This window comes from Sparus aurata, chromosome 15 (genome assembly GCF_900880675.1).
Source record: "Sparus aurata chromosome 15, fSpaAur1.1, whole genome shotgun sequence".
NCBI classification, from domain to species: domain Eukaryota; kingdom Metazoa; phylum Chordata; class Actinopteri; order Spariformes; family Sparidae; genus Sparus; species Sparus aurata.
Genome location: NC_044201.1, coordinates 261,829 through 550,186, shown reverse-complemented (window position 1 = coordinate 550,186; position 288,358 = coordinate 261,829). Strand labels below are relative to the sequence as shown.

General features: G+C 41.8%; 2 protein-coding genes and 1 long non-coding RNA gene across 7 annotated transcripts in view; 1 reads left to right on the top strand and 2 right to left on the bottom strand.

Moving 5' to 3' along the window:
* The window catches only part of prkg2l (protein kinase cGMP-dependent 2, like), a 123,050-nt gene extending 34,643 nt beyond the window's left edge, over nucleotides 1-88,407 (bottom strand). Inside the window, exons 1-18 of the mRNA XM_030442861.1 lie at nucleotides 88,336-88,407; nucleotides 87,712-87,929; nucleotides 84,797-85,162; nucleotides 64,616-64,782; nucleotides 62,535-62,648; nucleotides 57,235-57,340; nucleotides 56,998-57,061; nucleotides 56,833-56,910; nucleotides 49,005-49,099; nucleotides 42,738-42,806; nucleotides 18,850-18,948; nucleotides 18,469-18,616; nucleotides 17,372-17,508; nucleotides 16,592-16,681; nucleotides 15,958-16,099; nucleotides 15,695-15,858; nucleotides 15,060-15,182; nucleotides 14,645-14,707 (exon numbers count right to left, since the gene is read on the bottom strand). Coding sequence (XP_030298721.1) covers nucleotides 14,645-14,707; nucleotides 15,060-15,182; nucleotides 15,695-15,858; nucleotides 15,958-16,099; nucleotides 16,592-16,681; nucleotides 17,372-17,508; nucleotides 18,469-18,616; nucleotides 18,850-18,948; nucleotides 42,738-42,806; nucleotides 49,005-49,099; nucleotides 56,833-56,910; nucleotides 56,998-57,061; nucleotides 57,235-57,340; nucleotides 62,535-62,648; nucleotides 64,616-64,782; nucleotides 84,797-85,162; nucleotides 87,712-87,833 — 2,147 coding nt within the window. The 5' untranslated portion in view covers nucleotides 87,834-87,929; nucleotides 88,336-88,407. The remainder of the gene's footprint in view (nucleotides 1-14,644; nucleotides 14,708-15,059; nucleotides 15,183-15,694; nucleotides 15,859-15,957; nucleotides 16,100-16,591; nucleotides 16,682-17,371; nucleotides 17,509-18,468; nucleotides 18,617-18,849; nucleotides 18,949-42,737; nucleotides 42,807-49,004; nucleotides 49,100-56,832; nucleotides 56,911-56,997; nucleotides 57,062-57,234; nucleotides 57,341-62,534; nucleotides 62,649-64,615; nucleotides 64,783-84,796; nucleotides 85,163-87,711; nucleotides 87,930-88,335) is intronic.
* Nucleotides 76,445-77,861, top strand: LOC115597140 (uncharacterized). The gene is made up of 3 exons (XR_003987030.1): nucleotides 76,445-76,535; nucleotides 76,966-77,030; nucleotides 77,663-77,861. It is a non-coding gene; the product is annotated as an uncharacterized LOC115597140 (long non-coding RNA).
* A 2,557-nt stretch (nucleotides 88,408-90,964) lies between the features above and the next one.
* Nucleotides 90,965-241,409, bottom strand: col13a1 (collagen, type XIII, alpha 1). 5 transcript variants are annotated; one of them, XM_030442339.1, is made up of 42 exons: nucleotides 240,708-241,409; nucleotides 229,430-229,499; nucleotides 170,837-170,844; nucleotides 166,112-166,138; nucleotides 157,490-157,525; nucleotides 155,614-155,640; nucleotides 150,684-150,734; nucleotides 149,818-149,853; nucleotides 148,123-148,149; nucleotides 147,829-147,855; nucleotides 146,422-146,448; nucleotides 146,289-146,315; nucleotides 146,100-146,126; nucleotides 143,592-143,633; nucleotides 140,834-140,926; nucleotides 135,560-135,601; nucleotides 135,430-135,447; nucleotides 134,848-134,874; nucleotides 134,353-134,397; nucleotides 132,188-132,214; nucleotides 126,140-126,175; nucleotides 125,997-126,050; nucleotides 124,148-124,234; nucleotides 124,011-124,037; nucleotides 123,863-123,898; nucleotides 123,706-123,762; nucleotides 123,588-123,611; nucleotides 123,450-123,494; nucleotides 122,656-122,700; nucleotides 122,358-122,492; nucleotides 119,382-119,453; nucleotides 119,129-119,170; nucleotides 118,945-118,995; nucleotides 118,097-118,123; nucleotides 117,318-117,404; nucleotides 115,521-115,556; nucleotides 113,960-114,013; nucleotides 113,741-113,794; nucleotides 112,193-112,228; nucleotides 107,658-107,744; nucleotides 101,410-101,448; nucleotides 90,965-96,727 (listed from the first exon to the last, which is right to left on the bottom strand). In XM_030442339.1, exons 1-42 carry the CDS (start codon nucleotides 241,044-241,046, stop codon nucleotides 96,695-96,697), a joined length of 2,187 nt encoding a protein of 728 aa, XP_030298199.1. In that variant the 5' UTR covers nucleotides 241,047-241,409; the 3' UTR covers nucleotides 90,965-96,694. The 5 variants fall into 5 exon arrangements, with proteins under 5 accessions (XP_030298199.1, XP_030298200.1, XP_030298201.1 ...); XM_030442340.1 differs by having other exon boundaries at nucleotides 140,834-140,923; XM_030442341.1 differs by lacking the exons at nucleotides 143,592-143,633; nucleotides 155,614-155,640; nucleotides 157,490-157,525 and adding an exon at nucleotides 144,732-144,803.
* Between the last annotated feature and the right edge of the window lie 46,949 nt (nucleotides 241,410-288,358).

Genomic DNA, 288,358 nt, shown 5'->3' with positions numbered 1-288,358 from the left:
GACAGCACAGCCTGTCCTCTCTGGGCAGCCAGGTCTGATGGTGTCTGCCCTTCTCTACTGCCAGACTGTGGTCACTCAGTCTGGCAGTAGAGAAGAGCAGACACCATCATGCATTCATATATTTTATTTCCTCCGTTTTCCCAAGATAACGGAATAATTTTCTCGAGATCTTGTGATAACTAAACTTTGTTTTCCCGAGATAACAATATAATCAATTCGAGATCTCCAGAAAACAAAACGATAATGTAGTATATTAAATCATTGCAGGAAACATAATTCAGTGTAGCAATGTCAGAGGAGCAGGAGCATATCGATCACTGCGTCACATGTATTTTCAATCAAGGCCTGCTACAGGCTGACTATCAGTGTATTTCATCACGTTCAGCAAAAGTCATGCAGGCACACTTCAAACACGCACACACACGATTCACAAGAAGACAGTGAGACGCTTAAAATAAAAGTCTCGCATTTAGTGTCTTATATAATTAATGAAATAATAACCTGGCTTCAAAGAACATCAGTTAACTAAATGAAGACAAGATGTTCTTATTAACAATTATCACATTAAAGGTCATTGACAGTCGTTACACTAACTGACTGACTCATTCACACACACACACACACACACACACACACACACACACACACACATACACACACACACCTTATTATATTGTTATCTCGGGAAAACAAAGTTTCGTTATCTCGAGATCTCGACAAAAATTATCCTGTTATCTCGGGAAAACAAATGAAAATAACTCGTTATCATGAGAAAACAAAGTTTCGTTATCACGAGATCTTGCGAAAATGATCTCATTATCTCGGGAAACGGAGGAAATAAAATGTATGAATGCATGGCCGTTTAGGGCTTCCGTACGTATATATGTATATATATATATATATATATATATATATATATATATATATAAACGGCCATGCATTCATACATTTCATTTATATTTTATTTAGAGAGAGCGAGAGAGAGAGTTGCCGTGGTTACTGATAGCGACAGCAGCAAACAACATGAGCTCCTGAAGATTATCTCTTATTTTTGTCTTGAAATGAGATAAACTTTCAATTTCATATCAAATTTTGAAGAGGAAACACTTTTAGAGGAATTACCTCCCAGAAAGAAGAAAAACTGAAAAGATAACACCTAAAAAAACTTGTAGAAATCCATCTACAATAGGGTACATAGGGTTGCTATGGCGCCGTACTAGGTGGCAGCCTGTAACAGCAGCTCCCGTGGGTTTTTAAGTTTTTTCGTAGTTTTTGTTGTATTTGTGTTGTGTTTGTGTTCTGGTTTTCGCTGAACTTTTGGCGGCTCTTCTCCGGAGACTGGGAGAGGACGAACACCTTTCTTTTTTTTCTTTTTTGAACTTTTACGGCACTTTTAGTGATGTTTTTGCTAACCCTAGCAACGGAGGGTCAGGAGCGCATCATTGAGCGCATTGTTTACACACGCGACCAGCTGATTGCGCTGTGTGAACCTGCACTGCTACCCGGAGCCAGACCTGAGGTCCTGAAGGAGCTGCGGAGGAGCCGGAGTGAAACGGAGGGTGAAGAGGAGGAGACGTGAGGTCTCTGGGGAACAAGACGGACGAGCTCGCTGCGCTGATAAAGGCTCAGAGGGAATATCGTGAGTGCAGTGTGTTGTGTTTCACGGAGACATGGCTACACTCACACATCCCGGACCACAGCGTGGCGATTCCCGGCTTCAGCACTGTTCGGGCGGACAGGGACTTGACAAGCAGCGGAAAGAAAAAAGGAGGAGGGATTGCACTGTATGTGAGTGAGAGGTGGTGTAATCCCGGACATGTTCATGTGAAGAAACGTCTCTGTATCCCGGACATTGAACTGTTGACTGTGGGGATGAGACCTTATTATTTGCCCCGGGAATTCACGTCCGCCATCATTATCGGTGTGTACGTTCCTCCTTCAGCTGATGCAGCGCTGGCCTGTGACATCATCCACTCCGCTGTTGCCCAGATACAGACGCAGCATCCTAACGCATTTATTGTCATCACTGGGGATTTTAATCACGTCTCACTGGACAAAGCCCTTCCAACATTTCACCAGTATGTTGACTGCCCTACCAGAGACTGTAACACACTGGATCTGTTGTATGCAAATGCTAAGGATGCATACAGTCCCACAGCCCTCCCCCCTCTTGGAAGATCTGACCACAACCTGGTCCTGCTGACCCCTAAGTATATCCCCCTTGTTCAGCGGCAGCCTGTCCACACTAGGAGCGTGAGGAGGTGGACTCAGGAGGCTGCTGACGCACTACAGTACTGCTTTGAGTCGACAGACTGGGATGCACTTGTTGAGCCACATGGAGAGGATCTCGACAGCATGACCGACTGCATCACAGAATACATCAGGTTCTGTGAACACACCACCATGCCAACCCGGACTGTACGCTGCTTCCCTAATAATAAGCCGTGGATCACCAATGACCTGAAAGCCCTTCTTAACAAGAAGAAGAGGGCGTTCAGGTCTGGAGACAGGGAAGAACTGAGGAGAGTGCAGCATGAACTCAGGGATATGCTGAGGGCCTGTAAAGATGCCTACAGGAGGAAGCTGGAGGCCAAACTCCAGCAGAACAATGTGAGGGATGTGTGGACTGGTATGAAGCAGATCACTGGGTGTAAGGTGAGCGGCAGACAGTCATCGGGCAGCCTGGAGAGGGCAAACGAGCTGAACAGATTCTTCAATAGGTTCAGCTCACAGCCTTCTGTTGTCTCCCTGACACCTCCAGATCCCCACAAACCCTCACTGCCCCAAATGCTTCCTCCCCTCCTCCCTCACTCCTCTGATGTGAGCTCTCCTGTGCAGCACCTCTCCTTCTTCTCCTCCTCCTCCTCCTTCACCTCTTCCTCCTCCACCTCCTCCTCCTCTACCTCCTCCTCCTCCACCTTCACCTCCTCCTCCACCTCCTTGTCCTCCACTGAAGACACCAGCAGCCTCCCCCGCATGACTGTGACTGCAGGCCAGGTTAGGAGACAGCTGGAGAGACTCCACCAGCAGAAGGCTGCAGGCCCTGACGGTATCAGCCCCAGGATCCTGAAGACATGTGCCAGCCAGCTGTCTCCTGTCCTACAACACCTCTACAACCTGAGCCTGGGTCAGGAGAGAATACCGGTGCTTTGGAAGACTTCCTGCCTAGATCCTGTTCCAAAGAAGTCGACACCATCAGACCTCAATGACTATCGACCAGTGGCCCTCACATCTTACGTCATGAAGGAGCTGGAGAGACTGGTTTTGGCCAACCTGAGGCCGCAGGTGAGAGCCCTGCTAGACCCTCTGCAATTTGCTTACCAGCCCCACTTGGGAGTTGATGACGCTGTCATCTACCTGCTGCAACGAGCCCATTCGCACCTGGATGGTGGAGGAGGTACTGTGAGAATCACATTCTTTGATTTCTCTAGTGCTTTTAACACCATTCAGCCACTGCTACTGGGGGAGAAGCTGCGGGTGATGGGTGTAGACGACACAGTGATCTCCTGGATAACTGAATACCTGACAGGCAGGCCACAGTTTGTCCGTATGGGCAGTGTTCTGTCTGATCACCACTGACTTTCAGTACAACACCGGGTCGTGTCACCTGCAGAAGTTTTCTGTCGACTCGGCTGTTGTTGGGTGTATAAGTGAGGGACAGGAGGAGGAGTACAGGGCACTGGTAGACAGCTTTGTGGAGTGGACTGGACAGAATCACCTGCGGCTGAACATCAGCAAGACCAGAGAGATGGTGATAGATTTCAGGAAGAAGAGGAAGACGGCTTTCCAACCTCTGTGCATTCTGGGAAAGGATGTTGAGCCGGTGGAGGATTACAAGTACCTGGGTGTTACCATCAACCACAGACTGGACTGGAGATCTAACACTGAAGCTGTTTACAAGAAGGGGATGAGCAGACTTTACTTCCTGAGGAAGCTGAGATCCTTCGACGTGTGCAGCAAGATGTTGGAGATCTTTTATCAGTCTGTGGTGGCCAGTGTACTTTTCTTTGCTGTGGTTTGTTGGGGAAGCAGCATTGGAGCAAGCGACACCAACAGACTCAACAAACTGATCAAGAAGGATGGACACTCTGGAGGCTGTGGTGGAGAGGAGGACACTGAAAAAACTGTTATACATCATGGATAATCCTCTCCACCCTCTCCAACTCACACTGGTCAGAAAGCGGAGCACCTTCTCCGGAAGGCTGCTTCAGCTTCGCTGTCGTAGCAACAGATACAGGAAATCTTTCCTGCCACAAGCCATCACTTTAAACGATAACTCTCTCACCTCTGCCTGACAAAGAACTCTGGTCTCTCTACTGTTTTGTTGTATATATTATTATTGTTATAGTATATTTTGCATATTTTGTTTTGTTGTATATATTATTATTGTTTATTGTTTATAGCACACTGTGCACTGTATATATACACTATGTATATATTGGATTCTATTTATGTGATGTACGAAGTGTTTTATTTGCTGACCCACTACTGCTGTAACAAAATAATTTCCCAGTCTGGGATCATTTAAGTAATTCTATCTATCTATCTATCTATCTATCTATCTATCTATCTATCTGAACAGAGGAGTCCATCAGAAAAGTCCAGCCAACTGACCAACTGAGAGTTGACCAAACTGTCCTGAAGACAACTGAAAGACAACAAACACACACGGACAACAAGCAAGAAGAGGAACACAACCAGAGAAGGAAGTGAATAAAAGCACCAGAGACAATACAGCCTGCACAAGGACATATAAGAACAAAATAACTACCTACAAACTAATTTAAGTTAGTTTGGAGTTAAAGCTAAAAGCTAAAAGCTAACCAACAAGATCGAAAGCCTTAGCAACGGTTACTAAGGAGTTGGAAAAACAACAGCCATGCAGCCTCAGCAGAGTCCTGGAGCCTCAGACAAAGCTCATATAGAAGCTGTTCCTCTCTTCTACACACAAGACCTCAAAAATGACAATGCCAGGAAGGCACACAAACAGAAAGTATTGAAGAAAAGACCAGAGACACTCTTCTCTGAATCCTACAAGAATGGAGACGTCAGCAACCTGATCTTCTTCACAGAGCAGCCACTGGCATGGCACTCTGCTATAAAGACCCACTACCCCTCTGTGAAGAAGGAGGGCATCTGTAATGGCTGGAAGCTGAAGGTCAAAGAAGCAGAAGACCCAGACTCCCCCATGACATCAGTCAACATCTACAAGAATGGGACTGTCATGGTGCAGGGAAACCTCAGGCAGTTTGAGCTGGACTTTCCCCTTATAAAGGAAAGAGCCCAGCAGGACAAGAGCCCCCCGCGTGAAGACATCCATACCCTACCAGACACAGACACCACCGCCACCCCCACCTGCCCTCCTGCTGACCAGAAGAGTGAGCCCCCCAGCTCTGAACAGGCCCAGGACCCCCAGTTGACCTCCATCATCACCAACATGAAGGTGAAGTTCAGTGAGCTAGAGAGAGAGCTGGTCCAGCTGAGAGAGCTGACCAGCCATCAGCTGAGCCAGGAGGAGGCCTGCAACCTCAGCACGGAGCTGAGCAGACTGAGGCAGGACAGAGAACAGAACCAGACCGAGCTGAGCACCCTGAGGACTGAGATCAGAGAGCAGCACCAGGAGAGCCACGTGGCAGCGCTGTGTGTCCTGACAGAGGAGGTGCAGGAGCTGAGAGAGGAGAGAGAGAGGGCCACAGGAGAGAGCTGGCTTCTCTGTCAAAAAGCTCCAGGAGACAGAGTCACCCCAGACCTGACAGGACAGCAGGACTCACACCAAGACCACAACCAGGACCCTGGGAGCCCCACCCAGAGACACAAGGACAGAGAGGCTCCATCCACCCAGAGACACCTGGACAGAGAGACTCCACCCACCCAGGACAGAGAGGCTCCACCCACCCATAGACACCAGGAGAGAGACTCCACCCACCCAGCAGCTCCCCTCCATCCACAGGGTGGACCCGTCCATCCCGACCGACATAGCAAGGTGCCAACTGCACGGGGCAATTCTGGAGTTCAGTATCTTGCTCAAGGATACCTCGACATGTAGCTCAGTCCCGCCCCAGGGGAGCCGGGGATTCGAACCAGCGACCTTCCGATCACTGGTCCACCAGCTCTATCCCCTGAGCTAATGGAAAGTTCTTAAATGAAAAGAAACTTTTCCCCAACCACAAAGTGGCCAAACTCTGGTGCCCAACCAGCCAGCATGCCATGGAGCTGCTGTCAGAGGAGCGTCTGGGTTCTCCGAGTCACATCATCATCCACACCAGCACCAACGAGCTGAGGACGCAGCAGGAGAGAGTGTCAGAGTCACTCAAAGGTGTGATAGAAAAAGCCTCGAGCACTTTCCCCAACAGTAGAGTGGTTATATCAACCCTGCTGCCCAGGAAAGACTTCCACCCAGACACCATCCACAGGATCAACAGCAGCGTCTCCAGAGACTGCGTCCTGAGGCCCAACGTCCAGCTGGCCCACCACCCCACCCTGGACATCAGCTGCCTTCATGACCACGTCCATCTACTCAAAAACACTGTCCCAATCTTCGCCCGTACACTGAAGGACGTCACTCTCAACCGAGACCAGTCCACCCCCCACACAAGGAGCAGGTCGGCCCGCAGCAGCCCCAGACTGCCACCCAGACCATCCAGACCACCCCCACAGAGACCTCACCATCTTCATCCCCCTACACGACGACCCCACCAGGGCAGCTACAACCCCCTCACACCTTACCAGAGCCCCTCCTGCCCCCAGGAGCCCCACCCCTGCACCATCACCAGGAGCCACGCCCCGGCCCACTGAGCTACGCTCAGGTGGTGAGGAGAGCAGCAGACCCCCCACTTACCCTTCCAAACTCCAACCCCACCCCTACACCTCCACACAGCCAGCTGAGAGACATCCAGCACATGCTCAGCCTGCTCTGCTCCCACCTGATAGGTCAATCACAGTAGACAACACTAGAGTGTTTAATTATCTATTTTATTTTATTATTATTTTATTATTATTATTATTATTATTATTATTATTATTTTTATTATATATATATATATATTTTAATTATTATTATCTTTTATTGTATATATTTATTTATTTATTTATTCATTCATTCATCCATGTTAAAGGGTTATAATATTATTAGGTCCAAACTCCTGATATCTAACATGTTCTAAAACTGATCTCTTCATCGACAATAGGATTGGGAGTTTATCTCATTTTAACACAGAATGCTACATGTTGAGTTTTAAACCTAATGACATCTAAATCTTTTGTTATCTCATACGGAACATTCAGGGTCTGAGGTCTTCTGCTTTTGGCCTTAAGAGCAGGACCCCAGACTTTAAGAAAGAGATAGAAAATTCTGATATCATTGTTTTGCAGGAGACTTGGAATAGAGGAGACATGCCCACTGGTTGTCCTTTAGGTTACAGAGAAATCATTTTCCCATCAACCAAACTGAAAAGTGTAAGCCAAGGCAGAGATTCAGGAGGGATGTTGATCTGGTACAAGACGAACCTCACACACTAAATCCAATTACTCAAAAAAGGAGATTTTTCATTTTGGATCAAAATAAAAAAAAGAGGTGGTCTCCACAGAAAGAGACATATTCATGTGTACAGCCTATATCCCCCCATCAGAGTCCCCTTATTATAACGAAAACAGCTTCTCCATCCTTGAAGATGAGATCAGCTTCTACCAGACACAAGGAAACGTGCTGATCTGTGGTGACATTAACGCCAGAACAGGCACAGAACCAGATCTGATCAATGCACAGGGAGACAGACATATACCTGGCCAGATCAACATCCCCTCTCCCTCACACCGAAACAGGAACAAATTTGACATAACCATCAACAGAAACAGGCAGGAACTGCTGCAGTTGTGTCGCACGCTGGGTCTGTACATCGTCAACGGTCGGCTTCGAGGGGACTCCTTTGGTCTCTACACTCACAGCTCTCCTCTTGGCAAAAGCACTGTGGACTATAGTCTTCCAGACCTGGAGCCCTTCAGTGTAAGAGCATTCACTGTCAGCCCCCTCACACCCTTATCTGATCACAGCAAAATCACCCTATACATTAGGAAGACACCAACTGACCCCCATGTAGCAGAGCTCAGTAAACTCAATCCCTTCAAACAACCTTATAGATGGACAAGAAATAGTAAGGATGACTACCAGAGAGCCATTGGTCATCCAACAGTCCAATCTCAGTTAGACCATTTTATCACCACCTCATATCCCCACAGTAACAGCGGCCTGAACCAGGCTGTGCGGGATATTAACTCCATATTTGACAGCACAGCATCTCTATCCAATCTGAAAAAATCTGAGTATCACAGTTCAAACTCAGCTTATGAAAAGTGGTTTGACTCTGACTGCAGGTGTCTGCAATTATTCAATGAAAAACACAGACAACTTGACAATCATGAACTCCGCCTCCAGTACTGGGAAACATTGAAATCATATAGAAAAACACTGAGAGCTAAAAAGGAGCAGCATGAACAGCGTCAACTTGAAGAAATTGAGGAGTCCATTCATTCATTCATTCAACAAATCCAACAAGGAAGAATTGGCTATTCAAAACGGGAAAATATGGAAGAATCACTTTGAAAATCTATACAGTGCAATCACAGTGGATTCAGACCAAAATAATCTGCTCAACAAACTAGAAATCCTTGAATCAATCATTAAAGACAACCAAAATCCTTTAGATTATGAGATTAGAGAAGTGGAGCTGCTAGCTAAGATCCAGGCCCTGCAGCCGAGGAAAGCAAGTGGCCCTGATGGCATCTTAAATGAAATGCTTCAGTTTAGCAGCCAGAAAATCAAGACTGCCATAATGAAATTATTCAATCTGATACTAAACATTGGACATTTTCCTGACACCTGGAGCCAAGGGCTTAACACTCCAATCTTCAAAAGTGGGGACAAATATGATCCAAACAACTACAGAGGCATATGTGTCAGCAGCAACCTGGGGAAGTTATTCTGCAGCATCTTAAACAGCCGACTGCAAAACTTCCTCAGTGAGCACAATGTCCTGAACAAGAGTCAGATTGGTTTTACACCACAACACAGAACCTCTGACCACATCTACACCATCCACACCCTCATCCAGAAACACGTCCACCAGAACAACAACACCAGCTTCTCTTGTTTTGTAGATTTCAAGAAGGCATTTGACTCAATTTGGCATCATGGTCTGTTTCTGAATTTACTAGAAAAAGGTATTGGAGGAAAAATCTACGATATTATTAAGACAATGTATATAAATAATAAATGTGTTGTCAAAATTGGAACTACGGAAACAGACTTCTTCCCCCAAAGTAGAGGAGTGAAGCAGGGCTGCAGTCTGAGCCCCACCCTGTTTTATATTTACATCGACGAACTGGCCAAATCCCTGGAAGAGTCAGATCCTCAGAGTCCACAGGAACACCCCCAATAATGGATGCAGAGCTGAACTGTTAGTTCCGATCTAAAACAGAGCTATAAAGTTCTACCAACACCTCAGAGCCAGCGAGCCCAGCTCCTACCACTACAAAGCCCTACAATGCCAAGAGGAGAGCAAAGGAGAGAGTCCCCTCATCCAGCTGGTCCACAGGCTGAGCTCCAACAGCATCGGGCACCAAGACCGCCCTCACACCATCCAGCCCCACCAAATTATCGCAAAAGAAAAAGACAATTACATCAACTATTGGACATCCGCAACCCAAAGCAAACTCCAATGCCATTTGGCCCTAAACAGAGAATACTCCATGGCAGATTATCTGAGCTCTGTAACTGACCCGAGACTGAGGAAAACATTGACTATGTACAGACTCAGTAACCACAGCCGGGCCTTAGAGAGCGGCGACACAGACAGACCTGGCTGTCCAGAGAGGACCGGCTGTGTCGGTTCTGTCCACACAGACAGGTGGAGACAGAGCAGCACTTCCTGCTGCACTGTGACACATACACAGACATCAGAACCCAGATATACACTAAAATCACAGGTACAACCCCAGACTTCCCCAAACTATCAGACCAAGAAAAACTACAACTTTTACTGGGAGAAAAAACTGCCACTGCTATAGATGCAGCGAGATATGTGAATGCCTGCCACAGGAGAAGAGACGAGCTGCACAACAACACCTGACATGATTTCCTCCACATGAACCAGCTCATCCTGACTGGGTTCTTACCTGCACACTGATATACTGTTTATTATTTTTGTTATTATTGCTATTATTGTTATTATTATTGTTGTTGTTGTTGTTTTGTTATTATTATTACTATTATTGTTAACATTTTTTTCTGTAATCCTGTATGCTTTGGCAATATTGTGAACCAGTCATGCCAATAAAGCTTGAAAAAATTGAAAATTGTGAGAGGGAGAATATAGAGTATATATTAACTTATGAAGTGTATTTTTGTCCTGTTTAACTGACTCTTTAGGCTTTAGCAACATAGTCTCTGTGACATTCATGCAAATAAAGCGAATTGAATTGAATTGAGAAAGAGAGAGAGAGAGAGAGCTGCCTCATCTAGAACTCCACCATGCACGTAGATGAGACGTGACACTGGAGCGACTTGAACCTTTGTAAGTTATAAATCCATTAACATAACTTCCTTGTGGGGGCTAACAAGTCGCCTTCCACTTATTCAATATGAACTTAAATATGAGTCATATTTCAGAAGAGTGTCCATTGGTGCTTGTTAAGCTAACTGCTTGTTAATGAGAGTTAAGAATAATCTGACAGCTGTCTGTGTCGGCAGTTTATCTTTCCTCAATTCTTCAACTTCTTCCAGATATTGAGTTTACTGTGACTTTGCTGACTTTGTTGTAAACTTTGCTGTTCCTATTAACAGTCACAGTAGTCATTTCTCGGTTTCGTCACATTTTTAGATGTGCAGCATGTATTTCTAGTTTGCATTTGCCCACCAATAAATAGCCTAATAATAAACCAGTGTTAGATTGCTTTTTAAGAACTGCAGCTGAATTGCATGTCTTCTAAACCTCAGTATTATGATAATGTGAATAAACTCATGTTGACAATAATTAGTTGACACAAAAGGAATGGCAATTGCATATCACTCAAAGCTACACAGGATACACTGTGTAAGTGTAAGTAGTTACATTTCTATAAGTACTTTGTTTATTAATTTTATATAATCTACATGTTGTTTTATTAAGGCCGGAAAAAAAATTGGCACACGCACGTACTGCCCTTTCCTGACTTTGAGCCCCTGCCCCTCCATAATCATGTGCACGTCCCTGATAAAAATCCTCAGCTTTTGCCCTCTGGAGTGGCTGTGCAGGAGTTCTTCATGATTTGCCCAGGCCACAACAGCAAGCTCTGCAATCGCAGCACTGGCCACCACTGTGTTTCAAATACCAGAGTAGTATTTGTTGATGCAAAACAGGAGCTCATAGAGAAGGCCTGGAGAACCTATAAGGAGACTGTGTGGAGGCTAAGGGGTAACTGTACAGAAGAATTACTGGTTGACCACCTGGCAGTGATTGAAAGGCATGGCTGGCTTGCAAAAGAACATCGCAATGGAGCACTAGGCTGACTCATTCATGACATTGGGAAACTGTATAGATAAGTTGTAATGACAAATTGTAAATGCAGCTTATTATTATTATTATTATTATTATTTTTTACCATCCTGCAGTAAGTTGCTCACCCTCTGATCCTTGTAGGTTTTCCAATAAAACCTTTCTGAATCCACTGGAGCTTATGGCTGACGTGTGTTCTTTAAAAAGTGTGTCCTCCACAGAAGTTTCTCTTTCACATTTATTCGACAAAAATGCAAAAAGAAAAGGCATACATATTCCACATGATCCAAACCCGGTTCGTACACTGTCCAAACACTTATAGGGACCTATTGTTTTTCGAATGATTATTAGGGCCCAAACAGGTCTCAACCTGCGAGGTCCCTATTGTTTTTCAAATGATTATTTATTATTAGGGCCCGAGCAGGGAACCTGCAAGGACCCTATTGTTTTTCAAATGATTATTATTAGGGCCCGAGCAAGTAGACCTGCGAGGCCCCTATTGTTTTTCTATGGATTATTCTTATCATTATTTTTTTTTATTTGTCCCAAATGATTGCATTTTTCACTGCCTGAACATACCCCAAAACTCAACAAACTTTGGTGCAAATCGGCCCATAGGTGGCACTCTGGTCGGAGTCTAATTAGTGTGAATGGAAAGTAAATGGGAAAATCTTCAAATCCTCTTTAAAACTCCTTGACCTTGAACTATTAGACACATTTTCAGTTTTTAAAAATCTTTTACGCTTTTCAAATCATCATAGTTTTAATTTGAAGGGTTTTTAGCTCGTCTTCTCATTATATAATGGGTGTGTATTGCGTGAGCTAGAGTGCGCAACATCATCACTAGAGTGGAGAGCAGCTGGAAGAAAAAATTCTTTTCAGCTTGATTTGGATCCCATATCTTTTACTTGACATAGACATTATATACATACACATGTGAGAAATTTTGTTGGCTTTCAGCTGATGGTCTTATTTCAGGTAGGATTTACACATGTTGTCTGTGGAAGCCCCAGAGCAACAAGCACTCCAGCAACTCCCCCATAAGCCGCAATGTTAATTTTGAGCCTAAATTTCTGGAGGAGAGCAGGCGGTACCTGTTTTGTCTCTCGCTCTGGTGCCCTCAATTTTCACTTTACAGAAATAAAAAAGACATCACAGAGTTCAGCAATGTCTCCTGTGACTGAATATATACATTTTGCCAATAACCATTACATTTTTTCACAAATCGCCGGAGTTTGGGAGGCATTTTTACCATTCATTCTTATGGGGACATTTTGACATCCAAATGCTGCTCCAAAAATGTGATCCCAATCTGTCAGATGGGGGCGCCATAACAGGGTGTAAACTTCGAAAGGCTCTCCCCACAAGCGTTAAGTGCTATTGACTTGAAATTTTTGATACACGTCCTCCTGATAGTCTTCTACAAAAAAGCCTCTTGCACCATGAAAACTGCTATTACCGATTTTTTGCTAATTTGCATAATGTGAAAAACAGTCAAATGAATAGAACTTTTGAAAGATTGACTCTATCGACACCAAATTTGGTATACGACTTCGGGGGATGAAAAGACAAATTTCTATTATAAATGAGCCAGAGTGGTTAAAAAACATGGCTGCCACGACCCAATGTATTTTCGCAATGGGCGGAGCTTAGAAATGATTGGCCGTAACTCCCACATCCTTTGCCCTATCATCACAAACCTTGGTGGGCAGGTTCACAACAGGACTGGGAATCTGCCTACCAAAGCATGTTGAGCTCAACCTATAGTGGGCGCTATAAATGCTACACATGCATATCTCAAAGACCATTGGACGGAATTTCACCGAATTTGGTATGCATGTTCTAGGGGTGAGTATTAACTAATATCTTGAGTGCCATGTTGATAGGTGAAAGTGGGCGTGGCCTATTCGTCATTAACCTTTATTGTTTGCGTTTTATTAATTTATGGCGAGCTGAAAGGACCCAGAGACATGAAACTCGGTATGTTGAGTATAAATGATGTCCAAATGTTGCTCCAAAAATTTGATCCCAACCCGTCAGATGGGGGCGCTATAAACTTCGAAAGGCTTTCCCCACAAGCCATAAGTGCTATTGAATTGAAATTTTTCATACACGTCCTCCTGATAGTCCTCTACAAAAAAGTGTCTTGCACCATGAAAGCCACTATTACAGATTTTTTGCTAATTTGCATAATGTTAAAAACAGTAAAATAAATAGAACTTTTGAAAGATTGACTCTATCAACACCAAATTGGCTATACGGCTTCGGGGGATGAAAAGACAAATTTATACTATAAATGAGCTAGATTGGTCTAAAAACATGGCCGCCACGGACCAATGCAATGGGCGGGGCTTAGAAATGATTGGCCGTAACTCCCACATCCTTTGCCCTATCATCACAAAACCTGGTGGGTAGCTTAACAACGGGACTGGGGATCTGCCTACCAAAGCATGTTGAGCTCAACCTATACGGGGCGCTATAAATGCCAATAGCATGTAGCTGAAAAACCAATTTGGAGATTTCTGGGGCTTATCATGGGTATGTTTTGCACAGATCTTTGAGGAACATGGCGGCCGATGTCATCAACTGCGGGGGATGAGGGTCAGGGTGGGTGGCTTGGGGCGAAAGGGGTTAGAACCCGTGGATTGCCGCTTGTGGCTATATTTATCTCCACATTTCTCCCAAAATTATCATGATCATGGAACTGTGATTACTTAAACATTATAATACCTATTGAAACTTTGAAATACACATCAATAGGTAAAATTTGAATTTGTATTTTAATGTTCAAATAAAGTCTCTATGTGAAAGTATAACGCAAATGCCATCAGAATGTAGCTGAAAACCCAATTTGGAGAAATCTGGAGCTTATCATGGGTTTGTGTTGCACAGGTCTTTGAGGAACATGGCGGCCGATGTCATCAACTGCGTGGGATGAGGGTCAGGGTGGCCGGTTTGTGGCGAAAGAGGTTTAGAACCCGCAGATTGCAGCTTGCAGCTTGCAGCTATATTTTAATTTAGAATTAACTAATCACTTACGACTTTTTCATCATCAACTAATGTCTTATAAAGGACTTAATAATGATCATTATTATAAAGCATTACTGAAAACTTACTTGTGTTTGTGGATGTCAGTGATGCCGTTCTTTTTGTTTCCCAGCCTCTCTACTGGGTTAAGCCTGAAATGAAAAGAAAGATACATTCAATCGTTTATTCATTTGTTTAATGTAAGGTTTACTTACCAGGAAACTTAATCAGGACACACACTTGATGAAATTAGCCTAACACAAATTAGTTTAACCAGCATGAGCAGCAGCATCCAAGAAGAATGAGCTGCTGCCACAGGTGGGATAAATGGGGAAACAATGCTCGTCTGTGTGAAAGTCGTTTTGGCGTAACAATGATGCAACATAAGATTATCCAGTTATTATTCTAAGTGATAGTGCTTGGTCTGCTCCACACTAAACAGTGACTCCCTGATTATCTCTTTAACTGAACCACTGCCTAAGTTTGGTTTGTGAGTCATCATACTTGCAGAGTCTCCTGATGAGGTCATCTGGACGCTTGCCTATTTTCTTTGGGAAGTCCACCTTCTCAATGCCATGGAGGACCATAGTGTAAATCTTTATGGGATCTGAACCAGCAAAGGGTGGGCTGGAAGACATGACATCATGTTAATTGTTAAGGTAAAAATCCAGACTACACTTTCCAAAGGAGGAGTTAACCATTTTTGGAAATATGTTTGCTTTCTGCCTGTGAATGAGATCAGAAGATCAAAATCAGTCTCAGTTAAATCAATATTTATCTCACACCACTCATCACAGGTTTTGGCTCAGTCATCAGTAGACATCACCGGTACCTCACTGAAGAAAGAATCATAACATCAAGCATTCTAAATTAAATCCAGTCACTGTCAACTAAGGGGTTCTCCGAGGCTCAATGCTCGGACCCACATTATTCATCATATTTATCATCATCAGTTTTCTCTGGGTCAGATAATCTACCGTCCATTATTCAATTTGGACTGCTATGCTGAGGACACTCAAGTATACATTAACATCAAACCTTCCACCCACCTTCTGGTGTCATCAAACATGCTCAATATTTGTGAGGATTTACTTCACCAAGCAGTAAAAACAGTAAGAAATGTTTTCTTACTGACTTACTTGCCAGTGAGTAGTTCAAATATAAGGATTCCCAAAGACCAGCAATCAGCTCCAAAGTCATGGCCTTTGTTCATGATGACCTCTGGGGCCACATACTCTGGAGTCCCACAGAATGTCCAGGTCTTCTTTCCAGGGCCGATCTTTTTAGCAAAGCCAAAGTCTGCCTGAGGAAATACAATGAAATTAGGAGAAAACATTACAAATAATGCAGCTACAGCATGAATAGGACTTCAACTTAATGTACATTAAGACAAATGGCTTACAATTTTGACATAACCCTCAGCATCCAGCAGGAGGTTTTCCGGTTTCAGGTCTCTGAAGACAATGCCCATAGAGTGGAGGTAATCAAAGGCCTCACAGACACAACCAGTACAAAACCTGGCTGTAGGCTCATCAAAATAACTCCTGGCGGTTACGAAAAGATCAACAAATTAATGATACAAGATATCCCGTGAATACATACAGAGCAGACTTATAGTCAGCTTTACGACATCAGTTCTGAAGTTTCACAGGAAAAATAACTTTATACAAAATAATAATAATAATTATGAATAATTTCATTATTATTATTATTTTGTATAAAGTTATTATAATATAATGCAGTGTATTATAACAACTATTATTATTATTGTTTTTGTTGTTGTTGTTATTGTATAATTATTGGCATTGTATGCCTTGAATTGTACTACCTGCCTGGGTCTGTGAGGGCAGAAGCAACATGTGGGACTGACAGCATCAAAGTCTTGTTTTTCGCTGACCCTCACAGTCATACAGAAGTGTACATCAGGGTATGTCTTGTAAACTTTTCAACCTGTTATTGAGTTACTCTTTAAAAATCAATTCCTGGTTGTTTTCATAAGTAGTTGTTATGACTGTAGCAAAATGACCTACACTCACATGTCTCGCAGCACAGTCCACAGCTCTCCACCAAGACACGCCTCTAGCAACATGTAGACAAACTTGTTATCCCGAAATGTTCGGAATAACCTGAAAAACAACCAAAGACAGCCAAGAGCTGGTAGTAAATTACTGTGTTCCATTAACTTATTTTCTTACTAGCATATAAAACAAGAGCATAAGTAAAAATAAAAGTCTAATTGGAATTACTGGTATTACACTGCTGAGGGAAGAATTTTGATGCAGGCTCTGATATGTCCCTCTCTAAACGTTACAACCCATGAGCACTGAAACTTCTAAGAATAATTAAACTCAATAAAAAAAACTGAACCGATGATGAAAAAACTGTGTGGAAAGTCAGTGGTCAGAGGAATGTTGTATTAGTGAAATAAATGGGAGAGTAAACATCACATCTTGGCTGAACTTTTCTCTTTGAATCACTGCTTGCACACGCCCTTTTTTTCTGTGAAGACGTGCAGATAAATCTCCATGCAGTGGTTAGCAGCATTCTCAGAGCAGATTCCTTAGCAACTCCAACTGAGAAACCATCACATTGACCAGGCCCTATTCAATCTTCGCTCAAAGAAATAGGAAGATTTATGGCAGATTAATCCGTTGACTCTAACCTACCCTCTCTCTAGCCTCTTCTGTTCAACACCTTAATGCTCCCACAAGCTCAGATGGTGGAAAACAACTAAATATTTTTACATAATCCTTTATTCACTCAAGCACTTTGTGAATTAAAGAAAATATGTTGAATATGTTATGTGAGGCCCACACCTGATGATGAATGCTGAGTTTGTCTGCTGAAGGATGTGTTTTTCAGAGTAGATGTGCTCCTGCTGTCTGGTTTCCACAATGTGCTTCTTCTTAATGCACTTCAGAGCAAACGTGAAGTCCTCATCCTTTAACTTTACCTGAGAAACAGCAGAGCAGAGAAAAACTCACAGGTGTATACCAAAAATGTGTATTAAGGAGAAACATTACATAAATGTCTCAACCTGGTCTCAATATCTGGAATACCCCTTTAACCCTTATGTTGTGTTCCGGTCAAATCTGTCCGATTTAAAAGTTTTATCTCTGAAAAATGTATTTAATTTGATCAGACTGACCTAAGAGTCCATGACTTTGTCCACAAAGAGGATTTCAACACACAAAATAAATATTATTTATTTGCATACAATTTTGTGTATTTTATTCAACTTCTGTACACTCTTGGTGTTCCCGGTCAAAAATGACCAGTTATTAGAAATGAATGGGGGAGACTACAATTAGTGTAAAAAACTGATCTCAGGTACATCCTCATTTGTCATATGGACACACACACACACACGCACACGCACACACCCACCACACACACACACACACACACACACACACACACACACACACACACCTTGGTTCCCAGGCAACCACCACGGGAACCTTAGCCCAGTAGGGTCTCTCTCCCGCGGGAACAACACCTGTTCTCAGAAAGTTGTTGAAACATTGTTTCAATAATATTGAACTTTTCTCACAGCTTTGGTAGCCTATATAAATGCTTTTTTGTGGCTTTGCTCACAGTTCATTGTGTGGCAGCACCATGGCACATTGATATACCATAAGTGAGGCTATTGATTACATATGTGATCACCACACTGGTGAGGAGGAGAGAGGCCAGGAAACTGACAGTGAGGATGGATTAGAGGAGGAAGTGTCAGAAGATATTTCAGTATTGGTCTGTATACTAAAAGCTTTAATTTACATCAACTAATGTAATGGATAACATTTGGATCTTACAGTGTTTGTCTGACAGGTTTCACATCCCTTTTTACTGATTTAAACATGATCAGGGTGTTAAGGATGGCTGACTAATGAAAGGAGATGCTGCTGCTCACCAGCTCCACTCGTCCAAATCCCCCCATGCCAAGTGTGGCTATGAGCTCAAGCTCCTGGAAAGGCTGGTGTTGAGGCAGGAGAACAATCCTCTCCTTCAGCCTCTTCAGCTCCTGGGCCTCGGCAGAGTCACTCTGAGGTGAGTAGGGCCTCAGAGAAGAATAACATGGGACATAGTATTGGGCTCTTTGAGACTAGACTGACTCATTTACAGATTTATCATTTAAAGATCTCATTTGCAGATCAGCTTATCACCACTAAAACTAAACTGGAAATGCAATACTTAGTATATGACATCTAATAAGCCCCCAGCATCATCACCTTATAGGGAAGCTTTTTACCATTTATACAGATGTCATGTTAGTGTGTCATTGCGCACTTACAGGGCATTTCTCCTCTCATCACTCCTGGAAAGCTCTTCCACATATTCCTTAAGGTAAGCCTGAAGCTCCTCGTAAGTTCCCACCATTTGGTTGAAATTACTGGAGGGGAGGATGCAGGAGACGAAAAAAATTGAACTCATATATATATATATATTAGGGCTGTCAAACGATTAATTTTTTTAATCGCGATTATGTCCATAGTTAACTCGCGATTAATCGCAAATTAATCACAATTTTTTTGCCACATTTCTTTCTGTTCTAAATATGCCTTAATGTATTTTTTTCATGTTCTTAATACTTTTAACAACATAAGAAAGGGAAAATATGCTTGCTTTATGAAAATGTTTACTCAACACTTCAAATCATGCAGGAAAATAAAAGGCTCAAAAAATATCCCCTCACCCTAAATGGTATCAAAACATGGTGATGTCTGCTTTTGGCGAGGGGGGGTGGGCTCTCTGCATCTGCCATGTGCTTGGCTTGCAAATGATATTTGAGACTTGACGTACTTCAATGATAACTCGTTTCATGTTGACAGTACGTAAGATAACTTTTGTCCTATCTACCGAACCATCTGGCAGTGAAAGTGAATTTGCCGTTCATAAGTCCTTTTTCCCCATTTCCTTTCGCTTTCGCTTTTCAGTCCACCCAGTCCCAAACGCCAACCCTGCTCCTTCTTCTTCTTCTGATTCCCTTTCTTATTCTTCTGCCACCCTCTGGATCAAGACAACAAGTGCCATCAACAGCCGTGAATCAAACAATGCGTGTTTTTTTTATATATATATATATATATGGGTCATCGTTATGTGTTGAAAATTTGCGTGATCCAATTAAGAGTGTTGGGGTGTAGGAAGTCGGACTATATTCTGAAAACTGAACCAAGCAAATGCTGGGGTGATATGAGTACAGGCATGGCTTGGGCCAATATCTTTCATCTTTTCCCCAATGAGTTAAAAGGTCTATAGGAGGCCCTGTTAGCTGGAGTGCGCAACAGGTCCACATCAAATAGTTCAAATTAACAATAACACTGACTGTTGCGGCTTCCTTGACAAACCTTTTAGCCGCTGAGAATATGAGGTTGGGTCCTCATGTTCGCGGATTTGTGACGTGCTAGGAGGCTATGATCACAGATACGCTGAGATCCAAAGATGCTTTTGTTGCATTTATTATGAACAAACCGCACAGAGCTATTACAGCGCAACAAAGATGGATAAATGGAATAATGAAAACCAGCGGATTAAACAGATAAAAAAATTATGAATGAATGAGTGGATAGCGGTCAACACAAATTACGGCTACTACCCAACCCTGTCTCTCTCATCATCTGTGTCACAGGTGAGTGCGCACCTTTACACACACACACTTCTGCACATGCACACGCCCACTCCCACGTAAACCACCTACTCTGCAACACACACACACTCTCAAGCACACCATGCTCCTCATCTTCAACCTGTATGTCTCCTACACACCAGCCCCTAATTATTAGGTCTCACATATTAATTCACATTTCAAAACACAATAGGAGACACAATAAATCAGCATATCAATTTCAAAATGACAAAAGATGTCTAATAAATTGCTGAAGTCCATGAATAATCCATTACACCGAATATTCCTTCTTCTGGTCACCTCTATGACCGACTAGTGCAAAGTCCAGCTCAAGTCCAAAAAAACTGTTTTTAGCTCACATTCTGCTCCCACAAAATTTGTCCCATTGTCAGAGTGCAGCTCGCGGAGCTGTCCTCTTCTGGATATAAAACGCCTCAGTGCATTTATGAAGGAGTCAGTGTCCAGAGAAGGTGCCACCTCGATGTGAATAGCTCTCAATGCAAGACAAGTAAATATGACACCATACCTTTTTACTGTACTCCTCCTGCTCCTCACTTCGAAGGGTCCAAAATAGTCTCCCACACAAGTGAATGGAGGTTCATCAGGCTTGAGTCGTTCTGTGGGCAAGTCTGCCATCTGCTGGTATACTGGAGTGGCGTTAAGTCTTCTGCAGTTGGTGCACTTGGACAGAACTCTCCTAATGGCACCGCTTACTCCTGTCATCCAATATTTCTCCCTGAGCTTGGACAACATGTGGTTGCGGCCGCTGTGTCCTACCTCTTGATGTATATTTCTCAGCAGCAGGGTAGAAATATGAAGGTCTTTTGCCAGAATGATAGGATGCTTAGACTCCAAAGGCAGTGCTGCTTTACTGAGCCGTCCTCCCACACACAAGACCCCATCCTCCAGCCTTGGACACAACTTGTACAGATGACTACTTTTCTTGACATTTTGTCCCTTTTTCCAGATACGAGAGCTCCTCTAAAAACTTTCTCCTCTGGCAAAACTGAATTATGGCCAGCTCAGCCTTGTCAATGTCCTCCACTTATAGGAGCTCCCAGACAGCTGCGCTTTTAAATGTGCACCTTTCCTGCTCCATCATTTTCTATTGCTGCATGCTCTCTTCACTCTGATTGGCTGTTAGCCTTTTTCTCTTCATGCTGCAGGACCACAACCATTCCTTGTATTTCAGCCGCCTTGCCACAGCTTTCTTTAATCAGATCCACAAGGAATAATGATGGATCAGTTGAGTAGTGGGATCCTCTCCAGTTTGTACAGCATTGACAAGGGCACTTTTCTTCACCTCTGGATCGTTCTGAGAGAGATGGCTCACAGGCTCAGGGTTCACAGGCCATTCTGTTTCAAGTTGGCAAAGAAACAGAGGTCCCGTTAACCAGAGTCTGTCATTCAGAAATGCCTCCACTTTGACCCCTCTGGATGCTGCGTCTGCTGGATTTGAAGCTGTATCCACGTACCTCCACTGAGCAGGGTGAGATGATTTCAGTATCTCTGAAACACGATTGGCAACAAACACCTTGAATCTGGAGCTTTCATTGTTAATGTATTTCAGCACAGAAACACTATCAGTCCATCTGGGTAGCTCAAAGATGTCCAGTAGGTGGCGCCCTTGCATCCACTTAAGCCACTCTTTGGAGACAGTCTCTGGTATGAGGTCATCCCAACCAACTCCTCTTCTGCACAAATCCCTCAAGATCCTTTTTGCTGTCAGAACAAGGGGACTTAACATACCCAGAGGGTCATAAATAGAGCTTACAGTAGAAAGGATGCCTCTGCAGTTGAGTTGTCTGTCCTTCCATACAATTTTGAATTTAAAGGTGTCTGACTTGATACACCACTCTACACCCAGCACTCTTTCAATAGGCACAAACTCCCGCTCCAGGTCCAACTGCCTCACGCCTTTAGCTCTGTAGGGCTCTGGGATGGCCTTGAGCACTTCAGGTCTATTACTGTGCCACTTGGTCAAACAGAATCCCCCTTTAGCGCTCATGACAGAGGGTCAGTGCTTCCTCCTCTGTCGCAACTGACACCAAGCAGTCATCCACATAGAAGCAGTGCTGCAGCTTGTCCACCATCTCCTCTTTGTGCTCATGTGAAAAATCCTCCGCACATTTCCTGAGGGCAAAGTTGGCGCAGCTAGGGGAGGATGTAGCTCCGAAAAGGTGTACCTTCATCCTGTATTCATATGGTGCTTGGCTCAAGTCTCCTTGTGGCCACCAGAGGAATCGCAGCAGGTCGGCGTCATCTTGGGGCACTTGCACCTGGTGAAACATTGCTTCAATGTCAGCCATGATGACCACAGGTTCCCTCCTGAACCTTGTCACAACTCCAATTAGTGAGCTGGTTAGATTGGGGCCTTGCAACAGCTCTTCATTCAGAGATTGTCCTATGTAACTGGCAGCACAATCAAACACAACTCGGAGTTTTCCTTTTGTCGGGTGGTGGACACCATGGTGCGGTATGTACCAAACCCTGCCATCACTTCTTTCCAGCTCTGCATCAGGAACTCTTTCAGCATAGCCTTTACCAAGGAGATCATTAATAAATGTGTGATACTCCCTGTAAAACACTGGATCCTCTGGAGCCTCCTCTTCAGATGGTACAGATGCTGTTCCACTACTTTCCTGTTATTTGGCATGCTGATGTTTGAATTTTTCAAAGGCAGGGCGACCTTGTAGTGACCATCGATGTGTTTGGCTGACTTGGTGACCATATCCATGAACCTCAGGTCTTCTCTGGACAGACCCACTTGTTCCTCCACAGCAGATTCTGGAAAATCCATCTTAAATTGCTGTTGCCACAGTTCATCCAAATTTACAATGGACACACGGTTCACAGTTACTGGCTGCTCACAGTAATTGGCCTCTCCACCGTTTCCTGTCAGTGGTCCATTTACCATCCAGCCCAGCACCGTCCTTATAGCGTAGGGTCCATTATGCTCACTGCGGATGACTTCCAGCGGTTCCATGGCTTGTGGGACATTTATTCCAATCAGCAACTCAATTCCAGCCTCAATCTGTGGTAAGGAGATGTGTTTTAAATATGGCCACCTTGTCAGATGGACGCTTCTCCCAGCCGGTTCTGCAGTTGCCACACTGTCCTTATGGAGCACAGTCGGGTGTTTTTGGCCACACTTCGAGCAGGAAATCTTCCTTTGGCAATTTTTGCTGATGTGTCCTACACACAGGCAGCGAAAAAAAAGGACCATTTTCCTTCAGGAAGTAAATTTTCTCCTTTTGTGCCATTTTTTCCAACCGCGCACACACATCCCATGTGTGTCCTCCAGTGCAGCAGGGACAGATCTTCTTGGCTGGTTGTTTTATATCCTTGGCTTTGTTCACAGGTTGAGCTGTTCTCTCCACACGATTCACTGTGGTTACGAAGCTGGTTCCTTTGATGCTGGAGCGAGGGTGAGGTTTGTGTTTCATTTGTTTGGTTGATATAGCAGTGTCCTGGATGTTTCCAAACACAGGGTCTGTCAAGATTTTCACCTGTTTTCCAACAAAGTTGGCAATGTCCATAAACGTTGCTCTTCTGTTGTATCTTTCCTGCAGGTCACATGCGTGGCACCTCCAGCGGTCTCGGAGTTTGTAGGGCAGTTTTTTAATGATTTCCAACATGTTTGTGGGCGTGTCCAGATCATTTAAATACTGCAAATCCTCCATAGCATTGCAGCATCCATGCAGAAAGAGGCTATACTCCTGGAGGGCCCTCACATCCTCTGTTGTAATAGTGGGCCATGACAAAGCTCTCTCCATGTATGCTGCTGCCACCTTTTGCTCATTACCATAGTGCTCTTTCAATAGAGCCTTTGCCTTCACACATCCTCTGTCCGACTCAATGTGCTGACAGCTATTCACCAGCTCTTTTGCATGCCCTTTGGTGTACTGTTCAAGAAAGTAGAGTCTGTCACAGTTGTTATTGGTGTTTCGCTCAACTCCATTTTCAAAAGCTTTAATAAACGAATGGTATTTGAGTGGGTTACCATCGAAAATGGGAATTTCTCTTTTTGGGAGTGCTGAGAGGCATAGTTGTTGTATTAGGAGTGTTGTAATTTCATTTTGTTTTCTCATTATGTCCAGCACACTGTCATTCTGTGATGCGTCAGTTTGTGTAACATTAGTCAAAGGATCTTCAGGAGCCATTAGATAACGTTGGAGCGTTGAAGGACCTAGGAGATGTTCTATGTCAGGCAAGTGAGTGACTTTAGGCTTCACAGCTGTCTGTGTGGTTTCAATTGCATTGAGTTTTAGTTTAACTGGCAGTGATGGGACAAATTCAGTGGCATTGACATCAAGTTGTTGTTTTGAGCGTGTCCTTTCATAGTATGAGTTCATCCCATCTGAAACCTTTGACCTTGATTTACTGCCAACACTGCTTTGTGATTTTATAACACTTAATTTTGCCATTTCCTCAGTGATTTCATTCTCCAGTAAAAGCTGTTCTCTTCTTTTGCGTAGCTTTAATTCTTCTTCTTCCCATGCAAACGGTTCTCTCTTTTTGCGTAACGTTAACTCCTCTTCATCCAATGCATATTTATCCATTAATGCCTTTTGTTTTGCTGCCAAAATTTCAAGATTTGTTTCCATTTTTAAGCGAGCAGATGAGCGTGAGGCTGAGGATGAGGAATGATGTGAGCGTGATCGCTTGGTTGCATTTGAGATCCTGAGGGTCTTGTACAGTGGGAATAGGTACTGGAGGGTCAGCAGCAGACAAATCCTTGCTTTTTTCTACAGGAACTTGTACTACAGGGTTTATTTCCTTTGGTGGTTGCTCAGAAGTGTTTGTCTGAAATGGTAATTTATTTGAGTTTTCATGTAGATTTTCCTGTATCCATTTTTCCACTTCTTTGAATGCATCACTGTAATCCATAATGCTAGAAAGCCACTCATTTTGTTTTTTACCTTTGTCATCAGGAAGTAGTGGCAGTAATTCATTGTGCAGGTCGTTGGCCTTTTTACACAGTGCATTCAAGTTGTTCAGTTGTGAGGGGATTTCGGTTACATTTTCTTTTGATTTCATGTGCGCTTTTATTTGCGGAAAAAGCGCTTTCATTTTATTAATGGCACTTTTGCGCTCATGCTGGAGCCGTTCGATTTTATTACCCACAGCTTTGGCCGTCAGTTTAATTTTTTTTTTTTTCCATTTTCTATGTTTGAACATTCAGCAACAGCATTTATTTGACTCATTTCTATTAGATTGTGTTTTGTATGAAGCAACACAATCACAGTTCCTCAAGAGCACATTCAAAATCCATCCATAGACATTGCATTTAAATTCATTGACAGAGCAGATTTCGATCCAAGCATTCCAACAAGCAATAGGCCTTTAGAAAACATCAGCCGCCACGTATTTATGCCACAAAGTCCCGACATCACAATCAAAGAAAGCACGGAGAAGTTGCACCACCATCATTGCGCCAATGCAACCAGCGTAACATCCATTTCAAGTTTCAAGTTTATTTATTTATTCATTCATACATAGCCAAGAGATAAACATATACACTTTAGACCAATTTGACATCTGAACTGGTCCTTTGACATGTATAAAATGGGTCCCCCAAAGTAAGCTATTGAAAGCTTTTAGTCGGGGGCCCAAAGTTAATGAAAGAAAAATTAAATCTACGTTGCTCAGTATGGTACCGTAAGTGTGTAAACATTAGACATTACAAAGCAGACAAGCAAAAACATACAAATACATACAGTCAGTATAACAGTCATCCCAATGCATCCATCATGTAAATAAGGTATTTTATAAATAGGTAGACAATAGTTTTGCTTTTAGAGCTCTTTTAAAAGCGGAGAGAGAGCACAGCATCTTCAGATCATCATCAAGCCAGTAATGTAGACGCCATAGTTTACCCGTTATGAGGCGTTTGTTCCTGGTTTGGTGTTGGTGCTGGGGGCGGCAGATAGGGAGCAGACCGCTCAGTCTGGGGTTTAGACCATTTACAGCTTCAAACATTATACAAGCATTATGGAAGAGATTGAATTCAGTTAGCCTTAAAATACCATAACAGTGGAAGAGCGGGCGAGTGGGAGCATTTCCAGTTGACCAAGACAAAGCACGTATGGCTTTCTTTTGTAGGATCTCAAGTTTTAGAAGGTAACTGGGATAGATATTCGACCATATGACATTACAGTAGCTCAGATGAGGTTCGAAAATGGTTTTATACATAGTAAGTAAAGCAGATACTGGAAGAGAATGTCTAAGCTTGTAAAATAGACCAACATATTTAGATAACTTCTTTGTCAGATAATCGATCTGGTATTTAAAGTTGACAAATTCATCAATATGGACCCCCAGGAATTTTGTGAAATTTACTCTTATGATCTCCTGACCATCAATATTGATATGAAACAGTTCAGTGTTTATTTTCTTTCTGTTTGAGCGAAATAATATATAATTTGTTTTGTTAACATTGAGTGAAAGTTTATTACATTTAAACCAGGCATCCACTTTGATTAACTCTGTGTTTACAGTGTCTTGGAGAGTGGGTAGGTTCATGTGTGAGGTGAACAGATTTGTATCGTCAGCAAAAATTACTTTGTGAAAAATACTGGTGGAATTTACAAAATCATTGATGTATAGGATAAATAAGAGTGGCCCCAAAATTGAGCCCTGGGGGACCCCATAGTTTATGTACTTGCAGGGTGAGCTACTGTCATTAACATAAACATACTGTTGTCTATCATATAGATAGCTTTTGAACCAATCGAGGGCGAGGCCTCGGATACCATAGTGGTATAGTTTGTTCAATAATATCTTAAAATCAATAGTATCAAAGGCCTTAGATAGATCAAGGAAGATGCCAATTCCAAAGTTACCTTCATCAATACAGTCACTGATTTTTTCAACAAGGTCAAGTATAGCCATACAGGTGGAGCTCTTTTTCCTGAAGCCAAATTGAGATGGAACAAGAATGTTTATTTTTTTAAAGGAGTCATCACCTGGTTTTTTACATATCCAGTCCCTCTTGCATTGCTTTGGATCAATTCTTAAAACTTATTAGAAAAAAAAAAAAGAAAAAAAATCAAACATAGAGCTTGTTCTGACACTTTTTCATACCGCGACTTTCTCACGCGAGATTATGCGCAAGGTTTTGACCGGTCCGGATGTGCATTGTATTAATATGTAATGAGGCGCGCGTTGATTGGCCACAGGAAGGACAGAGCCGGAATGGGGGGCTAGCCTGCATGCACACACAGACTCCAAAACATAAACAGTCCCCTGTCATGGCGCACACACTAAATGACGAACCTTATGGAATTCAGGCATTTATGTACGAGCCGGAGTCGGAACCCGAACGGGAGAGTGAAGAGGCAGAGACGGTGGAAGAGACACGTTTACAGCAGGATGTCTCTGAATGGTAAAATCTTTTTTTTTTTCCTTCTTACTTTTCACACTCGTGTTTTACATGTAAGACCTGAGTTTTAATGCTGGCGGTCACGATGTATGGCGTGAAAATGACAGAGAAATAAACAGATTCGGCGTGCTCACTCAGAAAGTCTGGCTGAGGACGGCTGTGAGCTGATGCATATGCAAGTAGCCTACTGTGGTAACGTCACCACAGGAGCAGAGTCAAAATCTCGTGCTTTAGGAACACGCACTATTGTGCGCTATTCCAGTTCGGAAAAAGAGCCAAAGCGAAAAAAATAAGCCACTTTCAAACTCCAGCTTTTCAGGCAAGTTTCAACAGAGGTCCAATACCAATATGCATGATTTAACGAGAGAAATTGCGATTTCCGGGTGATGACTCCTTTAAGATAGCTATGCAGTCTGTTATATACAACTTTTTCAAGTACTTTAGAGAGAGTTGGTAATATCGATATGGGGCGGTAATTGGTCATAATGTTTTTGTCACCCGATTTAAATATTGATATGACTCTTGCTATTTTTGCCATTTTTGGCACAATCCCTGTTGTAAAGATTTCCTGTATCTATTGCCAAGACAGCAAAGCTGAAGCAGCCTTCCGGAGAAGGTGCTCCGCTGTCTGACCAGTGTGAGTTGGAGAGGGTGGAGAGGATTATCCATGATGGATAACAGTTTTTTCAGTGTCCTCCTCTCCACCACAGCCTCCAGAGTGTCCTGTTTGCAGCCAATCCCAGAGCCAGCCTTCCTGATCAGTTTGTTGAGTCTGTTGGTGTCGCTGGCTCCGATGCTGCTTCCCCAACAAACCACAGCAAAGAAAAGTACACTGGCCACCACAGACTGATAAAAGATCTCCAACATCTTGCTGCACACGTTGAAGGATCTCAGCTTCCTCAGGAAGTAAAGTCTGCTCATCCCCTTCCTGTAAACAGCTTCAGTGTTAGATCTCCAGTCCAGTCTGTGGTTGATGATAACACCAAGGTACTTATAATCCTCCACCGCCTCCACATCCTTTCCCAGAATGTGCAGTGGTTGGAAAGCCGTCTTCCTCTTCTTCCTGAAATCACCATCTCTCTGGTCTTGCTGATGTTCAGCCGCAGGTGATTCTGTCCAGTCCACTCCACAAAGTTGTCTACCAGTGCCCTGTACTCCTCCTCCTGTCCCTCACTTATACACACAACAACAGCCGAGTCGTCAGAAAACTTGTGCAGGTGACACTACCGGTGTTGTACTGAAAGTCAGTGGTGTATAAGGTGAACAGGAAAGGAGACAGTACAGTCCCCCGTGGAGCTCCTGTATCACTGACCACCGCATCAGACAGAACACTGCCCAGACGGACAAACTGTGGCCTGCCTGTCAGGTAGTCAGTAATCCAGGAGATCATTGTGTCGTCTACACCCATCACCCGCAGCTTCTCCCCAGTAGCAGTGGCTGAATGGTGTTAAAAGCACTAGAGAAATCGAAGAATGTGATTCTCACAGTGCCTCCTCCACCATCCAGGTGCGAATGGGCTCGTTGCAGCAGGTAGATGACAGCGTCATCAACTCCCAAGTGGGGCTGGTAAGCAAAATGCAGAGGGTCTAGCAGGGCTCTCACCTGCGGCCTCAGGTTGGCCAAAACCAGTCTCTCTAGCACCTTCATGATGTAAGATGTGAGGGCCACTGGTCGATAGTCATTGAGGTCTGATGGTGTCGACTTCTTTGGAACAGGAACCAGGCAGGAAGTCTTCCAAAGCACCGGTATTCTCTCCTGATCCAGGCTCAGGTTGTAGAGGTGTTGTAGGACAGGAGACAGCTGGCTGGCACATGTCTTCAGGATCCTGGGGCTGATACCGTCAGGGCCTGCAGCCTTCTGCTGGTGGAGTCTCTCCAGCTGTCTCCTAACCTGGCCTGCAGTCACAGTCATGCGGGGGAGGCTGCTGGTGTCTTCAGTGGAGGACGAGGAGGTGGAGGAGGAGTTGAAGGTGGAGGAGGAGGAGGAGGAGGAGGAGGAGGAGGAGGAGGAGAGGTGCTGCATAGGAGAGCTCACAGCAGGGGAGTGAGGGGGGAGGGGAGGAAGCATTTGGGGCAGTGGGGGTGTGTGGGGGTCTGGAGGTGTCAGGGAGACGACAGAAGGCTGTGAGCTGAACCTATTGAAGAATCTGTTCAGCTCGTTTGCCCTCTCCAGGCTGCCCGATGACTGTCTGCCGCTCACCTTACACTCAGTGATCTGCTTCATACCAGTCCACACATCCCTCACATTGTTCTGCTGGAGTTTGGCCTCCAGCTTCCTCCTGTAGGCGTCTTTACAGGCCCTCAGCATATCCCTGAGTTCATGCTGCACTCTCCTCAGTTCTTCCCTGTCTCCAGACCTGAACGCCCTCTTCTTCTTGTTAAGAAGGGCTTTCAGGTCATTGGTGATCCACGGCTTATTATTAGGGAAGCAGCGTACAGTCCGGTGGTGTGTTCACAGAACCTGATGTATTCTGTGATGCAGTCGGTCATGCTGTCGAGATCCTCTCCATGTGGCTCAGCATCCCAGTCTGATGACTCAAAGCAGTCCTGTAGTGCGTCAGCAGCCTCCTGAGTCCACCTCCTCACGCTCCTAGTGTGGACAGGCTGCCGCTGAACAAGAGGGACATACTTAGGGGTCAGCAGGATCAGGTTGTGGTCAGATCTTCCAAGAGGGGGGAGGGCTGTGGGACTGTATGCATCCTTAGCATTTGCATACAACAGATCCAGTGTGTTACAGTCTCTGGTGGGGCAGCCAACATACTGGTGAAATGTTGGGATCATAAAGAGGTTTTAATTGCTCTGGGTCATAGACATTGCATGTGATATCACTACCTATATTAATACATTGTTGAAATCATCAAAACCCATATTTAATATTTAGATTTTCAAGTAGGTGTACTGGGAAAGCACTCATCCATACAAGCATAGACACGCAAAAACACCAAATACTCACACACACACAGTAAACAAAAAGGCACCGAGCATGCTTGCTCACACATATATATACACAGAAGTAGACCGGTACCATGATTTGCGATGATTTAGCGTCGCTGTCACTTACGTTTACCCACATCATATTTCGGCCAAAGACTACAAACTGAACCCCCCCCCCCCCCCCCCCCCCACACACACACACACACACACACACACCTATCGTCTGTCAGCAGGGATGTGATGATAAATGTAAAGATTAAGTAAAAGAGAAAATAAAAAAGTCAGATCCCCCGTTATGAGAGGAAACGCATCGTTTCAGTCCAGGCTGAAGAGCAGGCCTGATCATTCAGTGGTAATTTGCCACCTGAGGCCTGTACTGCGAAGGGGGCTCAACATAGCCAGGCTTTGTGCTCAACAAAGCCCCAAGTCCCCAATCAGAGTTAAACGGTACTGCGACGGTGGTTATCAACTTAATTTGTTAAGTCCGGTTCTCTGCTTTGTGCTCTGCGCGCGTTCACATAAAAGGGGGCGTTTGACGTCATATTATTCTACTTCCGTGCGAAAATGGATCGATCCCGGGCCACATATTTTACTCAAGATGAGCAGATTCTTATTATGCAAGGCTATGAAGAATTCAAAAAGTAACACTGTCGCCGCCAATAGAGCGAGGGGAGGGCTGCTGGCAGAAAGTTGCTGACCAAAATGCGTAAGTTAACAATGATTAATATTATGATCAATATTATATTAAGCCCTTAGTGTTTTAATTTCTGAAAGCTCAACATTGTGCAACTTTTACATATTAACCCTCATCCGTTTAAAAATAAATAAACTGAAGCAACAACTATCTTTTTCATTTTTGAATGATATCTGTATTGTCTTCAAATTTTACTGATGTCAGTTATAGAATGCGCGTGTGTGTTTTATTGAAAGCGAGGCTGAGTGTGCGTAGGCTATAAATGTTCAGTGTTTTGTTTTTTTTTTGTATTACTGTGTCGGGATGAACAAGCAAATGTAGCTACTGTCTAGGGCTAGGCGATACGGCCTAAAAATTGAATCTCCGATTTTTTCACTCCAAACTCGATTTTAATCGATTTTTTTTTCTCTTCTCAAGAACAAACTTCAAATTACAAAGAAATTATTAAAAGCATTGCTTTTATTTTAATGCTATGATTTACAACAGATTTTCCCTGCCATTGTAAACAGTGCAGCTTCAAACTCACACAAATAAGTGCATCCTTTAGAAAAGACTGTGTCCCTTTTTGATAAAATGCTTTTGTAAACATGAATTTAACATGTCAGATTGCTTGCTATTATAAAAACAGATAAGTTTCCATATTGGTATTGATAAAGTGTTAATATAACTTTCATTAAATCCTTTATTTTGCAAAAGGTGCCTTTGTTTACAAAAAAGTATTTCATATCCCTGAAGATATCTAAATTAAACATCTGCATGCATTGCATAGTAAACATGACATGTTGGTAGATTTTACAAATTTTTGGCCATGAAGACGAGCCTGTCTGCTTCCTCTGGCTTGAGACATCAAGCCCCGTTGTGGCTTCGTAACACCAGTCTGAGGTCGAACATTTTCTGCATGTGGATGAACCTCCGGCGTTTCCACTGTAAATACGATCGGCATATCTTTAGCGATATGCACCATGACTGCATCTGTAACAGCTGTCCACCGGGACCCTTTCTTCTAATACGGGACACAATGATTAAAAGATTCCGCTGATGTTGGCTGCTTTATAGCGGATACGTGTGGTCTGCCGCGGTCTGTACATCTCGTAGTGAACAACAAGTGTCCTACTGTGATCCAGGCGTCTATTTGAGATGCTGAAATACATGGGTCGGTCCGCTGTCTTTAGTTGCAACAGCCTTTGAACAAACTTTGCAGCGGACGGTGGTTTGTTCGAGGTCTGACGCCATAAAACCAAGCTACTAACGAGACGGTGCCTTTTTATGAACAAACTCCTTGCTCGCTGCATGTTGTGTTTGTTTATCTGTGGAAAGTCGATTCGGGGAGGAGGGCGGAGCCGACTATGAACTACGGAAGCCCACGAGGAGCAGCGGCGGAGCAAGTTAAATAAAAAAAATCAATTGTCGTTTTTAAAAATTGTCCTAAACCAAAAACTCGAATTAATCGATTTTGCCGATTTTTCGCCCAGCCCTACTACTGTCCCTGTACAATGACAATAAAGACCTTTTTGACTGTGAAAATAGCTCAAGCCTGTATTGTGTTTGGGCGTACACTGCCCTACAACGGGTGAAACATTGATCAATTCATTAGTTTATTCATGGCCACATCAAAGAAATAATTAACTTTACTCATTATCTGTGACATATCAATACTAGGTTGGCCTAATTAATATTTCATATCGCATTTTATTAAGATGTGGAAGCAGCAGTCGGACATGACAGCAAATTAGAGCCAAATACAAAAACATCATTCAAAGTGGTATGTAGCCAAGCTGCCCCATCATTTTGTCAATGTGTGTTCTTGCTCAGATTTTCTGCATCACCAACTGAATGTAAGGAGGTTCCCGTGGCAAAAAAAACGAAGGGCTACACAAACAGTTTGCCCGACAGTGAGCGCACAGCTTCTTCGAGTGGCATTCCTGACACTCGGTTCAATAAGTGCGGATCAGCGCGTTCTCGAAGAAGCCGCTCACGTCGTAGTGCTGCCCGAATTATTCTTGCTCCCAGGTCCACCGGGTTCTCAATGAATGGAGACGCCATCTCCGAATGAGTTACACAGTGAAACAGCGGCACTTTTATAGCCGATTTTAAGCTGAAAATCTGAAGCTAAGCATAAGTTACCATGGTGATCTAGCCGGGTTAAAAGAGAGCCACCTTTGTAGTACAGGGAAGCCTGGCTTTAGACTCAACATACCTCGCTAACCCACTAAACTGGATTAAATTAAATAAAATTTAAGAAGCCGTATTATGACCGGCCTCGATTGCTGGTGAGGAGCTGGTTTAGGAGCCAGGGATCTGTGGGCCCTTTCGCATTCAGCTGGTGAACCCAGGACATCACCGAAGATTTCCCCAAGCATGTCAGAGAAAAAGGCGGTCGGTTGAGTGCCTTCAATGGTTTCTGGTAAGCCAATGATTCTTATATTATTTCGTCGGCTGCGTTACTCGAGGTCAAGTACCTTGGCAGCTTATTTAGCGTTGCTTGTTGTGAGTGTGCTAGTTTTAGCTTCTAACGCTGCCAGGCGTTTGTCCTGATCATTAATTGAAGCTTAATTGGCGAAGTTTCAGGAGCAGGACCACACCTCAACAGCGCCAACTTCCGCATTTCAATAAATAACCACCTGACCCTCTCCTCTGCTTCGCTCTCGTATTCTGCGCTCTCGCACCCAGAAACGAGATCACGCGAATTCGCCTCGCCCAAGCACATTATACTTTTGTACGAGCAACATCAGGCTCTACTCACCTCATCATGGACTTCGTATCACTATCCCCGTCGGACGATCTTTCAGACGAGATCAGGATCACCATTCATCTGAAGCCCACTACTTTCCCGTCGACGAAGAGCACCAACTTTGTCTCATCCATGGTTCGCATCCTGCCTGGTTCATCTCTCCTTTACATCCAAGATTATCATAGTTCGTCCGACGACTCCCCCGTGTCTCCCAGCCCACCTCCTTCCGCAGCAAAGAGAGTACGAGGAAATTCCGGAACAGAAAGTCACCGTCTCTGCAGTTCGCCACAGTTCGCAGACTCCTTCACCTCCAAGAAGCGAAGCCTCCCGCCATCGTTCCGCCAACACCGGCCGAACAACTCACCGGTCGCAACGTCTCCACGCTCCGGCGAGTTCCCCTGACCGGCTTTCATCTTCTACAGTCACCGATTGGACAGTAGCCACTCCCCAGATAACTTTAAACAACAAATAAATTCTGTTTCACCGAATGGACTATAAAGCCAAACTTTCTCCACACGCATGTTAGCTTCTTCCGTCAACACCAGTTATCTTCCGGGTGACAGGGATCCTCAGCCAGATCAAATGACTCTAGAGTTTCTGCTACCACCTCTCATCATCACTGCATTCCAGAGGGAGCGCCCAGATCGATTCCAGGACCCTCCAACTTCAATCAGGATCATCATCATCAGCCACAGCAACCTACAACCTCAAGGGCAAACGCCACAGTCTCACCGCCATCCAGTTCCAGCCATCACCGCAGCTAACCTTTGCGGGGGCTCCTGGCACAGGGATGCCAATGCCCCCTACTGCCTACTTCCAGCAACCACAGCAGCAACCACAGCCAACCTGTTCCAGCCTCAGCTCCTGGCACTGAGATGCCAGCGCCCCCTGCTTCCTGTTTCCAGCAACCACAGCAGCTCGCTTCAACCAGGGCTCCTGGCACCGAGATGCTGGTGCCCTCTGCTTCCTGTGTCCAGCAACCACAGCAGCTCGCTTCAACCAGGGCTCCTGGCACGAGATGCCAGAGCCCCCTGCTTTCTGTTTCCAGCAACCACAGCAGCTCGCTTCAACCGGGGCTCCTGGCACCGAGATGCCGGTGCCCTCTGCTTCCTGTGTCCAGCAACCACAGCAGCTCGCTTCAACCGGGGCTCCTGGCACGAGATGCCAGAGCCCCCTGCTTTCTGTTTCCAACAACCACAGCAGCTCGCTTCAACCAGGGCTCCTGGCATCTCGGTGCCAGCGCCCCCTGCTTCCTGGTTCCAGCAACCACAGCAGCTCGCTTCAACAGGGGCTCCTGGCACCGAGATGCCAGCGCCTTCTGCTTCCCGTTTCCAGCAACCACAGCATCTCGCTTCAACCGGGGCTCCTGGCACCGAGATGCCAGCGCCCTCTGCTTCCTGTTTCCAGCAACCACAGCAGCTCGCTTCGACCGGGGCTCCTGGCACCGAGATGCCAGTGCCCTCTGCTTCCTGTTTCCAGCAACCACATCAGCTCGCTTCAACCGGGACTCCGGTCTGTTTATAAAAATTACTGTCCATTCTTGCACTACATCATGTAAATATGTATATACGTCAATTCGATTCTATTTTCTTTCCCTTTTTAATTATAGTGTCTATTCTATTGTCTATTTTGCTATTGCTCTGTTCTCATAATATTCTGCTGCTGCGACAAACAAATTTCCCCGTCTGCGGGACATTAAAGGATTCTGATTCTGATTCTGATCCTGGCACCGAGATGCCAGAGCCCTCTGCTTTCTGTTTCCAGCAACTCGCTTCAACCGGTGCTCCTGGCACCGAGATGCCAGCGCCCCCTGCTTCCCATTTCCAGCAACCACAGCAGCTCGCTTCAACCGGGGGTCCTGGCACCGAGATGCCAGCGCCCTCTGCCGCCTATTTCCAGCAACCACAGCAGATTGCTGCAACCGGGACTCCTGGCACCGGGATGCCAGCGCCCTCTGCTTCCTGTTTCCATCAACAACAGCACCTCGCTTCAACCAAGGCTCCTGGCACTAAGATGCCAACGCCCTCTGCCGCCTAATTCCAGCAACCACAGCACCTTGCTTCAACTGGGGCTCGTCGGCACCGGGATGCCAGCACCTGTTCTTCGCCCTCAGCAGGCAACCACTAATTTCACTTTATACACAGTTACCCACACTCAGCCGCACAAAAAACAAACAAAAAAAACAGAAAAAACAAAACAAAAAAACAAAAAAACAAAAACAAACGAGAGCTTCAGCCTTCTCTCACCTGTCGTCGGCAGCTCCACCAGCACCCATACCTCTGGAACAGATGTCATCTACCCCTTCTGTCATCTTTCCTGTAATCAAGGACGTAGATAAGAAAGGCAGGCCCGTCATGCACCAAGGAGGTCGTTCGATTTGCAACGGCTTCAACAGTACCGGAAGCACCGTGTTCCAGTGCCGCTTCCTCCCCGTTTACTCATTCTGCGGCAGGGGCCACGCCCACCCCAAATGCCCGTACAACCTACCTCGCCAAAGCTAGTTCTCATAAAGGACTTGAAGAAGGTTTTCACCCCGGACTTCCACACTATCATCTATCTCTTTCGAAATCAAAAATCTTCAGTCGACCATAAAACCAAGCCAGATTCAGTTGACCGCATGCTCGCTAAGGAAGTTAAGGAAGGTCCAGGAACAGACCAAATGTCAACTTCTGTCCCTTCTGGGCCACATCAACTTCGCCTTACGCATCATCCCCCAAGGGCGAGCCTTTATCTCCAACCTACCATCCATCACTTCTTCCGTCCCATCACTCTTGACCTCCATCTCCCTGGATAGCTCGAGCCTTGCCGAAATCCGTCCATGACTCAACCTTCTCACCAATTGGAACGGAATCACTTTCTTTTACAACGACCAACCGACTCACCCGCACGACATCCATCTGTACATCGTTGCTGCTCCTTAGGCCGGTTTTGGGGGGTTTCTACAATGGAAGATGGTTTGCGGCAGAATCGCCCCCTAAGCTCGCTAATGAATGCCAGAAGTTCAGAAGCTTGGCACCTCACGCAGATACCTTCCCTATGCCAGTCGGGCGTCGACATTCAACTCCTAAATCCTGCGCTTATACCCCTGATAAGCAACTCCCAGAGCTCCATCATCAACAGCCTATCACCCTCGACCCTCTCCTCCCACTGGACAGCTTGAAAAGCTTCCATTACTTTCACGACCAATACAACACAACCTTTCCGTCATTCGATCTCATCACCATGACTTCTTTCGGTACTTACGCCCATTCATCATGACAAATCACATATCACCAAGCTTACTTTAGCGGTATCAGCTTCTTTCCAAGACAATAACCGGCTGTTCGTTAACAGTTCGTTAAGCCCTCGCCGTCTTCCTCTTAATGCCGACTTGCTGTTAATCTGCCTCCACACAATCCATTCCGGGTACGGCACTCCTCAAGTCGCCCAAAGCCTGGAAGCCATGTTCTTGCTTGCCTTTTTGGTTTCCTCAGATGCTCCGAATTCACCTCCTCAACCATTCACTTCAACTCAAGCCGTCATGCTTGCATTTCTGACTTGTCTCGCTTTTCAGACGACACTATGGTGTTCCACTTAAAGCAAACCAAAACCAATCAATTTGGTCCGCCTACACCCGTCTTCTTCTTCAAGGTCCAATCACCACTGAATCCCTTTGAAACCCTCGCAAATTTCTTGCAATTCCGTAAATCTCACAACAATGACAGATCTTCTCTTCATCTCCAAATCCGGCCAAGTGGCTACTCGATTCTGGTTCCACCATCACTTTTGCCACATGCTCTCATCGTCTGGTATTTTGCCCGACAACTACTCCGGGCACTCCTTCAGAATCGGAGCTGCCACTTCAGCCTCCCGTAATGGCTTCCCAGAACACTTCATACGTCTCATGGGCTGCTGGTCCTCCCAAACGTACCACCACTACATCCGTTCAGATCTCAAAGATCTCAGATCCGCTCAATCTCTTCTCAAGTAATTGGAGGTTTTTGGGGGTCTGTCGCTGCCCGGGAGCGGCGACGGATTCTCTACAAGAATCCCCACAACGCACTCGAAGAACTCAAAAGAACCAAGATCTTCAACACGTCGTTTTCCTTTGTCACTAATAAATCCTTAAACGCATCTCGTTGACGGTGTGGTCCTTGCTAGTGAACACTTGCCTCAAGAGCTGTGAGTTTGAGCGAGTTGGCAGTCACTGTAGTTTTGATCCCATCAAGTTTTCCCTCGAGAGCAGTGAGGGCTTTATTGAGGTCATTGGAGATTCCTTGTCTGTGGGAGGCAAGCTTTGTTTCCAGCAAGCTGGAAAAAGACGCCAGGGTCAGGGCTTCGTCGGTATCCACCTTTGGTTTTACTCATGGTTCTGCGAGATGAGAAAGCCCGAGAGGGAAAGTTTCGTCGGGGTTGATGAGTCTTTAGACAATTAGACAAACATAATTCGTGGGAACGAAGTGTCTATCTAGTCATGTAGACGCGCATGCGTACCTGTTCGTACCGTAATACATTGCCCTCATTTGTCACAATGCATTCCGCATTGCGAAGCGGATTCCTTAATCCACATAACAAACAGGTTCAGGCCTACCTGTTCCCAGGTGAATGGATGGCATGGTGTGGGACTTAGCTGTGGCTCCTTTGTTCTCGGGCTAGTCGTGTGATGACTTGGTTCTTTAGCGTGGCTTGATATTTTTCATTAAACGCCTTTTTTGTTGACAAAATGTTGCGGCTTCCTTGACAAACCTTTTAGCCGCTGAGAGTACGAGGTTGGGTCCTCAGGTTCGCGGATTTGTGACGCACTAGGAGGCTATGATGACAGATACGCTGAGATCCAAAGATGCTTTTGTTGCATTTATTATGAACAAACCGCACAGAGCAATAACAGCGCAACAAAGATGGATAAATGGAATAATGAAAACCAGCGGATTAAACAGATTAAAAAAGTGATGAATGAATGAGTGGATAGCGGTCAACAAAAACTACGGCAACTACCTAACCCTGTCTCTCTCATCATCTGTGTCAAAGGTGAGTGCGCATCTTTACACACACACACTTCCGCACGTGCACACGCCCACTCCCACTCCCACGTGAACCACCACCTCTGCAACACACACACACTCTCAAGCACACCGTGCTCCTCATCTTCAACCTATATGTCTCCTACACTGACAATTATGACACACAACACATGCTTTTCTAATTAAATACTCCTTGATAGTAAGAAGAGCATTAAAATCATTACAGTTCTTTGTTTCCTTACTTACACTAACTTTATACAAATACAAGACAAGCCTGGGCTTTGATTTCACAGAATTGTGTCTGAAAAAAGCAACAGGGGTTGTAGCCGATTCCATGGTTTGTCCAGGGACCATGGTCTCTGATTATGATTAATATTGTTATTATTATTGATTATGTAGATCTGTGTCTTCCATCATATATCGATCAGGTCCACTTAACCTAACTCCTTTTTGAAGACAATTAAAGATTCATTTTCAGTTGGTTTTTCAATCATGCCATGGCTGCATGACCACTGCCTTTAAACCAATGAAATGAAGGAAACGGTTGGTGATTCAGTTCCTGGCCAATCAGGAGCAATTTCCAATTTTGATAATGATAAATAATAATAATGGATTAGATTTTTTTGGCACTTTTCAAGACACCCAAAGCACCTGACAGGGTTCCAGGTTCCATTCATTCACGGTAAACTACAATAGTAGCCACAGCTGCCCTGGGACAGACTGACAGAAGCGTGGCTGCCCTCCGACCACCACCTCAAACATACAGCAGTCAGACACATTCACACGAGGCAAGGTGGGTGAAGTGTCTTGGACACAATGACCGTGACACAATTGGCAGGGCGGCCAACCCTCCAAACATTGGCAAACCCGCTCTAATACCTGAGCCACAGTCGCCCAAATGCCAGGTGTGATCATATTGATTATATGCCATATGCTCATTCTAAATCCATGAAGAGCAAACATGGTCTGGGATATATATTTGCTTGGATTCCTTGGATTCCCAGGCCCATTCCAAAAATCTGTGTAGGTAATCTTTGACTTTTATTATGTTTTCATTGTTAACAAACAATCCTTAATGGAAAGCCAACATGTTTCAATGAGAAACACGTAAGAAATATTTTTTAAACGTAATTTTTTAAAAGTGGTAATTTTGTCATAGAGTGTATGAATAAATGTTTATTTACCCTTACTATGTCCAACAGATGAATGACCTCATTGATTTGATAAAGCCAATGTTGTCGTTGGATTACAGCCTCCTTGCAAACACTGACTTTATCATTGATGTCATAGTGCCAGAGGTATGTTCCAATTTTAGTTGAACAAAGACATAAATGTATCCATTAATGTCACAGTTCTACCATTCTAACAGAATTTAGCTTACCGTTACTTGATCACCCATAAATGTAATTACCGGTACATCTGTTAATTTAACATTAATGAAGCTGGTAATGTGTATTTTTAAAAAGTGGTTATCTTCCTTGTTTATAAGAAAATAAACAAGGAAGATTACCACTTTTAAAAAATTACTTAAAAAAAGATTTCTAACATTGAGGCATTGTTGTCCTGAACTAAAATGTTTTCTTTTATGCGGGCCACAATTGACATCATGGTGAGATTAGAGGGTTTTTCCAGATTTTATGCAGAGAAAATCCTTGGAATGATCATCGAGTGATCAGGTGCTGGAACAATCAAGAAGATTCGACTGTTACTTTTGTTACTGTACCATAGGCTACTTAAGTTTAATTTTTAATAAAAATTTTACATTTCTGTATTTCCATTTGATGTTGCTTTGTCACCCAACTCTACATTTTTTCCACCACTACACTTATTCGACATACGTTTCCAGATCAAGATTTAATACCAAGGGTAATGTGACAAGCTTTTAAAATGCAACACATTGGTAAAGTTTAAACCAGTCAGGAAGACACAGACCTGCATAATCGATAGCACTACTCATACAACTACAACTAATAATAATAATTTAATCTTTGTTATTATGATTTCTATTTATAATAGTGATCAATAACATTGGATAGACAAACATTTATGACTTCTCACATTTAGGCTATTCTGCTAACAGAGAAAAGGGAAAAGTTGTATTAAAAATAAATACAAACAAACAAACACTCAACAGATCACTCAACTGGTCCAAACAACAGAACAGACCACAGAGCAGCTGGTCATGAACATGACCAGTGTCTTTAGCGCCCCTAGTGGTAGTGACCCCTGGTCCGTGCCAGAGACCAGCTGGTCCTGACCACACGGATCTTCATAATCAATAATAATAACAACAATATTAATCATAGTAATTCGGATATAGTGTATTTTAAAGACAAAAGATTATGATCTCTGACATTTATCCAGCTAACAGTGCTACCATAATGACCTAAAAGGGGGAGAAAATACAAAAACCACTTCACAGACCACAGGGACCACAGGGCAGATCACTGGAGAGCTGGTCAGGACCAGTATCTTTAGCACCCCTAGTGGTTGTGACCACTGGTCCGTGCCAGAGACCAGCTGGTCGGTGCCACAGAGCAACTGGTTGTGACCACTGATGAGCTGGTCATGACCAGTGTCCCTAGCGCCCCTAGTGGCAGTAACCACTGGTCCGTGCCAGAGACCGTGGTCCCTGGACAGACCACGGAATCGGCTACGACCCCCTCTCGAAAAAAGAGGGTGCCGGTTGTTAACTGCTGTACATGAATCGCAAAACTTGCAGTTTATGTCCATATCCTTCCTTTTCTACAGTTGACAGGTGATCTAAATAACTGTTAGAGGATACATTTTTCGGCTTTTTGTCATGTCTACAGGAAGTAGAGCTGCTGTCTTGGTCAAATGTTTTGCCCTTCAGGTCATTGTGCTGGTCATGTAACTGAAAACTATGAATGGTTCAGTGGTTGTCAGCCATCTTATGTAAGTCTGTAGTTCAATGGCATTTGGCTCTCAAATAGTGGAATTGTTTGATGGATAAAATCACGAAAAAACTTTTGCAATCACAGTTTGTCACTATTTTATGGCCATGGAATACTGTGTTTTGGAAGACATATTTTCCTGAAAAAATGTTCCTGTAAACATCTCTGCCGGAGAAGACAGATGGTTTTTAAGAGGATTTAAGGAATCCATCTATGCCAAATTGGAAAGGCTGCCTTTGAACAGAGGAGGTGGACTCAACATTACTTATCACCCACCCACAATGCAGTACTGAGTTCCCTCCCCAGATAGCTTAACAACCATTCGCACCTTGGCTCACCTACCCCTATCAAGGGACATGAAAGCTGGTTGGGTCAACAACCCACAAGTGGCCCTAACAACTCTGAAACTAAGAGCTCACACGTATTCTTAATGACTCTGTAAGGACACTCCCACACAGAATTTAAAAGCCTGCTACTCCCCTCCAGTTAGTTAGAACTGAAGAAGCCTCTTGTAAGAGAGGTGAAACGTCTTCAAGAAACCAAAACATGTCCAGTTGACTACCATACAGCACTTAGGAGTAACAGGTTAAAGAACTGACTGACATAATCTTGCTTACTTATTTGATCAATCCTATAAAGATGCTCTGAAAAGGGGCTTTCACACTCCTTAATCTTATCCATATAAGTAGCATAGGCTACACAGCATATGTTATGACAGTGTGAATAGCAATAACAACACAGAGTTAATTGTATTTCAAATATACCTATTTACTTTTGAAGATGTATTCTCATTACCGGATTGTGATTTAACGTCAGCTGTCCGAATTAAACCAAATGCTCTGGTATATAGGTCAAACTGTGGACAATAACATGGCATGCTTACACATTCAGCTACTTACTCTCTGTCTACCACCAGGCAGTTTGTGTCATTCTCATTGCAGATGATGTTGGCCGAGCGAACATCCTCACTGTAAACATACAGGTACATTTAATCAAACAACACAAACTCATATGTACACAGTGTTTTCTACAGTATGATGAGGTTTGCCTCTGTAAGTGTTCAAACATCCCACAGTATCAGCTGGAATCAAGTAAACTGGGTGGTGGGTGTTCATATTACATTGTGTGAAATTCTTGTATATGCATGGGTTTCATCAGTAAAGATTCATAAGTAGACCTCGAAACACACTTCCAAAGCATCCCAGTTGCTCGGAATGGAGGAGGATCATGCTTTTCAATGGAAACCATTGTGACTGGGAGACATAAGCTGTACAGCCTCTCATTAGCCTCATTAGGCTGTTTTCCCAGACAGGAAAAGAAAAACCATTCCATGGGCTGGACCTGGATTGGGCATAGGCATTGGTGTCTGATCCAAGCCTCTGCTGTCATGGTTCTGTGTGTTTTATCTTAGGTTTTGATTTTGTCATGGTTCAGTGTCTTGTTTTATCTTGTGTTTTGATTTCCATGCCCTCTTGTGTCATTTGATACTGTCGATCATGAAATTCTTCTTCAGCGGCTTGAACACTGTCTAGGCCTTAAAGGCACAGTTCTTCACTGGTTTTCTTCATATCTTACTGGAAGATCTTTCTCTGTGTCCATTGGTAATTATGAATCTGATGAGGTTGGCATTTCATATGGAGTCCCTCAGGGGTCAATTCTCGGTCCTTTGTTGTTCAACTTGTACATGCTTCCACTTGGGTCCATCATACGGCAACATAATATTTCATATCAATCATATGCCGACAACACACAGTTATACATTTCTGTTTCTATCAATAATCTAAGCCCAATAAATGATCTCATCCAGTGCATCACAGACATCAGACGCTGGATGGTCAAAAATGTTTTACAACTTAATGAGGACAAAACAGAGATTCTTTTGGTAGGTCCTAAGGCTCTGACGCAAAATATTCAATCCTTGTTAACTCCCCTGTCTGTAAAACCATGTGAGCATGTCAATAACTTGGGTGTGATGCTGATCTTACCTTCCAAAGGCATATCTCTAATATTTCTAAGATTGCTTTTTATCATCTTAGAAATATATCAAAAGTTAGATGTTTCCTGTCTCAGTCAGACTCTGAAAAGCTGGTTCATGCCTTTATTTCCAGTAGACTGGACTACTGCAATGCTCTTTTTGCTGGACTGAAAAAGCAGACTTTACATAAACTCCAGCGTATTCAAAATGCTGCAGCCAGAGTACTAATGAAAACCAAAAGGTTTGAGCGCATCACTCCTATTTTATCATCTCTTTAGTGGCTCCCAGTAAAACAAAGAATTGATTTTAAAATACTTCTTGTTGTAATGGCTTGGCTCCCTCTTACGTTGCTGACGTGCTCACCAAATACACACCAGGGAGATCCCTTAGATCATCAGATAAAGAGCTCCCCACTATACCCAGAATCAACTCCAAATCAGCTCATGGTGCTTTCAGCCACTATGGTCCTACTCTCTGGAATCCTCTTCCACATGAATTATGGTCTGCTACAACAGTGTGTTCTCTTAAAAGTAAACTAAAAACATATCTTTTTTCGCAAGCTTTTAGTTATGTTTAAAGAGTGTGTTTTATTTCTGTCTTGTTTGCTTTAAGAATTTGCATTATCATTATTATTATCTCCCTTTTTAAATGATGATAATAATACATTCTTGTGTGATTTTATAATGTCCTAAATGTTTTATGCTGACCAGTGTGCTTCTCATCAGCCAGACTGTTCTCACCTGCTGCTCCACCTCACCTGTCCCTCCTCTAGTCATTAGTGTCTGTGTATATAGTCTTTGTCTTCCCTCTTGTGTTTGTCAGTTTGTTGTGTATGATGCCCCGTGAGTTACCCAGTGTCTCCGCGCTCTGTATGGTATGTTTTGATATGATGATTTTAACTTTGCTTTTGGTTGAACTTTGTTTGGCTGTCTTTGCTTTTTGTCCCTTTTAGACTTTTTTGTTTGTTGACTTGTTTTTTTGTATTTCTCAGCTTTTGTAAAATTGAAGCTCGCTTTTTGTTCTCCCTTATCTTGCCTCCTGCGTGTCTGCATTTGGGTCCACCTTTTAGTTTTCCCCTTTAAAGTGTAACACTCTACACTCTGAACCTATGTACCATTTGGCTCCTGGGTCCTCTGGTAGGTGCCATTACTCTGGCAGGTGCTCTGGTGTTATGACCCCCCCTTTATGCTCGCCATGATGCACGATCAGTCAGGGAGAGTCGTTGGGGCAAGGTGCTGACACCTGGCTAGGCCTCTACCAGGGTTATATATGCCAGCTTTCTTTCTGTCTTTCTTTCTTTGGCTCCAAACCATGTTTTCTTTTGCATTCAATGGCAGCACACACACGCCTCACTCATCCACACACTAAATTCGGTACAAAAAGCATGAGGTGTGGATAGTAGTGGCACAAGTAGATATGATGTTTAAGTTACAATAAAACATTTTCATTGGTACTTAAATTCTAACTTGTCACCCCTCTCTCACATACACTGAGCCAGTTTGTGACAAGTGTGGGCTTGTCCTGGATAAATTAGCTTAAATACAATGTCCTGGTAAAGTGGGCCAGTTTAGGTAGGTGTGTATTTCCTCCTATTGCAAACAATGGTCTTTATGGTATTCACTGTTGGAGTGTACACTGGATCCTGAAGCTATATCCAAAAAACAACTAGAGCATCCCTGTGGTTGTGAGAGGGTTGCCAGTCTTGTTACTTTCTTCACACCACTGGTTTAGCATGCATAATTACCCCCCACTATTAACTGCACGGAGGCTAGGGATGAGTTAGCTAGCTTTAATGGTTTTAGTTAGCATCAGGATAACCTGTTACCCGAGGTTTGGGTTTTCTGTGTGTGAAAGTCAAGGTTGGCAACTTGTTTGGCTGATGGCTAACTTTTGTGGAGAGTTTCATCCAGGATCCTTCAGATTCTTTGCTAGAGCAGTGCACTAACGAACAGCTTCTTAGGATTGCAGAGCACTATGAAGTTGACATTGCAAATAAGAAGTTAAAGGAGGATGGGGGGGAAAAAGGCTTAAAAGATTGTCTTTTTGAGGCTGAAGTCTTGTGCCTGCAGCCAGTTAGCAGTCCTGGAACTCTAACTTTTGAACAACAGAAGGAGTTGCTGCAGTTTCAATTAAAGCAGCAGTTAGAAATTTGAAAAGGAAGTAGAACTGGAAACCATAAAGCATAAAACTGAGTGTGCAATTGTATCAATTACAGCTGGTAAAAGAGGGTAAATGTTCAGGTGTGTGCAGAGTCTTGAGGCCTCAGAGTGCAAGTCTTCTCAGTTTGATGTGGCTTGTAGTGGCACTCCGTTAGCTCTTCTTTCGTTACTGCACCACTTCTAGAGTCAGTCAAAAAAACACTCTTCTTTAGCAATCATCGAGACATGACAACTTCCTTTTGTCTTTTAAAATGTTTGTAATTTGCTTTGTTGGTTTTTCTTTATAAAGTCTGACGCACAGTCAAAAGACTGTGTTGCTTCCACCATGTTCTGACTCTAAAAGCGAAACTTAAAGGATTCATCACCTGGTTTTATACATATCTGGTCCCTCTTGGATCGCTTTGGATCAATTCTTAAAACTTATTTGAAAAAATGTTTTTAAAAAAAATCAAACATAGAGCTTGTTCTGACACTTTTTCATACCGCGACTTTCTCACGCGAGATTATGCGCAAGGTTTTGACCGGTCCGGATGTGCATTGTATTAATATGTAATGAGGCGCGCGTTGATTGGCCGCAGGAAGGACAGAGCCGGAATGGGGGGCGAGCCTGCATGCACACACAGACTCCAAAACATAAACAGCCCCCTGTCATGGCACACACACTAAATGACGAACCTTACGGAATTCAGGCATTTATGTATGAGCCGGAGTCGGAACCCGAACGGGAGAGTGAAGAGGCAGAGACGGTGGAAGAGACACGTTTACAGCAGGATGTCTCTGAATGGTAAATTTTTTTTTCCTTCTTACTTTTCACACTCGTGTTTTACATGTAAGACCTGAGTTTTAATGCTGGCGGTCACGATGTATGGCGTGAAAATGACAGAGAAATAAACAGATTCGGCGTGCTCACTCAGAAAGTCTGGCTGAGGACAGCTGTGAGCCGATGCTTATGCAAGTAGCCTCCTGTGGTAACGTCACCACAGGAGCAGAGTCAAAATCGTGCTCAAGGAATGCGTACTATTGTGCGTTATTCTTGTTCGGAAAAAGAGCCAAAGCGAAAAAAAAAGCCACTTTCAAACTCCAGCTTTTCAGGCAAGTTTCAACAGAGGTCCAACACCAATATGCATGATTTAACGAGAGAAATTGCGATTTCCGGGTGATGACTCCTTTAAGGTACACACAGTCAGTTACCATAATTGCCACTATATAGTGACATATCACATCATAGAATTTAGAGCATAGAAACGTTTTTAACCTTTTACATATAACTAATTGTGTATTTTAAACTAACATACTCTAAGCCTTGCATGAATTATAATGAAATTGTCATCATTCAATTTTAACTGTTTTAACTTAAATTATTATTGCTTAACTGGCCCTTATTAGCCCCTTACATGGCTAATCTCCGCTTGCTTCCCAGGTTCAGCAAGTCTGATCCAGACTTATTCTTTTCTCTGATAGGATAGCAGATGCTCGAGACTAGCCAGATTCAGACAGAATCATGTTGCTACAGTGTGTTCTGACTGGTAAGGCCTGGGAAGCCTTCTCGGCTTTAAATTTAGCTGAGAGTATGTGGTTGTTCATCCCCAGTTGCCTGCTGCTATTTCCTCCTAAATGGTCTATTGGTTCAGAAGTGGTTGCCACGTGGTGATGCATCTGTAGGAGAGCCAATCTTCCAAGTTGTTGTCCCTACTAACTGCCGCAGTAAAGTGCTCCAGATGTCACACAGTGATTTGGCAGGTCATCTTGGCATCCGTAAAACCTCTGACCGCAACGGCAGCACACATAAGCCTCACTCATCCACAGTCTACATTCACTACTGATGCCGCTAGTCTCTACACGCTCACTCCTCATGCTTTTTGTAGATGGTTATGTTGTTTAAATCACAATAAAACATTTTCATTGGCACTTCAATCCTGATTCGTCTCCCCTCATTTTTATATAAATTGAGCTAGTTTGTGACACTCAGTGCGTTTACATGCACAGCTTAGTCAGATTACAGCTAAATTTCGACTATGCTGCTCAATTGGACAACTGCAATTAACCGAGTATACATGCCGCTGAGAAAATCGAATTACTGCCGAAAGCATGTCATACCCCGGTACGCTAGGTGGCGCTGTGCCCATTTCAACTAGTGTTAACGGGGCCACCTCCGGCTGACCTCTTTACGTCACCAGCTGCCTCGGCATTCAAGAAAGATGGCGTACGAAGAGCGAGACGAAGCTACATCTTTGTACACTTCGTATATGGTGTACATGATGATCACACAAACTAGATGCACAATGGCGCTCTTTCTTGCGGTGACTTCGGAGGAAAGACGCCGCCGCCGCCTTCGCCGTCCATCTACTTCCGGCTCACAGCCCCGGGGAAAAATCTCGCGCCTGCGCAAAATGCAAAATCCGATCCGCTGGAAACGTATACATGCAGGAGTTAATGCGACTTTCAATCGAATAATCTACGTGGTGTAATTCGACTATGAGAAATCCGATCCGGTCCGATTTTAGTCAGACTAAGGTGTATACATGCATCTTAAAAATCCGATCATAGTCAGACTAAGGTCAGTCGGGTTTTCTTGAGTGTCATGTAAACGCACTGACTGAGACGAAAAGACCTGGGGGAGGCTTGGGGACATACTGTATGAGCGAATATATTCAGCACCAGTGAGGGTGCAACTGTTCAATTTTTCTTGTGTGCAAAAGGGACAGGCTAATGCTATTGGGAAGAGCACACACTCATCAGACTTTGGAATGTGCTTGGCTCTCTGGGAACAAACATGTTCAGACAGCCCAGCACCTGTTCCAGCAGGCCATCACAGTGCCGTCATCCACCCTTAACATGATCCGTTGCTGGTATATTACATGAATCCAGGCAGAGGCCAAAACTGAATGCACAGGCTTGGCTGTGAAGGGATCATGACAATGAGGCTTAGACACGTGACATATTTAGATCTTTGCTGTTGTGTGTCAGCCAAAAGTGCTGGATTTCAGAGTCATTTGCTGTGGCCCCAGCCTTCTGTGAAGTTTTGTTTGTACCTGATGAGAGCTTTCTCTCCGAAGTAGTCTCCAACTCCCAATGTCTTGATTTCCTGTGGTTCAGCAAACCCCTCTGTACTCTGAGTGACTTTGACCTACGGATGGAAAGAATTATGAGTGTTACAGTGTTATTTTGCTTTCTGTTTTTTGCAATCATGAAATTGAGACAAAAACTATCATTGTTGGACTTTATGTCAGTCAGCCAAGTCATACAACCAGTCATACAAGCTTTCCAGTTTGTGGTCCAAAGTGTAAGCTTTGTCACTGTCTGAGCACACAATGAGCCGCATTTCTATCAAGGAACAATGACCAGTGGAAGGTGATCGAGCCCCAGTTTTTATCCCGGCTGCTTAATGATAGAAAGGCAAGTATTGTGTCTCTCCACTGTTTCCTCCTCCTTGCTGCGTTCTGAGCTTTAGCTCTTTAGAATCAGTATCAGCCTTATTAGCCAAGGATATGAACACATACAAGGATTTTATTTTTTTCTTGACTCACGATGTACATAGATGTAAACATAAACATTCAACGAGAAAGAACAAACAAGAACAGTAAGTTTATAATTATAATCCTTACAGTGAACAACATCCTCTGTCCTCAGACCCTCAACCATTGTTTGTTCAAGTCTCACATGGTCACCTCCACTAACTAGCCCTAGCAAGACACGTCCATCATCTTCAACACTTGCGTGAGATCTCTCTCTCTCTCTCTCTCTATGGCAGGCACAAAGACTGTGGAAGTGTGTGTGCGCGTGTGGTGGTGTTTGTGTGTGCGTTTATGTTGATACGGGAAATAAATGAATAAGTAAGAATGAAACAATTGAAGTAAATTCTGAGTTGTTTCTCAGGTTCCACTGGCTGTCCTCAGGTCGTGACATGAGATGATGAATTTGGCTGCAATGTTCTCACATTTGGGCATTTCGCCAAGTAAATATGGGAGTTTCTCTATGTTTGTTCTGACTCAACCTCTTGTCTGTCACAGTGGGAACAGAGTCTCTCCTCGTCTGGCAGCAGCTCTGTCTGTGCTGACCCTTCTCTACAGCCAGGCTGTGTTCACTGAGTCTGTACGAAGTCAAGGCTTTTCTTCATTTAGGATCTGTTACTGTGCTCAGATAATTTGCTAGTGTGACGTTTCTTTTTAGGGTCAGATAACATTTTAATTTACTCTGTGTTTTAGTTGTTTCCTTCCAGTGTGCGATATAGATTTCTTTTTGTTGGTTGATAATTTGGTTTGGTCTGATTGGCTTGGTGTTGTGGTCCCGAGGCTGTCCGGGCCGTGTTGGGTTGTCTGGACAGAACCTCAGGACCAGCTGGCTGAGGGGACTCTTCTCTGGCTTCAGCTCTTGGCAGGTTAGGGCTTTGTGATGGTATGTCTGGGGGTCACTAGATTTTAGGTGATTGTAAAATTTAATTGCTCTTTTTTGTATTTTCAATATGAGGGGGAATTGGCCGAGTTCTGCTCTACACATGCATGATGTTCTTACAGAACTCTGTGTGGAAAGATTCTATCATTGTTTTGTCCCATTTGTCAAATTCATGATTTAGTTTTGGTCCCCAAATTTCACTGCCATAGAGAATTATCGGTTCTGATAAAAATTGGTAAAATTTTAGCCAGATTTTAATTGGAATGTCCAGTTTGATATTTCTTCTAATTGCATAGAAAGCTCTCCTTGCTTTGTCTCTCAGATCTTTCACAGCCAAGTTAAAGCTTCCTGTAGAGCTTATGTTGAGGCCAAGCTATGTCTAGTTTTTTGTATGTTGTAATTTAGTGGTGTCCAAATAGAAATTGTGTGTGTTGTCCTGACTTCTGGAAGATCATAATTTTGGTTTTCTTTGGGTTAACTGTCAGAGCCCAGGACTGACAGAATGTATGCAGGAGGTTGAGGTGCTGCTGGAGACCTTCTTTTGTTGGTGACAGCAACACCAAGTCATCTGCGTACAGGAGACCCTTAACTTCTGTGCCATTCAGATTGAGACCAGGTGACATAGATTGATCTAATTGACATGCAAATTCATTGATGTATAAATTGAACAGGATTGGACTCAGGTTGCATCCCTGCCTCACCCCACGACCTTGGGGAAAGAAGGCTGTTTGTTTGTCTCCTATTTCAACTGCACATTTACTGTTTGTGTACATAGATTTTATTACATCATATGTTTTTCCTCCAATGCCACTGTTGAGCAGTCTGTAGCGAAGGCCCTCATGCCAGATGGAATCAAATGCCTTTGTGAAGTCAACAAAACATGCGTAGGCCTTTCCTTTCTTCTTGTCTAATTCTTGCTCAATCAGGGTGTGGAGGGTATAGATGTGATCTGTTGTGCGAAAATTTGGTAAGAATCCAATCTGGCATTTATTCAAAACATTTTGGTCATTGATAAAACTGATAAGTCTTTTATTCATAATGTTGCAAAAGGTTTTTCCCAGGTTACTATTTACAAAGATTCCACGGTAATTATTAGGGTCATATTTATCTCCATTTTTATAAAGTGGTGTTATTAAACCTTTATTCCATATGTCAGGAAAAGTGCCAACTGCTAGACTTATATTAAAAAGTTTGAGTATAGCCAATTTTAATTTATGGTCAGAATATTTGATCATTTCATTTAGGATGCTGTTGACTCCACAGGCCTTTTTAGCTTTCAGGGATTGGATGCTTTCCGTCAGTTCCTGCTGTTATTGAAGCATCTAGAGGGTTTTGGTTGTCTTTAATTACTAATTCTAAAGTTTTCCACTTGGCGTGTGTTTTGTTTTGGTCACTGTTCTTTGCAAAATTGCTGTATAATTCAGCAAAATAATTCATCCAAATGCTGCCTTTTTGTATTGCCAATTGATCTTGTTGTTTTGTTTAGAGTGTTCCACTTCTGCCAGAACTGGTTTGACTCTAAAGAGTCTTCTATTTCAGAGAGCTGGGTTCTGGTGTGTTGGTCTTTCTTAGCTCTCAGTGTGTGTTTATATTGTTTTAAGGTGTCGTAGTAACAAAGGTGTATATTTTGGTTATTTGGGTCTCTATGTTTTTTGTTTGATAACTTTCTTAAAGTTTTCCTTATATTTTTGCAGTCGTTGTCAAACCATTTGTTATTGTGTGCTTGTTTTGGTTTATGATTAGATGTTTTCAAGTGTGATAAGTTTGCCAATTTATCAAAAATTGCGTTAATTTTGCCCACAGCGGTGTTTACACCATCATTATTATGGTAAAATATTTCAGAAATAAATAAATCTATTGAATATTGGATTTTGGAATTTTCAAATGCCTTTTGGTGGCTCTCCATGCTGTCTGACTTCCATCTGTATGCATGTGTGGTGTTGTACAGTTCATTGGGTTTAGAGGCCTCATAGTTACTGTGTTCCCTCTTCAGATAGACCGTGATCTTGCTGTGGCTCGAGAGGGGTGAGAGTGGGTTGACTGTGAAAGCTCTGAGAGACATTGGGTCCAGATCTGTTATTGCATAGTCTACCGTACTACTGCCAAGAGCTGAACTAAATGTGTAACGGCCTAGAGAATCTCCTCGTAACCTGCCATTGACTATATACAGACCCAGTGTGCGGCAGAGCTGTAAAAGCTGGGTACCGCTTGTGTTGGTAATTTCATCAAAATTGTGTCTTGGGGGGAGTTCGGGGAGAGGAAAGCAGGTTTCTCCAGGTAAGCCTGAGTGCTGATCTCCCTGGATGTTTATAGTGTCAGCTTTCTCTCCAGTTCTAGCATTCAGGTCCCCACAGACTAGCACATTTCCTAAAGTTTTAAATTGGTTTATTTCCCCCTCTAGAGTGGAAAAAATATCTTCGTTGTAGTATGGATATATCTGAGGGGGGTATGTAAATAGCACATAGGTAGACATGTTGGTCTGCACATATTATTTCTTTGTTAATTTTCAGCCAAATATAGGATTCTACTTTTTTGATAATTTCAATTGAATGGGTTAGTTCTGATCTATACCAAATGATCATGCCTCCTGAGTCCCTACCCTGGGTTACTGTTTGGAGTTTAATTGATGGAATAATAATCTCAACAAAACCGTAAGGACAACCAGTGGAACTCTCTCCTCTGTACCATGTCTCTTGTAAGACGGTGATATCAGAGTCTTTTACTTCTCTAATAAAATCTGGATTTTGGCTTTTTAATCCAAAAGCAGATGATCTAAGGCCTTGAATGTTCCAACATGTTATTTGAAAGGATTTCATCTTTGAATGTGTTCTTTTTTTAAAATAAGAAACACTAAAACAAATAATAACGATACTAAAAACAAGAAATAAACAATTAAATTCGATTAAATAAGAGATGTTGGGGGATAGTTTAGAATGTGTGATGTATGATGTATGTATGTATGTATGTATATGATTTTATCTCAAACATTTTACGATTCTGTATCTGCTCTGCTATTACTTAGCTATAAGGTTAGAGCAGAGCAGGTGTAGCATGTACTGTATCTCCCTGAGGTCACCAGTGGGGGGTGGGGGAGCAGCTCCTCTCACAACCTCAGCATAGTTCCGCCCAGTAGGCTGGGGTGCCTGTAGAGCTGGCTGTACTGCTGGAAGTAGGCGGGGGGGAGGGGGTCTAGGTTGTGGGGGCCTGTGTTGACTTGGTTGCGGGGTGTGTTGGTGATGCTGGTGATCTTGCAGGGGCCGGAGTGTTCTGGGTATCCTTGCTGCTAGTCTGGGCTGGTGGTGTCTAGGAGCTATGGGAGGTCTTGGAGGTCTAGAAGGTCTGGGTGGGGTCTGTGCTGGCCGATTGCTACTCTGAGCGGTGGTGAGGTTCCTGCTGAAGGCGATGTCCTTCAGGGTCTTGGCCAGGATGGGGACTGCTTCTCTGTACAGGTATACGTGGGCATACAGGCAGTCTGGACCTAGTATTGGGTGAGCCAGGAACACATTGGGTTTCAGGGCACAGTCAATGGAGATGCTGGCGTTCACCCTGTGTATGGTGTGGGGGTGGAAGTCTCTTCTTGGCAGGAGGGTGGAGATAATGATTTTGCTGGTTGGGAAGGTGGTGGAGGCTTTTTCAATAATTCTCCTGAGTGAGTCTGCCACTCTCTCCTGTTGGGACCTTAGGTCGTTGGTGCCTGTGTGGATGATTATGTGGCTGGGGGATCCCAGCTCAGCCACGGTCAAGAGCTCCAGGGCTCTCTGGGTGTTAGGGCATCAGATCTTCGCGACTCTATGTCTCAGGAAAAGAGTCTGTTCATCTCCCGTTGGAGTCCATGAGAAGGATGATTTCAGACCTTCTGCCTCTGTGTGCCTGTGCAGTCTCAGTGGAGTGTGGAGTTGAATCCACTGGTGCTGGGGTGGGAGCATGGCTGTGGCTGGAGGCCGAAGCTGGTTGAGTGAGGTGGGGTGAGCTCCCAGGGGTAGGGCTGTGTGGAGGCTGAGCAGGTGCAGGGCTGGTTTGGATGGGGATGGTCTGGCTCTGAGGGGTGGCTGTGGGTAGACAGCATTGTGTTTTCAGGCTCTCCTGTAGACTGAGCAGAGTTCTGTCCCTCTCCAGCAGCTCCTCTCTCAGTGCTGCTATCTCTGCCTTACAGCTGTCTCTGTCGCTTCTCAGTTGCTTCACCTCCTCACTGAGGTAGTCCAGCTGTCTCTCCTGAAGATGGTCAGGGTATCCTGGAAGGAGGGAGAGTTAGGCTGCTGTTGGTCCAGCTGCTCCCTGAGCTGTACCAGCTCTATCTCCATCTTGGAGAACTGTTCCCTCATGATGTTCAGAGCCTCTGAGTGCTCCAGTAGGGGAGGGTCAGTGTCAGCGTCTGCAGGCTCCCTGTCAGACGTAGGGAAAGAGGTGGAGGTGGAGGTTTTGCTTCCAAGGGTTGGTGGGGTATTTGTAAGACGTTCCTTCTCCTTTTGAGCCCTGAGTTTCATAGTGGGGAAGACATCTTCAAACTTTGCCAGGTGTGCTTGTACCATGGCAGTTCCATTTTTAAACAGGTTGACTGTCATGATGGTGTTGTCTGGGTCATTTTCCTCAAACACACTTATCTTCCATCCATTGCAGATCCCTGTTCTTTTTACTGAGGAGTAGTGGGATATGATGACATCTAGCCAGGCATAAGCTTCATCAGTGTAGAAGATTAGATTACATGCCCTCCCATCTTTATACATGTCAAGAAAGAGTGTTTCTGGTCTTTCCCAGAGAACTTGTTGTTTATATTTGCTCCTTGCAGTCTTGCTTTTTACAGCTGGGGGATATTCTATTGTCTAAGAGCAGGTAGACATTATGATACAGCAGTTAACACTCTGAGGTCTGAGTTTTTGAACAGGAAAGTTCCGTTGCTACTGCTGCAGGGAGATGCCACTGATGCCGTTGCTAGGCAACCATCCAACTGTTATTTAGCTAGTGGAAGCTAGTTAGCTGTTAGCTTTAATATTTCAGTTGGGATTCTATTTGTAATTAATTTGTAATTCAAAGTGTTAAAACTTACTGCCGGTGTCTAGTACTTTTCACTTAGTCTTCTTGTTTGTTAAGGTGAGTCCTCCTCTGTCTTCTTCTTTTCTTTTCTTCTTCTAGTTGTTTTGATTGCTTAGGTTAGCAACATTGTATTCAACCGGCTTAAAGTCTTGATCTTTGTCTTGATCTTTGTCTCCAGGGTCCTGTTCCAGCTGTTTTTCCTCTCTTTCTCCTCTCTGGCTTGTTCTGTCGACTTCTGTATTCAAGTTCTTTACTATTTTTCAGTGTTTATCTTATTTCTGAATAAAAAAACAATAATATTGCTCAGGAACTACTCTTAAGCATGTCTGCTCAGTTCGTTACCGTGGTGTCTCTCTCTCTCTCTCTCTCGTTGGTAGAGCACGCGTCCCATGTGCCGAGGCTCTGCAGCGGACCTGGGCTCGACTCCCAGCCTGGGTCCCTTTGCTGCGTGTCACTCCCCCTGTTTCCTGTCATATCTTCAGCTGTACTATCAATAAAGCCATAAAAGGCCAAAAAAATACTTAAAAAAAAAAAAAAAATGTTTGGTAGTGATAAATACATTCTATTATATTTGCACAAGAGCAGTTTTCTGGTATTATTTGTGCATGTGTTTTGTGATAACAGCAGGTTTTGACCGTTTGGATTGATTTCCTTCACTGCTCATTTAATTTGAAATATTTTTACAAATATTTTCATTTTAAATTGCACGTCCTTCTAATTCACCCTTTAGTCATTGGTCCCTGATTCCAGGTTGGCTTGAGTCTTCAGTTCCAATGATTTTGACAGCTGGCTCAAAAATACTAAATGAAATGGACCATTTTAAATCAAATAGGACTATACCAGACAAAGACATACAACAAAAATGTCAATGTCATATAGCTTTGTAATTTTTTATACTGGAAAGCTATCTTGTTATACCATCGAAACTTTTGAAATATTCTGGGCATATGACCCAGCCCTGCTGAACATCAGTCAATAGCAATTCTAAAGTGTGTGTGTGTGTGCGCCAGTGACACTTTTTGGGCAACAAACTAGATTTAAAACATTTGCAAGAATAGGTTTACCTGTCATTTTAACCCACAGCAACACTTCAAAAGTAGCCCAATTCACACAGAGGGATTTATGATGTCACTTGCTGATCAGGCAGCTTTACTCCACTATATCTTCAGTGTAAATATGTGTTTCCTGACATCTAGCGAGAGTGAATTTGTATATCAGAACTTTAAATCTGGTACCCCAAAGATTATGGGTTGAAATTGATGACTTGATATCATTTCAAGTACAGACAGAAATGCAGATTGAAGAAGATTGTATAAACCTCTAGGCCTTTTTTAGACTCTAATCCCCTTGGTTTAGCCACCAACAAATTATTTGCCCTGAATTACCTATTTGTCCAGATCTTACAAATTGCACTTTTTAATTGTGCATATATCTCACCTCTCCTTTTGCAATGATGAAGAAAGTGTTCCCTTCTTCACCCTCTCGAATGATATGCTCCCCTTTTTCAAAATGGTCCTGAAAAGACAGAGGTTTAGTCATTCTCTTGTCCTCTCAGAAATAGTTACTGTGCATAACTATATAAAAAGCATAAACATTACTCACCACTTCAAGACAATCCACAATTTTGGCTAGTTTTTCCTCAGGCAGTCCTCGCAGCAGAGACACACTTATAAAGAACAAGTACACATATTCCTCACTGATGTTGAAACGATAATATACTATGAGTTATTACTTTTCTTTAAAGTAATAAAGAAGAAAAAAAAGACATATACTGGCAAACTCAGGGAAAAGATGAGAGTAGATGAGAGTACAAAAAGAGCCTGTCAGTTGTGTTTGTACCTGCACAGAAAGCTGAAGTACTCCTGATGTCTGGCTTGTGTGGTCTGCATCATAATTGTCTGAAAGGTCTGGCGGTCCAGTGCCCAGATGTGAGACTGGGACACAGCTGGATGAAAGCGGAACCATTATCAATCATTACACTCATCATCCCTGTTGAGGATAGTCCGTTCTTCTCAATAAACTGGCTTTTATGTCATGGTGCAGAGTAACACATATTTCACCCACACCTCAAATTACACTGACTGAATAACAAATGCATTAAAATGAATCTTTTCTTTAGGTACTAGTTGTCTTGAATGGCAGAGCTACTGTAACATTCAACTTTGTTTTGGTAAAATGTAAATAAAGTATTTAACAGTATTAAACAGTTTTCATCAGTTATTATTTGATAGAAAAATGTTGTGTTACTTTTGCATATATGGTCATATTAAGTACACCGTACACTCCAGATATAACAACTAAATTAAAGATGCAAGCAGCGATAAACAGGCCCTCGCAGTCCACGCGTGTCGGGGCTTGCTGTTGTAGGGTGTGCCGCCTACCCGGCGCCATTGCCTGATTATTGTGTAAGCATCTCTTAACTGTCCGTGTTTTGGACAGTGCAGGAAGGGGCTAAATGTCATTTCCTGCATCCAACATGTGGCGCTGTGACTATGACTGTATATTGGCTTGTGTCCAGGGCTGGACTTCAATCAAACGTGAAGTTTGGTCCAGATAGGAATGAGGAAGTTGTTCCTAATTAGGGCCCAAGTAGGTCTGGACCTGCGAGGTCCCTATTGTTATTTGAATGACGACTTTTCCGTCCCAAAGTCAAGAGTCAAAATGAGGCCGGGAGGGTGGAGAGGGGTCAGGAGGAGGGCCAGAGTCCAAACAAAGCCGGGAGGGTGGAGGGGGGGGTTAGGAGGAGGGCCAAAAGTCCAACGAAGCCGGAAGGGTGGAGGTGGGTCAAGAGGAGGGCCAAAACTCCAAACGAAACTGGGAGGGTGGAGGGGTTCGGGAGGGGGGCCAGAGTCCAAATGATGATGGGAGGAGGAGGGCGAAGGTTGAGACCCTCAGGATGACACCGGGGGCGAAGGTTGAGACCCTCAGGAGGATGACAACAGGGGGGGAAGGCTGAGGCACTCTGGAGGTCTGTGGCGAAGACGAAGGCACCCTGGAGGGTTGTGGCGAAGACGAAGGTGCTCTGGAGGGCTGTTGCGAAGACGAAGGCGCTCTGGAGGGCTGTGGCGAAGACGAAGACCAAGGCACTCTGGAGCGCTGTGGCGAAGACGAAGGCGCTCCGGAGGTCTGTGGCGAAGACAAGGGCGCTCTGGAGGTCTGTGGCGAAGACAAGGGCGAGGACACTCTGGAGACCGGCGACAAAGACGAAGGCGCCCTGGAGGCCGGCGACGAAGACGAAGGCACCCTGGAGGGCGGCGACGAAGACGTAGGCACCCTGGAGGGCTGTGGCAACGAAGACGAAGGCGCCCTGGAGGCCGGCGACGAAGACGAAGGCACTCTGGAGGTCTGTGGCGAAGACGAAGGCACCCTGGAGGGTTGTGGCGAAGACGAAGGTGCTCTGGAGGGCTGTTGCGAAGACGAAGGCGCTCTGGAGGGCTGTGGCGAAGACGAAGACCAAGGCACTCTGGAGGGCTGTGGCGAAGACGAAGGCGCTCCGGAGGTCTGTGGCGAAGACAAGGGCGCTCTGGAGGTCTGTGGCGAAGACAAGGGCGAGGACACTCTGGAGACCGGCGACAAAGACGAAGGCGCCCTGGAGGCCGGCGACGAAGACAAAGGCACCCTGGAGGGCGGCGACGAAGACGAAGGCGCCCTGGAGGCCGGCGACGAAGACGCTCTGGAGGCCGGCGGAGGCGGCGTGGGCTGGGACCCACTGGAGGCCGGCGGAGGCGGCGTTGGCTGGGACCCACTGGAGGCCAGCGGAGGCGGCGTGGGCTGGGACCCACTGGAGGCCGGCGGAGGCGGCGCTGGCTGGGACCCACTGGAGGCCAGCGGAGGCGGCGTGGGCTGGGACCCACTGGAGGCCGGCAATGCAGGCAGGGATTCTCTGGAAGCCGGCAGAAGCACCGTGGGCTGGAACCCACTGGAAGCCGGCGAGGAAGGCGTGGGCAATGGCCGGCAGTCTCTGGAGGCCGGTGGTGAAGGCGCGGGCGAAAGCTAGGATCCCCTGGAAGCTGGCACAAGCTGCATGTGCTGCGATCCACTGGAAGCCGGCGGAGGCGGTGTGGGCTGAAACCCACTGGAAGCCTGGCCGCTGGCTGGGAAACCCTCATGGACCTTGGCAGGGCCACCGGCGGAAGTTGATCGGGAACCCACGGCCTGGGAGCTGCTGGAGGAACCCTGGGAGGTGTCTGCCTAGAAGCAGACGAAGGGTTGCTGGCGGCTGGTGGCCTGGGAGCCAACGGAGAACGGCTGGCAGCAACTGACCTCGGCCGGGCTTCCGACTGAGGAGTTGGGACAGGACTCGGCTGGGCCTCCGACCGGGGAGCTGGCACTGGACTTGGCACGGGACTCGGCCGGGCCTGGGACCGAGAAGCAGGCACTGGACTTGGCACTGGAGTTGGCCGGGCCTTGGACCAAGGAGCAGGCACTGGACTCGGCCGGGCCTGGGACCAAGGAGCAGGCACTGGACTCGGACGGGCCTGGGACCGAGGAGCAGGCACTGGACTTGGCACGGCCTGGGACCAAGGAGCAGGCACTGGACTCAGACGGGCCTGGGACCGAGGAGCAGGCACTGGACTTGGCACGGCCTGGGACCAAGGAGCAGGCACTGGACTCGGACGGGCCTGGGACCGAGGAGCAGGCACTGGACTTGGCACGGCCTGGGACCAAGGAGCAGACACTGGACTTGGCACGACCTCCGAACGAGGAGCAGGGACAGGACTTGAAGCAGGTGTCGGCTGGGCAGCCGACTGGGAGCCGCTGGCAGGTGTCGACCGGGCCGCCGACTGAGGGCCACTGGCAGGTGTCGACCGGGCCACCGACGAAGGAGCTGGAGCTGAGGCATGGATTTGGGCTGGTTGCTTGACTGTGGCTGAGGCATGGGCTGGTACCCCAGAGCCTGACTTCAGGGAGCCAGGATGTGGACGGGCTCATTGCTTTCTCGGTGGGGGCACATTGTAGGCCAGCCGAGTTCCCCAGAAAGGAGACATTTCGGCTGAGGCATGGGCTTGGGCCTGAAAGAAAAGTTTGCTAGCAGCTATTTGACGAGCCCTGCTAGCAGGATTTGTCATAAAGTCTCAACAAATTATTTCCAGGCCATTAACTGCTGGGTCCTTTCCTGGTTTGGTCACTCTGTCAGGTCGGGGTTTAAAGGGGGAGACTATGGAAAGGGGAGGTGGACCCAAACGCAGTTACTCACAGGAGGCAAGGATATGGGGAAAAACAAAAGCGAGCTTTATCTAAAGCTGAACACAAAAACCAAGGGAGCCAGGTGCAAAAGACAAAAAAGGGACAAAAGGCAAAGTAGCAACGAAAAACAGCCAGACAAAGCAGCAACAAAAAACAGCAAGACAAAGTACAACTGAAAAAGGCAAAGAACAAATCAAAACCAAAGTTCAAATCAAAAATGCAAAATGCAAAAATCCAAAAACACATACCAAAGGGAACTGGGAACAGACAGGAGCAGGCACATGAGTAGGAGCAGACAGGAGCTGACAAATACAATGACCGGACAAGGAGTGAAGGGAAGACACAGACGCTGATGAACAGACGAGGAACAAGTGAGGAGGGAGGAGGCCAGGTGTGGTAACGAGGGGGAGGAGCACATGAGAAAACATGAAGGGAACAATACAACAGACAGAGGGAGACAGTGGGGAGAACATAGGAGAAACTTAAAGGACACAGAGAGGCATGGAAAATCAAAACAAAGACACAACAAGACATGATACAAAGACATGGAAATCAAAATACAAGAAAACACAAGACACAAAACCATAATCTGAACATAACCAAGGACAAGAATCTACAGTCATGACACACACACGTATATTTAAAAAAGTGTGTGTATATACATATATTTATATTCCTGCAGTGTTATCATTATATATATATATATATATCTTCTTAATGTCGTGAATTTTTTTTAACGCACGATTAATGCTCGGTATTTTTTTAAAAAGGAAACGCGCATTGTTTGATTTACGGCTGTCGATGGCACTTGTTGTCTTGATCCAGAGGGTGGCAGAAGAATAAGAAAGGGAATCAGAAGAAGAAGAAGGAGCAGGGTTGGCGTTTGGGAAAAACACGGTGGACTGAAAAGCAAAAGCGAAAGGAAATGGAGAAAGGACTTATGAACGGCAAATTCACTATCAAAACACTGCCAGATGGTTCGGTCGATGGGACAAAAGTTATCTGCACATACTGTCGACATGAAATGAGTTACCACTGAAGTATATCTTCGAGTCTCAAATATCATTTGCAAGCCAAACACATGGCAGATGCAGAGAGCCCACCCTCACCAAAAGCAGACATCACCATGTTTTGATCCCATTTAGGGTAAGGGGGTTATTTTTTGAGCCTTTTATTTTCCTGCATGATTTGAAGTGTTGAATAAGCATTTTTTTAAAGCAAGCATATTTGCCTAACCCTAACTCTAACCCTTTCTTATGTTGTTAAAAGTATAAAGAACATGAAAAAATACATCAAGGTACATTTACAACAGAAAAAAATTTACAAAAAAAAATTGCGATTAATTTGCAATAAACTGCAAGTTAACTATGGACAAAATGTGATTAATCGCGATTAAAAAATTCATTGTTTGACAGCCCTAATATATATGTATATATATATATTACTTATACTGCTGTCATACTTTTTATACTACTTGTGTGTGTGTGTGTGTGTGTGTGTGTGTGTGTGTGTATGTGTATATATATGTGTGTGTGTGTGTGTGTGTGTATATGTGTATATATATATATATAACGTGTTACATTTATCATAAACATATGTCTATGTATAGTATATTAAATTTATTTTATATCTTTTCATATCTTTATATGGGTGTTGGGTACTTTGGTGTCTTGTAACAGTGCTGTGTGTGACATGGAGCTTCAATTTCCCAGAGGGAACCTCATAAAATGATTAATGAAGTTGTCGAAGTCTACGTCTAAGTCTAACTCCTTCTGTGAAAACAGCAGCAAAATCTATCATGTACCAGCCAGCTGGATATGGTTGTCAAACACAACATGATACACACTTAAGCATCACAAAGTATATGCTTGCACATAATCCCAAAGGTGAGACAATGTTAAAAAACCATGAGTGCTTTGGTCTTATTTAAAAGACGTGCTGATGTCACTCACCTTTAACCGTGGCTGTTCTCTTACAGTTGTACAGTATGGCCAATTCTCCAAACGCTGTGCCAGGACGCATCTCTCCCAGCAGCTTCCCATGCTGGATCACCTCTAACAAGCCCTCTGCATTGAGGACACACCACATCAAACTAATTTTATAATCTACATTTTGGGATACATAATGGAAGATCTTTGGAAGTCAAGTAAAGCTCTTGTCAGAAGGAGTGGTAGTTTGCCACATTTTTAGACCATGAAGCAAAGTGACTGCATTTATATATGTTGATGAAGGTTCTCAGTCATCCAGGTCATAGTAATTCGAAGTGTTGTATTGTAATCAACTGGACTGGGATTCTTAAGTTCTAACTAACTGGAGGGGAGTTGCAGGCTTATAAAATATGTGTGGGACACGTGTGAGCTCTGAGCATCAGCTTGGCATAGAAGTATTATTTTATGCCTCATTCAAACCATCTGTCTTCTGTGGCCAAGATGTTCACATTGTTGACCTCAAAGGAATGATTTTTCTCCTTCAAATGTAAGTGGACAGCAGAGTCTCAACCTGAGGAGTTGGCCCTCAAATCTGTGAAGGCTGCATTGAACAGCACAAACTGCATTACTTATTTTATTATTACGTTTATGCCTGGGTCATTCCGACAGAGTTTAAAAGCCTGCAAATCGCCTCCACTTCAAATCAAATCAATCAAAAAGTAGATGAAAGAAACCTCAGGAAGCGCCACAGAGGAGGGATATCTTTCCCAGAATGGACAGACATGCAGTAGATCTCACATGAACAGAACAACAGTATCACAATTTACAATTTGCATTGACAGCATATCTCATACAGTTCAGATAATATATGTAAAGGGTGTGGATCCAGGAGATGACTGAGCCGGTCTACTTCTTGGAGGTATACATAGTATGTTTGAATTATAAATGTGAGGGATCCATCATGGACTCATGGATGGAGTTCATCTGGTAGACAGTGAAAGTCTACATCTTTTTTAAAGGGATAGTTCGCGTTTTTTGAAGTGGGGTCATATAAAGTATATATCTATAGTTGATCTGTTCCCTACCGTAATCACCGATCAGCGCAGCCTCAGTTTGGAGAAGCAGAGAGCCGCTCCAGCCAGACGCTCAGCTATGTACTGCAGTGAACGGGGTCCAGAGAAAAGGGAAATTAACCACCTAAAACAAGGCCCACCTTAAAAAATCCATATCAGTTCAAGTGTACGTTATATAAGGAAAATTCACACCGCTTTACATCGTTGTCACACCGGCCTTTCTTTTGGCACTACATTTTCTCAACCGTAGAACCTCCGTATCCCTGCGCATTAGCGCAACTGGGCAACAGATGATCTGCGAGCGGCGAAATACAGCGCGAGGCCCAGCTGCTTGACGAGAGGTTTACTTTCGATAAAAACGAAACTTAACTCTCCGTATCCCTCAGCATTAGCGTAACTGTGTAGGGATACGGAGGTTCTACGGTTGAGAAAATGTAGTGCCAAAAGAAAGGCCAGTCTGACAGCGACTTGAAGCGGTGTGAATTTTCCCTATACAACGTACACTTGAACTGTTATAGATTTTTTAAGGTGAGCCTTGTTTGAGGTGGTTAATTTAACTTTTTATGTGGACCCCGTTCACTGCAGTACAAAGCTGAGCATCTGGGCTGGAGCGGCTCTCTACTTCTCCAAACTGAGGCTGCGCTGATCGGTGATTACGGTAGGGAACAGTTCGACTATAGATATGTACTTTATATGAACCCACTTAAAAAAAAACGAACTATACCTTTAATACACAGCTATAATAATTTGGGCCAGGTTTTTGGTGCAACTATTGTCATAATGGGAAAATCTCACCTATGCAAATGATTAAGACTTACTGTATGTAAACTGATGATTGTTTTGAATTCAAAAATTTCAATATCTCTCTATTACTTTTCCTAAACTTAACTTGACTTATTTTTATATACCAACTGGTGCTCTAAATTGTACAAAAACACAATATCCCTGCCCGTTACCTAAGCCTGTCAAATATTAAAATGGGACAGAGGAAGTCCCATCAGACCTGCACATACAATATTCAGCTGAGCTGACCTGCCAGTACGTAGAGATGGTTTCCAGGTTGCCCTTCTTGAATGACCAGCTGTCCCTCACCGTAAACCTTCTCATACATACAGTCCACCATTTCCCTCATGTGCTGTGGCTCCAGTTTCTTCAGAAAGTCATTGTTCATGATGGCGTCGTTGATGAGCTGCTTGGTGCTGAGATGGAAGGAGGAAGCAGAAACAAACAGTGCCATGTCAACTCAAGTTTATTTAAAGTCCAATATCACAGATTCGCCTTACAGTCTGTACAGCAGACAGTACAATTTGTCCTTAGAGCCAGAAAGTTGTTGGCTAATTCTGAAGGTCACAAGTTTGTTGGACAGAGAAATAAATATTTCCCTGCGTGCAGATTGCATAGCAGCATTAATAATAATAATAATAATAATGATAATGGGCGGTGGGCCCGCCCTCCAGTAGGTTTACCACCCGCAGGAGGGTTCAGAAGGGGCCGGTGCTATGTGATTTGGGTGGCGGTCGTGGGCGGGGGCCCCGACGACCCAATCCTTGGACGGTGACTCTGGCCATTGCGACATGGAATGTCACCTCGCTGGGCTAGACTGAGCTAGTGCGGGAGGTTGAGCGTTACCGGCTTGAGAGGGGCTGGACTCCCTTCCACTCTGGAGTTGCCCGCGGTGAGAGGCAGCGAGCTGGTGTGGGCTTGCTTATAGCTCCCCAGTTCACCAGGAGTTTTCCCCGGTGAACGAGAGGGTCGTTTCCCAGCACCTTCGGGTCGGTGATAGGTCTCTCACTGTTGTTTCGGCTTACGGGCCGAACAGCAGTGTAGAGTACCCGGCCTTCTTGGAGGCCCTGGGAGGGGTACTGGAGAGTGCTCCAACCAAGGACTCCGTCATTCTACTGGGGGACTTCAACGCTCACATGGGGAGCGACAGTGTCACCTAGAGGGGTGTGATTGGGAGGAACGGCCTCCCCGATCTGAACCCGAGTGGTGTTTTGTTGTTGGACTTCTGTGCTAGTCACAGTTTGTCCATAACAAACAACATGTTCAAGCATAAGGGTGTCCATCAGTGCAAGTGGCACCAGGACACCCTAGGCCGGAGGTCAATGATCGACTTCCTGGTCGTGTCATCTGACCTCCGGCCGTATGTCCTGGACACTCGGGTGAACAGAGGGGCTGAGCTGTCAACTGATCACCACCTGGTGGTGAGTTGGATCCGCTGGCAGGGGAGGAAGCTGGACAGACTTGGCAGACCCAAACGTATTGTGAGGGTCTGCTGGGAACGTCTGGCGGAACCCTCTGTCAAGGAGGTCTTCAACTCCCACCTCTTTGACCAGATCCTGAGGGAGGCTGGGGACATTGAGCCCGAATGGACCATGTTCTCTGCTTCCATTGTTGACACGGCTGTTTGAAGCTGTGGCTGTAAGGTCTCCGGTGCCTGTCGTGGCGGCAATCCCCGAACCCGGTGGTGGACTCCAGAAATAAGGGATGCTGTCGAGCTGAAGAAGGAATCCTATCGAGCCTGGTTGGCTCGGGGGACTCTTGAGGCAGCTGACGAGTACTGGCAGGCCAAGCGAGGAGGACTATCGGTCAGCCTCGAAGAAATTCTGGCAAACCATCTGGCGCCTCAGGAGGAGGAAGCAGCCCTCCACCAACACTGTTTACGGTGGAGGTGGGGAGCTGTTGACCTCGACTGGGGATATCGTCGGGCGGTGGAAGGAATACTTCCGCCTTCCATAGAGGAAGCAGAGGCTTGGGACTCAGAGGTTGATTCATTTATCACCCAAGCTTAAGTCACTGAGGTAGTTGGGAAGCTCCTCAGTGGCAAAGCACTGGGGGTGGATGAGATCCGCCCTGAGTACCTCAAGTCTCTGGATGTTGTGGGGCTGTCTTGTGTCAGGCGTATTCGTTTGTTTGAGAGGTGAAAGTAGACAGACTAATAGAGAAGACAGACTACGACGTACTGTTAACTATTTAATAAGAAGAATTGTATCATTAAGCAAAAGCAAAAAGCTTGATCAAGGACTTTCTCCTTGCAGAGATGCAGAATTTCAGCATGTAATGCATTATATATTGCTGTTACAATGTTATGTGTTGAATTGTCATTGGTCAATCATATAGATAGGATAAATACTATTATTGGACAATCAAGTAAAAAAGGTGGGGAGAATCCGTAGTTTAGACTTTGGCCCTCCCATCGGTGGTGCACAAACTGGTCCCAGTTTCTTGGCACATGAACCATGATTCCTGGAGACGTCACCCTGTTGAAGAAAACAAAATGTTCCTGGCCTCATCTGCCTGTCTCCGATACCTGCCTTTGTTTATGATGCCTTCACTGTCGCATACGCACAAGGGATTTGGGAGGTGATATCGCTGGCCTTCGAGGCCTCTTCATGTGTGAAAGTGATAAGTGAAAGGTGAATGTGTTCTCTCTCATACCCTGGCTTTGTTCTCCATGTATTAGCCCCTCATAAAAGAGACTAATGCTTCTGACCATCTCATTTGTCAACAGGATATGTGCAACTCTTTTAATAATGTGAGATAATAGGAAAAGATGGAAAAAGACAATCTATATGTGTTGCAATGAACAATGTGCGTGTAGGTTCATAAGCAGTGTGTTTGTTAAGGGGAGTCACGGGCAGTCATGGGCAGTATTTAGTAGGCCGGGGTCATAGGGGTCATAGGGGGACACACTAAGTGGTCGGTGGGGCATAAAGGGGCATAATGAAAATGTATAAATCCAATGATCAGGGCTTCAGTCTTGCTGCCATTGAGCTTCAGAAAGTTCCTGCTCATCCAGCTCCTGATGTCCTGGAGGCAGGTGGTAATGGAGGAGGGAGGAAGGGCAGTGGTGGGTTTGGTAGAGATAAAGACCTGTGTATCACAGCATGGCAATGAAAATGGACACCATGGTGACGTAAGGTTGTGCCCAGGGGAAGGAGGTAAATGATGAAAAGTAGAGAACCCAGTACTGACCCCTGGGGGACACCCAGTGGAACAGCAGAACAACTTGACTTGTGGTTCCTCAGTTGGACATACTGTTGTCAGTCGTGAGGTATGATGAGAACCAAGCAAGTGCCATGCCAGTGATCCCAATGTCAGCCAGACGCTCCAGGAGTAGTGGGTGGGAGATGGTGTCAAAGGCAGAAGTGAATTTGAGGAGGATGAGGATGGTAAGTAATCCAGAGTCAGCTGCATGGAGGAGGTTGTTGGTAATTTTAACCAGTGTTGGGCACGTTACTTTTAAAAAGTAATTTGTTACTAGTTATAGTTACTAGGAAGAAGAGGAAGTTGGCAACCACTGCGCATTCTTGGAAAGGATGTGGAGGCGGAGGAGGATTACAAGTACCTGGGTGTTAATATCAACCATAGACTGGACTGGAGATCTAATACTGAAGCTGTTTACAAGAAGGGGATGAGCAGACTGAGGAAGCTGAGATCCTTCAACATGTGCAGCAAGATGTTGGAGATCTTTTATCAGTCTGTGGTGGCCAGTGTACTTTTCTTTGCTGTGGTTTGTTGGGGGAGCAGCATAGGAGCCTATATAAGGAACCCTTCTCTGCATCTGCCATGTGTTTGGTTTGCAAATGGTATTTGAGACTCGACGTACTTCAATAGTAACTCATTTCATGTCGACAGTACGTGCAGATAACTTTTGTCCTATGGACCAAACCATCTGGCAGTGAAAATGAATTTGCCGTTCATAAGTCCTCTCTCCATTTCCTTTCGCTTTCGCTTTTCAGTCCACCGTGTTTTTCCCGAACGCCAACCCTGCTTCTTCTTCTGATTCCCTTTCTTATTCTCTGCCACCCTCTGGATCAAGACTAGGTGCCATCGACGGCCGTAAATCAAACAATGCGCGTTTCTTTTTTTTTAATACTGAGCGTTAATAGCGCGTTAAAAAAATTAACCGCGTTAAGAGGATGTTGCTATAACGCCTTATTAACGCGTTGACGTTGACGTTGATATATATAAATACGTATATATGTTTATATTGCCTTCTATTTATGTTATGTATAGAGTGTTTTATTTGCGGACCCACTGCTGCTGTAACAAAATAATTTCCCAGTCTGGGATCATTAAAGTAATTCTATCTATCTATCTATCTATCTATCTATCTATCTATCTATCTATCTATCTATCTATCTATCTATCTATCTATCTATCTATCTATCTATCTATCTATCTATCTATCTATCTATCTATCTATCTATCTATCTAGTTACTTCTCCCAAAAAGTAACTGAGTTAGTAATGGAATTACTCCACTATAAAAGTACACAACGGAAATTAAGTATTGTGTTACTTTTTTTTCTTCCCCATTTTGAGCTTGGCATTTATTTTAGCATACTCGGCATCTATGTATTTAGAAAATGTCTTTCTGCATGGCAGACCGGCACCTGCTCTCCCCAGTATTTTGCCAATGAGGGCTCTGAACGAGTCTGAGTCAACTGTTGATAACAGGAGCATGTTCTCAACAACATAACTGCCTATCATTGCACACAGTTCAGTCTGTGTCATACGTTTTTGTGAAGCTAGAGCAGAAAAATATAGCTTTAGCTGCATCACTGATTTTAACCAAGGCTGTTTCAGTACTGTGTATGGGGTGGAAACCAGATTGGAAGGGTTCATGGAGGTTGTTTTAATCAAGATGAGACTGAAGTTGAGCGGCAACCACCCTCTCAAAGGTTTAGAAATGAAGGGAAGGTTAGATATGGGCCTGTACTGGTTCAGGTCAGTTGGGTCGGCACCAGGTTTTTTGAGGGTGGGTGTAATTGCAGCCATTTTGAGAGTGGGGGGTACAGTTTCAGAGGTGAGGGAGGAGTTCATTATTTTTGTGATCATGGGGGAAATGGATGGGAGACGGGCTTTGACGAGGGTAGTGGGGAGGGGATCATGCTGACAGGTAGTGGATTTTGCTTTTTGACTGTGGAGAAGAGGGCTTGAGTGTTGCCTTTGCCAGTACTGATGAGGTTGAAAAAGTAGGAGGATTTAGCAGCTGAGAGGGCACTCTTGTAGTGGCGTAGATGTTCAGCATAGATTTGCGTGTGTACTGACAGTCCAGTCTTTTTGCACAACTGCTCAAGACGACGACCAGTGGTTTTAAGTTGATGGAGGTCAGGGGTGTACCAGAGAGCGGTGTGGGCAAAGGAGACTGTGCGGTTTTCAGGGAGGCCAGGGCGTCAAGGGAAGAGTAGAGACAGTCACCAAGTCAGCAGAGGAGGAGGATGGGGGTGGGCTGGGGTGGGAGTTAATAAGGGTGGTGAGATCTGTGGGGTTGATGTGTTTAATGTATCTGAAGGAGATGGTCCATTTCTCTTTCACTTTGGATAAGAGGGCGTAGACTTAGCACAACTTTGTGGTCGGAGATGGGGAACTCAGCATTAGCAAGTTTACAGGGAGTAATACCAGTGCAGCAGATTAAGTCCAGTATGTGACTTTTGTTGTGGGTTGGGAAATTAACATGTTTTGTGATACCAAGACAGTCAAGCAATGAGGTGAATCATTTGCAAAAACACTGGAGGGGTCATCAATGTGGATGTTAAAGTCAGCCAGCAGGATAACAGTAGGAGACATGACACATACAGATGTCAATAGCGATGAAAATTCAGTGAGAAAGAAAGCCGAGGGTTTTGGTGGTCAGTAGATTTTACAACTAAACATTCAAAAGAGGAATGATGGGGGACAGTGACAGCGTTGACTTTGATATTCTCACGATAAAGCACAGCAAGGCCACCCCTCCTCCCGGTAACCTGGGGTTCACTAATGTAGGCAAAGCCTGGTGGGACAGCTTCATTAAGCAGGGAGAATTTGGCTGTTGCCAGGCCTCAGTGGGGCGTAAAAAGTCAAGCTTTCTGTCCATGATAAGATCATAAACCAGCAGGAGCTTTACTGGTACATTAACAAGAACCAGTTTTAGAAAGTAAAGTGGCACATAGGTGGCTACCTTGGGCAGGGTGGATAACACACTATGATTGACAGTACGGGTGACAGAGCGAGGGGGGCGGGGCTCAGTGGACCAGAAAGTGCAAATGTTGTTGTTGCTGTCGTGTTGTGTGTATTGAAAGTTCAGACCAGATCGACGTTGCACATATCTTGGTCATTTGAGGATGTTACAATGAGCAAGCAGAGCTGGAAGGGTCCTGAAATGGGACCAGAGACACAGCAGCTCCGTTGCAGAGTACAACACAGAGCGATCCATATGAAGAGTTTGAAAGTTCACATGATGGTGAGAAAAGTTTTTAAAAAATCTCATTCAGCATTGTTGCTGTTCTAAAAACTGAAAAAACTCCACACAAGACTGTGCATGCATCATCCATCAAAATCTACTGTAAGTTGTGCCCGGTACAATATAGTTGCAGTCTGCATACAACTGTGACAGGTGGAATGAGAGGCAGCTCCTACCAAACGGCGGGTAACAGATCCTGGTGATAGCGTAATAACTTTCTACTGTACACCTGTTGGTGAGAAAAATACCCTAAATTAGTAACCCTAATGTGTAAATATCAATCTTTCAACATGCTTTGCCCTCTGCTCTACCAGAAATCCTCTTGAGCCTTCGATCTCAGGAAATCTACAAGTGACCACCCCCCTTTCTCTGCTTGAACAGGCCTTTTAGAGTCCCTTCGCCTGTACCCAACTACTTTTTCTAATTGGTCCATCTATCCAATAGACTGAAAGAGGAGTTGACCTGTCTCCCTGCTCATCTCCCATAAATCACCTAACTCTGTAGCTGTCCCCTCTGGGTCTTTTACCCTAAAATGGCCCAAATGATCTCTCTGTCCTTCTACGGGAACATAAAAGTTTAGTCATCTCCCACCATCTGGCATGAGGGTAACACTCAGTTTTAGCACTTTATGGTGGCCTGGTCTTTTCGCTAACCTTTGATACACAAACAGCTAAATAATGACTTCTTGGCCCCTGGACATGTAAGCCCCCACACCCGCCACATTTCTTAACTCACACAAGGAGAAGATTGGTAGTAGTTAAAGCTAAAACTAAGCTAAAAATAGCTAAAGATGGCGCCGTGCCAGTGGCAGCCTATTGTAGCAGCTCCCGGTACTTAGTAGTTTTTATTAAGTTTTTATTGTGCTTTTAGCGTATTTTTTATTTATTATCTGTACCCTGTGCTGTGGATACACACTGTCCACACGTCAAGATGTTTATCCAACGGCTTGGATATCTCTTAGTTAGTTTTTTCATGCTTTGGTCTCTCCTGGTGACTGGAAGCCGTGCCTTCTCAACAGCCGGCATTGTTTACAGTCGCAACCTGAGGCCCCAAACCCTCTTCGCCGGGGAGAGACCTACAGTACCGAAAGAGCTAAGGAGGAGATGGCGAGGCTGCAGAGCAGGAGTTAAACGGAGAAGGAAGCGGAGGAAGTTTAAACCCTGCATCCCGGCAGTTATTACTGGAAACGTAAGGTCCCTGGCAAATAAGATGGACGAACTGGAAGCGCTCGCCAGGACGCAGCGGGAGTACAGAGAGTCCAGTATCATGTGTTTCACGGAAACGTGGCTACACGACCAGATACCGGACTCAAACGCCACCATCTCTGGCTTCCACAAGGTCCGAGCCGACAGAGACACCACCGCGAGCGGCAAGAAGAAAGGAGGAGGGCTCGCCGTGCTTGTCAACAACAGGTGGTGTCACCCCGGGCACATCTCTGTGAAAGACCGGTTCTGCAGCCCGGACATCGAACTCATCGCGATTGGACTGCGTCCATATTATTTGTCATGGGAGTTTACCAGTGTCATCGCCATAACTGTTTACATTCCGCCATCTGGAAATGCCGATGCGCGTGTGACGTCATCCACGCTGCGACCGCGGCACTACAGACGAAACACCCCGGAGCCTTCGTCATCATCACAGGTGACTTCAACCACGTCTCTCTCTCATCCACTCTCCCAACGTTTCACCAGTTTGTCAAAGCACAACAAGGGACAATAAAACCATAGATCTGCTGTATGCAAATGTTAAAGATGCATACAGCTCCACTGCCCTCCCTCCCCTGGGAAGGTCAGACCACAACCTCGTCCTGCTCTCCCCATTATACAAGCCTGTGGTTCAGCAGCAACCAGTGACAGTAAGAACTGTGAGGAAATGGTCTGCTGAGGCCATGGAGTCACTACAGGGTGCCCTAGAAGCCACTGACTGGGATGCACTTTACAAACCACATGGCGAGGACATCGATGGCATCACTGATTGCGTCTCTGATTACATTAGGTTCTGCATAGACAGCACCATCCCCACTAAAGAGGTCCGCTGTTACCCAAATAACAAACCCTGGGTTACCAGCGACCTGAAGGCCCTACTCAACGAGAAAAAGAGGGCCTTCAGGTCAGGGGACCGTGCAGAACTCAAGCGTGTTCAGAGAGAACTAAAACACAGCATTAGGGAGAGGAGATTACAGGAGAAAACTGGAATCCAAACTGGAGAACAATAACACCAGGGATGTATGGAGGGGGATGAGAGAGATCACTGGCTTCCAGAGGAAAGGAGGAGGAACAGCTGAGGGGAACGAACAACGTGCGAACGAGTTTAACCTGTTTTTCAACAAGTTCGACTCCAGCTCCCCCAGCAGCCCCCCCGCTGCTCCCCCGAGCAACCAACTCTGCACACAACCCCCCCACAACCCAACACCAGCCCCACAGCCCCACACCAACCCCCGCAGTAGACACCAAGTTTCACCACCTCCTGCTCCCCCTCCCCCACCCCCCACCTCCCTGCTGGCCCCCACGACAGACTTTTTCACACCCCCCTCCCCCAGGACCCTCACACTTCCCCACTGCTGCCTACAAACTTCTGCAGCAGTCACCACTCTGCACTACCTCCCACCTCCCAGTCTGGACTTAACATCACAGCCAGCCAGGTGAGGAGAGAGCTGGAGAGGCTCAATCAGAGAAAAGCTGCTGGACCGGACCACATCAGCCCTCGCGTGCTGAAGGCCTGTGCCGGCCAGCTCTGCGGAGTTCTCCAGCACCTCTTTAACCTGAGCCTCCACCTTCAGAGAGTGCCAGTGCTCTGGAAAACATCCTGCCTTGTTCCAGTGCCCAAAAAAGGACATCCTGTGGCACTGGATGACTACAGGCCGATTGCACTGACCTCTCACATTATGAAGGTCATGGAGAGGCTGGTTCTTGCACACCTCAGACCCCTAGTGTGCCCATCAGAGGACCCCCTACAATTAACACCATCCAGCCCAAGCTGCTGAAGGCCAAACTGGAGAACATGCAGGTGGATTCTCCAAAACTGTGTGTCTGACCATCTGATCAGCAACATCGGCGCCCCCCAGGGAACTGTGCTGTCGCCCTTCCTCTTCACCACCTACACTGCAGATTTTAAGTACCGCACTGAGTCGTGTCATCTGCAGAAATTCTCTGATGACACGGCCATTGTGGGGCGTGTAGAGGGTGGGAGGGAGGATGAGTACAGGGACCTGGTCGGCAATTTTGTCAAAGGGTGTGAGGAGAACCACCTGCAGCTGAACGTGGCGAAGACGAAAGAGATGGTGGTGGACTTTAGGAGGAACAAGCCCCCGCCCTCTCCAGTCTGCATTGGTGGGACAGACATCAACATTGTGGACTCTTACAAGTACCTGGGTGTGGTGCTGGACGATAAACTGGAGTGGACCGCAAACACAGAGGCAGTCTACAAGAAGGGCCTGAGCCGGCTTTACTTCCTGAGGAGGCTCAGGTCCTTTAATGTCTGCAACCAGATTCTATCAGTCTGTTGTCGCAAGCACCATCTTCTTCGCTGTGGTGTCCTGGGGTGCGGGCATCAAAGCTAAAGACGCAAACAGACTAAACAAACTCATAAAGAAGGCAGGGTCTGTTGTTGGCTCTAAACTTGTCACCCTGGAGGAGGTGGTGGAGCACAGGATGCTGGCAAAACTGCTGGTGATCATGGACCATGTCTCTCATCCCCTCCACGAAACCCTGGACAAGCTTAAGAGCAGCTTCAGCAATGGACTCAATTCAACCTCGCTGCCTTAAAGAACGGCACAGGAAATCATTCCTACCTGGTGCCATCAGACTTTACAAGACTTCACAGCAACGCCCAGGAAAAACACTCACATAATTTAAGTGACTTATTACTTAAATCTTACCACTGTAATTAAAAATGCACCTTTCTCTCTTTATCTTGCACCTTAAAATCCACTTAGTTCCATTCTGCCCAGTATTTAATATTTAATATTTAATATTATTTAATATTTATCTGGAACTGTTAAGCATCTTATTGTATATTGTATATAGTGTTTTAAATTGCAATACTGTACTCTTATTGTATTTTATATTTTGTATTTCTGATTGTAATGTACCGCTGCTACGATGACCTAATTTCCCCTCGGGGATAAATAAAGTTATCTATCTATCTATCTATCTATCTATCTATCTATCTATCTATCTATCTATCTATCTATCTATCTATCTATCTATCTATCTATCTATCTAAATCTAAGATCAAAATGTGTTGCAGTCCAGATACCTCCCTCTAAAAAAGGCTGGGACACTGTGTGATACAGAAATTGATAATTTGTGAATCCTGTTTGACACATACTCAGTTGACATCAACAGCACAAGGACAATATATTTAATGGTTTGCCATCAACTTCATTTATCAATTTTATTTGATGCCCAAATGTGGTAATTTCAGTACTACTTGCATGATGTTATGTTGTGATCAGAAATGGCTGCTAGACCAACAAAGTCTTTCTAATTCAAATCCTGGGATTAAGCCACTGTATTAGTCTGCAGTTGAAATGTATTCAGCAGATTTCCCTGACTGTGTGTTTGTATGCCACCCTGATTACCACATCACACAGATGATGCGTGAGTGCATTCAGTAAAAAGGAGAGTGCTGAATGGGTCTGAGAGTAGTGGGCATGGCACACTGCATAGGTTCTGTAATTGAAGCCCATAATGACCCACACCCTGCATTTAGATCCCATGGCCTTTTGTTTCTCTCCATTTCTTTCTATTATCCTGTCATGCTAATACAGCCTTTCAGATATGGGGGATGTTACAAAAGCAAGAAAGAGCTGTCTTGTTATCTGCCAATAAAATTCTGATCATTGCTGATTGTTAAAATGACAACAATTTCAATTTTGGGCAATTTAAAGTATTGTTGATTTCCTCTAATGGGTACATAACATTCTAGGCAATAAGTCATTGTTTTGTTTGACATTTTCTGTAGGCCACACCAGTATTTTTCAGCCCTGTTCCTGCCTTGCATGTTTTAGATGTTTTCCTGCTCCAACACACCTGATTCAAATAAAGGGGTTATCATCAGGCTTCTGCAGTACTTTATGATGAGCAGATCATTTAAATTAGCTGTGATGGAGCAGATAAACATATAGGGATGAAGGTGGGGTCATTATATAACTGAGTCTTGCTTTGGTGTGAAACTGTGGTGACAGCTGTATTGAGATCTATGGGAGATGATGGAGAAACATTGTAAAACCCAACTTAGAGAAAGAAAATAAGAAATTAAGAGAGCACAATCAGAGAGTAGGTTAGCCACTCCGAAATGATTGACAGGTGTAATAATATTGTGGCTGATGAGTCTGCAGTTACATTAGCTTTTAGTGTTTTCCTCTGCCATTTCCCATAGACATCAACTAAGCAAGATTCAGTGATGTATGTTCCTTTTTTGGGTACCCAAGGAACAGGACTGAAAAACACTGTTTTTTTTTTAAATCTCTTTTTATTGAGAAGCAAAGAGTACATACAATGACTTATCAGCAAAGTTACCTAATACGTATTTTTCCTCCATTTTTTTATAAACACAAAACAGAACAGAACAGAACAGCCTTTGGACAATTAAATAGTTTTGAATTCAGTAATCAATGTACAGTAGAAAAATCTCCGACAGGCAGAGACGCAACGTGAGTCACATTCTACCAAGCACCACGTCTGAACGAACCCACGTTTACCAGAACTCTACTGGTTAATAAGTGAGTACAAACCGAAGTAAAAACAAACCTGAAGCTGAATAAACCCTAAACGTTAACGAAAAGACCGCGAACCTGAATGACTGAGGGAGAGACAGACAGCTGTTCTGTGTGGGAGTGAGCAGAGCGGGACACAGAAACACATCTGTATGTGTGTAAGGGAGGGGCGCTGTGACTACTAGCCTATCACAGACACAGTCAGCTACCCAATGAGGATTTTCATTCAATCCGAGCACAGATAATGACTCGTATTACTCGTATAATACTCGTACTCGGCAAAAGCGCTTTATCCATACCGGATACTCGTTTCAGGATCAACTCTAATGGATACCCATATACTTTGACAGAATTTGAACAGCATAGATGGAATATCTATATGAGAGCATGAACATTATATATTTACTCCTCCCTTGAACTATCACTGTCCTTGCAGGAATTGTCCCCGCCCCAAGTCATGGGAAATATAGGTGGTTCTCACACTACAACAGGTGCAGTCGGGTAGGTCTATATACTATTAAAACAATGTTGCGATTATTTTTGAGAACTGCCAACAGGTGTGGTTCCCATCGGGGTTGAAAGGTTTGTGTGTGTGTTGTTACTACATATTTCAGAGACACATTTCTGAATATTATAGTGACCTACATGTCATCCTAAACAACCAAAACAAATGTGTGTAAAAAATGTATACTTGTTACGTGTCTTAAACAGTTAAAGCTGCAGTCTGGAGTTTTGAGAAAAACGTTGACTTTAAATATCTAAGCAAACTCATCGAAGCAAAAGCAAATATCCAGATGTCAGTATCCTAGCTAGTTCTACACAGTGTTGTGACAATAACCACATCACTTTATCAGTCTTTCAATAAATTATACATTTATTGAGTAAAGTAATCAACAGTATCTACCTGTGTTAAGTAAGGAGGGATGGTTACTTGTGAAATGAGACGTATGCCTCTACATTGTTTTTCTTCTTCTTTTTCTAGTAGGGTTAGGGTTAAATATAAAGTATTTTTTGTGCCATTGATATGTGATTCTTATGCTAAAAAAATAACTACATTTTAGAATACATGCATACATAAGTAAATTAATGTTGTTTATAGTTGTGCCATATGTTTACTGTGCATCTTTCCACAGATATCAGCAAGTTCAAGAACGATGTAGCAGTACAGCCCAAGTGGAACATATTCCCAACTACTTTCATGGGGGACAGGAGATGGAGCTTTAGGCCAAACTGGTATGAGGGGGTCAGGGATCCATGCCCACCTTTTGCAGCATTGTCCTTCTTTATTTAATTTATTATTTTTGATGGCCCTACCTCATTGTTTCACTCGATGCACTCTATGTACAAACTAAACTTTTGATTTTAATGGAAAGCAAAACTAAAGTATTTAATGTTTAAATATCATTTGTTTCTGTTTTTTTAATGATTAAACACTGGCCCCACCTTCACCCCCCCAGTAAAATTTGTGTAGAACCGCACTGATCAGCACAGCTTTCAGGTCCCTCCTTCTTCCTCTCTGGTGTGCTGCAAAGGCCCTGCCCACAGAGGAGCCTGCCTTTCACGAGTAAGCTTGTAACCACGGTAACAGAGGACACCAGATAACCAACACTGCACATTCAAAGTAACAACAACACAAGCCCTGATGGTTCTCTTTTTCAATACAAATTGACAAGTGCCCCATGCAGATCACTAAGGATACTAAGGATTGTTTTTATATAACAAACAATATTTCTCACAACGGGGTAGACGGAGTTACTAGCTAATCATTACCCGGTGCAATGCCATGCTGCATTTCTGAAGCATGAGTAACCTTATTTCTCTGAACCAATTCAACCACTTCAGAATGTACTGAACACAAACTAACATTATAACTGCCCGGTCACTTGAAAGACACTTTTGCTAACCAGTAGCCATAAAGACAGAGCTGAACACTGGAGTTAGCATACAAGCTAACAAGCTAGATTTAGCGACAAACTACGTAGCTCAACTGCAACATCCCACAGCCATATGTGCCATATGCTCTATTGCGAGTATTATATTACTTTAACCGCCATCACCATGGCCTTGTGGTTAAAACAGAATGAAACATATATCAAGCAGGGGTCCATACTTGTCCAGCAGAAAAGCCACTAACTCTGCATCGCATCTTGAGTCCTTCCAAACCCTACAGCTCCCTCCACCTCTGAAATGACGCTCCAATATTTATCCTTGTGTTTTTCTCTGGCTCAGACCAATTCTTTCTCTTTACACTGCTTTTCTTCATCAGTCCACTTTAGGGCTGCACGAAAAATCGTAAAAAAATCGCGATCTCAATTCACACATACACGTGATCTCATTTCCACACATGGCACTTCTGAAGAATTTTATATCTCGAGCTGAATCGCAAACAAATGGTCCTATTTTCCTCCCGGATTTTTTGAAGTGCCCCCAAACGTAGCACTTGATTCAGTGGAGGAAGCCCGCCTTCAGTTGAGTGTTTGGAAGGAGTGAGCGTGAGAAGCCGTTTTTAGACAGGGCAGCAAGCCGCCAATCTGCCCGTCCTTTTGGCGGCTAGGTCCACGGTTTTAGACAGAGGGCGGCAAATTGAGGGTCTGTTTTGGTCCGCCGATTTGCCGTACACTTATTTCCACCTCACCTGCTAGATGGGCAACTGGACAGCCGCTGAGATCCGGGAGGTGCTAGTGTCTCCTTGATCTCTAGCTTGTTGTTGTAGCGCAAGCTAGGAACGGTCGCTACTTTCAAATTAAAAGCCCCCCGCTAAGAACCCAGTTCTAAACTCCAATGGGGTGCAATGCAAAGCTCTTATTTTGAAGACAAATTCGTTGTCAATTGTTCACAGGCCAAATTCGGGCTTCACGTCACGTCACATGTTTATGCCTACCTCTGAGGCAGCTTTTGGAAAAGGAGGAATATAACGCCCCCGTTGTAGAAAGCTGACCACAGCAGCTATCACATATCACTTAGCCAAGGATACGGCCCCAATAAACACTGTACAACATGAAGAATTAAAGGATTACATTTAAAGGCCCTCTCATCTTGGAGACTATTTTTTTTTTTTACTTTTGTAAAAATCATTTCTCATCCAATGATAGAACTTCAACAAAACAAAAAAAACATTGCTTTGGCAGAGACATAGTAGTATGCCTCTGCCATACTACAATGTTTTTTTTGTTTTGTTCAAGTTCATTAGTGCAATAAACATTTTGTGAAAAAAATCGTGCCAGAGAATCGTGATCTCAATTCTAAGCAAAAAAATCGTGATTCTCATTTTTTCCAGAATCGTGCAGCCCTAGTCCACTTATTTCTTCTCTTTGATGTGGGCAATGGTGGAGCATTCTTCGACTCTGTTGTTGTTGTCGTTTTCCGCTATTGTTTACAGTTTGGGCTTGAAAGCATCTGAGCAGGTAAGAGCAGGCACTGTGCCTGTGCAGGGGAGGGGCACTGCCCAGTACACGCTGCGTGAGGGAGAGGGGGCTGCCAGCAGCATATGCACCAGAGTGATTGACACTTCTAAGACACTCACCTTGGCTCTGATTGGTTGTATTAAGCCGGGAGCAATGGATTATTGCAAATCAAATTACAGCCAGCCCACAGACAGTGGATCTTTACACAGCTGACCTGTATCTTATTCCACTGCCAGATCATGATGACAATTTTAGCTAATATAAAAAAATAGTTACAGACTAGTGTTTTAAACCAGTCAAACTGACCCCAGGGGACACCGATGCGACAAATGTGTGTATGAGACCATGTAAAAATTTCATTTTTAGGTTTTCCTAGTTGTCCCCATAAATAAGGAAGGATAACAGGAAGGTGAAGAAACCACAACCTGACCCAGGATCTCTAAATAATTATTGACCAGTATACAACCTTCCCTTCTTCTCTAAAGTCTTGGAAAGAGTTGTGTTGCAGCAGCTTTCTGGCTACCTACTTAGTAATTTGCTGGAACCTTTTCAATCAGCTTTCAAAACCTTTCATTCCACCCAAACTGCCCTTACTAAAGTGGTAAACGACATTCCACTTACTTTAGACCCAACTCTACTTCAGTGCCTCTGTTACTGGATCTCAGCGCTGCATTTGATATAGCGACTATCCTGACCTCCTGTAGTCACTCTGCTTGGGAGTGGGAGACTGTGTTTGACACGCTCAACAAACAACTGTCCATGTCCATGTTCGGGTGATGTTCCCATTTAATAGACTAAAACAACAAAACATGACTGGATTAATGCAAAAAAGAAACTAATAAAATGATGCTGCTGGAAAACAAAGGAGTGAGGTGTGTAAAGTGAACCGGGCGAGCGAGTGGTAAAAAACGCATGATCTTCCACCCCATTCTCCCCTGATTACCTACATTACCTACCTATTACAGACCATGCCATATTGTCAGACTGAAGAAATCTTTGGCCTGGCTCTCGCTTGGCTGAAGTCTTACCTCAAGTCATACCTGTCTAAAATAACACAATGTGTTTCTTACAATAGTACAGTCAATATTTACTGATGTGAGGTATGGAATTCTGTTAAAAGTTGTTTTTTATCTGTCAACATGGCAAGTAATCCTTTTTAACCCTGACTAGTGCAGTGCCCGTAGGAAATATGTATTCCTATAGAAAAATGGGAGGTTAAGTAGCTTTTTCATGGATGGCCAAATGAGGCTGTGTTTGAAGGTGGGACGTCAGGGATATTTAGGTTTGTTGTGAAATCCGATATTCCAGGGTATAATTGGCCGTTTTGACTATTTTTGATTTTGCCATTATATTTCACCTTAAAAACTATTTACTTGGTGTCATTATTTTCAGCACAACCTCACATGTGTGACTGTACAGTTATTTTTTTTATTTTGACATACTGTATTAACACAATGGACCTAAAATCACAAAAAAAAACATAAAATCCGAGTAGAAAAAGTTAGATTTTTTTACTGTGAAAACCACAAATATGTTTAACAAACCATCTTTATTACTTATAATGCAAATATAAATAGTTGTTTGCTAAATATGTGCATACATTTTAAAAATGTACAAAGTTATATGTAACTATTTACATTTAAATGCAGGCAATGCTCAGGTCTGCCTGAGCTCCTTCCAGCTGAATGAAGAGCTGCACTGCCTGCTCCATATTCAGCTTCTCCTCATTGTTTTGACTCATTAAACAAAAAACCGACTCCACTACACACTAAACACACTACACCAAACACTTCATAACACACTAACTATACACTCCAAACACGCTAAATGTCACAAATCTCTCAACTCTCAGTATCGCTGTCTCTACACCGACCGTCGTTGCCTGTCATTCATCTGCCTACGTCACTCCCACATCTTCCAGGTCCTCAACAAACAAACTTGCTGCTTGGACACTTTCGTGACAAAAGCCCGTTTTTACCATTTCTTCCTGCACCAGACACAAAGCAAACGTGACGGCAATGTTCGCGAAAAAGCGTGGCAGACATTATTTACCCTAAGTCCGGTTTTGGATGTGCCGGTGCGTCTGGTCCGTCGACTCGGGAGGTGGCCCGTGTGGGTGGACTAGCAGCTAGCTACACACGAACATCCACAGATTCTGATTCCACTTTGTTGTCCACGCGTCTCCAGATCTCCTCAGACCCGAACAGACTCGGTCCGGACTCGTTTAGTCTCATTAATCCACAACAGTCAGTTTAGATGCACAGAACAGAAAGGGACTGAACTGCCGGCAAAATCCCAGTCTAGCTCGCGCCGCTGCAGGTATAAATCTGCTTGTTTCTTCAGGTATGTCGTGGGCTAGAGCTCTGCAGTGATTGGCTCTGGTGCGCACGTGGCTATGGTGTGCAGTGATTGGCTCTGTTGCGCATGTGACTGTGGTGGCTCCGGTGGACAATGCTCGGTGGAATTTGTAAAGCATTTATGAAATAATTTATTCACGGTATCACTGTAGTCCAAACAAATGCGACGTTGCACACCCTTGAACCACGCAGCAGCCATGTTGAAAGTCTCAGGTCAGTCTGATCCTGATCCGCAGAGATATTTGAGGCACAGATACAGACACACACAGACAGACAGACAGACAGACAGACAGAGATTCCTTGCTTTTTTAGAGAGATGTTGGGCTGTATAAATACAACTGATTTGAATTGATGTGATTTGAGATTCCCCTTCACCCAAGGTGTGATTTAATTTAGAGCATAAATAAAAAACTTTATTTGTCACGGGGGCAATTAAAGAAGGGCCAGAAAGTCACAAGAGGGGCAATTGTCTCTGCCTGAGGTGGTGACAGAAAGTATGAATAGATACACCTGAATCAATTAAAACACAAATAAATGGGTAGGATTTCAATGAGGGACGGCATGACTTATGAGCTCTGTACGTGGGCCCAACTGGGCTGTATGGTATAGTGTGGGCTCAGGCCTTAGGACTCAACAGACTCCTGAAATCTTCTAATTTAGTGAATCAATGTGTTTGGAAGTTCTTGAGGGTGACTAAATTATGACAATAGACATTCCCATTAGTCTGAGCCTCTTGTCGCAAACTTAATCATCTCCAAATGTAAAATTAATATTACATCTTTCAGCTCTGTGCTGCAGTGGGCGGAATATTTGATTTTCCATGGAGTAAAATTGGCCTTTATGGCCAACAAAGAAACAGATGCTAAAATGTTGACTCTCTTTTTGGTCATACACATTTCCTCATTTAGTACACCAAATAATGCAATCATTGCACAAGGTTGTAAAGTAACTCCAAGGATTACAGACATTACATAAATATGCATCAACTGTTATTTATATTTGGATAAAAGGAGGATATTTGAGCTCTACTCCAATGTAGGTGATGTACCACCTTAAATTGGATAAGACCAAGTCTAGCACAGGAGGTACTATTTCTCTTTGCAAGCTTCAGTCCAAATGTCTTCCAAGATTTCAGTCTGAAGTTCCTTTTCCCAGCTATTTTTGATCCTGTCCAGCTTGGCATCATCCATTGGCATGATCATTGAGTTAGAGAGTGCTGTAAAACCCTGAACCAAAAAGGAACAACCAAAAGTAAGTCTGCAAGTGACCTTTTGGGAAGGTTAGGAAACTATGGGCTATGGCTCTTAGCAAACTGATGGGCTTGAAAGTAGCGAAATATGTCCTTTTGTTGGAGGTCATATTTGAGACGCAAATCATTGAAACCTGAAAAGGTTCCATCCACATAAACCAGCGCCCGCTGTCTAACAATCACAACTTCTTACCTTCTTACCAAAATTCAATTTGAAATGTCAAATTTGAAAATTAAAATGCATTAGCCGAAATGCTTTCTCATTTCAAAGTCAGAGCTGCAAGTTTGACTCATAAATAAAATTAGTAATAAATCATCCAGATTGCATTTTCATTTTCTTCTTCAAAACTGCTCATTTTGTTACACAAAGACAAAGAAAACTGATTTTTCGTTTTGAAGCGTGTGAAGTGTCCCACTATACGGTTGTTTACAGTCTTTTGAAAAAGGGGTGATGCAGTTCAAGTTATCATTTATGTGGTGGCTACCTATGTTTAAGTTGCCAAGCACAGATAATAAGTTGATAGGCCTGTGATCAAGCCAACACATCAGGGTGATGAGTCGTCAGGTTTTTTTCTGAGGACTGCAAGCAGCTGAAGGTGCGTCTCCCCTCTGGAAAATCCAGGCTCAGGTTGGTTGGGTGCAGCAGTCGGAACAAAAGTGAACCAACTATGAAAGCGATGGGTAATTTCCCTCTACTCCCTCCGGGAAGCCCGCAAGTCTCGGATTCTGTCTCCTTGCAAAAGTTCCCTTGGTCATCTAACTTGCCTTTAAGCTGGTCATCTCCTTGATTGTTTTCTTGTAGTCAGCGAAGTCTTGGTACAGGAAGTCTAAACCTTCTTTATGACTGACATGTTTCTCTTCAAAATTTGAGATTTGACACAGTTACCCAGTGCTCTCGTGTCACTGACAAGTTTCTCCACTGAGCCCGAAAGCATGATCAGTTTTTGGTCCAGTTGAACTTGAATTCAGTTTGTCCGTTGGGCTGGACTTCCCCCCAAAATACTGATATATCATAAATCTTTTGCCTTCTCTTCTAAGTGTGACAATTTATTTGATGCTAGCTCACAATTAAGACTTCTGCATTTCATTATTCTGTTATAAGTCTGATCCTTTATTGTGTACATGCCAGCAGACACTTTGAGTTTGACATGATTATTACTCCATAATGAAGTAAAGATTTTGAAGCTACAGTAGCTTTAAGTTCTATGAATGGTGTGTTAGGCATTCAAAACAGATTTTGGTGTCCCTTTAACTTACTGTGAGGCTTTGCTGACAGTCTTGGCGATGGAGACATGTGCTGCTCTGAACCCTCCGCAGAAGTTCTCTGAAGTGGGTTCAGCAGAGACGCCCTCTTTTGCTTTTAGCCTGCGGTGGACCTCCACAGCCACCCTGTGGAAGCGGCTTGGACCCTGGTTGATGACGCTGAAGCGGCGGTGACTGTGGTGGCACAGGGCTGGTGGAGGGCAGCCCAGGCTGTTGTTGTAGCCAATAGCATCTTGAAGTTTGTCAATCTGGGAAATCTTGCCATCCAGTTCACTCTGGAGATGCTGTAACTGAATCTCCTGGGCTCGAAAGTCTTGGTCACGACGTGCCAGCTCTGCCTCCAGGTGGCTGATTCGCAATCTGAGGATCAGAATTGGTTTTAGACACTAAACACACCTAAAGTCAACCTCAGAAAGCCTCTCGTACACAAACCCAGTTTTCACAAGACACATGTGGAATACATATAGCAAGAAATGTTGAACTTGACCATGTACATGTTGGACCAATCAATAAATGGAAACATTCCTTGACCTTGTGAACAAATATTTAAAGACACAGTATGACATTTTTTAACACTAGAAGGTACGTCAGACTAACGCTGCATTAAATTGTGAGTCAGAAGTAAGTATTTACGAATCGGTATTCAAGACTTCTATTCTAAATGAGTCCCAGCACATCTGCTTGGGAATACATGAATGTCAACAGCAAACAGATGTTTGTATGGAGAGTCTATAAACTTCTTAATCCACTACTAGTTGCATTATGGGTAATGCAGGTGCCAGGCTTTGAAAAGGAACAATATGTAGAATATATGAAAGCTGATATCTCTGGCTCTGCTGTATGGACTTTTATTTGATTTAAATTGTCCATAATGAGTCAAACAGTGTTAGAGGAGTTCAGTGCAAGACCAGTGGACTGCACATATGCAGTACCTGTAAACACACTATAATATGTAAAGTTGTGGAGTTAGCCTTTAATGTTGAGGCCTATTTGAAATGAACCTATTGAATTTACAGAACCCTTCTGCAACACTCTGATATAAGTCTTAGTTCAACAACACAGGTTAAGAAGCTGGATATTATTACAAATATATTCTCTTCATTGAGAGGATCAGGCACGTGCACACATAAGGCCCAAGGGGTGCTTGAGCCCCTGCCCTTTTTGCCTTGTATTATAAAGTGCCCTTTTTGTGTGTTTTTTTAATGACTAAATAATTTCCTGTTGTGCATAGGGATGCGAAAAAACGGCGGTTTAAAAACACCACTCTACCGTATGCATTTCGTACGTAATATGGTATTAGTGTGTTGAGCCTAAAGCCGCTTCTCTGTCCACTGCTTTGCTCTGTCTCTAACAGAGGAGAGAGCAAAAGCAAGAGCGAGCAAGAGAGAGAGAGACAGAGAGCGAGACAGAGAGAGAGAGACAGAGAGAGAGAGAGAAACAGAGAGAGTTAAATTTTACTCTATTTATATATGTATATATTAACTTATAAAGTGTATTTTTGTCCTGTTTAATTGACTCTTTATGCTTTAGCAACATAGTCTCTGTGACATTCATGCAAATAAAGCGAATTGAATTGAATTGAATTGAATTGAATTGAGAGACAGAGGGAGAGAGACAGAGAGAGAGAGAGAGAGAGAGAGAGAGAGAGAGCGAGCGAGCGAGAGAGGCCTGCCTCATCTAGAACTCCACCACGCACATAGATGAGACGTGACAGTGGAGCGACTTGAACCTTTGTAAGATATAAATCCATTAACATAACTTCCTCATGGGGGCTAACAAGTCGCCTTCCACTTATTCAACGTGCTTAAATATGAGTCATAATTCAGAAGAGTGTCCATTTGTGCTTGTTAATGAGAGTTAAGAATAATCTGACAGCTGTCTGTGTCGGCTGTTTATCTGCCACAGATCTTCAACTTCTTCCAGATATTGAGTTTACTGTGACTTTGCTGTTGTAAACATTGCTGTTCCTACTAACAGTCACAGTAGTCATTTCTTGGTTTTGTCACATTTTTAGATGTGCAGCATGTATTTCTAGTTTGCACTTGCCCTCCAATAAATAGCCTAATAATAAACCAGTGTTTCATTGCTTTTTAAGAATTGCAGCTGAATTGCATGTCTTCTAAACCTCAGTATTATGATAATGTGAATAAACTCATGTTGACAATAACTTGTTGACACAAAAGAAAAGGCATTTGCATATCACTCAAAGCTATACAGGTTACACAGCTAAGTAGTTAGCTTTCTAGTACTTTGTTTATAAATTTTAGATTAATTACTCAATCTACATATTGTGTCATTAAAGCCTGAAAAAAAGTACTCCCCTTTTCTGACTTTGAGCCCCTGCCCCTCTATAATGTTGTATAATGTGGAGAGGATGGAAATTGTTACTTTGGTCAAGCAGTAGTCACCACAAACAGTGCAAGGGATTGTCCAATCTGCTACTGATCAGATGCAAATCACAATGCATATCTTACATTGATAATTAGATCTACTAGCCCTATAGATACAACCTGGAATACAGTACAGGAACAGTTCTGACACTGGTTCATCTTTGCTGCAGGCATCAAATTCATATTGCATAATGAAGAAAACCAAAGTGTATCAAGTGTATATTAATGAATATACTTTTAAGCTTTTTTGGAATCAGTGTTGTACTTATATACTGTATACTTTGTTCCTATACAATTCAGTGAAACAAATTGTATTCAACCCCAGTAAGGGCAATTAAAGCACACACATCTCAACATGGGGTAACATATTACAAATGTTTAAATGTACTTAATGTTTTCATATTCTTTTTAATCATTTTATAGGTACAACTTCCTAATAATTTAATAATAATAAAAATACTGAATTCATAGGCAATTGTAAGCTAATACCATAGGATGGGTTTGAGGTTTGATTCTAACCTGAGGACTTCTGTGTCCAGGCCAGGAGGATCTGTGTGGATGGAGGCCAGGCAGCTGTTCTCCTCAGCCCGTGGGGCTTTTATCGAACCATTGCCCATGGCCAGGCATTGGCTGGCCACCATAGGAATGGCCCTCAGGTCAGACTCCCTGCAGTAACAGTCTGAGAGGAAGCTCTATCAAAGGGCCTGGTGCTCTTTCTTTTTAAATGCTAAAGTGTTCTACAGAAATGGAAATGACAAGCATTATTCATCAAGGTGTTCGACTGTTTTCTTGACTAACGACATGTCAGTCAGTTGTGATTCTTTATGTGAAATAAAAACAATATCAATATGACAACAATGACAATATAAGAAGTCATATACCTCATTTCTGGCTGACAAAATTCTGCCACAAACTTGCTGCCTTGTACCATCCTTTACACTACTTCAGTGTTTTCACATGATGGTTTGCATTTATCCAAATACTAAAAACCTCCAAACCAGTACGCACCTGTCACTATGCTATCTGTCAGGTATCCTTAAGCAAGTGTCAAATCAGTTTTTTTTTTACTACTTTTTCCCTTTTCAAATTCTCAGAAATCTACAGTCTACTTATCATGAACGAGATTTTCTATGATTTACTTACAGAGTGTCCGAGGAAAGGGTTGAAAGCCATACTCCTTAGGCTCTGAATTAAGCTGCATCTGTTGTGGTTGCCATCCAAAACAAAATGACACTCTTCTATGCTGGGAGGTCTTTTAACATTTTCTCTTGTGTCACCAAGAAGTGAATCTGATGATGAAGTGGAAGTATCTGGCAACCCCTGGTGGCCTTGTGGTGTTCGACATATTAAGTGTGTGTCTGAGAGAGAGTAATAATGTAATATTTACAGATGTACAGTATGTAGACATTCAGTTTAAGTGCCCTTTATATTTTGTGAGCTTTAAAATAGTTAAATTCTATTTTTGCTTAAAGTGTTTCCTGTATTTTTTTTCTCAGTTTCTTAGATGTATTTTCCACTTCAAGGTGGAAGTCAGATTTTTTGAGTCGGTATTCCCGACTTCCAATCTAAAAGTGTCCCAGTGCAAATGGTTGCTGAATGGCATTTCTGTGAACTTGACAAGTAACTACAGAAGCTGATTTTAAAAGATTAGGTCACTTACAAACAGACAGGAGGAGTCGGCTCCTCACACATACTCTCAAAGTCTTGCATTTAGCACAGAGTAAACTGAGCGAAAGTTAAAATGACAACTACAAATTGTATTGCTTGCACATTTCACAAAGTAAAATAAGTTATGAAGAGTTAAAAGTGATCGTTCACAATGTGCAACGCCATACTGCTGTGATGTCATCTATGTTTAAGTTGTCAAAGTCGGGCTAGGCTGATCTTGCTGCAAGTTTCAGACTTTGAAATTCTGACTTGGATGTTCATTTTTCTTTTCCAACAATGGAATGCACCATAACTGGTAACTTCTGCCTGATAAACACAAAACAACATGGCATTTATGGTTTGATGGAATATTTTGTTGATGAGCAGAATAGATTTAAGAAAATAAAGGCTTGTATTTACCACATGCATAGAAAGCAATTCAAAATACAATCTAAATTTAAGCACAATGTCATCAGTTTTTTTTTTTTTTGGCCTATGTCTTTATTAATAGGACAGCTTCAGAGATGACAGAAAACAGGATGAAAGAGAGGGGGTGACACGCAGCAAAGAGCCCCAGGCTGGGACTTGAACCCAGTGCCGCTGCAGCGAGGACGAGGCCTCTGTACAAGGGATGCCCATGCTACCAACTGAGCTAGTGGGCACCCATCATCAGTTTCTTTATGTTGAACTTTCAGATGTATATTGTGACAAAACTGACTTGGTTAGGGTTGGGAAATAGATCACACTATGACTAACGAGGCGATGAGGTGAAGGCGAGGGGTGAAATTTTGCTGTGGCTCTGATCCATAGGTAGTATCAGAGGTGCAGCAAAGGTGAACCGTACCTGTGTGAATGGATAAGCTGGCATCACGGAGCAGGGGCGTGTCGATCTGATGGTGTTCACAGTGTGATAACTAAACAGATGCTTCACTCAACAAAATAAAGAGAAATGTCACACAAAGCAACATTACAGGACCAGTAACGTAGTAACTGGTAGTGTCTTTGGCAACTTATATGAGGAAAAAAATACTGCAGTCTGTCGTCCAAACTTTAACTCACCAAAAAATGACAGCTCTCCCGACCGAGACTTCAGTGAACTTTCTCCCAAAAAACAGCCTCCCTCCACGCAAGTGAGAGGGTCCTGTTTACTGATGATGATTATTTAATGAGTGAAAAATGTAACTTTGTCACTTTCCAGGATGCATGGTGGGTCACGATCTCAATCACAACACATTATAACAGCATCTATATGATTATAAACAGTCAGGGGATACATGTTTAGCTTAACAGGAGGACACCGTGGGAAACTAGTCAGAAAAAAAACACGTAAACATCATCATTATGATGTGTACTATCACGCCTCTTTTGGGTCCGCCAGCGGATCTGCCAATGTTCTGTATGAATTGACACACTGGTGCGGCTTTATGCCGGAGGTGCTTGGTTCAGTATGAACAAAGGTGAGAATTGGCATAACCACCGCTGTGGAGATAGTGCTGCATCTCTTTTTCAAAAGGACTAGATACACAATGACCCTTTCTCCTTTTACTGTTCCTTGGACAGTGTTTTTGACCTTTAATGATCTGTTGACGAACATTTGTTAACATTACATTCTGACCTATCCTAAATATCCTAAATGTAAATAATAAAGTTAAGCTGCTGTGTTTTGTGCATAAATGCGCACATGGGACAGACCTATGGTTTCTGCTGGAGGATAGCTGCAGTTTATATAATATGATATTCATTAAGATGTATTTTACACACCCAATTCCTATCTGCTATTGGTCATAATGTTAATTTTATGACCACGTCACCCAATCTGTGGATTATTTTAGAGATATAACTGCGATCCATGCATCACAACATTGGAATGATAGACTAAAGTAGTAAATCTAGGGAGGTTTTAGCCTATATTACCAGCTGACCTGGCCTAGAGTGCCTTTGTAGCCACATGATTGGAGTGCATGGTTGCAAGTATCTATAGTTCGATTCCAGCCAGGGACCTTTGTTGCATGTCATCCTGCTCTCTATCTCTTCTCCTATCAATATGAAGTGAAGGCAAAACTGCCCCAAAATCAAAAAAAAAAAAATAGAATCCCAAAAGAATAAAAGGCATGCATACACACAATCACACAACAGAAATACTTGTCTTTATTCTGAGTCAGTGGCAAATTGCTTAAGAAATGTACTTGTGCTAAACAGTGAGTCTATTTGGCAATCAGGGAGGACAGCTGCCATATTTGGATTATAAAAAGTAAAAATAAATTATTTTGGAAAGTGAAAAACAAATAATTACTCTAAACTCAGAGGTACTCAACACGTGGACTGCAATGAATACCTCACCTGGGGTTAGAAGTCATATTGAATCTTGGAAACAAACCTATACATCTCAATTCATGTTGAGTCATGTCATTGTTTCAGTAGCACACATCTGCACAAAGGTCACTCAGCTGGCAGATTTATGCTGAATGTGCAGGAAAAACATCAATGTACAGAATATCTCATGTTCCATTACCAATATAGGAAGAAACAATAAAAACTAATGTAAATATTGCTTCATACAGGCTTATCAATAGCATGCAAATTCTGTATAATGCCCTCTTATCCATTCTCAGATATTGCTCTGATCTGACAAGTACATAATTTTTAACCAAAACAAATTATACAACAAGATTTCTACATTGATTAAAATAAAACAGTGTTTATGACCAGTTTAATTTGTCCACTTACTCTTCTAATGTTCTAAACAGTGTGACCTTAAGAAAAGACTGTTGTATATACCGCTTGTGTTTATGCTTCACTTGATGAGCACTCTGAGGCATTAGTACATTATCTCCAGCAAAGAACCTGAGCCCTTTACTATGGATTCTTCTGCCAGAACATATTTAATGCCTTTAAAGCAGCAACCGACAGCAATAAAGATATGTGGCAGGAGATTCAAAATGTCACTGGCAAAAGTTCCCCAATCATGTGTGAGGCCACGCTGCCGGATGAGCTGATAATTTCGATCCTCTCAACAAAGACTGAGCTGTGAAGTCTACAATGGACCAGCCACTGTCAGTAACCACAGTGGATGTGAGGAAAATCCTGCTGAGATCCTGCCAAGGCTGCTGGTCCAGATAATATACCTGGCTGTGTACTAAAAACATGTGCCGATCAGCTAGCTGATGTAATTACTGACATTTTTAACATCTCACTCTCAGAGCCAGCCACCATAATTCCTATTCCTAAAAAGTCAGCATAGCCTTCAACACAATCCAACCCATGAAGCTGAAAACTAAACACTCTGGGCTTGATTACAACACTCTGCAACTGGATATTGGACCGCAAGCAGCCCCAGAGAGTTCGGATTGGCAGTCACACCTCCTCTATGTTAGTGTTCAACACTGGAGCCCCCCAGGGCTGCGTGCTCAGCCCCCTCCTGTTCACAATGTACACCCATGACTGCATTACCAAACATCATGAAAACTCTATTTTAGAGTATGTGGATGACACCACCATCATCGACCACATAATAAGCAAATGAGACTTCATATCGGGGGGAAATCAACAGTCTTGCAGAATGGTGCACAGAGAACAATCTTTCAAGATCAGTGAAATCAAGGAGCACCAACATGATCAAAGCTCTGAATGAGTATGAGTGGCCCAACCTCCAGTGCTTTGGACATTGGCTGCACAACTGTATAGGTAGGAGTCAAAATGGCTAATGTTGCATTTAAGTGATGTCGGAATAATGAGTTCCCCGCTGGGGAAATCCACATCAGTGGCACCCCTCATGTATGATGCAATTTTTGCATTTTAATCAAATTAATACATTATTCCACAAAATGTTCATGCATGGTTCATCATAATGGTACACATGCCCTGTGTGTGTTTGTCCTGTGTATGAGTGCACTATTTACAATGGCAGGGCCATTGTGTTTACAATAAAAGTATTCAAGTAAAAGCAATACCTGAATCATTTCTTTGTCATTTGTAGTTTGTTTTTAAGAAGGAAAAATGTGTGAAAAAAAGCCTGAGATTACATTTTTAGGCCATATCGCCCAGCCCTACGTAAAGTTGATGTCAGATAGAGTGGAAAAAAAGGCAGTGCGAGCCTTTGCCTCTCTTTTTTGTATCTGAATGCATTATGTTGACCCTGAAGAGCTCATCAAGTGAAGTAAATAATACATAGTGCGCAGGCTGGCATTAACAAGTCTGCCACACCAACCACATGTTACAGCAGAGTTACAGCTTCGATACAAAGCCAAAAAACATAGGTGTACTCTGCATGTAAAATTAGTCAAATAAGACATTTACTTGGATTCAGCATTTTTACTTAAACACTTTGATAAAACTTGTATCCTGTCACCCAAATTCATGTACACTAATATTGTAATTCCTGGTTTGTTTGTAGTGTATTACATGAAGAGTACACTTTTACAAGTCCACTGGTAAAAGATACAGAAATATTATGACAGAGCAAACCAACTAAATAAAGCATATTGAACAACTCTATTTCTGTGTGTGTGATTACATTATATACTATACACACACGCACACACACACACACACACATATATATAGACACATATACATATATGTATACATATATATGTGTGCGTATATGTGTGAGTGTGTGTGTGTGTGTGTGTGTGTGTATAGTATAAAGTGTTGGTGTGTTAATACTGTTCTACTGCTTTAAACTTAACATTTCTGTCAGATATAGAATGTTAATATTGTTACTGAAATGATAACTTTAATAAACATAATAAATGACCAAATTCTATAAAAAAGGGGACATATTATGGGAAAAAGTGTTTGGTATCTGGAGTTCCTACCAACCCACAAACTGTGAAAATGGACATCCGCATCAGTTTTTTTCTGGGCTGCCTAGTTCAGATTCATCAAGCATTCAGGTCTCCTCCTTACATACATTGGGCTAATACTGTCCTGATCTCATTATCCCCAGCAAAAGAAAGCTACCTTTGCATAGGTTCGCCATTGTTTTTCTCGTACAAACCACATTGTGTTCAACGCAAAAAGTTTGCATAGCTGCTCTGTTGCTGGCTGTACAGACCAGCATATTTTAAACAAGGGACCTCAGAGTTACACTTACATGTGTTGGCCAGTACAAAAGTAAGAGCCAAGTACCGGAGCTGCTCTGTTGTTGGCTTCAATAATCGAAACAAGTGTCATCTACTCCCCTCTAAGGATCTTAAGACCCAGTGCTAGACCTTTATTTTGATGGATATATGACGAAAAAGTCCTCATAATTAAGGGAAAAATAAAAAATTGTGTGTGTGAATTTCACTACAATTTTACTACTGTCTGACTGTCTGTCCATTTCTGTGTCTTCACTTCCTGACTGACTTCCCCAGTTTCCCTAGTTTCTCCATGATTTAATGTTGTTTTAATGTTTATTTTGTAGGTAAGCCGTCTGGTAAAAACACCAGCAGTGCACACACTAGGTACAGGGAGTGTTGCTGGCTCAGTCCTGCATGGACTTACAAATCAGAGCAGACTGAGCCTTAAACAGAGCAAGCTATAGAAACTAAAAACACCAGCAGTGCACACACTAGGTACAGGGAGTGTTGCTGGCTCAGTCCTGCATGGACTTACAAATCAGAGCAGACTGAGCCTTAAACAGAGCAAGCTATAGAAACTAAAAACACCAGCAGTGCACACACTAGGTACAGGGAGTGTTGCTGGCTCAGTCCTGCATGGACTTACAAATCAGAGCAGACTGAGCCTTAAATGGACAGGAGCTAGAACAGAGTGGAGTTGGGTGAATACAGTGCTGCAGCACTGCACAGAAAGCTGACAAAGGTCTTTTGAACCGAAACCTACTCCAGCAGTAACCCAAAGTGAATGTATGAACCTGAAAATGAGCATAATATGTCTCCTTTAAATGTTGGGACTAAATCAATCAGTTACCAACTTCGAATTGTGGTTATAGTCCCTTATGTGTGATGGCTGAGAGAGCAACAAAACACAATCAAACAGAGACAGTGAAAAAGGTGATGATATTTTCTCTCTTTGCTCATGTTTAGTCTTGGAGCTCGGAGCTTTGAGTGATCTCGGCCACTGTGCTGTTCCTTTTGAAAGGTTTCTTTTCAAGGAAAACTGATTCAAAATTACACTGATTAATCATGTGATTTTCAGGCTATTTTCATTCATACATACAACTTTTGTCAGAAATGTAAATGTTCACCAAAGGTACATCTCACCCACTAAAAAGATGACTGCACCTGTTGACACAATGAAACTACATTAAATTTCTTTCACTGTCAAACTACTGAACTCAAAAACTGGAAAAACAACAACAAATAAATAAAAATGAAACACCATTTTGAACCAGGTCTGTTTACAAGGCAGCTGTCAAAATGACATAAGGAATGCTTCTGTACATTTGATTTTCAATGAAACAGGAAAGGTTTTGGTAACACTTTATAAGAACCGTCATTAATAAATGATAAGTTAATTAAGTTAATAGTTAATTACACTTCAGTGAAATACTTTAAACCATTTAATAATTGTTTACTCTAAATTTACAACTGATGTTTATATCACTGTTGGATAAATACTATGTAGTACATCTAGAAATATTATATAGTTGGCCATCATAAAGTTGATGTTTATAAACCTTTCCAACTGTTTAATTAATGTTAATAAAACATGTAATTGTTAACAGTAAATAACTATTAACTTAAGTTTAATATATTCATCATTTATTAATGACTTATTTTTAAGTGTTACCTAGGTTTTGTTGAGTAACACACAAAGGGCATATTTAATAATGACTATACAGTAATACTGTGTTGGGGTTTTCTAGTTGTTCTTTTTTGCTTGTTTCTTTGTGACTTCATATCAATTAAGAATATAAGAATGACAAAGCAACACATAAAATCAAAACCACCTTGTCTGCTGAGTCAAAAAAAAACACGAACAAGATCCTGTTTTTGCATGCATATATCGCACTGCATATGCCACAGACTGGATATATATGAAGCATACAAATGAGAAAATAGTAAAGCCTTCCAAAATGTTTGTGAACAAGAGGCCAAAATATATTTTTTCAAAATTATATGTGTCTGAAGGAAAAAATATCAATCCTCTGTACACAATCAGCATATGCCCTTTGAGAATTTTGATGTAAAATCATGTTTCATTAATGCAATCTATTTACAAAGACTGAGTACTTTTATACATACAATCCCGTGTCTATTGTACAATACTTGAATCATGGTGTCCTTTAACACCTCAATACAAAAAGTAAAGAAAACCATAAATGTGACCAGGCATGATGTCTGATGCTAGTTTCAAAATATTTCCTTTAAAGCACAATCATTCAAACAAAATGTCATAGCTGCAGGCAAAGAAGGGATTTTTTGAAAAGGCAGTTAGTCAGATAATATCAAGAAGGAATCATCAAGAGGGTCTTTGTTTTTTCATGGAAACACATGGCATCTATCTGCTCTGTGAGCTGCTCTGAATTCTTTACACAGTTTCAGATTTGATGTCACATCAAACACAACAAATAGCATGTGCTAAAGTGTCCATGTCTTTCACTTGAAGTTAAATATATCAAAGAAGAAACACAAGAGTAAGTTCAGTATCTCCCTGTGGCTGAGGTGGTTGTCCTGTCCAGAGAGCCTTCAGTGACTAACTAATGAATGGTACAATGTCTTTACTTGCCAGTCTTATGAAGTTACTGAGCTCACCACTGCCACCAGAGCCTCACATGTTACTGACCCTGTGTGCAGCCACCTGGAAAACCGTCGAAATGCCAACTCCAGGTTTGGATAAAAACTCAAAGATATCTCCAAATGTCTTCACCTGTCCTCTTTGTGGCTTCATGGAGAACATCTCTGATAGCCTACTTCTTAGCCAGTTGGAAAGGATGTTGACCCTTGAAAAATAGGTATGAATACAGTTTAATCATTCCAGAAGTCTGCCAGTCCTCTTTTATTCAATTAAGCCTAATCCAGTATCAAACTTGAAAATGTTTTATCCCCCATGACTGCTTAACCATAATAGAAAATCGTGAGATCTAGGATTAGCATCAAATAGTACTTACTCATAGGTATCACTCAGCTAAATACACCAAAAGATCCATGTGTTGTTCACTGAGTAATTGACAAAAATATTGTAAAATGCCCTAGCTCACCATGTTAAAGAAAGTGAGAAAAAGTCCCATCCCTTTATCCAGATCAATATTATCATAATAATAATAATAATAATAATAATAATAATAATAATAATAATGATAATAATAATAATAATAATAATAATAATAATACAACACCCTGGCAACCCTATTTACACCAGCTTATTGCACTGATGCTGGTGAACGAGTCATGAGGATGATATGAGATTTGTGTTTCTATTTTTTTGATGATTATGGCCCATCCAACAAAAATAGGACTCTGTACAGGACATCATTGCAGCAGTTGTATGTGGAGGGATATTTCCTTTTGATACTGTCCTCCAACCACAAATATACTGTTGAATCTCATTAGAAAGCTCAAACAAAGTCAAGTATTGCACTCCATGCTGTAAAGCACACACAAATTAATCTTTAAATGAGTGACGTTTAACATTCTTCAGAGACAATCTGCAAACCAATATAAGTGACCAAAGCCATGTACAGACATGATGAGGTGTAATGACAGGTAGAGAAAACTTCTGTGTGTGGAGCTATTTACTCTTTGGACTTCATCCAGGAAGTACAAGCATTTCCATCTAAACTGATTATTGTTGCTTCTGTTTTTTTAAACCAATACACATTTGCCTTTTTTTTAGAATATCATTAAGAACCAAGAGGACTCCTTTCCTGTGTCACCGGAGGTAGGTGGGGTTACAGCTGCACACTGAGTAAACTAAACCAGGCACATCATGAATCACAGATTAATTATAGGCATGTCCTCAAAACTATTTTGTAGGTCTCACACAGTTGAGAATAACTGAGGAAATGGGTCTCCTTTCCTCCTCAATTGACCATATTCATTAAGTGCTGAGAAAATAGTTTAGAAACAGCACAGGAACAACATAATTCATGTTTCATCAGTTATTGTTGCACATTTGAATGTCCAACTAACATCAGTTTGAAACTAAGAATGCTGGTGTAACCCTCATGAGAGCATATATGATTCACGATCACTTTTTGAAATGGCAGATTTTATCTCCATCACTTTTTAAAAGCAAACTTAATAATAAATGAAAAACCTGCAGTAGGCCTTCATAATGAGATAATGACCTATGGTATGGAAGTGAACTTGACTTATGAACTTTGTTTCTGTACCATTTAACTTATCTTATAAAGCTGCGATAAAAATGTCTTCATAATTAACACAAGATCCCCCCGATATTGCCTCAAATCAGACCATTAAAAGATGTTTTTACATCTCATCACTTACGTCCACACTACTTTTCAACATAATGTGACAACTGTTTCTGCAACACAGTATATTAAACAAAAATTAATAACAGAAAGAATCTCTGTGATATATCAGGTGTCACTCTACGGCCTCCATTTATGAGACTTTTTTGAGAAGAAAGCCAAAATTGTCAGAAAATTTTATTTAATTATGATTGTCTATTTGTACACAATCAACATTTTGAACATTTCAGAACACATTTGGACATGAGCGATCAATATGACAGAAAGATGAGGGCCAGCTAGTGATGAGTAAATGTGAGGTACTGTGCAGAGAAAGGACACAATGAAAACTTTATTGCTGGCAAGGATCCAGTAAAAATCTCTCATGGCGACATCAAATCCAGGCAAAGGAAAACACACATAAAGCTTTGTCAAAGAGCAGCAGCATATACTGGACCGAGCTCCACTCTACCATCCTGTTCATCAATTTCTTCAATACTGAGTCAGAGTTAACAAGGTTATCTTAATGAGCACAGCTACATGTACAAGCTAATGCTTGTAGATAAAGTGTCCTTAAGTTCTTGATTCAAAAATGATCTCCATATTCCAAGCACATTAAAGCTTCCTTCATAAATGGATGAGGCAATGTGATGATTACAGCCACATGCCGTGAAAGTGAGCAGCAATGTTTCCATCCAACAACGTGGGCTGTGTACTGTGCCTATGTTTAGTAGCCAGACGAAGAATCTACAAACACTACAGTTTAGACAAAGAGCCTGAAAACCATAAAGCAGGGAGAAACTGCCCATAACATTTGGCAAAACTATTTACAATTAACTTAAGCAGAAGTAATACACAAGAAGCTAAACATAAAGCTGTTTAGTTTTCAGGACCCTTCATGCATGAACTTCAAAGCTTCAAATGATGAGAAGATCTTGGTTGAAACCCTCCTCCAGCACACAAGTGTCTGGCTTTGAAGATGTTGAGCAAACTGTGATTGTCTACTTAACTCTTTATGAACATCAACAGAGGCTACATTAGGGGCTGTCCCACAATGAATGATTAACACACCATTTGACATGGTGTGCTTTAGAAATAATGCCTTGTGAGAAGCTTCAGTCCAACATGAATGTTACTGGCATAAACATTAAAAAAGCAATAGCCGTCTGGCAGACCATGATGACAGCAATAGTCACCCAACTTGAGATAGATAAAACACCCGACTGCCAAGCTTTTACAGTTTAGGTTTGTCCTGAGAGTGGCACTAGAGATCATACATGGAGTATCCAGACAAATGAATCACAGGAATTAAATCATGGCAATCTGTATTATCGCAAAATCACTGATACGTTGCAACTTCACATTTCCTTCATTCAGTTCTCTATTTTGTGCTCTGACAACACTGAGCTTATGCTTTGGTTAGGCTTAGGCAGGAAAACCACTTGGTTAAGGATAAGAAAACGTCATATTTTGGTTTCAAATACTTATTCATACTTGATATCAGTTTTTTGTTACCTTAAATACGGTGTCATACTTACAAATGTTGAACCCCACAACCCCCTGTTCAAATTATCTTAGGGGTTTCACCCTTATAGATGTTGAAATACAATCTTGAAGTGCAGTCAGTGGCTTGCCCAGTGTTGCCAACTCTTTTCCATTGAAAGTAGCTAGGACTAGCTCCAAAAGTCACTAAAAGTCGCCAAATGAAGTCATGATGATGTTTATGTAAAGCAATCTGCCTACTGTTTCTGTAAACTCCAGGGAAATTATTGACTTTATTGGCATTTTAAACCAGAAATCTGGAAGCCCCCAAAAAACTGGGAGCAAATTCCCTGCTCACCTAGTGTTTCCAAGTGGTAAAACTGATGGCACCACTGTTGCAGTGACTTCAGGTCGTTTCTGTTTTTCACATATTAATGACTACAAACAGCACAGGACAACATCTGATTTTACTCACTAACTGAGTCTGTAATGAAGACGTGAAAGCAGATAGAGATAGAGCCAGGCTGCCAAGCCTTACTGGATCGGCAGTCAGCCTTCATTTTACTGGGAGATTTTGTACCCGGTGGCTGAAAGAATAGCATAGTGAAAGCTAGGTTTATAGGGAACTCATCAAAACGCTGATGGGATCATCAAGAGTTATGAAATTGTGGAATCAACATTTACCTAATAATGCAACATTAAAGCAAAAAACTTGTCTGGTGCCAGTTTAAGAAACATCATCTATTATTATTATTTGCCTCAAAAATTGATATCGTAATAGCATTTAATGAAATAACCAATAAACCTGCTCATTAGTTAAAAAGATGTTGAGTGCATAGTGTAATAACTAATGCGTAATAATGTATCGCCTCTGTGCCATCTCTTTAAGACCCCTCCCTCAACTAGAGTTCCTAGTGCAAAAAACAGGACATCATTGCTCTCTGGCTTCCCAACAACCACCAACACTGTCAGAAACTGAAACTATGAGACGAGAGACTGATGCAGGATTTTTGACAGTGAGAGGACTCTCACTCTCTGACTCTGGTGACAGCCCTGATTTCCATATTTTACGTCTGCATGTTCATTGGTACAATATAAGCAATATGAGCAAAAATGGGAAGACTTTCACTCACTGTGTAATTACAACAAGTGTATATGCAGTGTATGTAAGATGTTTGTTTTTAAGACAGACTCTGTATCACAATGAGGAGAGATCAACTAAAACTTTCCAAATGCTAACACACAATCTTTCCAGCCCCACAACTCAGTGCAGCATGGTCTATCACAACAGAACCAAACAACATTTTACAATAAGTTAATAAGCATTATTCACTTCACATTATGCACAAATATCATGCATAAGTAGCCACATTATAATTTTACTTAATCGATCATATTGAAATAACGTAAAGGTATAAAAATCCAATACATAAACAATATCATATGTATTAAAATAAACAATCTGTACAAATATTTTGCCATGTCTTTTTTTAGGATATTTTTTCAATTTCTTTCATGTATAACAGAATAGGGAAAAGTTAAAAAATATTAAAACAAAAAAAATAAATATCCTATGTACAATCACACAAGCCATTCCAAAGTTATCGTCACTGAAAGTAGAAAGCAAAATATCAAACGTTAGTTCAAACATGTTCATGGTGAAGTTAGCATACTGTTTGTGAGCTGCTGCAGAGCGACAAAACAACACGGTTGCAAACTGTCCAACTTACTTTATTCCAACATCCTGGTACAGGTAAACCGTCATCTCCCTGGAAACAGAAAAAAACAATGTAAAGTTAAGAATACTGTACACTGGCAGAGATGAGCAATATTATCATGCAAACATACAGGGCATACAAGGTACTGTATAATACAATTACAAAACAGTTGAACTTAGTTTCATAGAGTAGCAATGTGTGGGAGTTATCAGGGTTCTGGAAGTAGAATTCTTCTTTCATTTCTGCACGGGTCTGTGTCTAAATGCCAGTTTATATTCAGTTCAACTCTAAATATTTCTAAGTTATGTGCTAGAGGTTCTCATCTAATCATACTTCAGGGTTTTAATACTCAGTACTGCATTTCATGCTGAGTGTGTTAGAACCAGAGTATTCATGATTGTACCACATATTCCATAAATGTGTTTCTTACATTGAAATCTTCAGTGACTTTAGTCATGCTAAGCATTCACATGAAGGTGGTTTTTTACTTGATAAGTCAACCCAGGAATTTCACATCTAGCCATGAACATGTTCAGAATGTCCAAACATGGACCAGAGCATTTATAAGCTTAATGGGTGAATGCATACATAAACAGGCTTTTAACTGTTCATTTGTTGTTTTGGGGTGAACTGTTCCTTTAAAGAACATGAATGATATTATCAGAAGAAATCTTCACTATGATTGATGCTTGTCCCAACTTTGCTCTACACTTTATTTAAAAACCCCTGTTGGTTAGACAGAAGATTTTTGAGTTTCATTCCCAACTCGTCAAATATGAACGCTTTCAGATGCTGACCCACTGACACGCCTTCCACAGAGGAAGCAGAGGATGTGGAATCCGAGGTTGATTTATCCATCACTCAAGCCGAAGTCACTGAGGTATTTTGGAAGCTCCTCAGTGGCACGACACTGGGGGTGGATGAGATCCGCCCTGAGTACCTCAAGTCTATGGATGTTGTGGGGCTGTCTTGGCTGACACGTCTCTGCAGCATTATGTGGCAGTCGGGGACAGTGCCTCTTGACTGGCAGACCAGGGTTGTGGTTCCTCTATTCAAAAAGAGGGACTGGAGGGTGTGTTCCAACTGTCGGGGGATCACCCTCCTCAGCCTCCCTGGGATTGTATATTCCAGGGTACTGGAGAGGAGAATTCGGCCAATAGTCGAACCTCGGATTCAGGAGGAACAACGCAGTTTTCGTCTTGGCTGTGGAACACCGGACCAGCTCTATACCCTCCGCGGGGTGCTTGAGGGTTCATGGGAGTTTGCCCAACCAGTCCACATGTATTTCGTGAAATTGGAGAAGGCGTTCGTCCATGTCCCTCGGACGTGGCATTCTGTGGGAGGTGTTCGGGAGTATGGGGTCGGAGGCCCTCTGCTTAGGGCCGTACGGTCCCTGTACGAACGGAGCAGGAGCTTGGTTTGCATTGCCGGCAGTAAGTTAGACCTGTTCCCAGTGCATGTTGGACTCCGGCAGGGCTGCCCTTTGTCACCGGTTCTGTTCATTATTTTTATGGACAGAATTTCTAGGCGCAGCCATGGGCCAAGGGGGCTCTGGTTTGGGAGCCACTGGATCTCATCTGTGCTTTTTGCAGATGATGTGGTCTTGTTGGCTCCTTTGAGCCACGACCTCCAGCATGTCCTTGGGCGGTTTGCAGCAGAGTGTGAAGCAGCTGGGATGAGAATCAGCACCTCCAAGTCCGAGGCCATGGTTCTCGACCGGAAAAAGGTGGCTTGCTCACTCTGGGTTGAGGGAGAGCTCCTGCCTCAAGTGGAGGAGTTTAAGTGTCTTGGGGTCTTGTTCACGAGTGAGGGAAGGATGGAGCGTGAGATTGACAGGCGGATGGGTGCAGTGGCCGCAGTAATGCAGTTGTTGTATCGGTCTGTCATGGTGAAGAAAGACCTGAGCTGAAAGGCAAAGCTCTTGATTTACCAGTCAATCTACCTTCCTACCCTCACCTATGGTCATGAACTTTGGGTAATGGCCGAAAGAATAAGATCCCGGATACAAGCGGCCAAAATGAGTTTCCTTCACAGGGTGGCGGGGCGCTCCCTTAGAGATAGAGGGCTCTATCTTAACGATCTGAAACGCAAGTATCAAACGCAAAACGCAAGTAGCTTTGTGGGCAGATCTCAGGCGCTGTTGCTATTATGCCGGCGGGATAAATGACTCTTGCGCCCGACGCAAATCTAAAATGGGTTGGTCTGAAGTAGCTACATTAGTCATAGGTGTGGTTTGGGCGTAACGTGCAATAAACCAATCAGAACGTCATCTCACATTCCCTTTAAAAGCAGGCGCGCTTGTTCCATGGCAGATTGCTATTATAATGGCGAATTTGCCAGGCGCACGCTAGGAGCGGTTCACAGCCGAGGAGACTGACGTTCTCGTCAGGGCTGTAAAAGACCTAGAAGTGGCCTTGTATGGGGATGGGAGAAATCTATCCAAATTAGCTTTGGTTAAACGGGCGTGGGAGGAAATTGCCACAATTGTTTCTACGGCTGGCATCCCCAGGACATCGCACCGGGCCTTGGGAGCAGTGCGCACGGGCCGAGCAGTGCGCAACGGCCAGCTGATGATGGAGCAGCGCAAACACCAAGGTGCAGAGGATCCAGACCCGCTACACGCCATGGCAGCATTGTCAGACCGGACCGCACTGTCCGGGATGCGGCAAGGTATTAATGCCCGTCTTGACCGGGTGGCGATGTTGCTGCGGCCTCTCAGGCGTTTCGCCTCAAGTCTCCAAACGCACCACCTGCTCCTGTTGTGCCCCTTCCTCCTTCCTCCTCCTCCCCCAACTCCATCCCCGTCCACTCGCTCCACTAGGAGCACATCGCGCATTGCCACTCCCAGACCCTCGCGGCTACGGCGGGCGCATCGCATATCAGAGGGAAAAAGAATTAGTTCTTCTGTTTAAATCTTTTCAACTTTTTTTTTTATGGTTTGCAAAAACGGGAACTGCTTCCTTGTAGATGGAGCGCAAATGCCTCCCGGCGGCACATGCATCTGTGGAGGGAAAATACCAATGTGCGCCGAATGCAAAATAGGAATTACACAAGCGCCAGTGTACAAAGTCAATTGCGCTTGGTGCAAGATAGAGCCCAGAGTGAGGAGCTCTGTCACCCGGGAGGAGTTCGGAGTAGAGCCGCTGGTCCTATACATCGAGAGGAGCCAGCTGAGGTGGATTTGGCAGTATATTTGTAGAGAGAGATTGCTTTATGACACATTGGCTGTACTTTATGCCACACAACAGGAGGAGAGCACTGTTCCTCCAATGCTGTCTGAAGTTTCACTGTTCCTGGGAAAGGCAGACTGTGAAAAGTTTAACAGCCTAATTGGAAATAAGTTTTTTACATGTTTATCCTTGTCTTTGAAGACAAAAGGTACCTGCAAATGCTGTTTTAGGGTTAGGGGTTAGACTCTTCTGTCTTTAACAGGTTGTCAATTTTGTGCTTATATATTTATATAATTCCCAACATGATTTTATTTGTTTTATTGATTATGCCAAGGTTTCATGATTTGATTCCCAAAGACATGTTAATTTGCTAAAATTTGAAGACATAGTCTTAGATTAAAGAGACATTTTTGTACCAGATTTATGAACGATGATAAAGGTACCTTTCAATAGCGACTTGAACTATGTAAAATCCATTACACTACATTTCACAAACTCTGGAGATGTCCTGAATATTGACTGCACGTAACCTGATTAATGTTGGGCCAATAAGCAGATCAAGGTTTTTTTGTGGGAAATTCAGTACTAATACTTTACCAAACCAAAGCAGTCATTAACAACTCCTTATAGTGCCTGGAACATTTGATCATACAAAGTTATTCCTAGAGCAGGCAGAGAGCAGTGGAGACAAAATCAGTAACCAAAACTGATCAGCTTCACACAGCGGCCATTTTCCTCTGATGTCACAATCAGGGAAGGAAGATCTGTGTCCCAGGTTTATAAACATGGAGAATAGACAAATTATTATTATGTCACTGATCTCTGCTTGATCATCAACTGAAAGACATGGATCTGGAAGGATATTGGAACACATTTCAAAGTAAAACAACACATTTACTAGCATTACTAGCATGTTGCTTCCTTTTGACAACAGCTATGTAAGCGATCAACCTGGATAACATTACCATTTAAAAAACGGAAATTGGAAAAAATTGAAAATTAATTCTAAAATATACACACACATCTTGGAATGATTTGTTTAAACCTTCAAGTGAAAAGCACTGGATGCAAATAAATGGTAATGTTAGTTAGGAGGTACTTGAATGCTAACAGTAGCTTATGGGCTATACTTTAGACTTAGACTTAGACTTTAGACATTTATTTATCCCACATCAGGGAAATTTACTTGTTACAATAGCAGGTGGACAGACATACAGTAAGTACAGGACTTAGAATACTAAAGAAATACAAAAAAAAAGATTTGAATAAGAGAGAAAAGATAAAATAAATAAAATAAAAAAAAATATAGAAAGGATAATACGTTATGTGCATTGTATGTACATGAGGCAAAATGTGCATTTTATACATTTAAATTTAAAATTATCAAAAATGTCTTTTGAAATATGGCCCAATATCCATCCATCACTATCCATCATCTTTCAGGTGGCTGATCAATTGGGAAGCGATTAAATTATAATAGCAATTCTGGAAAAACAGCAGTATTTGAGCTTCCCATGCTGAGTGTGACATCAGAGAATGGCAACGGTTGTGGATATGGTCTTTAGGTTACCTTTTTAAAATAACAATGCTGCAATGTTGCTTTCCCTGAAAATCCCAGAAATCTGGCTGGCTTTGCCAAATACATAAAACTGTTTTTCAAAACCTGTGGTATTCTGTTGCCTTTAGGATGGAAAACAATGGTGCTACATGCAGGAGATGATGTAGTACAAAAGGGACTATCAAGACAGGCTTTAGTATGGTTTAGCATAACAGTTTCAAGACTTTAAATTTAAGATTAATTCTGGTTATGTTATTGCTGGTATTACTTACAGTCATTGATCTGCATGTGAGCTAAAACATAGAAAGTTTTTGCATCTGTGATGGAAAGGCAGAATTAAAACAGGTTTTCGTGTTCAGATGAAAGATTTGTTCATGTTAGTTCAAATGGAAGTCAGTTGAAAAGTTGGCTAGATAAGTAAACTACAGTAAGTAGATTTTAATTTAAATGAAAACATGCAATTTTGTAGTGCAATATCTGAATGCATGGTTAGAGCTGTGGTTAGATATTAATAGAGGCATGCTAGGAGAAAGGAAGGGAAAGAGAGAGCATACCACAGGGCAAGGGGCATCCAGCCCATCCAGGCCTGGCAAGCCTGGTTCACCTTTCTCCCCTTTAAAGCCTCGGAAACCCTGTTTGTGAAATCAACCATTGAAAAACCAGTTTTGCAGCTTATATTCAGCAGAGGAGTGTTTGTTCTCCACTGCTTGATGGCAGGAAGATCTCCACTTGTGTCCACTGGGAGACTGGATGCAGGTTTCCTTAACATGCAGGCAACCTGGGACTGACAGGAATTGGGCTCACTGAAGTGAGCTTTCAGGTACAGAATGGGACAGCGAATAGTTTTTTTTTTTTTTTGATAATGTATAGGGCAATACTCTATAGGAATGGGTCAAACTTAGAGTTCTGCTGTCAACCCAAACCCCAACAAACTATTGGGTTTCAAAACAGGTTTGTGTTATTGTTTTGTGTAATATTGGGCTCAGCTAAGGTCAAGTCTGGATTTGTGTCATTGCTCTTTGTGTTTGATTATCTCCAAGCTGCCTCCTTTCTGTGTTCCCTAACATGTAGGGCACATTTGCAGAGCTGAAGGATGGAGGCTGAAATCGAGACATCATACTTATGTGTTGATAGTCATCAGCATTGGCTACCTGGTTCCTGTCTGTCTAATGGAAAAAAAGAGGTTCCTCAGGCAGTGTTGTGGTCTGGGGTCCATTCAAGTCATTTTTTTCATCTGATAAATCTATTTCATTGTTTTACTACAACCTTTTCTATCAAACATGTTTTTAATGGACCAAATCATCAGATTAGAGTCTTACCAAGTCAATCACATTTGCCTCTATGTATGACAGGTTGCATTGGACCCTTGAACCAAACCCTCCCTGAGGTTGATTAGAACCACTGAATACCAAGAGCCAAAAGGAAGCTGACAACTGAAAATAACTCTTCAGAAAAACTGAAGCTCTAGGTTGCATTCTAAGATAGTGCTCCTTCCCTTTGCCTCTTGGTTACACATCGGACTACTGACATACCAACGGACAAGGGGCATCTAATCCAGGTGCTCCTTGGTCTCCCTTATCCCCTTTGGCCCCCCTGTTGCCTTTCTTGCCCCTCTCTCCCTGCAAACAACAGTGTATTAAAAGACAAACTTTAGACCTCCTCATTAATCCACACGTGAAGCAAATGTTTTTCTGATTTTTCAGGTTTCATCTGTCAGGTTTTCAAAAATAAGTGTACTTTAGGCAATATAAGGAATATTAATTGTTTAATTAATTAATGTGTTTGGTGTAACTTTTGCTAATTTCAAAAGACGATATGATTTTGTCATGTCATTTAGTAAAAAGGGGAGGTAAATAGATGGAGTTAGGGAAGGGAGATTAAAGCCAGTGCTGTTGGTTGGTGAGCAGGTTTCATTCAAGCTTTTTATCAATGACCACCTACTGAGACAGTAAATCTTAGAGGACTTGCAAGTGAGAAGGCTGTTACATGCACACCAATATTGTACGATACGATTATCTACTGAACGGTTAGAAGAAAAAGAAAAACGTTGTAGTGAAGTGGAAGAAGGACCCCTTGGCATTGAAATTATTTAAGCTGAATCATCCCTACAACTGCATTAAAAGATCTGAATGCAACTACAGGGACCATTGAGCATTGTCTTAATATTTCAAAATGCTCAAAGAAGATAAATGGACTGACAAATGATTGGCTTGTGACATGACAGACTGCAGTTCGTTTTCTTGTTTTCTACAATCAGTTGTGGTTTTTCTTAATCAACAATCCCTTAATCTTGTTAAAAAAGCTTAGGTGACCTGAGCTGTTATTACTTATGGTTCTAGTATTGGGACGCAGCACCCACGTTGTGTAATTAGCACATGTACCTCATCTGTGCACCCCTGGGCATGTAGGCTTTAAAATGAGGTGCTTTGTTGGCACATTGCAATTTTGAGGCAGTAGAAAATGATTGTGCCATTGACCAATAAAAAGCTGGTCTCAAGTCAAAGTAAATCACTGCAGGTAATCTAATTAATAATCTCTTAATCTGATCCGCTTTTAATCAAAATGATCATTTGTATGGTCCAGTTAGGTCAATCCACAGACTGCGATGAGGGACTCCTGCTACTTATCTGCAGTCAAACTGAGTTGTTAATTTTGACAGAAATGTGTCAGACACAGGCTCATCATCGCTCTAAATGTGCTTGGGCCATGCACATTAGACCATGACGGTTTAATTAGGGCCCAACATCTCTGGAACATCAAACCTCTTGACCTTGAGCTGTTGACCGCGATGCCTGACAGGGTTACAGAACCGCTAAATCAGTGGAGTACTTTGTAAGTTGTATTCAGATTACACCATAATGCTAGACCACTAGCTTTATCCAAGTACAAATAGAAAATCTGATCACCAAGAAGGCTTTAAGGATCAAATAAAGAAATGACATCATAATGAGAACAATAGGAGGCTGTCTGACACAGTTCTCCCAGTGCTGCCTTAGCATCACCTTTTCATATTTTAGACTTTCAACAGCTTTAAGGCTTTTGTGACTGAAATGTAAACGCCCGGCTGTGAGTGTTGCTAGTTACAGAGGCTCATATTGAGAAATTATGTGGGTTCATGCAGTCCGACTGCATGAGCTTTCAATAGTTTGCCCTGTTGGTGGTCTTGAAATGATTTGCAAATGATCACATGTTGACAGTTTCAGACTTTTCACTTTAAGAAAATTTAAACTGTCTTTAAAATGATTGTCTTAGAAACATGCAACATTTGTTGTGTTTAAAATGTAGCATACATGTTCACAGTGATGGGAGAGCACTGCTTGCCAATTTAGTTTATAGGTCAGGGGGGTCAGGGGTTGGAGGGGGTACATGAGTGCTTGTAAGGTAGAGGTATTGTTAAGGAGTAGGAGAAGTAAAGAGGAGGTGTAAGAAAAAGAAGATTAACTCAGGACTACATTAGAATGCAGGAGGAAGAGGAAGAGCAGGAGGCCAAGGTTTGTGAGAGGGAGAGAGGGCAGCCCTGGCAATAAAAACAGCCACGGGCCACAGAGCAAAGTGGAGGGAAGTAAAAGGGGATAGGAAGACCTGTGGAAACAAAGGAAGACAGGACAAAGAGTAAAAACACCAACACTATAACATAGCTTTGTCTTCAACACCTTCAACTGGTCAGTCACATTCAAGTCTGTTGATCAGAGGTGGATTTGTTCACCAGTTGAATATGTTGAAAGACCTTATGAAATGTGAAAACTTAAAAAGAAGGGAGTGGAGATATTAAAAGAGTCACATGTTAATGGGAAGGAAACAGAAACATTCTCTTAGAGGGAGGGTATGTGGGCATTGGAAACAGATTCTCTGTTACACTGGAACCCGCAGATTAAATATAGTCTTTATTGTTTTGTAGGGCTGTTTTGATTTTCAGTGTCAACTAAAGGAATTGTTCAACATTTTGGGAAATAAATAGCTTGGTTTATTTCAAAGAGAAAGATCATGGATATCAATCTCATTTTCATGGAAGCCTATTGCTGCCACAAAAATAACATTTATTTTTCTCTACTTGTTTGCCAGCAATAGGCTTCTGTACCTTTTATGTGGAGAGTTCAGATCTGTATTTAGGATGTGGTTAGCCTAGCTTAGCATAAAAACTGGAAACAGATGCTGTCAGATGTAAAAAAGAAAAAAGGAAAAAAAGAAGCAGTTTATCCATTCGCCCAGGTCTTCACAGTATAGACAGTGAGCTACTATTATTGTTCTTTGTATAGGAACAATGATACCAAACTTTTATCAATTTATCCATTAGTTCTAGCAGGTAACACCCCCTGCAAACTGGAGTTTGTACATTTCTATAGATTGCTAGAACAGTGTTTATAAAAAGTGTTTATTTGTGAATTTAAGACTTTGGACACCACCAGCCTAGCTGATTACCCCCATTTTAATCTTTATGTCAAGCAAGGCTTGACTCGAGCTCTGTACTTAAACCTACAATATCTGATTATTTTGGTGGTCTATTGAGTGAGTTTGTTTTTTTGTATGAATTAACAAATAGGTCAACTGTCAAAAACTGGTGTGCTTTTTTTTTTCCAGCTAGGAGAATGACAATGATTGAGATGATGAGACATACTACTGTAACAACAAACCAGGCAGGCTGCTAGCAGCTGCAGCACGGTTAATAATGTTCCACCTTGCCACTGTAGTTGATATGTCTATATGGGCCTAATGTTCTGTCACTTTAAACTACATATGTGGTTACCTTTAAGGGAATGACGCACCATACGTTCTTCCCAGTCTACCATGTTCGTGTAAGTGGTAAGTCATGTTTATAGCACTGTGCCAATTGTTTTAAGAGTGCGTTCATTTGTGTTAATTATTCGTGTTAAACCATCGATCAGTCCACAGTTTTTTCATTCAGCCACGACTGCCATTTCATGAAACATTGGCTGCTCTTTGTGCTCTGTGCCCTCACAGAGCTCCGACAGTGTTTATTTCAACAGCACTCTGGATTTACAAACGGTCGTGTTTGGGACAGAGTGCATTGGAGTGGCTCTATAGTAACGCACCCATTATCATCTTTTAAATTCTGGTGATGAGTTCCACTCTCCTTTTAGCTCTCTACCAACTACTAAGATATATATCTTTCTCTTTACCTACTAAATGTGCCACTATGTTCATCAGGTAGTTGCTGACCTTGTCTGTCTGCTATTTGATGCTGGACAAGTAGTGTACAATGGGTTCAAGAACTTTTTTCTTTACAAGAAAAAGCTGCCTGCTGCTGCTACTGGAAGCTTGGCTATGAGGGCAGACACATTGAACCAACAATAAAGTGTATGTGTTGTCTCTGTAGAGCTAAGAGGAATTTGATAATTCTTAGTGAAGCAACAACTTTCACACGTACACGTACTGATTTGGTTTGTTGTTATAAAAGTACTGATTACAACTGTTGGAAGGCACAGACATGAGACTGATATCCATCTCAGTTTCAAAAGGAAACCACATTATGATGTTACAGACAAGACAATCTGTGCTCCTGGAGGCTGTCTCCAGTATCGACATTTACATCTTTTTTTCTTTGACACAAAAATGATTGATGTGTTTTGATGGATTAAAGTCTATTCTAATATGCATCTATGACACTCAGTTTCAAAACAGAGCCACTGCAAAACAAATACATTGGCCTCAGAAATGCAGAAGACATTATTCAGAATCTTAAAAAAAAAAGAAAATCAAAGCAAACTATCTGACTCATCTGGCTTTTATTCTAATGCATGATATCAAAGAGAGTGTCTGATTTATTCATATGCAGCTCTTTAATCCTCATCTCCTCCTTGAGAGCTTCTTTGAAGTCACAACTCTCTTCAGGCGACCTCTTGTGGATGCAAATACTAGCCTGCGTTGTTGTAATATGAATCATGAAGACTCAGACAGGTTTTAGTTCAATCTCTGAATTTAATGAGTAAAAGCATAGAAGTGACCTGGTCTGTGTGTGATCAACAAATGAAACCTGTCTACTAGCCAGAATTATGTCCCTTGTCTTGCTAACTTTAAAACTAGCAAAACATTGTAATTAGTATCTTACCCGGTTCCCTTTGAGCCCTTGTGGTCCTACTAAACCCTGCAAGAAGAAATGAAAAAGAACAATGGTGTACTTGTTTATCTCACTTTGAGAAATATGCTCATTTACCACCATAGGCCATGTTCAAATTGACATGAGCAAAAACAAAAGCGCCCTAATTCAGATCACTTAGGCTGTAAAAAACATAATGAAACAAGTGTTTCCAGGTGAATCATTCTTTTATTTAACTTATTTTCCATCTGTGAGAGTAGAAAAGGTTTGGCAGGTGAATGATCGCTTTTACTCATACAGCCTCTTGTGACTAAAAGCGATGTGACAAAAAAAAATAAAAAATCCTGATCCTAATCAAAATGATCCTGGCATTTTTTTTTTTTACCTTTCTTTGACACCCTTTTCGCCTTTTTTTCTATCTGTTGGTTCATTATAGACACAGGACATTTATTTATTTTTTTGTTATGGGGCTTCCATAAGTAAAATACTGTAAAAACATATTTACAACGAAAGAGGCACTTTTAAGACTTACCGTAGTTTCGTTTTTTGGGCAAGCTAATTTTCAATGTAGTGCAGGGGCACTTTACACAAAGATCAAAATCTCTATTTTTAAGAAGAAGGCTCGACACAACATGAAACTAGTATCACCAGGGTCTCTACACATGAACACGAGCATTGAGAACATTGTTTGTGTACACAGAGTTTACGAAAAAGAAGGTTTTTTGGACAACTTACGTTAGCAGCAGCACCTCTGGCGCGCCGCCATCATGGCAGACATAAGTGTCGATCCCCGAGTGCGATCTAACAGGCAGGCATGAGGAGCGGTCCACCATAACTCTCCTGCCTGTTAGGTTGCACTCGGGGATCGACACTAGAGAACAAACAATACTCTCAATGCTCGTGTTCATGTGTAGAGACCCTGGTGATACTACGAGCACAGTTTCATATTGTGTCGAGCCTTCTTAGTGTTTTAAAAATAGAGACTTTGATGCTAGCGTAAAAGTGCACCTGCAGCCCATTGAAAATTAGCTTGCCCAAAAACGGTAAGGTAAATCTTTAAAGTGCCTCTTTCGTCGTAAATATGCTTTTACATGACTAATAATCAATCGCAAATCAATCCTCAGTTGCTTTTTGGCGAGAGCTTCACTTTAAATTGCTCAGTACTCTGCAGTGGCTAAATCAAACTGAATTGACAAGCAGACATCTGAAGAGAGTAACCATGAGAACACATGAGGTTGGCGTGCATGCTGCTGTCATAGACAATGAACTATAATCCTTTTCGCCAAAGTATTTTGGTTTACTTTCTGATTGATCTTTCTGATTAATCTTATAACCACGAGAAACCAACATGTCTGACAACAACACCATGCTTCACTTTTCCAAATCAGACAAGCATAAACAAACGGAATTCTTCTGGTTTTCATTATATTCCATTTGATAAAACAGTTCATTCAATAACGCTCTGGTTAAATGCTCCCCATCTTTATAATCATGCAGTTGTAGATGAAGAGGAAATGCTCCCTGCTGAGTTGAACATTAAAAATTGAACTGCAGACTCACAGGGATCCCTTGAGGCCCAGTTGGTCCTGGTGATCCTGCATCTCCCTTTTCACCCTGTAATGATGACATCAATTCCAAAGTCTATATCCTTCTGATACTATATATGTATTTTACAATAGGAACAGAAACACACTCAGTCAGTCAGTCAGACAGTCAGTCAGACAGTCAGTCGCTCGCACACGCACACACACACACACACACACGCATTCAGACACTCACGCTCTCTCCCTTTGGTCCTGCTGGCCCTGGCACACCTGCTGGTCCTATTAGACCCTTTAAAATAGAAAAATGAGAATAAAACAAATAGCTGGTGGCAGATTCAAACAGAATCGTTTTTGAGAAAATATCCTCATTAAATACTTCAAATCAGTAAATCAACAAGCCTTATGGTGGCTATGATATGTCACACAAGATAATTTCTTGGACCATTTTGACCTTCTATTGAATTTATCTGGAGTGTCAGGACAAAAGTTTATGTCCTGACACCTTCATCATTAACACACCAAGCTTGTTGAACTACTGTCCAAACTGTTAAAAAGGAGGGAAATGAATCAGATGTCAACAGCTGCAGTTCTCTGTCCAAGCAGCAGTCAGGCTTGGAGAGGAAGACCTTGCATCTCAGGCATATCCAGTATGTACAGGGCTGTACGGAGTGCACCGTATGGAATGTCAACATGCAGAATGGGCATCCCTGCATGCTACTTTTGGACAGTTCTTAGCAATGACAACCCTTTACTGATACAGGATCAGGAGGCAGGAAACTGTTGAGGCAGGACTGAGGACTGAGGAGTAAACCCATTACAGTATGTGGCCACAGGTGGTGTGATAGATAATAAACTATTACAATATGACTATTAGTCTAAGGCAATAGAAAGCCTTCAACTATAAATCCAGGGTGGCCATGGATTCTCATGTTTGTGCTGTCAATTATTATTGACATATTGACATTCATTGAATCAGCGTACAAAGAGTCAGCCTGTTCTACTGTGCCATTTTTTTTTTTTTTACTTTCTATTTTTGAGTTATTTGCTGATGACCTCATTAACTTTTGGTTGGGGTCCTGGAATTTTTTCCAACCTTCTTTAAAATTGCAGGATAGGCGAAGTTATGTGGTGGTGAGTGAGCAGGGAATGTTGTGCCTTGACAAAGGCATGCGCTCTACTGAGTGCCATTTATTTATTTATTTATTCATTTTTCCATGCATGCCTTTTAAAGGTACAGTGTGTAGGATTTAGTGGCATTTAGCGGTGTAGTTACAGATTGCAAACGCAACCTCTCGAACTTCCCTATGGTGGCCACTAAATACAAGAGAAACATGACAGCCCCAGAGCCGATGTTTGGTTTGTCCAATCTTGGCTGCTGTAGAAACATGGTGGTGCAACATGGTGGACTGCGTTAAAGAGGACTGCTCCCACTGCAAATATCAAAGGCTCATTCTAAAGCAACGAAAACACATCCGTTCTTCAATGACAACATATTTATGAATATTAAATTAATCATAAACTATGGGGGCATAAGAGTGATACATGTACAGTGTTTGCCATGTGTCAAAGTAGATTCTTAATGCCATTACATCCTCAGAACCCAACCCCGAACAGGTCTGCCCTCACAGAGCTGCTTCAGGAAGAAAAAGAGACAAGACAGGCATGGGAGCAGGAAAGCAAGTTGACATGACAAGCAGACAAGGCAGACAATTAGCAAGCTGTAGCAGAGGGGTGGAGGAGGAGGAGGAAGAGGAGGAGAAGGGTGAGGGGACCGGAGCAGGACTTGCACCACTCACCACTGGACCCGGTCTGCCGTCTAACCCATGAGCCCCCTGTGTAGTGTGTACATAGTTAGAGAGCAGAGATGATGGTGGGAGGAAGATGGGGGTAGGGGTGGGGGAGTGAGGAGAGGTTGGGATGGGGAGGTGGGGGCTGAGTGAAGCTGTGACTCAAGTGACATAAAAACATATTCAGATGATGACAAGTGAGGGGTGATAAAGTGGTGGAGGTGGAGGTAAAGTGAGTGACAGTAATTGTGAGTAACTTCTACTGGTCATGTAGATGATGACATCAGGTCTACAGCCATGTTATCTTCATAGCAGTGCTAGTTTGAGTGTTTTCACACTTCGTCACATCATACTCAACTCTTTTTAAATGGTAAGTCTGGTGTTTCTCTCTAAGTTATTGTCAACAATTCCCTTGATAAGACCAACTCCACTGATGTGTTGGTCTATCTCTAATAATGGCAGACTGTTCTACTCTGTGTCTCTCAGCCCTCAGCCCACTGGTTATTACTGAAGAAATAAACAAAAAACATCTAACAAATATATAGTTTCATCTATAACAGCTCAGGAATTTAATAAAACAAATGCTCTCTGCTGCTCACTCAGGAGGTATGTGGGGCTATTTTCAGCCGTGGATGAATCCACATTTGGTTAAGCGAGTACTTGGGGCAGCAGGAGAATGTTTGTGGGACACATTATTTGTGCTCATTGTAATTTAGGAATATGTCAGCCAATGCAACAGTATGGCTTATTGATGTTATTTGGACAACAATGGAGCTTGTGGCACAGAGTGAGAAGATATGTCACACACTAGGATGTTAGATCAGGTAATTTCAAAGGACTAGTTCGAAAAAAACATGAAAAAAACAGCGGACTTTAAGGGAAGGATTTAGCTGTCACTTTAAGGTCTGACTGAGACACTCCTCATCAAAAAACAACTGCATCAGTCATTGTATTATTGTACCAACACATTAAAGCAAGCAACGTGATCAATAGCTACACATAAAAGGAGTAGTTACCCTGCTATTTATGGTGTAACACCTTTGGCAATCATGTGAGTACCTATAGTGGTTTTACCTTAGTCAACCTCATTCTGTAAACCTTGGTGCTTTGAAAGCATTTCAAAGCTTAAGAGACAAACTCATGAATACATGGTGTCATAGAAGTCAAGGGTTTTACCTGGGGTTGACACTATAGACCATATTCACATTTTCCTCTCACTTAGGTTCAGAAGCTTGAATGCTGTGATAATGTCATGCTGCTCTCCTCTAGGCTGCAAGTCGTATGAATGTAGGTAATCTGACAAATTGTTCTGATTTAATCACTTTCTAATTGATCGGCGACCCCAAAGACCATGGATAGAGAAAAACTTGGAGGGATATCTGGCCATATTTCATTAACATATTTGATAACCCATTAGCCATTGTTACATAATAACTTAAGTCAGCATTCAAACAGCTAACATTAGTGTTATAGCATTACGCTTTATGATAGGAAAGGCGTAAATTGATTCTAAAAAATCAACACACACCTTGGACACATTAATAAGGCTGGAAGGGAAACACACTGAATGTATTCAAAAATTAAGGCTAGTTAGAAAATGGTTGAATGCTAACTATCGCTAATGGGTTCAAATACAGAATCTGGAAGTACCTTGTGCTAATAATGTGTAATACTAACATTTATGTACTGAAGCAGTTATTAAAAAAACGGAAATATTCAAGGTTGTGTTAGACAACTTGACAACAGGATAAAACAGAATTAGAAGATAGAAGACAAACATTTCTGAAACAAACAGGAAGTACTTACAGGGAGTCCAAGATGGCCTCTGTCTCCCTTGTCACCCTTCTGACCTGTCGCTCCCTTTTCTCCTCTGATGCCTATGCCAGGCTCTCCCTAAAGACAGAGTAATAAAAAAATCCCATTCTAACATTTTCATACACAGAATGGCTGTGATGTATATATAAATATTAGGGGTGTCACGATTCTCCAAATCCTCGATTCGATTACATTTTCGATTCTAAGGTGACGGTGCTATTCGATTCTCTATTTTTACATTTATTGTTTTTAAAGCACAGGTTGCTATGCCATTTTTAGACCAGACTTTTATGCAATATAATATTTGACCTTTGTTAGCAATGTACCACACTACATTGTCAAATTTAAAACATTTATTAGCAACATAATGTAACAATAACGTATATCTCCAGTCAACAAAATAACCTGCCATCTAGTTTCTGCAGAGCTTGCAAACTGTGGCTTTTTTGTCGACAACGCGAACGTTGTCAACATAACTCACTGGAAAGGCAAAATACTTCCACACTGGCGACTTCAGTGAAAGAGGAGGGGGTTCAAGTTCTGTCTATAGGTCTCCTGCATCTGCAGCTGCCATTGTTCCTTTCAGGAATAGGACAGTGTGTGACGTGTGTGTGCGTAAGGTGCGTAGGGTGCGAGTGGGTGAGCGAGAGTGAGGGAATGTGCAGACACTAGTGAATGAATGGGAGAGGAAGGAGAAGCGAAAAGGCATATATGGAGGCATATTTAATAAAGGAGATGGTGGATATCATTTTCAGGAAATAATATCTTACCTTTGGCCCTGAAAATCCTTGAGATCCCTGGATGGAACAAAAAAGTGGGATTAATGACCTATTGGAAGACATACAAGTTTGGTATGTTTGAGCCACATCTAGGAGTGGGGCATCAGTTAAAGGTGTAAGTTGTAAAACATGGCCAGAATTTGAAGGTAGCGCCAAAACATCAGGCGGAGGGGGCAAGATATCATAACTAATTTGTTCAGTTAGCCACGAAGATAAGTGGCCTATTAGCTGACAGGAGTCTGTCAGAACTGTGGTACAGGTTCATGAAGGGAGTCATCACAGGCAACTGAGCTCAGCTAAAAACAGTGAACAAGGCTGGACAGCAGCCAATGTAAAAAACTGTATGTATAGCTGGAATATTTTACAATTTGCTTAAGGATTTATTTCAACCAAACCACATGTGGTTTTTGAATGTAGAGCGAAGAAAACAGACTGTTTTGCTATTTTGGTAAGTAGTCAGGCAAATCTTAGTTCTGTAAGAAATATACAACTTAACGTTGTTCAGTTGCTTTGGATGCTGATATCAAATTTAGTTTCAACAGTTTCTGTATGAAGGGCCCCACACACTGAGGGTTCTCGCTGATTTTACCTTATTAGACCTCTTCTTAGATCTCATAACTTATCATCTATCCTAAAGTGTGACATTTAAAACCTATATTGTACTTGCTTATTAGTTGAGTTTGGAGACATCCTGTAATTCTAAACATAAATCTGCCCAGCTTCAACCTGGGCTGAGGCTTAATCAGCCAAATGAACTGAAAACGTTTTGGTGGTGTGTGAGCATTTTTGGCATGAGGACGTTTTTAGATTTAGGATTTAGGATAGCTTTTTTGACTCACTGCTGGGCCGACTGGTCCTGGAGGTCCTGGGGGCCCTGGAGGACCATAGATCTAAATACACACACACACATACAAACACACAGACAGGTTTTTAATTCAGATAATATTACTCATAAAACATATTGTGCTCTCATTTCCGATTAGGGGCACTCGTCAGACCTTGGGGCTAAAGGCTGACCCTTACCATTTCTGACCTTCCTCCTTCTCCAGATTCGCCTTTAGGACCCTGTGACAATATGTGTCAAAGACAAAGAAGGACACAACATTGACAATATATTCCCTCATTAGACAGATTAGTAAGTGAATGAAAAATTGAAGCAGCACAACCCTTTACACACAGCACTGGAAGTGAATACAAAATGCACTGAACTGTTCCCCTTTTGCAAGGTCAGACACTACATCCAGAAAGATGCTGCCTGAGGGGCACCATTGCGTACCATTGCACCAGGTAATCCAATAGGGCCAGGGGCCCCTGTATCCCCCTTTTCACCCGTAGGGCCATCTAAACCCTACAGAACAAGGAAGGGAAGATAAAACATCACAATAACAGGGACTTTTGATCTTCATGTTAGAGTCAATGCATTAAAGACAGATTAGAAAGTTTGGTTTTGATCCAATCTTTGTATTCCTTGCAGCAATCTGCAACAGGGACACTTTCTTCTTTTGACTATTTGAATTCTAAAAAAAATTTGCTTTTTGTTTTGCTTCCTTTAAATCAACTATAAAACAATTTAATTTTCTGCGCTGTTGAAGCAGTCCATGTTAAGCAAAGACCATATTTTTTAGGTGCCCTGCATGTTTTCATGCTATGCTGTAATCTGTTTTCAGGGCCTTTCCACTGAACTCCCTTTATGCCCTTGTGTAGTACGCATTTTGTGTTTTACTTGTGTTGGGAGCTAAGTCTCAGTCTTAGCCTCTACTTCTGTGGTTAACTCCGGAAGTGAAACACACACCTACTGCTTTTTAGACCCCAACCTTTACCCAGCCCCCACCTCCAGCAACTGGTGATGTGGTCCATTATATACCAGGGCTAATCAAGCTCCATCACTGAGGACTTCTATAGAATGCCAAGAAGTTAGCATCGCCCTGGTTCCCACCTCAAAAGCCCTGATTTTTCGGTTGGATATTGGGTTGGATTCAAGTTTAATATACTAACAAAATAATCTTCACAGATGAACTCTTAATGATTTTGGCAGCATAATTCAAATCGCCAAAAGTAAAAAGCTAGTGTTAGGCTATAAACAAAGGAGATGCATGACTCCAACATTACCACTAACTACACAATTACAATACAGGTTTTCAATAAACTGATCAATGTACAAGATGTAAAGTCAGAGTTAGAATTAGACACTTTACAATTCAAACATGGGGATGTACCATTTTTTTATGCTGTCAACCAAAAAGTAAACACATCTTAAAGGGATATTCCGGTGTAAATTTAATCCATGGTCTAACACAACGTGAAACTGTGTTAGACTCCCTCTCGAGAGATCAAGTTAGCAGACCGCTAATTCACTGAGTTTTATCATCCTCAGAAACGACCGCACGACAACAATACACTGCAGTAAACGGATCCAAATATAAACCACCACCAAAAAGCAACACATAATGCTCAGAACAGCTCCAAACTTCAGCAACAGTACAAATAGGATCTCAGCACATAGTCTGGGACATCTAACCTCCGCTAGCTTAGCTGGATTTCTATTGGGAAGCTAAAAACAGATTTCAACTCTCCTCCATCAGCTTCCAGGTCGGGGAAGTCCCGACGCGACGATTACCAAGTGCGGTTAGAAATGCTCAATTCCGTTCTTTTCCCTGTCCGCTCTTAATAATAACTGTTATAAACTGGCAGGTAAGACACATATGAACTTTGATTGCTTTTCCATGGAGTCATAATCACACATTTTCATCCATGAACCGCGGAACTCTACTGCACTCGGTAATCGAGTCGTCGGGCGTTCCCGTCAACAGGAAGCTGCTGCAGAAGACAGGTAAATTTTGTCAGCTTTTCAGGAGAAATCCAGCCAAGCTAGCAGAGGTTAGATGCCCCAGACTATGTGCTGAGACCCTATTTGTATTGTTGCTGAAGTTTGGTGCTGTTCTGAGCATTATTTGTGGCTTTTTGGTGGCGGTTTACATTTGGATCCGTTTACTGCAGTGTATTGTTGTCGTGCGTTCGTTTCTGAGGATGATAAAACTCCGTAAATTAGCGGTCTGCTAACTTGATCTCTCGAGAGGGAGTCTAACACAGTTTCACGTTGTGTTAGACCATGGATTAAATTTACACCGGAATATCCCTTTAAGACTGTGTTAAGCACAGACATTATTCCAAACATTTAACCAAAAACTAATAAAAACCCACAGACTTTGAGATGAGGGAACCTGAGGTGCAAAGATTCTGACTGATTTTTGGATCTTTTCTGTGGCACTCTATTGGAGCACAATGTTTCAAATTCCATCCTCAGATGAGGAAAGTAAATAAATACATTCAAATTTTATTTGAGGTATTTGAACTTTATTTCAGTGTTTCTGTTTTTTAACTACCAAAAGTGTATAAAGAGGTTAAAATCAATGCTATAATGCTTCTTATAAATTCATATGTGAGTGACCAATGTACACAGTGAATAATAAATTAACACCCTAAAAGTGCTATTATACTTTAGTATAGTACTTTGGATTACTGAACTCTGTGTGCAGGACTTTAAGTTGCATATTTCTATATTAGTGAGTTGATTAGCTTTTCTATCAATGACAAGACACATTACTTGGAAAGTGCACAACCTAAGGACGTGATGGGACCATATAAAAATGGTCCTGGATGACATTACTTATAATAAAAACTGAGCATCTAACTTGTTACTCAAGAGCGTTCCTTAACTGCCAGCTGGGTTTTCTGAATTTTATTTCAAAGACTAAAATAAATAAAGTAATTAACCACACTCATAAAACACTCAGCAATGCAACTTACTGATCAACACAAACATCCATTTTTTTATCTGTACAGAGATGCTGTAGTTAGGGATGCAATGTTGTCCATCCCACCTCAAGAATAAGCCAACAAACAAACACAACAACATGTATAAGAGAGATAAAAAACACATTTCACCTATAATATATATCGATACTAGCTGCATAGGAGGACTAAAAGTATTTACTATAGGCTGTTGAAGTTAGATCAAGCTATAAAAAGCATTGCCCTTCATATGGCGGGGGGTAAACTCAGTTAAACTCATTCGTTGGGTCTCTTCTAAGCCAACAAGTCTCTAATTAGATGATAAGAGTGCAGCTAGGAAAACCGAGGCCTTCCCTCTGGATAATGACAGATGTTGAACTGTGTGGTCAGGAACCCCAGGCTGGGATGTGATGTGGTGTTGTGTGGTGTGGTGTGGTGTGTGCTTAAAACAGTCACTCACAGGTGATCCAGATGGACCAATGTCTCCCTTGTCTCCTTTGGGTCCTGGGAACCCCATGACACCACCCTCCCCTCTGGGACCTTCAGGACCAGTTGGACCTGCAGGACCAGGCTCTCCAGGCTTCCCTCTGGGTCCCTGAAAACACATGATGTCCTCATTTTTCCTGAAGAAAGCTATGATATATTTTACACTAAATCTACATTGGGGAGCTTTGATCATTACTCCTGCACAGATTTCTCAATATACACTGATGTAACAATTAAAGTGACTGTCTGGAGTACTAATAACTAAGTATTACCTTCTCTCCGTCCAGTCCTGGTGCACCTGGTAGACCCACTTCTCCCTGAGGACACACCAAGGCTGGATTACCATAAGGAAAAGCAGACAACAGCACCGGGGCAAGTTTGTCCGGGGTCTCCAGTTCATTGTTAGTTTCTAGTACTTTCATTAATTGCAAATTTGTTCGTGGCCTTTCAGTTCAAAATCAACCCTGCGTTCAAACACTAAAGGGGTGTGTTGCTTCTGTTACTACTGAGGCATGAAATACAATTAAATGTCCAGTTTGAGGAACAGAACCATAAATCCAAAGACTTCACAGATGGCAGTGGCTCATAGTAGAGATTGGGTTCGCGCTACGGAAACAGTGGAAATACTGAATTCACGATACAAAGTAATTCACCAGGAATGTGTGTTTGCACGTATTTGTTTGACCAACACTTCATGGGGGATGTAACAAGGTGAACCAGAGTCAATGTTTTTGCCTGTGTTTTGGGCTATCAATCAGTCAATCAATCAATCAATCAGTCTTGATTTGTATAGTGCCAATTCACACCAAAAGTCATCTCATGACACTTTCTTGATTGAGCACATCAAGACCATACTCCTTGATAAATGTATTTACAGAGATCCAACATTTCTCCCATGAACAAGCACTCGGCGACAGTGGCGAGAAAAAACTGCCCTTTTACAGGCAGAAACCTTGGACTCAATAGTGGGAGGCCACCTGCATTGACCAGTCATTGTTGGCATTATGACGGGCCAAATTTGGCCAGGGGACCACACCCTGCAGCTGTGTTGTAAAATATCTCCTACCTTGACACCAGGGAGTCCTGGAGGTCCAGGTAATCCAGGGGGGCCCTAGGAGGAGAAGATATAATTTAATTTTACTGAATTTTTGTACATAAGTGATGTGTTTGTACGTGCCAAAAGAAAACTGTAGAAATTACTGACCATCGGGGGTATGTTGCGAATATCCTGTAGAGGAATATTAACAGTTAACAATACTCTTTATTTTATTCCTTAATTGTGCTACATGTAAGAAAAGTGCAGCTCAATAACAATGACATACATTTTCATTGTTGTGGATTTCAGCCTTTCCTGGTTCCCCAGTTGGGCCTGGTGGACCCTATAAGGAGAAAAAGAACATTTGTTATCCTTATCATCAATATAATGATGCTATGCGTGTGTGTCAATATCAGCACCATGTTGTTAAGAGTCTGACTTACTCTCTGTCCAGCTGGGCCTTCGGGGCCTGCATCCCCCTGAGGGTTAAATGAAGACACGACACTCAGATTCTCTATGCACACTCTTTTGGAAAACAGTTCTTATGAAAATGTTCTTACAAAGTTCTTTAATAATGTTGTCTTTTCTTACCATCTCTCCCTGGTCACCTTTGTCACCCTGGAAGAGTAATAGCATCAGAGACTTCCATGAGGTTTTGGTGAAGTGTTAATCTACGTACTGTACGTGCAGGTATCAATCCTCTTATCAAATTTTATTGTTGCCTTTACCTTGGGTCCCATTAGGCCTGGCAGTCCAGGTGAGCCCGGCTCTCCTTTAACTCCCTGGGCTGTAATACTTGGCTCTCCTTTTTCACCCTGCCAACAATAGAGAGTCTTACCTTAGTACAGTAGAACTTATTACTTTTAATCAGACCAGTACAAAAACAACATTTCCAACATCAATACTGTTCATGCATTGAATACTGATGTTTTCAATGTTGACAGTCAGGGATGATGTTGTTCGGAATTCTGTTTTTCTAAATGTTTCATTCCTATCTTAAAAATCCTTACAGGACACTAAAATTGTGACCCTGGATATAATTCTGATGAATGAACATTTAAATCAAGTATTTACTGATAACAATTACTGAATAATTGAATGAATGGATGGAATACACAAAGAAAACATTCAACATGGTAGTTGTTATACACATATGTTTTAGGCAGTTTAAACAATGAAATGTATTAAAGATGCAGATGATAGATGCAGCATGATTAGAGCAGAAAAGTTCATTTGACTCAGGGTCCACATATACATCTGCATCTCACTTCATCAGTGAATTATTTGCTCCGTTGACATTTTGGTTAGGTGGTTGTACATGTTAATGACAAGGGGGAGATGGTAACTCCTGTCACTGTTGTTTGTTTCACTGTGCATTCAGGCCCAATCTTTCCTTTGTGTTTGACTGTTAATGTATTCCATTCATTGTTGTAGTCTAAGAGGGATGGGTCTGCACACATGATTGAGCTCAGCTCAAACTTATATGAAGCTTATTTACACGAAAATTTACATCAAATGCAGAGAGTTTTAATAGGCTATGGTGTCATAAATAATAACAACTAAAGACTGTACTGACTGATAAATGTGTCTGATAACATTTATAAATCAATTGAAATCAGATCTAACAGGATGTGGGTGTTTCTCTGACTTCCTGTACAGCCTGAAGGCTGCTGAAACACTGCTCCACTTAATCACAGTTTTATGGCCCAGCGGCCGCTTTTGCATTATATCTCGATCAAGCCTACAGTCAACTCTCCAATGTTCCTCTCTAGGTGTTGAGAGGTTTTCTAAATCAAATGAGGAGTGTGATGACTCCTTGTGACTCTTGCAGCTCTGACAGCCCAGACAAATAATGGGGGACTCACTGGGATGCTTCTGTTGGTCTGTCCATGTCTTATGTCATGGTAGGAAGTTTTAAGATTTTGTACATTCACGTTTGACCCGCTGACCTGCTGTGCCTCCTATTTTCTATCCTCCTCCTCCTCATCAGCAGTCATTGGATGTTTTGTTCTATGAATCATGTCATCTCCATGACAACTGAGCACACTAAATCTGCTAATGGAGACTATGAGATGTAGTTGTAGGGAGTTAGTAGGGCATGAAGTGGACTTCTCAATAACACTTCATGATAACTGTAGTTAATCGTTTTTTAGTTAATCATTCTTGAGAATACAAATACTGTGCAGTTCATCTGTAAAGATACTTTACAATTGATAATGCTTTCTTCTTTGACTCAGAATCAACTGAAGAATGTGTAAGCGTTGTTAAAAATGACAGACAAATAGTATACTAAGGTTTGTACGGTGCAACAGTACAGGGCAGCAGTAAGCAGTAAGGACTTAGCCAGACCAATCCTGAGCCAGCATTAATGCTGGTTTAGAATACCATCCTTTACAAAGACCACAGCGCACAGCTAACAGCACAGTCAGCTAAGACACAACACATTAAAACTTAAGGTTTGGTCAGTCATAAACACAAAAATCTGTAGCGATAAATATGTGACTTCACAGACGCCCAGTTACTGATAATTATGACAGACACCAGACAGTTAGGATGCTCATTCCATTCCAGGCCTACCCTGTAGCCCCTTTTGCCAGGGATGCCAGGGGTACCAGGGATGCCAGCCTGGCCCTTTGCAGTGGAAGAAAGACATTTATGACAGACTGATCTGATTGTTCTTGTATTAACTGCCACACAAAATGACCAGTAAACAACATTACCTTTAACCCAGGAGCGCCAGGGAATCCTGGTTCTCCCTACATGGGCCAACAAGGCATACAGGCCAAAGATGGAAGAAAGGAAGAGAAGAGAAACAGTTGTTTTTCTTCAAGATGGTAAAAACGCATGCAGATAGATCTGGAAAGTATAGTATACAAAAAAATATACAGCAAAATGAAAAACTGTGACTGATGAGCATTTGTCAAGTTCCAACCACAGCATGTTGAATCATCTGAAATTGGTTGTTGAAAATAGAAAGATAAACAAGTTTGAGTCATTTAGTGTGTCACATTAATGAATAGATGGTTTGAAGATGATGTACAGTCACAGCTGTGACCACACAAGCCAACATAGCTGACTGGTAGAGGGAGTTCCTACAGTCTGGCCCCAGTGGAATTGGTTTGATGTCACTGTGTGTCTGTTGATGCTTTAGATACTTTCTCGTACATGACTTTGTAATGTAACATGAAAATGGAAAACAGTGATAATTTTAACAAGCTCTTACACATCAGCTTTTAAATTGTTATTTCATCTAACCCTCAAATTGTCTCACTAGTTTCAGTGAAAGGAGTTCAAATCTTTTGTTGACTTGTACCAAACACTCCTAAAATGTTTGAGTTTGGGGAGTATTCAAGTCACAGAGTAGAGACTGTGCATCCTGCAGGCCACTACAGAGCTGGGCAACACTGCTCAAGGTTGGATGTCAGTTTGGAAAATGCTCTTTTGTCTGTGTCAAAGCTTGCACCGTCTAAAGGGTTGCCACAGCCATCCTGATACAACTGCCCCCCATCTCATTCCATCCCATATGTACAATTTCACATTTATAAGATGGAAGAGGGTAATATCTAGTGATCAACGTATTAAAAGCCCAAGTCGATTGCAATTCTTTGCAAATCCAGCGGTGGGCGATATTGACTAGCCTAATGCACAGACTGATTGGTCGCCAGGCAGAGCCCATACGTCAAGCATCCCTTCTCTGATGTTCTGATATTGCTATAACTGTATTGTGAGACACTGAAAAATGCAGCCCTAATGATGCCACACTTTGAAAATGTGAGATTAGAACTTCAAACTCATGTCACTTGTAAGATGGAGTTGAAACAGACAACAGAGGACAGAGAGTCTGCATGCATCCATGAGTTTGCATGGAAGCAGTAACTACCTTTGATCTATGACTGCTCATAGATTTCTCTGGTCGCTTCAAAACCTCCGCCTCTGTCCACCAGTCTTTAATTAAAAATGTCTCTGTCTCTCTTGACCAGATGGTCACAGTCAAACAGCCAATGATGCTGTAGGAACACTTGTTGTCATTCTGTTTTTGTTTCAACCAAGTCGTTCCGTCACTGTCCCATTCACAGGAAGGCCATGGAGAAACTCTATCACTGTAATGAATTAAAGTACAAGAACACTTCCCATGTGTACAATAAACGTAAAATAGATTAGTGTGCCGATACAAGGAGAAGGATAAGGTACCGGTCCATATGCAGCAGAACATCCATGTTGCAACCTGATTTCCCCTCAACTCACCCAGTTTGGTGTCACCTGGACTGTCCTGCAACCTGACTGTCCTGGAGAGGCCCCTTGTGGGGACCTAAAGGTAAACAATGCCTCAACTGTCTGCACATTACTTGGGTCCATTCATGTCTTTCTTCAGCCGTGTCCCTTCATTCATTCTGCTCTGCCTTGGTATCTGCATTTGATGCCTCTTTCCTTTTGTATGTGGATTAACTGCTGCATTGGATTTCGGCATGCTCCTCCAAAATCCTCGTCCAACAATGGTCTGTGTAGAGCATGTATGTGTGCAATTCCTTTTTTTTTTTACTTTAACTATGAAAATTGTGTTCTTCATTCTGAATTTGTAAGTTCACTTAACATCCAAAAGGGTACATCCTCTTGGGACCAGGAATGACCCTAAATAGTATTACATGGAGATTTGCCAGTCAGATTATTTTCCTATGTGTAAAATTGATCTATTTTGCTCTGAGAGTGCCAGTAGAGGAAGGCTCATAGGGTGTCTCAAAGAGAAATGGAATCCTTCGGGACTATTACTCGGGGGACCATATATACTTGGACAAAATATTGGTTTGGTATCTTGCTCTGGAACAAATGTCAGATGGATTAATGGAACACAACCTTATTTCTAATGTGTTCTGATCAGTACAGGAGGTTATGTGTTTCAAAGAAAGCTAGGATTTTTTTTGTAATTGGCTGAGGTAACTGTTAGAATGGACATTGACCTGTTAAAGATAAGGACATACTTTGCTTTATTTTTCTTTTCAATTTGCTTATTAGAGCCAGAAGAAGAAGAAGTTATGCATCCAGAAGTATGGTCACTGTGAGGAATAACAGAATGAGGTGGGTGATTTGAGGATGTAATTGCTGTCTTCCCTCTGCTCATAATATGTTCTCCAGCTGGACGGCTCATTATTTCTCATTTGCAGTGAAACGAAAAAGGCACAGATACCCTGAATCAGTCAAAGAAGTGCGAGTGTTGGCACACACTCTCCTTTGTCATGAAATCCACTCCCTCTAGCGTCATCTGTCGCTGCAGTCAGTTCACACAGGGAAAGTAAAATGAAAGCTGCCTTCAAAGCTTATTGGATCAGCCTAAAGAAAAAAGGAGGATATTTCAGCACAGTGACAGATGGGACCAGGTCCTGAGGTGGTGGTTGTGTCTGCTTCCTTCATGGCTAGACATGGGCCTGTTGCCTGCTGAGAGCTTTGGAATGGAGGAGGGTGAGTCTAGGCAGTCACTGCCATGCTACTGGGGCCAAAGGAGCTGCTGTAAGTGTTGAATTCCCTCAGAGAAGGAGAACATATGTCAGAGAAATAAGTTCTCTAATTGATTCAGTGACATAGACGTTGTTGAGTTACACTGAGTTAAATATTCCTGCCTTAGAGTGAGTGCGTGTGTGCCATTGAGTGGAATAGAAGAGTATGGAATAGATACAGTACATCACTCCTCCCACATCAGATTCACAGTTCAAACATAAACTGAGAGGACATTTCAAAGTAACCACAACCAAACATGTTACAGTTTTTTTCGATTGCTAAGATGCATTGGTCGAAACTGAAGCGACATGTTCAAAACTCTTAGCACCGTCTGCAAAACAGAAATGCGTGTGGGCTAAACTGTGTCTCACTTTTCATTGCTTTCAGACGAAGTGCATTCAGTGACCACAGTCACCGAAATGGATGAAGTCTTTTCTCATTCACTAGTTCACACCTGCAAAACACTATGCTTTAACAGCACATTTTTCAAATGCTAACACACTTTGTTCAAAACAGTTAAAAACACACTCAAAACAGAATGATAGGGGAAAAAATCCTGGGAATTTCTGCTGCAGCCACATTGAAATCTATTGAAAATTATATCAAAATATTGACAATAAAAATAAATACAACGAAGATGCAATTCCAAACAGCTAATGGTAGTTTTCAGCTGAAAACTGATTCAGGTGATCTGCGTTTGGCCTCATTAGAAAGCATATACAAAAGGAGTGGCTTCTGATTCTTTTTCCTGTGCAAGTATGGATCAAAGAGCAGCGGGTGAAGTTGGTAGAGAGAGAAGAGCAGCCAGGAGAGGAAGGCTCTCCACACAACCAGCTCTCCTTGCTGGATGCAATGAATGCTGGTTGTGGAGATGTTTCTCCCGAACCCTGCCAGGGATGGATCAGACATGTGCCTTGCCAGAGAAGATATAAGATGTGACGTCGAGGAAAACATGTGGCCGAATGCAGATGACAGGGTCTGAATATTACAGTATACATGTGTTGTTTTTTAGTTTGATCTCTTACTGTAATTTGTATTCTACCCCTGGAATTCTGAGATTCTGCATTATTCTGTTTACGTAATCTTTATTTTCTGTATGGTCCTGAAGTACTTATGCAAAAGCACAAATGTTCTTGAATAAATCTCTGCATTCCTGATTCAGTGTTGTTGCAATATATTACAGCATGTACAATAATTTAGAACCATTAAAGTGCAAAAGATCCTTTATAAAATACTGATATACCAGACAAAAATCATTCCAACTTGAAATATAAGATGTATTTGATGTAATGTTCTTTGTTGTTAGTATTTTGTCGTTCCGTTTGTTAAGAGTGATTGTGTGTGTTTCCAAAGTGAGACAATGTGCTAGTGTTTTGTTGAATGAGCTTCTTTTGAGACAAGTATGAAGTGTTTTGTTGGTGAGACACACTTTTGAGCATGAGATTAACTGTTGAGCTGAGCTGCATGATGGAAATGAGTTTTGAACATGTCGCTTCAGTTTCGACCAATGCGTCTTAGCAATCGAAAAAAACTGTAATCTCTGAAAACTCAACCAGAATCTAAACAGAAATATGTGGAAGCATTTTCTCCATTTGAAGAAAACGGAATTTATGTTACAGAATGTATTGTACTACACTGGCTTTGGCTGTTACTTCTCATAACATGTGACATATATCTATACAATCATGGGATGAAGCAGCGTTAGCTGCATATAATTAAAAAGGTGTAGTATATTGATGAATTACAGAGCCCAGTGAAAGTAATCAGAAAATAAATAGGCCAGAAAACAGAGCCTCCATATACAGCACCACCAGACATATTTGCACCGCTTACATGCTCGTGTTAGATAAACAGGATCTAAATCAATTAAGAGTTGCAAGAAACAGTTGAATGAACCATCTTGACAAAAATATATATATATTGATAACCAAAAATTGCTATAACTGTTAAACGATCATTCCTGCCAGGCAAAACTTCTATTATAGCCGAATAATTCTGATTTATATTACCAAATTATGTCCTGACAGATGGTTTTAAATTCATGAAGGATTTGAGGTTATTTGTGTTCAAAGACAGACAGCAGCTCTTTCAATAAAATACAAATGTTTGAAGTGCCTCTGTACTTCATCCAGACCCAAGCTGCAAAGTCTGTCATCTTGCCATGCATGAATAGACCTCAACATGTCACACACACACACATACACACAGACATGCAAACACAGACAGACGCACGCAGGCACACACACACACACACACACACACACACACACACACACACACACACACACAGCCTCATACATGACTCTCACTCTACCTTCTCTCCCCTCTCTCCTGGGAAACCCTCCTTTCCTTCATCTCCCCACTGAGGATGGAAACATCAGCTCAAAGAAGCAGCGGGGCAGTAAAAACAGACACACCCTTTCAACCAGGGCAAAATCAAAAGAAGAGCAAAGGCTCAGGGGAAAAAGGGAGTGCTCCATGACATGGACCTGACAGGAAGAGATCTAAATGTTTTGAGACGACATCAGGGGCCTTCCATCATGTTGGTCCCTGCACAGACATGCCAAGTGGTTGCCTGCTAAAGCAATTAGGCAGTAGCCAATGGAGAGCTGACCCAGGCCAAGCAAGCATGATAACACAATGTAAATACCCTTAGATTACCATGAAGACAGAAAGTTTATTCCAGATACAGATCCATACTCAGTGATCATGTTTTCAGTGATAGGCATATAAGTAAGAAACTGGCCATGCACAAAAATGTGCTTACACTTTAGTAGGGCAACCCTAAACCCACACGCTACTGTTAGGGTGGTGATAACCTGTGCCCTATCTTGATTGGTACTCTGTCTCTATATTGAACTACATGGAAAAACTCCCAAACCTACATTAACTTTTTGTTGGAAAGAAGATTCTGTCTGAGCAGCTCGTTGACTCTATTCTTTCAAAAAAACTGACAAACTAGTTAATAAAGATACAAGATTGTTCTCCTTGTTACATCCCAAGAGTCGAAAAAGGAGCCCAAAGCTAACAGGCTGCATCTATTACTGACAACACCCAGATGGTGTCTTTTGTATTTATGGATGGAAATGTGAAGGTTTTGTTACCCTAGTGTTGTACTTTTTCTAAAACCAAGAAAAGAAAAACTTAAACATTTAAAACTCATTATCAAGCTTAAAACCATATCACACAGTCCATAAGTCAGAGCCTCGGTACACATCTCTTACAGATCTTAGACTTTTGTGACACTTCAGAATATCGAAAGGTAAAATAAATTTTACCTGAATCCCTTGGTCTCCCTTAACTCCCTGTAAAGCAAAGCAAAAACAAATACTGTCAACAACAATCACAGCAGCCCACTAGATGGAGCACACATCCTCTTTATGTATTACTATGACCACTGAAGACAATACTCTATACAGGTCCTCATGATGTACAGTAGCAGTTTGCTTTTCATCTGAGATAATATCTAATCCTTTTGTTCAACCTCTAGAAAAAAAGCCAGTTAACAGCGTTCTCCTCAGTCCTCTTCGTGACCTTTAACTCACTGCCCTTATGTGCTCATGAAGCAGAAAACAGAAACAGGATCTGGGCTGGTTTTAAGGGAAAACAAAGCAAGATGGAAAAATGGTGGAAGTTGAAGTTTACAAGGCAATTATCTGCACAGAAGCACAGCGACAAGGTTCTTCCAGCGGTCCCTGCCTCAAAGAAGCTGAGGTCAACACTTCAGGGAAACATTATGTTTTCACTGTGACCTTCAATGAAAAGGTGCCCAATGCCTTTAACAAAGAGTCATGTTGTTGACAGCAGACAACAAACTGCTGATAATAGCCAGAGGACTGAGATCTTTGGCCTTAGCTCGGTGAAGTTTAGTGGAAGGGTAAGACTAAAGGTTATCAGCACAATGATTCATTGAACAAAGTCATCACTCTTTATGAATTACTTAGTCTGAAAAACTAAACAAAGTTTGAAGGCACTTTTTAGGATCAGGCAAGATCTTGAATTTTGCCTGACATTAACAATGTATCTGCTTAACACAAAACCACAGAGAATTACCACCAACCTGAAGTGGTGACTGATAGCTCTGACCCCAGCAGCCCAGTCTCATACCAAAGTGTGGGGCAGAAAAGACATTACAGGGGTAGGTAGAGTGTCCTAGTCTGAATGATGTTGTTCCCAGTGTTTGTGCTTGGAATGTTTTGCGTATATGAGGTCATGATTCCATATAATGACTTGGATTTGTGTAGAACAGCTGCTGTGTGTGTGTGCCCTCTAGAGGAAGTGTGTTAAGCCATGGAAAAGTGGAGAAGGACAGGCACGTGTCGAGTGTAGCAGGCATAGCTCCATCTGCCCCCTTACAGCTTCAAAGCCAAGGGTAGATCCTTTAAGCTGCCATTCACAGTGCGCGCGCGTTTGTGTGTGTATGTGTTTTAGTCATTCCTGTTTATTTAATAGTAGGAAGACTATCATGAAATAACCCAACAAACACTTTCCATTGACTAAATGTCAAAACCATAAATGTGGCAGCAGATGTTAGCTGCATCATTTTGTGAGGTCAGTTCTAAACAACTCCCAAAGCTGCACTTAATACTTCTTTTGTATTGTGGGGCTTGCTAGGAAGGACCAGACGAAGACTATGATGACTAGTCAACCAGTCACAGGTGTTTTTGGACACAACTCTTTTGGACAACCTCAGATTCAGATTAAGCAGATTAACCAAATGTGTAAAAAGAAGTTGATGAGATCAAACATAAAATATGTTGTCTTTGTACTGTTTCCAGTTGAGTTTATGTCAAAATGGATTAGCAAATGATCACATTGTGTTTTATTTCTGTTTTATACAGCATCCCAAACCTTCTGAAGATTTGAATCCCTGCTTTTTGATTTGCACTGGACCCGTCCTGAACAATACAGTCTTTCCTCTTGTTTGGCCCCGTTACTGTGATTCAGTGTTGCTGAAATGTGTCAGTCACTCTCTCTATTATGGTATTGTGAAGTGTTGAATTAAATAAAATTATTCAAAAGCTTTGACTGAGCACATTTTTTGTATGAAACATGGACTGTGGATTTTCTCCTCTATTTCTTACAGTGTAATGGCATTAGAAAAGGATCAGTCACAGCCAGTATTGAAGAGAAGAATGAATACAGTGACTGTTATATTAAGAAATCTGAACATATTTATGAGTATGAAGCCCTACTCAATTTCAATTCATTCCATTCTATTTGTGAGGCAATTAAAACATAAATGTAACCATATAATGCATTGCACTAGAGTTAGCTTTAGGATAATTTACATCTGTAGTCCCCTTCTGCATATCATAAAAATGCCAATATACACTGGAGTGGGGCTTTAATTTGGAACATTTTCGTCATGAACATTTCAGTGAATCATACATAACACCAAAGTTAACATTAAAAGTCATGAAACAAGTAAAGAGTGACGTACCTTTGGGCCTTCAGGCCCCGGTGGGCCGACATCACCTTGATCACCCTGTGGAGAGACAGAGACACACAGGTGACTCACAGCAACACGAGCACAGAGACATCTGTTCTGTCCGAGGGTTCTGTAGGTATCCTGCTGCCATCTTCTCCATTGTGTCTACTTTCTTTCTAAAACACCAACTTCAGCTACAGAAATAGAGTAACCATTTGACTTTTGAAAACAATAAAACTGTATGTTTTCACCCGAAGCAAAGCAACAAAATATAAAATACAATTTCCTCCCGCCTCTGTCTGAAAGAACATGATATAGAAGCATCCACCATTACTGGGGTAAATAGATGAATTGATTTCTATTATTGACAAAAAATCCACAATTTACTTGGGACAATGTGTCCAGTAATTTGTCCACTTGAATAGTTATTTCCAAGCCAATCTAATCACATCCTGGATTCTACAGACCACATTCTTTTTCATAAGTGAAATACAGAAGAGATTTCACCTTTTGTCCTGGCACACCTGGCTCACCCTAGAGAGAGAGAACAAAGTGTGTACATTCATAGCAGATTTCCAGTCAGTGTATTTGACATTGACAGATGCAGAGAGAAGCAAGATGCTGAGGCTTGATTTACGGCTTCAAAGTCATGTTTTCCACCTGAATGCTTCTGCCGTGGTGCTGAAGCCTAGCTCAGCTATGATTGCTCACGTTTAAGCCAATCACAAGTAAGAACTACATTCGTCAGCTTGTTTTACATAGCAAAAGGGGGTTTACAGGACTCTGTATGTTTCTCTGACCTCACAATCTACATTCCTCCCTTGAAATAATACGTGACAATGAAAGCATCATGTCATCCAGTCCAAACGAGATGTGCAGTGTTGTGTGTTGGTGGGGCAAAGCAGCTGTACGGAGACCAAGTGGAAACATCTTTATTTGATACCTGTTTCATGTGGCTTGTTTTATTTGGGTCTGAGTGTGTTTGTCTGTAATAACTCTACAGAGTCATGCTGAGAGGCCACAGTGATGCTAATCAAGTTTTTCAGAATTGTAATTTTGCTGTTTGGACAAGGAGTGAATTGTGTTTACCTTCAGTCCTGGTAAAAGCTGCAGAAACAAAGTAGAAATCAAAAGAAGGTTATAGTCACACCAACAAACTTTTACTAATGAGAAAATCTGGAAAACTAAAGGTGGAGCGACTCACTGAGCCAAGGCTTACCCTAGGGTCTTTTCCTGGTTTACCCGGTTCACCAGGCTTTCCCTGTGTGAAAAGAGCACACAACTATCATCACACAATCATTACACAGAATGTACAGAACTGTATCGACAACACCAGCTCCATGACATTTGGATTTGAAACGCATGCATTTTTGGGGTATTTTTCATTTTTTCCACTACAGTATTCAATAGAGATGTCACGATTCTCCAAATCCTCGATTCGATTACATCGTCGATTCTAAGGTCACGGTTCGATTCGATTCTCGATTTTTACATTTATTTGTTTTAAAGTACAGGTTGCTACGCCATTTTTAGACTAGACTTTTATGCAATATATAATATCTGACCTTTGTTCACAATGTACTACACTACATTGTCAAATCTAAAACATACATTAACAACATAATGTAACAATAATGTATATCTTCAGTCAATTGGAAACTTAAACAAAATAACCTGCCATTTAGTTTTTGCAGAGCTTGCAAACTGGGGCTTTTTTGTCGACGTAACTCACTGGAAATCCAAAATACTTCCACACCTGCGACTTCAGTGAAAGAGGAGGGGGTTCAAGTTCTGTCTGTGGGTCTCCTGATTCTGCAGTTGCCATTGTTGTAAGAGTGGCGTAGCCCCTTTCAGGAATAGGGCGTTGCGTAACACAAACTTCGGCCCTGGAGGAAATCATCTCCCCTGTGCTTCTCTACCACAGTCCGGGAGCCAAACGGGAATGCTATCGTCTGGCTGGCTGTAGCTAATAGCTACTGGCTTAGCTAGTAGCTAAGTTAGAGGAGGTTGACTCACAGCACTTCAACACGTGTGTGTTTTTTTACGCTTGGCAAGCCAACCGGACGTGACATGGGGGTGTGGCAGCATCGACGATTACATTTTTTAATTCAAAGTTCGACATTTTGACTTAATTTCGGTTGCTTTCGGTTTAAAATTGAAATCGTGACACCCTTAGTATTTAAGTAGCACAACAGTAAAGTGAACATGAATCCAGCTTTAACTTTTACACCTCATAGTTCTATATTTTTGCAAAGTGAACTTGTCACTCTATTTGCAGTCCAGGGTAATATTTGTTATTTTTTGAGCTGTCTGAGCTTATGAACGACGGATGATCAGGTCGGAAAAGATTCTCCTGCATTCTGTCGCCTTCCTGAGGTTTCCTTACTTTCTCCCCATTAAAGATTATTTAGGAGGAGTTTCCCCATAATTGAATGGAGTCAAAAGCCACTAATGGCTGAGTCTTTGTCCTGGACACTCGGGTGAACAGAGGGGCTGAGCTGTCAACTTATCACCACCTGGTGGTGAGTTGGATCCGCTGGCAAGGGAGGAAGCTGGACAGACTTGGCAGACCCAAACGTATTGTGAGGGTCTGCTGGGAATGTCTGGCAGAACCCTCTGTCAGGGAGGTCTTCAACTCCCACCTCTTTGACCAGATCCTGAGGGAGGCTGGGGACATTGAGTCCGAATGGACCATGTTCTCTGCTTCCATTGTTGACGCGGCTGTTTGAAGCTGTGGCCGTAAGGTCTCCAGTGCCTGTCGTGGCGGCAATTCCCGAACCCAGTGGTGGACCCCGGAAGTAAGGGATGCTGTCAAGCTGAAGAAGGAGTCCTATCGAGCCTGGTTGGCCCGGGGGACTCCTGAGGCAGCTGACGGGTACCGGCAGGCCAAGCGTGCGGCAGCACGGGCAGTCGCGGCAGCAAAAACTCGGGCCTGGGAAAAGTTCGGGGAGGCCATGGAGGAGGACTACCGGTCGGCCTCGAAGAAATTCTGGCAAACCATCTGGCGCATCAGGAGGGGGAAGCAGCCCTCCACCAACACTGTTTACGGTGGAGGTGGGGGGCTGTTGACCTCGACTGGGGACATCGTCGGGCAGTGGAAGGAATACTTCGAGGATCTCCTCAATCCCACTGACACGCCTTCCATAGAGGAAGCAGGGGCTTGGGACTCAGAGGTTGACCCATTCATCACCCAAGCCGAGTCACTGAGGTAGTCCGGATGCTCCTCAGTGGCAAAGCACCGGGGGTGGATGAGATCCGCCCTGAGTACCTCAAGTCTCTGGTTGTTGTGGGGCTGTCTTGGTTGACACGTCTCTGCAGCATCGCGTGGCAGTCGGGGACAGTGCCTCTGGACTGGCAGACCGGGGTGGTGGACCCCCTATTCAAAAAGGGGGACCGGAGGGTGTGTTCCAACTATCGGGGGATCACACTCCTCAGCCTCCCCGGGAAAGTCTATTCTAGGGTACTGGAGAGGAGAATTCGGTCGATAGTCGAACCTCGGATTCAGGAGGAACAATGCGGTTTTCGTCCAGGCCGCGGAACACTGGGCCAGCTCTATACCCTCCACAGGGTGCTTGACGGTTCATGGGAGTTTGCCCAACCAGTCCACATGTGTTTTGTGGACTTGGAGAAACCATTCGACCGTGTCCCTCGTGGCATTCTGTGGGAGGTGCTCCGGGAGTACGGGGTCGGAGGCCCTCTGTTAAGGGCTGTACGGTCCCTGTACGACCAGAGCAGGAGCTTGGTTCGCATTGCCGGCAGTAAGTCAGACCTGTTCCCAGTGCATGTTGGACTCCGGCAGGGCTGCCCTTTGTCACCGGTTCTGTTCATTATTTTTATGGACAGAATTTCTATGCGGAGCCACGGGCCGGAGGAGGTCTGGTTCGGGAGCCACTTGATTTCTTCTCTGCTTTTCGCGGATGATGTGGTCTTGTTGGCTCCTTCGAGCCAGGACCTCCAGCATGTCCTGGGGTGGTTTGCAGCCAAGTGTGAAGCAGCTGGGATGCGAATCAGCACCTCCAAATCCGAGGCCATGGTTCTTGACCGGAAAAAGGTGGCTTGCTCCCTCCGGGTTGGGGGAGAGTTCCTGCCTCAAGTGGAGGAGTTTAAGTATCTTGGGGTCTTGTTCACGAGTGAGGGAAGGATGGAACGGGAGATTGACAGGCGGATCGGTGCAGCGGCCACAATAATGCGGTTGTTGTATCGGTCTGTCGTGGTGAAGAGAGAGCAGAGTCGAAAGGCGAAGCTCTCGATTTACCAGTCAATCTACGTTCCTACCCTCACCTATGGCCATGAACTTTGGGTCATGACCGAAAGAATAAGATCCCGGATACAAGCGGCTGAAATGAGTTTCCTCCGCAGGGTTCCAGGGCGCTCCCTTAGAGATAGGGTGAGAAGCCCTGTCACCCGGGAGGAGCTCGGAGTAGAGCCGCTGCTCCTCCACATCGAGAGGAGCCAGCTGAGGTGGCTCGGACATCTGTTTCGGATGCCTCCGGGACGCCTCCCTCGGGAGGTGTTCCTGGCATGTCCCGCCGGGAGGAGACCCCGAGGAAGACCCAGGACACGCTGGTGTGACTATGTCGCCCAGCTGGCCTCGGAACGCCTTGGGATCCTCCCGGAAGAGCTGGAGGAAGTGTCCGGGGAGAGTCTGGGTGTCCCTGCTCAGGCAGCTGCCCCCGTGACCCGGCCCCGGATAAGTGGACGAAAATGGATGGATGGATGGATTAATGGAGGGTCTATGGATGAAGGGTGTCTACGTTGTGCAGATTTTAAACCCCCTGTAGGCAAACTGTTATTTGTGATAGCTATATAAACTTGCTATATAACTATATAACTTGATTGGACATTGGACTGCTCATGACTGTTTTATGGTTGTAGAGCTGGCTGGTGAGGTTTAAAATACTATGCATGCACAGTTTTCACAAATTTCATTGAATTTGGGTTCAGGTCCTGTGAACAACAGGTTTTAGCTGACCTGACCATCCGTGTGTTTGCTTTTTAACTACTTCTGAATTACTAGGCGTCAGTCAGATGTTGAGCAACTTAGTTCTGATGCCAGTTTACAAGCTCTTAACTGGTTATTATGGTAATTCCTGTATGATATGAATGTGTGGTAATGTACAGGGAGGAATCATAGCCCACAACTTGTTAATAAATAAGAAATACATCTTTGAGGCATGCATGCTCTGTTGATGTTCTTATTACAGCAAAAATTCAGTAACTCATGCATAGGGCCCGGCTGTATCCACTACTGAGCCCTCTGTCATTGCTGAAGCAATTTTGTTTAGGTCTGTGTGTGGAGTTCCTGTGTGTGATGGTGTTTGTGTGTGTGTATTGAGGAGCAACAAGGGGGAGTAGTTTACAGGCAGCTGTAACAAAGAATAAATAAATATTATAGGAGCAGCAGATCACCACTCACGGAATCTTTGGTCCATCCAACATGACCTGCTAGAACGCCCGGGATGCAAGCCATGCCAATCTAGCTTTATTCAAGGCTGATCCTGGCTAATGTCCAGTCACAGGAAATTCAAATTGACAACTGGAACTCAGGCTCACGCCAAAACAAAATCACACAGATCTTTTTCATTTGTTTTGCATTAAAACTCTCTTGTTACTAATTGTGATGGCCAGGATAGGGAAGCCAGAAATACCCAATTATACAACAAGTAGTTCCGACCAAGCAATCTGATTGGTCAACAAGACATTCAGACCGTGCTCAAATCAGCATGACAGCACGCCTGACTCATTACTCAAAATATTACTCCGCCAAGTCTGTGGCCATAGTGTATCCATCTCCATGGCAACATAGTAACTGTCAGAGCTGGAGCAAAAAAAATAAAAAGTACGGCTTGAAATTAAAACTTTCTGCCATAAAATATGCAGAGGAAAAGTCGGGAGAAGCAGCCACTAGACGTTTCTCTGTCGACCCCAAGAGAGGAAGAGATTGACGATAGAATAAAACGGAGCTGTCCGAGGAGGACAGCAACAGGACCAGGCTGCCTGCTGGAGGGAGGAAGAAGGCTAGCGAGGAGCCTGAGATAAACATGCGGGAATTAGTTATCAGCAAACGGGCACGCCACGAGAGAGTGTCCCGCAAAATGATCAGGGCGATGGAGAAACAAATGTACGCCACCGTGAGTGACAGCAGGGATGAGGAGTTATCTGTGAGTGCTGGTTGGCTGAATCCTTTCCTCCGCCACAACAACTTCACTTGCAGAAGACAACTATTGCCTAGCAGGATGCCGGAGAATTCACAGAGAAGCTGGAGTTTGTGACATTTTCATCCCGGATTTTTGAGAGGAAGGAATAAAACGCCTGTCCCAAATTGCCCCCTGGTCCCAAATAAATGCCTGGTCTGTTAAGTGATTGAAACACATAAACCCTAAGACTAACCCTAACCCAAACAAATAGGCTGATTCTGAGTTGATATTCAGATAAGTTATGACCGGTCCCTGTCCAGTTGAACAGTTGAATTTTCAATTTCGTATGAACTCACCGGAGGGCCACTGGCTCCATTCAGACCTGCATTCCCTGGAGGTCCGGGTGGCCCTGGAGGTCCTGGGGGTCCCTGTACTCCGGGCTCGCCCTGCTGAGAGACCTTGAGTTACAACCTGCCATGCTGGAGCCAGCCTCTCCACACTGGCCATGGTAACCCAACAACCTCACACTACACTGCAAATTACTGCAGCAGGGGGGGGGGCAGAAAGGAAGGTTAGCTGGGGAGCACGGCAAGTGGTTATGATGCTTGTGCATGATGCGTCATTCTTGACATGGGGAACTCATGAACGCAATACAAGCCAAAACCAAACCAAAAACAGCAGAAACTGGGAAGAAATCAGAGTCATTGGAGTCAGTGACTCTGATTACAGTGGCCTGATGCAGAAAGATCAAGGAGGTCACTCTCATCTGATGCCAGACTCATTCTTTGAACAGGGACAGCAGTTTTTCTATGATTATTTGACTGTAGGAGCTCTGAAGAAGCTGATAAGTGCACCTTAAGTTAATATTTCATCACAGATGTGGGGATAAGGCAGTTATTACCTTTGTTTGGAGAGCATGCCACAGGGAAAGTTAGAATTGGAGAACACACAAGATTGGTTGTATAAACTACTACTGTTAATAATTCTAACAAATAAATGCTGCTTTGAAATTGATCTTTACCAGCCCAGTCTCATGGCAAAGCATGTAAGAGACGAGGGTTGTCTTTCCTTCAAGGTCTTCAAATAAATCTGTGTGTGTGGTTATTTTGAAGACTTTATAGTGACAGCCAGATTCGTGGAACATTACCTCAAAGCCAAGATAAAAAATCCATCCATGTTACATCCGTATTTTATCATTCCTCCTCTGCACTGTGGTGCAGAATGTGTCCACATATGATTCATGTCTCTGGGGATGTCTGGCAGCCAATAGCCAGTAATTAATGCCTCATATAATGGGATGAAATCTGATCTGATCTGATCTGTCATATGGAGACAGTATGGAGACATGTATGGAAGTGAATGGTTCTTGGTAGTTGTGCCAGAGCACCAACTGACCCACAGGCAGCACACTGAGGCTCCTTTAGAGTGAGGGCTGCAGGACAATGTGATAACTTTACATATGTCTTTGAACGAGTCAAGACACATGGGAAAGATTGTAATGTGACCAGCTGCAGATGTACTTTGTATTTCTGTGAGTTTGTTAAGGAATTTCATTATATTTAAAAGGTGTATTTAAACTTTATAGCACCTATTTACAGTTTGGATATTTCCTTTCATTACCATCGATACAATCTATTACAACATTTTATTACATTATATTTAAACGTTTACATAATTCATTATAGACATACTTTTGTCTTGATTAGGTGAGGTTTACACTTTAATTCAGTTAGCATATATTTGTTTGTCTATTTCCACAGCCGTGTCTCCATGTAGCTGTCTTTTTAAATCTTAAAGAGGCAGCTACATGGAGACACGGCTGTGGAAATAGACAAACAAATACATGCAAAGAAATACCAATCAGGCACGCTTTAATCAACAACAGATAAACGAAACAACACAAAGCGTCATTTTTTCAGAAGTTGGCAGCAAACATGTCGCTGTAATAAGCAAAGTTGAAGACATAGAGGTTGCAAACCAGAAACAAACCAGTTGTTTCAAAGAAGAAGAATAAACAAAACCAGTAACTGCAGAGATCATCTTTGTAATATATCAAGGAAGACACCGGCAGCAGATACAGCTCCTTCTAGTTCCTTACATTAGAACTGATTTGGAAAAGTTGTTGTATCGCCCATGAAAGGCATTAACTCTCTTTGAAAAAGGAAAAAAGCACACCAGATGAACGTTAACACTTTTGTGGTCTCCATCAATGCTCTCTAATGTGCATTTAAAAAATACATTGATGGTGCAGCTAATAAATAGTTTCAACCACAGCTATTTTTGTTTAAGATTAAATAAATGTAATTGTCTTTCAATTTGAAAACATCAACTTTGTTGATTGCTTGTCACCTGAAAAAAAATCAGCATTTTTGTTTTAGCCTTTAGCCTTGAATCTGACAAAAGATTCAGAAGCAGCAGCAGCCAAAAGTTGGTTAATTACAGCATGACGGCAGAGATAGTTTGGGGAGGTTTTGATGACGGATGGCGGCGGCTGGCATCCACAGGGTGGGCAGAGAGGAGGGGACAGTAGGGGGCAGAGAGAATTGTACCTTGAGGCGTTTTAGGATTAGAGGGCTTATTGAGGGCATGTTGCGCACGGTGATGGGCAACATCTGCCAGGGCAGTCACAAAGCACAGGTGGCCAGCGGTGCAATAAGGTCACAGGGCAAATGTCGCCAGGAGGCCAGAGAAAGGAAACAAGGCAGCACCGGGAAAGGGAGGGGAGAAATGGGGGAGGGATATGGAGGAAAAAGAGAAATAGAACATGAGATTGAAAAGCAAGGAAATGGGACGGCAAAGGAGAAAAAAAAGGGGAAAAAAGAAATACAAAAAGAGGCACCAGCATAGCAAACTATTGGCCTGGAGTAGCAAAGGGGAATGTTGATGTACTTTGTACTTTTCTATTTTCAAAGAATGTGAAAGTGTGCAAATTTGTTTGATGCTGTAAGAGTATGTTTGTTGCATATCATCAAACAGCCACTATTCAGGATTTCTGTGCATCAAAGTCCCCGTTAACAACAAGCCAGGCCCCTAGATTGCAGTGAGGCAGAGGTGGCGCCAGTCTTGCCACAAAGAGAGTACAGCAGTACAGTTACAGTGCACATCCAGACTTACTGTGGCCAACTGTCCAACACAAGGCTGTACAATACGCCGCTTCTGTTGAGATGACCAGTATGTACATGTTTAGTTAAGGGCGGGACAGGGATGATCCCGCTGGTTTCCCCACTCACACCAAGAATAACCAGCTGCATGCAACTTGCCCACTTTTACAAAGGGTACATATTTCCACCATTTTTTTGGCAAAAGTGAGACAAAAACTACCTTCATCTGATACCTCAAACCCAAAAGAAGTATTAATGACTACTTTAAACTACACATCTGTAGTTTTGAAATTAACTTCTTTCCATTGCGTGTTCACTCACACTACTATTTAGTCCAGCAGCTGAGAGCTAAAATTGACAATAGTGCTATTTCTATGGAAATATATACAGCATGGTATGAGTAAATATAAGTAGGGGTATAATTGTAGTAAAAGTAGGCAAGTGTGCTGCTTTGTCCCTCACAGCTATCCACCGCAACTGGAGACAGGTTTCATAGAATAAAAATCAAGGACTGTCAGTATTAAAGTGAAATCAATTGATTACATTATTACACATTTTGCATTTGTGTTTAAGTTATATATGAGAATATAACAATTACATTGTATTATTTAATTCATTTAAATAAATAATTTTCATATCTAAAAAATATGTAGTAGTTGAATAATGAAATGTACCAAAAGGATCTTTTAATAGTTTATGAGGCAATCTCAATTTAATACTGATCCTGTGATATGATCGACATCAAATGAGGCCATCTGCTATTTGGAGTTATATTTTGTCCATAGGGGTCTTCAGAATCAACAGAAAATATAAGGTCTTTTATAAGTAGCTTTAAAATGTAAAATTCTTGAAATGCAATTTTGTTACTTATTATGTTTACTGCATGTTCACACGTGGAAAATGTCATTTTTAAATTCAGATCCATGATTTAACTTTAATATTGACATATTCCCCCCTGGTCCCAGTAACAATTCATCTAACTAACTGTATGAATCAGAACAGTAGTGAGCTCATCACCACACTGATCTTTTTTTTCTTTTGGGTGGAGAGCAGAGGGTTGCCTTGGCTCTCGGGCAGTGGCTCTCTTTGCGGCACGACTTTGTGACACTCATGCTTAGATTATCTACCAGGGTGTTTGGAGACACCCACAAACCTTGAACATCAGAGCCTGACTGGAGCGTAAGGCAGCCAGGGTTTTCAGAGGAAGATCCTGCACAAAGAGGCCCTACACACCAGGGAAGTGGTCATTTAGTCAGTGCTGGGAATGGTGGTATTCGAGCCTTTACTGAGTTCAGCCTGGTACAGCCTGACTTTACATCAAAGGAACACTGTAGATCTAAATTCAGGATATGATTAGCCTAGCTTTGCATTACCACTGGATGCAAGAGAAAACAGCGATTTGTGAGCAGAAATGTAAAGTAGTCATTTATGATATGGATGTACTGGGACTTTTACTTCATGCACTATAGAATAAATAAGGTATGGTTCGTTAACACTAACAGTAACAGAATTAGTCTTTACAAAGGATTAGTCTTAACTGTATTAAAGGGGACTGTCAGAAGAACAAACGAGTTACAGTTCGTTAAACAGGGAGGTTTTAGTTGATTGAGGGAATATTTTTTTACTTTAAATGTAGTGGGGCAAGCTGTTTCTCACAAAGTTTTTATGCTAAGCTAGGCTAATTGAGTCATTTGTTCTTACACACATATGTGGTTGATATCATTCATCATATGTTACTCTCATGAAGACAGCACATTTTTTAAACATGTTCAACTTTTCTTTGAACAATGAGGCTGCTGAATAACTACATATTATACAAAGTATTTGCTGATCTTGCTGGCTTTGTCAGCTCTGTTAAGTCCAGCCACAATAACCCAAAATGGTCTCAGTATAGTATTGAGGCCTTGGGCAGCAGACACTAGGAAGGGACCTCCATACAGACTGCTGCAGGAGACTCTGAGAAGTGTATAAAAAATTAATTTAATGGACAGAAAAGGGGGTTGGGCTTTTTAATACCCTGACTTTGATCATCCTAGCAGGAGCGGTTCAACAACTGAAAGGTTGAATTACACTGGAAATGGACTTAGCTATCGGAAAATTCCCCTTTTACACAGGAGACTCTTATTCTTGGCACCCCCACACACAGGCTCTTATCACATCCGACTGTATGCTCCATCAGGCCTCCAGTAATTGCCTTGTGTTCTCCCAACTAGCCAAACCCCAGTGACACGCGGTTCAAAGAAGTGCAGAGCTCCACATGTGTTACCCATCACTGTGCTACCCGCCATTAGTCTGTCCAGCTTTACTTTTCTATTCGGCTCTGATATCACAAAACTGTACATATAGGTGGACCTGCAAGAGATAATGTTAGACACTGTGGGATGGACAACAGTACAGGTTCAGTTTGACATAATCATAACATTTACATTGCAATACGGAAGGGAGATTCAACTGATTTCTACATTTAAGCACAAACATTGATGATGAAACAGTGATGAGAAAGAATTGGTTGTTTTCTTACCCTGTGTGTGTAGTCTCCACATATACCCTGGAGAGAACACACAAAAGTCCAATCAGAAGAAAGCCCACACATGGTTGAGGTTTTATTTTTGGCTGAACTGATCCTCATAACATTATTTAAGTAAAGGATCTTAATACTTCTTCTTCCACCACTGCTGGCTGGTAAACTATAGTGCAAACCAGGTCTCACCTTCTCCCCTTTGGGTCCAGGTTCTCCCTAGAGAGCAAAACAAGACACAACACACAAATGAATCAAACAGATGATCAGCTGGCAGTTAAAAGATTAGCAAATTTTTATCTCATGACAGACTTCAGCCACTTACTGGGAGTCCTTTAGGACCACGCTGACCCTGAAAGACAACAGCAACACAGTCAGTCTCCAATGTCATTTGCAGCTTAGAAAGAATCCAACATGACTGAAGACAAATTCCTCCGATTAAGAGGAGTGAAATTTCAAACAAACTGATGAATCAGCTGTTACATGTGTCATTCTCAATTACTTGTTGTAGGCGAAGCACTTTGTTTGACTTCCCATCAGGCCCTGGGGTGTGCCCAGTGTAAGTAGCTGTCAGGGCTCAGTGAGTTGTTGATTAATGAACTAAGGGAGAAGGCCCAGTAGGACATATCCAGTGCACCCCAACCTGGTGACCCCATGGGCCCAGGATCTCAAAGCCACTTTGTGAATTACACATTTACCAGACACACCCCCAAAGCCCTTTCCAATAGTCCCTGGCATTTGTCAGGAAGGAGACTGGGGAACAGCTCATTATAGGGCCGTAAACATCATTTCAACAGTATCCAACCCCAATTGGCCTCCTGGAAATGTTGTCATTTGTACTGGCATGGAGTTCATTGGAGATGGATGCAGAAGTCCGACGCTTTGAAACACAAATCCTGGCATGATGAGGCCCATCTGTTTGACCCATTTTAATTGTCCTCAAGCTGCAGAGGCATGAGAGCTACTGAAATCAGCAGTGGGACTGATAAAAGCCAGAGCGTCACCATCAACACTGAAATGACCTTTGCAGTCACATCACAAAGGCAGAACAAAGCTCTGTTATTCTGCAAATGTGTATGGAAGCTGGAAATGATTCCACAGCAGGATGGAAATTGGTTTGAGAAAAGGCCAATTAAAGAGATCGAACATGGTGTGAGGGGTTTTGGTCAACCTATGGCCAGACAACAACTCTTATATTGAGTTCTATCCAATATCAGAGTTGTTGTCACCTACAATAAGTGCATGTGGGATCAGCAGTGTGGTTAAGAGTACATTACGATCATTGTTAGGGAAATAAACTTTGGGTAGGGTAAGCTTCAGGTTAGGCAACTAAAACATTTTAATCATGCTACACAGCCATCCATCAGCAGAGAAAATATAATGTGAATGAAATTTAAAATGTTGATGCTAAAAAAAATGATGAGGCATTAAATGTTTTCATGCCCCAGTGAGCCCAGTCTAAAATCCTTTAGTGCCTATTTCAGTTGGTTAGAGTTATATGCACCAATAGCGTCTGACAGTGTGTGGCTAACAGCTCCCATCTGACTGCTGGCTTGTTACTGTGCTGCATAAAACAGGCCTCACACTGTTTTCCTTCATTCTTTGTGTGCACAAAATAAAGTTGTAGCTGAGTGACTATAAGAGCAAAACAAGGTTCAACATAATGACTGTTTGTGAGCAATACGAGTGCTAATGATTTAACTATGTTTATGAAAATGTAAGGAATGCTTACCATGTCTCCCTTCGGCCCACTCTGTCCCTGTGTGAACATTAAAACAGTGTGTGCCAGTCAAATCGCAGAATCAACATAAACACACTTCACCTGATTTCTTGGTAAAACTTCTTGAAATATCCACAGCATGTCAAACCCCACCCCAACAGTCACAACACTATTCAATATTTTTATTGGACTGTGATCATTCTTAGCTTAATAATGCTCATTATCACTGATAATCACAGCTCTGGGAACTGCAGTAACACTCATTTGCTCAGTTATTTGATTGAGAGGAACTTGTGGATAACTTACAGCCTTGCCATCCAACCCGATTGGACCCTGGGATAAAGGAAGAGGAGATGTTAGAGCACATATGAAAACCAGCCATTGCATTACAAATGTTTACACCGACAGCTGGCTCTATTACAACAGAGTTTGCCTGAATACATAAGAAGGTAAAGTGTGTGTGTGTGTGTGCGTGCGTGTGTGTGTGTGTGTGTGTGTGTGTGTGTGTGTGTCAGTGTAGATCAATGAAAAAATGTTAGGAAAGTTACATTTAAGTTCATTTAGCTCTGATTCAGAATTATCACACAATCATGGGAGGCATCTCACAGGGGTTTAAAAAAGTAATTCATCAGGATATCTTACATTTGGTTACAGGTGGAATATTGGGAATAGTTCTGAGCAACTTTTGAGTAAAAAAAAGACATTAGCTGGGTGTAAAGTAAAGTAATCTGAAGTGTTTTCTTCACCCTTTTTGAACTAAGTATTGCTTGGCAGCCATCAGTGGTCCACTGTAGGCTATTCTGCAGCAATACTAGACATTCAATTACAATTTACAAATCTTCTGGCTATTTAAAGGTCCAGTATGACTGAACAGTACTACAGTGAGGGAGTAAGCAAAGACGAACTGTTTCTCAGTCTAACACCAAGGGTGATTTTCCCGGGAAAATTAAGATTGAATTATAGCAAAAGGTAGGCACTTCTGCTATTACACAACTTTAACAAAAAGAGACATTGTTTTCCCCGGTCACCATCCCTAGCTCACAGTGGAACAACTGGAAGAACTGTGGAAACTCTGTTCTACTCTTTTAACCACTCTAAAATCAGGGTTGCTAGTTCAAACTGGGATTCTTATGGTCGGTTTTGGCTTTGGACAATAGACGGCAAAAGAAGCACCAACAACAATACCCAAGGAAACACTACAGGGGAGAAAATGTTGTCTTTTTTAACACATTGTATGAGTGCTAGAGTGACGGAAATGTTTAGTAATTGTGTGATGGCTATTCGGGACTGTCCTGGATCAGGACACAGTCCTTGATCAGGGAACAGTCCTGGATCAGGGAACAGGGATCAGGCTACATTACTGTCTTGTCTTTAGCCTTGTAGCTCTGCTCCAAAACAGAATCTGAGCTTTGTCAGTAGGCTATGTTCACGTCATGACACAATGGTCAGCAAGGCAGAAAACTTAAATATAATAAAATGATAAAATATTATTTTTAGATGAAAATATTATAACAGCAGAATCTATGTGATAAAAAGTACAAAAGTTAATAAGTGATTGTGGAATTTCCAATACCAATTCACACAATGGGACACAAAAATTAACAAAATATTTTTTTATTTTGGCTTAACAAAGATATTACTACTAACTGACTAATTATGTCATAAAAAAGTAATAATTAGTCATTTGTTACCTGTCATTGGGGAGCAGAGTCACCAATAGTTAGAAACAGTTCATTCAGGAGGTAATCATAATTCAGAATCATTAATTTACTATCCATCAGTTCTCAGTAATTTTCAGTCTCCTGTCACTTTATATCCAGCCATTAGTTTTTCACAAACAACTAGTGACCTAGTGAAGTCATGAGTTGATCTTAGTAATGAATAATTATACACTTTGCAGTATTTAAAAAAAAAAGGTAAAATCTGAAAATTCCCAGATTTTACACATATCACCAACACATCATTTACAATATACACCCAGACAGTAGGGTCATGCCTTACTGGAAAGCCTGGAAAGCCTCTCGTTCCAGGTTGTCCCTAAAGAGAAGCAGAAAACAATCAGTGTGTTTGTTTTACCTTTGAAAGTCTCACATAAACATCAATTGGAAGCAGGTCAATGAAAGGATATACACTTCTCCCCCCAGTGCCTCATAAAGATAAACGGAGGAAAATGAAAAGATCAGGGTGACCAATAAAACAGGTTGTCAGGAAGCAGTGCCTTTCAAGATCTAGATTTTGAAGATCTGCATGCATTTAATAAGTCACTGGAGATGTGCTATAAAACATCATATACTGGGATATGACTCCTTTGCATATGACTCCTTTGCAGTCAATAGTCGAGCTGTTACATTGAAAACCATTCTTAAAATGCAAAATATCTTTCACACTCATTCAAACAACTGATGAATTGATAATGTTGCACAGAAGTCAAAGGGCTTGGCTAGTCTGAGCTGTCATTTCCTCTCCTCTTCCTCACCTCTCTGTTGAATTAACTCCTTTGGAGGTCATGACAGGAGTCTCCATGTCAATCTCACCTGCTGTGGTAAGCTAGCTTCTTAGAGTTTCTGACTGACTGGCCCGCTCAGTCCAGGACTTGGCTCCTACTTCACAGAGCTTCCTCCAAACCCTGTTATTTATCAAAAATGCCAATACCATCCAGGAAGAGTGCAAGCCCATCCGTTATAGATTGTAATTACCATCAATTAGATAAACAGATTTGTGCTCAGCTTAGGTTGACTAAAAGAACCTGATGTGTGAAGCAGAGGTCAGCTAAAATAGTAGCTTATAGAAGTTCCTGGTATGCAGGTAGGCAGCACTGATTCAAGATAAGACTTTTATGGAGCATAGGGAGAAGGGAACACACTTACAGGAGGTCCTCTTGGTCCAATGATAGACAGACCTGGCTCACCCGGTGCTCCCTACAGACATACAAAGACAAGATGAAAACATAACCAAAAAGTTCAGACAGAGGAGGGATTCACTTACGCTCCCAGTCACCTCTACAGATGTTATTAGAGCAGTTCAGCACATCGATGCAGTCAGCTGAAGGTAATAGCAGAAGCAAACATCCACTAGCCACGTCAGCATACCCAGTATATTTCCACCACATACAGTAAATACCTCTAGCACTGTAGTGGACATGCAATAAAGTGTCAGATGTCTTGTGGAGTACTGCTCAGCTCCCTGGGCTCCAAGCTGAAGAGAGTAACCCTGATGATGTCATGGTAATGACATCAGGGTTATCTGACTTTAGATTAATCAGCCTGCATTACAAGGTGTAAGTTATGTAGTTTTAAAATATGTTGTCAGGAACAGAGTCTACTGTATTTCATGCTCAAGTGGCATTATGGAAAATGTTGAACTCTGAACTGAGCCACACATTGGGTAAAAGTGAAGATATCTTAGCCTCTACTACACCAGTTCTTAATTTATCATAAGTCCACAGACTTTCTGAAAGCACTCAGAATCATTGAAGGAGTTTGTTTTAATGAAAAACATCTAATTTCTGCTACTAGGGATCTCCTTTTGGAAACAAAACTAGAGACCTTAGCAGAGTGTTGTGTGGGAAAAAGAGAGACAACGGCAGTCTCTGGCGAGTGCTGAGTACTGTCAGAGGCTGACCTGAATTCTGGGATTTTTTCCCTCAACTGAATCAAGGCTCTAAGCAATGCTGTTCAATTTTATTCAATTTCATTTCTTTCATTTAAATAAATAAATTTGATCTGAAACACAGACACAAACACACCCTCGCTGATTGCAACTGGTGCCTACATACAGAAATGTGGCTGTTTAGGCAAATAAACACATGTGAGAAACATTTTTTAAGACAAAGATCCTGAATTCAAACTTGCAAAACTGGTGAACAAACCATTAAACAATCACCAATGCTGATAAATTCAAAAAGTCTTGTTCACCTACTTCCTTCCTCACTCTCTGACTCTCTCCTGGAAGTTATAGCGACAGGTGACCTAATGAAACTCCCTGTTACTTTGAGTAAACCTGTCGATTTCTATGGTCTGAACATTGTTGAAAACATTTCGGATGATACCAGGTGCTGTATCGTAGACAATCGGACATGTTTCAGTTGCCTACAATACAGCACTTAGAATTACCATGACCTGGATGACAGAGAACCTTCATCAACTTTTGGGATAATGTCATCATAGTATATTACAAAGGTCCAGTCGTTTGCAGACATTCTCATGAAGAAATCTTATTTGACATATGTGCGTGTCACCTGCTCCTGCCCTCTCTGCCTGCCTACATACCAGTACAGTGAGGACATACAAAAGGAGTGTGACATAGCTGATAGTCTTCCTCTGTTTTGCTGTTGATCAATGGTACACACTGATGTGTCAACCGAAGCTTAACTCAAAGCTAAACATTGGCCACTGTGTGGAGGATCTCTGATTACCACCATTCCGTCTTTCCGTAATTTCTTTATTTTGTTCCATAATGTTGCTTGAATTTGTGTTGTTAAAAATGCGCATATCCCTTCCATCCCAGACAATTTGAATCTGATATCAGGATTGTCTTCATAATTCGACAGTGTGACTCAGAAGGTGGTGGTTCTCTGGGCTTTAGATTCCACTCAAAATAACTAATCTGCATTCTGACAGCAGCGACCTGTGCAGACTCTGACACAATCACACAAACCCTTGTAGCCAGACTGGCCCAACTCATATCCCATGTCATATCTCAGTCCAAGTCATCCATCGAGACAAATGTGATTCTAAATATCTGAACAAATTTCGAATCAGGAAACCCAAGAGTGTGTTTGAGGGCAGATGTATTACTCAGGGACCAAAAGGCTAAGGTAATGATAGAAAGGGAGGATCATGTCATGTGAGGCAGTTTTTACTCACTTCCTTGGTTTTCTACATCTTTAGCGGATTAGACAAGTGAAGATCTACAGATACACTTGTGCCCAGATTGGATTACTTGGGTTGTACGAGGTCAGGGTAACAAGGCAATGTTAGAATCACAACTAAAACCAGAACCCACTCAGAACAAATACACACACATCAAATCAACTGCTATGGAATCACAAGCAGACAAAACTATGTAGATCTCATTTCCTTCGGAATTCCATTTTCTCGAGCCTGTAAAGAGTGGAACGTCTGTCTGCTGTTGTTCTTTTGCTATTTTTTGTGTTTGCAAAACCAGTTCATCATGTCATTCTGTTTTTTCTTTCAGCCAGGTTCAGTTTGCCAGTCGCTCTCCCACAAAAAGAACACAGGAACCATTTGTTTAAAAAATCAGTGTTCTGGAAAAGCTTGTATTCACTTATTCTCATTGTGCCTGCCTCGCTCCTCCTTTCCTGGGGAAGATGCTTACTCTTAAGACACGATCTAAGGCCAAGTCTGCTGAGTATAAATTTCCTGGATTTCTTGATAGTCCATCCTGGCAGCCACTGTGAGAGACTAACCACACACAAGACAAATCCCAATCCCACTATAACTATATGTTCCCTTCCTAGAAAGGAAAAGGAAGCCAATAGATTATTTTTGGATGGTGATCTGTAGAGTGATCCTGCAACTGCATGTCTGCTTCACTGCTTGCTGTCTAGGTCTGTTCAAGCTAAACAACGACCACACTTATCATTGTGGTATGACAGTCAAAAATGTGCTGAGTGTTTCCTCTTCCATTGCAGGCTCTACTTTGGTCTCCACCAACTGCTAAAAAAAGTAACTGGTTCATTAGCCGCTGAATGTTACATTTTCTTCACTAACTATTTCCTTTCTTGTCTGTCTGCTAAGTGCTGGGCAGATGCTCCTGCTGGGAAGAACACCTCATAGGAATGAAATTTGCTGGTTGGAAAACCAAAACATTGAAGTAAAAGCTCTGTGGAGGTTGTTGCAGATTTACACAATAAGCTACATGCTTTGCATGGTCAGTTTAGTCAGTGTTAATATAGAAAAAAAATTAACTAGTGCAGCTGATTAGAAATTTCTCAATGTTTGGGAAATATAGTCAGTTAGGACAAGGGAGGAAGACTTTTTCAGCTAGTTCTTAAAAGGTGTCCTGTGGATTGTGTAAACACAGTTTCAATTATATTCAATAGGCCTCTCACAGCAACATCCCCAAACTGATCTTATATCATTCTTAAATTTATGTATATAGAAAAAAATAAGAAAAGTTATCCCATTCAAATCTGCTGTCACCTGTGCTGAACGATGAATCCCACTTCAGCATAAATTGAAGCAGCGTGGCTGATAAGAATAGACCATGCCTCCTCAACATTATAGGAGGGCAGGTGTTGTGCTGTCTGCATATATTTTGGCATATGCTTAACCATTGTAGAAATGCCCTGAAAAAACGCTGTGAGATGAAGCAGAACTTGAGCAGTACTGAATCTGATGAAGTCTTCAACTGTAAAGAAAATGTACATGTGATATTCCAGAGTGTCAGTAGATACTGGTATCACAGGGGAATCAAAAACCAAATAAGTGCAAAACATTAGTGATGGATGAAATGAAATAAAATGGTTTGACATAAATGCAAGTTAACATAAATGCAAGTTAACAAAGCTCTTCATGGTGAAGACAGCTGTAGGACAGGAAGAGGTGGCGATCTCGCCAGTAAAACTGAAGAATTATCAGTGACCAGTAGGTGGCAGCACACAATCTGAACTAATGGACATACATCAGATGTTCCTCATTCTTTAACATATTAAGATCTCTTGTTTAACTTCTTTTTAACTAATAACTTATTTAAATGACTAACCTAGCTTTAAAGGCAGCACATTAGGGTCTCCTACACACACTTGGAATGGGAAGGTCAGATGGAGGGGTATTTAGTTGATTGCCATCTGCAAACACACTTCAGAGGCCACTAAATCCTATATACGAGACCCCTCAGTTTTACTTAGTTCCTTTTCTTTGATGAACTCAAAATCAACCTTCAACAACCTGCAGCAGATATCACATCCTCTTTGTGAATACAGTTCATTACGATGATGCAAGTAAAAGTGATCATTTTGATTTTTATGTTCCTGTACTACTGACATTGGCAAGTCTACTGCATGTTTACTCTCTCTGTTCACGCGCTTTATGAAACCATCTGGGAGTTATCACAGCCTGAAATAAAATTTGTCTTACATGTAATTTCCACCATGAGGCCTCTATCAATCTTTCCTCTCCCAGCTGGCAGCTCATATTTATGGTAACTTCAACATGACAGGGAGCTAAGATTTAACTGTTGCACCATGCACCAGTAATAACATTTATTTATCTGAATCTATAACTCGACTCATTCTGAGGTCTCTTTGAGATTCTTCTCATGTACTCTGTGGTGGCCTCCATAAATGTCTCTCCACTTTCTTTGGGGAGTCTTAAATTAGACCTTTCTAGACGCTTATGTGACAAATTGTTACTATTGTGTTTCATGGTGTAAAAAGTTCAGGTAATTCTACCAGTGTGGGAAACCATATACAGAATGTGATCGTCTTGCTGTCTGAAAATACAGACCTGAGTTCCTGATATAAATCACATGCTATCTGTGCGCACAATGCACTGCACAGCTCTGTACGTCTAACCACCAACACCACCCACAGTCACTTTAAAGCAATGACTCAAAACACAACCTATTCAAGTTCAGCAGTTTCTTTTGAGACTCTTCTTCCTTGCACTGATACAAGCAACATACATGGAAACAAGCAGACAGGGTTGACCACAGATGATCAAAGTAACATAGGACACCAAACAGAAGCCAGGAAATTGTAGTTGTCAAGTGGTTCGAAACAGCTACATTTTGTATGTACAGTAATCCTGCTGATGGCACATGCTCCTAACTTACCTTCTCCCCTGCTTGTCCTTTTAAGCCCTGGGATCAGTCACAGCAGACACAGTCGCATGCAAAAAGTGTGAAAAGAGAGACATAAGAGAGAGAGGAACCAGTGTTACAGACATGGAGGGGGTTCAGGGCATGCAGCATCCTCAGGACTAATGATGGGGAGGTTGGTGAAAGAGCTAAGGGGAGCTACTGTACATGGAAACTGGAACTAACTGGAAGCTAAAGGCCTCAATGTGTTTCAAATAAAGTGCTTGTCAGATCATCTTACAGTGTCTCTTTTCTGATGGTACAATCATGACACCAACTATTCAGCTCAGCTAGTTTTGTACCCTTCAAACAGACCATTTCACATTCATGGCAGTTTCATGCAAAAGAGAGCTCTTATATAGACTTTAGATGTGGTCTGATGGCATTTTATATAACCGCGTTGAGATACAGTAAATGCAGCATCAAGATAGGCTTTTCTAACAGACATCGGATTCAACATTTTGATCAAGGGTTAAAAAAGTCACTTCACTTCACTTGCTCGTTGAGAAGGAGCATAAGGGAAACACAGCTTTATGTTGGGGTACAGTCACTTCACCAATACTGGCTTGTCTTTTCAAAGAGAGTTCTCACTCCCACCTTGCAAAATACAGCAGCTTGGTTAGTGGCCTTGAGCTGTCTGAACATCTGGCTTTAATGTGAATGTGTGCAATCGGCATTCAGTCCTGCATCAAATGACTCTGCGGTAGTCACAGGTGTGTATCAGCTTCAGCTCTGATCGACATCCAGGTAAACACTAATATTCTCCTCTTTTAAGGCGCTATGGTATGGCACACAAAAAAGTTGAAAAGATGCTGGCTTGTTAACTCTCCTCCATCTGTCTCTGTTCATGCAGCAGTCAAATATCGTTCAGTCTGCAATGAGTTTGAAATATAGACTGAAGTAAAATATATCTAAAAAATAACAACGGATAGTGTCTGCCATTACAAAGAGGCAAGATGTTTCACTATTTAGCTACTTGCACTCTCCAAGGGGACAGTCTTGTTTATGAGTCATCCCAACACCCTGATGTCCCTGTGACTCTGACTTTTCTGGCTCTTTATATCACTGCACCAGAAGAGTGCCTCCAAAAATGCAAGCCATACGTAAAAGCATATAGTGCCACCGATTAGGCTGCTGTATTTGTTGCATTGGAGTGAGAGGCTAGCTATCTGAGAGGCCGCTTAGCTAGGGAGGCCATAGTGTTGTATGAGTAAAAAAATACATATGTTGTAAAATATTATCCGCATGTGGCAGGGCTCAATTTGCTTGAAATATGGCCTTATCCAACTGTTAATCACAAACCAAATCAATAACGTTATAATCCTGTAAATTACAGGCCGTTAACGGCACAGTAATGAACTGAAGTAATAGCAAAGTAAAACAAATTTTGTAATAAGTGGTTACATTACATACTACAGTCTGGATGGTCTGAGAAGAACATGAAGGCCAACAACATCTATACCTAAAGAATAGATTATATACACAAATGACAGTTGTAAGGGAGCACTTGGGGGTTGTTTCTGTGCATATAAGAATATGGCTCATAGCCAGTATCACTGTACTTACTAAAATATGAGTTTATGCATCTATTGCTCCATTGATGTCCTATCTCTTATGATTCACATCTGCCTGCCTTTCTCTAAACCTGCGCAGTAGTTTTCTGTTAGGCTGGTCCTTAACTACACCGTCATTTTGTAACACTTGATGAAGTTCAACAAGTGGCTAATGTTATAACCGCAGGTTAAGGTCTATGCTTCCATTAGAACTGAGATGTAGCTAATGTCACCTGCCATGTCATGATGATGGTAACAAATACTTTAGTGTGCTTGATGGACAAACTCAAGTCACTCACCATTCTCCCAGGAATTCCCATACTTCCTTTGTCACCCTATTGACCAGTGCAAATTCAGAAGGAACAGGATTAACAAGAAGGTTAGACTGAAGACTGAACTAAACTCGTAAAGGGATACCTCGACATGCAGACTTATAGGTCAATATAGGTCAAGACACTGCATGAATGTTATCTCATTCAAAAAAAGAATGATACATTGTAACATTGTACGTCAATAAAATTGATTTGTTGTTAGAAAAGATTAGTGGGCCTTATGGATGCCAATGTTGAGGAAGACCAAGTACACAGAGGTTGAATAAACCCTAATGCCATGGTATCCATTTAAGGGAGAGAATCATTTGTGTCCAGATGGTTTAGTGGTTTAGCTAACCATGCCATGACATGCCATATGTTAAGACTAGGAGCAGACGTGCCATGATTCTGTTATAGAAAGAAAAAACACCTTTGATGCACAACCCAATGTATGTGAACATCAACTATTCCATACATCATTTGAAATGGTTAGTGGCCATGACCGAAATGCTACTCTGACAATTCAAAACCCTGCTTCCTAACACCATGAACTACCCATATGACCATACACTGGACTGCTTTCAAAATAACTCTGATGAGGCTATCTATTTCTGAAGCCTTTTGATGTACCTCCCTCTGATCTTTCTCAGCTCTACCAGTGTCTGAGAATCTGGGCTGGCAATGCTGTGGTGATGACAGCTGTTTGAAGAGTCACTCCAGCAGGGAGCCATGGAAGGAAAGAGGGTAGTAGAGCCCTTCTCTGTAAGTCATAATGTTCACCTGTGTTTAGGAGCCCTCATCTTTGAGGACACAATGAATGACTGAGAGGACTGGGTTGACTTTTGAGAGGATCTGGGGACAGATCTTGGTCTCGATTTTGTCCGCAAACAAGGCTTTTGTTATGCTCACCTGCTGACTAAATTGATGTTGCCAAAGGCAGGCTGATGTGCTGTTCACACCACTAGCGCGGGAGCTTTGGGCTGCTGGGTGAATGAGTTTTTCAGGCGTGGCTATCCAGCAGGGAATACTGGCAAGGATTAGCACCAGAATGAGCCCCAAAGCCGTGCTCGGTAGCCAGTTTGACAACAAGGATTACAGTACAGTGGTGATATATAATAGGGCTGGGTGATATTGCCAAAAGTGTGATCATGATATGTTTTTTTATATTGATCAATGTGGATAATCATCACAATATATATTTAACAATAATAATTATGTTGAATTTACAGAACCTAAAACAAACCAGAAGGTTAACTATGGTTTATAAAATACATGTATTTATTGTCAGATACTAAACATTGAACAGAACCAACCAATCAAATGGCTTTATGTAAAACACTGAATAAATAAAATTATAAAACAGTACAACAAATTGCTTGTTACAAACATGTCTCAAACATTTAGAGGTAGTATACTGAACTGAACATTGATTAAATAAAATAAAATAAAAAGGTTAAAGTTGAGGATGATTATGCTACTGTATCCTGTGAATATTGTCATTCTTGAGCATATATCTTTAACGGTACAGTGCGTAATTGCGCTTAGTATGTCTTTGTATCGCTTTGGTTTATTCTCAATGGGGTAATGGCTGAAAAAGCAGCAGCAATTGTTGGTTGTCGAACTGGAGTTTGACTAGTAAAAGCAGTGGGGCTGGTCTGTTGGCTACCTGCAGGGAGGCTGACACTAGCATGATAGTGCAAACTCATGATTTCAGAGTACTGTTTGAGACGACTGCAGTCAAGCCAGCTGTGGTTCGCGTTTCCTTGGTCACATCGTCCTTTACTTTGAAATGCGGAAGGTATGTATCGTTTGTTTCATGGGTCTGATTGTGAGACTGCAGTCTGCTCCAAATTCACTAGCGGTTTGGTAACGATTACCACAAATGTTAGATCATTTGCGCACTGGAAAAAAAGGAGCAGCTGATTTGTTCAAGCAAACACGAACCGCGGCTGGCTTGACTGCAGTTTGGGACGGTACCTGTTGAGATGTTAGAAGAGGTTAGTGGCCCCCCGACACATTTTGCACCTAATGCTCTGTCATTTGTCAGACTTCAGGTAGCCGAACTATTTTCAAATAAGCAAAGTGGTGTGACCTTTCTTTAGTTAAATTTTTTCATCTTTGTCAGTTTCTTCGCATTTAGTTTAGCTAGTCGGACCGCTCATTACCTTGTGTCGGCTCGACACACAGGTGGTCATGGTGGGATGGTGTGAGTGGAAGGGTCCAGAAACATGCATCCACCACATGCATTTGTTTCTCTGCTGTGCAATTGGCTGTTGGTGTAATGTTTTCTGGGGAGAGGACAACGGACTCAAAAAAAAAAAAAAAAAAAACTTTTACCAAAATAAATGTCATAAATGTATCATTGTTATTGTGACAATTTTATTGTGAAAATGATCAAGATCGGTTTGTCACCTAGCCCTAATTTATGGTGCATCTGATGTTGCCGTATTGTAGTTTTTCCTAGACTGCTTTTGATGTTCATCATTGCCACTTATGAAACAACAGCAACAAAAAGAGCAAGCCATTGTGCTGTGTACAATGCACTCACTCAGCAGACCGAGCTTTGTATCCCATTGAACATATTATTACACAGTTCACCAATCATTTTCTGCTTCTTTTTAGTTTTCTATCACTGTTTGCTTTGGTTTAGGGAACAAAAATACTTGATTAGGTTTAGAAATCATGGTTTGAGTTACCATAGACCTTGTCAAAACATTAAATGTGTAATTGACATTACACAAACATGGCCGGCCAGTTTCAATGGTGGCCCTGGAGCACCATTATTATGTTACAGTAAAGCAACACTGTGATATCAGATTGTGCAATTGCAAAATTGAGCCAGAGACAAGAGAGACCCATGGCCAGACTAAGGCCCAGTGTGGTCTTTCACAGAATGATAACAGTTGCAGTTCACATTTCAATCAAACTAATACAAACACTCATCTCATCTGTGCTGACTGAGTATCAGTCCCTCCACATATGTGCTAGTATCTTTGTCATTTGTATACTATCAGGCTACTATCAGACTTTTTGAAGCCCTATCCAAGGTCCTGATTTAAACTCAGGCCTTAGGGCAAATCTGCCACCACCAAAAACTGTTGTCATCCAGAGCTGAGGGCTCTACACAGTCCTTACTGTGATTATTTGCTGTAACCACAAAGTACAACCCTCACTATACTGGGTTTAATGGCCATGAGGCGATTCAAGTGTTTTGTAAAACCTCAACTCAAGTGTTGTACTACATTCCACAGACAGAAACCTGATCACTGCTGCACTAACCACCCTGCTGTATGTCCCAGACATGTTTCTACTAACTTTCTACTGGCCACAATAGACCAGGAAGGCTGATCACCTTGTTGATTTATTTCACTTCAACACCAGGACTTTACATAGACTTACATTCGTTTCCTGAAGACTTATCTTAACCTGACCCACAAATCAGTCCTTTCCCAAATAATGACATTGTTTTTTATCCCATATTGCCCAAGCTTTCCCCAAGCAACTCATCTTTAGTCTAAAATGTGTCAAACAACATACAAACACACACATATACACACACACACACACACGCACACACACACCAACACACAACAAACAAGACAAAAACACTGCAGTGTGTGATTTTGAGTTGTCTGAGGCATATTTCCAGCCTTAATGAGCCTTAGCTTGTCTAAGGCCAAACACATGCACCACCAGTATAAGCAGTCCAGTCCACAAAATAAAAATGTTGACATTTTACATTTCTGCAAACCACTTACATCTTCAAATGTGTACTTGATATTAGTAATTGTAGCATATTGACATTTCTACAATATTTTCTCTTTCCTATATGTGTGACTTTCATGTCTGGAGGTGGAGGGGATCATGGCAGTTATGATAGCCAGGCCAAAGACCAGTGTTCAAGACGGTGTTTCAACAGTTGTATAAGTGCTTCTTGTAAAATGGACACCCATGACACTATATTTGTTGTTTACATCGGAGCAGATGGGCAGATATCTCGCATTAATTTGATCGCTTATGAGGGAATAACTTAAATTGCAGGGTGCCATCCCTAGAGTTAGTAGGAATTAGGAATAAGAATACTGTCCTCTGTGAGTTTTGTCCGCCAGCATGTGGGGAAATATGTGTGTGTGTGTGTGTGTATGTGTGTGCGTGTGTGTGTGTGTGTGTGTGTGTGTGTGTGTGTGTGTGTGTGGTGAGAGGGGAAAAATGTGTTATGATCCATCCATCATATCATTGGAATCCAACCCATCTAAATAAGACTTACAATATAATGTCGCATTCTGAAATAACCACATTCTGCGGAAAACACGGCTCCCTGATTGTCAGTTCTTACAGGTCCTCTTGCCAAAAACCACATCCTCCCACCCTCTTTCAGTCAAAGACCACTGCTGATTTAATTTCCCACTGCTTGACGTGTGTAATCAATCACAAATCCTGGATGAAACCTCTTCCTCACTTTGACACAATATGTCAGCGAAACTCCTGACAAAGGTCAGATACTAGATTGCCACCTGTTGTCATGATAGGAACCATGTGGGCTTGACATGTTGAGAGCACTGCTTCAGCAGAAAGAGGATGACAGTGGCAGATTGAAGAGAAAGGATGCACAGAGATGACCGAACAGAAGCAGACTGGGAGGTTATAGAAGGGTTATATTCAGGGTGTAGCAGAAATAGGCAGTGCATTTTAATGAAACAACCAAGAGGCCATGGCACAATCCAGCCAACAGCTCAAGGTGTTATGAATAGACTGTGTTGAGGTTGTAAGGCTATAAGCACTCCACTGCTGTACTGGCATCTTATAGTGTTGAATGTATTACAAAGGTTTGCTGGATGTTAAAGTGCAGATAATTCAAGTTAATTAAAAATAAATTATCATAAAAGTAGTTTGCATCGGCAAATGTGTTTTGTAGGAAACATAATCCTGCCCAGATAACATTTGTATTTACATGACGAGGAAACTTCCACTAACTTTAACTTTTAAATGTTATCACTGCACTGCCTGTTGAAGCTATTCAGAAGAAAGATAGTGGATTGTTGAGTTTCATTTACAGGTAATCAACTATGGACACAACCCTAAGCATCATTTCATGTTATCTCATGCTGTGAATTGTTCATTTATATCTCTTTGATTAAATTTACTCAGTCACTGTGTATATGAGAGTATACATGTGTGTCATGGCCAAGAAAGCTGGCCGTGCTTAGGTGCCTTGTGTATTGTTTTATGGTTTCCTGCCTTATTTTGAAACTTCTTCTCTCCTCTCGTTTCAGGTAACTTGCCACTTCCCCTTGTGTCTTTCCCACCAGCCTGACTGCCTTCCCCACCCTGATTGTCTCCACCTGTTCCCTGTTACCATGTCTATATCTGGTCTGCGTCTCCCTTTGTCTGTGCCAGTTCGTCTTGTCTTGCGTGTCAGAGAACCAGCTCCAAGCCCTCATCTTGCCAAGGATTGCCAAGCCTTTGTTTCATGCCCCTGTCTTGCCAGGTTTTGTGTTTTCTTTGATACTTTGTCCAGCCCTTGCGTTTGTTTGTAGGTTTTCTCCCTCTTTAGAGTGGTTTTTGGTTATTAGCCGTCGTAGTGTTTTTTCCCTCCTAGTGAGTGATTTTCTGTTGTACTTTTCTAAATAAAGATTTGTTTATTTGTTCACTTTCTCCTGAGTTGTGCGTTTGGGTTCAAGTTTTAGTTCAGTCGTAACACGTGTATACATATATAGTGTGTGTGTGTGTATGGCATTAAATCGATGTCAAAACAACCAGAGAGACACGCAGCAACGCACGCATGATTATTTTGTTATGCGTGCGTGCGTGCGTTGTTACGTGCAGATTGTATTTCACGCGTAACAAAAAGCTGCGTACGTATGAAGCAGCGTGTGCACGTCTGTCTGTCACTGTGTGTGTGAACGCCTAACAACATTTGTCAAACAGTTACAGACAGACGTGCACACCCTGCTTCATACGTACGCAGCTTCTTGTTACGTGTGACAGAGTTTGCGCACGTCATTTCCACGTACGCGTAAGTGCGTGACAAAAATGTTCAATCATCTTCATGCGAGCGTTAACACGTGCGTTCGCAAAAAGACGCATGAATGTTACGCGTAGTCACTACGCGTCGTGTGATTACCGGCATGCAGCAGTCATCAAGCGTGAACGTGCGCGTGAACGGGGGGCCATTATAAGTCAATAAGGAAACTACATTACACGTCAGGCGCGGCTTGCTGCACAGGCGTTAAAGCAGGCGCGAGTGACACGTTCTGTTGATATGTGTGCACGCTTTTTGAAATGTTTTTAACGCCATAGTGTGTTGTGTGTGTGTGTGTGTGTGTAGAGTTGAAAGCTGTAGTAATGAGTCCTAAAAGCCAGAAATCAATCAGCATTTTTGCGCTTCCGTTACCCTCGTCTCAAAGTCAGTGTGTTTTCAGTTAAATGTCTGAAATAAGGTGTGCTTTGTTCTACGACATAAAATCCATCATTAAATATCCCACAGTTTAATTATAAAGCTCCTCCGTGTGTTAAAATTGGTTAGCGGTTGCTAACAATTGTGTAAATGAGACGACACAGCAACATGGGAGACGAACATGGAGACTCATCTACTCACTAGTCAGGCCCACTTTAGTTACAAACTGTTCTAACTCTGACTTTACAACTTGTACACCGATCAGTTTGTAGAAAAGTCTATATAGTATACTTTAGACGCTTAGTGGTGGTGACGTTTAAATCATGTGGCCACAATGTAGCCCGTTTACAGCCTAACATTAGGTTTTTACTTCTGCTGTCATCATTTACAATTCAAAAATCAAAATGATGTTCATCTGTGAAGATTATCTTGATAAACAAAATGTGTAAGAATCATAAATCAGTGCGTTTGACAAGCAGATTATTTTCTGTAATAATCCAAAATCCAATCAAATAATGCCACCAAGAGAACCAGGGCGATGCTACCTTCAGGGTTAGCCTACAAAAATACATCATCCCTGCAGCTATTTATAATATACATACAGTATGTAGACAATTGTGCATATGCACACATGCATATATATACTATCCCCTTCCTCTGTTGTTGTTGCTGTAACTGTTTTGTTTGTTACAATAATGGTGTCAATTAAAAAAATGTCTCAACTAAGATACAGCAGCACAACATTTTACTTAAAGAGCTAAGATATGCTACAAAACGACTTAACCCACTGCAGCCACAGCTGCCAACTCTGCTTGTTATAAGCGACTTTGGGTTTGTTTTTCTGTAAAGTCGCTTATAAATATTGGTAGTTGCGGGTTGTGGTTTTTGGGGATTGTTGTTAAAGTGTTCCTCTTCCTATTGTATTGCATGGCATATCGTTTTGAAGTCCTGGAACTACAACAAAAAAGGATCATAACATATAAAAACAATAATAAATGCAATGATATTTCTGGATTCAGGGTGATATTTGTGTGTGCAAAGTGTAATAATCTCTCTTTTTTTTTACCACGAACGGAGAAGTCGCTTGTTTTGGGCTTGATTTCATAGGCCCGCTTGCTTGTTTCTCTCGTGATATCTGGCAACACTGACTGCAGCTTTTACACCCAGAAACATCTAATGTAAAAAAAAAAAACACTCATTATTTTGTGATATTATTTAAGATGACTGAGACTCAAACACGCAGGGCATTTACATACATTTATGTCAGGCTACTTAAAGGGGAACATGTTTTTTGAAATTCTGAAAATAAGTTGGCTACCATTGGTCAATACTCCCACACACTGACATCATTAGGTCATCTGACTGAGAGTGAGTGGGATGGAACTGCAAGCAGGGAAACAACAGTGTGCTTGCATAAGACTTCCGCTGCCCAGGTGGCTAACATCTTATTTATTCCTTATTATTCCTCTGCTAACTTAAATGAGGAAAAAATGATTTAATGGTGCACCTCGTCTAGACTTTCCAAATGTTATCAGACCAAATTAATCAAACATGTGTTGTGTCCTTACTATTTAACAGCCATTTTTTCACAATGTAAGTTTAAGTTTAAGTCTCTGTGGGCCAGTGTTTATCACGTGACGGTGTGATTACATGGTTTGGCCATTATGACAAAGTGGTATCAAAGCCAGTGCTCATCCAAGGGGCTTGCACCAAATCTAGTTAGTCTGTGTGACATTTGTAGTGTTATAACTTCTTCACTAGTTTCTACTAGATTCTCAATGATTCAGTCATTTTACCAGGCAATATGTATTCTCAAGTTTGCAGTTTATAAGTCAGCAAATGAGCTACTAAGTAAGACCAAGTCAGACGGACTTTGTGTTATTCCACAGCCTCACTTTAATCAACAGAGCAAGTTTTTATGTTTCCTCCAAAACAAATTTAGCAAAGCAAATTAGTAGGATATTTGGTTGGAGCCAGAGTTATTTAAAGATATTTGTACAATTAAACAAAGAGACAGCGATGGCTTTCATCGGATAACAATGAGCTGTATATATTTAATTCCACTGTATCAACGATCACTAAAAACATTAGAAAATCCATATAAAGACAACAGGAATGCAGGTGGAGAGATCATTACTGCGGGGATGACTAATTATACATGCAAATATTGTATATATAAACACACAAAGTCACAAGTTAAAAGAGACAGTTACCGGAAAGCCTGCTCGTCCAGGAGGACCCTGAAAAAGGGGTGAGAGAGAATTGGTACAAAACGGAAAAAGAGCATTTTACAGGTAAAGTCCACATAATGAAAGCAAACTACTCTGAACAGGCCAGAATAAAATGATCTTGTATGAATATCCTTTATTTTGGCCTTCACATCTCAGTGACACAGAGAGAGCATGCCTCTTTAAAAAATGGTAAACAGCCAGTGAATCAAATGACAACATGACACAAGGTGTTTCTGAACATTTAAGAACATTTCTTCAGTTCATCACAAAGACTCATGCAAAGAGAACACATGCTGAAAGTCCCTCTGTTTCTGTTATTCAAAACTTCTACCTGACCTCACCCATCTCAAGTACCTTGCTAATGCGGATATGACATGTTAAGATGGTGGCCTCCATCAGAAGCAAAAAAAAAGGAGCTAGAATACAATGGCTTTTAGTAATGTTCAGGTTCTGAGAACCAGAATGGGAACACGGTCAAAAGTCAAGTGTATTTTGTGCTCATTGAGAGGGAAACACAAATCAATGCTCCTTGTGTGAGCAGCACTTACAGAAAGGATGGAATGCTAATTGGTTGGAAGTCACATGAGGAACTCACAGGAACTCTTGACATTTTCCAAAAATCTGCTGAGACATTGAGACTTTGCAAAGAGGAATGATAACTGCCTGCTCTTGAATACTGGCATGTCGTCAATATTTCTCCATAAGGAGGCCAGTGGGAGTGCTGCACCCCCAGAGAGAGAGGAAGAGTGTGTGTCTGTGAGTGTGTGTGTGTTTGTGTGTGCGAGTGCACTTGGGGGCGTGTGTGTATGTGTGTGCATGCGTGTGCATGCATGTGTGCGTGTGTACATGCGTGTGTGTGTGTGTGTGTGTTTGTGTGTGTTTGAAATCATTTCATCAGTGATCCTGGATGAACATATAATAATGATGTGAGTCCTCGCTTACTGGCACTGATGAATGAATATACTGTGCACATCTATTGAATTCAAATAGTTGGAGGCTCAATAGTGCACGGTGAGACTATAAACTGAACATCTCTGCTGTGTGAGCACCAAAATGCATCTCTAAAAAGAGACCAGCCATCAGAGAACTAACACATCAAGACATCCATCAGAGCTTCTCATAACACTCCCACAGTACAATCCACTATGCTGCTTATATTTTTGACAGCTCTGATTTTGTTTCTATTGCAAGCTGTTGTTTTATGTGTAGTGTCTCTGCCAAGCAGGTATCGTCTTCACCTGTGTCCTATGTCAGTTTGTCAGCAGGATTGCACAAAAACTACTAAGCTGCTTGACACTTTAACTTGGATGGATGGTCTCAGCCCAGAATAATAGCAGAAAATGTAAATACTCAAATGAAACTTCAAAAATGTACTTAAGTAAATGCAGTACACATAATTACATTCCTTCACTAGTGTAGACTGATATAAGAGCCAGGTGAGAACAAGTAAAACTTTATTGATTTAAGAACCAAAGCCACAACATATTCTTGTCTTTTTGTGGGCTTTTCATTTTCTACCCTGTCCTCTTCTGACAGTCAGTATGGCCAGTGTAAACTTGCTGCACGTAGATGCCTGCCCGTCAGCTACTGTGTCTTTAGGGGCTGTCTGCTGGGGGCAGAGGTCACCCTCATCAGGAAGGAACCCTTCACTTGAATTACACAGCAACCTTATAAAACATGTGGCTTCCATTTGGCAAAGTGCTGCAGAATGAATAGCAAAAAGAGGGGGTGGGGTGATATATAATGTCCCCTGGGTCCCCTCCTTTGCTCAATAAGAAGTGAGTTGGGATGTATGGGAAAGAGGGTTGATTTACTGATTGCTTATTAGTGTTATTCTACCCAGTAGCTGAGTTACCCTAAAAGTGAACTTCACACATCACCATCACCTACTTCTGTGTGTTAGATTGAATATTTGTTTCATTTGTTTCACTTTGTGTTTTCCCTCTGTGTTTTTGACAGACAGCTCATGTATGACCATGACGCTCTCTGCTTCAGCGTAATCACAGTCAGAGGCTGCGATGAGTCCTGTGAAGAGTCCATACATTTTGTGTTTCTACAGAACAGCAACAAGCCAGTTTCAATGGATGTGCAAAAAGGAAGTACTTCATTTCATTCTGGGAGTGTTAGGACCTAACCACATGGTTCTAACAATGGAGCAGCCTGCGTGTAGACCAAAGCCTAAGTGCGGCTTCCTTGCCTTTCGAAAGCCTGGTAAACAAAGGAAAGTACACCGACCAATGTCCAGTAGGTGGCCACAATGGTCACAGTCCCCCACTTTGGAAAACTCCCATCTCCAACTGTCAGAGAGCGCACCTCAACATATCATCATATCATCATTGATTGCAACGACTGGATACGTGGTGAAGATAAAAACAGCTTTACAGTTTTATTGTAACATGTTGCAAGACGTATCAGCTCTCGTCTGCGTAGCTGTAACTAAAGGGGGGCACAGAAACATTTGGATTTTAGCTGCCTAAGCCACAGTCTTTAACCTTGCTGGATGAGCCAAGACTGTCTCGTGTTTACCGAACACGTTCCGGATCAAGAGGAGAGTTGCACAACCCCAGCATCTCATCCCTGCAGTAGGGATTCCCCTCAGAAAAACACCCATTTTGCCCTGTTTCATTTGCCCACATCAACTCTGCTGTTTCCTCCCCTGCAACGTAGAGAAGAGCCACTGTCAGGCTGGTCGCAGGATACTGCAGCCGGCCAATACCTTTTATCCACACCAAGGAAACAAACTGATTTAAGGAGGAGACGGACACACGCTAGCCACCAGGAGTGTGGTCACAAGAGAGGCTTATTCAGTGTCTGGGCAGATACTAGAGATTAGCGTGTAATGTACTTGTGCTCATCACAAACTGATTTGAGCCTCTGCACTATGTGGAGCTAAGATGTTAGCTTTGCTGGCATGTGAACGTACAATAAGGTGATAAGGTGATTCAAGCCTGAGTTCATCCGCCTGTTGATTAATTTATAAACCAGGATTCTAAAACATCCAATAGTAATGTGATGTTGGCAACTGTAATTGGTAATCTGAGTAATGGGCAGGGCAGAGCAGGATTTATAACGCCTGCATTTTGGTCATAAAATGTTTGTTTTTTTTCAATAGAATTGCTGCAACCGCTGGATTCACTGGAGGTTAATTCACACAGTGCTTCTAATGTAAAGGTAAATCTTAATGCGTCTGTTAAAATACATGTATGTTCTCCGTTTTCTTTGCTTAATTTTTCTGGAAGCATTTTCTAATCTTTGCTCATGGTAAGAGAATTTCAGGTGAAAATCAGTTATAAGTTAATACAATTTAGAATAGTAATTCCAATTCATTTTGAGTGAACATTAATGAAAATAAAAAAATAAGACACTGATCTTATCAAGATGTAGGTGTTTGGCATTTTCATGAAACAGCTTGTGGAGTGCTACTTGCTTTGGCACAGGTACACGATCCCTATAAAAATAGGCAGCTGGAGAATTGTTGTTGCAGAATTAGGTTGATTGGTGGCATTTGCCAGCAGTACAGATAGTGCTTGTTTTAGCAACAAACTACTGGTATCAGACCACTCCAAAAATCACCTCAGAACTGTAAGTTAACTTCATCATCCTCAGAGGTTCTAAGTGAGAACTAGTAAGTAGCTACTTTTGCAACAAGTAAAGCTATCTATCCAGAGTTAAGGCAGAGCAGCCACAAGACAGCAGAAAATACTTTCTATGATCCAGTTTCACCCAAATGAGTGAATGAAGCTACAAAGTTGTGTTTTTGTACAGTCATCTTTTTTGTACATCCCACCTGTTTATTTGTCAAAACACTGTATACGTGCCAAAGTAGATGCAAGGTGACTCCTCCACATTTTCAAAGAAATTACAACTTTAGAATACCATTCAAATGCCAACAAAATACCTATGTTGCCAGTGTTGGGTCTTTTTATTTTGACTTGATGGGAACCTTAAAAGGCTCAGATCCTGTGGACAGAAGTGTAGTGAGGGACAGTGGAAAATGTGCCTCCCTGTCTGACCTCATGTACCTTAAAACGTCCTCTGTAGGAACTATCCCTCAAACTTTCCAAGGAGGGATATTTGGCAGAGGTGATTCTCAATCTGATACGACTGTACAGGAGTCAAACTTATAGAGGCCAGATGTTTTGAGCTGAGCTCCTAAACCTTGTGCCATTGAGGCATAAGAAATTAAGATGTTTTACATTTACGCCCACACCTGATTTTATTTGAAAAAGATGGTTTGCAGAGTTTTATGGAGCTGAAGCCTATCCCAGCACTCTGCAGGTGAGAGGTGGGGAATACCTTGAAGAGGTCAGTGACAGACAACCATTCACAGTCACATTCACAATGACGGGCAGTATAAGGGCGCTTCTTTTTTGGAAGAACACACAGACATCAGGAAAACATGTAAAATGAACACAGATTCAAACCCAGAGCAATCCTGCTGTGAAGGTCACAGAGCTAGCCACCACTTCTTTCATACTATTAGAGGCCAGGTACTTAAAATGTTCATTCACAAAGGGAATTCTACAAACTGGAAGACTGAAATTATTTGTAATAATCAACCTATGTGGACAGTTTGAAGCATACAATAGTAACAGTTGGCCAGATATGTCGGAGCACCGTCTGCAGTTCATCTGCTTCACATCAAAGTGCAAAAATAACCATTCACTTTACCCCATGCAGGTCACACAAGGCGTCTGGTCTACTTACTGGAGGTCCTGTAAGAAAAAGAGAGAGAGGAAATATTTAGATGTATAGTTCATGACAACATATATCAAATACAGGCAGTATGAATATCTCAAATGTTCTGTTTATGATTCATTCATAGTGTGTGAAATACTATAAGGTGGACACTTTAACCTGGAGCAATACCCCATAACAGCTGGCTGTTACTGTACTGTTTTAGAAGGATTCTCTGCAGTTTTTCTTTGCTTCCATCTTGGAAAAATAAAAAAAAAGAGATGTAAACTTTATGGTAAACCCTGAAACCTGAAAACCCTTCCTTACACTGGCAGCATTGGAAATAGTCTGCCTACCAATCAATCCTGGGACTGATGGAAGGAGAGAGAAAGTGAGGGAGATGCCAGATGATACATCATCATTTGTAGCCTGAGCTGGCAACCAACAGAGGAGCAGCATTGCTGCTTTAACAATTTCCACCACAACCAGTCCAAACTAATGCAAGGCCTTTGGCCCCAGCAGCAAGGCCTTTGTCATTCAGGCAGAGGTTCCAACTCCTAGTAAGTAGCAGGATTAAACTGATAAATCACTCTGTTCTGCTCTCTCTGGTGGTTCAGATCATACTTGGCTCAGCAACTCTCATCCAACAAATATGGCCCTGCTCTTGAAGCACATGCAGCCCCGTGTAATAGACCTTTCACAAGAACCAATATTCTTCCTGTTGACCTTTTCAAAAGCACAAAGAGAGAGCGGGAAGTCATTTGACAAAATCAATTACTGCTGAATCCAGACAGGGGTCACTTAACATGTGACGTCAATCACAGCAAGGTGGGCAAAATCACTAATGAAAAATCTCTTCTGTAAAATGTCAAATAAAATCCCCTATTATACTCCGAAGCAGGTTTATTTAGTCTGATCCTTAGCCTGGAAGCCTGCTATCGCCTCAATGTATTCACTTTATACTTGCATAAAATAAAGGGATAGGGGAGTAAGAGGGGATTTTATGAATAACTCAAATAGGTAACAGCTTAGTAAGGAGAGTAATGAAGTAGGGGTTTAAGTGTTGTCACGAGGGTAGCAAAGGGTCAAAAGCTGGGTCATACAGTTGACATCAATTTCCTCAAAGAGAGTAAAAGACAGGCTCAGCATGAAGGATTTCATTGAACTGACCAGAGAGAGTGCAGAACCTTTGGTCACTCCTTCAGCCCCAAGGATGGTTCTGAGACAAGCAGAAACATCCAGGAGTTCGCCACGATTCAGTCAGGGTGACAGATGTTCCCTTCAGGACCTGGACATTTTTCTCCCTTTTCCAATTGTTTTTGGAGGTGTGATTCTTGTGCTTATTTAAGCAGTTGAGTTGTTCGCTGACTAGGAAAGTGTTCTATTTTATTTCACAGACTTCAGCCAAACAAATGGCTAAGCAAAGGCGAGGTTCAACTGCATTTAAGCATTACAATACAACCCTCGGTCACACATTCAATTGACAGGTTTCACCAGTAATATGATAAATTTGACTAAAAACAGACAGCAATAGATATCACTGATGGCCAGCGATCTCCCCTGAACCAGTGCTGCAGCCCTTAATAATGCATACATAATGCAACACATTTTTTAGTCACCTCTCTCACCCCTTTGTGTGCTAGTGACCGTTTCAAAGAGACCTTATGAAATGGGATGGGGCATGTTGCTCCCCCTGTAATAAGAATGTAATACAAATTACATACATCTTATTTGTCTAAAATGCAAGCTTGCTGCATTATTTCGAAACTCATTATTAACAACTCTTTCACTAAGATATTTTGAGACCAAATTCACCCATTGGGCCACAGACAAATTACAGCTTGAGTTTTCCCAAAACCAGCAGTCAGTCTGGGATGACGCTGTTGTGTATACATCAAATACGCTGCAATGCATCACACTACATGAAGTAAACACAGCAGCATCTTTAACGTTATAGTTATGGCAAACACAAAAGAGAAATATAGTTTACTTTAACACACCTCCACCACTCCAACTTTAAATTGTTACCTTATTTGTTACCAAATAAAAGCATGCCCAATCTCCTAATCTGAGGTTTCTGTTATGAGATCAAGTCTCAGTTACCAGCAGGGTATGGTTGTTCCTCTCGTTCCTTAGTTGCAATCCATTCTAAAGGGTAAGCTTAAACCTCTGCATGCAAGTGTGAGGAAGGCCAACATGAAAGCAAGATTCTTGTTGCATTCTCGGCCTGCCATTACTTCCTGTTGGCTGGAGCCTCTCACCCAAGGGACAGACTGTAGAGCACCTTGATCCAAAGGCACTTTGGGAGGCCTGGGGGAAGGAGCTTCAAATATAGCACACCAAGTGGCGCCTGATGTGGGGGCACTGAGGCAACTGCTTTATATTCAAAATAGCAGTGGGCACAACATGAAACAAACTTTACACTCATAAACACACACACACACACACACACACACACACACACACACACACACACTAAAAGGGAATCTGCTGGACTGCACTGATATAATTTATAACCGAGCCCTCTCCTCTGCTCTGCTTGGCTTAATGCTGTGTAACTATTGCTAACACCTGTTGTTTCTGTTTATGTAAGGGTTTTGGTTAGATGTGGCAGAAATGGAGATGTAATATTGCGTGCCAACATGCAAAGTCATCGGTGTTCTCAGTGAGAGTCAGTCAATTATTCAAGACTGCCTTTGGCAAGTTTTCAAAGCAGAGACAAAGAGATACCTTTGCTGTAATAGTAAATATTAAACAATACAAATAAACTTTAATAACTAAATTAGTAGTTAGTAGTAGTTTAGTAAAACTAGTTCCGCCATGTTCTTCTAGAATACTGCAACATATAATAGCTTTCATCTCTTCATCTGTAATAATTCTAAACCTTCTAATCAACCCAAGTGTCCCCTCTCAGCTAACTCGACCTTTTGTGTCACAAAGAGTAAACTGGTAGGCTGCCATCATGAAACTATCTCTGTCCAGCATATGCAACCAGGAATAAGCTGTGGAATTCAGTTCTGAAAATATCCAAACCCAAAAACCCACCGCCCTGCTCTCTCAGATTCCCGGCTTCTCCAGTTGCCCCTGTAAACACACAGCAGCAGCAGCCAGTCCAAATGTTTTGACAATCAGGATTCTGTTCAGCAGTACAACAGAGATTCTGAGGAAATATGATGATTTTAAGACAAAACATCAGAAAGCAGACATGGCCAGTTTTAGTCCTGGAAGATAAACATGAAAGCCATATGACCTGCTTTAAGGACTGAGTGTTGGATGTTGAACTGACTATAGACCAGACTCACAGGGGCCATTTTCCTCTGATGTCACTCTCAGGGCAAGTCCTTAGAAACATTAATGTGTTGGGCCACAGACTAAAGAAAATGACAGTCTGGGTTTACCCAGTTAGATCACTGCATCTCTGTTAGATCCACAGATGTGCTGATTTCACATATCTACATAATGCAAATCCACCACCATCTGTCTACATGGAAGTGACTGTTCTAGTGTCTAGTGTAACACACGTTGCTGCTCTACAACACTCCAGTCATTTGGATATATGAGATGTCTCACTGTAAATCAGACAGCTTGGACCAGTAAATAGCCTGATGAGTTGTGCAGGTGGTGTGAGGTGTGTTTATGATCTTAGTCCACGTTATGTAAAAACTCAATCCACTCTGACGTCAAAGGTTTCATTTAAAGATATGGTGACAGGAAAGTTAAAGGCCTGTTTGCATTGTCAGCAGAGCATGTCCAATCTACTCCACAGCCACACATTAATCACCTGGCTGTGAAGTCAAAACTATTCAAATGTGCAGATTTCCAGAGGACAAGAATACTACACTAGGCAAATTCACTTTCACACTTAAAGGATTTTTAGCTGCAGTTGTGCAAACAGTTGAGGGGATTTACTGAAGGGTGTGTTTCTATCAAAGGATACAACTATGTGAACTTTTGCACTACTCTCTGTTAAAAGGAGGGAAAAATGCCTCCACCTCTTATTGAGTGCTGGAAAAATCCTTTTTTACATTTCATGCCTTTTTACCGTCTGTGGTAAGGATCTCCCCTCTCACACGAAGGCCTTCAGTTTCCAAATAAAACATTTAAAATGTGAATAGGCTTTGGGGTTTAATTGACTATTTAAAAAATGTCCTTTATAAATCTACCAGGGAATTAATAAAACCCTGAAGAGTCAGTATTAGGTTCAGAGCCCCCTACAAAACATCTAATCAGCTCAGCAATGTTCATTTCCAGCCTGTCCAGTAAAAAGATGAAATGTCCCAAGTAGCACACAGCTTAGCAGACAGAGTTAAGAAAAAGGCTCCCATTCTTCATCCCCATCCTCTCCATAGTACATACAAGACAGCACAGCCATTCCCATGGAGTCCTTATAGCTTTTTCACCCTGTAAAACATGAAGTCACAGTCTTGTGATTTCTTTGGCTCCATGCTAACCTGATGTCATAATATGAGAAAACATCCATTGTGAAGTAAAGGGAGCACACTAATGTGATAAGATGCTTCCTAATACTGATGAAAATCCTCTTGTAAAGTCTTGGGGTGATTATGCTTTGGCTGCCGGACCTGCACATCCAGTCAGCCAAAAGGTCTAAAACAGAGAACAATTTCACATCTCTAGCCTCTTTGGGATGTGACACCTTCAGAGCCCAGACTGCAGAGCCAATATGCTTTGAGGTTGGGAACAGTATGCTGTGCATACTGATGGAATGTCCATGTGCAGACTGTAAAAGTACCATTTATTGCCACTGTAAGTTCTGCAAAACATCTAATGCATCAAATCAAGTAGAGGCAAATTGACCTACGCTTTCTAATACAAACAGACAAACCCTAGCCAGAGGAAAATTTTACTGCTCAAAGCTTGCTCCTTTATGGCTATGGAGCCGTAAAGGAGCTTAATGAGAGTTCTCATTTCAGTCTCGTAGTCTTTTTTGGTCTCAAACATTTCTCATTTGTTTCTCCTAAAATTCCCTAGGAGCAATAGGTGAGACTTGAGACTTTACCGCTTAAACCTTGCTCCTTTCCAGCACTGAGGAGACATTCTGAAACTTCAGTGAGAGCTTGATGAGATCTCCTCTGAAACTTACAGGGAGCCCAAGTTGAGATTTTCTGCACCTGTTTCTCAGGAGAAACAATTGAGAAACAGGAGAAATCAGCCGAAGCCTCACTTTGGCCTCACATAGATCTCGTAGTTGTCTAGGAGAAATGAATGAGACACTACTGAGATCTCTTTTCCAATTTTCGTTTCCTCTGGGTTATGTCATTAAACTCTCTCCAGCTGTTTAATTCCATGCCATTCGTGTCAATCCATCAATTGGACAATTGAGTAGGTCAACTATATTATTATTTAAAGCTCAATCCTTTTGTAGGGGTCCTGGAATATTTTCCTCAAGGCCTTGGAGCCCAAAAACAACAGTAGACCTGGGATTAAATAATTACGCAGCAGTCCTTACAGCAGACCGCCACAATAACGATATTGTACCACTGCCAAAAAAGCCACCATTAACCTGACTCAACAATTATTCTCTGAAATTGCTCTCTGGAGAAGGAAAAGGCATCTATTAAACCTCCCATTGCTCCACTTCAGTCTGGACAGAAGTCAAGCTTCCTAAAGCAATTCATGCCAATGAGTGGAACTGGGCTTGAATCATACCTTTGTTTACCCTCTCACTTTTCTTTCTTAAATCTTAACTTAAGTCACACAGTTAAAGATGCAATAAAACATTCCTTTGGCCACTTGGGGGGAGCAGAACAAGCTAAAAAACACAATATTCAACATATTATCACCATGTAAAGTTTCACAGGAAAACATTCCAACTGTCATGTCTGATGACTCACATTTTTGACTGAACTGCAGTGATATTAATATCAAAGTAAGTCAACCTGCTACTGTGTGGCTTTAACATTGAGCTGCTACAGCAAGCTCAAGAGGTTAAACCTTAAACTCAGAATTGGTTCAAAACTTACTACATTGACCCGCGTTCAAATGTGAAAGGTACCTAACCCTACTGTTGATCCAGGCCAGTCCTGACTTTCACCTGACATGGCTTTCTGGCTTGTCCTTTGTTTTCTTCATTATCACCTCCTGCTGGTAATAAACTTTCATACATGCCTCTACTTTTAACACCCAGGTCTTTTGAAACCTGTTTGTTTGTTTCTTAACGAGCAAGTCTCTAACTGTGGGGCCGTCCACAAGGACGAAAACGATCTTTTTTCCTCTATCTTCCTCGGCATCATTTTAAGAATATTTGCGTCCATACGGATCCACTGAAAATGACCGAAAACGCTGTAGTTCATATTCCAGGCCCTAGGTGGCGCTTGACATTCACCAAAAATGGAGAAGAAGAGACGGAGCATGCACATTAAGCTTGCACATTGTAAACAAACAGACAGTAGACGGTGAATCCGAACACAACAAGAAGAAGACGAAAATGGCTAGTGCAAGGAAACCAGAATCGTTGACGTGGACAGTTAATGAGGTCAAACTGCTGCTGCGACTCACACTCAACTACAAGGAGAGTAAGTTGCAAGAAGGGCTCAATATCTTCTGCAGCTGAACACAAGCATGTAGTCCGCCATGTTGTTGTTGTTATGAGACGGTTCAGAGGACGAAGGCTAGAGGTCGGGGGTGGCGCGATGGCGTCATCGTTTCGGAAAGTATGCAGATTCGCTGTCCACATGAAAACGGGAGGGCTGCGTTTTCGGATTTTTCCACCCTGAGACCCGTTTTCAAAAAAGTTAAGGGCTGCTTTATGGACTGAACCTGTCAAGTGATGAAAGGCATACTATATTTACTACATGTACACAGGTCATTTAAATTATATTTGACTGCATTAGTTCCTAGTTCTCATGCAACAATCATTTTACCTAGAGCCTGAGAAGTTACCAAAGCTCAAAGTCTATCATTAGGAAATTAGGCTGAATATCAGTGCCCCAGGACACACTCACTAATTCATCTACCCAACAGATAGGCAGTCAGGGTCCCTGCTTCTCTTTGAATTGCGGGGTTGCATTGAGGCACACTGAGGGTTTTTGTTTTTGTACACAGTGAATTGTTGTTAGACCTTAAGGCAGGTAATAGGACACAAAGGATCTGTGAAGAAACAAGTTTGACTGTCAATGTGTTGAGGTCAGAGGTTAGGAAACAGACAGAGGTGAACTGATTCACAGCAAAACCTCACTGACAAGCAGCAAAGAAACTAATGCCGATAATTCAGGTTGGTGACGCAGCAAAAATAGGAAATCAGACAATTTAGATTTCAGATGCAATTTAGTGTGTCTCATTTAGAGAATGAGACAGCTTGTCTTTATACAGTGATTATGTTCAGGAAATTCACCAAGTGGAAAAAAGAAAGATGTAAAGAATTTCATCAACAGAGCCACCAGACAAAAATTCCTTCTAAACGCCTTTGGCTGGGATGAGCCCAGCTCCCACACTGTAACCCGAGAGGGGCCCCTTCGCTGTTAAATAACCTTCAAATGTCCAGCAGCCTCTGTCGTGAAAACCAATATGTCATCCAGCTCCCACTTCCTTTACTGGATGCCACCAACTAAGGAAGCAGCAGAGCTATGGGAAGTCAGAGAGATGGTGTGTGGAAATAAAGAGATAGCAGTTACAATTTATCTGCTTTGGGGTTTTAAAATCATCAAGATTCCGTCAAAGCGATTTTGTGGTTTTTAGAAGTGTTCCCCTGAGGCTGTGGGTGGGGCAGGTGGATGTCTGAGAGGGGAGATGAGGGATTTCGCACTGTGCCAAAGGAAGATTTACTAAAGAGAAAGGGATTTGATTCAGATTCAGTCCATGATGTCAAGTGTCCTCATTTTCTCTTTGCTCTGATTAACATGTTCAGATTATTTGCAATGCATCCTTCCCTAAATGGATAATCCATGATTTCTTTCCCACAACAGAAAGCCAAATGAAAGAATGAACACAATGAAGACATCTAGTAAAGGAACTGTTTGGAAAAGCGTACAGTTTACGCTTATTAGCTCTCTTTCTGAAGGCTGGAATAACAGAAGAAAACCACTTCAATGCCTGTGTGTTAAGTATGGTGCAAGATCCAGGAGAAAGTTAGCAAAATAGTTCCAGAACTTAAATTTCCCTCAGTCCACAAATAGTCATATTTACATTTCTGTTTGTGTACAGGGTAAAAAAAAAGAGAGACTGCAGACTGCTGGTTGCGTCAGTATGAAACCGACAGTCAGCGGTGGATATTTTCATTTACTAACATAGTAAAGTTACGTCACCTGTTAAAAAACTAAAGTAATATGTAACGTTGGTTCATTCATAAGTGTAACATATTTAATCCAAATACCATGATGGCCCAGGACACCTGTTACGGTGCACTGATACAGTCATGGGGATGGTTATGGGAAAGATAATACACCTTATGGTGTTGTGGGAATCACTGGGAAAGGACTGCTCTGTTTTTAAGGCTATGTGCAGTTTAAATCAGTGAGCTTTAGAGGTGTTGGTGTGCTTTTGAACTGTGGACAGAGCCAGGCAAGCTGTTTCTCCCTGCAGTTTTAATGCTAATTTAAACTACAGCAACAGCTTCCCTGTCCTTACTCCATCAATAATGCAACCACATAGAGGTGGTATCAATCTTTTTTATCTCACTCAAAAAACAATGGGCCTCATTCACCAATATCTTCTTAAGAATCTTCTTAGATTCTTTCCTAAGTTGTTCTTAAGAGGTTCCTTAAGAAAACCCTACGTCAGATTCACCAACTTGTTCGTAAGCCTCAGAATTGTTTGCAGCTGTTTCCTTGCAGGTTTCCTGGAGTATCAGGGTCACAACGCACTACTTTTCCAGATTTTTCCAAATGTTTGAGTGATAGATTTAACTGTGTTTAGTAATGATTGATCTTTATAGTCACCCCGTCCCCACTGACTCATGTCACACACAAATGATGTGTAATGTGAAATACCATTGTTACAAACAGTTTTGTCCTTCTTCCTTACCTAAGTGTCTCATGTCCTCGTAGATTTCCATACTTTGACTATGCAGGAATCTCACCCTCCATCTTAAGCACATGATAGCATCAATCAATCATCTATTGAAAGCAATCTCTAATAATAGGCTGAGCACGTGGCAGATCTGATATGAGCAGGCGCCACTCTCTTCCTCTTAGCCTCACATTTACAAGGGCCTGTCATGAGAGGGAAACCCCACCTCTGCCTGACCCTGCAGCCCACCACTTAGCCCAGACAAATGGCATCTCAGCAAAAGTTAAAACAACAAATTCACTGAGGTTAACTCACCCATACGTTATGTAAGGGTTAAGACAACAGTATGTGCATTGTGCAGGTTGCATACTTACTCTGTCTTTTGATGCATGTGTATATATCCACATTTCTCATGAAGAGAGTCTCCTGAGACATTATCAAAATAGCATTATTTCTTTTAGAAGCTGAGTAAGAGTTATGAGTGATGTCTTAACAAAACAGCTTTATTAAAGAAAACAAAAAGAAGTGAAGGCAATAAATAATGTCAAGAAGCAGCAGCAAATATGATGTCTTTAGTCAGTCCAACTTCATTAACAGAGATAACTGCTGCTAACAAGATCAAAGCTTCCCAAATTGTCCATTGTAAACAAACCTCCATCACATCTGACATCTTCTGACAGTCTGCCTGCTCTGCTGGTTAGATAGATAGCTACATAGATAGATAGATAGACACTCTGTGGTCTTAAACCAACCAAATCACTCCCATATGAACTTTGTTCTGTCACCTTACTGTGTTGAGTGAGGCACAGCACACTCTGTTATCACCATCTATTGATCCAATCTATACACTGAGCAGCAGTGTTAATGTTTTTTTTTCCAGATATCTTTTATTCTACGCAGTAAAATACTAATAAAAGCTCTTTATATAGACCCCTAATGTGCCTTGCCAAAATTGTAAAATTACCCTGTCACTATGGCAGGGTCAGTAATATGTAATTTGACATATACCAACAAAAATGTGAGAAATAAAAAAAAATAAAAAAATAACAATAGATGCAAGTGCATGTAGTATCATATCCATGTGAAAGTTGACTCTCAGGCGCAACTTCAAACAAAAAAAAAAACACATCCACGTCACCTCCGGGGCTCTGTAGAAATGAATATTAACTGACGGATTGTTGTGCATGATTTTTGGATGGACTTGAGAAATCATAATATAACTTACTTAGTGTCTCATACCTCCTCACCAAAAAAGATGTTTTACTTATTGTAACAAATCTGTTGAATTTGTAACCAATTTCTTCATTCTTTCTTGTAAGTTCTTTATACACAAACACAGATTTCCCAAAGCTAAGCAAAAGTTTAAGGTTTTTCTACTTTAATTCAACTATCTTCTTAAGTCTCTCAGAATTGTAAAAGACAAAAAAAGTAACTATTTCTTCAATATTATGACAGCCTGACGAATGTATAATCTTAATATCTATCTAACAACTACATGATTGTTTTTATTAATATCAGTGAATGTACAGACTTTATGTACTTCGTATTCTCTGCGTGACCAATTTATGTATTTTTGTTTCTTTTCATTTCTTTTTTAAATGTTTTATTATTTTTTTTTATTATTATTTCTCCTGATTAGTTCTTTGTTTCATGACATTTCTTTGTTTCATGAAATCTCTTTTTGTTCGACCTCATGATTGTAATGTTCCTTACTTGTCAATAAAGATAACAAAGTCAGTGATAAATCCTACACCACTGCAATGCCACATGAAACGGCTGCATCATGGACAAATGAAAACATATTGTAAGAGGCAGATAAAGCATACCTTTCTGATATAAATGTACCAATACCACGACAAACAAGACACAACTGGACACTGGCAAAGGTAAGACTTAAAGGGATATTCCGGTTTAAGTTTAATCCATGGTCTAACACACCGTGAAACTGTGTTAGACTCCCCCTCGAGGAGGGGCTCACAGGGCATCCCCACAACAAGGAAGGCTTCTTCTTCTTCCTTCAGTAAGCAGTAAGGAATAATATTTTGAATGAACAGTTAAAAAGGAAAATAAAATAATCCAAAAAAGTGTTTCTGTTTGGCCACCAAAGAATGTAAGTTCAGTATCCCCTCCATTCTATTCTGGTTTGGTCTCTTTTAAATATAACTTATAAACATTGGTTTATTTTCATTGTTCCTAAATCCACTAATGATACATGTTTTATTCTGTGTATCTCATACTGCATATTTTAAGATTTAAATAAAATATGTCTGAGAATATGGTGTCATTTTCTTTTTATTAGTCAAAAACAACTAATTTTAAAAGTTGGGTTTAGATTTGTTGTAGTTGTGTATAATATAGTATGGTATATGGTATATTGTGGTATAGTATCACAGGATGTGTAATACAGTGCCACAGAAAGTATGGTATAGTACCACAGAATGTATGGTAAAGTACCACAGAGTGTATGGTAAAGTACCACAGAATGTATGGTAAAGTACTACAGAATGTATAGTAAAGTACCACAGAATGTATGGTAAAGTACCACAGAATGTATGGCAAAGTACTACAGAATGTATGGTATAGTACCACAGAATGTATGGTAAAGTACTACAGAATATATGGTAAAGTACTACAGAATGTATGGTAAAGTACCACAGAATGTATGGTAAAGTACTACAAAATGTATGGTAAAGTGCTACAGAATGAATGGTATAGTACCACAATGTATGGTATAGTACCACAGAATGTATGGTATAGTACCACAGAATGTATGGTAATGTACCGCAGTGCCTGAGGTACAATCCTGTGGTAAATGTTCCAAAATACCACATGAACCCCTCGAGTACCACAGATATTTACTACAGGAACATGTGGGACAGTATCACAAGAACCTGAGGTACCAGTATCACAGAATTTGCATTTTTTTTTAATGGTATTTTACCACAGGACATTTTTGTAAGTTTACTTCTAGTTCAGCTTTGTCACGTTGCTAATATCACCGACATCAGATGTCCCTGAGGGTCAGTGGGGCTGGAACACTCATCCCCCATGTGACTTTATAAGTCAGTATCCTGCCAACATTAAGAATGAGGTGCCGTGAGGATTTAAGAGGCGACTCATTCTTAAATCGAGTTACCAGGCAGAAGAAATGGTAGCCGGCACACTACGCTATGCAAGCTATTAAAACAGAAGCTAAGACAGAGAGAGAGGGAGAGAGACTGCTGAAATAATGGCGGTTAAGTCGATGCTTTTACCATGTGTGCTGAAGGAGTTTGGCATTTGTCCAGCTTCACGGTCTATACTACTCTCAGTGTTAAACGAAGGCTCTTGCTCTAATAGCTCTCGTCTGTCAGGCTAATAACAAAAGCCGAACCACCATCATAAACATCACAAGTCTGACCAGTTAGAGGGGACCAGAGGGGTCTGACTCTAATCACAGAGGGTGATTAGAGAGGGTTTAACCAAACTGTGAAGAGGGAAGTGAAAGAAAATACACAAAAAATAGAAATACACACAAAAAATTGATTTCTAAATGCTATCATGAAATCATTTGATATGTGAATGGAATGTGGTTATGCAGATTAGATTTGGTCCTGACTTTATAAAGTGAGAGGCCACAGCATCTCTCCAGACCTTCCCTGTGCATTTTATTAATAGTTGGCCACTGTACACCCACGTCCTTGAAGTGTTTCTGTGGCTCCACCAAGCTGAAAGATGAGCTTGAGATTCAAGCTAAGCCCCCCTCATGTAGTCTGATGGTGGGACCACAGCAAAGGTTGGATTTCAGTTTCTCTGAACACCCAGGCAAGAAACCGTGCAGCCTCCCCCCTAACAGCCGCTACTTACCCTTCCTTCTAAAACCTTACACAGAGCAGTGCTCTGGGTTTCTGAAGCCTGATGCAGTTGCCAATAAATCTGGAGTGAAGCCAGCACTGAGAATTGCATTTCTGGCAATAAAAGGTTTTCTGAAAAAGCAAAACCAATCTCACATACTTTGAAGAAAAAAATTCTGAGGCACTCAAGAAGGTAAGGATAAAAAGCATTTATTGGTACATAGCTAGTCTAATAAAAACATGCCAACGCGTTTCAGCCTAAAAGGCCTTCGTCAGGGCAAGGGCAAAGTGTTTGTCAGTCAGCTCTGCTCATTGGTAAATAGGTGATCAGCAGCAGCTGCTCAGTGTGAGCAGGTAGGCGGTCACATGACCAGGATGACCTGCTAATGACAGATAAAAAGGTCAAGGATATTGCAGACTCTGCACAACCAAAAGGAAATCTGCACCACACAATTATACATCATTGATTCAACTAATAGTCAAAAAACATACATATATACATTCATGTAATACATTTTGAGCTTGGTAGAAGACTGAGAAATTACTTATTTCTCTCTGTCTGAAAAAACAACAAGAACTATCAGTTCAAAGAGAGAATTACAAAAAGGGAGAGAAATCCAGTTCGCCATTCAAGCCTGGGTAATATGTAGCTTTCAATGTATAGATCCAAAATGACTCTCTTTGCAGAAGTTTTTTGAGCCTGTCTCCACCCCTGATTGAGTTTTCAATATGCTCTATACCTGATATCTTTAAAGAATTACAACTGCCATGATTTACATCTTTATAATGAACAGCCATGGGATATTGGGGATTGCCAGCTCTTATTGCATACTTATGCTCAGCCAAACTTGCCTTCAATTTACGCTTTGTTCTACCAATATAAAAATAACCACATGGACATTCAAGTCTATAAACAACGTATGAGGTATTGCAATTGATAAATGAATTTATGTCAAACTTACGACCAGATGTAACGTCAGTAAAGTAGTTGGCATTTATCATATTACTGCAGTGATTACAATGTCCACACTTGTAGTTGCCTTTTCTGGTGGAGAGCCAGGTTTTTAGTTGTTTAGGGGGGAGATGGCTTTTAACAAGTCAGTCATTTAGGGTTGGAGCTCTTCTGAAGCTTATGGTTGGAGCGTCTGGGAGAGTTTCTCTAGAGTACTGTCACTTTTCAATATGTCCCAATTTCTTTTGACAATTTGTTTGATTTTGTTTGCTTGATTACTATATTGTGTCACAAAGTATATATGATTTGAATTTTGTGGAATTTTCTGTTTAGGAGCCAACAGTTGTTCTCTAGGGAGACATGTTGCTTTATTGTAAGCTCTGGATATAGTTTTTTGTTGTTATCCTCTTGTCTTAAATCTCTGACTCATGTCTTCAGCTTTTCTTTCAAAGTCTTCTTCTGAATCACATATACGTTTCAGTCTCTGAAACTGACCAAAAGGAATATTATCTATTAAATAAGATGGATGGAAACTGTCCGCTCTGAGGATCGTATTGCGGTCAGTTGATTTTCTAAAGATAGAGGTGTGTAAGTCTCCATTGACATCTTTAGAGATTTTTAGGTCTAGAAAGTTGATTTCAGATAAAGAAAAGTCAAGACTGAGCTTTAAATTCCTATTAGTATTATTCAAATATGAATGAAACTGAAGGAGTTCTGTTTCTGAACCTGACCACAATAGGATAATATCATCGATATATTCGCCCCACCATATAATTTTGTCCAAATAAATATTAAGGCCAGAGTAAACAAATGTTTCTTCCCATGTTCCCATAAACAGATTAGAATAATTAGGTGTGAAACAAGCTCCCATTGCTGTACCTTTTTTCTGTTTATAGAATTGATTCTACAACAGAAATACATTGTTATGTAGAGTCCATTCAGCCAGTTGCAGGATGAAGGCAGAAGGGGGCATCTGTTCTGGATGTCTCTTTTCCAAGTAATGTGATAAGGCATCTAGTCCATCTTTGTGATCAATGTTAGTATAGAGGGCTTTCACATCCATGTTAACTAGAATAGAAAGTCCAATGTTCTTTATGTCTTTAACTCTATTCAATACTTGCGTACTATCTTGAATGAAGGAAGGCAGTTCTAAAACAAATGATTTAATAAAGAAATCAACAAATTGAGAAGCTGGTTCTGTGATTGCTTCATTTCCACTGATTATTGGTCTTCCTGGTGGGTTCCCCAAGTTCTTGTGTACTTTAGGAAGCATGTAAAATGAAGGAATTCTTGGGCTGTTACAGAACAGAAAATCATGTTCTTTTTGTGAGATCCATTCTTAATTTTTAGCATGCCCAAAGTATTTCCATGAGTTCAGTCTTCATTTGTTCTATTGGGTTAGACAATAAAGGTTCATAGTACTCACAGTTATCCAGCTGTCTCTTGGTCTCTGTGATGTATTGATCTCTGCCCCCACACCACTACAGCTCCACCTTTATCAGCTCTTTTAATTATGATGTTTTCATTAGCAGCCATTTTAATGCCTCTGTTTCTTCTTTTGTCAAATTGTAATCCATTTTTCTCTTAGTTGCAAAGAGTTGGTCAACTTCTTATGTCACTTTTTTGTAGAAGTTATCCAGAGTGTGATTGCATATATTTGGTGCAAAGGTGGACTTGGCCCTGAATGGTGTTCTTGTTGTATCTTGCTGCATGTAGGAGCGAGAGGCAGCTTGACTTGGAGTGGTGTGGTACCAAACTTTCAGTAGGAGGCTACGATGAAATTTAAACGGATCTACTTTTGTTTAAAATTCACTGGCTGTATTCTTAGGAGCAAATGTGAGACCTTTAGAGAGAACTGAGACATGGCTAGTTGAAAGAGGAATGCCTGAGATATTAATTACTTGTTCATCTTCATCTTGCTTCTGCTCCTGGTGTACAGGCTGCGGCTTAAAGCTTTTAGCTGACCTGCCTCTGCCTCTTCTGGTCTTGCGCTTTGTTGTCCTTGTGATCTGTTGTTTCTTTTGGATCTGGTGCCTAAAAAACTGGATGAGGAGGACTCTTCTTTCTCAGAATGATCTTCATCGCTGCTTGGCATTTGAAAAGAGACTGATCTTTTCCGTTGCGGCTGGGTTTTGTAGCTCTGTCTTTGTTTCCACATGTAGACTTTATTTTCTTTGTAATCTGATTGGTCTCTTTTAAATTTCTTCAGTTTTTCTTGTTTTAGCTCTCTGTAGTTTATCTAGATCTTCTTGCAGCTCTTTTTCCAAGGGGAGTTGCTGTTGTTTTAAGTTTGAGATTTCTTCTTTCAGGTTGACCATTTCATTCTGAATTTGGCTTTTGTGCTTCTTGGCCTCTTTAATGAGAAGGAGCATGAGGTCTCACATACATTTAGATCAAAGCTGCTGATAACTAATACTAATGAGAGGATGGCCATACAGCTCCATGAATACACAACCAACAAATCAACAACTGTCAATATGGCTGTAAAATACATCCCAATTATACATGCACTACTCCACTTGAATATTTTATGATCAGCTCACCCATGGCTGGACCAACATTTGAACATATGTATGTATGAAAGTTCAAGTTCAGAATATTGAGTAGCCTAATATAATTAAAGCAACATTATGGAGAAATTGTAATTTTATGTGATTTGGCACCCCCCGCAAGCCCTGAGTGCAACACCACTGTGGTAAATACAAATCCAAAGTGTGTAACAGTTTGTCAGACATAACGTATGTGCAGACTACAACAGAACTCACAACATCATGACTAGTGTTGGGGCTCGTTACTCAAAAAAGTAATATATTACACATTACACTTTACTCTGTAAAATTGTAATGCCTTACAATACATTATTACTCCCTGAAGAAAGTAATTAGTTACATTACTAGTTACATTATTTGTTACATTCATGTTGCTCCACAGTTCCTTAGCAACAAGCTTTGTGTGTGTGCATGCTGTCTCTGTAGGTGCTTTGCAGAGCTCAAGCCCACGACATACCCCGTCTCTCCGCCTTTTCTTTCGTATAACACACACCAAACCATGCCAACCCTGATCCTGAACGTCCATGAGCTTTCCCCAACATGCTACAATATTAAAAACAAGACACCTTTGGCTCTGGGACATTTTGAATGGTATTTTTTTTTTAGCAACAAAGACTGTATTATTAAACAGTGAATTGAATTACTAAAATTATTATAATTATTATTATTATTATCATTATTATCATTATTAGGGGGCCAAGCCCGAGGGGCCGAGGGTTTCCTAGGACCAGTGGTGCTAGGAACCCTATTGTAATTGTAAAGATTTTTATTTTTATTTTTCTCCGGCTAAAAGTGGTGCTGCAGGCTAAACTGTGCAAGGGAGGCCGGTGCAATTTGGAGGGTTAGTCCAGACTCCTGCGAATATCTCAGACACAAAAAACTACATATATCCGCCTGCTGGGGGCCCTATAACCTAGGCCAACACGTTTTTGTCTGTAACTCCCAAACCGTATGTCGTACATTCAAAATCCTTGTATCCCCACATTTCCTGAATGGAGCTGAATCACGTTGCGCATGGCCACGCCCACTTCCGGTAAGAACGTTTTTCCGTAAAATCGCAAAAACTGGAAAACTACTTTTTCGAACTCCTCCTTGGGATTTTGTCCGATCTGCATGAAACTTGGCACGTACACTCTTCAGCTGGATCTGATCTAAAGTTATCAAAAGAATTTTGCTCAGTCAAAAAATGCGCGAATTATTCACGAACAAATTTCTGTACCTAGCTACAAAAATGTAAACTGTTTGATATCTTGGTCAAACTAAATGCTGTTAACACCAAATTTGAGATCCTTGGTTGCCATGATACTGGGAAGGGATGAGCCGAATTTCATGAATTTTGGCCACTAGGGGGCGCTAAAAAGTTTTTATCTCTTGAACGGCTTCACCGATTTTTACTATATTTGGACAGTATGATGTAGGGCCAATCCTGAGGCCATATCTTGAAGGTGGTCATGACTGGTCAATGTGGGCGTGCCTTATTACAACAAATCCAAATCGGCACACGTTCAGCCTTTTGCACTTCCAGTGCACTTCCCATTACAGAGAATACCACGGCTCAGACGTTGGCCTGTGTCCTCACTTTTGCCCTGAGCCCGTCATCCTTTGGGGCCAACTTCTGTGGGCTCTGCTGTGCGTGGGGTCCGAGTTATGCGGGGGGGCTTGGCCCCCGTTCATAACTGCTTGCAGTTCTAGTTATTATTATGATAATTATTATTATTATTATTACTAGCGCAGTGCCCGTAAGAAAAGTGTATTCCTATAAAAAAGTGGGAGGTTAAGCAGCTTTTTCATGGATGGCCAAATGAGGCTGTGTTTGAAGGTGGGACGTCAGGGATATTTAGGTTTGTTGTGAAATCCGATATTCCAGGGTATAATTGGCTGTTTTTTACTATTTTTGATTTTGCCATTATATTTTACTTTAAAAGCTATTTACTTGGTGTCATTATTTTCAGCACAACCTCACATGTGTGACTGTACAGTTCTTTTTTCATTTTGACATACTGTATTCACACAATGGACCTAAAATCACAAAAAAAACATACAATCCGAGTAGAAAAAGTTTGATTTTTTTACTGTGAAAACCACAAATATGTTTAACAAACAATTTTTTTTTTTTTTTTAACTTATAATGCAAATATAAATTGTTGTTTGCTAAATTTGTGCATACATTTAAAAAATGTACAAAGTTATATGTAACTATTTACATTTAAATGCAGGCAGTGCTCAGGTCTGCCTGAGCTCCTTCCAGCTGAATAAATAGCTGGACTGCCTGCTCCACATTCAGCTTCTCCTCATTGTTCTGACTCATTAAACAAAAAACCGACTCCACTACACACTAAACACACTACACCAAACACTACATAACACACTAACTATACACTCCAAACACGCTAAATGTCACAAATCTCTCAACTCTCAATATCGCTGTCTACACACCGGCCGTCGTTGCCTGTCAATCATCCGCCTAGGTCCCTCCCACAACTTCCTGTTCCTCAACAACCAAACTTGCTGCTTGGACACTTTCGTGACAAAAGCCCGTTTTTACTGTTTCTTCCTGCACCAGACACAAAGCAAACGTGACGGCAATGTTCGCGAAAAAGCGTGGCGGACATTATTTACCCTAGGTCCGGTTTTGGACATGCTGATGCGTCCAGTCCGTCGCCTTGGGAGGTGGGCCGTGTAGCTAGCAGCTAGCAGCTAGCTAGTGGCTAGCTACACATGAACATCCACAGATTCCGATTCCACTTTGTTGTCCGCGCGTCCCCGGATCTCCTCAGACCCGAACAGACTCGGTCCGGACTCGTTTAATCTCGTTAATCCACAACAGTCAGTTTAGATGCACAGAACAGAACAGAACAGAATGGACCAAACCGCTGGCAAAATCCCGGTCCAGCTCGTGCCGCTGCAGGTATAAATCCGCTTGTTTCTTCAGGTATGTCGTGGGCTTGAGCTCTGCAGTGATTGGCTCTGGTGCGCACGTGGCCACGGTGTGCAGTGATTGGCTCTGGTGCGCACGTGAATGTGGTGGCTCCGGTGGACAATGCTCGGCGGAATTTGTAAAGCATTTATGAAATAATTTATTCACGGTATCATTGCAGTCCAAACAAATGCTTAGATGCACACCACTGAACCACGCAACAGCCATGTTGAAAGTCTCGGGTCAGTGTGATCCTTATCTGCAGAGATATTTGACCAACAGACACATACACACACACACACACACACACACAGACAGACAGAGATTCCTTGTATTTATAGATAGATCATTATCATTATTATTATTATTATTGATTCATTTAGAAAGTTGAAGCCCTTAATACCACATTACAGTAATCCATGGCATACCTCTATAACTATACACCTGGACATGTGCTGTACACGGCATGTTTCCTTGTAAGTATTGAACACAAATGATGGAAGGTGATGAAATGTAATGAAGACAGCTGGAGAGCCACAAACTGAAATTATAATCAAACGTATCATTAGGGAGGCCTATACTATGTTTCCTCACAATATGTGCTTAAGCCTGACAGAGTATCACCAGCAGGCATAGTTAATGCCCACATAGAGACACATTGTAATTCCTGTGGTAAACCTTTGGGCAGTTCTCTGTGGATTGTCCCACTATGCTCCCCAGCCTATCAAAATAAATAGTAACGACTGATGAGGGATGGCACGTCCGCTGCAAAGACAAACAAAATGAAAAGCTCAATCACACCATGGAATCAGGTTTCATATGGAGCAGCCCCAAATGAGAAATACAGGCCTGGCTGCAAAAACTGCAGGTTACCTCTAGCTTGGCAGAGTTATGAATGACAAGACATTCTCATATTCCTTCATCACACCACCACTTGGACCACTTCTGCACCTTCTTCTCTCCCACCCCTATTCCGTCCAGGGAGGAAATAAACCGACAACAAACTAACTTTCTCATGTGGACCATGCATGTTTGGCTCTTTAAGTAGAGCATTGATATATGAAAACCCATGCTGAGCTCTTTGGGGCACCACAAACATTTCACTGCCCTAGAACACCACACACTATACATGCACTATTGATGCTACATACGGTAGGCATGGATACCTACAGTACCTTGTCATGTGTCTGTCAAGTGGAAATTTAGACCTGACAGGGTTGCTAAAGGAAATGTTACCAGAGTCACCAGCAACACAAGGAACCATCTACTGGGACAATGAAAATGTATGTTATCATTATCATTTAAAAAGAGGAAACACAATTTTTACATTTCTCTTCCTGTCACATACACATGTAAGTTGTATGTGCATCTCTTTCCAGATGTATTCTACCCATCAACACAAAGGTCTGCTGTGTGATCTTTACAGGATTTCCTACATATCTGCCTGTCTAGAGTCAATCTGCACACACACACACATACTATTGGGGAAGAGGAGGACAGAGGAAACAGAGGAAACCCAGCTAAAGCTTTAAGTGGGAATGACGTTCAGGGTATTCTTTTCAAAATGTTATAAATCAACAGAAGTAATCCAAACATATACATATGTTTTTGCCAGTTTCAGCAGCATTGAGAAGATGCTGAAAGGTGACCTACATCATTTTTACAAACCAATGTGTGCAGAGCAACACACACTAAATAGCTGCATCTCTCAACATAATTAATTCAAGTGCCAATTAAAAAAATCTTCTTCTTCTCCTTATCTGTGAATACATGCACAGAGATCTGTGATGAAACCTGTCTTCTACAGTGAAGATGTGACTTGTTATTAATGTGGCCATGTGGACCTGAATGAGTGATTCAGACTTGCAGGTAGTCACGGCTCATGCATTTCCAGGAGGTACAGACTCCAAAACACAGACATCAGTCCTGACACCAAATCAAATCAAATATTCCTAAATTGCTGCCAACTTCCCATAAAAAAATTACTCCAGGGATTCCAGAGGGGGGGAGCTCGGACTCATGAGCACTGGGCCTCTGCTCAGTGCTGACCATGTTAGTCCAAACATCTGCCATTCAATTGTTACCTGAAGAACAAAAACAGGAGGCAACTCTTATGTCTCTGTGTCTCAGGTCAGCAGAGTAGAACATCTGAGCAAACAGGCCTTTGTTCCCTGTAGGACACTGACACTGTGCTGCAGGCAGGGGAGCTGTGTGTCCATTTTGGCTTGCTGGAGCGAGACTGAACCACTACTGCGACACATTGGTTGTCTGAACCCCCTTTAGTGGCATCAGGACTCATAAGCTGGGATAGCCATGTCATCATGTGTGAATGGGCACAAGGGGGTCAACTGTGAGAGCAAACACTGGGGTCACCGCAAATAACAATACCATATTCAAATCTCCTATTCACATTAGTTAAAGGTGCAGCGGAGGGTAAAGGTGTGAGGTTGGGGTCGGCTTTGACGGAGCAGCGGGTCAGTAGAGAGGAGTCCTCTGACATCACAGGGTCACTGTTCTTAACTCCGGCAGATATATTAACATTTTAAGGGCTCCAGAGCGAGGTACTCCTGTCCACTGTGATGACAATAAAAAAGATCTACTGTTCACCTCGAGGCAGCAAGCCACCAACCAAACTATAAGACTAACAGCTCCCTGAACTTGGGAACTGAGAAATGCACCTTCACCTGAGAGATTTAAATGTGCTATGAGACAGGACTTCAAACCTTGCATAGAATTGAATACTCACAATTTAGGCAACACATCCTGATATTTACTTCTATGGCCTGCAGTGCTTTACTGGTTCTACATCACACCTCATTCCATAAATACATCTGAACTTCAAAACTGAAGAAATTATGACTTAAAAATAAATATGGCAAATTGAACTTTATCCTTAAGATTGCAAATTTTTTGTGGAACTGAATAACTGTACATGTGGACATCCCTATGCACTCTTGAACTTCTATAAAAGTCTGTAATTCTTCAAATGCAGCAAAGTACAGATGCTCAGGCACATATGTATGACTTTGCTATTCACAAAGCAAGTGAATCCAGAGGGCACAGGAAAGCTCATGGAGGGTTCTTCTTCTGGGAACTTGAGGGAGCTCAGTGAATAACACACCTATCAGCCGGTTAGATATTCATTTTTTGTTTATATGTTTAATAGAAGTTGAAGAGTCACACTCACAAAATAATAAAAAATGGCAAATCTGGTATCCATCATACAGGGCGTGAGTTGTATTTTGACTGTCAGAAGTTGACAACTTGGAAAAAAGAGTGAGTGTGGAATGTGTACTTCAGGATGTGAGGAGATGTTGGACTTGATGACAGCATCCTGAGCCACTGGATGATCAGCTGGGGACACATAGATGTCTATGATCTCATCTGTTAACTGCTAAGGTGTGTCTGTCTATCTCAGTTTGTTTGGATGGTTTTTCAGTGTGAAGCTTCTCTTCCTTGTGCGTTTATGATGATGAATCCAACTCCAGCTGATCTGTTTCCAATACGTCTGTTTGAACAGACTGAACTGGTTGGAGATGATGGATTTACTCTATCATAAAAGTTTACCCAACAGAAGCAATTCTTATGTGTCTCTCAAATGTCTGTGACCCCACAAGTATGGAGGCAGCCTAAAAGCAGCAGCTCCAGAGCAATTCTATCACCAAGCAGGTAATGAAATGATTGTGTCTGTGTGGCTTTTTGTACACTGGAGACATTTGTGTAATGAAATGGTAGATTGTTGTTTCTTATTAAGCTTCTGCTGAAAAATGTGTCCGTTGACTGAAGCTGCGAAACATCTGAAATTACCTTCGAAGTCAAACTGGAACAGCTTTAAGTTAGCACAGGACAGTGTAACCTGTAAAATCCTTTGCGTGATACTCCTGGCTATATTCAAGTTATAGTCCAGCAGTTTGTACTTTCCATGTGTCAAAGTCACAGTGACCTAAATGCACACACGCACACACACACACACACACACACCTACACACACACACACACAAAAAGCAATGCACCTGTTGCTGAACACAGGTGGTTGTGTTTCTCTGCTCTCCGTAGTCCATGCCATTCCAGCAGCATGGACCAAACAGCAGATTACCCAGCAACATTAAAAACAAACCTGACATGATGACTATGAAACCAACATTTTTGTTTTTGCTCCTATTTTCCATGAGCAGAACTCAAATATATATATATATATATATAGTATAGTATATAGAAAACGTTTTAGATCTTTGAGTCCCGCTCATCAAAATTGTTGCGTTTACATTTTTGTTCAGTGTACTTGGATCAACCTGTGTTGATAACCACAACACAGCTAAACCCACATAGGGCTGAAAACACAACTGACACAAAGCACTTGAATATTATCTTGCCTGCTGTGCATATAGGAGGTAGTGGCATACTGCGTATCAAAAGTTATGGGTTGAAAAATGAAAACAGATTTGTGTTCATGTGGCCTCACTTTCTTAGTTAAAGTGGCTGAGCACTCTGGTTGAACTGGCTAGCAGTCTGTGTGAAAACAGCACTGTCAACTTTCCCTCTCAGTAAACAACTGGCAAGCAACAAAAACACACATGACTGATGGGGGGGCCTTGAGCTAAGGGTGAGAGAGTGCCCGTCACCTCCAGCTCGTCACTACCTCCTCCTGCATTGTAAATAACCCTGTTTGTGTTGGGGACATCAAAAGGCTGGTTAACAGCTAGATGAGCAAACCAACTGTTCCTCCTTCCCCCCTCTACTGGCATACACACTCTCTCATTTCACAGCTGGGGAAGTCATCATGAACAGACGCATCATCTGCCTTCACACGCAAAAACGCACAGACAGTCCGGGGGTGGTGCAGCAACAGGTTTGACTTCTGACCTGTTTGTGCATGCTAGGGGTGCGTTTCATCGTTTTTGGGAGTTCATTTTTTGAGGAAGGGCTTTCATTTGGTTTGAAAATAATGAACTCTTCCTGCAAATGTAGAAAAGGCCCGGTCTCTGGGAAGGTGTCAGTTAGTTGACAGCTCCAAAGTCTAACTGACGCACTGCTGAGCAAACACGTAACTACTCTTGGATGGAGGGCTGCAAGAGACATGGCAATTGATGAGTGTGTGTTGAAGCTTGGGAGAGTTTAGCGTCAGTTCTGGATAAAGACTTAACCTGACTGCATCCTTAGTCTCCAGTGATATGTGTTCCCAGACCTTGCTGGTAACTTTTCAGATGGCTTTCTTTAGTATTTGTGACAAGGAGAACAGAGAGAAAGATGGATGAACTAGTGTGTGGAGGACCACACTAGAGCTGGCTTTTCCAAGGCCTTTGAATAATGGATTGACAAGACTGTTCACATGTTTATGAGTCAGGCTAAACTTTCCATCTTTAGCCATCTCTGGATCAAATCTGAGTGTCACATTGCAATGCAATGTCAGTACTCTGATATAGCCTATTTCACTTCTCAGTCCTTCACAATCCCACAGTTCCATGGCTGCAAGTTTTTAGCATCTCGCTGACTGGTGCCAGACTTGGTGTCTCTGGTAAACCCATAGAGTGTCTGTTGCATTCTTCAACTCACCTCAGAGACCTGACATGCTAACATTTTTACAAGACAACAAGAAGCAAAGAAGTAGCCCCTACGTGGGAGTACCGTACATTCTTGTGCTACTGAGAGGAATCTTAGGCACTTGGGGTCCATGTCCAAATTCACATGACAGAAAGGATGTGAAAAGGGGGGGATTAGAGTGGAGGGCATTGGAGAAATGAATGGGAAGTTGAATAGACAAGAGAGCAGCCCTGATGAGTGTTTCTCTGTTGGAGTTGTGTACACATGCACAAACATAGAATTAAATGTATCAAAATGACTGAAGAGGTCGATTGCCAGTGAGTCACAAATATGTCACCAAAACATTGTGACCCCTGCAGCGTACCCAATTTACTCTGTTAAATCTACTCAATGTATTGTATTCATGTTGGTATATAACTATTTGTGTGTATTTGAGTGCACTTCCATATCTGTAGTGTAAAATGGTGTTAGAATACTGAACAATTTATGCTGCAATTCAACTCTACATGTAAAAGCCCAGCTAGGGACATGAGCTGAAAATTTGCAAAAGCTATGTTTGGTATGTGACGTAATAGGTCAACTGGGTGAAGGACCAGTGACAACTAGCCAAAACGGTCAGACACACTATCACCAATAAATTGATTCTCTCCTGGTGCTTGTATACTAGGACAATGGCAGCAGTCCAATTAAACAGCCTGATCGAGCTAGGACTGTTGCTTTCTGTAGCTGGTACTGGTGATGTTTGGTGGTTTTAATCACCCGCTGTAGAGCCTCCCTCCTGCACAGCATTTCAAAGAGTCTGCAGGAAGTAGAGCCTTTTCTGTGCTTTTTTAACCTGGGTAGTGTAATTCATGACTTACTCATTACTGTGCCTCCAGGGGGAAGAGCACTCATGCCATTAATATTCACTGTTTGTTTTCACAGCACCATAAACTAACAATGTGACAGTGATTTTCCTTCCTGTCTCTCATCCAAGAAAAACATCAAGGTGAAGCAGCTGAGATAATACATCTCATAGAAATATGACACTGCTTGATAGGGAGGTTCATCACATGGTGCAACAACGGTCATCTGAAGCTAGTCCTGGGCAGCATGGCCTTAAAACAATATCACCATATTTTGAATCCATATCACGACATATGAACTGTACCTCAATATTTTTAAATCTTCTCAAAAGCCCTTCATAAATGTAAGGACTGGGCGACAACATCAAATGTCACAGTAGTTTTGACCAATCAGTCCCTACTTCAATACAGATGTTGGTACTTTGTTAGTACAAAATATGAACAAGATGACATTTCTGATCAATAATCATCAATAATGTGGATATAATGACTTAACTCTATACCAGCCTTCACAACCAGGAAGGACAACACTGATATTCATGTCATGATATAACAATATCCAAAATCTAAGATGTACATAGTCTCAATAACTGAATCTCAATATCAGCAAAACCAACAAGCTATTGTTGGACTGCTGCCATATGTCTGAAACATGGGTGCTTCACATACACAACTTCATCCTGACAGCACACAAGATCTCATATAATCAACATCGAGCAAGGTTAGTTTCATCAGTTCAGTATCTGACCAAATGGGAAATATGCTCAGGGCCTCCTCTTATATTTCCCAAGTTGTGGCATTGAATAATCGCCAGAAAAGTGTCTTTGAAGAACATTATCATGTCACAGTGAAGCTGACCATTGACCTTATAAAATGACACCACTATATCATTTTGTCTTATCACACATTTAAGTGAAATTTTGTCGTAATTAGCATAAGAATTGTGGTCACAGTGACCAACATGTTCAGGTCATTCTTTAGTCCATGTGGAGGTTTGTACCCAATGTGCTAAATTCCCTCAAAATGTTCCTTTGATGTTCCCAGATGGACGAAGCGACTCCCGAAAACATGAAGCCTTCATCCATGGCTACTGCTGGCATGGAGGCATTAAAATACATTAGAAGTAAGGGTCTATTTTTAATACAAGACCAGTGTGTCTCTGCTTATAGGGTAAATACATTAACACTATAGCTGGCACCTCTTTGAAACTCATTAATGCAACAATACTGCAGCCGGCACGAGACAAGACCTCCAGCTTAATAGAGACAGGGTCGGAGACAGTAGAGTGTGTGCATGTCCATCATCATGTCTCGAGTATACTCCCAGATTATCACAGGCATTTTTGAAGGCCAGAGTGGGTGGGAGGGTGTGTGGGGGGTCAGAGGTCAAAATGCCCCCTTGCAGGGTCTGTGGAGCCTGTAACTGATCCCCTTTACATGACTGAGCTGCTTCTGGTGTGACCCTTGTATCCTCACCTCCCACACCACTCTATTAATAGCCAATGCCTATGTTAAAAAAGCCCTGGGTCCTCAGGGAGGCCTATAAAAGGATAGAGGCCTAACCTTGTAGGATGTGATGAGGCAGGAGAGGATGATGGGGGTAAGGTCGACGTGAGGTGGAAAAAGAGTTTAAAGAATACCCAATGTTCCATCTGCTGTGTCTGGTTTGGAAAATTGTTGAGTTGGAAGAAACCAAATAATGACAGGCTAAGCTGTTGACAAGCAAATTATATTTTAATGTGACTGTACTGGCTGACTGATAGTGGAGCAGATTGTGCAAAGAGAACAAAGAGACATTAGAATCACAGAGATAGCAAATAATTACCTTTCGATGTGACCCAAGATATAACTCACAGGTTTAGTGTCATGTCTAAAATATGGAATTCGTATGGAGATCTATAAACATTGACATTTTTTTTTTTGCACCAAACAGACAGCTGCAGACTTTGACTGCATTGTCTTTCAGCAAAAGATAGGTGCAAAAGTTGGATCTATTTGTGCATGGAAAAGTGGAAGTTACCAAGCTGCATGGACAGTAACAGGATTATGGATAGCTGATACTCATACCAGTCAAATAAGTTCATCTTGGCCCCTACGAGTTCCAATCAGACAAACAATTAAACATCATTATTGTTAAAAATCTGCAGTTCTGCCTGTCAATCTAAAGGCAAATCACTATATAAAGTGGACCCACAAAATCCGTGGCTTATGGCCTCATATGAAAAACCCATTGAGCATAAGGGGAAATGGAATAAGCTCAGCCTAAAGGCTGGTCAGACAAATCAGAGCCGTATGTCCGACACACAAGGTAACCCATCCATGGGTGAAGCCTCTCATACTGAGCGCATCTGGAGAAGTCATTGTTGGTATAAAGGCAGCTTGAAAGCAGGTTTTATTTACAATGACTGGTCTGTGCATTGATTTGGCCTTTGTAATAACAGACAGAACTTCACCACCATGTGTCAAAACACCATACCTCAAACTCCTCCGCCTTTCTACTAAGCCAAATAGAAAAATAAGAGATCTGGAGAATGGGGGTTTGTTCTTTATGTTCTGGTCAGTATTGTGACAAAATTAACTTCAAGTTGAAGCAGACAACTGCTGCTGGATCACCAGTTAGCCTGTATTTATCCAGGAGATTTCAGACACAGTGGCAGACAAAAAAGCAACATGAAAGTGAGGTTATTATGGAACCAACCTTCATGCTGATTCTTAAGCCATTACATTGTGCAACCAACATTCACATCATAATGATACGTTAAAGCTAAAAACTTTTCTTTTGACAGTTTATCTTAATGTATCGGCTATTTGAAGCTTTAACTGCATCTCATGTCTTTATCAGCATATGGAACTGACTCAGGTGTGGAACGTCCAAGAACAGTATGCCAAGGAATGACCAATGAAACATCCTAATAATTTTAATCAATTCATATTTACGATTCATGCTGTATTGCTTGAAGTCAATGTCGTTCTGACATCCATTTTGGTGGTTTATTACATAATGCACCAAATTATTACATTTTCTTGACAAAAAAAAGTGCAACACCTGCATTTTGTAATTACTGACGCAATAGTTAAGAACTTATTACAAAATGCAGCAAGGTTTATTACATATTGTGTTCAAGAATTATATAAAATGTGGCAGATATTACAAAATGCGGCGTTATTACATAATGTGGCGCTACAGGCCCTGTAATGTGTCTGATCATTTCATGCAGGAGATCAAAATTCAAATTCGTTGCCAAACCCTAAATATACCTTACCTTATCCATAATGCTGTCGTCACACACAAACATTGTAAAAAGTGTAACGGACAGAATCTAGAAATCAACTCTGGTGTCAGAGTTGGAGATGTCTGCTGGGATGAACATGAGCTAAATGTTGTATTTAAATTGTGATGTTTAGTTTTATGACAAGCTATTCCTGGTGTTGCTTTAAATGCCTTTGCCATTTGAATTCAAGGACATAATGGAAGTTGAGAACACATAGATGCTTTAAATAAAGAAATACATGATTACTAAAGGAAACAATGTGCTGATTTACAGTCTGATGGTGCAGTGGGGGCTATTTAGTCCAGACAAAAAGACGGAGAGTCCAAATAATCCAAAAGAATATCACTTGTTACCAGTTTGCTGCTTCTGAAGCTCTGTAGCTGAACATTAAAGCCATGTTTGGCGCAGCTCCTTTTCCTGCAGTCCAGGTTGGAGGTTTCAGCTTTCCACATTCCTCCACTCTTTTTCAAACCCAAGTATGTGGACTGGTTCTCCAGCAACCAACTTTAAATGCAGAGCAGAATACCAATAACATGGAAAAATCTGTGATCCTCAGCCAAAAGCTGCCAATAATCAAATCGAGGATGAACAGGAACATGACAGAGTGATGCTTTGATTGGGCACACATACCTCTGGTGAGATTCATCTCATCAGCTGACATATCTTGTGACAAACAGCTCTGCTGTTCCGTATACAGGCAAAACATCCGTCACATTAACATTCAGCATTCAGTACTTTCATTTGGACCATTTGAAGTCTATAAGGGAAAGCATTACATGAACCATTTGATGGATCATTGTTTTCATAAAGTAAAGGACTGTAAAGGACATGCTGATTGACAGAAAGATAGACCAATGTACAACCTTACTTAAAGAGGGGACATATGCTAGTAGAGCGCTTCAACTGATAGCAGCACTGCAATGATTGTTTTAGCCTATATTTGCTGTATAAGTACCCATATATGCCATCTGATATAAAGACTTAACACAATGGATAAAAAGGTGCTTGAGCTAATTCATAACTATTTAAGTCCAAGTTCAGTGTCATTTTGGACAATAATGTTAGTCTGCAAAATATCCTGCCACGACCGTCAGTACAAAAATGTGTATTCATGTGTATTCAGCATATATTGTGTGTTGTGTGTATTTCGTGTATTGTGGGGGCAATTAAAGAAGATAACTTTTGAAATTCCTCACTGTGACGTGTGACTGTCATCATTTTAGATTTTCTATCAAACATTTTTAAAACTACTGAGAGATGGTGATTCCCTCTTTGGTCAGTGGCTCAACACCATATGTTGAAGATGCCAGTGTGTGTTGTGTCTGTGTGTGTGTGTGTGTATGTGTGTGTGTGTGTGTGTGTGTGTGTGATCAGTCTTTCAAGTGCTCCTGATTACAAGTGAACTTTGGAGGTGATACATGACCTTTTGCAAATGAGCTACTGCAATTTTAACTACCATTCCTTGTGAAGAAAAAAAAACCCTTCGAACCTCAACTTGATTCCTACAAATGCCTGTGAAACGTGCTGTTGTTGGCAGGCTGCCCAGCTCTGTTAACATGAGGGCATGCTCCCTCTGGGTTTGCTAAATCGCTCTGATACCCACAGGATGTCTGGAGCACAACAACACAGGCCTCACACACTGTATACCTAACTGGGAGTTTGTGAGAGTGTGTCTTTGTATGTTTGTGCGTGTGAGTATGTGTGTGCTTGCTTGCTTGCATGCATGCGTGTGTGCGTGTATGTGTGTGTGTGTATATGGGTGCTGTGGATAACTTGACAGCTTACAGTAAAGTGATTTTGGCTCAGTGTTGCTGTGTGCATAAATGTATCTTAATGACTGCCATGAGCTGACAGAGCTGATGTGGTGACACAGCAGCAGTGGCTTTCTGTACAGTGGGTGTATGCCAAAGAAGGAATTCAAGTGTTGGTCTCTACACACTTTGTTTTTCCACATGTTTACATCCTTTAACAAATTGTCATACAAAATAAGACACTAATTGTGTGTTTTCAGCACTTCTTCTGAAATCGATTGATCAGCCATCCAGACATTTAAAAAACAAACAGAGAGAAAATCATCGTCAGGTACTAAGTCATTGTGGTCACTGAGAGCAGGTGAATGAATTCAGTTCTCTATCATAGTATGTGTAATTTACGTTGAGATTTAGAATATTAATACCTAATAGTTTCTGAAAAGATACGATCAAATCTCTTACTTAATTACTCTATTGTAAACCCATGCATAATTTGTTTACTTACTTACTTTATTACATGCTGTATAGAACCCAGTCTCCACTTCTTACACTGTTGTCAATTTTCTTATTTCGCCCAATTTTACAAATCATTAAGTAGCATCGAGGGGCGGGGAATCTCGTGCTTGTGTCAAGGTGGTTATATAAACATTAATGGCTTAGTTGGCAGGCCTCTCGTCCATGAGTAGATAGATGCATGATATCTCCAATACTCACACCAAAACAATCTAGATGGATGAATAGCACTGCAGGTAATAGGGGAAATGTGTATTTTTGATTCAGGGCGGACTTGCCCTTTAAGTGTTTGTTGTTAAACTCAATTGCTGTAGAATGTGTCTTCTATAAATGTCAGTTGTGAAACTCCTCAGTTCAGTGTGAAGAGCACGGGTATATGTCTTGATGTAGCATTGTTTCCTTACGGTGCGCTCACACTTGGTCCAGTGGCTCCTACCGTGCCGAAGCACTATAGTCCCTCCTCCCCCGTCCCCGGCCTGCTGCCTGCACTCACGTTGATCAGGCTGCAACAGGGCTTGAGCACAGTTACCTCTTTTACATTCATAGTCAACTTGTAGCATGGTCGTGACACAACAGAGGACACCTCTTTCAACCATGCCAGGATGAAGGAAGGTTACAGTACTTGAACACGGTACGGAGCACTCACACTAGTCAAACAAACTGGAGTTTTGGGGTCAAACGTGCTTGGGCGCGGTATGGATTGCTTAGTCTGAGTGCACCCTAAGTGGCTTCTAGGGCTAGCATGCTGTTACAGTAGTAACAGTGTGATATTCACACAGGGACTAATTAACACTCCAAACAGCCTGAAAAGTGTAATTGTAAAATTGACTTCATACCATAACATGAACTATCAGATCAACCAGCACTGATGCTACTACTGAAACCTGTAAGTTGTTTTGTTGGGGATTTCAGGGCCATCTGGAAAAGAGCTCAGCTGTGCCTGTGAATAACATCTGACTTTGGAAATGAAGCTGAGGTGCATGTGTGTTTGGTGGTCTTCATCCAATGCAAACAAACACTTTTGTGCATTCACATATTTGAGTTTTTACTCTCACTTCCTTGGCTGCACGTTTATGAGGTAGATTTCAGCCAAATATCACAAAACATGAGATAGACTTGACTCTTTTCCCCACCTCTTCTTCTTAAAGGATCATTGGGATTTCTTACAACTTGGATTTTTGTTGTAGTTTTGGCCATAGTCTTTATGTGTAATCATGTGCGTATCAGGTTACTAGTAGAGGTCTGAGAATTCTGAGAGAAGAATCATAAGCAGAATGAACCCTCCAGGTGAACAACAAACAAACTTATTTGGAAGAAAAAATTAATTGGCAATTGGGCAATTGTTTAAATGAGCCGTCGCAGGTTACACATCCACTTCCTGCTTCAGCTTTGACCTGCTGCACTACTGCAGTTGTGTTGTCTGTTGAATTAGGACTAAATATCAACATTTATACATTTGCTTTTGGTTTTACCTCCAAAATAGCATTTCTGGATTTCACTGTAATAATGTTTCCATATATAACCGCCACCTACATATCAGACTGGTTTCAAGCTCAGTGACAGCTGTTCGAAAAACAACCAAGCCAACCAGAGGTTTGTAGGTGAGCATAATATCGGGAACACTATCTTCATGTGCCAGAGCTACTAATACAAATGGTCACAAGCGTGCATTAGATTGATGCAGCTATACAGGTTTAGTTTTTGTGCTGTTGTTGGGAATGGTTTGAAAGATTGTCCATGACGGACAGCTTTAGACAAAATACATATACAAAATACATGAAGCAAATGCAACAGGGTCAGAGGGGAGCAGCTACAGAGCTCAGCTCACCTCTTTTTCACTCCACACACCCAGATTTTCTTCATTCTCAAAGCCTTCAGCCCCAACAGACACTGACTCAAGTGACATCACTCGAGGATATATATCAGACTTCTCACAGCTCCCTCTGCAGGCAGCAATAGCTTTATACGACTTTGTTTACATTTACAGTGATGTGCAAAATTGGTCAGTTTGAGGTGAAATTCAATGCGAATTGGACACTTCATGGCTGACACTCCAATTAATGAGGTCAGAGCCGGTGCTGATACTGATTTAGTGGATTTGATCAGTTCACTACAAAATACCCTAAACAGAAAATGTCAGAAAAGGAATGCATTAACAAAAATTCTGATTATATGTAACAAAGCGTAACTTACAGACTGAACACCAAAAAACCTTTAACCTTTTAGGGTATCACATCCTCAACCTGAGCTTTTCTATAAACCCTTGTGCCATCTGCTGCAGTCTACGCAGGACACACATAGAAAAGTCATGTTGTTAAATTTTTAACCTGTGCAAGCACCGTGCCAGGACAGCCTAAGAGGCAGCTGAAGAGTAATTGTACTTCGGAGGGTTGGGAAGCACTGGGGCAAGGTCAGATTCAATTCCATCTAATTTCACCTTGCTGTATTCACTAGCATGCTTCAATTTGGAACAGCAGCAGCAATGGCTGCTCATTTGTGGTCAGCTCCTGTTCAGCAACTGCATATTTCCTTAATCACACACACATGCACTGAATGGGCCAACAACAAAACAAGATAAAGTGGGATCTTGCTCCTGAAGAGTGAATTTGCTAAACCAGATGAGCGCCATTCTTAAAATGGAGAAACCAACATTAGTTTGATGATATTCTCTTGAGTGCACAAGAAAAATAACTTAGTTTAGGGAAATGATACAAAACATGCAAACATATCAAAGAGATCCACAAACTGATTTCTAAATCTAAACAATGTGTGTAATTATTGACTTCCACTCACAGACCTCTTTGTATTTCTCAAATTCAAGCTTGAGGCAGCCCAGTGAGCCATAAAGACATTTCTCTTTGAGGTAGCATTGAATATTTTCCAAACAAGATGCTAACAAGTTCAGCTAGTGTGTGGTGTGCTTGGAGTGTTGTGATCAAGCTGGGACAGTGGAAGAGAGAGGAGATCAGGTGGCCAAAAGCTCACTGCAACATTTATTATAAGGAAACCAGATGCTCTGTTCCCCTTACTCACCTACTGCAATCACAGCCTCACACTTACCCTCTATTTACCACATGTGTGATGAAGACAATAAATCATTTATTGTTCTGTCATATTAATGGATTCAAAGGGCCAAACTGCTAGTGCCACATTGCTAGGGTCTGGATATCACTGAATATTACATCCATCATTGCATGTCTCACTGTGACTGCACTTCACTAAGCCATTAGTTTAAATCACGGTCTCTCCACACAAATGTGAAAACGAAAGTGAAAGTGAAAGTGTGTAGAGGCCAGTTTGGATGTTGATCAGAATCAGGTGTAGATTAGCATATATTTGAAAATGTGTGTGGTTTCACAGATTCCCATGTTACAGGATGGGGCCTGAGGGCCGCCCACCTTTGCCAACAGGGCATTACCATTTTATTTCTCCTGACGTAACAAAGTCACAAACAGTCGTTTCTATGACAGAACCAGTCTGGCGTGTTTTTAAACAAATGAAATCCAAATTTAAATAAATGTGTTAAAATATCTATATTAACACCATCGCTGATGTTTTTTATTAACTAAAACGTTGTTAAGCTAAAAAAAAAGCGTCTTCAATGTCTATCTTCTTTCACCCATTCCTACGCTCTTTCATCTGTTTCACTGTCAGTATCCTGTCTTTACCCTCTCCCTGCCTCTGGCTGCCACATTCCTCCAAGTATGGCCACACACTGGCAGCTGCACTGTGAACTTACTGTATCTTGAGCTAAGAAAGGGGATCTGCCATTCTCTCTTCCTGTCAGCACAGATGTCAAGGTGAACTTAAATAACCGGCTTGGCGACCCTGGGACCCTTGCGGCCCCCCTGTCAGCTGCACAGATTAGAGGAAGCCTCTTGTTTACTAGGGAGGTGGGATCTCTTTTTTAGCTTGCAACATTATCTACAGCAAAGAGAACATTTAAACGGAACAAAAAGGAAGGGCTGTAGATTACCTGGATGGATAATATCGCTTTAGTCTCTGCATGAAAAGTAAAAGAAATCTAAAAGCTATCATCACAGATCAGAAGGGGTGTGTACATTGCCTTGCAAAAGTATTCACCCCCCTTGAACTTTTCCACATTTTGTCACGTTTTAATCACAAATGTAAATGTATTTCATTTGGATTGTATGTGATAGACCAACACAAAGTGGTGCATAATTGTGAACAAACAAACAAAGCCATGCAGTTTGCCACAAGCCATGTGGGGGGGCACAACAAACATGTGGAGGAAGGTGCTCTGGTCAGATGAGACCAAAATTGAAGTTTTTGACCTAAATGCAAAACGCTATGTGTGGCAGAAAACTAACCATGCGCACCACCCTGAACACACCATCCCCAATGTGAAACATAGTGGTGACAGCATCATGCTGTGGGGACGCTTTTCTTCAGCAGGGACAGGGAAGCTGGTCTGAGTGGATGGGAAGATGGATGGAGCCAAATACAGGACAGTCTTTGAAGAAAACCTGTTAGAGTCTGCAAAAGACTTGAGACTGGGGCGGAGGTTCACCTTCCAGACAGACAACGAGCCTGTACATACAGCCAGAGCTGTATGGCTGTAATGGAATGGTTTAGATCAAAGCATATTCATGTGTTAGAATGGCCCAATCAATGTCTAGACCTAAATCCAATAGAGAATCTCTGGCAAGACTTGAAAATTGCTGTTCACAGACACTCTCCATCCAATCAGACTAAGCTTGAGCTATTTGAGCTAAGGAATGGGCAAATATTTCAGTCTCTATATGTGCATCGCTGGTAGAGACTCACCCCAAAAGACTTGAAGCTGTCATTGCAGCGAAAGGTGGTTCTACAAAGTATTGACTCAGGGGGGTGAATACTTTTGCACACCACACTTTTCTGTTTTTTATTTGTAAAAAAATACAAATAAAACCATGTATAATTTTCCTTCCACTTCCCAGTTATGCACCACTTTGTGTTGGTCTATCACATAAAATCCCAATAAAATACATTTAAATTTGTTGTTAAAACGTGACAAAATGTGGAAAGGTTCAACGGGGGTGAATAATTTTGCAAGGCACTGTATATAGTCATCTCCACGGTGCATGATATGACAACATTCAATGAGGGCCATGAGATGTGGTTAAAAACAATTTGACTCAAGCAAAGTTCACAACATTTTGTCACACCATTGGGCCATGGGATGACACTACCACAATGCCTTATTTGGTATCAATGAGGCAGACAAGAGGTTCATTATTTGGTGTCACTGGAAGGTTCCTGTGGGTAAGTTAACTGTTGGTAATTTACTTTAACTATTTGCATTTTTAACAGCGAACAAGGCGTTACAGATGAATTTCTCCGCTCACACGAGATACCGGCGCACATAGCCAGGACACTGGGCTCTCCGTGGATTACATTCCCCATGGGAAGGAGGTGGAGGCAGCCTAAAGGCCCCCAAACACCGCCCGGGCTCAAACCAACAGCCAACTGCCTTTATCTGACCACTCTGTTGCCCCTTGTCTGACCCGTTCGGCAGAAAAGTTGCATTGAACACGTCGCTTCGACATGCTGCCTACTCAACAGTAGCGTGTACGTTCCACGCTTGCGCATGATGCAATAAGCGGGTGATGGAACGGAGTGCATTAAAAACAAAGCGCACAGTATTTCCACCCCTCCCACAGACTGCGCTGATTCGCTAGCATACTGCCAATCAGAATGGTCATACAGCTAGCATACAACCAATCAGAGAATCCAAATGGCTCAGACGGCCGACAGCAAACCTCCTCAGGCTTCGCATGTTGAATTGGAGCAGACAACGTATATGCGGCTCCGAAAGCTCCCAACGCAGCTAAACACACCGAACATATTTGTTCCCGACCTCATCCGAGTCTCCCCAAACGCTTCAGGCGTCCAGTGGTTGGTCCAGTGTGTTCCTGCCTTTAGGGACAGGAAGCAGAAACGGGGCTGCAAAGCTTGCGCCTTAGCTAAGCAAGCAGCCATTCAAACCATCGCTTCCCAGCATTTTTCTGACAAATACAAGATCCCTCGCCAGCAAGCTCGATGAGTTGAAGCTGCAGATTGCGGCAAACAAGATCGTCGGGGACAGCTGCATTCTGTTTATCTTGGAGACGTGGCATCACCTGCTCATTGTGGACACGGCTATTGAGTTAGCAGGCCGCATAGCACATCGACATGACAGGACCAAAGATATTGGTAAGAGCAGAGGAGGGGGGCTATGCATATACCTCAACAACAGTTATTGCACCAACAAGAGGACTGTTGCCAGTCACTGCTCTTCAGACCTAGATTACGTTTCAGTGAAATGCAGGCCCATCTACCTTCCACGGGAGTGTAATGTTGTCATGCTAAGTGCTTTTTACATACCACCGACGGCTAATGCTACCTGGGTCTCGGGCTGTTCCATGATACCATTAGCAGTCAACAATGCATGTCTCCTGAGGCTGTGCACATCATTGCTGTGGACTTTAATCATGCAGACTTGAAAACTGTGCTCCCTAAATTCCACCAGCAAGTTAAGTGTGCAAATAGGGGAGAAAACACTCTGGACACTCTGTTTACTCTAATATTAAAAGTAGCTACAGGGCTAAGCCACTTCTACACATGGGTAAGTCCAACCACTTGTCCCTGCTGTTAATTCCAGCATACACCCCCCTCAGGAAAAGTCAGAAAATCTGTCCAGAGGACACCTCTCAACAGCTCCAGGATTGCTATGAGAAAACAAATTGGGGCATCTTTGAACAGCGGTTCCTGGAGGACTACACTTCATCCATCCTGACCTATATCAACTTCTGCATGGACACTGTTACCATGGAGAAGCGCATCCAGGTTTATCCAAATCAAATGCCCTGGATGACTGGCGAGGTCAGGATCCTGCTGAAGGAGAGAAACACAGCATTCAGGTGTGGTGATGGGGCACAGTACAGTGCTGCCAGAGTCAGCCTGAGGAGAGGAATCAGAGAGGCCAACACAGCATACCAGAGGAGGATAGTGGAACATCCCAGCAGCAACAACACGAGGCAGGTGTGGCTGGGGGTGCAGCACATCACCGGCTACAAATCCAACATCCTCGCAGTGGCTGATGGAGACGCTTCGCTGGCTGAGGAACTGAACATCTTCTTCGCTCGCTTTGAGGTGGAGAGACCGAATGCAGCCACATCACACCCTTCAATCTCTGACAACATCCTCATATTGGAGGAACATGAGGTGCGGCACACACTAAGGGGATGAACCCGAGGAAAGCTGCTGGACCAGATGGCGTACCTGGTTGTGTACTGAAGACCTGTGCAGACTAGCTGGCTGTTGTCTTTATAAGGATCTTCAACCAGTCCCTGTCCTAGTACACTGTGCCAACTTGTCTTAAGTCATCTGTTATTCCACTGCCAAAAAAGACAGCAGTCAGCAGACTGAAAGACTACCATTCAGTGGCACTTACGCCAATTATTATAAGGTGTTTTGAAACTCTGGCTTGGTGGTACATCATCTCAAGTCTGCCACCTGCATTGGACTCTCACCAGTTTGCGTATAGGGCTAACAGATCTACAGAGGACGCTATTGCAACAGCCCTCCACACTGCTCTGAGCCATCTAGAGCAGCAGGGGAGCTCTGCAAGGCTGCTCTTTGTTGATTTTAGCACTGTGTTTAACACCATCCTCCCCCACAGACTGGTGTCCAAACTGATGGGGCTGGGACTGTCTTCCTCCATCTGCCACTGGATACTGGACTTCCTGAAAAATCGCTCTCAGATGGTGAGAGTGGGCTCCCACCTCTCAGCATCCATCAGCATCAGCACCGGCTCCCCCCAGGGCTGTGTGCTGAGCCCCCTACTCTAAACCCTCTACACTCATGACTACACCCTGCCCATGCCAGCAACACCACTATTAAATGTGCAGATGACAGCACAGTAGTGGGACTCATTTCTGATGGGGATGAGTCTGCCTACAGGGCTGAGGTGGAGCAGCTGACTGGGTGGTGCAGGGACAATAACCTGGTCCTTAACACCACCAAGATGAAGGAGCTGATCGTGGACTTCCGGAGGAAGAAAACGGAAAGCATCCAACCACTGTGCATCAGCCGGTATAATGTGGAGAGGGTCTCTGACTTCAGGTTCCTGGGCATCCAGATTGAGGAGGACCTGTCGAGGAGTGCGAAAACCTCAGTGACTATTAAGAAGGGACAGCAGAGACTTTACTTTCTGAGACTCCTCAGAAAGAACCACCTGTCACAAAAACTGTTTGTGTCTTTCTATCGCTGCTCAATAGTGTGTTGACATACTGCATGTGTGTGTGGTATGTCAGCTGCACAGCAGCAGAGAGAAAACACTCCAGAGGGTCATCACCACTGCCAAGGAGATCACTGGCTGCTCTCTCCCCTCCCTAGATGAACTGTACAGTGCAACGTGCCTTAAAAAAGCTCAAAACATCATCAGGGACCCATCACACCCCGGAAATGAACTCTTTGAAGTGCTGCCCTCTGGAAGAAGATACAGGACAATAAAATGCTGGACAAACAGGTTCAAAAACACTTTTTACCCAAGAGCAATAGTGTCGCTGAATGTAATTAAGGCAGGAAAAAATGTGTCATTTTGACTGTGCAAAAAATCTGGTGATTGTGCAATAACTTGAATGGTACGCTGTATGTGAGGTGTGTGCTTGGTATTTATGTTTTTTATTTATCTATTTTTATCCTACTATTAATGTTTTATGGTTTTATCTTTGCACTTTCAAAATTTGCAGTAATAAGCGGTTGCATCTCAGTTTCGTTGTACAATGTCAATAAAGATCTATCTATCTATCTATCCATCTATCTTTCTATCTCTTTCTGTGCTGCTACTCTAACTCACCCATCAAATACAACACACACACACACACACACACTCACACATGCCCACGCGCGCACACACACAAACACTTGACCTTGCAGCTCTCTTTGATCCCAGACCCAGTGGTCTGTCAGCAAGCACACTGCTAGGAATACTCTTAGTGCCGGAGATCCAGTTGCCCTCTTGATGTACCACCACACTGGCAGCCCTTCAGTCCAGGTTTTGTATCTTTGGGCTATAAAAAGTGACATTGTTCCTGCATAGCACTGCCTACCCAAGGTACCCTTCTGTCCTAACTAGTTTGCCATTTACATCTGACAGAACACACTGGTTAGGCTGAGAGTAAAGCGAGTTTTGCTGGTGACATGACTGATGGATAGTTGTTTGATGAAACTTGTGGCAGAAGTGCTTTGGACATCAAATTTTGTAATTCCATAAAATGAGTCCACCAAACAGGGCACGAGGGCTGTACCTAACCACAAGAAACAACTGTGGCATGTGTGCGTGTGTGTGTGTGTGTGTGTGTGAATATGTGTGTGCGCATGTGTGTGCACATGTGTGTGTGTGTGTGTGTGAGTAACAGGTCTAAATGGGGGGAGGGCTGAATTATGCCAACCATGCTAGGCTGCCAAGACACACAGCTGGCGAGGGCTGGAGGGTCAGGGTGGAGGGGTCAGATGACATGCCTCTGGTATCCCGTCATGGCTTCCTCTGGGATCATAGCCAGGTAAACTGTCAAAGCCCACTTCCTTCCTCAGAAGTGTGAGGCTTTAAAAGGCCTTAAACCCAGCCCCAAAGCCAGTGGTGTGCGCAGACTTTTTGAAGGGCAGGGGCGAAAAGAAGGGCACTTTAGCGCGCACTTTGGCTCCCAAGAGGGCACTTTAGCACGCTTTTTGGCTCCCAAGAGGGCACTTTTGCGCATGTTTTGGCTCCCAAGAGGAAAGTTTATCATGTTTTAACCAGCAAAGGGGGCAGTTTAGTGTGTTTTGCCAACCAAGAGGGCACTTTGGCATGCTTTTATGGGCTCCCAAGAGGGCACTTTAGCACGCATTTTGGCTCCCAAGAGGGCACTTTTGCGCATGTTTTGGCTCCCAAGAGGAAAGTTTATCATGTTTTAACCAGCAAAGGGGGCAGTTTAGTGTGTTTTGCCAACTAAGAGGGCACTTTGGCATGCTTTTTTGGGCTCTCAGGAGGGCACTTTAGCGTGCTTTTTGGCTCTCAGGAGGGCACTTTAGCGCGTGTTTTTCACCAATTGGGCCACGAGTGGGGGCGACTGCTGGACCCCGTCTCCTCCTGGCTGTACCCAGGACTAATCCACTCTCTCAGCCCTGTGAAGCCCTGTCATATGCATGAAGATTTTCAGGGAAAAAAATAATAGAATACTTCCATTAGTTTGGGTTTGACTGAAAACTAAAGTATCCCATGGAGGTGTTGAGGGAGAAATTTGACAACCCAGGTCTCATTCCCAGAGTTGTGGGCATAATTTCTATCAATGACCATGAAATGGAACTCACTTACCAAAGTAATTGTGAAGATCTGGAATCACATGTTGGCTAATATAATGTGATGGAGGTTTACAACAGCCAGTTTGGGTAAGGTTTTTACTAGTTTGACTTCAAAATAACTCTGACTAACTGGCAATGTGTTTGATTGTCTGACTGCTAGTGTATCTCACCCCACTGTATCCCGCAATTTCCACTGGATACGGGTCCGCTGCGTTGCTGCACCGATCCGGTTTTGCTCCGCCGTCCGGCAATCCCCACCGGTTACGGTTTGAGCCCGCCACGCCGCAGTGCGGTAGACAGCTGGCGTCACGAGGCCGAGGAGTTCCCGCAATAATCACATACTCACTTGCGACAGCAGTTATAGGTCTGTGTTATTAAAAACAACAACACAAAGTGTTTCCGACCGAAGGATCAGCAAAAGAGCTTGTGTTTGTCTCTTTTTTGAAATTTGTGTGCTGGTGTCAACACGGAGTGCTTTATTTTGAAAAGTAACCGGATGTTATATTGTTGTTTCTGTGCTTGACTTCCTGTCTGCTCTGTGCTAAATTCAGCTGAATTGCTGGGCCGTGCTCCGGCATCCGCCAGAAATAGAAGTCCTGCGTATCTGGGATGGAGCAGATACGCAGCACAGCGGACCCGGTGGGGATTGACACATTGACTAAAGTGAAACGTCTCTGCTCCGCCGGCGTGGCGGAGACGCGTCGCAGCAAAAACGTATCCAGTGGAAATTGGGCGTATTTCTTTAACAATGCTGCTACAGATCCAGATTTCAAAAACAAAAAATAGAATTCTGACAAGAAAAAAACAATCCAGCTTCAAAACCTCACATATTTCCAGACTTGGCTCCTCTTGTATATCAATACTGGACCTTTCTCCATAGATTGAAGTACTTTGACACATTTGACTCTGTGGCACAAAGCAACCAAACCCTGGGAGTCAGCGCCTCTCTGCCGAGGCGGAAATGTGATTGACAGGAAACGGAGGAGGGGTCTTTTTTTCTCTCTTCCTTGTCTCTTTCCTCTCATCCAGCTGAACTGCCACTCACCCTCTCCCTGATATCAATGGCCCTCTTCAAACCTGCCGTCAATATCCATCCTGAGTGATCAGATGATAGTGGACAACTCTTAGTAACAGCGTGAATGGCCACAAGGCAAACATGTCAAATTTTACAAGTACACTAAACAGTACCCAGTATAGGCTACTTCATTTTCTCCCATGGAGAAAGTCCCCAGACTCCCTTCAAAACTCACCAGTTTTGTTAGTTGTTGCATTCAGTGAAAATATATAAACTTTATGAAACGCTGTCTCTGACAAATTCTTCATTATTTTGTTCCCCTTGTAAATGTTGCAATTGTTCTATGTCAAGATCTTTGTTTTTGGTATAAAAACATTGTTCCTGTTTGTTCCATTGATGTTTATTTGCTTATTTGATTGTAACGCCAGGTCTGAACAGGGTCAGCATGTGGGAATGAAGACTGCCATCACATTCCTGCCACGTTCCTCTTCTTTTCACTATGACCTGATGAAGTGCTCACTTGTTCTCCTGGGCTGGTCTGAACAGATGTGACCTTGGGCTTGTTTTGCACAGAAACAGTAGCTGGTGGGATTTGTCCTTTGGCTCTCGGTGTTCTAAATTAAATGCAAACATTTTTTATGACAATTGTGTAGTCCTGGTTGCAGCAGATGAACTCTTGCTCACGTATGTTCACACCCATTAATCACTTTATGTATACACACTGTATCCTTAGTCCTGAAACACAACAATAGCCTGATCTCATTGCAGAACACAAATACAAAGACCATCCTCATGCACTGTTTATGTGACCACATAGTGAACTTCCTTTGATAGTTACTGATCAGGTTTCACAAAACTTATTTTATGTATTTTTGGCTTTTTTAGTCTTGTAGCCAATAATAATGTTGTTCCTATTACTGGTCGCTGACTAATCAAAATAAAGCATCAAATACCCTTCAAGAGAAAGATTTTCAACAATCAGTTTTCATTGAGCTCATTGGGCTAGGGTTTAGGGAGGGACTGTCATTTAGTTAATAATAGAAATAAATAAAAAAGAGAGTGAGAGAGATGAAATGTACAGCATGAGGATGTGGAAAAAAAATGTAATGTAATGTATTAATAGTATGCCAATATGAAATGAATTAGATAATGGCACATGATGGCATCGCTGATGAATATTAGGATAGAAAATACAACACTTGCCTGACTTCTGGTAAAAACCAAGCCCATTCTTCTATCCTGATGCAGATACAGAGACAGATCAGATGTCAACCGATGTCTTACTATCACATCTGCCAGCCTGGTCCTCTCGTTTTGACTTTGCGTGACCGGGATTGGCATTTCCACAACAACGGGGCTCCCAGAAGGTGTGTCTTAAACCAGTAGTTCTATCCCGCAGTGCGAAAAGTGGCTCCGCTAATTAAGTTACAACCATGTTCCATTCCTATAACTCCTTCAAACCCCCCCCCCCCCCCATCCCCCCCCCCCCCCCCCATTACTGAGTCATTTAAAAGCTTTTATTTTGAAGCATCATCACAGGAAACGTGTTTTAAGCAGCAGTAAATGAACATGACTCCTGAACCAGCTGAAAGTGTATGGAAGTTAAATCATGTCATCGATAGATGATTGAGACTAATGATTTCATTCCTTTTCAGTGACACAGCTCTTTCGCGTGCTCAGATTTTTTCTCCTCATGCTCACATTTTGTTCTTGCATTTAAATTTCTTCTGCTCTCTTTCAAAATGTCAGCTTGAACTCAAAAATCACATGCCCGTGTTCACATTTCTCCTTCTTGCACACAAAAATTTCGCTCGCATTTAAATGTGCCCTCTGCGCGCTCAGATCTAAAGTGCACGCGCTCAGAACACACACCTGCTCACAGGTCAAGTTCTGCTCTCGGATCTCTCCTCTGCTCACGGATTTTTCTTGTGTATCAACACTGTCAACCAATAGAAGGCCGGCTACTGTTGACCAATCAGATTACACCCGCTTCTTTGCGGGGTGGGCACTCTTTCTACCGGGTTTATCTACTTCCGCCCTCCAGGCTGTTAAATGTGGTGGTTGCCTTTATTTTTTGACGACCTTTGGAATAAAATATCAGTTAATCAATACACCAGCGCCCGTGCTTTTCATTACAGTAGCTACATCAACATAAAGTAGAACAATAGCTGCTGTACTTTCGCCATATTAGCCAGCTGCCCAGGCAGCGGGATATATCTTATATAGTATAAATACTGCAGAGTGGTTTTGATCGGGATGATAGTACAGCGGTTAAGACTATCGTTTGATGATGATTTTTGCTTCATGGGACGCTGGTTCGCATCCCGGCCCGGCGTACAGAGCGGGGTGTCAATGTACTTTATATAATAGCCGAGTTTCAATTAACTGCAGGGTCCACTTTAAACGCCGGGTGCAGGTGTATATTTTGATAAATAACCGCAGGTTCCAAATAAATGCCGGGTCTAATTCATTTATTTTTTTTAATCAAGGAAGAAGACGTGACCACTGACACTGCACGTTTTTCCAACTGCAATGAACCAGCTTTGGGGGGGGGCAGCTTGCAAAGGGTTGAGAACCCCTGCAGTAGTAGAATCCGTTTAATGAAAAACGGATGAATGAAAAATACGCTATGATGATAGCGTATTTATCATCATAGTGTCATTACATCATTTTTCATTACACAAGCGAGGGTGCCGGCCGAGCCGGAATGCGAACCAGCGTCTCATGAAGCAAAAATCATTATGAAACAAACATTTAAACCCCTGTACTATCATCGCGATCTTCCCTGACTCACAGTATTTATACTATATAAGATATATCCCGCTGCCTGGGCAGCTGGCTAATATGGCGAAAGTACAGCAGCTATTGTTCTACTTTATGTTGATGTAGCTACTGTAATGAAAAGCACGGGCGCTGGTGTATTGATTAACTGATATTTTATTCCAAAGGTCGTCAAAAAATAAAGGCAACCACCACATTTAACAGCCTGGAGGGCGGAAGTAGATAAACCCGGTAGAAAGAGTGCCCGCCCCGCAAAGAAGCGGGTGTAATCTGATTGGTCAACAGTAGCCGGCCTTCTATTGGTTGACAGTGTTGATACACAAGAAAAATCCGTGAGCAGAGGAGAGATCCGAGAGCAGAACTTGACCTGTGAGCAGCAAGGCCGGATTATCCATAGACTGGACTGGGCAAGTGCCCAGGGGCACCAACCATTTACAGCCAGTGGGGGGGCACCTCATGATACAAGCTTTAAAAATGTTTTACTTAAATGTTTATATTATTCACTGGAAATTGTTGAAAGACCATACGTTACTCGTTTATGAATATCAATTTCATAAAAATAACAACAATAATAATAAATCAGGATTACATGACCCCATCACTCGTGTCTCCCCCCCACAATCGGTCAGAGTTGGGTTGGTCCACAAAGCAGGAAGAAGAACTGCGGTCACTAGCAGGTGCAGTGCTGACGAAACCGAAGCTAACTGTGGAGACGATACCAGATGCACAGTTACCACACACGGGCTTGTGGCGTGTCAAGTGTCCGGCGTGTGGTTCCGTTTGCAGCTTTTTCGGACCGGCACTGCCTCCGTCTCCGTGTCTGCTGCTGCTACGGTAGTTGCCTCCGCTGCTGCACCTTGAGCCGACTGCCGCGGCCCCTTTCCCATTCATGTATTCTGCCCTCAGCTCCTCTGCCCGTTGCTGCAGGACTTTCCTCCGGGCTCTCCTGCTGCTGCTGCTCTTTGAATAAGATGCAGAAATTGATCCCAGCCAGGTCGAGGATGTTATACAAGACCGCCACTGGCCATCTTCCTCTGACGGAGTACGCCCTCGCCTTCTGGTCCGGGACGTCCTCGCCGTACTCGGTGTAGTTGTAGTAAATCACAGACTCTGGTTTTGTCTTCGCCCCACTAAAGCTGCCCACACCTGTGCAGGTGCTCAGGATGCAGACATTCTTCCTCGGATTTCCCTGCTACACAGTCAGAGTCGCATCACCACACTTTAGTGTTGAACAGCTCGTCGTGCTGTTTCACGGAGGGGTTTTTGTCTGCCCATGGTGCCAACCAGGCTATAATACAACTATATAGTGACTCACTTACAAGTTAATTCACAAAGAAGCACAGCTGGAGACCGCTAATAGAGTTAGAGAAGAGAGACAATGAAAATAGCAAACTCTGCGAAATGATGTGTGGCCAATATGACCGCTTATGGCCGAAATAGGTAAAACATTTTTCTTTTGTGTAATTTATATAAAAACTGTTCTAAATTGAAATACAGTCACTTTAAGGAAAAGTCATTTAACAGCAGTATTGCATTTTTTCGTTCAACAAAGTTATTGCATATAAATTTGAATCTTGGCTGTTCTAGTGCTGGCTACTTTTCGAGGTTCTTGGTGCTTTAGCAATATTGTTGTTGTGGCATTCATGCCAATGAAGCGAATTTGAATAAAATTGAATTAATAAACCTTTAGATTCTTGCCTATAGACTGGTAAGTGTTGTGTTTACAAAAGAGAAATATATCCAGATTTCTTCAAATCTGTATTGCCAATGGGAATTTAAATTTAAATGTCAGGCGATGTTTTCCTCACGAATTTTTTTATTTTTTTTTTCAAGCTAGTTATCTCCCTCTGTCAACCACAATCTGTCTCCTCTGTCAATAAACTCTATTCAGCTCTGTTAAATAACAGGTATTAAAACCCTTAGGTAACGTTGGGTTGGAGAAAACCCCTCCGACCTAAAGTTACCAAACTAATTTCTAAACTACAGCTTATCATTTGAATGTTGGCTAGGGTCGATATATTAAACTTTAGATTAATTCTGAAACACATATACAACCAAAACAGCCCAAAATTCATTTTCTTCATGTAAGACCACTTCTAGGATCGGGCTGCTGCTTCCGACTCATTTGGATGTAACATATTCACACAGGTAGTGATGCGCAGCATGCGGACAGCGGTGAGAGAGAGAGATGATCCTCATTAACAAAAAGCATTTTGCTTATGCAAAGAAATAAATCTGTTTAAGCTAGATATTTATATGCCACAAAACAATATTGAGTGAGAAAGAGAGATATAATCCATTACGTGATAGTGGAGCGGAGAGTCAGCAGGATTTTGCACCCACAGTCAGTAGTATTAGTAGGTGTATAGGCAAACAAACAAGCGACAACCACTAAGATCATTATTCATTGTACTATTACATTTGTGGAAAGTTATTACAATACAGACGTTTATGTCCCCACAAACGTGATAGTTATTACGTTTGTGGGAAATTGTGTGTTACATTTACAGTAGGCAGCGGCTAATACGCTTTTGGAAAATGTATTACATTTGTGGGTTTATTACATTAAATGATGCTGATTTTTATTACGTTTGCAGTCATTATTACTTTGGCGGGCGTTTGACGTGGGGGGGGGGCACTTGAGGTATAGTGCCCAGGGGCACCAAATGGGGTTAATACGGGCCTGGTGAGCAGGTGTGTGTTCTGAGCGTGTGCACTTTAGATCTGAGCGCACAGAGGGCACATTTGAATGCGAGCGAAATTTTTGTGTGCAAGAAGGAGAAATGTGAACACGGGCATGTGATTTTTGAGTTCAAGCTGACATTTTGAAAGAGAGCAGAAGAAATTTAAATGCAAGAACAAAATGTGAGCATGAGGAGAAAAAATCTGAGCACGCGAAAGAGCTGTGTCACTGAAAAGGAATGAAATCATGCTCTCAAACTGAAAATCTATGCTCTTGATTAATGACATGATTTAACTTCCATAAAAGTGAACTACAGAAGTACTGAGAGCTGAACACATTGACGTTAAAAAACTCTTTCTCTCAGGTTTCTTACACAGACATGAGTTGAGTATGGATTTGAAGGAGAGACGGGTGCTTGTTACTCCAGAGCAGGTCCATTGCTGGTGTGGCTCAGCTCAACACGGTGCAGCAACTAGTGGTGAAAAAGCGGTATATATGTGCCCCCTAACTCTAATCCTTACCCAAAACTGTGAGTTGATACCTAGATCTTTAATCTAACCCCAAATGTATATCCAAGTGCCAAATGACCTAGTTCAGCTCAAAGTGGAGTATTTGTTTGTGTAGAACAAACGTTTGCAGGTCATTATAACAAACCTGACAAATAATGCTTCGGCTGCCAAAGAAAACAACGGCTCTCTGAAATAGTCTTATCCTCTGGATAGAAGCTTTATCTGGCAGTATGGCTGGACAGCATGTGATACTGAGTGTGAGAGGTGACATACAGAACATAGTTTTACTCATTCAGACAACCAGACCATGGTCTTCTATGCCTTTGAGACAGGGGTTAAGGACTGGTATATAGGAAAGTATATACAAAAGTCAAGAGCAGATCTAACCGTAAAACAACTCTTCATACAGAATCATTCATTTAAAATGGCTTAAAATGGCTGACCCATTCACTTTCTGCAGTGAAGCTGTAGCAGGCTCACATGAATGGGGAGGAGAGAAGATAACAAGAACAATACAGGCAGAATACAGAGAACTGCAGGTGTGTGCTGAAGTGGAAGTGGAGATCCTTTCAGGCTAAGACTGATTATATACTGTGCGTTTTAATAATGCTAATGGTTGTGACATGAGAGGCACTTCTCACATACTCTCTTAAGTGCCTTGCGTGTACTTGTAATGACATTGCTTGATTTTTTTTTCCCAATTACAGTGAACAAGCTCGAGTTTTTATGGTTTGTTAAGAAGTTGCTGCTGGCATTACTTTATGGAGGACCAAACCTGACATAAGTATAAATAAATAAATAAATAAATAAATGCATACATAAATAAATACATAAATACATAAATAAATGTATAAATAAATAAATAAATGCATAAATAAATAAATGCATAAATACATGAACAAATAAATAAATGCTGAAATAAATGTATAAATAAATAAATAAAAGTATAAATAAAAGAATAAATGCTTTTTATTTATTTCTACATTTCTGTTCACCTACATGTATTTATTTCTGTATTTCTGTTCACCTACATTTATTTATTTCTGTATTTCTGTATTTCTGTTCACCTACATACATTTATTTCTGTATTTCTGTGTCCCTATGTAAATGAGGAGGTAGGAGGTCCTAACCTCAGTCAAGAGCATGATTGGTTACAGGAGTGTGCTCGATGAGGGTCTACTACTTCTGCCTTACTAGCAGCGCTGATTCCTGTACACTGTACAGGAATGTTGCTGGCTACCAGCAAGCCCGCTCAGCTAACTGTTAGCTGCAGTTGTTGACATTTGTTCATGTAGCTCTGGTTTAGTTATGAATTTGACTGGCGTTCATTTTAACTTGCGAGGGTCCCAGGTGTGCTGGTGGTGTGGTTTGAGAATCCCGTCTGGAGAGAGAGGGATCCTCAGCCATGTCCGGCCAGGAAAAACATTCTGCTCATCGCTCCAAGTCATGTATATGTGTATTCTAGACGAGCGCTACAGAGCACAAATCGTCCAAAAGTGCATGTTGTCGGTCTCATATCTGTACTCTCAAATAACTCATGGCTGGAACAGGCTGAGGCATTTGTTCACGCCGAGCGGCTCGAGAGCGGCGTGGAGACCCCTTTTAGCTCTTATGTTAGCTGTTAGCTGCTCGCTGTAGCGTAGCGTCCAGGTTACCTTGTGACACCGGTTACCATCGGGCATTTTTCATTCCGCACTGTTCAAATGGTCGCATAAAGCCATCGTTCCGAGCCGCATACATCGTTATTAAGTTAAAGCTAGGTCAGTGTGAAACTGTACACTGTCATACAGCCTGCTGGTCAAACAGTCTGCAGAGTACGTTGACATCCAGCCCGAGCTCAGCGTGAGGTCAATCAGCTGTGGCAAATCGTGAGACGTCCAGATCAACCTGTGATACAAACACCAGTAGCGACAATGGTTCATAGGAAAGCCCAGACATGTATCTCACTCTCGGCGGTAACATGTGTCGACAGTTAACCTGGACGCTACGCTCTTAGCGCTACAGCGAGCAGCTAAAAGCTAACAGCTAATTGCTAACAGCGGTGTCCACGCCGTTCTCGAGCCGCTCGGCGTGAACAAATGCTTAATACTGTTCCACACATGAGTTGTTTAAGAGTACAGAGATTCACGACAAAGATATGAGACCGACAACATGCACTTTTGGACGATTTGTGCTCTGAAGCGCTCGTCTAGCAGTGGTTTGCAAGTCGCAGCCCCGGCTTCTCCGTGTGGATAGAAGTGTTCCAGCCACGTCAAAACCAATACACATATACATGACTTGGAGCGATGAGCAGAATGTTTTTCCTGGTTAGCAGACATGGCTCTCCAGACAGGATTCTCAAACCACACCACCAGCACATCTGGGACCCTCGTAAGTTAAAATGAACGCCAGTTAACCTGTCACACTGGTCGAGGCCATTATGTTAACTGGAGCGGTTTTACAACGTTACAGAGAGCGAGGCTTGAGATCAGGAATCGTTTGCTTTTGTCTGGCTCTCCGATTTGACCAATCATGCTCTTGACTGAGGTTAGGACCTCCTACCTCCTCATTTACATATGGACACAGATATACAGAAATAAATATATGTTGGTGAACAGAAATACAGAAATAAATAAATGTTAGTGAACAGAAATACAGAAATAAATACATGTAGGTGAACAGAAATGTAGAAATAAATAAAAGGCATTTATTCTTTTATTTATACTTTTATTTATTCATTTATACATTTATTTCAGCATTAATTTATTTATTCATTAATTGATGCATTTATTTATTTATTTCAGCATTTATTTATGTATTTATTTATACATTTATTTATTTATTTATCTATTTATACTTATGTCAGGTTTGGTCCTCCATATTACTTCACATTCTAATACTTCTCCCATTGTTCATCAGCATCAGATTATATTAATAAACTTTTTAAAAAACAAGCTCTATGCAACTTTGTGAGTTTATTGCTCCAGAGGCTCAAGGCTTTGTCCACAGCTGCCTCCTCCAGAGCTCACCAGCTCCAGCAGCTGTCTGCCGGTTAACGCCAATTCAACTCATTAATCCAAAACACTGACGTCTGTCCCTTCACTACGGTCTGTTAGTCCAATTAACAGCACAGAGAGACATCTCATTCTGCTGTGAAGTTTGGCATTTTAGCTTGGGCTCTCATGAGGATTAACTCCCTTTTTGGAGACAGCCTTAAGTGGCCATTAGAAGAAGTGCACGTTTTTGGTAATGCAACATTAGCTTCATTTGAAGCTTCAATGATTAGACATCATGAACCTGCCAAAAACACAAAACAGTGGAAAGCAGCATGGAGGCCAGTGACAATGTTATGGTGCTTACTTTTTATTGCCTTTGGGCCAGTTGTTCAAAACATTTAATCTGGATCAAAATTTTCTGGATTTGGAAATCCCATTTTTTGCTATTCAGGATCAGGTAATCCGTTTTACTTTTATGCCAGTTTTTCAAAGCAACATTGGATTGGATCACCCTGATCCAGATACACAGTTTTCAAGATTACCAAATCCTGATTACCAGTGCTCTAAATGGGACAACATATCACAATGTGGGCTACCAGCTATATAAAGAACAACAGGTAGAAGAGCCAACATGATGTCACTGTAAGGGTTTTCTATTTTGAGACAAAACACAAAAATAACATTAACATCCACTTCCAATTATAATTTCTTATGACCCCTCATCTGAGCCACAACAAATACAAAACAAATATAAATTAACAAATACAACGTGGATATTCTAAAAACGTCTTAAATAAAAAATTAAAAAAGGCTAAATGTCCAATAGTTACCAAAATAAAGAATGTTCAAGGTTCTTCTTCATCTGAGGAGGAGAGACCAGCATTTTCAAGCCCTGCTTTTAGGAGGCGGATCTGAAGTTTCACTTTAGTTTGCTGCAGTTTGGTCAGCTTGATCTGTTCCTCTGCTTGGAGTATCTGTGCTTCTGCTCTTTTGGTTTCTCATTTGAGAAGTGATTCATAGGCATCATCATTATTATTTGGCAAAGGACGCTTCAAGCCTCTTTTCTGAGCTCCTGTGACTGTTGGCTCTACCAGTGAGGATCCAGGTTGTTCTTCAGAAATAGTGCTGAGATCCAGGATGAATGTTTCCTCTGCATTAGGAGGAACTGGCTCACTTTCCTCTACAATCGTAGGCTCACCATCCCTACAACACCTTGAATCCCGTGTAGAGCTTTAGAGTTCTCACCTCCAATAATGTCCAGAACTGTGTATTCACCTTTCTTAAAGGGTTTGTTGCCTGTTTAGGTGTTTTTTTTTGCTTCAGCAAGGTCCTTCGTTGCTCTGGCCCTCAGATTCTTCAATCTAAATTTCACTTGCTCCAAGGTCCCATTCTGGCCAGACATTCTGCATTCACATTCTGGGTGATTTCAACCCAAATGTCTTTCTTCCTTTTGTTAGTCACCAATCCACCCGCAACAGAGCTTCCTACTATTGAGACATAATGGCATTTAACACCCTCCAGCAATGCATAGGTTTCTGCAACAGTGAAATTAGGTCCTTTTGAGTCCATGGTTCCACCTCATCTGTTGTAGTGAACTTAGTATTTATAGGCCTTGGGCATGATGACTGGCTGACCTCATCATCACAAACTGTGTAGTGAAGTGGCCAGGGTCTGTTCATGATGCACGTATCCTGAGAGAGAGTGCTTTATACAGAGAGCTCCAAACCAACCGACCGGCTGGCATAATATTAGGAGACAGTTCCTATCCACTCCTACCATGGCTGATGACTCCTTTTCTTGCAGCAAACACACCTGAGCAGGCACACTTCAACACTGCTCATTGCAAAACAAGATGTGCAATTGAGCGTTTAAATGGAGTTCTGAAGAGACGCTATGCATGCCTTAACTACTTGCGAGTGGAACCACAGGGAGCATGCAACATAATACTTGCGTTTATTGTCCTGCACAACATTGCTACCAGGCGCAATGTCTCTCTCTGTGATGATGTTTATGATGCACCTGAGCCTGTTGAAGAACCAGACTAACCTCTGGCATTCTGTCAAAATGAGGGACTGACTGGACGTGTATTGTTAGAAATGATTTTTGACAGGTTCATCTCTGATGATTGTTTCTTTAAAATTAATATACAGTGATGAATGACAGAAACATTTTATATATTATTTTTGTTTGTTATTGAAATCTGTTTGTGGGGATTGTTTCACGGTTTCATTGTTTTCACAAGATCATTTTTATGTTATTTTTACTTTACTATACTGAAAGGCTTATTTGGTAGTCTATGTCTACTTTATTTACTTTATCACTGTAACAGTTAAACAAGTCAAGTGCAAAATATAAATAAAAGTATATTGTGCACTAAATGATACAAATGTATTATTTGACCAATTTTAAAGTTTTACTACATTTTCTTCCTGAAACCCACCTTGAAATCCTACTCCCTGTTGGGATCAGGATAATCCTGTTTTTTTGGATCAAAGATATCCAAATCCTACTGAAACGTTTTGAACAAGGCAAACTGAAGGTTTGATCCAGATTAAAACTAGGAATCGGATTCCGTGATCTAATATGATTTCAGAATCCTTCTTTCCCTTTTGAACAACCCATTTTCAAGATTTGATCCAATCCAATAACCAAAATCCGATCAGATTACCTTTGAACAAAAGGCCCTTTGAGTTGAGTGTCTCTTTCAAACTGTCCAAGTGCTGCTTTAACAGAGATGGAGGAAACACAAACACAAACATCCTTAACTTCAATGGAAGTTATAGCATTGCACCACAAACGGGGCGAGCAGCAACGTGTCAACCCAAATGTGATGATTACACCACCACCAATCAGAGCTGGAGCTGATAAACACCTGTGACAACTGCAGCTCACGACTGACATGTCTACAGATCATTGGACGCCACAATGAAGCAGACTGTACCCATTGTGGCTGTGTGAAAGGGCTTTTGGTGTCAGCTCTGAGAGCACTGACAGCTTAAAGAGAACATTTTATTGCACAGTGTTTTGGATGTGTGATGAATGGAGTGGAATATGTTTCATGTGAGTGTCCAGTTGTCTGCCTGAACCAGCTCACAGGCTTTGCTACATTATAATTGTCTCATAAGCCCGTTCTGGCCAAACCCTAATAGGGCCATGTGGTGATTGCTTATACACAACATACCCAGACTGTTGATATGAGGCCCACTCAGCCGTAAGCAATGTGTCCACTGATTCATGTCCATCCACTTAAAGCAACACTTGAGTTAAACATATTTTTAGACCTATTGCTTTGTTTCATGGTCATGATAAACATTTGAGAGACAACAGACTGTGTGGCATTTTGAGGCCTGAAGTGTCTCACAATCTGTAGCTCTTCTTTTAGCAACTTATAAAGTTCATTTTTCACAGGCTGCTAACAAACATGTCAGGCTCAAGTAATACTCAGTGTCCTTCAAGTGACAGACAATACATGTGTGTCTGAGTGTCATGTCCCAGAATTACAACATAGCTATGTTTTGAGAACTTCATGGAGGTTATATATTTATATTGTCTTGTAGAGTATCAGATATCATTGTGCAAACCCGGTGCATAGATTGGGAATAGGCACAAAGTTACTGGGTCAATTTTGACTTCACATATTGGTTCTTGTATCTATTTCCATAGATTATCTACTTCCTCAAATCAAATGTATTTTCCTGTGATTGGACAACATCAGTTTGTCTATCTAGGGGTCAGAGTATTGCACTCTCAGTCACCTGGCGCTGTTAATAATCAAAAGCATTGCAGCCATGTGAACAAAGTGTGCACTTAGTTCTGAGTGGCAGGCACCAGGTGGGCACAGACAGGGTGCAAGGTCTGCTAAAGTGAACAGACACAAGTCCAGAAATGTTATCAATGTAATTACCAGAGTGACATTTTCAAGTCATATCTTAAGATGTTTGATTTAACGAAGAATGCATTGTAATTCTTCCTTCATTCTATTTAAATGCAGGTTTAGTCACGTTCACCTACTTCTTTCCTCACTGTTTCCTGGAAGTTACAGTGACAGGCAAGCAAAGTAAGCACACTGTTACCTTGATTAACCAACAGAATTCTCTGGTTTGAACATTGGTGTAAACATTTGGAATAATGTACTTATACAAGTCTACATAATGTAAAACAAAGGTTGAGTCATTTTTTGACATTTGATGCTCACATGTAACATATTATATATTTAACTAATGTTCATGCCTGATCATTTTGAAAGAGCAGTGGCCAGTGGGGAAACTCCGTCACTCAACTGACCGATGGTGTGTCTGTTTCCTCTATCACTCACTCAGCACTGACTGTTGTATTTAAAGTTCTGGCTGCAGTCCAGCCAAAAAAAGGAGACAACATTGCTTTGAGCTTGCTGGACAGTTGGCTGACACGTAACTTGACTCCCTTTCTAGCCACTGCAGAATACAGGAAGACACAAGAAGCTGTAAAAGGGCCAGACCATCTGGACACTCTGAGTTGAAAGACTTCCACACCTGTGGTGGCTGAAGAATCTGAAGCTGCAGGCAAACCACCACCTTAACAGGCAATCAGGGATCATCCCACAGACACTTACCAGCCGGTTAAAACACTAGCATCCTATTGACATGGTGACAGGCCCCTCACCCATGTTCTCACAGAGCTGTCACAGGTGTGCACACACACACACACACACACGCACACACACACACACACACACACACACCCTGCAGGCTTGGACCCTGCAGTTTTCTGTAAAGTGGTCGCTTGTAGCTGCTAGTGTCCTAAACCTCACTGCAGCTGAAACTGGTAAATACCAACAAAACAGTCAGTGCTTCCTTAACCCCACCAAAGTGGTGAAGTTTTCACCTGTGTCCTTATGTTAGTCGGTTGGTTGGTTTGTCAGTTGTCAGTTGGAGAGTGGCAGATTCTTAATTGGTGTTTTAAAATCAATAAGTTGTAACTGTGACCAGCAAGTAACTGCAATTAAAGGATCAGAAGGACGCTGAAATGACAAAATCATAATGCCACCTTGTTAAAAGCCTGAATGCAAACTTTGTCAGGTCTTTCCGCCAGACAACAAGCAGACAACTTTCAAAATGCTTGTTCCCTGAATGGAGTTTGAATTTGATAAGAACTATTCTGTGCTGACATGACTTACCAGGTAGTCCAACTTCCTCGCTTACTTTCCTCCACAGCAGATCCTTGTTTGTCCTGTCTCGGGATTATCTGTATTAGCATTATCGTTACAGCTCTGGGTGTCCACAAATGGCCACGATTAGTGATAATTATCTGCTCCTCCATTGTTGTTCATGACTGTCTGGACATGTCAGTGTGAATGTGAACACTGATAGGCTTTCAAACACAGCATCAAGCGAGTCCTCGCATGAGTTCAATATCTTTAACTCGCTGCAGCATTTGGGCCGTCTGCCACAAATAAGCTTCTATTCATGTCTTTTCATTGACTTTTTTATGTAATCTACATGTGCAAATAATTTGCCTCACATTTTGACTGAATGCCACTTTAAAGCGTAGGCCTAGATCCAGTCAGCTTAACACAGAAAGTGTTCAAAGAGAAAAAATGCTGTTTGTTAACTATGTAGCGCTTTTTTGTAAATAATTCTAGTAATTATTTATTTTTATTTTTTTTCTTATACTTTATTTATCCCCGGGGGGGAAATTGTTTATCAGATATTTCCCATGCTACATGCAAACACACCCGAAATGTGTTCTCTGCATTTAACCCATCACTAGCTGCACATTGTAAGGACACACATATACCCACACACACCCTGCAAGCTAGGAGCAGTGGGCTGCTGTGACAGCGCCCAGGGACCATATGGGGGGGTTTGGTGCCTGACTCAAGGGCACCTCGGCAGTAACCCAGGAAGTGAACTCTCACCTCTTCAGCTACCAGTGGTCAGTGGCTGGACTTGAACCGGCCACCCTCCAGTACCCGAGCCAAGTCTCTACCGACTGAGCTACTGCCGCCCCAAAATATGCCCCCAATTAATACTAATAATGTGAATCTCATAATGATGACTTATTCTCATCAGTACTATTTAAAGGTGAGGCATAACCATGGAAGTCTTGGTACATTTTATTTGTTGAATCATTTGGCTCTCCATGCCAACTTTTTCAGAGGAGCAATAGAAAGCATCCTGACTGGAAACATCACAAACTAGCATGATTCATCACAGCCCAGGACAGGAAGGATCTATAGCGGGTGATTAAAACCACCAGAACATCAGTGGTACCATCAACAGAGCATCAGAGACATCAGTGATGTGAGATCTCTGCACAGACACCAAAGATATTAAGACAACACCCACCCAGCCACAGTCTGTTCAGCCTACTGCCACCTGACAACAGATATGTCTGAAGTGTCTGCTGCGTTTACACCAGACAGTTTTTTTCATGATGCTGTGAGACTCCTGAACTCATCCTCATGACTCCATCAGCAGTTTATGTTTGACTTGATACTTAATTCATCAACAGAAATACCATTTTAGAATCTTGCATTGCATTATGACAGTTAAATTAATCTTTATTAATTAAACATCTATTAATCTTTAATGTTCAGTTTACAGTTTATGTAGCTGTTGTAACTAACCTCTTAAACAACAGCATGTGAACATATTAACGTTTCAGTCATAAAGCTGTAATGTTCTAGAGAGGCCTCACGTAACCCAACTTAATTGATGAACAAAGAATAAAGTAAAATAATGAAATAATCACACAGCAACAAGTCAAACACAACATTGCAACAAAGTGTGGGTGTCGACTGGTGATCGGAATGGTTGGTGAAGATGGTTACTGGCCTTGGCAGTGCTTTAACTGAGCTCCCCACCCACTTCAGCTCTGTCTATTGACGTATACATGCTCTAACCAGATGGTAGAGCAAGAAAGAACATTTTCTCAGTAGACAGAATACAGGAGTCATGATCGACATGTGTGAGTATTCAATAGGCAGTTTTATAGAGTCCACTGAAAGTAATATGAAAACAACCTTTCCTAGTGAGATGTATGGAGCGACACTTGCAGAGTTGCATCTTGCTTTGAGTGGTGATGATGTCAAATTTGAACAAACAGTGTGAGCTGCCACATGCAGCTTCTCAACTGTGTTCAGTGTCCTGTGTCCTTTGCTGTCAAATAAGTCAGTAAGTGAAAGGAAGAAACACGTGGACGGGGAAGTACAGCTTACCTGGGGGACACAGGCAGCTGTGGGGAGCTTCCCTCACCTCCCGTGTCTTTGGTAGTCGCGCTGCAAGCTTCTGCACGAGAGAGAGAACAGAAGATGAATATTAGAGCACTGACATTTTAACATCATGTTGTATTTTTAAATGGCTGACCAAGATGTCTGCAGTGACTTAACTCTACCTTTCACTGTCAGATCTGTGTGCTAGGTATCTCAACAGAAGGGTAACACATGGAGCTGTTCTCTTGGTACCATGCACAACTTCTAATAAAAGAAATGCAAAAATAACTGTTCTAAGGTATAAAGAGCTTAACTGAGCTGAATCAGACTACTTGGAAATGAGGCTTTAAAGACAACACCTGCCTTAGCCATAGCCTGTTCACCCTGCTGCCAACTGACAAAAGACACAGAAGCATCTTCTTCTGCTGTCTACAGAGCTAAGCATCCTCAGCTCATCCTCAAACTGGCACTGTGAATTTTGTATTGTTTGACTTGATTAATATTTATTAATCAACCTGTATAGGCACTCTTTTTTATATTTAGGGAATTAAAACATGTCATTATACAATCTTGTATTGCCAAATGACTATTAGATTCATCCTGACTCTAATAACTCTGTAGTTTCTTAACATTTTACCTTATGTTCCTAAAAAAGAAGTATTTTCCTCAGAATCTTAAAAACTGGTTTTATTGATAACATTCAGCTAATACATGTGCCACTCCACCCCATGTGTGTAAGTAGTTGAATGCTTACTTGTATTGTTAAGCGCTTTGAGTGGTGGTTAGAATAGACAAGGGCTATGTAAGCACAGACGCTTACAAATCACAGATACTACGCGATACCAACCAGTATCTCTACATGTATTTTTTTTTTATGAATTGATTACATAAAAATCTTAATATCGATATGACCTTTAAGACTCTAAGATGTACTGACAACCATGATGACACCAGCAATACTCATTCAAGTCGTATATCCTGGGCAGCTGGACTAGTTCCGGCTTCTTGAAAAAAAATATCTAATACAAAGTATCAACTTTAAATTGGTTAGTGAGAATCAGGAGAGTCAACTCCACACTGTGCAAAGAGAAATAGAGAATAAAGAATCAACTTAAGTTCCACTTACTCACCTGAAGACCATTTCATGTCTGTGCTGGTTGTGAACTTTCACCTTTCACCTTTTAAGCTATGTCCTGTAAATATAGTAGTAACTTATAGCAAACAGACGACAGGGGCATTGTGCACTGTGTGTTGCATACACTTCGCAGTGTATGCAACTTATGGCCCTAATATGACGTGTCTAGAAAAGATTGCTCCCCTTGAAATGTAAACCATGTAAATATAAAGTATTCTATATTCTTTATTGTTTAACTGTTTTGCACGAGGCGTGCCATTCAGTCTTTCTCATATCCAAGTGTGACAACTGACCTATTTAGATCAATAAAAGCATGCATATGAGTTGACCCTGAACAGAATACATAAACATACGAGTACACTCTCCACAGCATAGCAGTCAGTCCGACCGGTGTTGGTTACTAGCAGAGGAATGCCTGCGCGGCCTGTTTAGAGGCCTACAACAGGTGCTGAAAGGGATGTGATGAAGGAACTGTCATTCTAAGGAACCACTGCAGAATTCTGCGTACTGCCTGTTACCTGAGTTATCCTGGTTAATAGCAGTCCATGGCAGTTGAACCAGGGATCAATAAGGGGAAATGTCTGACATTTGCCTGGCCATTTTTGTTGTAAATGGACACACTTATTCCTCCGAACACAGCTGGAGCCAGCTGCCAAAATGGCAAAACACATCTCTCTTTATGTCAATTCATATATGCATTGCTACCGGGAAAATTGTCTGCATATTACCGCAAGTATCCAAATCAGCTGAACCACACATAACTTTATCCTGCCCACTCTCTAGTACAATGTCTGATTGATCTCTTGTGATAATCTTGCATGTCATTGTCTGGCGAATTCACAGTGACCAAGTGGGAGTGTTGATTGAAGACACTGATGACAAAGAGTGTAGCTGCTCCATACTCACTTATTTCCTGCATTTTACTTTCCACTCTTTCACTGATATTACACATATGTCCACATACATATGTCCAAAAACAGTCCTCGTCAGGCAGCCCTTTCAATGTGAAGCACCAAAAATGTTCAAAATAAATCGCACACTTAAACGGTCATTCATTATTTTAACATGTACCTTCTTTTGGGTGGCTAAAACACATCTTGTTGTCACAGCTTTTTAGCAGTACAATGCTCTGCTTCCCTGACGGTGCTACATGTTTCTTCTCCACAGAGATGGAGAGCTGACGGTCATCTACAGGCTGAGGAGAAACCAAATGCAGATCGAATACTGTAGGAACAAGTAAAAATATATCCATGTTCTCCTGGCCGAGTACTTTTTCCTTATGTATGGGGTCTGCTGTAAAGCACACTCTTAAAAATCAGCATCAGTAAAACAGGGTGCCAAAGTTCCAAAGTTAAGTGCTCTCGTCATTCAAAAGTCCCATGCGGAATCAATTGTTAGGCTGCACACTCAGGAATAAATTTCCTTTAACCCACTTTATATTTTTCATGAATATTTCCAGGAATTTATTTGGTTGATACTGGCAGACCCCACCCACAACTGGAAAAGTCTTTAGTAAGACTAATCCAGAGAGCTGTGCAGCCAGAGCTCTCTACAGTCCACTCTGAAGCAACAGATCACACAACATAAACTCTCCAAAGCTCCATAATGGAGATAATGCAGAGAGGGGATGCAGTTCAACTCAAACATGTGTGAGTACACACAAAACTGTGCAGCTCCAACATGTTCAATATTAAATACACGAGTGAATGAAAGATAAATAAATAATTACATAAATCAATTGTGGAAAAAATATAAATGAAACAACAGCTAGTCATGATTGTTGACTCTCCACGCTGTCAGGACAATGACTGTGGTGGAAGAATAAGAAGAACCAAACACTTAAGGAACATGAGAATTAGCTTGAAACATTTCTGCATATAGAATCCGTCTGTCTCACTATCTTGAATGAGAGCAAATGAGGAGCATCTCTTGTTCTACAATTTCCAGATGGATTTATCAATGTTTATCTGTGATGGTCATTTGAGATACCACTGCTAGTGGAAAGAGTGAGTCGCTGTTTCCAGAACTGTGTGTATGATGTATGGTATGGAGTTAAGTAATCAATCTAAGAAAAGACATGTAAATTGCATCAGTGGTGTGAGGATTATTCAAGTGCTTGTTTGACCCATCCTACTGAGGGTTAACTCAACCAATTTGATTATGTCTGCCTGTTGCTAACTGAGCTCGACATCCTCAAAGGGAAGTTCTGTGTGCCACAATTTTCTTGTGACTACTTCCAGCATGATTCATTCATGATGTAGAGTAGCACGGGTGCTCGGTCTGCTTGGGATGAAATGTGATGTGGTTTTGAAATTCTATTTTAATGAGATGACAAATCCTTTTACTATCCTGTACTCTGATTAACATGAAGACCTGGCACTGCTGCTACACACACTTCCTGATATAGTGTTCACAGTCCTGGCCTCCCATACCCTGTTAGACTGTACACTCCAGTACGTGCGAGCATCAGCAACGATACCAGCTTGATTACATTGTTTCTTATTGGAGTGTCCTCACTGGCTGCTAGAAACGTAGCACTGCGCAGAGCGTCGCAACATTCTGAGGCCAACGCCCTGTTTCTATTTTCGCTCGTGTTGAATGAGGAACAGTGGATGAATGGAGTTTAAATGAGGAGTTATCTATAGAATACTATCTCCTGTTACCCCAAAAACTGAAATGGCCAAGGAGCTGAATAATTCTGGTAGGAAAACACACCATCTCTACTGGCTGTTGGCTATATCGAACATTCTTTTCAGTCGTGAAACTTCTAAATAGTACAGTACAAACATGTAGGCTCTTTAAAACACAAAAGGACAAACAGGATGAAAGGCTATCTTAGCAAACCCACCCATCTTTTACTTGAGTGGTTAAGTCTCCAACCTTGTCTCCAATACAGTTGATAGGGTCGTGTTCACATGATGTATCATATTAAACGGACTCAGCGTGGGCAGCTAGAGTCTGCCATTGTGTGGAATCGTCACTCGCATGCACTTAGGACGTAGTGTCTGTTCTGTTCCACAAAGGGAAATTGTTCCACATCTTAAATAATCATAAACAATGAATACAAATTATTTTCCAAACTAACCCATCCTCAACATTACATTGTGTGTTTTTCTTCATTTATCCCGACAGGTTATGTTTTAACATAATTCATCTAATATTTAGTTTTTATCATATATAATATAATATACTAGTTTTTAGTGAGCCCTAAAACTATTTCTCACAATCCCAAAACCACCATGGTTAAATGTCAGCAGCTAGACAGCTTGACTGAGGTCTATGGTAGTCTGGTGCTCCTATTATCAAAATAAGACAATTTTATCATATTTAAAATGCATTTGTGTGCATGATGTACAAAAAAATGCAAACTACAACTGCCTTGCATCCCACAACACCAACACCATAGTCAAATTCGCAGATGATACGACTGTGGTGGGGCTGATCACCAAAGGCAATGAGTCTGACAACAGAGAGGAGGTACAGAGGCTGACAGAGTGGTGCACAGAGAACAATCTCAAACTCAACACCAAAAAAAAAACAAATTAACTCATTATGGACTTCAGGAAGAAGCAGGATGTCCACTCTCCACTGAACATCAACAGGGAGAGGACGGAGAGGGTGGCCAGCTTCAAATACCTGGACACCATCATCTCAGAAGGACCTCACATGGACAGCCAACACCACAGTGCTTGTTAAGTAGATACAACAGTGACTGTACTTTCTAAGACTGCTAAAGAAAGTAAACCTGTCACAACAGCTTTTGGAGTCCTTCTACTGCTGTTCAATTGAGAGTATCCTCACATATGGCATTCTGGTGTGGAATAGTGGCAGCAGATAAAAAGTCCCTGCAGACAGTCATAAAAACTGCCCAGAACATCATAAACCAACAGCTACCTTCCCTGGACGACATCTTCGCCTCCCTTCACAACATCTTAGAGGACTCATTCCACCCTGCCCATTACCTGTTTGAACAGTTGCCCTCCGGTTAACGCTGCAGGTCCATCAAAACACGGACCACAAGATTCATCAACAGTTTCTACCCTAAAAGCCATCACCATCGTCATTACCATCACTCAGAACTAAAAACAAACACCCCAAACACACATCAATACTAATATGCAATAATTTACCTATCCCACGATGCACTTTACATTCATGGAGCATATGATTTGCATATGCTGGCAAGGTATGCATGGCAAATAAGCTGGTATGAATGACAGTATGAGTGAGGACAAATGGATGATGAATGAAAGCATTATCAATTGTATTTTAGGGTATATATTATCTATTTTGTCTATTTTCATTTATGTATTTTTGAGTCCAGTACTTAAGTCCACCTGAAATGTTGTTGTATTTTTGTACAATGACAAATAAAGTCCCTTTATTCTCTCTATTCAAACTACCAACATGAGATCACACCAGCTGACCCATGACCACTCATTAACCATTACTGCATTACTCGACAGAGTTTAAACATTGCCATCATTTCGATCTGAACTGTGAAGATTCTGACAGCATCAAAATCATCATTCATTTTAATCTAAATTGTCTTAAAGTGAAACCCTCACCAAAAAGCAACCAAGGCTTTATTTGTGATTGAATATGAGTCAAAACTTCGTGTAAAAGCATATTTACGACGAAAGAGGCACTTTTAAGATTTACCGTAGTTTCGTTTTCAGGCAAGCTAATTTTCACTGGGGTGCAGGGGCACCTTTACGCTAGCATCAAAATCGCTATTTTTAAAACACTAAGAAGGCTCGACACAACATGAAACTGTGCTCGTAGTATCACCAGGGTCTCGATCTGTGTGACCTAACAGGCAGGCTTGAGGAGCGGTCCACCATTACTCTCCTGCCTGTTAGGTCGCACTCGGGGATCGACACTTTTTGTCTGCCATGACGGCGGCGCGCCGGAGGTGCTACTGCTAACGTGAGTAGTCCGAAAACCCTCAGAGTTTTTAATTCTGTGTACACGAACAATCTTCTCAATGCTCGTGTTCATGTGTAGAGACCCTGGTGAGTGTGCTGTTTGCATGTCTGATTAGCACATGGGTCATTCTTTCTACCAGAAATACTTTCTACAAAGAAATAAAAAAACACACACACACACAGCATGTGTGTGTGTGTGAGTGTGTGTGTGTGTGCGTGTGTGTTGAAAAAACATGTCACCCAGTGCATCAATGTAGCTCACTGATCGACAGACAGATAGAAACCCTCTACACAGCCTCATCATTGGCACAGTAACTGTGAACCAAACTGACTAGAAGCATCACTCACTGAGCCAATGAATTCTGCTGTGATCCAAATTTGACTGGAATAATAACAGGACCAAGTCTGAGCTGCTCCAATGGGGGACATTGTCTATAACAGAGGAAACTGGACGTCATTGAGGGATACAGGGAGGTGGATCCTGGACTGTGTTGGGTGAAAGTATCAAAGCGGTATACAAAAGGCCACATCTGTGCTTGTGCCCATTAATAATGACTATTCATACACACAGTGCTAAACAAAGAGACAGACTGCATCGCCTCAGGCCGTCTGGAAATGAAGACGCAGAGATCCTGTTCACTGGGTCCCACGGAGGAGCTCCAGAGCCAGGCACTCAGAGAGGACTCTATCAACAGCACCCCTGATTGTCCTTACATACAGTACATCAACCGGCCTGCAGTCTGTTTGTTAACACAGATAAAGGAGCACAACATCTGACTTTCTTCTATCATCTCAACTTCTGTGTGTCTTGTATTTGTGTTGTCTTCTCATTGGCAGATAATGAAAACAAAGCCAATCTTATCTGATTAGATTTGATAGGCCGGATGATCTCATGTCATTGTGCTAAGAAAGAGCAGGAGTGTGGACGTGGTTTGCTTAGCTGTATGAAGAGTGGAAGCAGGGGTAAACAGCTAGGCTGGCTCTGCTCAAAAGTTCAAACATACACCTTCTAACACCTCAAAGCTCCTCAAGTGTTGTTTGTGTTGTGATATATTGTTTGAAATAAAACAAAAATGGGCCTAAATTAACATTAAAGCTAGGGTCTGTAATGTTGTTCAGAAACACATTTTGTTATACTGGGTGAAATGATCCTGCCAACCTGAGAGTAGTCAATACATTATGTATTCAGAAAAAGGAACGAAAATAATCGGACCTCTGTGGCAGCTGCAGGACTGAGAAAAAGCTGACCAATCTGTGCCATCCGGCCCGGATAGCACGGATTGGTCAGATGCCTTCATGTCTCGTTCTGTATGGAGCTAAATCGGGGTCAAATGTTTTGTACTTGAAAAAGTAAAATTTTAAACAGAAATTTCAAGTTTTGATCTTAAATTTTGAAAAATATATCAACATATTCAAAATAAAAATACAGTTTCAAATCTTTTTTCCGTTTCAGATCTTGCTTTTTCAGTTTCAGATCTTCTTTTTCAGTTTCAGATCTTGCTTTTTCAGTTTCAGAGTTTTGACCCTGATCTAGAGTGGGGGGCATGGCATCAACTGAGAGGGGCGTGGCATCAAGACAGACAGAATATGTCCTCCTTGCCACACACCCAATCCTTGTCATGCGTGAGAGCACTCCAACAGGGTCAACACGATACATGGAGTTAGACACTCTCTTCCACTGGATACGGTGGCCCATGCCCTGCAGGATTCCCTTCATCATTCTTAGTCCAACGTGTGGTGCCCTGCCTTTTACAGACCTCCCCAAATTGTCCAGTTCATCATCTGTAATGTTACTGTAGAACTGTTTAATGGAAAGGCCATTTTCATGCATGCGCTGTTTTACTGTGCTTTCAGATACCCCCAGAACTTTGGCAATAGATGACACTGGTAGAGACATTTCTATCAGGCTCTGTAGTTGTTGTGGAGACACGTCATATTTCGGCCGTCCCATTTCTCCTTGCAACAACATAGGCACCTGACTGGGGGTTAGATTTGAGTTGTCCTCCATATTGACAAGAGTTGTCAGTTCAGTTAAAGCATCGATCACATCCTGTGGCATCTCAATCTGGCAGGACAGTGACCTTAAAAGGACCATCTCCTGGTTGACGACTAACTTTAGGTACTGCACATCAAGTGGCAATCTCTGCATGACCTGTGAAACCTTGGTCAGCAGTCTCTGGAGAAATTCTCTTTTCAGTTTATCCTGGAGTAAACAACATAACTTTATATTCTTATACCAGCTTCGTGTGTGTGTGTGTGTGTGTGTGTGTGTGTGTCTAGACGTCAATGCTCTGCTTATGTATTACAGGCGAGATAACAGAGGCAGAAAAATAAATAATAGGCTAAACAAAAGAAGAATTAAGCTTGATGCTAACAAATAAGAACCCTACTGTAGCAACAGTTGCTATATTAACAGTAAAAGAACACTGGCAACACTACAGAACAAAAACCACACAACGACGTCTCATTTTGATATTTATCACGATGTCCCAACCTTACTTTTCTCACCTGTGTGCTGGGTCCAGCAGGTGAGCCCACAGAACCGGACGCCATTGCCAGCGGACACTGTGAGGCATTCACAGTGCTACGTGGAAATCGGACATTTTAGTACTTAAAGTGTGGGTGTCTGTGTGCACAATCTGGCGTAATTTTGTCGCTCCTGTACTACAACTGGTCCTCAGTACTGCCTAAAACAGCTTCCACATCTCACATCTAAACAGCCTTGGAAATTAAAACACTTTTAGCTGTGCAGGATATTCGTGCATGGTGTGCAAATGGAAGGTTGTCACCGACAGCAGTTTCACGTGGCGTAGCTGAATCGTTTTAGATCCTACGTTCCCTGAAGGCAACATGACAGGGGGAGGTCTGTAGCCTTTTGGTTGAGCTGTCTGTCATGATGCCACGCCCCTCTCAGTTGATGCCACGCCCCCCCACGCTAGATCAGGGTCAAAACTCTGAAACTGAAAAAGCAAGATCTGAAACTGAAAAAAGATTTGAAACTGTAAAAAAAAAGATTTGAAACTGTAAAAAAAAACTAAGATCTGAATCTGAAAAGATAAAACATGCAACTGAAAGAAATAGGATCCCAATATCAAAACATATGAAAGTGAAAAATGAAAATAAATGATTTATTCAAAAGAATTACCAGAGTTGATCATAATTATTTTTAACCTGAAAAAACTTTTTGTACATTTATTTTTATTTTGAATATGTTGATATATTTTTCAAAATTCAAGATCAAAACTTGACATTTCTGTTTCAAAATTACTTTTTCAAGTACAAAACATTTGACCCCGATTTAGCTCCATAAAAGAAAGCCTGAGGCAGAAAAGGCTGCAACGAAAAAGGCTCTGGATAAAGAGAGAAGCTGGACCGAGTCAACATCGGTGCGGCGTTTGAGCGGTGGAGACAACTGGGGCATGTGAAGGGCTTGAAAAGTGATGCAGAGGTTGCTCTCTTTCTGTTGGACAGGTAATTATTTGTTTTGTTTCGGGGGGATTTGTTATTTTTATGAAATATGTGAGGTTTGCCAACTTGGCTATGTTTGTAGCTCGTATTAGCCCAATGCTAACGTTAGCTTCTTTGTGTGTTGTTTTTAGCCATGAGAATGGCTAATGAGTCAGCCCAATTTCCACCGGATAGGGGTCCGCTGCGTTGCGACTCCAATCCGGTTTTGCTCCGCCTTCCGGCAATCCCAACCGGTTGTGGTTTGAGTCCACCACAGCGCAGTACGGCCTCACGATGTGTGCCGGTGTCAACATGGAGTGTTTTATTTTGAAAAGTAACCGGATGTAGTTTGTTATTTTGGCGCTTGACTTCCTGTCCAAAATGAAAGAGGATCAGAAGCCCAACTTAGGCTGTATGGAGTCAGAGGTGCTGGGCAGACAGAGACACTGTTCACAGGGGAACTGTTCGTATTGGTTGAGGCTGGAGGGTTCAGGACACTTAGCCTGACCTCAGTACTTCTGCCTGGCTGTAGCCCTGAATGCATCCATTCCTCAAATCATTGATCTTCTCATCTTACAAGAATGTGGGTACTTACCAAAATGTTGAACTTTCACATTTTCACAATATACATTGTCTCCCAAACATATCTTAGGAAATGTGATAAATTGATACTACTCTATAAATATCGCTGAGTGCGATACTGACATCCTTCCTGGCTGATGGCACCCTGTGCTCTGTCTTCTCTTGGTGAGTGCATTATACTTGGCCTAGTGAAAGGGCCCATAGCGGAAGGGGTGGTGGGTGGTAAAAGTTGGACCAAAGCAAATGGAGAGAGGGAAAACAGAGCCTCTGTGGGACTTCAATCAATCAATGTGGAGGAACTTGTTAGTGTAGCTATGGAAGTGGTCAATGAAAGGGCAGCACACAGGGCAATTACAAGAGCAGCAGATGTGAAAGGCCAGGGAGAGCTCCTCACATGCTATCACAGACGCACACATGGTAGTAAGAACACTTGGACAAATTGCTTGGTAATGGACTGATTCACAGATGTGCACGCACATTTATGTCCAACTCTGTCTTTGACTAAACAACATCCTGCTACCTCTTTCTAATAAAGCACCCATTATAAAGTCTTTAAAAGAAGTAGGCTACATGGAGGCTGAAATAAAAGTCCACCCCAAAAGTAAAATCTAGTCATCATCCTTCACAGCAAGAGCGTTGCAACATTCTCCTGAACAGCTGAACTAGCTGGAGACTTGATTTAAAACAGAAGAAATAACTCTTACTGTGGCTGTGTTAGGCTACTTCATCTGCCATGTGAGCTTTTTTGAGTGAACTTATCCTTTAATGATTAAAGAGCTTTTGGTAATGACTCCATTAATAGGAACAAGTTCTGGAGTTGCAAGGGTGTAAAGAAAAGTCCTTCTGGTTGGTGTGGAGGGGCAACGTCTAATTACCACTTCAAACTTAGAAGAAGTTTAGGTTTCCCATGAGTTGAAAGGAACTACTTAAGTTTGATCAAGCAGGTTGACACATAAATAGTAATTAAGCCTATTACTTCATAACACTGTGGCTACTGAAGATGTTAACAGCTCCTTCGCATCCCAGACAAGATGAAACAAGTGATAACGGCATGAGAAGAACTGAGCATGTGGCTCCTTCTCTCCTGTCATCATCACAGCACTGAGGAGGTTACATACTCTGAACAACGACTGACTTCAGTTTACTGCTGTTGCTGAATTATATAGATTGAGTGTGTCTGTGAGGCGCTCACCTCCTCCAGGATGTGGTCCAGTCGGCCCAGGATAACGGGCTCCACCTGCTCCACAGACAACATCCACGCGTCCCGCTGCTGCTGCTGCTGCTGCTCCAGACTTAATATCCTGGACTGTAACTCCGATGTCCGCACAAAAACCACAACGCAAAAACCAACGCACAGAAGAGCCACGGCGGTGCAGATCGTTGCGCTACACAGATCTCTCCAATGTCTCCACAGCGGCTGCTGCTCCTCGCCCCGAATCCTCCTCGCCTCACCTGGCATACCAGGGACCACCCACTTCTGATCCTCTTTCATTTCAGAAAAGTCACTCTGCTGGGAAATCCCAATATTCATCAGGTGAAGAGCTGCAGAAGAAGAATCCCGACGACCAGCAGCTTTCGAGCTGGCCTCTCTAAAGGGACCAAAGTTTAGCAGAAGTATCTTTTCTCCTTCAGACTGTCTCTACACCACCCTGCTGCTGCACTAGAGGAGCAGCTACATAAAAGCTAAAAGAATAGAAGACATGCAGAAGTTGCTGTCAGTCAGTGAGTGCTGGTCCTGCTTCACAGGGACGGACTGTGATTCCTCTTCGTCGCGCTCCGTCTGTCCCGGTCGCTGCTTCTACTCTGAGCGCTCTGTGACTGTGCCGCAGGTCAGCCGTCAGTGCGCGTCTGTGAAACCCGAGCACGCGTCTCCCCTGTGCACAGCTCTGGATGCCAGGAACTGCGCTCACAGTGCATGCTCCTCCTCTCAAAGGTTTTAGGTTATATGCCGGGGCGGGATTCGTGGCGGTGTTGCTGCCTCTTTGATCCGCGTACTTTGTGACGGATATTTTTAGGGTGCGCAAAGCCAGGACACTGAGTCTCATAGCTAGTGAACTGGAGGCCTGCTGGCAGTACAGCTCAGGTCCACACCAAAACAAGAGGATCTGCCGGATTGGAGTCACATTCAGGCTGAACCTGTTGGGGCTGCTGGAAGGAACATCGGTCTCATGTCCATTAGACTAAAGCTAATGCTAATGCTAAGCCTGCTTCCTGTTTTTGATTTTGGTGACGTTTGTAAAATGATCCTCAAACTTCTCTCCTAGTCAGACCTGAAGTAGAGTATAAAAGTCATTATAGTTAGTTATCCCCCTATTTACACTAACTCAGCGTATTAATTAATGAGGAACAAGTGCTTTGCTTATACAACTACTTCAACTCAAATAACTTCCAAGTTTAGGGCTTAAAAAACTTACTATATATTACTCATTTGAAATCTCATTGGCTGCATGATGCATCAGTCATCTGGAGGTTGGTGAGCTGAGAAGGAAGAAGAGAGATTTGGGCCACCTTTCATCAATCTGTGGCTGCTGTAGTCTCTAGGTTTAGGCTCAGAAACTACCAGTAAAAGCATGGAAAAGCATCCACAATCGCATTTTTGTTTTTTACCATTTAATCACCTCATGCTGCCTTCACTGGAATGGAACATCAGAGTATCAGTTATTCATTTTCGCAAAGGAACTAGTGGAAGGTTCTAGCATCCAGAAACACGATTTAACACTATTCCATTTAAGTGCCTTCTTTTTTACAAACAATGCAATGTTGTAATAACACAAAACTCGTGGGTTTGTTTTTTCCTTTTCTTATTTGCAACGGAGCAACATATCAGCTAAATGGCACAAACCAGAAAAAAACACAGCCAGTATTTTTATGAATACCTCAACTATATATCAATGACTCCTCCAATCAATGCACAACTTCCATTATGTTAACTGTGTGAGCAAGTGTTTTCAGATGATGAAACGTCGCGTCTCAGGGAGCACCTTCCAACGATCCACCTGGACAAGGCACATATGGAGCATCCGTTTTTCCAGGCCCATGAGGAGGAGCATGGTAGGAGCACAATCAGCCTGCGGATGTCCAGTGCAGCCCACTATAAGGACAGCTGGCAGGAGTTTCTGTTGCTGTTTTTGCTGATGTGTGTCCTCAGGCTGGAGGTGAATTCCATGTCCTCCTAGTTGCAGGCCCTCGGAGTGAACGGGCCCATCGGGAAGAGTTTGTTGATGTTGTCGAAGGCACTGTTGAATGACAGTGTTTGACAGCTCTGCTGCCCTTTGAAGTCGTCCTCTCCCCGTCTGTTGACCTGGGCTCTGTGTGCAGCACTCTGTAGAGCTGACTCATTCAAAATCTACTTTGAGTTGCCAGTTTGTTTATCCTATTGACAACTGTTTATCCTCATAAACATGACCAATAAGTCCTCCAAATCAAGCCACAAAATACTTTCTTTATTTTTTTTTAAAACAGTCCAATTGCAGCTATAGTTGCAACAATTAGTTGATAAATAAATAATTGGCTATCACTCTAACTACTTTGATAATGAACTGATTATTCTGTGACATTTTATCTTAAAACATTGTGTTGAATTTTCTATGTAAATAGTGTGAATATGTTCTGGTGTCTTTAGTCATCAATAAGAATATTTTTGGGTTGTGGATGGTGTTGTTGTAGTTACTCAATACTTTACTTAGGGTAATTTCCATCATGCATGTATATCCATAGATATATCCATAGAGGAGTTCAGTGCAAGACCAGTGGACTGCACATATGCAGTACCTGTAAACACACTATAATATGTAAAGTTGTGGAGTTATCCTTTAATGTTGAGGCCTATTTGAAATGAACCTATTGAATTTACAGAACCCTTCTGCAACACTCTGATATAAGTCTTATTTCAACAACACAGGTTAAGAAGCTGGATATTATTACAAATATATTCTCTTCATTGAGAGGATCAGGCACGTGCACACATAAGACCCAAGGGGTGCTTGAGCCCCTGCCCTTTTTGCCTCATATTATAAAGTGCCCTTTTTGTGTGTTTTTTTAATGACTAAATAATTTCCTGTTGTGCATAGGGATGCGAAAAAACGGCGGTTTAAAAACGCCACTCTACCGTATGCATTTCATACGTAATATGGTATTAGTGTGTTGAGCCTAAAGCCGCTTCTCTGTCCACTGCTTTGCTCTGTCTCTAACAGAGGAGAGAGCAAAAGCGAGAGCGAGCAAGAGAGAGAGAGACAGAGAGAGAGAGAGAGAGAAACAGAGAGAGTTCAATTTTACTTTATTTATATATGTATATATTAAATTATAAAGTGTATTTTTGTCCTGTTTAATTGACTCTTTATGCTTTAGCAACATAGTCTCTGTGACATTCATGCAAATAAAGCGAATTGAATTGAATTGAATTGAATTGAATTGAGAGACAGAGGGAGAGAGAGAGAGAGAGAGAGAGAGAGAGAGAGAGAGACAGGCCTCCCTCATCTAGAACTGCACCATGCACGTAGATGAGACGTGACAGTGGAGTGACTTGAACCTTTGTAAGTTATAAATCCATTAACATAACTTCCTCGTTGGGGCTAACAAGTCACCTTTCACTCATTCAACGTGCTTAAATATGAGTCATATTTCAGAAGAGTGTCCATTTGTCCTTGTTAAGATAACTGCTTGTTAATGAGAGTTAAGAATAATCTGACAGCTGTCTGTGTCGGCTGTTTATCTGCCACAGATCTTCAACTTCTTCCAGATATTGAGTTTACTGTGACTTTGCTGTTGTAAACATTGCTGTTCCTACTAACAGTCACAGTAGCAGTCACAATAGTCATTTCTTGGTTTTGTCACATTAGATGAGCAGCATGTATTTCTAGTTTGCACTTACCCTCCAATAAATAGCCTAATAATAAACCAGTGTTAGATTGCTTTTTAAGAACTGCAGCTGAATTGCATGTCTTCTAAACCTCAGTATTATGATAATGTGAATAAACTCATGAAATGGCAATTGCATATCACTCAAAGCTACACAGGATACACAGCTAAGTAGTTAGCTTTCTATAAGTACTTTATTTATTAATTTTACAAATTCTACATATTGTGTTATTAAGGCCTGAAAAGAAATTATAGAGTGCGCACATACTGCCATTTTCTCACTTTAAACCCCTGCCCCTGTTGCCACCCAGAGAGAAGGTCCTGGGTTAGAGACCTGGCTGGGGCAGGTCCATTCTGTGTGAAGTCTGTATGTTCTCCCTGTGTCTGCATGGGTTCTTTCTGGAGACTCCAGCCTCCTCCCACAAGTTAGGTAAATCATCATTGTCTAAAACTCAAATTACCTGTGGTGTACCGAAAGGTTCAGTTGACAGATATCTAACACTCAGACCTGGTGACCCAAAAGTCTAGCTGGGCACAAATGTATACCCATGAATAATGTACTAACACCACTTTCCATGCAGGTTTCTGAATATATTAAAACACAGGTGGTGAGAATATGCTTACTATTACACGTCTTTAACACCATGCGTACCATCCATGCAGTCTTTTCAATTTGATTAGTACAATGTTGCAAGTGGAATTCTCCATCAAAGGAGAATGGTGGATTAGGGTGACATTTTATTTAGAGCTTGTTCTTTTCACTACATTGTGTCAGGATTATATCTATAGTTTAACAAGCCTTTCATTATGATTACAGTGTTGCATGCGGTGTTACACAGTGATGCATGAGGTGTTACCCTTGTTTTTACTGTCTTCTGTAATTATGTTTGTCAGTGTCGTTATGATAATTATAATGATGTTAATGTAAATAAACAAATAAATACAAGATCACAAAGATTGTGTTCCTTTATAATTGAGGAGTAAGAATACCTTAAGGGCTGTAGCCATGCGTGATGAATGTTCCACATGATACAACAGCTGCTTTGGCGTTGCTATAAGACATTTGCAATATGCAATTTAGGTGAGAGCGAGTTTTCAGGGACCGTACTGATGTTCTGGCACATGACGATGACCGCTCATTAAGCAGAGAGAGAGCGGGGATCCCCTCCCCTCCTCAAGGCACTCACAAACCATCACTATGGCCAGAGATGCACTTATTATCACTTTTTTTTAACTCCTCCAAAGTGTGTGGCTCCGGACCCACAGCGTTTGCTGATTCTGTCATTTTCTGACATTCCACTTGCTTAATTTTGTTGCTGATCCCAGAACATAAGGCTCTAAATAATGCTTGTTTGAGCCTTTTCAGTTTGATCAAACATTACCTCAAGCACACGGTCTCTTCCTTCCTTCTTCAGCTGCTTCTATGCCTCTGACATTTCTTCTCAGAACTAATCTAAATTCTGGCCCTTCATATGCAAGCCAGGTAATTGGGGGTGTGTTTAAAGCCATTTATAATATAAACTGTGGGGATTGTCAGGTGGTCCTGTGTGTAACATGTGTAAAATGTCAGGATGATTGAGATGTTTGAGGAATCTGATATTAAAATGTTCAAGTAAAGATAAACAGGCATAGAATACTGTTAGAACTAAAACCATGAACTGTATAGCACTGCAGAGCGCTTTTATTGTGTATAGGCCGATGGGGGTATTCCCTGCTCCTGCCTATTACTGTACCTACAGACTTGCTCCTCATTACCTTAGTAATGCACCCCCTGTACACTTCACCTTTTTATCATCAATCTCCAAGGCAAGATTCCTGTGTCACTGAAATCTTTAAATTCGCATTCCTGATGCAAAACAGAAGAGGTCACTGTTTCAATGTGTTCATTACTGCAGAGAAGTTACAGCCCTGTACACATATGTGTGAGGCTTGTCCATTGACCATTAAAAGGTATGCAATACCCTTAATACTGTACATCCAGAGTTGCTTAGCCAGAAGACGGTTGAACGACCAGCCAAATCATGATGGTGGACCTTGAGCAGTGGTTTGTCTAATTGCATTCATGAAAAAGCACACAGTTGGTTTTCTTTATGGTCTCAGGCTGCAACAGCAGGCTTTTTAAAAACACCAATAAAGAATTTAATGTCTTCTGTCATTGCACTGTAACTGAAGTCAGACCAAGAGATGTCCCTCAGACTGTCAGCCACATTTTAGGATGCCATGCACAGAGTTTTAGGATGATGGCTTGAAGGGCCAGAATCACTCCATGTGCTGTGAGTCCTTGTAATTACAATGTGGCTCAATGTGGCCAGCTGGCTTTGTAATTCTGAGCTGAAAAACACACTGTGAAAATGATACTTAAAATGAAAGCTGCATTTATTGCGATAATGGGATTTTTATCAAATTAAAAGTGACTAATCCTACTGTTATAACAGCTGTGAGAGAGATTGGAGTTACAAATTGACCTGAGAATGAGTTTGCTACTTGTCATGCAAATCTTTGCAGTTAATACTGCAGTCTCACCGGACTCATTTGATCTTTATCTCCCTTGTGCCCCTCCCTAAGAAAAACACCAAAACTGCTTAAATGACTACCGTCCCATCACCCTCACTTCAAATGTGATTAAGTGTTTTGAGAGCATAATCATGACCCACATTAAAAAGACCACCCCGGACATGCTGGACGCCCTACAGTTTGCGTACCGTCGGACCTGGTCCACTGACAATGCAGTAAACACCGCCATCCACACAGCTCTCACACATCTGGAGAACAAGGAAACGTAAAGTGAAGAATCCAGCATGGCGGCGAGTGAGTAGGTTGCATTGGAAGCAGCTCTCACTACAGGGCGCCCTAAATCCTGTTTTTAGCTGTTTCAAAACTCCAAAACAAAATTGATGACTATATTGCATTTAAGCTGAGGAAATAACATAGATGGCGACTCGAAAGATGACAACTAAGAAGAACCTCGACAAAAAGGGAGAAACGCCTAATGTGATAAAAGCCATCTCAGACTTGAAAGATGTTTTCACCTCTAGATTTGACGGTGTGTTGTCTGCCATGCAAGACATCAAGACGGACATATGTGACTTTGGAGGTAGGCTTTCTGAAGCCGAACATCGAATTAGCAGTACAGCAGATAACGTCAGTGTTATGCAAAAAACAGTGCAAACTATGGAGAACCAAGTGAAGCTGCTCAACTCCGGAATAGAGGATTTGAAGAACAGAAATAGATGATGCAACTTGCGCCTGGTAAACCTCCCTGAAAAGGCGGAGGGGGGAAATGCCATCAGATTTCTAGAAGAATGGCTGCCTGAAGTGTTTGGAGCATCACTAACAAGTCCAGGTATAATTGAATGAGCACATCGAATTGGCAGGCTCCCAACTAGACAAAAATATTCCAGAGTGCTAATCATGAAGTTCCTGAACTTTCAACTAAGAGTGATGGGGGCCGCCAGAGAAATGAAAACAGTTAAATACCAAGATCACCGAGTCATGCTTTTTCCGGTCTTCTCTATGGAGGTGCGCAAACAATGACAGCAGCTTTGGATTTGGATACCAAGCCGGACTGATCATCTCCCGCAATGGAAAAAATAACACCTGTAACTCACCGGAGGGGGTGGAGAGGCTTGTCGGGTCGACGGCACAGGGGAACAAGGAGAAGTTAAACAGTAGGATATACTGTGAACTGTGTGATTTTGTGTCGGCTGCCTAGCCTACTTTCTTGTTTAGCCTACAGGAAAATAACATTACTGGTTAACCTGTAATATGTAGGCTACTTATCCTCAGGTGAGATTACATACTTTTTTTTTAATTTTCTCCTTTCTTGGTTGTTTAATCTATGTTTGAACTGTGCTGACCTGGTTAAATCATTCAACTCTCTGGGTACAATGTTCAGATTATCAATGGAGTGTATAATAATATCTTGATGGGATGTTCTGTGGTGGAGTGACGGTGACAGTGGCGAACAGCGGTAACCTGTGCTTGCAAGAGAGAGACTTGCTCCTTAAAGAAGTCAAGGCCACTGTTGAATCTTTTACGTTAGGGGAAGGGAAAAGGGACGCATGTTTGTTTGGGTTAATAGCATCCAAGAGCCACATTTTGTAAAATGTTTTATTATTGTATTCCTTTTTGTTGTAAGTTTGTTAGTGTCTGCTTTTAAAACAGGTATTGTCTCTTGCCTGAGGAAATATAATGAACAATGGTTACATGAGGAATGAGTCACATATCAATATAACATCCTGGAATGTGAGGGGATTAGGTAAATTATCTAAAGTAAAGCAGGTCATGCATAGAATAAAACAACTCAAAGCAAATTTTGTGTTCCTACAAGAAACACATTAACTAGGCCAGTAATGGAGGACGACACACATGAATCACACAACGCAGAAGGTATAGTGCGGCAGCAGCCATTTAGTGTAAAACAGGAACAGGGAAGACACAGGTAACTGCCTATGGGAGAACTGGTCACGCTGAAGCAGCATCTCCCGCGAAGACAATCCACATGACCTAACACGACTGTTCAGGTGGGCCGTGGCGACAGAGGGTAACAGGGGAGTAACAGCCCTACAGTTAGGCTCGAGACGCAGAATCTCCCCCTGGATCTCTTGAATGGCTTTCTCCGCCACCAGGTTCTTGTTGACGTTCTTGGCATTTCCAACTTCAACAACCAACCTGTGAGCGGCGAGGCCCGTGTCCCCCGCAAAAGCAGCAAAACCAGGGGCAGGGTCAGTCCTGACTACAGCAAAGGTACAACCATACAGTCTGTTGAGGCTGCAAGGGGGGTGTGCCGGCGAACAACCAGGAGGCCATCCTTAGTCACCGTGGCGACGTTCAAGTACCGTTTCACATCGCGAATGTCAGTCAGCTTCCTGGAAGGACGTGTACCTTGACGGAGATGAGCACAGGTCCGTCTGAAGTCAGAACACTCCGCCTGTAGGCCCAGCCACACCGACCTGTTTGTGAAGGGCAACTTAGCAGTTCCCTGGCGCCAGACCCAGCCCAAGATGGAGGTCTGTACAGGGGCAACGGTGGTCTTGGTTGCGGATAGGTTCAAATCACAGCATTGTAGGGCAGACAGAACCCGCCTCCAGACAGTTAGCAAGTCCTCGAGAGTGTCCGCGCCGCAGTACAGGTCATCTGCCACCTTGGCCACATGGCCCTGTTCAAGGAGGTCTCCAAAGACTCTGCATGTCAACTCCTCCATCTCGGACCCCAGCATGCCCATAGCACTCTGCACGTACACACGGACACCCTTAAAGGGCGTGACGACCCCACAGTACTTCCATGAGTCTCTGGACAAAGGGATCTGGTAAAAGGCTTTGGTTAGGTCTGTGGCGATGATATACTTCCATTGGGCTATGAGGCGCAAGGTGGAGTCAACATCAGGCATCAGGGAGGGTTGGGGTTTACTGTGCCGACCGACATCTGTGAAAGCTGTGACAAGGCGAAAACCACCGCCAGGCTTCTTGATGAGGAATGAAGGATTGACATATTCCACTGTGATGTCGACATCCTCGGGCTTCCTGAAGATGCCCATGCCCTTCAACACGTCAAACTGAGCCTGGAGCTCTTGCAGCTGACCCCTGGAGTACTGTGGGACCCTCCCTTTGCATTGTGGAGGTAGAACGGGTCCCATATCCACCCTGGCCTGGAACGGGCCCACGGCGCCATTGTATCCTTTAAAGTGGGGATCGAACACGCTGTCAAACTCTCTGTGTAGGGCGCGGAACTTATCCCTGATGTCAGGTGGCATGACGTCATCAGGGTCAAAAGTGACAGGGCCAGAGGACAGGGCTGATTTGGTTGTCACGGCCAGCTTTGGGGGGTCTGCTGGCGCAGCGGTGTCACTGAGTGAGGGGGCAAATATTGTGCGGACACATCATAGATGGTCGCTCTTCCGGACCAGCCATGGCTTACCAGTGAGATTTGGGACACGGATCTTTCCTGACACACCCCGCAGCAAGGTAGGAGTGGGCCACTGGCGTGTGTCTGACTGGTCACACGATAGGTCCACGTGAGGTTCAATAGCCAGTTCACAGTCCACATTACACAGCTCAGGCGGCAGCTCAAGCTCGATGTACTCATCTGGCCACACAGTATATTTATCCGGGGCACAAAGTACGTGTGCGCGTCGCACAGCGTGCCTGTCCATTGGTGTCTGGAGGGTGCCATAGCTGTATGTATCCTCACTCAAGCATATTTGATGTTTGGCTGGTCTGATGGAAACGTCATTCTTTTCCATGAAGGGAATTCCAGCCAGGATGTCAGAGTCGAGATTTTCAACGACGAGGCCCTCGAAGTAGAGGCTGTGGCCGCCCCTGTGGAAGTGGGTCCGTGTCTCTCCCACAACCTTCAAAAGGGATGACCCATCTGCTTGGAACGCAGACTGCGTACTTCCTGTGATGGTAAAGCCCAGCCTGGTTGCGCATGAGGCCTTCATCATGTTGCCTGTAGCTCCACTGTCAACGGTGAGACACACAGGGCAGTGACCATGAAATGCATCCAAGTAGGGGGACTGTTTGATAAGTGCACGTTTCACGCCACTAGATGGTGCTGTCTAACCCTAACCACCTAATCATCAGTCTCAACCTGCTCACCCATCACTTGGCACGTTTTAGCCATGAACATCTTGTCTTGGGGGGGGCAGGAACGTGCATTTGCTAAGGAAGTGATTATCAGGCCTGCCAGCACATTTGCACAGGGGACATGATCTCCTCGGACGGGCAGGTAGGGTTTGCTTTGATCTGGGGGACTCAGACATGGCTGCACACATAGCTCGGGCATCCTCTGAGGCCTGCAACTCATCCAGTAGCAAATCAAGGGCTTGTGAGATTTCTGGCTTAATGGATGCCAATGTGCGGGACCGTAGTTCAGTGCCATACCTTTGTTTGATGAGCTTTGGCAGATCAGCGTGTATGAGGCGAAGCCACGTGAGGACAACAAAGTTCTCCAGTGAGGGCGTTAACTCCTCATCCTCAGTCACAGCGTCTCCCATGTGACTGATGCCGGAATCCTTACGCAGTAAGTTGTCGTCTGTAAAGGCCATCAGGCGTTGATATAAATCCTCTGGTCTCTCATCAGGTTCCCGTTTGATAGCTGCAAAGTCAATGAAGTGGGCTCCAGTGCACTGAAAGCCGTAATGTAGGCGGATAGCTTGCCATATGCTGTCAATGGACGTGAAGTTTCTGACAATGCTGTGACGAGAGATGACAGGACAGTAATTAGCAATCTGTCCCAGCATGAGTTCTAGCATGGCCGCCTTACGTTCTTTAGTGCGACGTTGGACAGCTGGAACCGTGTTGGCGTCATCTGTAAATCCACGGCATGGGGATGTTTTGGACTTCTTCTCCCATTCTGCACCGTTGAGCAGGAACGGAGCAAACGCACCGTCAAGTGACAGAGTCTACAGGAGTTCACAGTTTCAATCTTGGATAGACACCATTGCTTTAGCCATTCTGCCCACTTAGCCACGTTAGCTCAACTGCGTCTGGTTGTAGACGTTACTACTCTGTGATTCCCCCGACGGGGTAATTACCGCTGTGACGTCGGCAGTTGATAATATCCTCGGGTCGTACGTTCCAGAAGCGCTGCCACCACGGCAGTAATGGAGGACGACACACATGAATCACACAACGCAGAGGGTATAGTGCGGCAGCAGCCATTTAGTGTAAAACAGGAACAGGGAAGACAACGGGTCAACGGAGGTGACGCACGGTTACTATGACAACAACAAACAATACTGGCGCTATCTAGTGAACTACAGAAAGTACAAAAAAGTAGGGGTGGTGAAAAAATCGACAATCGATTAATAGCGATTATAATATTAACGATTATGAATCGATTATTACATTTCCAAAGATCGATTAATAAAAATGAAAATAAAATAAAATATTATTATTATTATTTTTTAATTGTAATACAAACTGGAGTCCTCCTCTTACTGGCTTCCACTACATGGTCCACAGTCTGGAGCCAAGATATTTTATTCCATCCTGGAGCTTTTTCACACTTAAATTGATTCCAAATCTTTACAAGGAGACAAAGCTTTCCATGCAAGAGTCCCTCAACTCTGCTCACAGGGTAGCAATAACATGCAATGCCTGGACATCCATAGCTACAGTCTCATATGTGACCGTTACAGCTTATTATGTCAGCAGTTAATGGAAGCTAATGTCCTACATACTTAAGACGAGAGCTATGGATGATAACCACACAAGCGCAGGTATGTGTGAGTTTCTCAAAGCAATGTCAGACGAGTGGGGAACAGAGAAACACGACCTGGTTCTCGTCATGTACAATGCTTCTAACATGAGTCCGGCTACTGAGCTTGGCAACTTTCTTTCAACAGTGAAAGACTACATTTAAAACAAAGTAAAAAATAATAATTTGGATATTACAGTTACACTATACAATATTGAAGGTGCTGTGGGGTGTTACTCAAAAGAGAAGTAAAATAATTCAGCAGCTGACTGATGTTAATTGGAAGATCAATAATCGTTAATAATTGAAAATCGAATCGATAATTGTTAATAATTGAAAATCGATTTGTAATCGAATCGAGACTTCAATAATCGGAATCGAATCGAATCTGGAAACCACCCCTACAAAAAAGATAGGCAGGACGAGGGGTAGTAACATCAATTCACAAATCTATTCCATTTCAAGTACTGAATGTCATATCTGACAAGGCAGGCAGGTATTTAATTCTTCAGGGGCTACTCACTGACAAGAAGATAAACCGTGTAAATCTATATAGGCCAAATTCAGATAGTCCACATTTTTTTGAAGAATTATTCTTACTTTTAGCTCCTATGACTGGCCAACTTCTTATTGGAGGAGATTTCAATACAACCCTGCCAACAGACCTTGATAGACTCAAGAGTATAAATGATACTCATGCGCAAAGTAGGAAAATATTACAGACTTTTATGCACAAATTAGATTTGTGTGATCCATGGAGAAGAAAATATCCAACCAAATCAGTATTCTCATGCTTAACCCCATCATCAAACTCATATTCTCGTATAGATTATTTCTCGGTTTCAAATCAATTATTCCCCCCCAAAAAAACACCAAGTATACGACTATTGTGATTTCTGATCATGGCTTGGTTAAGCTAATATATGACATGACCAAGATCATTCGAGGTTCTTGTAGATGGAGACTGCATCCAAAATGGTTACATGATACATACTTCTTTGAATTTGTTGTTACCAATATTGATGAATTTTTCAAAATAAATACATAAGAAACAAGTGCTTCTGTGAGATGGGAGGCTTTTAAAGCCTACATTAGAGGACAAATGATTAGCTATACAAGTTCTATTACTAATTAAGCTAATTTAAAATTGAGATCACTTCATGAAGAAATCATAAGCTAGAAAAAGACACCTATGAAGATGATTCACATACAATGCCACAGCAGAAGGAATTTCTCCTCCTCAGAGCACAATACAATAAAACTATCACTATCTAAAGCAAGGAGGAAATTTTGATTTCAGAGGTGGGGGGGACACAAGTATTTTTAATAAAACTCCAACTCTTTCAGTTCACTGTGTTTTCTAGTAGTTCTTCTAGTTTTCTATTGCTACTTTTAGGTTTACTGTTCCCTTTTTTGGTTTTACTGGTTGTGAAGCATGTAGCAAAACATTATCACCCAATTCTGTGTTTTACCTTGTTAGTCAACTTCACTCACGGTGACAGTACCACCAATTTTACACTTATTTTTGGAATATATGGTAAACAGACCTCATTTTATAGAGGAAAAAATTTAGTTTCACAATTCTCATGAGTTTGGATGTATAAAATCACATTTGTAATCCGTGGTTTTATTGTATTTTTCCCTAAATCTTTCATTGTTGGTGTTTTCCTCAACAGTTGCGGCCTTTCAACATAAAAATACATGAAAATAAGTGTATCTTTGGCATTTAATATAAGCATTTTTAAAATATTTGCATTGTTGAGGCTCTACAATTATAATAATAATAATAATATTAATAATATATTTTATTTATCAGCACTTTCAATAAAACTCTAAGACACTTTACAAGATTTTTGAGAGCTTTGTAATTGATGTGGAGGGTCTTGAAGTGATATGCTGCTTTATTGGGAGCCAGTGAAGGTGTTGCTGGATGGCTGTAACGCATTTCTTTGAGTACCGTGAATTATCAAATAATAGCCAGGTTTCAATTAACCGCAGGGTCCCCTTTAAACGCCAGGTGCAGGTGTATATTTGCATATTTTTTTGTATATTTTCGGTTCAAAATAAATGCCTAGTCTAATTTATTTATTTTTTTAGATCAAGGAAGAAGATGCTGCACGTTTTTCTTCTTCGCCTTTTCATGTATTGTGCTGCTTTCTGTCAGTCGCCATGGCTCCGGTGCAGCAAAACAATAAAAAGTACGACTTGAAATTTAAAATTTCTTCGTAAAATATGCAGAGGAAAACTCGGGAGAAGCAGCCGATAGACGTTTCTCTGTCGAACCCATGAGAGTGAGAGATTGGCGAAAAAATTAAACTAGAGCTTCAGCGTCTGTCCGGGAGGACAGCAACAGGGCCAGGCTGCCTGCTGGAGGGAGGAAGAACGCTAGCGAGGAGCCTGAGATAAACATGCAGGGATGAGTTATCAGCAAACGGGAACGCCACGAGAGAGTGTCCCGCAAAATGATCAGGGCGATGGCGAAACAAATGTCAGCACCGTGAGTGACAGCAGAGATGAGGAGCTTCCTCCGCCGCAACAACTTCACTTGCAGAAGACACACAACTGTTGAATTAAACGCCTGGTCTGTTAAGTGATTAAAACAAATATACGCCCCGGCTATTATTAACTGGTAATTTACATCCTGGCTGCACCTAATTACCGAACACACATACACACACAGCAATCAGGTACACACATACGCACACGGACACCGATTCAAACGTTAATGTAAATGAAACCTCTGATATCACAATCCTTCTAGCGGACGTGACACAGGCAGAACAAACGCCCAATTCACAGTGGCAGATTAATAAGGACCCCTGGGCAACTAGCAGACTGGTGTGCAAGCAAGATGGAGTGACAGCGGGGACAGCCAATCACACAAGACACGGCAGAGCCAATCGAGGAGCTTGTGGGCGGGTCTAAACTCAGGGAAACAGGCTTCAGCTTGAGCGACCGTTTTCCGCTTGGTCCTAGTGCTTGACGGGTCTTTGTTAAATATAGCGTAAAATGGTTTTTGGACGGTAAAAACTGCAGGGGACCAAAACGGCCTTTTGAAAAAGTGCAGGAGACATGTCCCCTGTGTCCCCCCCCCCCCCCAAAATTACGTCCGTGATCTAAAGCTGAAAACAGTTTATTTCATCCGAAACAAACATTTCTAACGTTTAGGGTTTATTCAGCTTCAGGTTTGTTTTTACTTCGGTTTGTACTCACTTATTAACCAGTAGAGTTCTGGTAAACGTGGGTTCGTTCAGACGTGGTGCTTGGTAGAATGTGACTCGCGTTGCGTCTCTGCCTGTCGGAGATTTTTTTTCTTTTTTTTTTTTAACCGTCAGCTGGCCCTAACCAGTTTTTTTGAATTCACGCACTGAGTGTCTGACACTTTCTTGCTGTATTTCATGAAAAAATAAATGTAGTAGGGGTATAAATATTGCAAATTAATTAAGTTACACACACATACACACACACCTGGTGTGGAAATAAAATTAAAAAAATAATCACACTGATCATAAAAAAAATTAAAAGTAAAAAAAAAAAAAGTTATGTTGAGAATGAAAACTCTTGTTCATTACATTTTACTTCATAATTGCAACCGCATGTGTTGTATTCATTGTTGCAAAACTTAAATACTGTAAATAGTTTGTTTGCTATTGTGATCAAAACCATTGATCTGAAGCTCAATGCTGATGCTGTCCTGTAAATAGTTTTCTAATCAGCAATAAATATAACAATTTCTGATCAACCCATATCAATAGGCGCGTTCAGGTTGACCTCCTGCTGCCTGACTGCATCAGCGAGATCTGCTGGCGACGGCAGGGGCGGGGCTACAAGCGCTGCTATGAAGTCGGACACTCTCTCTTCCCGTAGACGTGACGTGACCTGGCTGAGGTTGCGGAGTTTGCCTTCTTCGTCGGCGAAGAAGTGGAGGAAATTGAAATTCCATTAATGTTTGATTACAATCAACAACGACTGCGATCAGTTTTCTTACCTGATGCTATGGGAACTTTGCTGGCCCTTTTCTCATATTAATGTCTTTCCGAAATTATTCAATCTGAGATGTTCAAAATAGTAGTCAACTAAAACATGTGGGCTGAGGGAATAGAGCAGTGGAACTGCTGCCGTGTTGCATGCAGACGACCGGGGATCAAGACCCGTGTCAAGCCTGTCTTTTTGCAGAGGATGTATTCATCTGATATATATATATATATATATATATATATATATATATATATATATATATATATATATATATATATATATATATATACAGACAGACAGTTCATATTTAGAGACAACAGAATGTGACAGCTTTATCACATAACAACTTCAAATTTGGATACTTTGTAATTGCTTCACTTCAAACGGTCACACAGTGGCTCATCAAGAGTAGATGAAGAGCCTAAATGTTGTCTTACTGTAAATGATCATGTTTTTCCTTGTAATATCACCATTAAATACATTTAAACTTTGTCTATCTGGTACATTATAGTAAGTCTTGCCTAATAACAATACAATACAATTACAACAGTTATTCATTATTATGATGACAACTGTGCTTAGGTGCATGATAATATCACAGCTGAGGGGAATTTGCTGACTACATTTAACAAATAAGCATAACTATAGACACATAAGATGAAACATTTTCTCATAGCAACATTTTTCACAATGAATGAAATACATTTCACTGAATGAATGAAATACAATAATCATAACAAATGACTCAATCAGATGCTTTGTCCCGCTGTACCATCTCATCACACACAGAATAGGTCAGGATAATTCTTTGTATTATTAATGTGATGGGAACAGAAAGGGTTAATTAATAAGAGTGGATAGTACAGATAACACTGGACACAGCAGTGAACCACTTCTCCATCATCACCACAAGCTGACAGAACTGAGCAGTTTATTGACGACATCTTTCAGGGTTGTTGCGTCAGATGAAGGATTTTATAGGTTTATTCATGTTGACTATCCCATAGGTGCGGCCACACAGCTGCTACTGATCTGAAAGTATGTGATACTTGAGTAGAAAAGAGGCAGAGGCCTTATGGATATGGAAATTCATCGAAACACACGTCATATACGTCAGCGTAGATGAGAGCCAATTAGGGCAAAGTCCTGACGTCATGAAGGTGGGTCTAGGGTCGCGCAGTACCTGGAGAGCAACTGCGCGAATGCTCTGCAGCAGCCTTGCTCCCGCGATAACTTAAGGTCATGTGCAGTGGTGGACAGTAACGGAGTAAATTTACTTGAGTACTGTACTTAAGTACATATCCAGAGGATTTGTACTTTACTTGAGTATTAGATTTCTTTGGTACTTATTACTCTTACTTGAATACATTTCCAAGACAAATATTTTTACTTTTACTCGAGTTAATTTGTAGGAAGGCTGAAAAGTACTCGTTACTTTCAGGTCTGCTCTTTTTTCTCAGATGTAGTTTTTTGTAAAGCAGTGATTCTCAACCAGTGGTCTGGGGACAACATTGGTCTCTGAGGGGGTTCCAGTTCCCAACTTAGCTAAATGATAGAGAGTTAGTTGGATGGTGCAGGTTCATTTGGTTACAGTTTTAATGATTGTTAATAAACATCTGCATCTACAACATCTGCTGTCCTCCTGTGATCCCATTCATTTTATCTGTTTTTATAGGTGTTTCTGCAGGCTTTATATAACATTGTGGTTCTAAAAGCAAGCACATCAGTGCAGATGGTTTCAAAGACTTAATTCTCAGAAACAAGAGTTAAAAGGTCCTTAAATTCATTTAAATTTATAGAAATTCATTGATGTGAAAAATAAGAAATGTACTCTTACTCTTACTTTTACTTAAAGTAAATTTGAAAGCATGTACTTTTGGATACTTAAGTACCTTCAAAAGCAAGTACCTTTTTATTCTTACTCGAGTAACATGTTGACTGAGCTACTTTTACTTGTAACGGAGTAAATTTTGACCAGTAGTATTTGTACTCGTACTCAAGTACTGGGGTCCAGTACTCTGTCCATCTCTGGTCATGTGACATCAGATGCGGAGCAGAAACCACTCCCATCCAGGTCATCGTGGACACATTTTAACCAGCATGCATCACGATTTAGGCAGCGCTTCGCAGCGCTGCTTGATCTTGAACTTGCCTAATCGCATGCTTAAAATAACATACCGGTTACCACGTCTGGGTTAAACCCCGCCCACTTCCGGGTTAGGTCCCGCCCACTCCAAGTACAGATACAGATACAGATAATTCATATGGTTAACAGATACAGATACAGATAATGCTGTACTCGCTCATCCCTATTATGTATTATACCTTTCAGATCTAAAAAACACGATGCCTAATCTGATCAATATGATTAATCATTTTGGAACATTCTCAGGATATAAGGTCAATCAATCCAAATCTTTAATACTTTTCCTCAATGAGAAATAAATAATCCAGTAATTCAGCACCCTTTCACAGTATCTAAAGATGGGTTTAAATATTTGGGGATTATTATTAGTCCTCAAATAAAAATCATAATCCCACATAACAGGGATCCTTTGTCCCAAGGGAGATCAGGCTCTTCAATGCCACACAAAAGGGGAGGAGAGAACTGGACTTTTCAGCATGAGTCTCTTTCTGCCCCTAATGGCACATCACTGTGTCTGCTGTCCAGTTTACAGGCTATATTAGTCATCCTGCACACAACCTGGACTGTGGCCTTTACATGTACAATGACATTTACCCCTGTAGGCGGGTCAAATTTTTACCTTTTATTTCTTACAATTTCTAGCTGTGTATTTCAACCTAACATTTTGTGTTGTTTTGTGTTCTATTGTCCTTATATAATGCACATTATTGTTATTTCCACATTCTGTTATTCTTGTAATTTCCATAACCATGTTTAACAAGTAGAGTTTGCACTGATTATATCCCTGCACTGTCTCCTTCATCCATCCATCCATCCATCTATCTATCTATCGCTATCTCTATCTATTTCCCCATTGTTTCACATGTAAATGATACCTTGAATGATGGATGTCCCTCCCCCTCACATTAAAAGGCAGAATTAATGCCATTAAGATGAACATTCTTCCAAAAATGTATATATTTGTATCAGTCAATCCCCCTTCACCCCCACCAGCCTAACCCTAACCCTAACATGAGGAAAACATTCACAAATTTTATCTGGAATAAAAGACGACCAAGACTTCACTTAACATTACTTTATCTACTTTATGATAGGGGAGGGTTGCAATTACCCAACCTACTATGGCACTTCAGAGCAGCCCAAGTTAGATCTGCACTTTTTTGGTTCTCTAATCCTTCAAATCTGCCATGGGTCCAGATAGAGGAACTGAAGGCAAAATGATTAACTTTGGACAGATACCTATATTCTAACTCTCTCAAATAACTTAAGCAGAATACAATCAATCCATTTGTTAAAACCACAATTACAGCTTAGTATGAATCACAAGAGATGTTTGGAGAACCACGGGAGATATCATATTTTTCTCCTATCTGGGTGTGATGGCCACAGTAGCAACCCCACACTGAATAACACACAAAGGGTGGTGACTCATCTAATTGATTTACTTTTGTTAGGTTTCTTTACATAAAACTCATGAAGAAAGAAATAACTGGACACAGGTTTTAAGTTTCATATGACACTTTTTATTAGTAGTTTTGACAGAATGGTTTCCTTTTGTAGTGCACACATTTAGGTAACTTTTCTTAGTCAATTTTGCTATTTGTTTCAATAATGTCATTAATTGCATGGAAAGTTAATGTGATATTCTTTGAGTTACCAGTTCCTGGCTGGCCAGCAAAAGGAGGCCAATCTGCATCAGCTGGCCTTAAATAGTGCTGGCTGCTAAGTGGACTGTGCCATGGGCCTCCGGCATCAGGGGGAAGGGCCCTGCTTAATGCCTTGATTGTTGTATTGTATTTCAGTGAATATTATTATTATTATAATATGAATGATTATTAATTTTCTTCCCTAAAGATCAGGTAGACTAATGTGTGGTGATTTGTGTTTCTTTGTAGTCTTGCTTAAGTGATTATGTCTTTGTCTATCCCCCAGTGTGTCTAAAATGGCCTGATCAGCCAGTATGTGAACCCCTATGTCTCATTTGGTTGCTGTTAGTCTGTCCTGAGCTAGGGTGTCTTTGGTTTAGGTTAAGTTCTTTTAGTTGACCTTTTTTAGAGGCCCAGAACTTTATTCAATATTTTGTTAATTAATTATTTTTATTTGGTTGTTAATAAAACTCATTTTTTGAAAATTACACTGTGTATTCTCGTGCCTGCTGGCTCGGTCCCTGACACTGGGGTAATGCAAGATTTACTCCAGGTACATCAGATCCAGTCCAGAGGAAACGAAAATTGGAAAAGAGATCTCAGTAGTGTCGTATTCATTTCTCCTAGACAACTATGAGATCTATGTGAGACCAAAGTGAGGCTGTGGCTGATTTCTCCTGTTTCTCAGTTGTCTCTCCTGAGAAACAGGTGCAGAAAATCTCAACTTGGGCTCCCTGTAAGTTTCAGAGGAGATCTCATCAAGCTCCCGATGAAGTCTCAGATTGACTCAGCTCTTGTGTCTCTTTTCGATCTCAAGCAGAGACATCAGAGAGGTCTCTTTATGAAATCGATCTACTCTCATCCCAGTCTCCTTAACTCATGTATCACAGGTTGATCAAACAGGTGCACAAAATCTCAACTTGGCCTCCTAAGTTTTAAAGGAGATCTAATCAAGCTTCCAGTAAAGTCTCATATTGTCTCAACTCTTGTGTCTCTTTTTGATCTCATGCAATGACATCAGAGAGGTCTCTTTATGAAATCGATCTACTCTCATCCCAGTCTCGTCAATTCATGTATCTCAGGTTGACCTCACCTCAGAGCAAATAAAGAGCTCTCTGCAAGTGCTCACTGAAGTTTCATCCAGACTTAAAATGTTAGCCATTTTCCTAACATGCATACCAGTGGATCCCCACTCTATGGGTGCATTATTCAGGTTTGCAATAGCCTTTTTTTGTATCATTGCAACTTTGTTTCATAGACCACAAAACAAACCCTTTAAATGTCATGTATTAGGTCTATTTTATACTGTCAAATCAAACTATCGGTGGCTGGAACACAATAAAGATACTATCTCAACACAGTATAATATCAACATAAAACCTTTGTATATTTTTATCTCCTGATGACTTTTACTTTTGTTTCTGACACTCATCACCATAGACATATATACATAGATGCCTCATTGAGCGGGTTGGCCGGCTGCTGTGATACATCGACTTTGCCGCCATATTGGAGGCGGCAGCTCAGCCCTGTGAACTATGACAAGTCAATGGATTGAACTTTATAAAGCCACCTTCTCCAAAGTGCTATTAGTTAATGTAACTCATTTACACATTCACACACATACTAATATATTCAGGAAACAGATAGGAGCCAAAAACAATATCTGTTACGTTCTCTGATGATTCTAAACGTTATCTACTCCTCATATGTTCAGTGTACAGGTCAGCACCAAACCACAGGATGGATTTTTATAATGTTTTTCAGTGTTTACAGCTGCCAATGTATATACATATTTAATCTGTGTATAATAACCAGACCTTGACATGTAAATGTGACGTCTGTGGGAATAAAAAGCACCAACGTCGTTTTTATAAATACAGTGTTTTTTGATAATCTAAGTACTAATAATAACAATTATGGAGACAAAAAATTAACAAAGTCTGCAAATCAAGATTAGAAACTGCAACTGGCAGTGAGCCTGCTTTCTTTTCTTTTAGCAGTGAAGAGATATACTCTATGACAGAACATTATAAAATATTATATTGCATAACATAACATTTCCTGGTATAAAAAAAAAACTAAAGTTGCAGTAGGCTACTTTTATAAATATGCAGCATATATAGTTTGTGTTATTATTATTATTATTATTATTATTATTATTATTATTATCATCATTATTATCATTTGTTTTATTTATTCATTATTTGGGGATTTTTAAAAATTTTTTCTGCATATTCTTGACTTTGAATGAGAGCAGCTGTAACGCAAGCAATTTCTTGTCGGGGATCAATAAAGTATTTCTGATTCTGAATCATATATTATTCAGTTAGTTGTACTTTATATATATATCTTTAAAGTTAATCAAGTTGTCAGTATGGTAGACAGATGTCACATTTACATGTCAGGATGTGGTTATTATAGACAAAGATTAAATATTTAACTGTGGTGTATCATCACAGTAACAGCGTTACATACATTGGCAGCTGTAAACACTATTCCTCAATGTATATAGTTGCTCATCACAACAGACATGGCAACAAGATGTGATCTGTGAACCCTGGATGATGTGCACACTGTCTCATTGGACAGCAGCGTTGTCCATCACACACTCTGCATAGTGATTGGTACCTGCAGGTCTCCCTTTTGCAGATGTGCCCACTTCATGTTAAATGCATGCAATTTGGGGTAGAAATCATGCCTTTTGCATGCAGTTGTAACAGGGTTGTTATAGATTAATCAAGTTTGTTAAAATGTATTTTTATATTCCTTCAGTATTTATTTTATTTTGCAAGCAAGGTATTTTGTTGTTTTCCATTCTCATTATTTTCTTGTGAAACGATCATATTTTTTGTGTTTATCCATGCAAGGCTCCTTTCATTTGTTGTAATTAATTATGGCAACATCATCAATTTCACCCTGTTGCCATTGACGACCGCAGCGTTGGTATGTACTTTGACAGCTCCGTGATTTCATCAGATATTATTTCTGTCTTTTCTTTCTTTGAGTGAAACTGTGCTAGCTTGCTGAGTCCATTAGTCATGACAACCGTTGAGCCTCGAGCAGTACTGTTTGAGTTGTAAAATGTAAATCATGTAATATGGCAACTGTTACAGTTGTTTATTTTATTCATTTTTAATGTGTAGGGCAAGGAGCTGTACAGCAGATCACCACCAGTAACATTATTGAGTTTTTTTAATTATTCAACAGATGTGCTGCGCTGCTAAATAATCTGCTGTGCTGCAAAAAATAGGTATGAACAGAAAGCTGTGACTATTGTTGATCCAAAGAACATCATATTATTGATCTATGGGGATCTGAGCTCTCAGTACTAGTCATTTATAGTAAGAAATAATTTCAGTAAGCCCATTAAGAACCTTGAAATAAAGACCTGTAGGGCATTTAGAGATTGTATTCTTGGTGAAGTGACTGTAGTCTCAGTAGTAAGGTTTCTGTGCATTACATGATATTAATGTAGGATTTGCTGCAAGAACTTAATTAATATAATGTAAAGTTGAAGTTTACTAAGAGCCACATTTAAAAATAAATAAATAAATGTTTTGTACTTTGTATTTCACAGAAAGAAATGTTCAGCAGGAACAAAAAAAAAGAGATGGCCAAAAGACTGCGCTACCCACTAAGGATGATATCAGCCAGACCCTGGCTCACCCAAGGATGACCAAAATGGTAATGCACAGTTTTACATTTTTAAAACCAGTGTTTCTCCTAGTTTGACTGCTTTGGGGTGGTGGTGGGTCAGTAGTGCTTTCAGTGTCAACCTCTCTTTTCCTTGTGTTTCATTTTGTGGTTTAGAAAATTACGTCTCCTCTACCTTTTGAATGATAATTCCTGTTTAGCAACAGGGTTGCAGTCGTTTGACCTATCTTGGCTGCCAGTGCTCTGACTTAGAGCCATCAGCAGCTAGCTTTCTAGCTTGCCACTGTGGAGAGATTCAGGTTGGGTGGGTTTAAAAACATAGATATTTAGGCCCAACTTTCATGGATTTCATCATCCCTTCACCACATACTTCTTTCCTCATGTAATTCACCTGAGCAACATGTACCATTACTCAATACAAACACAAATGCAACTAATGTGGACAGCAACCAAGCTATTTTAATTGTGGTACATTAAACAGAAATTCAAAATAATATGATGGCAATTTGGCCAACAGAGATATCTAGCTCTAATCTGGGTCTAAGTAAGTACATTGCTTATTTTGTTGTATGTTTATTTTTCATGTGTGTATTCACATCACAGGACTTTATCATGTTTTGTTTTGAAATGCTGTATCATTAATTATTCACCCATACACACAACTATTCAGATCTGGATCAGCAGGTGGCAGATCTGCCATGCTCCTATCAATCTGTGTTTCATTCATTCGAATGAAGCCCAAAATTAGAAAATTACAAAAAGAAATGTTATTTTGTTATTTATTTCTGAATCCAGCGCACTTACATTTAGAAAACAACGTACCTTAAAGAATGTATGAATATAAACCTTATAAAATACCACATGAAGGTTAAATAAGTGCAATGCAAAGAGTGGTCATGGACTATCCTCCCCATAATGCAGTATTTAGTTTATATTTGATAGTTTGCTATTATGGTATGTTAAGGGAATTCATTTGTAATCTGGGCTTTCTGTCATTCTTGCAGGTACATCATGCACTATGGCACATGGGATGGATGGGCATCGGTTGAGAAGGCATTTGGTGAGGTGATCATGGTCAAATAAGTCCTCATACACAAATACTGCTGAAAGACTAAAGTAATGAAATTGTTGTGCAGCTGTGTGGAACACTGAGAAGAGACACATTAATAAACTGTCTCTACACTACATGCTGAAATAGTCAGTTGTTACAGGTTGGTTAAGGCAATCTGCATTTTTTTCTGAAGAGATTACTATTGTCAGAAATGTTAAATGTTATCATGATTCTGTGCAAACTGTGCTTTATAAAGTGCTGCTGTGTTGTATACTAAAGATGGTGATTTGAATAAAGGCCTTTTTTTCAACGTTTTCAAAAGTGTTGATAAATATGCTCCAGAATAGCTCCAGTATTGCTCATTTTTGTTTTCAAAGGAGGTCTCAAATAAAGCTCTGCCATGCCTCAAATAAGGCTCCTGTTGCTGTCATGTCTCACCTATTGCACCTACTGAATTTTAGGAGAAATAAACGATAAATCTCAGTTTTTTCTCCCCCATGCTGGAAAGGAGAAAGCTTTGAGCAGTAAAATTTTCCTCTGGGTGGGTTTGTTATTGTTGTTTAAATAGCTCCAGTATTGCTCATTTTTGTCTCTAAAGGAAGGCTCAAATAAAGCTCCGTCATGTCTCAAGCAAGGCTCCTGTTGCTAGCTGTCAGGTCTCACCTATTGCTCCTAAGGAATTTTAGAAGAAACAAATGAGAAATCTCAGTTTTGTCTCAAGGTTTGAGCAGTAAAAGTCTAAAGTCTCACCTATTGCTCCTAAGGAATTTTAGGAGAAACAAATGAGAAATCTCAGTTTTGTCTCCCCAGTGCTAGAAAGGAGCAAGGTTGGAGCAGTAAAAGTCACAAGTCTCAACTATTGCTCCTAAGGAATTTTAGGAGAAACAAACGAGAAGTGTTTGAGACCAAAAAAGACTACAATGAGAATGAAATGAGAACTCTCATTAAGCTCCTTTACGGCTCCATAGCCGTAGAGGAGCAAGCTTTGAGCAGTAAAATTTTCCTCTGGGAGGGTTTAAACTTTGGGCACAGCTTGGTTTACAGAATATTTCTGTAACTCATATTCTCATGAGAATGTACATAACTCCTGAAAAACTCTGCAAGTTTAACCCTAACTTTCTGGACACCTGGTTAAATTGTACAACAGAGAAAGGAACTTTGTTTCACTGTATCTGGATGTGTAAACATTTTCAAAAATTTTGGAAAGACACAGTTGAGATAATTTCTTGCATCATCCAGAAAAAAATCCCTGTATGCCCGGAAGTGTGTATCCTTGGTCTTATCCCGGAAGCTTTATCGTTTAAGACACATGAAAGCAAATTTGTCAATCTCTGCTTACTTCATGCAAAATGTCTGATTGCTAGACAGTGGAAAAGTGTTTGTTGTCCATCTGTGAACCTATTGGTGAATGAACTATCTTCATGTATAGTGATAGAAAGGCTTAGATATGCCATTAAACACAAGAGCCATATTTTTCATCAAATATGGGATTCATTCATTACATTTTTGGAATCAAGACCTGGAAACCTATGTCCCTAAATGTTACAATAACAATTGAGACTGCACCCTCATACCTGTGTATGTGTTTTTGTTGTTTGTGTTTTTAATTTGTTGTTATGGGTATTTTTCTTATTGTTATTTTTATTATTATTATTAATGTATGTATGTATGTATGTATGTATGTATTATTATTATTATTATTATTATTATTATTATTATTATTATCATTTTATTATTATTATTTTATTTGTATTTATTTATTTATTTATTTATTTATTTTTATCAATGATTGGCTCAGAGTTTGTGGGTGGGTACTTGTGCAGCTGGGCTCTGGATTTCCTCACAGACAGACCCCAGACAGTCATAGTTGGTACCCAGACATCAGGAACAAGGACGGTGAGCACAGGGACCCCCCAGGGCTGTGTGCTGAGTCCTCTTCTGTACACCCTCTTCACCTACGACTGTGCCTCCACCCAACGCAACACCACGATTATCAAGTTTGCGAATGACACAACAGTCATCGGACTGATCACATCTCATTGGAAATGTAATGGGCCAGTAATCCAAAGTGACGTACAATAAGTACATTTGTCACAAGAAAGAAACCACAACATACCACCATCAATAAAGTAAAAAAGAAAAAAATAGAAACAATTTTCAAGCCCTTATGTGGCCGTAGTAGCTGCTGTTTATCAAGATACCTTAATTGCATACATGCTATGATTAAAGTGCAAAGGGTGGTCTTGCCACTTTGCATTGATTTAATACCTTCTGATCAACTATTTGCAAAGACCTGTTCACTGACCAAACCTGGGTCAAAAGTGAGGAACTCTAAATATTTAAGAACGTTGTTCATACCACGTGAGGGAGGCTTATATTTATAGAGGGAGGTGTTAAAGACCTCGACCTCGGAGGCCTTGTATAAATCTTTGGGGTTGGATACAAGGTTGTTTGACTTAGTCCTAATCTGTGGTATCAACCAAGAAGCAGCTTGGCACTATTCTTGTCTCCATATTCATAAGACAGACCATGGGAGTTCAATAGCAGATATTCAGCCGTTTTTAGTAGATAATACGTTAAATTCAGACAGTCTAGTCTTTTTTTGTACAGCTCTGAAGAAGGGTCTATAGCATATTGCGTAGCATATATAGCATACATGTTGTTACTCCTAGCGGAGCACCATCACGTAGGGGTCGTTAACGGAGTACAACTTCACGGGAGAGTCGAGTACAGACATGTCTATATTAAGTCCTGACGCATTCATTTGAATTCATCGTGACAGATGTCGCAATGTCACAACTCTCGAAAACTCTCCCGCTAACAGAGGGAAATTATTCTGAATTCTTTGCAACAGGTAGGTTGCTCATGTGTCATTCACCTGTAACAACACACCTAATGTCATCATATTAAAAGTGAACAAGTATAGCCATTGCTAGCACTGATACATATCAAGCTAGTTGATTTAATTTATTTCAGAGTATGAACCTCCAGCCTTTCACAGCCTTGCCACAGTCTTGCCTAGTGTTGATAAGTATTGCCTCGCTTGTTTTTCTGTTTCCTTGTATGCCTCTGAAGAAGAGTGATTTTGATTTGATAACGTTTTTGGTCAGTTGTGAACCTTTTTTGTTTTCTAGATAGTTTCATAGCATTTGTTTTGTCCTTTCCTCCTTGTGGAGCGCTTTGATTTGTATGTTTCTCAGCTCAGTGTAGCATAGATCATTTCATAGCCTTTTGTCCTTTTCCTCCTCGAGTGTGATTTTCTGTTGGTGTAACATTTTATAGTTTATTCTGTTCTCAGATCAGTGTAGTATTTTGCTTATTGTTTTTCCTCCTTCGGGAGCAATTTTCTGTTTCGCGTTCTGTGTTTCTTTTATTGTTTTCTTGTCCATTTCCTCTGTCTGAGCAGACGAGGTAAGAGTTTATAGCCTACTGGTTTATCACTCATTCTGAAGAAGATACAAGTGAATTTCAGAATAAAAGCCTGTCGAACCCGTTCTCTGACTGCATCTGAGTCCTCATTTTGCCAGGCTTGACAATCTGTGTGAATAAAAAGCTGCAACATTGACATGTACCTAATTGTAATGAATCTTTTTTAGGAATAAGCTGATTTTTTTTATAATCAAATTACTAATAATACGATAATGGAGACACAAATTAACAAAGTCTGCAAATCAAGATAAGAAACTACAACTGGCAGTGAGCATGCTTTCTTCTTTTTATCAGTGAAGTGATGTACTTCATGACACAACATTATAGAATATGATATTGTATGTATATGCATATTTTTGACTTTGACTGTAGCAGGTGTGACACAAGCAATTTACACTTGGGCATGAATAAAGAATTTCTGATCTGATTTATATATAATGGAGTCAGTTGACGATATTTAAAGTTAAATAAGATTAAACAACTTGACAGTATGGTAGACATTTACGTTTCTGAATGTTGTAAGTATATACCCAGATTCCATATAGTCAGTCATTTACCATCACAGTAACAGCGTGACATACATTAGTACTTGTAAACACTCATAAAAACAGTAGAAAAATACATACGTGGGTTAGGTGGCTACCTGTATACTGGAAATATAAGGAAGAGGTAACGTTTATTTTTAAGGTCCAAGCAGGTCCTGACCTGGGAGGTCCCTATTGATTTTAGAATAACGACTTTTTCCTCCCAATGATCGCATTTTTCACTGCCTGAACTTTGCACACTGCATCTATGGACCCTCCTGACAAAAAGTTATTGAAAGAATTTTGATATTCCAAAGAATACTCAAGTTATTAAATAATAACTTCAAGCAGATTTCGTTACAAACAGGAAGTGTAGCATATCTCCATATTGCTGTGTCCAAATGACATGAAACTCAGCTTACTACTTCTGCATGAGCCCCTTAGGCTCTGTGCAAAATTTTGGCCAATAACTAGATGTCGCTCTTTAAATTTAAGTATTCTATATCTCCATATCGGTAGGTCAGATTAACACAAAACTTGGTACAATTATTGCCAATGCCCTCCTGACGATAGTTGAAGAAAGGTGTTACCATCGGACTCTATAGCGCCCCCTGGAATATCAAAAATCCAAGCCCCGCTTGCTACATGCACATACATGAATTACATTCGGTATGCATATGTATTATGACCAGGCGCACAAAAAACATTGGGGGTACCAAACTGTCACTCCAACAGGAAGTCGCCGTTTTGATTCAAAGTTCCCATTTCACCCCATTTTGATCCATTTCCATGCCTATTTTGAAAGTGGGTTTAAGAGTCCCAAATGGTCCGCATAACCATCCTCCCCCATGAAGGTGGACAGAGAACTGGACATTTTGGAAGGAGTTGAAGAATTGGGGCTAGAGTGGTACAAAACAGGGTTCAAAACTTAGTTTTAGTCCCCCCCCAACAAGTTGATGTGTATTAATTTTTGGGATGGAGGACAAGAGCTTATCCATGAAATTGACATCAGCGTAGACATTTTGCTAACCGAGGTCTGTATATATCTGCTGTTTTGGTCAGTAATAATGTTTGATGGTGTGAACTTGATCCTTATATTCACCAGTGTTGCTTCCCCTCTGGCTCTAGCACTGAATTTATAATGAAATTACTACACATCCAAGGTTTGAAGAGTCTAATATGATCCACTCTTTTTAGATGAGTTTCCTGTAGGTACATAATGTCAGCCTTCAGGTGAGTGTTTAACTGGTCCATTCATGGATTTAACGTCCAACATAATTAATAATTAACCAGGCTCTGAACTGAATGGTCCTTCACACTACCAGAGTTAATTGGTATTGAATTCTTTATTTTATAGTTAAATTGGAGTTGAATGGGCTGACAAGAAGGCAATGCAGTAGATAACAGAATGAGGACAACAAAAGCACAGCAACTCCCATCCTAGGTTCTCTATTTCCCAAATGAAGAGAGACACAGGTATAAGTTGAAAGACCACCGGTGCATCCACCCTGTAAGTAGCCCAATCTAGAGCTGATAGGCTATTCTAGATAATGGGTGAAAGAAAACAAACTACAATAAAGGCATTATCACAAGGATATTAACATTTGAATGTATAAAACCAGGCCTGAGGAGATTGATCAAACTAACTAAGCCAGATGAGAGAAAAAGGAAAAAAGGCGATAATAGCATATATTAGCATAAATAGCGACAATAGCATAAAATATAATATAGCATGAAATATAATATAAAATAATCAAGTCTGGATGGACCGAGATGTAAACAGGTCAGGGAGAGTATACTCACAGAAACGACATTTAAGTAAATTACTCTGACCCTGTTTACCTCAGACATCGCTTACTGATTGTTTATGCATCATGCACATCAGTCTTGCCAGTGGGAATTGTGGAAGGTCTGAGCAGCATTAGAGTTGTCAAAGAAAATATTTTCCCATGATAATCCACATGGAGGTAAGCTGGGTGAAGAAGCCCAAAGCGGATGGTCCTTCTGTAAAGCTTGACTTTGACCTTGTTAAACGCTGTGTGTCTCTGGGTAAAGACTTATCCTGTGGAAATGCAAATCTTCCTGTCTCTTTCCGCACATGCGTTCCTTATCCTGGTAGCATTTCCTCCCACAGCGATTTGCTCTCCCCAGTCTGTGGGCATTGGCCAGTTTCAGCAGCATAGGAACAAATTGGGCACAAAAAATATTGGTAAAGTCACAAACTTGACTGTGTCCGAGTCTGCCAGTCCCTCCGGGATACCAGTCTCCAGAGGTGGGGGACTTGACTCGAGTTGGACTCGAGTCGCAAATTTGAGGACTTGAGACTTACTTGACTAACAATGATGAAAGACTCGACTTGACTTTGACTTGGCATTTATAACTTGAGACTTGACTTGACACAGATGACTCGACAGTCTTGGCTTTACTTTCTTTCTTTCTTTCTTTTGATACTTTGCCCTCTGCCACTGTGCGACGCGGTGCGTGCCAGAGTGGCACTGTGGTGGAGAGGATCAGAGGAGAGGCAGCATGGAGGGAGCGCCGAAAATCATCAAATGTGGATTCAAAGATTATTTCATGCCTGGGTGATCTTGGCCGCCGTCTTGGTTAAAAGCGTGTGTGTGTTTCAGATATATAGCGTCTTCAGTGCGCACAAAGCCATTATTTTAAATGTAGGCGTGCATTATGCGACACCATATCTGCACACATTTGGTGCGACGCACTTGTTTTTTCGTGCACGTCCGCGACGGACCTGCTTCTCCCTTAGGTGTTGTGTCTGTGTCTCTCCTGTTTCTCACAGAGCTCTGCCCAGTTTGAAAGGAGAAAGGGCCCGTATCTGTAAAGACGCCGCCTCCGAGATGTAGAATGTGTTTTATAGGAAAGAAACACACATTTCAGGACAGAACAGACATGTCCTGTGATTTCAGCCTCCTTTTATAGAGGGGGAGGGGAACAATACCTGAAAGTAATATTCACAGCTGTCAGGATGTGCAGTATGGTGCAGTTCCAGGGTCGATATTAATCTAATCTTAGTCTTGTATTCATGGGTTTAAAATTCTAAAATTGATCAACTATGCAATAACATCATATTATTGACTAACCACCCTCTTCTGTTTATGAAGAATACATTCATACGAACTTCTTGTGACTTGTTTGACCTTAGCCATGACTCGACTTGACTTGCTTGAGTAATAGCCATGACTCGACTTGACTTGCTTGAGTAATAGCCATGACTTGACTTGACTTGCTTGATTTTCATCACAGTAACTTGGGACTTGCTGGAGACTTAAAGGTTAAGACTTGAGACTTGCTTATGACTTGCACGTATGTGACTTACTCCCACCTCTGCCAGTCTCAAAGTCGACCTGTGTAAACAATTTTCCAAATCATCTTCCTTGTCAACTAGCGCATCATGTTCAGTTTTCAGAATAGCATATGTGTTCTCCAATTATACAATTTTGTCAGTGAAGTCAGACTAGCTAGTCTCCATCTCAGCTATTCGCTGTGCGTGTAGATCCGTGGTGGCTTGTATTGAGCCGAGGGATACATTAACTGGAGCCAGAGCTTTATCAAGCCAAGAAGTGACAGTTGCAGTGAAGTCAGAGAGTAGAACAGAGCGAAGATTTTCCAGGTCAGTCCGTAGCTTGGTAATGATATCTTAGAAAAGTTTTTTTTCAGCCATTGCGAAGTTTAGTAATGTACTATGTGCCTTTTTATTTAACAGGTCATTCAAAAAGTAAGCTGTCACTTATCTGAGTGTAAAATGAAATTAAAATGTTTGGGAGCCACTTTTCACCTAACTACTTTGTCTCCAAGCTCAATTGGATGCATCATTTTAACAGCTGGAAAAACAAAGCACCATTGACTTTAGACCAGGTTTTTGTGGGTCTATGGCACAGTCCTTTTCTGCTGCTGGAGGTAGCAATGACCACAAAGGGAGTAGAAGTGCCTGCAAGTATGTTTTCTATTCAGAAGATGTGGGTGTCTGGTGTGTAAAAAAACGCTTACACTGTATACAGCACTTTGCGCTGGGTGTAATGGAGACTAAGGGCATAGTCTTGTTATGGAGATTTTGACCATAAGTCATCATCTGCTGATGTGGTTTCCTCATGATAGAGCAGACAACATGTCCCCGTAGTTCCGAATAAAAAAATTACAACTCCTGATAAAGATTGCGTGGCACAGTATGAAGCTCCAAATCAAACATGGACATCAGTTACTCCTACCATGAATTTGCTTATATGAGAGGCATGTAGGGTTAAAGTTGCAGATGTGTGTATGCATCTTTTCTTGAGGCAGGCATTGTCTGGTAATAATTACACATCCTCACTCGGTGAGACGGAGAAGAAGGTGGGCAGGAAAACCAATATGTCTTAATCCTCCTTAAACCACATCTTATTGATCATCCTTGTCTGAAGTCAAATGTAATAAAGTCAAGAATTTTTCATCTCTGGTGTTGGTAGACCACTGCTAAACGCAGATGTTGGACATGTGATGGATGCTGTTGAGCCCCTGGGTGGATTGGTGAAGCTGTCCTTCAGCAGCAAACTTACAATTGCTGCAATCTGTCTCCGGCTTCTACAAATAAGGGAAACGTCCAAAGGTCAGAGGCAGTTAAAGTGGACACATATGTCTAGACCAGGCTCTATGTCCATTAGAGAACATTAAGAATTAGAGGGAGCTAAAAGATCATTTGTCTTTAATTGGACCACCATGAACACCGCACAGTAAATCATTGAAAACTTTTATCTTTGCGTTAACTGGACTATATGGCAAGTGTGTCAGATGTGTTTTTCAGAGCACTGCCACTGTCTCCCTCTCTCTCACTCAACCACACACTCACTACGAGCCACACTCATTTTAGACAGAATTTTACATGTGTGTCATTTATGTGCATGACAAGAGGTAACATCAGGCTGATGTTACCTCTTGTCATTTTATGTAAATAATATCAATTGACCTGTTTAGGGTTTGTATACAGTGCTGATGTGTTTTGTGGGCAGAGACAAACCGCTGACAGAAAGCTCTGCAATAGCTATTAGCTGGCGGTGTCAGGTGTAAGCACTAAAGTCAACAATATAAATCCCACAGATGCCCTCTCCAGTTATTTCAATGGTTTGCCAGCAGAGGACAAGTTGCCTAACACTTATAAGCTAACCATTAGCTAATTCTGGGGGATTAGATTAGATTAGATTAGATTAGATTAGATTAGATTAGATGTAGTTTATTGTCCACTAGGGAAATTCATTTTGCTCAGGTCAGTCAAGACAGTAATATGCAAAAACAAGACAGTACAAGACAACAATATACAAAAACAATCACAGTAACAAAAAAAAAAAAGAAGAAGAAGAAGAAGAAAAGGATGTAGAATAGTTTAGTTTAGTTAGTTGGCCCTGTCTCCTTCCATATGTAGAGGCTGCTAGTAGACAGCAAGAAGAAGTTCAAGTTACTTATTAGTAGCCAGAGGTAGATTTTGTTTGCAGTAGCAGCGTCCTCATACATACATATGGGAAAACATAGAGACACAATCACACATCATCCAGCTAAGGACAGTGAAAGTTAGGGAAAAAAGGGCAATTTAAGAACTTTTAAAAAGTTTCAAAAAGTTCTTACAGGTCCAGATCATTCTAAGATAGTAAAATTGAACTGAGCAACTAATAGTAAGAAGAAAATATACAAAATGAATCAATAACAATTATTTAGGTTGTAAACAAAGACATAATGGTTAAATATAAAAGATAAGTAAAATAAAATACATAAAGTGGCGCTGTGTCACTCACCCACTCACACAGGGCAGAGGAGTTGATTCATGTTCAGTAACCGTACTGCTAAAATTAGCGCTTTGTTGCTAACATCCATGTTGCATCATGTCAATTGATTTTACTGTGCACAGAGGACACTTTCACCGTATAACAATTTTAGTGCATGTATACCACTCAAAGCAGCACTGCGTCTCTCGCGAATGATTGTGTACTATAGTCCGTGTATGCACCGTCCCACAGTAAGTGAACGTGAACCTCAGGGCTGAATCATGAACTGAATGACGGATCGTTTGGCTGCTTATCAGTTCAGGGAGTTGGAGAGCACTGAACGATTCGGTGAACGAATCTTTTGAACAAATCATTTTAATGAACAGATTCTAGAGATTCAGTACAGTAAAAAGAACTGCCGTTCCCATCACTAGACTGTGGGGCCTTGGTGAAGATATGTACTCTACTCAGTGCCACTCTAGTTTTCCTTTGTCAAAACACTGCTAAGGCAAACAGCCACCAGTTCTTCCACTGCCAGGCGGGCTGGTTTTGAAAGAAACAAATGCTAAATAGGCCATGAAAAGAGCTTCAGTCTTTCTCTTGATTAATTTCTTATTAATTTGTTTTTACTCAGCTTTGGTGAAACATAATGAATGGTTCAAGGATTCACAGAACACAAGGCGCCTTCCAGAAAACTTCAAGTGTTTTTTCATCTTTTCCTCCATGACCACAGTATCAAGCAGCTGTGGCTTTTCAATATCAGAATTACAACCTCTTTCCTTTTGCGCTGTGTTATTATACAGTAGAGCGGTCACGGGCTACGCTTGTTCAAAGACGCACAGCAGACCTTCGTGCACTCTAATGGGGCCATGCTGAGGTTCCTCGTCCAGGGCTTGTTTTCCAGGCTCAGCACATCACTTTACTTGATCTTGTTCTTCATATCCTCCACCTAATCTTTTTGTAATCCACATTGTTTTTGCTGATATTTCTTTTGCTTTCAACAACTGTAGGATGGATTGTGACATTTTGTGCAGATGTGTATGCCCCCAATCCTCTAAGAATGTTCATGACTTTGTGATCTCCTAACTTTTAACCATAAGATTGATATTTCGGTGGAATGGAATGTCTGCAGGATCTGCTATTAACCTGCTATAGTACAGATATTTTGACTTGATCCATTGAACACTTGGCCTGGGACAAGAATGTGCTGTGGGCTCCTTTTAAGCCCGGACACATTTGTTCCCCAATCTCACTTCATTAGAAACCTACCAGTGCCATCTCACTCTGAAATAAAGCAATTAGGCATAATTCAACTATTCCTTCAATAAAATTTGAACAGGTAAAAGTTTATATAAAACCTTCCTGTTACACTATTAAGGGGAAACTAGATGAGGACTCAAGTGCAGACACACACACACATACACACCTGAAGCAAGACTGGGGGAAACAAAAGGCGAGCTTTTAATAAACAAAGCTGAATACAAAAACCAGAGAAGCAAAACTAGTCACAAGGGCAAAAACAAAGTAGGAAATATAGGCTAAAACAATGTGCAAACAAAAGCAAAGTACAAAACCAGAAACCAAAATCGAAAAATACCAAATAGGAGGCACGAGGAGACACTGGGGAAGAAGCTGGTGGAGAACACAGGGTGAACATGGAGGAAGACAGACCAAGATGAATACAAGCTAACACAGGCTAACATGAGCTAACACGGAGAAAGTCGGAAACGGGACATCACGGACGGGAAACGAAACAAGACCGAGGAATGATGGAACACGGAACAAACTGACAAAAACATAAGAGAGGATAAAGACTATATACAGAGACAATAATGACAAGGAACAAGAACAAGGAACATGTGGAGTGAGGAGGGACAAGGACAGGTGAGGAAATAAAAGGAAAAACATGGGAGGGGGGACTGAAATGCTAGACACGACACAAGAAGGCAACAATTTCAAAATTAAAAAAAGAAACCAGGGAACATAAACTGGGATCGTAATTCCCTTTTCAGCTTTAGCTTGTTTTCTTTTCTCCTTCTCTAAGCTGGAAAACATGGAGCCACGCCTCCAACAACACAAAGTGAAGCTGATTTATATAACATATTGGGCCTAAATGGTCTCACCCCAGGCCACTGGTGGTTTGTGTGGTTTTCTCACTCTTCTATAATAAGTCACTCACTCCACCATTCATGTTATTTTCTTTTCAAATATTAAAGTATGCTGACATCCTCATCAAAAAAATTATAGGCTACATGCAGTTCTGGTCAGCTCAAAGAGACTCTCTGTGAGTGGGACACCTGCCCTTTCAGCTCCACATCTGGCAGATACAGGCACCTGTTATATTAGGGATCACTACAAATACACAGTCTTCCTCTGTGTGGGCTCAGTACAATTAAACAGAAAAGACAGCAAGCTCAGACAGTTAAACACAAATGATAAAAATATCAAATGAGCCAAGGATAACAGTGTGATTATCTGTTTAAATTTTACAAGAAATGAACATTCCTCTGCTTTTACTTCAAATGTCACCTTTTATTTAATGTGTTACTTAGCGTGTGTATAGTTTTGTATCCTCATTTTGTTATGTAAATTTGAACCATAGCACCAAGTAATATTCACTAAAGTAATGCATTAACTGCGCAACTTGTTTAAAGCAAGTAAGATGTACTTGGGCAATGTTAGTTAACCGTGTGCACTCAGTTGGTGACGTCAGAGGATTTTTGCGCTGGTTAAAGCCAGAACTTGCCAGGACTTGTACCAGGAGATAACTTCCAGTGGATCAAGATTTGGTCAGCACAGTTAATGGAAATATTCATGGATGCGGACACATGTGAGTATGGTTATGTGCTCGGTTGACTTTTTCATATCACTGTATCACTGCTCAAGTCAGTGATTGGTTATTGAAAGAGGTAATATTAGTCCATCCACTTAGCCCGCTAACTCAATATCTTGCTAGCTGGCAGGTTTCATGCAAGTGGCACACATACAGTTGAAACCAGAAGTTTACACACACTATATAAAATGACACATATGCTTTTTTTTCTCACTGTCTGACATGAAATCAGACAATCACTTTTCCTGTTTTAGGTCCGTTAGGATTACCAAAATTATTTCTATTTGCTAAATGCCAGAATAATGAGAGAAGGCTTTTTTTAGACAATTTTTTATTACTTTCTTCAAAGTCAGAAGTTTACATACATTTCATTAGTATTTGGTACCATTGCCTTTAAACTGTATGACTTGGGTCAAACGTTTTGGATATCCTTCCACAAGCTTCTCACAATAGTTGGCAGGAATTTTGGCCCATTCCTCCTGACAGAACTGGTGTAACTGAGCCAAGTTTGTTGGCCGCCTTGCTCGCACATGCCTTTTCAGCTCTGCCCATACATTTTCAATAGGATTGAGATCAGGGCTTTGTGATGGTCCACTGCAAAACATTGACTTTGTTATCCTTAAGCCACTTTCAGACAGTGAGAAAAAAAAGCATATATGTCTTTTTATATAGTGTATGTAAACTTCTGGTTTCAACTGTAGCTCGTTTTTGTGGCTGGAGCAGGGGTTTGGGGCAGGAGAGATATTTATTTGAAGCCTTAAGACTTGTCACCTAATGGTGAAATTTGCTCTTATAAATGGTGAATGTGGCACCAACATAGACCTGACGGGTGTTTGGCGGGGGGAGGGGTGCATGCTGCGGCTGGACAAACGGTCACCAGCACTGATGTGGGAATCTAATTGCCCCTGGTTAGCAAAAAAAAAATGTATGCCTTTTTATATAAAAATATGCATTTTAATGATATTTTTGACTATCATTCCCATATTTGTGAAAAGAACAACATGACAGTTACTTGGTTACTGCTCACTGTCTCCCTTGTAGTCCCGTAAGCAGCTCTAATTTATCTCCACCACTGTAGACTCACAGGTGGTGGCATTGGACCTGGAGTGAATAAATACATGAGCTATATGGTTGTTGCGATTTAATCTTCTGATTTACACAAAATATAAACATTTCTCGGATTGTGTTGAGAGCTGTATTGAGTCACACAGTCTGCATGCCCTAGAAATGTTCTCTTCTGTTCCTATTGCAAAGCAGGAAGTTGAGAGTCCCAAACTACTGACCAAACACTCTATTTTAGTGATAGCTGAATTTGAAATATATTATATATACACATACATATGCTCTTTTTATTTTAACTGTTTTTAATACATGAAATACATGAGATATACATGAAATACATGAAGAGACCCTTGATGTGTGTAGCGATTTTCGTCTCCATACTGTATAACAGTGAAGCTATTCATTAATATAGGAAGTTAGTAATTATTAACACCAATAAAAAATCACCCAAATTATAAAAGGCACATTTTTACAAATCAGCTGTTGTAGTGTGACCATGAGGAGACCCTTAGTGTGTGTAGTGATTTTGGAGTCTCAATACTGTATAACAGTGAAGCTATTGATTAATATTGGTAGATATTAATTGTTAATACCAATAAAAAATCACCCAAATTATAAAAAGGCACATTTTTACAAATCAGCTGTTGTAGTATGACCATGAGGAGACCCTTGGTGTGTGTAGTGATTTTGGAGTCTCAATATTGTATAACAGTGAAGCTATTGATTAATATTGATATTAATGGTTAATACCAATAAAAAATCACCAAAATTATAAAAAGGCACATTTTTTCAAATCAGCTGTTGTAGTATGACCACGAGGAGACCCTTGGTGTGTTTGGTGATTTTGGAGTTTCTGTACTGTATAACAGTGGGGTTATTGATTTTTGTTTGCAGCGTATTGCTCTTGTCTTGCAATTTGCAGACGGTCCCTGCGCACTTTCCCCGCTGCCGGCTGCGCATAGAGATGTTCTCCGTCGAGCTCGGAGGACGGCTTATTTTTGTAAAAAATCTGGGTTTTGGTCCTTGTAGCTCGTAGTCTATGCTATTACGGTGGGACAAAGGCATCATTTGTGTTTGAAAAACGTTTCGCTTCAGATTTATTGATCCCAGAAATTCGAGAATATCTTTCCAACTTTACCAAACTCTTTAACTGTTCTTAAACTGTGTTAGGTGTGAACTGTGCTCACCTTTCTTTAGAAAGAAATTTGTGAGGAGTTGTCTTCCCTCTCCTTGCTTTCTTTCCCTTTCTGCCTTTTCCTTTCGTTTAAGGCTACCTGATTTTGCTTTCTTGGGGAAAGACATGTTGATGAGCAGCAGCCACTCCGCTCCTTAAGCGGTTTGGAGACGCATCCTTGCGCACCTGCAGCTGCAGGGATGGACTGAACCATTATGTATTGAGAGGGGTGAGAGGGGCTTCAGACAGCCCCAGAGCCGGCCCAAGGCATAAGCGAACTAAGCAGCTGCTTAGGGCCCCGTGACCACTAGAGGGCCCCCAAGAACAATTAACTTAAATATATATATATATATATATATATATATATATATATATATATATATATATATATATATATATATATATATATATATATTATTTTTTTTTTCCATGAGTGAGCAATGATGATTCATATATTATCAAATGTACATACTAAAAAAACAAACAAACAAACAAACAAAAAAAACAACAACACCAAAGAGTGTAGTTTCCTCTGCTCCAAATATCAGAGCTCCGCTAGTGACGTTTGCAGTGCAGCCAACCATGCAGTGCGCTGTCTGCGCACTGAGCATCCAGGAGCTTGGAGGAGGTGAAAGATGTCGCAAAAAGGACTTACCCTTCCGGGGCAGGAAATAGAAAAAGGAAGAAATATAAAAACGACAAGATAAAGGTATATCTTAGTAATGTAACATTTGTTGATATTTTGTTCCAAATACGTTAGCCTATAATAGCAAATTTGCTAGCTAACATTAGTTCAAAACATCTTACTCGGTTAGATGGCTTACTATTCAAGCTAACGTTTTTGTGTTTGTGTAATACTTTGAATAAGTTGATTTTCAATGTATATACATTATTCTGGGTCGCTCTTTGGCATCAAAACAACGTTTTTGATAAGTGTTTGATAGCAAATGTTTAATAACTAAAGTCAATTAAAAACGCGGTGACATTTGCTAGCAATATGGTTTTGCATTAATTAATTAATTTAGTTATGTTAGTATGTTGTTTGCAGTTGTTTGTTGCAGAGCACAGTAAATTATGTGAGTAAATAAACATATTCCTTTTACATCATCTCCCTAATATGCTCATACGTTATATGAAACTTCCCTAGAAGCACTGTTAAAATATTTTGGAGGAGGCACTGACTCAGCCCAGGGGCAATCCACCTCCTCAGGAGCAGCCAAGGCTGATGAATGAAGTGATCAAAAACTGTCACCATATATATTTAAGTTCTAGTCAAATTATCTCATTAAGATATACTAATATAAGATATAATCATATGACAAGGGATGTGTTTTTTATCTCAGGTCCATCTCTAAAACAGCCTTTAATTGCTCAGTGCACTGCAGAACATACTGAGATGAATATTTGTTTTAATATAAGATATAATCATATGACAAGGGACATGATTTTAAACAAATCCATATTATTTCAAAACTTCTCAAACAATTTTCAGTTGTTCTACAGTTTGTTTTCTTATTACAAGCTATAGCTGTACTCTTTTATTTAGAAAATAAGCTGCATAATTTTCAAGTGTAATATGACTATAACATGGCTAGCTTGTTTTTCATCTTAGGTCCATCTCTATCCTCTGTGCCCACTGTCCCTTTTGAGCCTTTATAATTGCTCAGTGTACTGCAGAATATTCTGAGATGAATAATTTTGTCCAAAAATATTATTTTAATTTCCCTATAGGTCCTTCATCTTTGGTCATCGAAATTGATTTGTCCTCATCAGCGTCCAGTTTGGAGCAGGGATCAGCAGCTCTGCCAGGTGACCCAGCTGAGTGTCCCTCTTTCCTGTCAGACTCAGAAAGGACTGAACAGGTATTAAGAGGGCCACTGCCTATAGAGGACACATTCATATTCCCAAAAAGACACGATGGCCGAAGCCCCCCCCCCCCATTTTACCAAAGATTTTGCACATTTTTACATAGTTTTCAGACCTAATTCATCTTAATATTTTATTTATAAACCATTTGTGTTACCTTGTACCTAGTATTTGTCTATTGTATTTAATACTGTCTGTTTTCATACATTTGGTGTTGCAGTTTATTTAAAAAGATAATAATAAAGCAGATTGTGTTTGCAGTAAATGATTAGTTTATTTTGTTACTTTTAATTGGCCTAGATGACATTCGGTATCCCACTTAGTACTATATCACTTTGAATATTTAGTGTTAATCAACCCCAGGCTGCTCTTGTAGCTGAATTTGCTACCATTTCAGATTAAAAACCATAGATGGGTAAAACATGTCAGGCTGCTCTTTAAGGTTTTATGTATTGACTACTACTGTGTCGCCAGTAGGGGGAGTTGCTGACTTTGCCAAATATTAATTGAAAGATTTTTCTGTAAATTTGCAAATCTGGTGTCTGCTTCTATGGCATTAATCGCTGTGGATTACAATCTAACTACAGCAAAAAGTTCTCACATTTAGTTTTACAAGTGTATTCGTAATGATAATAATGACAATAATCATTATTATTGGCAGTAATAGAGGGCCCCAAAATCAAATTTTGCTTAGGGCCCCATGGAGGCTTGGGCAGGCTCTGAGTAGAACGTCTCGAACGTCTCTGCTCTCACACGCAATAAGAATTACTTTTCAACTGCTTTTAAAACATTCAGAACCCATGAAATTATAGAAATACTTTTTTTACATTTTAATATCTTGGTTATCTCAAAATATTTCATGCAAATTTTAACTTCTTAACAACTGGCGTTTTATCTTTAACTTGTTCCCAGGAGAGAGAGAGAGAGAGAGAGAGAGAAAAGAATAAATAATCTTTTTTACATAACATTGGCCATTGCTAATGATATACACAGTAATTAATCTAGCATTCTTTCATTAAATAAATCCATTCAAGCTCAAATATAAGGGTCTATAATTAGGCTATACTGAGCCTGATCTATTTATAGCAGAGATTTTCTTAAAATGAAGTTAACACCTTTTAGAAAAAGGTCACCTGGGGTAAAACTCCCCCTGCAACCCTGACTTGCATTTGTATAGCTCACAGCATTTTCATTTACATGTTAAAGCCTCCCCTAGAATCAGGGGGAGGGGGGTCATTGGGGGACAACTGCCAAGCAAGGCCCACGTCAATTTCCGACAATTTACGTCAGTTTTCAGTGTTGCCTGCAAATTGCCGCATGCAGCCACAAACCAAATGTTTTGCCTGAGTTCACTTTGTACAACTGCGTATTGTATATTGTAATGATGATGGATCCCAAACTTGGGCTGTGGAAGCATTGCAGATTGGTTGATGGTAACAAGCAAGCTTCATGGTGGCCCCGAGAGCTTAATTCACTGCAGTTTAAGAGAACACAAGAAATAAACAAAACACAATTAAGAAAACATTTTCACCAATTTGACAACACATTTAGTTGAGTGTTCTCTGTCTGCATAATTTTTTTGTGTTATCGATTGGTGAAGATGTTTTCCTCATTAGTTTGTGTTTTGTCTGTGTGTTTTCTGAAGATGCAGTGCATTGAGCTCTCAGGGCAACTATAGAACTCCTCCATGTTGTGTAACCATTCTATAAGACCTAAAACTAGTAATGCATTAGTGATAGCACAAATGTTTCTTGCAAAGCTGTTGCATTGTATCTGAGATGTACTAAAGTTTATCTAAATGTCCTCTTGAAGAATTAATGGTTTTAAAAAAATGTTTCAAAAGAGCAGCCAGAGAGGTAAAGTGTTCTTTTAAAAATGTTTTCGCCTCTACTTGAACTAGGCCTGTTGTGGATTTTAGGTATGATTTGTTTATCAATGCACAAGACTGTTCTGTATATTGAAAAAAGTAAATAAAAGGTGCTGTTTTAAAGCAACTGTTTCATGTTCTGTACACACTAAAAACTCCTGGGTCAAAAATAACACAAGTTAGGTTATTTTTGACCCAACTCCTGGGTTAAAAAGGGACCAACTAATTTCTGGGTTATTTCAACCCAGAAAATTGGGTTATTCTTTTTGACCGAACTTCTGGGTCAAAAGAACAACCCAATTGTCCCCATCTGACTGTCCCTCTGTGTTGTTGTAGTAACTGTCTCTGAAAACTTGTATTAAAAAAAAAAGTACCACGACGGACAGCCCTTCTGACCAAGACTTCAGTGAACTTTCCCCCAGAACACAGCCTCCCTCCCTGCAACTGAGAGTCAGACAGCATCCGGTTTACTGATGGCGATTATGTAATTATGTAATTCAGAGCATAAAACATCACTTTCCAGGTGGGTCGGGATCTCAATCACAGCATTCATGTAATTATAAACAGTCAACTGATACATTAACAGGACACTGGGAGAAACACATAAAAAAGAACACACACAGATTTCAGCGTCAGGATGTGTACCGCCACACGCTGGAGTGTCTTTTAAACAGAACTGCTTGGTTCAGTGTGAACAATCAAAGGAGGCATAAAGGTGAGCCTTCATTGCAGGGATAATGTGGAGTCTCTTTGTGAAAAGGGCTACAGTTACCGGTTCTCCATCATTACCTTGTGACAGCGTCGGCTAGTAATGTTTTCAAGTGTTTTCAAGTGACACCTTTTGTTCTGGGTACTAGTACAACATGTCCGTCTGTCTGTGGACAGATATTTTAAACACAATGTCATGAAAGTCGTGAAACTTCACAGAGGGAGTACGGAGAACTCATGCTATAACGTAGTCATCACTAATGACTAGTCATGGGTCCGAACTTGAACATGTTGACAGGTGTTGTGGCTGGTCCGATCTCATCGCAAGATGTTCTCTAGTTTTGTAATCTTGTCTATTTCTATTAAATATATTTGCACAAAGTATTCAGTGGAAACAGGCAGTGATTCAGTTAATAATGCTGAAAACATACATTTCAATGATGATATGACAGTGTCATTTAATAAGTGTGCGTTCAGTGTGTGCAAGCCAGTTGTAACACACCAAACAAACTGGCTAAGGTTCTAGAAAATCCTTTGACCATATTATTCTTAGTTTAGCCTAGAAAATCTTGATTAAGTGGGCGACATTTGGGGATTTTTGTTAACTGTACTGTTGCAGTTTAGCTACAAGTTAAGTTTTGTAGAGAGTCCATATCATTGATTGTCCCATTAAAAGCTGACCAATATGACAGACTCCAAAAAAGCACCGCTTCATTAAGGGATGACTCAACAAACATGTGGCTTTCTCGTTAAGCACTACCATATGCATATCAAAATAAACCAAGTGCCTATTAGATGCCTTTGGTGCCGTCCTCCTCCCAGCAACCCCTTGTTTCCCATTTCGCTGCACCAGATTCACTTTGAGGCTGGTAAGGTTAATAGTGTGTAAGGGATAAGAAATTAGAACCAGCTAGCCTGAGGTTTTACTGTATGAAGTGGGGAGCTGTTACGGGCACATGTGGAGTAAAGATCTCTGTGATGAAGTATGAAAAACAAGCTGAGGCAGGCAGAGAAAGTAAAGCATATGGGCACTTTCTGATGACTGGAGCTTGATTTGCAGAGAAAATCTGAGACTGGAGTGCATATTGTATCATCCATTGCCTGTCAAATTGTATTATTCAATTACACAGTTTGTTTTCCTAGGTTTATATGATTTACTGCTTATTCCCATAGTATAATTTTACCAGTGTATTGAAACCATGGTTCTTCCTTGGACTGTTTTGTCCGTCGCTGGTCATTATGAAGGCAGTTTGCTACTATTAAGTCCACTTAGGTAAGTGTTGTATTTCGGCTGATATGTGTCCCATGATAATTATGGACCTCTGTTCTGGATGGAGATAGTTCTTCACTTAACCATTTTATTCATTTTCAGACTCACTCATGTAGACAAAAAAAGCTCTCGGTCCAGCCCAGTATCTCTTGGAATAATGTCTATAAGTCACACACACCTAAGCATCCATGCAGGAGATTTACATCCTGTCACAGACCTGTAAATAACATCAGTCAATTTTTATTAACCCTATATAACCATATCCAAGTGTTCTGGTTGCTTAATGAAAACAGAAAGTTACACATAATGAAACAGTCCTGACACTAAGCCTGTAAAACTACAACTCAGTTTTTGAAAAGATTGGCAAAATATGTGTTAACATACAATAGGCTGTGTCTAGGCGCTGTAGCTCAGCGGGTAGAGCAAGTTGGCTAGTGATCGGAAAGTCGTTGGTTAAAATCCCAGCTCCGGGCTGAGCTGAGCTGCATGTCGAAGTGTCCTTGAGCAAGATACTGAACCAGTATCGTCGCAGGGTTTTTGCTTCAGCATAAAAGGGATAAAGCAGTTGTAGACAATAGATGGATGGAACATACAATAGGTGCTGGAGATGGTTTACCTCAGGACAGAGCCAGGCTAGCCATTTCCCCCAGTTCCAGTCTTTATGCTAAGCTAAACTAACAGGTTAGATATATGCTTTGCTATACAATATATAATCCTTCCTTTACATGTGTCACATTTAAACAAAAAGGAACCCAAATGCAAGGCATACAGACAGATAGGTAACTAAACGAACAGTGAGTAACTCAAGGCTGAAAATCCAAAGTCCAAACTCAAACAAAACAAAATCCAAAAGCCGAAATGCAAGTAACAAAACGTCACGTGGCAAAAAACACAAGAAGCAAAAAGGAGCAAATCCGAGAGAAAAAATCCCCAAACTATATAAAGTACAAGTACAGGAATACAGGCATGACACAGGAGACACAGGGCAACAGTAAAAAGAACAGGAACTCAGGAGACACATGACAAAAACAGACAAACCGACAAAGAGTACGAGAAAACCCGGTTTAAATAGTCAGGCGCTAATAAACACATGAAACACAGGTGAACAGGAAAAGGACAGGAGGAAATGAAAAGCAAGATATGTCACAATGAGAGAATTCAAAAATAAAACAGGAAATTACTAAGTGAAAAACTCATAACATAACAACCCTTAAGTCAGAAAGAAAGTTGTATAGATACATAATATGTTTGCCCATCAAAAAAATCAGCATTCTTGTCATCACTAATGTTCTCTGTAGGTGCCAAAGACTCAAACATGTCAGGCCTCATTCAAGGGCTAACTATTCATCCTTCCCCTTCGTCGTCCGTCACCATCTTCAGGTCAAGTTTCTCCAAATATCATGTCCCTAAAAATGCAGTTTTTTTATTTGGTGTCTCTTTTGATAGGAGTCTTGAGGCACCAGTAGCAATCCAAGCTCTAATCCAAGCTAATAAAGATTTATGAAACAAACCCACAAAGGAAAAAAAAAATTAAAATGACCCCACCCACATATCGCATGTCATCACCATCATTAATGAGAAGTTACTGCAGATGATTCTTGATTCCTGCAAGCAGGAATTGGATTTCTAAATAATCCACAACGGTGAGTGAGCTCATTGAATGGAGGGTTATTTTTAGAGACATAATGAAAAGTGCTGCTTCAGCAAAAGGTCCTGCTCACTGGGGTTTGTAACCACTTTTGTTTGGTCATGCCCGCTGGCTGAAGACTACTCAGACCCTAGTCAGCAGACTGATTTAGAATCTTGGGTTTGGCCCGCTCTGAACCTGGACATGAACCAGCTCAGCTAAGATGATCCAGATCCAACCACACTCACTTGTCTGCGGATGGTCAAGTTGTCCGGCCTTAGAATGGACTGAAGTCAACTGAATGTGCAAATCGACTTTAATAAAGCTTTATTTTACCAACTGATCACATAACTGTGTTCTGTGAAAGGTGTCGCCAGTGACATTTGGAGCAGTTCTCTCTGCAGTGTTTTTGGTTTACTGCCTAGGACTGTTCAGTTTAACTAAATAGGATAATGTTAGTGTTTTGTTTTACAGTTTGCAGCTGGCAACAAGTTGCCAAATCCATTCATGCTGCTTTAAGCTCATCGCTGTATCACAGCTGACTAGTGTCCCAGGTGGATGTTTGTTTTGAGATTCTTGTAGACGAGGAGCTGTTACTAGTTAGAAAGCTGCTACATCTGGTGTTGTTTCTGTGTTGTGTGGTAGATTATTTTCTGGCTGTTAGCCAGCATCATCGTCAGCCACTGATATACAAAGAAGTGGTCTCAATATGTTGACATTGTGATGTCCTGTCAGCTCACCCCGATAGAGCAGAAGGCCCGTATACAGAGGCTGAGTCCTCAGCAGTGGCCTGGGTTCATTTCTAGTTTGTAGCCTTTTGCCGCCCATGCTCTCTCACCTATGCCCCTAAATAAAGTCCTGTACTCTGCACATGCAACAGTGCAGACCAGAGGAGGCTCGTCCATAGAGGCAGAGGAGGTTGGTCCTCCTCTATTTTTGAGAGGCAAGAGGAAGATCAATTTTTTTTTTAAGAAAGAGTAATTGGTTGAAATAAATCATTACCAAATGTCAGTATCATTTATAAAATATTATATATATATATTATATCATTAAAAAAAGTTTCTTCTTTGGAAGAAAATCCACTTAAAACGGTTGAACAGCGACAGCTGCAGACAGAGGAGACAGAGCAGTCTGTGAGAGGAGCAGGGAGCAGGAAGGTGGGGGCTAGAGGAGGACGGAGGGCTTCTGTCCTGCTGGAGGAC

Excerpts from the sequence above, each read along its gene's own strand:
- col13a1 (XM_030442339.1), bottom strand. The coding sequence starts at position 241,046 with ATGAATATTGGGATTTCCCAGCAGAGTGACTTTTCTGAAATGAAAGAG. Across the intron at positions 146,449-147,828 it reads GTGGGCCGAAGGGAGACATG|GGTCAGCGTGGTCCTAAAGG; the intron begins GTAAGCATTCCT and ends GTTGTCTTTCAG. Across the intron at positions 118,996-119,128 it reads AAGGAGGAAGGTCAGAAATG|ATCTATGGTCCTCCAGGGCC; the intron begins GTAAGGGTCAGC and ends GTGTGTATTTAG.